The sequence below is a fragment of the Coregonus clupeaformis genome, chromosome 7, assembly GCF_020615455.1.
Source record: "Coregonus clupeaformis isolate EN_2021a chromosome 7, ASM2061545v1, whole genome shotgun sequence".
NCBI lineage: Eukaryota > Metazoa > Chordata > Actinopteri > Salmoniformes > Salmonidae > Coregonus > Coregonus clupeaformis.
Window position 1 is genome coordinate 20,268,292 of NC_059198.1, and position 288,358 is coordinate 20,556,649.

The window sequence follows — 288,358 nt, forward strand, 5'->3', positions numbered from 1 at the left end:
CAATACCCCATAATGACAGAGCAAAAACCGTTTTTTAGAAATTGTTGCAAATTTATTAAAAATAAAAAACGGAAATATCACATTTACATAAGTATTCAGACCCTTTCCTCAGTACTTTGTTGAAGCACCTTTGGCAGCGATTAGAGCTTAGAGTCTTCTTGGGTATGACGCTACAAGCTTGGCACACCTGTATTTGGGGAGTTTCCCCCATTCTTCTCTGCAGATCCTCTCAAGCTCTGTCAGGTTGGATGGGGAGCGTCGCTGCACAGCTGTTTTCAGATCTCTCAGAGAAGTTTGATTGGGTTCAAGTCCGGGGTCTGGCTGGACCACTCAAGGACATTCAGAGACTTGTGCCCAAGCTACTTCTGCGTTGTCTTGGCTTTGTGCTTAGGGTCATTGTCCTGTTGGAAGGTAAACCTTCGCCCCAGTCAGAGGACCTGAGCGCTCTGGAACAGGTTTTCATCAAGGATTTCTCTGTACTTTACTCCGTTCATCTTTCCTTCGATCCTGACTAGTCTCCCAGTCCCTGCCGCTGAAAATAATCCTCATAGCATGACGCTGCCACCACTATGCTTCACTTTAGGGATGGTGCCAGGTTTCCTCCAGACGTGACGTTTGGCATTCAGGCCAAAGAATTTCATCAGACCAGAGAATCTTGTTTCTCATCGTCTGAGAATCCTTTAGGTGCCTTTTGGCAAACTCCAAGCGGGCTGTCATGTGTCTATTACAGTGGCTTTCGTCTGGCCTGATTGCTGGAGTGCAGAGATGGTTGTCCTTCTGGAAGGTTCTCCCATCTCCACAGAGGAACTCTGGAGCTCTGTCAGAGTGACCATCGGGTTCTTGGTCACCTCCCTGACCAAGGCCCTTCTCCCTCGATTACCCAGTTTGGCCGGATGGCCAGCTCTAGGAAGAGTCTTGGTGGTTCCAAACTTCTTCCATTTAAGAATGATGGAGGCCACTGCATTCTTGGGGACATTCAATGCAGCGGACATTTTTTGTTGCCCTTCCCGAGATCTGTGCCTCGACACAATCCTGTCTTGGAGCTCTACGGACAATTCCTTCGACCTCATGGCTTGGTTTTAGCTCTGACATGCTCTGTCAACTGTGGGACCTTATACAGACAGGTTGTGCCTTTCCAAATCATGTCCAATCAATTGAATTTACCACAGGTGGACTCCAATCAAGTTGTAGAAACATCTCAAGGATGATGAATGGAAACAGGATGCACCTGAGCTCAATTTTGAGTCTCATAACAAAGGGTCTGAATACTTATGTAAGTAAGATATTTATGTTTTAAATTTTTTATAAATTTGCAAAACTTTGGGCGGGGGGGTATTCTCAATGTATTGTTTGCTGTCATTATTTGTAATTAATTCATAAATAAATACAAATATATAAAAAAAACAATTGCAAAATGTTCTACAAACCTGTTTTTGCTTTGTCATTATTGGGTACCGTGTGTAGATTGATCGAGGAAAGAAAATAATTTCATTCATTTTAGGATAAGGCAGTAACGTAAAACAAAATGTTGAATAAGTCAAGGGGTCTGAATACTTTCCGAATGCACTGAATAGGGCTTCCGAGTGGCGCATAGGTCTAAGGCACTGCATCTTAGTGCTTTAGGCATGGTTCGATTCCAGGCTGTATCACAACCGGCCGTGATTGGGAGTCTCATAGGGCGGCGCACAATTGGCCAAGCGTCGTCCGGGTTTGGCCGGTGTAGGCCGTCATTGTAAATAAGAATTTGTTATTAACTGACTTGCCTAGTTAAATAAAGGTAAAATAAAATAAAAATAGCTTTCCCCTTCCAAATCCAGACTGCAAGAGAGAATGGCAGATTTGCGCGCAAATTGTTGTGGTTGGCCTAGCACACGAATCTCCAGTGACAAGAACATCAACAGCCGACATAAAACAGTCTTTACAGGTCGCAAATCATTCATATACTCATTGGCTACCTGTTCTACACACTAAAACAAGAAGAAGCTAAGCAACCTTCAAGAGAACTACCTTAATTCATTCTGTTGTTTTTTTTAATCCAGTAAAATATCGAAGAAAGGTTTCCCATAATGATCAGCCTACTGTGTATTTTCTTTGTAGGTCTCTGGCCAGACATTACAGCCTGATCCCACAGATGGGTCTTGACCCTCCACGTCTGCTGCAAAAGGTGTGACAGAATACCCCAGTTTTCACAGATAAGCTTTCCTGGACATGCAGCTGCAGAGAGGGGCTTCGACCATTGGAGAGTCTGGACCCAAGCTTGCAAGGTAGCAATTCTATGAAATTGCATTGATTACCTCCCTCACTCCCACTTTCCCTGCCTCCCTCTCTTCCTCACTCACTCACCTACTCACTTACAGTGCCTTGCAAAATAATTCATCCCACTTGGCGTTTTACAACCTGTAATTTAAATAGATTTTTATTTGGATTTCATGTAATGGACGTACACAAATTAGTCCAAATTGGTGAAGTGAAATGAAAAAAAGAACTTCTTTCAAACTATTCTAAAAAATAAATAACAGAAAAGTGGTGCGTACATATATATTCACCCCCTTTGCTATGAAACCCCTAAATAAGATCTGGTGCAACCAATTACCTTCAGAAGTCACATAATTAGTTAAATAAAGTCCACCTGTGTGCAATCTAAGTGTCACATGATCTCAGTATAAATTACAGACCTCTACATGCTTTGTAAGTAGGAAAACCTGCAAAATCGGCAGTGTATCAAATACTTGTTCTCCCCACTGTATACACCTGTTCTGAAAGGCCCCAGAGTCTGCAACACCACTAAGCAAGGGCCACCACCAAGCAAGCGGCACCATGAAGACCAAGGAGCTCTCCAAACAGGTCAGGGACAAAGTTGTGGAGAAGTACAGATCAGGGTTGGGTTATAAAAAAGTATCCAAAACATTGAAAATCCCACGGAGCACCATTAAATCCATTATTTAAAAAATTGAAAGAATATGGCACCACAACAAACCCGCCAAGAGAGGGCCGCCCACCAAAACTCACGGGCCAGGCTAGGAGGGCATTAATCAGTGAGGCAACAAAGAGACCAAAGGTAACCCTGAAGGAGCTGCAAAGCTCCACAGCGGAGATTGGAGTATCTGTCCATAGGACCACTTTAAGCCATACACTCCACATAGCTGGGCTTTACGGAAGAGTGGCCAGAAAAAAGCCATTGCTTAAAGAAAAAAATAAGCAAACACGTTTGGTGTTCACCAAAAGGCATGTGGGAGACTCCCCAAACATATGGAAGAAGGTACTCTGGTCAGATGAGACTAAAATTGAGCTTTTTGGCCATCAAGGAAAACACTATGTCTGGCGCAAACCCAACACCTTTCATCACCCCGAGAACACTATCCCCACAGTGAAGCATGGTGGTGGCAGCATCATGCTGTGGGGATGTTTTTCATCGGCAAGGACTGGGAAACTGGTCAGAATTGAAGGAACGATGGATGGCGCTAAATACAGGGAAATTCTTGAGGGAAACCTGTTTCAGTCTTCCAGAGATTTGAGACTGGGACGGAGGTTCATCTTCCAGCATGACAATGACCCTAAGCATACTGCTAAAGCAACACTTGAGTGGTTTAAGGGGAAACATTTCAATGTCTTGGAATGGCCTATTCAAAGCCCAGACCTCAATCCAATTGAGAATCTGTGGTATGACTTAAAGATTGCTGTACAACAGCGGAGCCCATCCAACTTGAAGGAGCTGGAGCAGTTTTGCATTGAAGAATGGGCAAAAATCCCAGTGGCTAGATGTGCCAAGCTTATAGAGACATACCCCAAGAGACTTGCAGCTGTAATTGCTGCAAAAGGTGGCTCTACAAAGTATTGACTTTTATGGGGGTGAATAGTTATGAACGCTCAGGTCTTCTATTTTTTTGTCTTATTTCTTAATTGTTTCACAATAAAAAATATTTTGCATCTTCAAAGTGGTAGGCATGTTGTGTAAATCAAATGATACAAAACCCCCCAAAATACATTTTAATTCCAGGTTGTAAGGCAACAAAATAGGAAAAATGCCATGGAGGTTGAATATTTTTGCAAGCCACATTGCTCACCAGTCTTAAACCATAAAAATAGAATCATTTCTAGTGATTCTATTTCTAGGGTTCAAACCTTACACAAACTCTCAAATATTGACAGACAGTCCCACCTATCTCCATAGAAACTGTATGTTATGACAGCATCGTGACATCATTTCCTGTATTAAACCTGATTGAATGGACATGTATCCTATCTTTCCATAAAAGCAAATAAAGCATCTTTATTTTAAATGAGGCAAACTGGTGGATAAAAAGTGGAATAACACCCTAAACAATAGCAAACTGTTTGAGTGAAATGATTAGCCTGGATCACACTTGGTTGGCTAAAGCAGCTTTAAGCAAGGAACATTCACCACCAACAGTGTAATAACATGCTGACTGGAGAGGGGCTTAAACCATGCCAAAACACTGCAACAACCCAAACAATGGTCAAATGTCCTCATTGTTTGTGTGCCTTGGCATGACACCACCAGAGTTGAGTTATATCAGGTTTAGAAATCTATTTAGCATTAGGATGTTGAAATAGTTTACTAGAACATTTCTTTAAAGAATGCAATCTTACATGGTGAACTCAATGTTTAGGTGTCCAGGTTTGCTTAGGTATTTGTAGTACCATAGTGATGGCTGACTATTTCCTAATTGTTTTTTAGGTTGATAATTTACTCCAGGTCAGGTGAGAGCTGATTCAGTAATCAATAACAAAGTGATCAATAACAAGGCCCATTCTCAAACGTCAGGTACATAGTTGGCCCCTCTATGGACATGTAAACAGACATGAGAAAAGACACCTTCAATGAGGACAAAGTTCTTATCAAGTGACACACTGTCATTATTACCCTGGAGAGAACTTTTAGGGAAGTGTGTGTGTGTGTGTGTGTATACGTGTGTGTACGTGTGCGCATGTGGTGTATACGTGTGCACATGCAAGTGTGTGTCCATGTTATTGTACAGCTGAACCTTTTAAGTTTACTCCACACATAAGCCTTTCAAAGGGCAATCTAATATGACCTCCGCCTCGGGTCACCCACTTTTTCCTCATGTTATTTCAGCAACACAGACCGAGCTAAAGCAGTTAGTAACTTCATCTCTGGACATATTCTTTCACAAAGGTGTGTCTGTTTACAAAACTCCGCAAACGCGACACTTACCCAGTCGGCGGGTACAAAGCCCCAGTCGAGTGAGTCGAGTGATCTCGGCACAGGGAGTGAAAGATGAAAGCGAGACTGAGTCTAGAGCTCTGCGCACGTGTCGGGATGATGCTCTCATCGGCCTTCAATTAGACAGGTGGAAGAGTCGGCTGTAGAGGTATGAGAGAGAGACTGGTGTGGGGGTGGGGTGGGGGGGTTGTTAAACCCTGGCCGGTGTTGGTCTAAACCATTTTTGGGGGGTTTGATACCCTTTGATATGTACACTCCACATGAGCAGCCCAGACTGTGAGCGGTGCAGGGCGATGAGCAGGGACTTGTCGGACGCTTTATGGGATGCAGCATTTGTTTATTAATCACTGGGTTGTGTGATGTGTCTCTCATCACTCCAACACGTATAATTAAGCTTTAAAGAGCATGGGAGGCTTGATGTGTCTGAGATTCATTTTGTTTTATCTCCACGTCTCTTTTGAAGTCAGTGGTGCAGCGTGTGTGTGTGTGTGTGTGGGGGGGGTTCAGGACTACTCAGCTGGGGTTGCCATGTTCTTTAAAAAGTCTTGCAGCAACCTGCTTACATGACAGCTTGTTTAGCCTTACATAACATACTTAGCCTAAATTAATTGAATTGAATTAAGATTGACAGTTCAAAAACTGTCAGTTGATGAACTGAATGATGAATAATTGTTCCCATGACATCACTGATATCCATCAGTTAGCTGTGACAGACTGTTTTCCAGTCAAAGCTTCTGACAAACTGAACAGCATCATCAGAACCTGTGCAGCTTGACTGACGTAGCCCTATTGACCTCATCGAAAGGTCAAGTGAATTGGAAGATATATCACAGAAAATGTTTGAATTTCCTGAGTTCCTCGCCACTTCATCTCGTCTAATATTGATTTACGGTGTTGAGTGGGACATCAGAGAAGAATGTAAAGACACTGCATGCCGCGGCCTTGATCTTCCATTTCACCTCTCCAGCTCGAGGACAGGCCCTCTGCCTCATCGTAACGTGAGACCAATCTAGCAGCTAATCACAGCCGCCTGGGATTGAAGTGACATCTCCCTTTTTTTTTATATACAGTACCATTCAAAAGTTTGGACACACCTACTCATTCAAGGGTTTTTCTTAATTTTTACTATTTTCTATATTGTAGAATAATAGTGAAGACATCAAAACTATGAAAGAACACATATGGAATCATGTGGTAACCAAAAAAGAGTTAAACAAATCAAAATATTTTTATATTTGAGATTCTTCAAATAGCCACCCTCTGCCTTTATGACAGCTTTGCACACTCTTGGCATTCTCTCAACCAGCTTCACCTGGAATGCTTTTCCAACAGTCTTGAAGGAGTTCCCACATATGCTGAGCACTTGTTTTATATTTGTTGGCTGCTTTTCCTTCACTCTGCCGTCCGACTTATCCCAAACCATCTCAATTGGGTTTAGGTTGGGGGATTGTGGAGGCCAGGTCATCTGATGCAGCACTCCATCACTCTCCTTCTTGGTAAAATAGCCCTTACACAGCCTGGAGGTGTGTTGGGTGATTGTCCTGTTGAAAAACAAATGATAGTCCCACTAAGCCCAAACCAGATGGGATGGCGTATCGCTGCAGAATGCTGTGGTAGCCATGCTGGTTAAGTGTGCCTTGAATTCTAAATATATCACAGACAGTGTCACCAGCAAAGCACCCCCACACCATAACACCTCCTCCTCCATGATTTACGGTCGGAACCACACATGCAGAGATCATCCGTTCACCCACACCGCGTCTCACAAAGACACGGCGGTTGGAACCAAAGATCTCAAATTTGGACTCCAGACCAAAGGACACATTTCCACTGGTCTAATGTCCATTGCAATTCGACCATGAAGGCCTGATTCACACAGTCCCCTCTGAACAGTTGATGTTGAGATGTGTCTGTGACTTGAACTCCGTGAAGCATTTATTTAGGCTGCAATTTCTGAGGCTGGTAACTCTAATGAACTTATCCTCTGCAGCAGAGGTAACTCTGGGTCTTCCATTCATGTGGTGGTCCTCATGAGAGGCAGTTTCATCATAGCTCTTGATGGGTTTTGCGATGAAGAAACTTTCAGAGTTCTTGAAATTTTCCGTATTGACTGTCTTAAAGTAATGATGGACTGTCGTTTCTCTTTGCTTATTTGAGCTGTTCTTGCCATAATATGGACTTGGTCTTTTACCAAATAGGGCTATCTTCAGTATACCCCCCTACCTTGTCACAACACAACTGATTGGCTCAAACGCATTAAGACGAAAGAAATTCCACAAATTAACTTTTAAGAAGGCACAGCTGTTAATTGAAATGCATTCCAGGTGACTACCTCATGAAGCTGGTTGAGAGAATGCCAAGAGTGTGCATAGCTGTCATCAAGGCAAAGGGTGGCTATTTGAAGAATCTCAAATATAAAATATATTTAGATTTGTTTAACACTTTTTTGGTTACTACATGATTCCATATGTGTTATTTCATAGTTTTGATGTCTTCACTATTATTCTACAATGTGAAAAATAGTAAAAATAAAGAAAAACCCTTGAATGAGTAGGTGTGTCCAAACTTTGGACTGGTAGTGTATATATTGCATTGTAGACAGAGAGCCAGCAGAGAAAGTGAGTGGCGGAATGGGGGATCAAACCGCTGCCTCCAGGGGTATATGGAGTTTGGGAGCAACACCACTACAGCTGGACCAGTTCCCAGCATGATTCTCTTACATTTTTGGGGAATATGCTTCAAACAGAAGTTTTGATCTTTGTCAGGGGACACCTGAAAAATGTTGAATCTGGTGATGTGCTCAAGCTACACATGTAGCCTTGCTAGCTACCGTTTCAGGACGCAGAACCAATGAGAGAACCAAAGGTGTCTAGATACGCAAACTAATGCTAATGCTAAAATGTACTGGGGTACATTGAATAAAATAGGTTATGTTACGTGAATGAATGAATTACATTTTATTTTCGTGTCAAATCGCCATGTGAGATGTGATTTGAAGGAGTCAGGCGCAGGAGGGTAAATCACAGAATACAGAGTTTATTCCGTAGTACAGAGTTACGCTGGATAGAACAAAACAGGCACACAGGGAAAATATACCCCGGCAATACAAAGTACACGTAGCTCAACCGAGCTACTCTCTCCTCACATTAAACAATCTCCCACAAGGACAAGGGGGGGCAGAGGTAACACTTATATATATACTAATGAGGGGATATGAACCAGGTGTGTGTAATAGAAAAGACAAAACAAATGGAATGATGAGATAAGGAGCGGCAGTGGCTAGAAGGCCGGTGACGATGAACACCGAAGCCTGCCCGAACAAGGAGATGAGGCAGCTTCAGAGGATGTCGTGACACGCCAATTGGCAACCCATCCCTTGTGGGATTAATTGACACATAAACAAACATTACAATAATTCACTGTGGTAATTCATTGACAATTATTCTTCCAATGTTCCCTGTAGCTCAGTTGGTAGAGCATGGCACTTGCAACACCAAGGTTGTGGGTTCGTTTCCCACGGGGGGCCAGTATGAAAATTTATGCACTCACTAACTATAAGTCGCTCTGGATAAGAACGTCTCCTAAATTACTAAAATGTAAAATGTAATGTTCTCTACAGTGCGCATCGCATAAAGAGTGAAAAAAATTAAAGATAAAAATCAATACATAATAGTAAATAAGGTTATCCAAACAATAATTATTTCCCTAGATCAGTAAAATTATATACATGCATACATACATACATACATAAATAACATATACAGAAAAATGAAACAGAAGGCATTTGAACTCAGTCTGGCACAAAGAGAAGATTCATGTGGGTGACAAGCCTATACACAATCTATATACTCACGTACCATTTACCACATAGAAGCTAAATATCTTTAGAATTTAATTATAGGTAGCCCTTTTTCTTTTATTCCAGGCTTTATCAAAATATTCCGCAAACGGAAATACACAATGGACAAAAAACCATTTCAGTTTCTCCTCATCGCTCAGCCACATAATGCCAGGGTATATCTGTGTGGAAGCAGGTGAGGAGGCAAACTTTCATTGGTTAAAAAAAAAAAGTATATCGGTTGTGTTCCATGTCCTCGATCAAGCTGTCATAGAGCTGGAGCTGGGGAGGTGTGAAGAGATGGGAAGCTCACCTGTTTACTTTGGCAAGGAAGATAGAGCAGGCAGACAGCCAATGAGCTGTCATCTCTCCAATTTGATCACACAATAATGTCCCTTCACAACCCTTACAGAAAATGCTATCTTACACTGCACATAATAACAATATAGTGGGCATTTATAGTCATAGCCTGAACGTTTCAGGAACAGTAGAGTTCAAGGATGTCAGTGTATTGATGTCAATGAGGTGAAAGGCTAATCAAATGGAACATTCCATAAGCCTGGAATGGACTCCAGCCATGTTCTCAAACATAAATATTTGCTTGATTAATTATTATGACGTTAGTTCGATAGTGGCATATTAGAGTGACATCTTCTCTAATTGCCCAAGGCAGGCAGGGATGTTTTAGAGAGGAAGCTTTGTTGACGCTAGAGGCACATCCTAACACCTGACCAGTAATCAGAATGACATTAAGAAGTCTATTGAGTTTTTATTAATAGTTATTAATACTGTAGCTGGACAGTTACATGGCTACTCACAAAAGTGGAACATAATCACAGATTGAAACAAGTCCTTCAGAGACTGAGTCTGTCCTATTATGGACACCATATAGGTGGAACATATTGCAGTATACATTGTAGCTCAAAGACAGACGTGAACATAATCACATACCAAATGTGCTTCTGATTGGAGATCGAACTCAAATCTTTGATGTGACTAATGATTGTTAGCTTGCTGAGCTAAAGCCTAGGCATTAGCTTAGGGAGCTAGCCCAAGTTCTCAGGTGTCATGCAAAGTTGCTCATCCATGTGACCATAACTGACCAATGAACGTCAACCTCCTTTGACCTCCTAAACACAACACAAATGTGCCCAAAGAGGTTTAAACCAGGTTTGCTAGCACAAATCAAGACTATATAAGCATTCATGTCCTATTCACAAACTGACTCCAAAGTTATACACTACATATTGAGATACGTCCCATGTCTGTATGTGTGTATTACTCATTCAAGCCAAGAGCTTTGTTTCTGCAACGTTAACAGCCTGCAACAGAGCAAATCAAACTATCCTGCCTCCTCCTAATCATCAAGTCGACGTTTCAAAGTCTTCGCCACTGAGCTGGTGAATGCACCATGAGCAATGCAATTATGAGGTGACAATCAAGGTTTCACAACATCAAGCCTTACTAAACCATCCTGCACCACAGAAGAAGCCCTTAACCAGAGAGTTTTGCACTGACCTCATATTCATAGACATCCAGTGCATTTGTTACACATTCACAACATGTCCCAAACCAGAGAAAAATTAATAAACTACTCGGGTATGAAAATAAACCATGACAGGGCTGTGTAGTATGGCCCCAGAGACTGAACTGTTCTTCACAAACTGGTTTCTTTGGTTTCTTCAGTGTTCTATGCAGCCTGGAGGGGTTTATTCCGCTTATACCATGGTTCCTTGCCACAGATAAAACAATAAAATAATTGTCAGTCAGAAAAGGTATCAGCGTTTTGTGTCTCACATTTATATCAGATGTCATGAACTTTGACTTGTGCAATGAGGTGAATTATTTTTTTGATAACATTCTTGATCCCTAGATGAGTCATTATATCTAGACCTCATTTCACCACAAACCGAGGTTGAGGTTCATAGATTAACATTAATCACATGATAGGGGAAAAAGGGTTTGATCAGACAGATAACGGAAACACAAACACAACTCGCTGTACATTTGGTACAATGAAACACAAGTAAATATGTGATGCTACTTTACCTTTCATAGCTGTCTGAAATTACAACAAGAGGCCAAAAGACGGCTCGCATTTGCACAACCTCAACATACTTTGATGTATCAAAGCTGTGGTGAATGACATGTGTCAATTAGACTGTGGGATTTATTTTAGTTTTTATGATGGGCTTGGCTTTTGACAATGAAACCATTTGGGATTTTTGAGTGAAGGAAATGTTTGAGAGAGGTTCATCCTGTGTGCTGTATTGGCACGAAAGCGTAACCAACGCCAAAATATATTGTAATGTATAATGAGAAATGTGGTAGTATTGAGTTCACTTGTGGTGGCACTGGCAACAAAGGTACACCTGCCGCAAAAACACCTTTTAACTTTTAACATTACTTGCATTTTCAAGTAAGCACGGTAACACAGAAGACCAGAAAAGGAATGTGCCGTGATCTGTCAGTCTACTTGGAAATGTACATCTAACCACAAACCTTAAGTACCTTCTTAAAAGTGAACCGTTGTTGTTGTTGTTGTTGTTGTTTTGAGCAGTTCAGAAATCCTGTGTTTTGTTGTCGAACTCTTTGTGACTGGCACAAGAACACCTCGGCCATGTTGCCAGCTCTCATCACCTGAACATGGATTCATACAAGCAGGGGGGAGGAGACAGTGGGGTCCTGTACTGCAGATGCGGAAAGTCCCCAATAATGTGGTAATTCTAGAGAGTGGTTTGTGATATTTATTCTTATTGCCCAAAGAACTTGGAATTGACGAGACTCACCACAAAACACATTCCACCAAGCACAGCAAAGGCAAACTTGAGGCTGCCTCACTCACTCACTCATTAATTAATTCAATCAGATGAAATAGCTACTGATTTATGGTGTATTTCGAAGGAAGTCTCCAGGCTTAGTTTTATAATTCCTCTGCTTTTTTAATGAAATCAGTTAATTACCTTTTCTTTGAGGAGAGGTTGGCAATATTAATGAGTATGCTAATAAATCTAAACTACAACAAACAACCAGCAGTATTTTAACCTCACACCTCCACCCTTCAATATGACCTCTTTAGGTAGGGTGTGAAAACCATAGAATTAAATATAGAATCATAGGATCTCTATGTTGAAAACATTGCTGTAAATGACATGATCTCTCTAAATTGTCATTGACTTTTGCATATGACAATTTTCATCCAATATCTTGATTAGAGAAAGATTCCATGTAGATTCCAATTGTTATTCAGTTTATTCAAAAGTCTCAATGTAATTATGAACAGGGAAAATCCTGTTCACTGTGCTCACAATGTTTTCTAGGCATGGACCCGTGTCCTGAAAAAGTGCTGGAAAAGTATACTTTCCATCATTTCTATGTACCATGTATGTAATCAGCATGCAGTTGAGGATAAGTACCAAACCTCTCTATGGAAGTTTCACTGCCTTTCAGACACAGCGGGGTTGGTCAGATTTCCTCAGATAATTCCTCCCTAAGGCTCAATTTATGACCATTATGTGAGTCTATTTTTAGCCACAGTGATGGATTCTGCTCAATTATTGTCCATTATGGAGAGAGATGGCCTAACATGCGTGACAAGAATTACTGGTTATGGCTGTGACATCCACTGTGAAATCCACTTTGCACATTTAGCTCAGCTCAGCAACAAGTACAGGTATGTATTTCTAATGCACTACTGTGCAATGGCTGGTGGCTGCATTCATGCTTTCTTCCTGCATTCTCATATTAGGTATCTGTAGTTGATCAATTCATTAGTAAATGCTCCACATACTCAACATAATTGTACTGATAATGAATAAGTACCCATCACTTACTATATACAAACTCTCCTAATAGTCCAGGTGATATGTGAAAATATAAAGTTTGAGGCAGTGCCTTCAGAAAGTATTCACACCCTTTGAATTTTCCAAATTTTGTTGTGCTACAAAGTGGGATTAAAATGGAAATATGACCAGTGGTACTCAGTGATGTGTTGTTTTGGATTTGCCCCAAACATAACACTTTGTATTCAGGACATAAAGTTAATTTCTTTGCCAAATGTTGTGCATTTTTACGTTAATGACTTATTGCAATAGGATGCATGTTTTGGAATATTTGTATTCTGTACAGACTTCCTTCTTTTCACTCTGTCATTTAGGTTACTATTGTGGTGTAACTACAATGTTGTTGATCCATCCTCAGTTTTCTCCTATCACAGCCATTAAACTCTGTAACAGTTTTAAAGTCACCATTGGACTCAATGGTGAAATCCCTGAGCGGTTTGCTAATGTAAAAAGGGCTTTATAAATACATTTGATTGATTGATTGATAGTGACTGGGTGTATTGATACACCATACAACGTGTAATTAATAACTTCACCATGCTCAAACGGATATTCAATGTCTGCTTTTTTACCCATCTAACAATAGGTCCCCTTCTTTGCGAGGTAGTCATTCAAAAATCATGTTAAACACTATTACTGCACACAGAGTCCATGCAACTTATTATGTGACTTGTTAAGCAACATTTTACTCCTGAACTTATTTAGGTTTGCCATAATAAAGGAGTTGAATACCTATTGACTCAAGTCATTTCAGCTTTTCATTTTTTATTTATTTAATTTATTTGTAAAACATTCTAAAAACATTAAAAAAACAGGCCAGTGACACAAAATCTTAAGGTAATTAGGAAAAAGTCAAGGGGTGTGAGTACTTTTTGAAGTAACTGTATAATGCTATTTGCATAACCTGCAGTGGTACTTGTATTATCAAGACTAGTAGAACAGAAACAGGCAACAGAGGTTGAGTTAGTTCCTATAACTCTTCTCCTGGTACTAGGGCACTGCAGTGGATGTCCTCTTGCCAGGGTTCAGCCACAGCAGTCAGCACCAACTGAAGCTAATTGAGAAGGAGATGTGGAAGCCAGTCCTATCGGAGGGCCTGAGAACGACTCTGAGAGCCACCAAGGCCCCTGCCAGAGATTAATCAAAATGGTTGATCAATAACTTTTCAAGTGCTAATAAGCGCTGGCACATTTGGTGATATGTAAGCCCGTTCGTTATTTCAACTGTGCAGAGATTTATGGGAAATCGATTGTTAGGTCCAAAGTATGAGGTAATGTAGCACTTAGTAAATGAAGTAAAACCAAAAGCACTCAGTGATTTGTATTTCATTTACAAAGGACACGTCTAATCATTAGGAGTTCCATCTCTTTGAAACTCATAGAAAATGCTGTAATGACGGCCATGTTTTTTATAGCCGACTTGGTCAGCAATGAGCCTATGACGCAGGAGATTACAGCAAATAGTATAACCTTTCTGTCTTCCATCTTTGATTGGTTCTTTCTCAGATAACCAGGGGAGGGAGTCCTATTCACCATAAGGTGATTAAAGTCATATTAAGAAACCGTTATGGGGGAGTCGTAAAATGATTTGATTTCTGTCCTCTCCACTGTCTCCTATCAAAGTGATTGGTCTACTAGGTCATCTGCAGTGGTTGACATAATTGTTAATGAACCATTATGGCTTGCCCTCTCTCCCCCAGAAATGTAATCTCTGGCCAATTATTAATTTGAAAACAATGCCATATATCACGTGTGATGTATGGATTCAGACTATTTTTATTACCACAGACTGACACTGTAGTGGGTGATGTTTGACGGAGTCAGGCGCAGGAGAGAAAATCACGGAATAAATGGTTTATTCAAATAAACAGGGGTAAGCAGCAATGCGTAATATACACCAGTGCGGTAAACGGCGCACTGGGGAAGACAAGGTACACGGGTGAATATCCCGGCAATACACAATACAACTCTAGCTCCACCGAGCTATATATCCTCCACAACGAACAATCACACACAAAGACAAGGGTGCAGAGGGAACACTTATACAGGTACTGATGAGGGGATATGAACCAGGTGTGTGTAATAAACAAGACAAAACAAATGGAATGATGAGATGAGCAGTGGCAGTGGCTAGAAGGCCGGTGACGACGAACGCCGAAGCCTGCCCGAACAAGGAGAACAGGCAGCCTCGGAGGAAGTCGTGACAGACACAGTGGCCTGAAACGGTTATATATTTCAAATACAGTCTAGACATTACGTTACATATTGATTGCAATATGAAAATTCAATCATAATATGACAAAAATTGCAAGTCATTCCCAGTATATAAATAAACAAGTATTTGATGAACAAATATATTTCAGGCATTACATTTTTTATTTCACTGCATATTAAGTAGTTCAGTCCACCCACTTAACAGATATAGTGCTATATCACTGTTCAATGCCTTGTCCATCTAAGTAAACATAAGGCAGTCCCAGTTCATAGAGATAAAAATTGGAAAAAGGCTGTGTGACTATGTGGATACTTAACAGTGATATGGGTCAAGTCCAACCCTTATGGAAAAACCACATGAATTTCACGTGATCAAATGTGAAGTTAATGTGATAACATGTGACAACACATAAAAGCAACATGTGATAACATGAAACGACACATGTGAAATCATTTGTGCACATGTGAAAACATGCTCTCGTGTGAAATAACATGGGGATGCAACATTTCAACATGTGATACTATGAAACTACACGTGACAACATTTTAATGTTTTTCACATGTGAACATGCAATTCCACGTGAGCGTTCGATTTTCACATGTGAATGTTTCTTACATGTGGAACTGCAAATTAGATTTTCACGTGTTTGTTTTTCACATGTGAAAATGCAATTCCAAATGTGAGAGTTAAAATTTGTAATTCAATTTTCACATGTGAAACTGTACATTTCACTTGAATCTGCCATTAGCATGTGAGGTGAAAATATGTTTTTCTCCTCACATGTGAAAATGTGGTGTTAACATGTAAACTATGCATTTAATACATGTGAACATATGGTTTCACATGTGAACAACTGACCTCACCTGTGTGTCTTTTGTTTTCACATGAGAACATTTCAGCTCAACAGTTATTCTGACTATTCTCTCATCATTGATTTAATTTACTTATTTCAGCAATTTAAGGGTTTTCTGTATAGCCTAATGTTGGTGGGGCATATTATTCTGTTTTAATGTTACTCCTGAATCACTATGATAAATATAATAGTTTTCTTGTTTTCTTGTGTAAAGCTGAGATTTACTTTGAAGTCCAAAGTATAGGAATTTAGGTGAAATCAGTTATTGACACAGAAATAGTGGTGTTGTCACAGATTCTGCCGAGGCTGCTCCTCCTCCTTGCTCGAGCAGGCTTCGGCGTTCGTCGTCCCCGGAGTACTAGCTACTGCCGATCGATGTTTCTGTGTTTGTCTTGTTCTGTCTTGAGTGGTTACACCTGTTGTCTATTATGCTTGATTGTAGTCCCTATATTTACCCATGTCTCTCGTTTGGTATTGTGTGTTATTGTTTTGTGTCTAGGCTGTTGCTGGTTTTGTCGTATACGTGTATTTGTTTTCCTCCCTGTTAGGAGGTTTTGTTTTGTATGTTCTTTACTATTAGTAAAGTACGTCTGCTAGCATCTCTGTGTCCTGCGCTTGACTTCACGCACCGCATACACGTCGCCCCTGACAGAATAACACACCATCATGGAGTCAGCAGGATCAGCGGTGCCAACGGGATCACTGGAGGAGCGCGTAATCCACCAAGCAGCCATGATCCAGGACCTGGGCACCGCCATGCAAGGGGTGATGGACACCTTGAGGCGATGGGAGAGAGGAGGTTTGCCCACACCTCCTCCAACGATACCACCACCATCAGCCATACCCATCGTTCCATCTCCGGAGTCCAGTGGGATTCGGCTCTCGCTCCCGAGGGCTTATGATGGCACCGCGGCCGGGTGTCAGTGTTTCCTGCTCCAGGTAGAACTCTACCTGGCAACCATCCACCCGGCGCCCTCGGGATACGAGAGCGTTTCCGCCCTCATCTCCTGTCTGTCCGGCAAGGCACTGGAGTGGGCCAACGCCGAGTGGAGGGGAATAGACGCCGCTACAGTCAGCTATGCGGAGTTCTCCCGCCGCTTCAGGGCGGTTTTCGATCATCCCCCAGAGGGGAAAGCGGCGGGTGAGCGTCTGTTCCACCTCAGACAGGGGAAGAGGAGCGCGCAGGAATTCGCACTGGATCTCCGGACTCTGGCTGCCAATGCGGGATGGAATGAGAGGGCCCTCATCGACCACTACAGGTGCAGCCTAAGAGGGGACGTTCCCGAGGTTTCTCCTCACTCCCAGCATAAGGCGCTAGTCGATTCAGGCGCAGCTGGGAATTTTATCGATCGCTGTTTCTCGTATAAGTTAGGGATTCCCCTTATACCAGTTGATGTGCCCTTCCCCATCCATGCCCTAGACAGCCGCCCTTTGGGGTCGGGATTGATTAGGGAGGTCACAGCGCCACTTAAGATGAAGACGCAGGGGGGTCATGAGGAGATTATACAGTTGTATTTGATTGACTCTCCTGCGTTTCCCGTGGTGTTGGGGCTTCCCTGGTTAATATCTCATGACCCCAACATTTCATGGCAACATAGGGCTCTCAGGGAATGGTCTGATCAGTGTGTCGGGCGGTGTATAGGTGTTTCCGTAGGGGCAACGACGGTGGAAAGTCCGAACCAAATGCCCGCAATGCATATTCCTCCTGAGTATTCAGATTTGGCACTCGTCTTCAGTAAGAAGAGGGCGACTCAATTACCACCTCATAGACAGGGGGATTGTGTGATAGACCTCCAGGCAGGCGCTGCACTTCCTCGTAGTCATGTGTATCCTCTGTCTCAGGAGGAGATGGCAGCTATGGTGACATACGTCACAGAATCTCTGGGACAGGGATACATACGGCCATCCACTTCTCCTGCGTCCTCGAGTTATTTAAGGATGGGGGTTTGCGCCCGTGTATTGATTACCGTGGTCTCAATCAGATTACCATTAAATACAGCTATCCTCTCCCTCTGATTGCGAGTATGACGGAGTCATTACACGGGGCGCGATTCTTCACAAAATTGGATCTCAGGAGCGCTTACAACCTGGTGCGCATTAGGGAGGGAGATGAATGGAAAACAGCATTTAGTACCACATCGGGTCACTATGAGTATCTCGTCATGCCATACGGTTTAATGAATGCTCCTTCAGTCTTCCAATCATTTGTGGACGACATTTTCCGGGATTTGCATGGACAGGGTGTAGTGGTGTATATTGATGACATTCTAATATACTCCGCTACACGAGCCGAGCATGTGTCCCTGGTGCGTCGGGTGTTGGGTAGACTGTTGGAGCATGACTTGTATGTGAAGGCGGAGAAATGCCTGCTTTTCCAGGAGTCCATCTCCTTCCTGGGACATCGTTTGTCCGTGTCAGGGGTGGAGATGGAGATTGACCGCGTTTCAGCCGTGCGTAATTGGCAGACTCCCACCACGGTTAAGGAGGTGCAGCGGTTTTTGGGTTTTGCCAATTACTACCGGAGGTTTATCCGGGGTTTTGGACAGGTAGCAGCTCCCATCACCTCCCTGCTAAAGAGGGGCCCGGTGCGTTTGCAGTGGTCGGCTGAGGCGGACAGGGCGTTTAGACATCTGAAGGACCTGTTCACCTCGGTTCCGGTGCTGGCACATCCGGACCCCTCTTTGGCGTTCCAAGTTGCGGTGGATGCGTCCGAGGCGGGGATTGGGGCTGTACTGTCTCAACGCTCGGGCACGCCTCCAAAACTCCGTCCCAGTGCTTTTTATTCTAAGAAGCTCAGTCCGGCGGAACGCAATTATGACGTGGGGGACAGGGAGCTGCTAGCGGTGGTTCAAGCCCTGAAGGTGTGGAAGCATTGGCTTGAGGGGGCTAAACACCCTTTCCTCATTCTGACTGACCATCGTAACCTGGAGTACATCCGGGCAGCGAGGAGACTGAATCCTCGTCAGGCTAGGTGGGCCATGTTTCTTGCCCGGTTTGTATTTAAGCTCACGTATATACCAGGGTCACAGAACGTGAAGGCAGACGCCCTGTCCCGGCGATATGACACAGAGGAGAGGTCCATTGAGCCCACTCCCATACTTCCGGAGTCTTGTCTAGTGGCACCGGTGGTGTGGGAGGTCGATGCGGAGATCGAGCGGGCATTACGTACAGACCCTACTCCTCCTGAGTGTCCAGAGGGGCGGAAGTACGTGCCGCTCAAGGTCCGTGATCGACTGATATATTGGGCTCACACGTCACCCTCCTCTGGTCATCCGGGTATTGGTCGAACGGTGCACTGCCTTAGCGGGAAGTACTGGTGGCCCACCTTGGCTAAGGACGTGAGGGTTTACGTTTCTTCCTGTTCGGTGTGCGCTCAGTGTAAGGCGCCTAGACACCTGCCCAGAGGGAAGTTACAACCTCTACCCGTTCCACAACGGCCGTGGTCTCACCTATCGGTGGATTTTGTCACGGACCTTCCCCCCTCCCAGGGGAATACCACGATCTTGGTCGTTGTGGATCAGTTTTCTAAGGCCTGCCGTCTCATTCCAATGCCAGGTCTCCCTACAGCCCTACAAACGGCCGACGCCTTGTTTACCCACGTCTTCCGGCACTACGGGGTGCCTGAGGATATAGTGTCTGATCGGGGTCCCCAGTTCACCTCTAGAGTCTGGAGGGCGTTTATGGAACGTTTGGGGGTCTCGATTAGCCTTACCTCGGGTTTTCACCCTGAGAGTAATGGGCAGGTGGAGAGAGTAAACCAGGATGTGGGTAGGTTTCTGAGGTCCTATTGCCAGGACCGGCAGGGAGGAGTGGTCGGGGTATATCCCCTGGGCAGAGATAGCCCAAAACTCACTTCGCCACTCCTCCACTAATCTTACTCCTTTTCAGTGTGTGTTGGGGTATCAGCCGGTCCTGGCACCCTGGCATCAGAGCCAGATCGAGGCTCCTGCGGTGGATGAGTGGTTTCGGCGCTCGGAGGAGACATGGAACGCTGCGCATGTCCATCTGCAGCGGGCTATCAGTAGGCATAAGGCGAGCGCCGATCGCCACCGTAGTGAGGGTCCAGTTTATGCACCTGGAGATCGGGTCTGGCTCTCGACTCGAAACCTGCCCCTTCGCCTGCCCTGCCGGAAGCTGGGTCGGCAGTTTGTGGGGCCATTTAAAGTCCTGAGGAGATTGAACAAGGTATGTTATAGGTTACAACTGCCCATAAATTACCGCATTAACCCCTCGTTCCATGTGTCTCTCCTCAGGTCGGTGGTAGCTGGTCCACTCCAGGAGAATGAGATACGAGAGGCTCCTCCGCCCCCACTAGACATCGAAGGGGCTTCCGTAAGGGAAGATGAAAAAAGGAGAAGACTGTTTTCTTAAGAGAGACAATACAAGGATTGACAAGACTAAAATGAAAAGTTGATTTTAAAATCATAGGTCACCTTACTTTAATCAACAACGATGTGAAAAAATAGTATCAAACTGAATAATTTACAGTGGTATCTGAGAGAATAGCTGTATAAACTGTTTTTTGTCATCTTTCAGTTAATTTTCGTATTTAAAAAATATTTATTCTCATAATCTTACGTCAGTGATTTAATAAACATGTGATATCATATTAACCATTATAACATCATTTTTTTGTGTTCCTGCCATCTGGGCACTAATCACATAACCTACATGTGTTCTACAACATAGAAAAATGGTGGGATTATTTTTCCTTTTCAAGCTGTTGTTCGCTCACAAAGTTTGCAAAGGGGTTCAGCAAATAGTTATCTTTCAAAGCTTTACCACTACAGACCACTTTTTTTTTTCCTTAAGTCATCAGCTCTTTGCACAACAAGGTGAGTTTTATTTTCAAAATACCACAGATCAGGTAAAGAGGTTCGGGGGGAAGAAAGTTAAATAAAAAGCTCTTTAAAATTGTATTTATAAAGAAAAAGACAAACAGTGTCCCTGTTGAAAATAAAAGCATACTGAAATCCATTCTGATGACAGTTGGAAGAATGCATGGCTTTATGAAGGACTTCAGCCCCATTTTTGCCATATCTTTTAAGCATGAGTATTTACTTAAAAAATCAAACGAGGGCCCTAGTCTGGCATTGTGGACGGCAGTCCTTTGATTGGGGCTCTAGGCTTGAATTCTTAACTAATAAATTGTTCCACACCTTTGTCTGAGGCATTAACGGCAGTGGTCTGCGTTTTTCTTTCTCTAATCTCAAGAATGTGCCAGCCTCTTGAGAAGCGCAGGGCTTCCCTCCACTCTGAGAGTGGGCTCCTGGTTTTGTTTTCTTAGAGGGCTCCCCAGATTGACAGGCCTCATCGTTGGGCCCTCTCCTCAGCCATCTGTTTGCACTGATTCTGTCCCAGCACATCAAAGTCAATCAAAGCCGCAAAGCATTTTAAAAGACACACACCAACCACACAGTGTGTGAGAAATAAGGCTAACTTTCATCGACCCCACAGAAAAAGATTGTTAGGAACTCATGTGTGTTTGTGTGTATGGTTTTCTATGTTGGGTGACCTGAGATGGATCCCTTAGCTCATAGCACAGGTATGAGCAGCTTAGCTTTGTTCAGCTCCAGCTCTGACGACAGCTCGTGAGTAATTTCACCCCAACATAGACTGACCTTTTTTGGTCATGTGTTCTAAGCTTTCAGTGATATCTCTTGACAACGAAGGAATCACCTGTAGTGAATACAGAGATCACAGTTCAATAATTATTTGGGGAAGAAAAGCTTATTCTGATTTAGGTCAAAAGGAAAACATCAACATGGCTATATACTGTATAGTGACATGAGAGATGAATCCAAGTTGACCAGTGTGACTGGTTGGGTATTGTGCCACAAGAGTGTATTAGCCCGGTGAGCGAAAGCCTAGGAATTAGCACAGGGAGCTAATACAAGTCTTCGAGTTTCAGACAAGGTTACTCATGCGAGAGTTGTTCACCGAACCACATCTGTTCCAAATGCATCTATAGTTTACAGTATGAACCAGTGTTTTTTACAGTCTCTGGTGTGAACCCATTAAATATCATAACAGAAAGATTAGATGCTGTTGATACAATGCATCAATTAATATTTAATCGTGGAATAACCAGCATTTTAGGATGTGTGAATGTGATGATTGGAAAATAGGTGTGGTAGGCCTGTCTATTCAAGTTCAACCCCTGAAGGTAGCTAGACAGTCAGGGCTCAACAACAATAAAATCCAAACATTATTATAATTATTATTATCATGCTATTACAGCCCTAAATAAAAAAAATATTTAATTAAAGCAGCCCTATAAAAGCAGTCTCTTTTCATTAAACTTTTAGGCAGTAAAATCTGGGTAGGCTGGTTCAAACCAGTGATGTGTATAAATCCTGGATTGCTGATGCTATGCATTGGCCATTGGGAGGCTTTGAAGCCACCGGACTGCCATATTGGCACTCCCCAGTAGGAGCAGTCCTCCACAGGAATGAATGGAATTCTACAATATTTCAATTAAATGTTTCAAGGACGAAAATTACGTGTATTTCAGTATTTTGGGCTGTAGTGGGGACAGTAACGGTACTCTCTTTTTATATTTATATACACTACCATTCAAAAGTTTGGGGTCACTTTTTCCATGAAAACATACATGAAATTAGTTTGAATAGGAAATATAGCAAAATGCATAGGAAATGTAGTAATTTACAATGTTAGAAATAATGATTTTTAATATAAATAATAATTGTGTCCTTCAAACTTTGCTTTCATCAAAGAATCCTCCATTTGCAGCAATTACAGCCTTGCAGACCTTTGGCATTCTAGTTGTCAATTTGTTGAGGTCATCTGAAGAGATTTCACCCCATGCTTCCTGAAGCACCTCCCACAAGTTGGATTGGCTTGATCGGCACTTCTTACGTACCATACAGTCAAGCTGCTCCCGCAACAGCTCAATAGGGTTGAGATCTGGTGACTGTGCTGGCCACTCCATTATAGACAGAATACCAGCTGACTGCTTCTTCCCTAAATAGTTTGGAGCTGTGCTTTGGGTCATTGTCCTGTTGTAGGAGGAAATTGGCTCCAATCAAGCGCCGTCCACAGGGTATGGCATGGCATTGCAAAATGGAGTGATAGCCTTCCTTCTTCAAGATCCCTTTTACCCTGTACAAATCTCCCACTTTACCACCACCAAAGCACCCCCAGACCATCACATTGCCTCCACCATGCTTGACAGATGGCATCAAGCACTCCTCCAGCATCTTTTCATTTGGTCAATGTCTCACAAATGTTCTTCTTCGTGATCCGAACACCTCAAACTTCGATTCGTCTGTCCATAACACTTTTTTCCAATCTTCCTCTGTCCAGTGTCTGTGTTCTTTTGCCCATCTTAATCTTTTATTTTTATTGGCCAGTCTGAGATATGGATTTTTCTTTGCAACACTGCCTAGAAGGTCAGCATCCCGGAGTCACCTTTTCACTGTTGACGTTGAGACTGGTGTTTTGCGGGTACTATTTAATGAAGCTGCCAGTTGAGGACCTGTGAGGCGTCTGTTTCTCAAACTAGACACTCTAATGTATTTGTCATCCTGCTCAGTTGTGCACTGGGGCCTCCCACTTCTGTTTTTATTCTGGTTAGAGCCAGTTTGCGCTGTTCTGTGAAGGGAGTAGTACACAGTGTTGTACGAGCTCTTCAGTTTCTTGGCAATTTTTCGCATGGAATAGCCTTCATTTCTCAGAACAAGAATAGACTGACAAGTTTCAGAAGAAAGTTATTTGTTTCTGGCCATTTTGATTATGTAATCGAACCCACAATTGCTGATGCTCCAGATACTCAACTAGTCTCAAAAAGGCCAGTTTTATTGCTTCTTTAATCAGCACAACAGTTTTCAGCTGTGCTAACATAATTGCAAAAGGGTTTTCTAATGATCAATTAGCCTTTTAAAATGATAAACTTGGATTAGCAAACACAACGTTCCATTGGAACACAGGACTGATGGTTGCTGATACAGTGGCTTGCGAAGTATTCACCCCCCTTGGAATTTTTCCTATTTTGTTGCCTTACAACCTGGAATTAAAATTGATTTTTTGGGGGTTTGTATCATTTGATTTACACAACATGCCTACTACTTTGAAGATGCAAAATATTTTTATTGTGAAACAAACAAGAAATAAGACAAAGAAACGAAAAAAATCAGCGTGCATAACTATTCCCCCCCAAAGTCAATACTTTGTAGAGCCACCTTTTGCAGCAATTGCCCATTCTTCAAGGCAAAACTCCTCCAGCTACTTCAAGATGGATGGGTTCTGCTGGTGTACAGCAATCTTTAAGTCATACCACAGATTCTCACTTGGATTGAGGTCTGGGCTTTGACTAGGTCATTCCAAGACATTTAAATGTTTTCCCTTAAACCACTCAAGTGTTGCTTTAGCAGTATGCATAGGGTCATTGTCCTGCTGGAAGGTGAAACTCCATCCCAGTCTCAAATCTCTGGAAGGTTTCCCTGTATTTAGCCCCATCCATCATTCTTTCAATTTTGACCAGTTTCCCAGTCCCTGCCGATGAAGAACATCCCCACAGCATGATGCTGCCACCACCATGCTTCACTGTGGGGATGGTGTTCTCAGGGTGATGAGAGGTGTTGGGTTTGCGCCAGACATAGCGTTTTCCTTGATGGCCAAAAAGCTCAAATTTAGTCTCATCTGACCAGAGTACCTTCTTCTATATGTTTGGGGAGTCTCCCACATGCGTTTTGGCGAACACCAAACGTGTTTGCATATTTGTTTCTTTAAGCAATGGCTTTTTCTGGCCACTCTTCCGTAAAGTCCAGCTCTGTGGAGTGTACGGCTTAAAGTGGTACTATGGACAGATACTCCAATCTCCGCTGTGGAGCTTTGAAGCTCCTTCAGGGTTATCTTTGGTCTCTTTGTTGCCTCTCTGATTAATGCCCTCCTTGCCTGGTCCATAAGTTTTGGTGGGTGGCCCACTCTAGGCAGGTTTGTTGTGGTGCCATTTTCTTTAAATTTAAAAATGGATTTAATGGTCCTTCGTGGGATGTTCAAAGTTTCGGATATTTTTTTATAACCCAACCCTGATCTGTACTTCTCCACAACTTTGTCCCTGACCTGTTTGGAGAGCTCCTTGGTCTTCATGGTGCCGCTTGCTTGGTGGTGGCCCTTGCTTAGTGGTGTTGCAGATTCTGGGGCCTTTCAGAACAGGTGTATATATACTGAGATCATGTGACAGATCATGTGACACTTAGATTGCACATAGGTGGACTTTATTTAACTAATTGTGTGATTTCTGAAGGTAATTGGTTGCACCAGATCTTATTTAAGGGCTTCATAGCAAAGGGGGTGAATACATTACATTTTTAGTTATTTAAGTTATTTTTTTCATTTCACTTCACCAATTTGGACTATTTTGTGTATGTCCATTACATGAAATCCAAATAAAAATCTATTTAAATTACAGGTTGTAATGCAACAAAGTAGGAAAAACGTTAAGTGGGATGAATACTTTTGCAAGGCACTGTAATGGGCCTCTGTACGCCAATGTAGATGTATGTAATGTATTCCATTAAAGAAATCAGCCGTTTCCAGCTACAATAGCCATTTACAACATTAACAATGTCTACACTGTATTTCTGATCAATTTCATGTTATTTTAATGGATAAAAAAAATGATTTTCTTTCGGAAACAAGGACATTTCTAAGTGGCCCCAAACTTTTGAACGGTAGTGTATATATTTTTTATTTGTATGTTTAGCTAACATAATATAATTTAAAAGAATGCATTAAGGTGTCTGTGATAGAAGACGTGTCAAAAACTAATTAATAGACATTAATAAATGCATTTCTATAGCTTCCTAAATCTTTTCTTACAATGGAGGAGTACCAAGATGGCTGCGCGGTGGCTTCAATACAGCGCAACCGTCTGTCATCTAGGTTATATATAGGCTATATTATTGGTTCAGACACATTTTAAAAAACGAAACATCTATTTGGTTAAAAAAAATCACAATTTAAATCATGTAGCCTATACAGTGCATTCGGAAAGTATTCAGACCCCAGACTTTTTCCACATTTTGCTTTACGTTACAACCTTATTCTAAAATTGATTAAATTGTTTTTTCCCCCTCATCAATCTACACACAATACCCCATAATGATTAAACAAAAACCGGATTTTAGACCCTGCAGGTGCAAAGAAAATCTTGCGGTTTTTAAGCTATTCTCTTGCAATTCTATTCATTTTGCTATGTCTAATGTGTATTCATGTGATATTTGAGTGACAAAAACATTTCTACAATATATATGGGCTAAACCTAAATAAAAAAAAACGTTAGCTGACATGGCTTGTTAATTTTGACATTTCTGACAAGTTACGTATGCAATGACTAACATGACATGAGGAACTGATGATGCACTACCCAATTTCGAAGTTGCACCTTGTGCATTTTACTATTACAACTTTCAAGAGTAAGTTTAAAACCGGACTGAGTTCCTTCGCCCACAGGGTGGTGAAAGTGCACGGTGATCTTGATGCTCCTTTCAAATAAATGTCGAGGGTCTTATTCTGGTAACATGATGACCGAAGTTTGACTGCCGTTTGACAAAAAAAATATTCTCGCTCTTATCCATAATAATAATCTCATCACGTAGACTAGCCTACCAGCACAGTATCCGCGAGCTATTGGCTACAGCGCACGTGCCAAGACCAGAGTAGGCACATTTGCTATTTAAGCAACAGTTTTTGTGACCAAACTATCTGTAGAGTTGGAAACACATTGAATTTAAGATTTCTATTCGGTAGCTACATGAACATTTAAGCGAAAAAGTAGCCTACATTTGGTGTGCACCACGTCATCACGCACTGATTGATTTGTATAAACAAATTCGTTTGGTGAAAAACACCACTGTTGGGAAAATGCGCATATTTTCTTTATGCTGATTCTAGAATATTCGCATGAAAACTTGTCGCTAATTGGATGGAAACCTAGCTACTGATTAACTTGATCAAGGAACTTGTTGGGGGTGGATGGAGAGGAGGAGGTGATGGAGGACTGCCTTCTTGGTTACTAAGTAACCATATAAACACTACCTCCAACAGATCACAATGCGGAAGGTTTGGATTTTACTCTTTGGTCTTTTTTTCGTTCATGTCGCTCATTGAATAGTTTTGCAACAATTGTAGCAAGTGTCCTTTCCCGACAATCTTTCAGACGCATGCATATTTAGCAAGAAGTGTATGTTGATTTGCTTGTAGCAGTTGCTTAGCAATGTAACAATGTAATGTTAGCTAGCTAGCTAGCTTGCTAACTAAGAAGTCTCATAACGTTACTTGGGCATCTTTCAGAGTGAGTGACATTATAGTAACGTTTCAGAAAAGTTGTGCGTTATTCATGTGATCTGAGAATCAATGTTTGAAAATAAGAAAATGCATTTCCCATAAACATAGACAATGCATGAATTTAGATTTAGGGTCCAACCATAAAAATAGATATGGTTATGGGTCTTCGAAGGGGTCACACGTAGCCTATTTGTCTATCATAAAGCAACAGAACAGATGCATGGCCCATTTCGCTAAAACTCTTTTCAACATGTGTGCACATTTCAGATTTACAAAGTCCTTATATATTAATGCAAAAATATTGCTAAATTAGGCTATGTGAATGCAGTCTTTTTTTAAACCTTTGTTTTGTCTTATCTATTTATTGTAAAAATAGATGCAAACTTCACAATCAATACGAAGTTAAACTTTCCTCTCATTTTACAGGGCTTGAACTCAAAAGTAACCAGTGGTAAGTTAGCAATCACCTCAGTTGCTCTTCAAGACCATATCACACGAAACTTACTGCTTCAGAATTTGTCACTGTGTGACCCTGTGAAGACAAGATGGTGCGGAAGAGCTTCCTCTGAAACACACTGCAAAAGAAACCATGGAACTGTGAAACAGAAAGGGCCCCAGCAACACGATGGACGAGAGGAGAAAGAGTATGTGCTTGACCCAGCAGCTCCACCACTGACATTAGGTAGGCTAACAATCAATCAAATGTATTTTATAAAGCCTTGTTACATCAGCAGTTGGGAACAAGTTCAACAACACTTTGGGAACGAGGAGGTCTCATTGTGAGACCTGAGCTATTATGTATGACATTTTTCATTTGTTGTTTGATATTGGGTTGTTGTTTGCCGTTGTCTGCCTCTCCAGCCCAGAAATTGGGTTTGGTGCAGTCCCCGGCCAGGAAACTGACGGTAGATGAATGGAGTCAGGTCAAGTCAAGGTCTATTCATGAGGGGGACTCCAAGCAGCCCTGTGTGATCTGCAGGGAGGAGTTTCGCTTACAGACTCAGGTATTCCTCTGTACACAATACCTGGTGTTTATTCTCAGTCAGTCAGAGGGCCATTTTTTTACGTTTTCAACATTCTTCACCCTTCTAGGGCAGCCCACCTCCCCCCAACTACCCTTCCCAAACACCCTCTCTCCCCCTCCCTTAGGTTCCTGTGTGTTCTAATCTGTGTAGACAACTGTACAAATTTACTCATACTGCCTTGGAACTCAACTGTGACACAATGATGTAGCAATCAGTGTGTTACTGTGAGGGTCGTTCAGTCTTTTACACCTTTCTGATCCCCTTTTAAGATGCCAATCTCCTGAAGAATGCGGGGTAGAATAGACGGCCTCACAAAGCACAGTTTCCATAGATGCACATGTAAATATTAATTTGACTCAAGGGAAAAATGTTAATTAGAGCCTGCTTACAAGGGAAAGGGACAAATGTGAATCTTTGTGGATTTGTTGATCTGTGTTAGACAAAAACATGTTAAATGGCTTTGTTATTAGTGAAACTGCAATTATTTGAAATTGTTTTATTTTCTGTATTTTAAAACGTTTAGCCATTTTTGCAGGCCTAAATCATTTACATTTCCTTCATTCATACAACATCAGTTACTACTGATTATGATTTCAGCTATTTAACACTTTACTAACACCAAACACAGACCATACCATACCATGTAAAAACAGTACCATGTAAAAACATTCAGAAGTGGCTCAAAAACTGTCTCTCGGTTTCCCAGTCCTCCATATTCAGCCTCTCTCGGTGAAGCTTGTAGCCTGTGGGGTAAAGCAGACTTTGCTTGTAAGAGCTAAAATTCACTCCGGCTAATGGCTTGTCGAGCTCCTAGATATAGATTGTGCACTGCAGGGGACCTTTCACTGGTGATGGAGTACGTTGGTTGGGCCAAAAACAATGGGAAATCAATATGGCTCCCCCTGCCCTGCAGAGCTTTGAGTACACTGGTTTGTGTGTGCCAATCCCCATAGCTGGGGCTGCTGTCTCCTCTCTCTCCTTGTGAGAGCAGACGACAAAATAGTCTGTGGGAGGTGGAGCAGAGGAGAGGAGACTGCAGCCCCAGGTCCCAGCCCTCCCAGCATGGGCTCGCTGGCTCCCACTGGCTCCTGAGCAAATAGCACACACACGCGCACATGCGTGTACACACACGTACACACGTTATGTTCTTCTATCCTCATGGGACCTAAACTGTATTTCTATTCAAAATCCTATTTTCCCTAAACCTAACCCTTACCATAACCTTAGCCCTAACTGTAACCCAAACCGTAAACCTAACTCCTAACCACTAACCCCTTACCCTAATACTAAGCCTAATTGTAACCCTAAACTTAACCCCTAAGCTTAAAATAGCCTTTGTCCTCATGGGGACGTCGGAAATTGTGGGGACCTTTTGGGGATTTTAGGTCCCCACAAAGAAAAAAGGAGAACCCACACACACATACCTCTCACAGGACTCACCAAAAACACTTAGAGATGTTGAAAACCAATACATACACACCAGCATCCCCAGGAGGCTCTGCATGCCACAATCATTTCAAAACAAGAAGTCATTCAATCAGTGAAATGCCAAGGGAATCTAATCTAGTAATAAGGCTAAAGCTGATTAATTTAAATATAACTATATTTATATAAATGATTATAATGTATAATATTCAACAATCAACATTAATAATGATATTCATATTGTGTCTAGGTTTTGCTCTCCTGCTCCCACGTGTTTCACAGAGCCTGTCTGCAGGCCTTTGAGAGGTTTTCAGGTAGGAAGTGCTGTCCTATGTGCAGGAAGGAGCAGTATGAGACCAGAGTGATCCACGATGGAGCTCGCCTCTTTAAAGAGAGGTGTGCCATCAGGTAAACATTTCCAGAGATTGGACTGCATGTTTCCTGAAATCAGATTAAACCTAGTCCTGGACTAAATAGCATACTCAATGGAGATTCTCCACTGAGAATGATTTTTAATCCAAGACTAATTTTAGGCCTAATCTGCGTCCACAAAAACCTTATTGATCAAGTTATCATTTTCACCCTGTGTTAGGCCTATATCCTTGCTGTTTTACCTACCTAAATATTTTCATGTCGTCAATGGTAGAATTCAAGCGTGTTGGAGAGCCTATGTTGTTCGGAAGTGGTACAGACATCTGAGGAAAACAGTTCCCCCAAAAGACAAACAGCTACGACAAAGATTCTTTGAGACGAAGGTAATATTAACATCTGTGTCATTTAGGAGCAGGGTTGAGGTCAATTCCTTTTTCGATTCAGTCAATTCAGGAAGTAAACTGAAATTCTCTGAGAGATGCATTGAGATAAAATGTATTTGAAATTTCAGTTTATTTCCTGAATTGAAACGCAAACAATGCCATGCGGGTCAAAACATGTGCTCTTATCTGGTGAGTCGGTCCACTGGTGACCACCAGGTCACATTGCAGAGGCTTTCCCCACTCCTATAAGGATGCGTCCCAAATGGCACCCTTTTCCCTATATAGTGCACTGCTTTTGACCAGAGGTAATAGGGTGCCATTTGGGATGCATCCTAAGTCTCCATTCTTCCTGAAACTCACCTACCAGACATTCCTCTCCTATTTAGCAGTGGTGGACTTTAGGTTGCTGTGATTGACGGACAGACAGCAGATCTGATCCCAGGTCAGAGTGGACGTGGGCATCGGTGGAGATGCAGGGCCCGAGTAGGGGGGAACTCAACGCCTTTGATGCCATGTGAATCATACACTGTTTGTAAACTAATTACGGAGAGTGTGTGTTTTGGTCAAACAGTCTGGACATTCCATGGTCAACACAAAAGCAAGGGCCCACTGTGTGTTTGTCTGTGTGTTTGCCCCCCCGCCCCCCCCCTCGGAAAGGGGGGGTTGAGGGAGGGTGGGGGGTGCATATCGGTGGCAGGTTCCCTGGTTGTCATTTGCATTGGCTTTCTTCACTGTCCCACTTAAGAACGAAAATATTACACAGGATTTGACTTTGATCTGAGGACAGAATACACATTCTAAAGGAGTTAGTCCTTTCAGCTTTGGCTGGCTGTTGGTGGGTTCCAGCAACTGGATGGGGGCCTATTGACACTAAGGCCTCTCTGCCTTGTCTAGTCTGTGGCTCCCTGGAAAAGGGAAGATTGACACCTAGTGAGACTGAAATCTCCCCCTCGATGGTGCTTACTTACCTCTGACTGGAGTGGCGATTTGCAGAGACACGGCTGAATAGTAAACACTGACCTTCTAGCGAAAACTTGAGAAGCACATATACTGATTTTACTGGTATATTTATCGTGTGAGCCTTGGAATGTCTACCAAATGCACCCTATTCCCTATATAGTGCACTGCTTTTGCTTAGGGCTCTGGTCAAAAGTAGTGCACTGTATGGGAATAGGGTACCATTTGGGATGCATACTTGGTTAGGGGTCCATTCCATCACTAGCCTTTCTGATAGCTATTTAAAGAGAGGCCACTCATGTCTCTCTCTAGAGCTCTATGTAATCAATCAGAGTGCTTCAGTGGGTTCAGAGAGACCGATATTAAGAGTGACAACTTGATTACGCCCAACTTGTAATGTGCTCGGAGAGGTCGGAGTGTCCTACCCACAATCCCCTTCTCTCATTCTCCATCATCTATAAACACTGCCTTAGCATGTCACGTAAACACGAGCAGCAATTTTAATGGTCTAATTAACTCTGTTGGAACACATTATCCCTGTCCAGGATCCCATCCTGGTGACAGTGACGGCCACGTCAAGGATGGGGATTGGCAGCTCCTAGAGGATTCTGGGATATAGTAGGACTTCCTCCGATACTCAGAGACAAGCTAAGTCCCAAATGTCACCCTATTCCCTATGTAATGCACTACTTTTGACCAGAGACCTATGGGCCCTGGTCAAAAGTATTGCACTAGTTAGGGAATAGGGTGTAATTTGGGACAGTCAACATGTCTGTCATCCTCATGGTAAAGCTGCAGTTGCCCCAGGCAGCAAAGCCTTTAAGATATTTGACTAGTTTTCACATTCTTATCAGCTGATTACGATGACCAGCTTTCCATTTTTACCTTTTTGAGGTCCGACCCTAAGTCAACACATTAAGGAGGATAACTGCTGACATCAAGATGGATTGCAGTGAGACAACACCACTCCCTTCTCCTTTCCTTTGTTCCCCTTGCTCCGTCCCGTTTCCTGTCCTCTGCAGTGAGACAAGGCAAAGTTCACCAGGGCCCATGTTGTTTGCCTTCACTGTGGAAAAGTCGGCCCATAAAACCTCATCTGAATGGTTAACAGTTGTTTAATTAGTGATAAAAGCCCAGCAATAAAGTACTTGGGATGTCACTGTGACAGGAGCGAGCTCGGTGAGGCAGCCTGAGGGATGGCCTGTGTGTGTGTGTGTGTGTGTGTTTCCCAGCACAAGCTATCTTTTCACTTGTTTCCATAAATGTTCCATGTAAGTCTGAGACCTGTCGGTATCGATCTGGCCTGTTTAACAACTTAACTTTGTCAGCAGGCTTCAAGCATTACAATATAGCAGCAATTCAATCTGATAGAAAAACAGAACTCTATTTGGTGTCCAATTGAACGATGCCCCTTTATGTAACTAAATTGTTTCCAATTAGTTGCAGGAGTTGAATGACAGCTTTGTCCAATACTGCCACACAGACGTGGAGGCTTTCCTGAACGATATCGACCAGTCGATGTCATCGAGCAGAAGAGTGTTCCATCAGTTTGAGAGAGAGCACGTCTCGGAGCCGCAGGAGGACGACTGGCAGAAAATACAGGAAAAGGTTTGGAATAGGGTTGCAAAATTCCTGTAACTTTCCCAACATTCCCAGGTTTTCCGGAAATGTCCAAGCAGGATTTCTGGAAAAACAGAACATTTTGCAAAAGAATTGTGCAACCCTACTGTGGAAAAACTCACCATACAAATACACAGTGCAATATCAAAGAGAATCTCATAAAGTTCTAATCCGGGTCTAATTCTCCCTGTAGCCATGCCATTCATTCAACATGCTAATGCTTGTCCAGGAGAGGCTGTGCTGCAGCTGCTACACAAAGTCAAATCTCCTAGAGATGATCATTCATTTTTCCAAATGAATGATGGAAATAATCCTGTGTTTACAAGAAAACAGAGCCAGTCTAATAATGCACGCCAGGCCTTTCATCGCCCCGTCTGAACCATCTGTACTGTGGTTCAAATTGAAAAGAGATCTAGATTTGCTGTTCCATAGGCTCTGTTGTACAGTATATAGGTATTTTCAATGCCAGCCAATGGAGTTTCCCACAATCCCACAGGAGGTGGAAAAGGGCATGTTTCTTTATCTCGTGTTAAAAGGTTGTGCGCAGGGCAACAGGTGTTGCTCAATGTCGACTCGTACAGAGAGAATCAAACAGTGAACTCACAGCGTGTTTATCGCACACCGTGCACCTTCCTCGTGAAGGTAAACACCATAAATGTCGCAAAGCTCATTATCAAGTGTTTAAGCCTTGAGCGTGTTGACTGTTTCTGAATAAAGGAAGGAAGTTAATTATTGGTGGAGCTGCAGCGGATACCTGCCCTACAACGGTATCTCAGAGACACACGGCCAAACAATCAAGCTTGTGTGACACGTTAAACCAGATAATATCCATTGAACTTAAGATAAAAGGGTGTGTATGGAAGCTATTGTGAGAGAAGATAGCCATTATAAATGTATGGTAGCAGGGTTGGGGTAAATTCCTTTTAAATTCAGTCAATTCAGGAAGTAGACAAATAACTATTCCACATTTTGCTCCTGGAGGCATTGAGGAAAATTGGAATTTCAGTTTCCTTCACGAATTGAAATGGAATTGACCCCAACCCTATGTGGTAGTGTGATAACACGTGCGGTGATATTTTATTGAAGAGTCTTACTTTGGAATACTGGTCCGTCCCTACAGCCCTGTCTGTCTCCACTGTCACAGGTCATCCAGAGAGATACACGGGACTGTCCCATCTGTCTCACCGCTCTGTGCAGCCCCAGACTAGGGACCGAGGCAGGGAGGACACTCACCCAGCACCACAGCAACAGACGCACTGTGCTCCTGTCCTGCTCACACCTCTTCCACCAGTCCTGCCTGGAAGCCTTCGAAGCTTTCTGTGTGGAGGGCCGACCTAAATGTCCTCTATGCAGGTCTCCCTACCACAAAATACTGGTCTGACCTCTGAATTTTATTTCATAATATGAAAGATAGTTGAATGTAACTTCAACATAAACACTCCCCTATGTATTTATTTGGACAGTGAAGAGAAAACGTTTAATTTGGCTCTATACTTCAGCATTTTGGATCAAATGTTTTATTTGAGGGCATTTTCTTACGTTTCACTGTTTAGAAATGAAAGTACTTTGTGTCTAGTGCCCCCATTTGAAGGTGTCATAAGTATTTGGAAAATTCACTTAGTGTATTAAATTGTCAAAAGTTTAGTATTTGGTCCCATATTTCTAGCACGCAATGACTACATCAAGCTTGTGACTACAAACTTGTTTCAGATTATGTTGTGCCCAATAGAAATGAATGGTAAATAATGTAGTGTGTCATTTGTGTCACTTTTATTGTAAATAAGAATATAACGTTTCTGAACACTTCTACATTCATGTGGATGCTACCATGATTACGGATAATTATGAATGAATCGTAAATAATGAGAAAGTTAATGCAGAAATATCATACTCCCTAGAAATGCTAACCTCCCGTTATTGTAATGGAGATGTTAGCATGTTTTGGGGGCATTATCTTTCTGAATCTAACTTTCTCACTCATCATGATTCATGATTCATTCATGATTATCCGTAATCATGGTAGCATCTACAATGTAGAAGTGTTCAGAAACATACTCTATTCTGATTTACAATAAAAGTGACTCCAAAACGTAACTGGAATATGGGACCAAATATGAAACCTTTGACTAAATTTAACACACTAAGTGAATTTGTCCAAATACTTATGACACCTTCAAAATGGAGGGACTAGATACATAGTGCATTAATTTCTAAATGATAAAACAGATATGAAAACACCCTCAAATAAAAGGTGACATTCTGTACTGTAGTATCATATAAAACGTTTGATCTCAGATCCAAAATGCTGGAGTATAGAGCCAAATTAAAAGTTGTAGCTTTACTGTCCAAATAAATACAAAGTACCTCCAGAATCTAAATTAAACATTTTTCAGAGAAATCGTATAATTTGTCAAAATGTTTGGATTGAGCTCTTCCAGCAGATCTTATGTTGTGGTTTGCAGGCTGTAAATGACAAAAGGAAGCAAGGTGCCGTAAAACAGGAAGTTATTCCTGTTGTTTTATGAACAGACTTTAAATGCATTCATCAAAGGATAAATGCACAAAACAATTATCACTTTCAGGCATACCAATAAAGTGCAATTATTACTCAAGTCCCAGTCCTCCAGAATACTGTGTTACCACTGACTTGTCAGGAGTTCATACAGACAAACTTCCATGGTAACAGCAAGATAACTTGTGCCAAGTGTGTCAAAAAGAAGCCTGTGACGTACACCACAAATGCTGTTCAAGTTACAAATGTAACTGTGAAATGAAAAAGCAATGTCAACTTAAACATGATTTTCATTGTTTTATTGGCAAACAAACCAACATATAGCAAAGAACATGGTAAAAAAATACATTCACGTTAATTTGCAGTAGATTACATGCAGACAGCCAAACAAACAGATAAAGACTATAGCTACAGGGCATATAGCATACACCCACAAAATGTGAGGGGGCACAAAGTACGTGAGAATGGCTGGGGGGTGTAAGTTGGAGAATTTAGAATTTTTCAAACCCCTGAAACAGTTTTTTACTGCAATCTAGAGCCATAATCATGCTTAATCCTATATATAAAAAAAAATACTAAATTAGACAAGCTAGCTACTCTAACTTGATTTGATAGCTTTAAAATGGCTTTTTGTTTTGGTGGCTAGTTATGAGATTGGGAACCTATCTGGGCTTTGCCCCCTATGGGCATGACGCTTCTGAGTAGCTACTCCAATACAGGCCACGCTTCAATAGTTCAAACCCTCAGCAAGTGAGGAAAAACTAAGGCAACCAAAACTGTTCCCTTGGGCTGGTACAGGCCCAGACTGTGTCCACCTCAAACTCATTGTAAAAGTATGATTGTAATATATTGTGCTTATGGTGTGCTCCAATAATATATGCAGGGGCAGCATAACAATTCCCCCGTCTGGTTATGTCTGTCCCAAATGGCACTCTATCCCCTACATAGAGCACTACTTTTGGGAATAGGATGCCATTTGGGATCATTTGCTATTGACTATAATAGAACACAGAGCATTCCAATTCACAGGGAATCCCTTTGACAGACAGTCAAGGCAGCACGAAACAGCAGCTTTACTAGCCACAGAATGAATGGGTTTTGGTCAATGATTTTTAATTACTTTTCACAGTATCATCAGCATGGCCAAATTCAACCTTTGAGGAGATGTCAAATTGGATTGATCATAATCTTGCATTGTAATGAGGGGACAGGACACTACAGGGCTTAGCAGTGCGAACTCCAGAATCTAAGGTGAGCCTTTTGACAGACAATAATTACCGCTTTCCTGTCAAATTCCATCCAATAACACAGTGAGTGCATATAAGTTTCCCCTAACTGTAAGTCGCTCTGGATAAGAGCGTCTGCTAAATGACTAAAATGTAAATGTAAAATGACAAACAGCTCTTTTTGTTTTACTAAAATCAAAATCGACATAACAGTCCCTGTGCAAAACAAGAAAAGTCTCAAATGCATATTTAAATACACATTTTTCTCATCATGTCCCCCTGTAATTTGCATCGTCATGACAAATCACAATGAAAGCACATTAATGTCACCATAAAAACAGTCTGACACATTATTGGGGCCATCACCTTCCATTTTCACAACTGCTCAGGTTACCTGGTGATTTGTATTTTTCGAAGCCCACTATAGCCATTTGAGTTGAGTAGATTAGACTATATTCACTGTGAAGGACAATGAATAAATTAAAACTGGTTTGCCATTGAAATCCAGAGACAGGGTGGTGTTCACAGTTAAGGTGGCTAATTTTTTACATGTGCACACACACTAACAGGTGACTCTTATAAAGACTGGTGAATTCCTCCTCCTGCTAAGGCATAAAAGGTGGTTCTAGTGACATCACAGTCCAAGAGCTTCTGTAGACTTATTTACAACCAACACTCAGTGGGGCTTAACGGCAGCCCACTATTTACATCCAAATTATGCAAAAGAGGTATGAAACATACAGTATGTACATTCAACTCTGATTCAGCTTTCAGCTCGACCGCCCCCAGCATCTGGAATGCCCTCCCGGACCACCTGAAGGCACCACAGACTCTGCGTTCCCTTAAAACAGGCCTAAAGACCTTTCTCTTTAGGAAGGCTCTCTGTTGATAGTTGTGCTCCTTGGTGTCCTTGTCCTTTGTAGTGTCAGCTGGGTTGTTTGTCTCAGTTACCCTGTCTAGTTGTGTAAATCTTATGCACTTTGAGATTAATCTGTATAATAAAAAGCGCCTTACAAATGTAATTATTTTACAAGTAAATACAAAATTTACAATAAAAAGAGGTACAACAAAGCTTAACGCCCCGTGAAATAAAACACTTTAAAATAGCATAGTAGTTATTTAGGGAGATCAAGTTTACCAGCGCACAACATTTTCATAACATCCACCACAGGAAGAAACTTTGAAAGCTGCCATCTGTGCTCTTTGGAACCAAAAAATAAGTGTGGATCACTCTAGTTTTCCCATCTCGAGAGTGATCGAAATCAACAGCAACTAAACAACAGTCATTAAATCAAGACAAAATAATGAACTACATCTTCTATTCAATGAAAGCACTGCACAGAGTATGAGTAATGCAAAATAAAAAGAGCACATTGTGACACATTCACAACTGGCCTGAGACGACCAGAAAGATGAAGGATTGGCTAGTCCCTCCTAACTCCTCTACAGTACCTCTCCATTCAGTCTGTGTCAATGGAGGAGACACTGACTGATCTCTGGTGTGGTCACTTAGGTGAACGGGTACTAAATGTACCGGCAAGCTCTGCAAAGAGGGAAGCAGTGGCGATACACACACGCCTGTGAGGACATGCAAAGCAACTGGGTGTGACGTGTAAAACGGCTAAGAGTGATACGTAAAATTACAGAGTAATCAGTATGATTTTTTTTTTTATGAGGGAGAGTTCAACAGCAAGTAAGTCTATCAAAGAATGCCATCATCTTTTCAAATGTGTGGATATTTTAAGCAAATAAAAAATGTCCACTTATCAAACCAGTAGCCATCGATACTTCACCACATACTATACACCAGGACTCTCTAACCCTTTTCATGGAGAGCTACCGTCCTGTAGGTTTGTCTCCAACCCTAATCTATCACACCTGATTCTAATAATTACCTGGTTGATAAGCTGAATCAGGTTAGTTACAACTGGGTTTGGAGCGAAAACCGACAGGAGGGTAGCTCTCCAGGACCAGGGTTGGAGAGCCCAGCTATACATCATGAGATACTGAATAAGATGACTAATTGGAGACCACCAAGTCTTTACATATAATACAGATATTCAATTGTGAATGCCCCATGGCCACTGATACACAACACATTTACTTCCTAATTCTCAAAAAGGAATTCTCTCCTCAGTAAACTTGTGAGACGGTGCCATTTCTTCTCTCTCTCCAAATAACACATTGATGTGCATTTTATAACCAAAATAGATTTAAAAATTGGTGAAACGCACTGTATGGGCTCAGTAACTGTGGTGGAAATAGAAGAGGTTAGAAACAAACAGGCTACTAGTCAGCGAGCATCTCTTCAGCCTCTGCATCGAAAGGTTACATTTCACCTCCAAGACAATAGGGCATAGTGCAATTATGGGATGGGGGGACGGAAGAAGTGATCAGGGAAGCACGGAACACAAGAGGGTAGAATTCGATTGAATGAAAAGATTGAGGGAGGAAATTGGTGCTGAGAGAAAAAGAAAGTCCCCCAGACATCGGCTCAGTGGCCCATGGTCAGAGTCACTGTTGAGGTCAACATCAACTGTTGTGATGATGCCAGTCTATCAGAGGGCTCAAACCTGTCCATGTCCAAGTCCTGCATCCATCCATCCATCCAGGAGGAAGAGGAGGGAATGTCATGAAGCTAAATTACTCTTCCCCTCAGTTCGCAGTGCCCGTCAGACACTGTCGGAGTATACTAAGTCTCTTACACAGACTCATTCCCTTTCACCTCCCCCTGTGAAGTTCAGTACTGTCAAAATCTCCCTTTGGCTGCCATGAGGTGTGTGTGTGTCTGTTGCCTCTTTCACAGAGTCTTCTGATGCCCGTTGGCCGCGAGCTTCCCAGACTCAGGGTCTGTGGGGCTGTTTGACAGTTGTAATTTATCCAGACCTGGTCAGGAAGAGATAAGGGGCAGAAATTTCATTAAAAAACACACAGTTAACCTTAGAGACGAGGAATATATATATATTTTTGAAAACTACTGCCTCTGTCGTCTGACATTTTCTACATCTGACATCCTGGGCCTGTCACAACAATCTTTAGAGACTTTCCCCCTTCGCCTCGTCATCTTCACATCAGTCCAAAGGCACAGTGGATTCTGCCACCATTTCCTCCACTTTGTCATTCAAGGTCTGTGTGTGACAAGAATCAACACTAGGCTATATATCTCTCTGGATGTAGCCACAGTAGGCATATTGCTGCCTAGGTTGCAGAGAATGCAGACTCAGGCAGCCTTGGAACAGGTTATGAGTTATGACAGAAGTCGCCATCTCCCTATGACATATGTCATTTGGATTGATTATTACTGAAATGACGAAAAAACCAAAAGGTTAACTTCTCGTCAGTGCAAAGAACTATGGTAAAAATGAGAGAACATTCAATCATACAGCATTCATTTGGTTCAGATAATCTGAGCATAAAGCGTATAATAATAATACAACTTTATTCATTTGGCACAATTCATACATTTTAGTCATTTAGCAGACGCTCTTATCCAGAGCGACTTACATGAGCTTAAGGGCACAGACAGATTTTTCACCTAGTCGGCTCGGGGATTAGAACCAGCGACCTTTCGGTTACTGGCACAACGCTCTTACCAACTAAGCTATACTGGAACATAGGGGTTTATTATGAAACTTCACACTTATTTGCACACTTATTGGCGACATATTTTCATGTGAAGAGACAGCAACTCAATGTGCTGTACATATAAATAATACAAAACAGAGAAAGAAATATGGCAAACCGGTAAAGCAGCATAGAATGCAAAAAAGAAGGACAAACAGGATAGAATATTAAATAGAATATTAATAAGATATTAAAAGAAGACTAAAGTAAAATACAGATACAACTACAACTACTGAGACGAGACATGACGGTGTTATGTAGCTTTCCAACAAAGTTTGCTTGATCTGAACAGTCTAGTTTCCAAGATTCAACATGTCAAGTCTTAGCAAAGACGTGAGACGACACTTGTCAGTTTAGCCAATCAAAGAACAGTGCGCAGACGTTCTGTGTTTAGCCAAGCAGACAGCTGGCTGGCTATTTTGCTGTAGTTAATAGCTAGCTTAAATTGCTGATATTTTTCTGACAGGTCACAAAGTGTGCACTGTTTCTGGTGCATGTATTGTATGATACTCGTTTGCTGAAACCCTTTGCTACAAACAACCAGTTGCAACTTTGTTTCAAAGCTTTATCACGTCATTGTAAAGAGGCACCTTTACCGTAGAAACAGTCTCAACCGAGTATCTATTATTTTTTTATCTTTAGAAAGCTGTTATACAACACAAAATTCTAAAACTGTCTAGTTTTGTCTCATCTCTCCTTATGACGGCTGTTGTATTCTGTACCAGGCCTTAACCCTCTAGGAGTCTAAGCCCTGTCTAAGCCAGGGGAGGGTTCTAAGATAACATATGGAATTGTTTTAAGATGGTCATACCAAGGATTATTTAGTCCTTTGATTTTGAATTTTAAGACCCTCAAGTTATCAAAAATAAAATAAAATAATTGGATGAAACATTGAATTTGGAATTACTGCTATTATCCAATAGAAACGCACTAAATAACAAAGTCATTACATGGAACAGATAGTCCCAAAAAAATGTCCCCCAAAAGATCTAAAGGAAGTTTGTTCTGAAGTGTATATCCTATATCTGAGAGATATAAGATCTGGACTTTTTTCATTTTTTTTTCATGTATTTATCCCCTTATTTTAGGCATTAAACTATCTCCATATACATTTACATTTTAAACGTCCATATAAACGTCCATCATTTTTTTAAAACTGGTGCCGGGGACCTTCAGGCGAGTCTAGGTCCGGCCGGCCAGCCAGACAGGTCCGGCCGTCCGCAAACGGAGATCACCATCTTTTTCGTGAGATTCCCAGCTTTCCACAGAGGGGTCATATTACTGTGTAGCCCAAACCGTTCGGATGCTACATACAGAAATTGGCAGAAGAGGCTGTACCGACTTCAGACGAGTCTTGTGAAGCTTTTGGCCATCCTAGAGCAAAACGGAGAACACCATCGTGTTCGTGAGAGTCATCTTTCAATAGAGTTTGTAGGCCAAACCGTTCTGACGCTACATACGATTTTGTGAGAAGACCGGTTTTCGGGATGTCTCATGGTCTGACACGCTCTAGCTCTACCACCTTTCACTGCAGATGCAGAAGGGCGATATCGGCGGATGCGGTGGATTGAGACGTGGCCCATGCAAAAAAACATATCTCCAGCTTAAACAGATGGATTTTAATGGTGATTTTTATTATTATGTTAATTCAATTTCATTGGGGCGCAACCATTGTAGGCTAAGGGTTAAGAACGGGACATACCATGAGTCGAGGATGACCCCTAAGTTCCTAACCTCCTTTTTACTAGTGCCAGGTGACCAAGTTCGCTGTCCCCTCTGGACTTTTAAGCCAATCACCAGATCCTCAGTCTTGTCCTCATTCAAATGTATAAAGTTGTTGGACATTCATGTATTAAGGCTCTCAAAAACAACTAACCTATCAGTTGATAGCATTAGGGTCATCTGGTTCTACACATATGTATAGCTGTGTGTCATCTGCATAGATATGAAAACTGACACCATGTTCACAAATTATTTTGCCTAGGGATAGAATAGATCCCACAGGTGATATCTGCCCTCCATAATACATACTTCCCCAGGCTTACAAAGCTGTCTCCCAGGCAGATAGGGGTGAAACCATTTTAGCAGTGTATCAGAAAGACCAACCCATTTCTCCAGACTACTATTTATACCAATATCTTATGGTCAAAGGTATCAAAAATGGCACTCAAATCTAAGACACTGTACAGGCGGAGGATTTAAAATGCTCTTTCATTAATCATGGAAAACTAGCTCATAATGGTGGGAGGCCGAGTTAGGGGAGAATCCGGTTCAATATTGCAAAGAGACTGCACTGCAATGCCATAGCTTATGTTAGCCATTTTTACATGGAAATATAACGCAAACTCCTCACATTTAGACGATGAAGCCTGGTTGAGCCAGTCGGCCGCCGGGGCTGGGTGAAGTAAGCGATTAACAATTGAAAACATTATCCTTCGATTTTTCTTGTTGTCTGTAATAATCTTTGAGAAGTGGGCTTGCCTTTCTTTTTGTACAACTTTATTATAGATAGCAATATGTTCTTAAAGAATATATAAATGAATCTGTAAGCAATCAGTTGTTGAAAACAGTATCCTCGGATTGTTCTCATTGCCTGTAATAATCTTTGACAAGGCTCAAGTATTGTATATAGCAATGCATTCTTTAAGAATGCCGGTAACTCAATAAAACAGTAATAATTTAATTTCTACTTTGTTTGACATGAGTATATGAATATAAAGCTGTTACCTAATGCTTTCAAGAGTTCCTCTCGGACCGCTGAGGTGAACTTCCGGACTAGGCAGAGAGTAGTTACCACGGCAAACAGCAAGTTGTACGATAGGACGATATAGAAGTTTCCCAGCCAATTGAATCTCCCAAAGTCTCCGAGAAGATCAAACCTGGTGATACCTGTGAAGAGTGTTAAGATATTAAATAAAAGACCAGCAGATTCAATATTTAGCCATTTGAGTGGGTGGATTTCATTAACGCAAAACAATCAAATATATCATGATGATTTTGAGATACTGGAACATAGGGGTTTATTATGAAACTTCACACTTATTTGCACACTTATTGGCGACATATTTTCATGTGAATATTCTAAAATCTGCATAAAAACAATATGCACCTTATCCCACCAGAGTTTCCATTAAACTGACTTGTTGTGGATAAAAGGCTGTGCGTGATGACGTAGTGCACGTAAAAATAATTTGTGCGATTAAATTCCAATGTACCGAATAACAAATACAAGTTAAATAGATTTCCATCTAATTTTCATCTCTACCGACGGTTTTGTCACAAAAACTAAATAGCAAACTTGACCAATCTGGTTTTGGCGCATGCTCTCTAGACAAGAGTTCACTGATAAGGTTATATGAGGAGATATGCGTAAGAGAAAACTCATTTTATTGATAATTGTAAGCCAAGCACCGATCGTCATGTCACCAGCATTCAAACAATAGCCTTAGCGCAATATTTAGCCTATTGGAAATGTCCATGATCACTGTGCATTTAACCACCATTTGAAGTTCATCATAACTTATTTAATCTGCCTATGAACTTGTCATGCTTTTCCACATTGTGGTTGTAAGCCTATACGTAACATATCATCACGTGACTCCACATTTACTTCGATATGATGGTTATTATATCAATATTTGCACATAAAAGGTGGTTCCACCGTCATTTCTCGCATAATACATTTTACAGACACAAAAAGATGTCCTGTTTCCACCAGCCTTGGAAACCTGTTTACTGACACCAGCTCTTAACCCTGGTTGAGTTATCTGTCTAAGTAATGTGTAATGTAGGCCGATCAATATTCTAGGATTCCCATTGAGATGTAGTGATGAGCAGCATTACATGATTGAACTTTATTGATGGACTAAAAACCAAGAGCAATCGATACAAACACAGGGCAAAAATGTTTTATACTAAATCTGGAGAGAAAGCGAGAGCTTTATTCTTTCCCAGAGACAGGCGCTAAATATACATGTTCTTTTTCCAAACACCTTTGGCAAGACGAGCATTGTGTTTATAAGCACAACCCCTTCCCTTTCCACAACTGCATGGGGTTTCAGCGAATTAACTATTTAAGAATGTCTGTTCTTTCGACAGTTGAGGCACTTTGAAAAGTGTCTCTCTTCAATAGCCCAACTCTTTCAACAGGCAAGAAAGGCCAAATTGAAAGAAGGGCTTATACCCCAAAACCATTTGATGTACATTGCATACTAAGATACTCAGGCTATGGCAGATCCAGGATAGACAAACCCTTTATGTAACTGATTTAGCAGCCAATGCCACTCTTCCTGTAAAAAAGTAATTTTCATTGTCTGCCAGATTACATATTATTCCTTTCATAGGAAACGGTTTTGTTTGTGAGATCGTATAGACAATTTGTTAGCGTGTAAAAACCGAGTGGAACAAAAAAATAAACTGAAGACACGAGCCACACCCCAGGCAGCATGGTTATCAATGGGACCACAGTCACCTGCACACATACACCTGAGTAAACTGCTCTGAAGTACACATATCTAATTCAAACAGTAAACAAGCAGAATCTTGTAGGTTTCCACTGTAGCCTAGACAGCTTGTGCAACTCATGGCGGGCGGGCCTGACCCCCAGCGAGAGGGAATCCTCCATTCAGGCAACTCAGAGCCATTCACTCCACTACCTGGCCCTATTATCTCAGGGATGAGCATTTTCCCTGACACGTTACTGTGCCAGCAGTAATATCATTGTGAAGTCTGCACAAGTAGTTTTGTGAAGTTCCGATTAAGTTCAGGCATTGTTCTGTTTGTTTATGATTCATACTAAGCATACACTGAGTCAGTGGAGGCTGCTGAGGGGAGGACAGCTCATAATAATGTCTGGAATGGAGTCCATGGTATGGTATCAACCACATGGAAACCACAACTTTGATGTGTTTGATACCATTCCATGGACTCCATTCCAGACATTATTATGAGCCGTCCTCCCCTCAGCAGCCTCCACTGGTCTCAGTGTATGCTTAGTATGAATCATAAACAAACAGAACAATAATTCATATTCATTATATATATAGGCCCGTTTAATTTGTCTGGCTTGCCATTCCAAATAAAATGGAATATTTTTTGCTCATACAATTTAACAAAACAAGTCGTTAGATGTAGGCAGGGCCATAAGCAAATAGGTAAACTGGGATATGACTAAAGAGTTAATCAGGGTGATTTTTCCACAACTAGACAGGTATTTTCCTTTCCAAGGTAGCAAGATCTTATCTATTTTTGCTAACTTTCTATTAAAATGTATTGTAAAGAGATCATTTATTTATTTCGGAATATGAATACCTAATATGTCCACTTCACCGTCAGACCATTTTATTATAATAATATAATATAATATGCCATTTAGCAGACGCTTTTATCCAAAGCGACTTACAGTCATGCGTGCATAAAAAAAAAGTTTGTGTATGGGTGGTCCCGGGGATCGAACCCACTACCCTGGCGTTACAAGCACCGTGCTCTACCAGCTGAGCTACAGAGGACCACTCTTTAGTCATATCCCAGTTTATTGGTAAACTACACGGTAATGTAAAAGTTGTATTTTTTTGTCATCCAATACGTAATATAGTAGTACACTTATCATAATTCGATTGTAATCCAGAGAGGTTAGAAAAATTGTCTAGATCCTCTATGAGGCTGCGGAGGGATCCAAATTGTGGATTTAAAAGAAAACATTCATCAGCGTACAATGACACCTTTGTTTTTAAGCCCTGGATTTCTAGCCCCTTGATACTATTGTTGGAGCTGACTTTTATAGCTAACATTTCGATGGCCATAATAAATAGATATGCCGATAGTGGACAACCTTGTTTTACTTCTCTTGACAGTTTAATACTTTCTGAGAAGTAGCCATTATTTACTATTTTACACCTAGGGTTACTATACATAACTTTAACCCATTGTATAAGAGATTCTCCAAAATGTAAATATTCCAGTAATTTATATATAAATTCCAGTTGTACTTTATCAAAAGCCTTTTCAAAGTCTAGGCCTGGTTTCCCAGATTTTGAATACTAGGCCTGGTTTCCCAGATTTTTCATATAGTGTTCTATTGTTTCCAGTACTTGTCTTATATTATCTCCAATGTATCGTCCATGTAAAAAACGTGTCTGATTAGAATGAATAATATCCGACAACACGTTACGGAGGAGTGTTGCTAATGCCTCGTTTCTCTAGTGGGGCCAGAGCCTTTTAGAGACACACTGGGATTCCGCTAGACATGAGCGGGTTTTCCAATTTCAAACCATCTGTCATGGCAGATCACGCGCTGCCTGCAGAGGCATCAACACCCCATTGTTTTCCTATTTATTTATCCTGGGCTGCTGCTGCTTCTTCTAGAACCTTCCAGAATGTTCCACCAGCCCTGGCCCGGCCAGTACAATAACATCTTCATCCCAAATGGCACCTTTTTCACCTATATGGTGCATAACTTTTGACTAGAGCCCTGTGCGCCCTGGTCAAAAGAAGTGCACTACATAGTTGAATAGGGTGCCATTTGAGTACCAACCTCATCTCAGTAGTAGTGGCAGAAAGTTCCCTTACCGAAAAAACGTATGATTTCACATGAAAAATCACAATTTCACATGTGAAACATGTTTTTGGAACACATAACATGTGACATTTTGCATGTGAAACCATGTTTTTGAAACAATTCACATAAGATTGTTTTCACATGAGATCATGTTGTCACATGTTTAGTTTCATGTTATCACGTTGCTTTACATGTGGTCACATTAACTTCACATAAGATCACAGGATCACCTGATCATTTGTTTTACCAGTCGTCAGGACATAACGTGATGGTCCCAAATGGTCCCAAACCATCATAAGTAAAGTAATGGTGGTTTTAAAGTACGCTGTTCAGCAAAAATATGACCCCACCTGGGATTTGAACTCACAACCTCCAGATTTAAGGTGCGCTGATCTTTCTGCTGTACCACAAAGTCTGTAACATTACCCTACACATTCATTACCTATAATACATCTCTGCACATAGAAAAAGAGTGCCATCTACACTTCTATTTTAGTAATCAGTTAATCTGACAATTCTCTCATCATTGATTGAATTTACTTATTTCAGCAATTTGATGGTTTTCTGTATCATTGTCTAATGTTCGTGAGGCATATTATTCTGTTTTAATGTTACTCCTGAATCACTATGATAAATATAATAGTTTATCTTGAGTGCATTTTTAAAAAAGCTGAGATTTACTTTGAAGTCCAAAGTGTGGGAATACAGGTGAAATCAGTCATTGACACAGACATGGTGGCATAGCAGAAAGATCGTAATGCCGTGAACCAAGTGGTTGTGAGTTCAAATCCCAAGTGAGGACACACTGAATAATAATTACTGTATAAATAAACATATGCAATGTACTCAAATATGTACATTGAAAACATTATGTTAAAAGCACTGTGTATCATAACGACAACATTTTGTTTTCACATGTGAAATGTGGTGTTGCAAAAACAGGTTTTCACATGTGAAACATTACGTGAAATCATGCGATTCTCCACAAGAAGTCATGTGGTTTTTCCGTAAGGGTTTTACTGCTCTCAATAAAAAAAAAGAGAGAAAGTGACACTAACAGGAGGATAATTTACCCTGAGGTGGATTAAAATTCTTCAGTTGTAAATATTCTTCACTCTTATCATTGATTCCTGTGCTTTCCTTCAATGTTCTTAGTGTGAACTAAGTCACAGTGCATGCACCCAAGCTGTGATTGCATTAACACTGTTATTAAAACCCGACAAGCATACCCAATATCAAAACATCAACCAACCATTCGATTCATCACAGTATTGATCAAATGTAGCTATTACCAAACTGTCATAGCTCACTGTGTGAGGTAATATTCTTAGATTTTTTTTATCCGGTAATGCCCGTGAAACCACTGCGCAACAATTAGATTAGGCGATTGCTTGAGTGTCTGTAAAGATGTATTTACAGCCTCTGTAAGCAGTTGGCGAACAGAGGGCCTTTAACCAAATTGCCTGTAAAGAGACGGGAGAGGGTGGAGAGAGACCGCAGTCAATACACCTTGTTTTGATCTCGGTTTGGTATTTGGAGAAAAGCTGATGGGAAGTAAAGGGGTTCTTGGCATTTGGAATGGCACCGTTAGCAGGAGAGGAGACTATGCTTACGTCCCAAATGGCACCCTATTCCCGATATAGTGCACTACTTTTGACCAGGGCCCATAGGGCTATATGGCATGTGTCTAGAGATGATGTAACCCCTCTTAGAAGAACCTGTCTTCTTCTGATCGTTTCACTTCAGCCAGTTTTTATCATCACCATTTGCAGAATGTAGCATTATGTATTACTGTGTGTATGTGGGCCAGAGCATATGAGCGGAGTGGAGCGGTGAGAATCTCAGCTCCTCGCTCACGGAGCTGTTCACCCCTCCGCTCCCCCCGCTCAAAGACACATCAGGCCAGTCCGCTCATTATCGCTCAGCGCTCAACGCAGTTTGCATCGCGCTCCACTCAAATCGCCCCCCGCTCACTCCAAAAAAGGAACAAAATCTGCATGTATTTCACTTTTAGCTTAAAACCACAGCCTTACTTTATCTCCCCGAATTTGTTGCATACAGACTCATCTCGGATTATCCATTCTGTCTTGAAACGGGGATCTAACACTGACGCTAAAATTAGATGTTAATCAGTATAGTATATTCCATAGCGAATTGACACGTTGTTTGCCAATGTTTCTGCAAAAGCAGCGATGCCCATTGGAAGTGCAGCGTGAGTGTAATCGGTGAGCAGGGATTTGATTTCTGTGACAGCAGGGAGGATCATCCCCAGGTTCCCCAGCTCCTTCTGCATTTTGTCTGTGAGGTCTGCTAGTGGTGTCAGCACACTGACAAGGTGCGTCAGCTGCCGTACTTGATTCAGGGTGATGTTAGCAACATTAGACTTGAGTTTGTTTTACCATAACGGGTCTTTTTGGAACAACCGGATGAACGACTGAATCATCCGCAGCTGGCTGCTCCATCGAATGGCGCAGGCATTTGTGGGGCGGACACCTAATTGGTCGGTTTCCTCTGTGCTCTTGCGTACACTTTTCACCAGGTGCCCGACTTTCACTAACAGCCTATTAATGTTGTCGTGCTTGTTAACAGCGTTTTTGATCGCCAGCTGAAGCATGTGAATGGGGCATCTCAGATGTAAATTTGACAAAGTAAAGTACTGATTTATCATAGTTTCTTGGGGGAGTGTAGCCCGGTTGAGCTGCGCTGGCGAAGTGTTGCATCCCTTCGCGTTCTCCTTTACTCAGCGGTTCATAGTCCATGAAAATCATTTCAAAAAATGCTACATCCAGCTCTCTTTTTCTCTCCCTTGTTATGGTTGGGCCTTTGCGTGCAGTGAATAAACTTTTGAATTCCTCAACCCTTTTCTCTTGTTGCTGCTGCTGCTCCTCTCGCTCTATAAAATACAAATTCATGGACGACACAAATTAAATTAAACAGATGGATTCTGGGTCAGGCTTGAGCATGCTTCAGACTCGTGGTGTGAGCGAGCGAAATTGGAGCGGGACATAGGGCGACGCTCCGTCCTTTTAAAAATTCCGCTCTGCGCTCTGTTCAAAATCCGTCCGCTCACGCTCCACGCTCGCTCCCGCTCCACTCCGCTCATATGCTCTGATGTGGGCCAAGTGGAATCCATCTCGTCTCACGATCCATTCCAAGTAAGAAGAAAGCCGTCGTGGTGATTACATTTGCGGATTCATTTTGATAATACATCCACTAAAATCGGTGAGAAAGGTGGCCTACGTATTCAATCGACTTCAGATAAGGAACGATAAATGACGACTATCTAGAATAGCATCTATGTAATAAATTGTAATTTTCTGAGATGGTTGTACTCTGTTTGATAGGGTGCGCCCCAAATGGCACCCTAATCCCTATATAGTGCACTACTTTTGCCCAGCCACGGTGTATTATCCCAGGAACAGCAGCCAGGCTGACAGGAGTGACCAGAGTCTCACTGTGCTTTTGGGGACACTGCAGATAAAAGTTACACAAACATACAGGGAGAGAAAAATTACTTCTCAATGGGGGTGGGGTTTCTAGTGTATGTTTTTGTCCTAAATGGCACCCAATTCCCCATGGTTAAAGTAGTGCACTATGTAGGGAATAATAGGGCTCTACACCCACCTTTTTTCACAAGGAGCACATGTAGAGCACCCAAAGAAATGTACGAGCACAATCAATGAAAAATATTTGAGGTAACAAGACTCGTGTATATGCGAGTAACATGGTCGCACTGTAGAGCCCTGGAATAGCTTGCCATTTAGGCACAGACTATATTCAAACAAACACACTTACATAACTGGTCTCTTTTAGCCGTCCGTTTCCCCCTCTGAAATAAAATGTGTTTATGGGACTTTTACCCTTGTCTGCACCCTGACTAACCCTGGCGTCGCTGCCACGGAGAAACGAGTACTGAGCACTCCCATTTCAGTAGCATTACAGGTCCCATGGCTCTCCTTTAAGAGAAGCTTAAATAAAACATGCCGTCTGTCCAACAGGATTACTGTACGAGCAGCAGTTATCATAGGGCATCAGACCCATTTTCTCCTACATCACCTCAACTCTTAGTGATGTTTGTGTTTATGTCAGACCTGGGTTCAAATACTTGAAAAATCCTTTCAAATACGTTGACATTTTGCTTGAGTCTGCTTGGAGTGCCAGATTGGTGGAGTTTTCTATTGGTTTATTAAAATTTACATTTTAGTCATTTAGCAGACGCTTTTATCCAGAGCGACTTCCAGTTAGTGAGTGCATACATTTTCCATACTGGCCCCCCGTGGGAATCGAACCCACAACCCTGGCGTTGCAAACGCCATGCTCTACCAACTGAGCTACAGGAGGATTTTTCAAGTAGTTGAAACCCAAGTAATCTGACTTATTTTGCTTAATCAATCATGCCCTCTGGTTCTGTACGATGTACTCCTGAGTGGCGCAGTGGTCTAAGGCATCGCAGTGCTAACTGTGCCACTAGAGATCCTGGTTCGAATCCAGGCTCTGTCGCAGCCGGCCGCGACCGGGAGACTCATGGGCGGCGCACAACTGGCCCAGCATCGTCCAGGGTAGGGGAGGGAATGGCCGGCAGGGATGTAGCTCAGTTGATAGAGCATGGCGTTTGCAACGCCAGGGTTGTGGGTTCGATTCCCACAGGGGGCCAGTATAAAAAGAAATATATGTATTCACTAACTGTAAGTCGCTCTGGATAAGAGCGTCTGCTAAATGACTAAAATGTAAAATGTTCTCACACACACACCACTTTGACATGTTAATATCTTCACAAAATGGCAGAACGTTAACACTGAAGAGTTTAGATAACACACATATTCAAACTCCCTCTCCCCCATGTCTTCCTCCAGAGGGCTTTGGATGGGGGTGACCTTTATTCCTTTTTAGCATCACAGAGCAGAACCTGTTGATATTTTGCAAAGCTCCCTATGACTCGCTGTACGCCAACACACACACACAGACACACACAGACACACACACAGACACACACACACAGACACACACAGGCGATTATGCTATTTAAACAGCTGTCTGCTCTCTGCGTGTTTATTAGTACCATTGTGATGGCGCTGCTACCCTGTCATTTTTCCCTCTCTTGCTCCATTCTCTTCTCAAATCGCCATGGTAAACTATGAAGGAATTTAACTTGTTAACCTTAACGGTCTGAGGGGGAGGCTGGGACGGCAGGGGATGGCTGAAGTTCTCTAACCAGCACTCATGGTCATTTATTTAAGACCGGGACTGGGATGGTCACCTCACCTCCCTTCATCCCTGCCCTCCAATTCGTTTGTCATAAAGATTATCCAAAAAAGTGCACTAAAGTCCTCAGTGGAAAATGTACATCTGTGCTCACCTATTGGTTCCATCAACTACGCTTTAGTGCGCTACATAGGGAATAGGGTGCCATTTGGGACACAACAAAATAAAAAAAGGTTGAATAAAAGGCAGGAGAGACTCACCAAGCGTTCTGGACATAACTGGCAGGGCTGAACTCAGCACCAGGATGGACACACAGCAACCAATGATCTACATGAGGGAGACAGACAGGGTTAGAGTCAGCAGGTATAGAATTTTAATTAATGAACTCGATTAACAAATAGATAGACCATGATGAAAACATTTGAGTGTGAGAACTGAGGGCGAGAATACCTTTGCAAGTCAGTGTGTGTACACACACACACACACACACACAGACGCGCACACACCTCTTCAGAGTAAATGGATTCCACATATTGTGCAATTAGTCCCTCTGAAGATGCTCATTACCAGGTTCTGCTCCTTTGTGGCTTTCAAGTCCTTTCACCTGGCTAGTTACAAAGCCTCACCGTTCCCCCTGCTCATTACCAAGTGAATGGCTGCCACCGTGGGCCAAACAGAGTACGTACACACACACACTGTTTTCCCCTGAAAATAAGAGGTCAACTGAACCATTCAGATTGAGGGCTGGTGAGGAAGACGTCAGAGAAGAGGAGTGAGATAGAGAAAGAATGAAAGCAAGAAAGGAAGAGAGAGAGAGGGCTGAAGAGGATGAAACAAAAGGAGGCCTAAATATATCACCTTCTTCGTGTGTGTGTGTGTGTGTGTGTGTGTGTGTGTGTGTGTGTGTGTGTGTGTGTGTGTGTGTGTTTACCGTTGTCATGGTCGTGTCGTCTTTCCTGGGAGTGAGGCCTTCAAACACTCGCAAGCTGTAGAAGCCGACAACTGAGGACACCATCAAGTAGCTGTTGCTGAATCAAGGACAAGAGATCCTTACGCTTGGGGCAAAAAAGCCTTAATATGGACATTTAGTGACATTTAAAGTGGCCAGTTGGCACCTTTTCACCAAGGATAAAGGTGAAAAGAGGTGACGAAACACGACAGAATGTCCCGGAAGGTGTCCCGCTAAGCTATGTCTTAAGTCAACACCACCAGTCCTAGGAATGTCACTCAGATCGCCATGGAGCAGGGGCCATATGTATCAAGTGTCTCAGAGTAGGACTGCTGATCTAGGATCAGTTTTGCCTTTATGATCACAATGAATAAGATTACATGGCCAGAGAGGACCTGATCCTGGATCAGTACTCCTAGTCTGAGACAATTCATACAGATATGGCCCCAGAGCAGAGGGGTCATTAAAAGGATACAACATGAGGATGATCTCGACGACGGCCTGGACGACTCCGAACGTGGACAGTGAGGTGTTCCCAAGTCCCCGATCCTGGAATGACCGACAGAGGGAGAGTGTGTTTTGTTGTTGATGTTTTGTTAAGGACAACTTAGATAGGACAGACGAGGAAAGATGGGATGAGAGAGTGGGCTGAAATAGCAAATGGCCTGGATTCAAACCCATGCTGCAGTGGTAGTGACCAAAAGGCTAGAAAAATCATCAAAATTAGGATTTCTCATTTGTCTTTGTGTAGTCGGAAGAATACTCAAATAATGCATTTATTTTACAGTACAAATAAACCATGAGTAAAATGATTGTACATGACAAAGTTCAAGTGAAGTACTTAGTGAGGTTCTGTAATCTGTGGGCATGTGATTACAGAAGGAAAAGTTCAAACTTGGCACAAATCAAAGTTCTCTCTTCAACCCAGACAGACATAATTAACCGGCTCAGTAATGGATGGAAAGCGATGAAAGAGAGAAAAGACTCCCTTTTTAAATCACTGTTGATCACACAATATGTGAACAGGTGTTCAAACAAGCAAAAAGGCATTGAAGTGCTTACAGTAAAAAGTATTGAACATAGAAAAACAACACAACAAATACTACAGCAAACATATCAAATATTTTCTGCCCGTCTGAAGTTTGTGCGGGAAAAAAGATACATCTATATATACACGCCACTAGCCTCGGCATCTGTGTGATATTTGCTTTTGTCAGACTTGGCACCGTAGCTGTTTACATTAACCACTGTGTCTCTGTGTTGGAGAGACACAGCAGAGGAAGACAATGTTCCTGTCCCAAATGACACCTTATTCCCTTTATAGTGCACTACTTTTCACCAGGGACCAAGGGACTCGTTTCAAAAGTAGTGCACTATATACGGAATAGGGTCCCATTTGGGACTCAACCAATGTCTTTCTCTGCTGTAGTGCACTACTTTGGACCAGGGCCCATGGGGCTCGTCTCAAAAGTAGTGCACTATTTACAGAAAAGGGTGCCATTTGGGACGCAGCTTGTCCGTTGGAGAGATCTATGCTATGGCACAGCAGCACAGGGACACGTTATTGTTCAGAGTGCTGCATTTCTATCAAGTTGAAAACTTCACCGGCGTCAACATCTAGGAGCTAGCTCGGACAGTATTCATACCTACAAAGAAACACTTGTTCATACACTCTGCACAAACTCTCTCGCACACACACACACACACGCACAAACACAAACAAAGAGAGCAAAGAGAGAATAAAAAGGGAAGTCTGACAGGTCGTTTCACGCCTTTTTATGCAAGTAGCATCTAAAGGAGCTTACTGTAGACATGTGCTGAAGAGCCCTCTCAGGGAATTAGCACACAGCATCTGATGTCATGTATTAATAGTGGGAGGGGTTGTGTGAGGGAGAGGGAGTGTGTATGCTTGTGTGTCAATGTTATGGGAAAGGTAAACTCTTCAGGGTTACCGTTCTGCCATTTTGTAAAGATATTAACATGTTAAAGTGGCAGGTGTGTGTGTCTGTGTCTGTGTGTATGTGGCAGCTTTCTCATTCTGCCTCTTTTCAACCTAGTCTCCTTTGCATTCTAATGTTGGGCTGGGGCGGGCTGGGGCAGAGGGTAAGGTAGGTGTTGGTCGCAGCCTGCCGTGGCTGGCTCATTCAGACACACCTTGGTGTGTTTGTTGCTTCTGGGATTAGCGGCGAACAGCACCTGTGTGCAGGTGAGGTCATGAGCCGAGTGCAGAGCGTGTATACACACAGCGGTCGGGGCCAGCTGGGCCCTTCAGGTGTGTCCCGTCCTCCTCCTCCTCCACGCTTTGATGTACTTCACATAGTTTTAATGACGGATAATAACAGAAAGAAAAAATAATCATTGTGGATTAAGATGTTTTTTTGCAAAGCTGCAGACTGACAAGGAACTGAATGTCATCAGTAGGATTACAAAATTCTGGGAACTATCAATAAATTCCCTAATTTTCCCGAAATCCCAGTTGACTGATTCGCGGAATCTGGAGGGAATAAGCAGTAAATTTGGAATCCTCCAACCGGGATTTCTTGAAAACCAGGGAATTTATTGAAAGTTCCTGGAATTTTGCAATGCTAGTCATCAGTCAAAGGTTCAGAGGTCTGCGGTGGTGGGAGGTGGTGGGAGGTGGGGCTCTGGGTGAAGTTTCCCCTAGGTACAGATCTAGGTTCAGCTTCCCCAATTGTAACCTTAAAAAGGGACAGTCCACAGTTGCTACATCCATTTTTGGATTTAGAAATTAATGAAATATACTCAACGACTCGTGAAGAATATAACTTATGAACGCCTCATGAGCTTAGTTCAACTGTCAGACCCCATCAGAACCCAAAATATGAGCCTGTTTAACTCCCACGTTTGTAAACAAAAATATGCTTAAAACAGTCGTTCCATCAATAGCTCTATGAATTTTATTGTAGTTACATTTCTTCAGGCCCATACCTCAGCTTTTTACCAAAACTGAGGCGGGGTACCCACTTCGTTATTGTTTCAACTGCGGATTGCCCCATTAAGAAATATTGGACGGAAATGCAAAACTGACCTAAGATCAGTGTTGAGGGGCAACTTCAACCTACTCCGCAGGGAGGAGGTGGAGGGAAAGATGGTGTTGGGGTTTTGTTATTGCTCCATCTCCACCTGAATGGGTCATTTATGAAATACAGTGTAAAATGCTATGATGGTCCTAATTCCACAAGGGACGAGCTGGCAATAACACTTTTTTATTGGTCCTCGTTACACCCGTTCATCAAGCTGTAAAAAGCCCTGTCCTCTGACTGGAGCGCCTCCTCTCCTCTCCTCCCAGGCTGTCTGAGTCAGAGAGAGGTGGAGGAGGCTGGAGTAGCAGCAGCCCTGTAGTACTCAGTGTGCTGAGTGCCATGCAGTGTTGTGAGGGAGCGGGACTAAGGGATAGACAAACAGCCGCAGTCCCACTCCATTGTGCTGCTGTACTCTACTCCTGGTCCTACAGCTCATTTGACTTTCCCACAGTCTGGAGGCCACGGGCCCTCTCTCTCGCTCTCTTTTTCCCTTCCATCTTCCCTTCTCCCTCTCCTTTCTCCATCTCTTTATCCTACCTGTCCCAGTCCTCCCTCTCTCCCTTTCCCCCTCCTCTTCCTTCTTCCCCTCTCGGCCCTCTCTCGCTCTCTTCTCTCTGAGAGTGTATAGACAGAGTATGAGGGCATTGGGACGTAACCCCCCCCCACCACCACCCCATTACATTTGTTAAATGGATATGTTATCCATACTGATCAACTCTTTGGACACCCGCCCACCCCCCCACAACAATGTCGCTGTAGCGATGTGAGATCAGAGGCGTGGCATCCATCCAGCTCATCAAACGCGTAAACCATTTAGTGGTGCTGTGGCTGTCAGGGGAAGGAGGGAGCCAGGACTCAAGCTGCATGACAAGCGTAATTTGGGGGATTTTCTGCGATGCATCATGCCAAAGAAAATATCTCCTCGATAAAATAATTGGAATGTCGAGGAGGGTGGCCAGTCGCCCGCAAGACGAGCTGAGAAATGAGGCAGAAATAAGATACATTTTGTTGCCTTTGTCAGACGAAAGGAAAACACACACACACACCTCGGTCGTACCAGATGAAACGAGAAAGAGATTAAGAAAGTACATTGCATGCAAGAGGAGATGCAATCTGGAGGGCCATTAAGCACTCCAGTCAGACAGACTCATAACAGGAGTTCACCTGGCCTGCCTGGTCCACACAGTACCACAGAGCTACTGACTGAACAGACACACACACACTAACTGAGGAGACGGTAATGCAGCTTATTTCACCTGCCGTGGACACACACAGATCACACGTTTCATCTGCATGCCGCTGTGAAATGACTTTCAATGAGGAGCAGCTCAACAAAAGGGGACCATAGCTCTGCTATGATAAACATCTGGCCCAGAGCTTTCTTTCCTTTCTTCCCAACATGCACCTGAGCATATCCGGAATTTGATTTATGTCACCGGCGACTGCCGAGCACCTTCGCAACGGTCTAGTTCAGTAGCGGCCTCGCTCCGAGTTTATCTATGTTGTGTGTTTGCGTGTGAAAACGGACTTCGGTGTGCATCTGTTTAAAAGGGGAACAGGAAGTAACTCTCTACCCACTATAGCCAGGCCCTACCGTTGATCCCTTTGGCATGGCCGTCTCATCCACCAGCAGATAGAGGATATTCAGCGCCACCAGCAGGACTGAGATGGTCTACGGAGGAGGAGTAGGAGCCGAGAAACAGAAGGGTTTAGCTAACATGATTAGGTCAAAGACAACACAGAACTAATCATAAGTGATTGTTTGTCTGTACTCTGGAATGCGTGTGTTCTGTAAGCAGTTCCACACTTAAGCTTGAAGAATCTGGGGCATTTGGGCTCAGCAAACGCACCGCTGCTGTACAGCACTGAGCATGCTAAATGAGGCAGATTACTCTATGTGGGGGATTCAATTAAAAGCCCAGCTGTTGCAGCGATGTGACTATTCCTTAAACACGGTCGACAAAAGACAACACACCCAGGGGCTTGATGCGCTGTGCTGCAGACGGGGTCAGGTGGCACCCTATTCCCTATATAGTGCACTATATAGGGAATAGGGTGCCATAGGGTTTTGGTCAAAAGTAGTGAACTATATAGGGAATAGGGTGCCATTTGGGATGCAGACTGAGTTGACCCAGGAAAACTCCCCAGCCGCCACCAAGGCTTTCTATTTTATACGCCATGGGTAAACGGGGGGTGGTGGGTGGGGGGGCTTTAGTGGGGCTGACTGGCTGCAGTAGTATCAATCTGAAGACTCACCGTCCCTGTGAGCAGTATTAACATCACAATGGGGTAGAGCAGGTTCTTCTCCCATGCAGAGGCTTTCTTCCTCCTCCCTAGGGGAGGGAAGAAGGAAAGGTGGGGGGGGAGAGAGAGAGGATGAGGAGGGGGGGCAGTGAGAGAGAGGGCAAAGAGACAGACGGAGGAAGAGACAGACAGAGGAAGAGACAGACGGAGGAAGAGACAGACGGAGGAAGAGACAGAATTTGGAGTCGTACCGTATATGCAAATACGACCAATACCTCAAATCAATCAAAAGCACCCTCAGCTCGGTCGGGTAGAAACCGGAAGCATCTGGTTTTCAGGGGGAAAGCAGAGAAGAGGCGGAGCCAAAAAAACGGATACTTCCGGTTTTTGCCGACCCGCTCAGGCGTTTCTTTTACGCCTGCTACATTAGGTTAAATCAAGAGTAAATCACTTCCGATATTATAAAAGACTCTTTTCCTAAATTGGTTCATTAATATATCAAAGATATTAAAGGTGAGAAGTGACACCTCATGGCCTCAGGGTTTATTTAGAGTTAGTACAACTTGGTTTGGTTAAACATATATCGTGAATGTGTACCAACACCATCTCCTCTCTCATCAGAGCCCAGAGAGGCTGAAGGTAATATGGCTTTCACAACTAACCATAAATCAGTCTTCCTCTTTAATTAGTCAGACAATCTTCGTTCTAGAAACAATAATAGAGTAGAGATCAAACAAAAGCTGAGATTCAAATGAATAACTTGATTTATAAGTCTACCTGTTAAATGATGAGAGGTAGTGCTGCTGCTACTGATATGCCTTCTTGTTCTGACGTAAATAGGTGGTTGCAGAGATTAAATCTCTACTGTTTTAATCGCTCTTCACATTGAGAACCTGCCTGACCATAGTAATATGTCAGCATTGATGGCTTCTGAAGACTGACTGATGGGCCACATCATTGGCCACAGACAGTAAAGGACTTGTGATGTAATGCCCCTTTTGAAATCACTTTATAACACTGTGGTCCTGTGTCCTTCCTACGAGTTTGTCTAACTTGCCCTCCATCCTACTCTCTCTCCCCCCCTCCGTCTCTCTCCCTCCCCTGGTGCCAGCATTGGCAGCCTGTGAAGTTTGCCAAGGTGCATTCTATATGCACCATTCTGCTAAATTAATGACACCACTAAAAGGCTGAGCGCAATATAAAGTTTGCATCTTGTCCAATATCCTAAGTGCCTTTGTGGCCTCCTCTCCCCCTCCCAACCCCCAAAAGCTACGGTGTGCACCCACTGTACCTCATTTATAATATCCTAAAAAGGACGGGAAATAATAATTATTGAGCAGAAATGCTTTGAGACTTGTCCAAATTAAGAAAGGGAGAAGAAAGGGTCACCGGCTCTCAGCAATTTCGAAAAAGCCTACTTCTTTGCATATGTTTCAATGGGAAATTGAATGGGAAGCGCCGAAAGACAGCATCTGTCCATACATATTATAATTCGAGTAGAGCATAATGCAGCACCAGCAACTCACCCAGTTTATTCCTCTGATCTCGGACGATGTCCAATTCTTTGTTGAGTCTATGAGCGCTTCCTTGGGAATGAGAGTGAGATGATGTTGACCCTGCGGACCAGAAAAGAACCACATCAAACAAGAGTCTCAGGGATGTCATTTAATCAAGCTTTTGACTTCATTGTTATCTTTACACTTCACTCACCCAAGCACCACTTAGTCAGTGATTCAACTACCAAATATCTGCCAAATAACTGAAAAGGTTTGTTAATTTTATAAAACAGGGAGGCTAGTTAGACTGTTCGATTAGCTACACATGATCAATGTCCAAGAATTGTGCAGTCATAGCAAGTGGTGTCCCTTTACCAGTTAGATAAATCATTTTCAGTCACTGCTCACGTAAGTACAGTTATTTTTCCAGAAAGGTTGAAGTGAGTGTGCACTAATGCCACAATTAAGAGCATGTCAACTTCACATACGTATTTTCTTACCTCAACCTTTATGGCATTTCACATATTTTATCTGAATGGGTAATCCTGCTTAGTACATAACAATGTGATCTCTCAAACAAGTAAAAAATAACCTCCTGTGTCAGTGCTGTCTAGCGAGCGAACGGGTGCATGCTCCAACTGGTCCCGGGGCTCGGGAGAAGACAGCGAGGGATTCTCCAGGAAAACCACAAGGGCAGCTCATTTAAGGCTAATTGATCTGTTTTACTTCCAGCCTTGACATACAGGTTGGAGCCCTCAAAGCCAAGTGGAAGAGTATCCATTTGCATCCCCTGGGGTAATTGGCAGATCAAGACCAATTAGTTCAGTGTTACACTGTTACTAGCGTGCAATAAAATATTATATTTAATCTTTGTTACAGGGGTGAAGAACCAATCACTTTGATCAAATATTTTTTCCCACCCAACTATTATGACACACCCTGTCTGGATGGGCTTTGGGATCCAAAGAGAAAGAAAGAAATGGAGAGAGTAGATGGAGGACAAAAAAACAGAGTGGATCCTGTCTTTGCCCTGCCTAATACCTGTCCCAGGAATGCAGTTGGGAAACGTTGAACCCTCAAACCAAATGCAGTCACAATGCAACAGGAAATGACACTAGCAGTTCAACAGGACGTGATTTGTGAATTGAGTCGGACACAACATTGAGCCCTGAGGGGCACCGTGACTGTTCAGCCACAACATATTTAATCTAAATCTGTCATCTCTCTGGAGAACGGATCCAAACAAACTCTGCACCCTCACCTTTTCACAGTAATCCTTTTATTACACTGACTCCAAATACATTTCAGGCTCCAACTAGCCGTGACTATTATTAGGAACATCGATTAATCTGAACACCATCCAAGAACAATATCATTACATGATGAAAACTAATGCAGGAAATAAAAGGAAAAGTGCATAATAGCATTTTAAGAGGAGACATTGCTCAAGCAAAAGTAAGCAGAGCAGACAGCGCACCCCTCCAAAAAGAGTTCCAGAGTTTGTGCACGTACGGACGCTGCTATATATTTTTTAAAATAATTGAACTCTCCAACCTTCACTATAGTTTAGCGATTACATCACCTAGCATTATGCTAAGCAGCATGCTGAGGTAACGGACGGAGGTGTTGGCAAGGTCATCGTGCCGCATAGCATCTGGACCAGAGTACACTGCTGCTGCCTCTCAACACACCGCGGGAACCAGAGTGGCTAGCGAGCCTCAGACACATTGTTTACATTGTATTCATTTAGCAGACGCTCTTTTCCAGAGCGACTTACAGGAGCAATTAGGGTTAAGTGCCTTGCTCGAGGGCACAGATCTTTCACCTAGTAGGCTCGGGGATTCGTACCAGCGACCTTTCGGTTACCGGCCCAACGCTCTTAACTGCTAGGCTACCTGCCACCCATTGTTACGTTGCCCTCTCAACTAATTAGCTACTGCGTCTGAAGATGTGGCATGAGGTACAAAATGAAAACCATCCTTGTTACTCTCAATGGAGTGCCGTAAAACTACCTAGGCCTAAGCATTGACACCAAAGTTCGGGAAGAAAGGGGAGAATTTGATATCTTAATCCATTATCAATACATTATTGTGCCATTTTGGACAATATCATATGTAGCCCAACTTGCATAATCAATTTCCTCAAATGACCAACACACTTCATTAATCCCAATGCCCCGAACTACAATAACTTAACGAAGGATGCGTCCAAAAAATATCTCCTTTCTCTTTTAAGTGTACACTCATTCACTACTTCCCACAAATCTAAAATAATAATAAATAATAAATAATATACCATTTAGCAGACGCTTTTATCCAAAGCGACTTACAGTCATGTGTGCATAAATTTTTATGTATGGGTGGTCCCGAGGATCGAACCCACTACCCTGGCGTTACAAGCGCCGTGTTCTACCAATTGAGCTACAGAGGACCACAAAATCATGGGCTAGAGGGAGTTTCCACCATATTTCTTATACTTATTAAAAATCAGTAAAGGGAAGTGAACAAGTGCATACTTTAGGAGGAAGGAGAGATAATTGGGACATAGCTAGACTCTCTCAATAAAATAAGCTATAGCATAGCAAACAGGGACACCTGGTGGAGGGGGCAGTACCAAATCAGATTGCATAATTTTGTCAGGCCAATGTAAATTATGCATACGTAAATGATCCTGACATGAATGACAGGCAGTTAAACTGTGTACATATGCAACACATTTTAAAAGGACAAGCTTGCTTCCCATGACTGGCGAGGTAGCCAGGTAGGTAGATCTGATATTGTAATGAGCGTGCCACTGCGTGTCTACCGGTGGTTCGTACGGTCCTATCAAAGCTCTCGCAGAGTAAACACACACAGCCACTCAGCCGGAATAACCCACCGCTCCTTCCCATCTAGAACAAACAACCAAATCCTAAATGTAATTTGGAATGTAATTGCACAAAGAAGAGATGCAAACTCAAAACACCCGAAGAGTAAATATACATCAATACAATCCATTGATTCCACTCAATAATCCAAAACAGCAAACATAAACAAAGTTTAATGAGAGAGGTCTAATCTACGGGACGTCGGGCGAGGGATGCAGAGCACACAGGCCAAGCGAGGAGAGGACATTGGGCGCTTGTGGAGTGTGTCCCGTGAACTATCCCTGAACCTCCTCCTTCTTCTCCCCTTCTCGGAAAGATCAGAGGGAACCTTAGCCTCCACTCATAGCCTTCGAGTTTCACCCGAGTGTGTGTGTGGCGACCCCCACCCCCCCAGAAAAGAATCCTGGGATTTCCGATAAGGCGACACGGATCTCGCTACTCAACGCCTGAGCGAGAGCTCTTTTCCCATCCTGCTCGACCCGATGATAAGGAACAGATTACACTTATTTTATCAGGTGTTCAAAGCACCAGCGTTTGGCGTAAGCCCTAGGACACCAAGCAGCCAAATAGAAGGCCTATTGAGAAGAGGACCGGCGTAGCGTTTGAAAACAGCGGTATCAGCCCAAGCCATCTCCCGTACCTCCCTGGTTTGTAAAGACACTCATCCTCTTTATTTACTTGCATCTGTACACTTGGTTGCGTGCTTGACTTGATATTAAAGTATGTTTGGCGGCCTCCTCAAATACTTCCTGCTTTGAGGGATTCTTCAACACTAAAGGAAGGAATCTGGGAACAGTGGCGGTAGATAAAAGGCAATGCAGGCAGGTTGACAAATTGTGTATTTTACTCCTGAGCAACTTCCCTAAACCTGAGCCTTTCCAGGGGAACCAGAGTCAACCGTACTTAAACTATAGCCTAGTTAGTAGTAGTCTATCAACATGTTTCACCAACATCTAATACACCACCATCAGAATGAAAGACATTTCTCCATCACAAATGGCACCCTATTTCCTACACAGCGCTGTTTTTGACCAGGGCCCATAGGGCACTAAATAGGGTATAGTGTGCCATTTGAGACTCATCCATTCTCCAGGATGATTTAAATTCCCTCCTAATGAGGGGTCTGTAATTACCAGTCTGGGGCCTGTGATCAAATGAGGAAATCACCTAGCCAGTAGTGACAGTGTGGCGTGTGCTCAGACTTCGTAAATTGACTCCAAAACTCTCCACCAATGCAATTTATGGTCTCCAACCATAGCAGCTGCAGCATGTCCTTCAGCAAAAGTTAAAGAGAGAGAACGAGAGAGATAGAACAAGAGAGAGAGAGAGAGAACGAGAGAGATAGAACAAGAGAGAGAGAGAGAACGAGAGAAAGCGAGGGTGGAGTGGGGAGGCTGATTTGTCAATGCTATTCGATTTCAGTGCGGCAGTGATCCATCACACCCAATGGGGTAGTCATCTCCATGTAATGTGCCAACACATTTCCTGGTCTACGTCCCAAATGGTACTCTACTCCCTATATAGTGCACTACTTTTGACCAGGGCCCATACGGCTCTGGTCAATTTAGTTCACTGTTTAGTTCACTAAATAGGGAATATAGTGTTATTTGGGATGCGGACGTACTGACAACCTACCGTTCAATCTCCTCTGAAGGGCTTCCTCTTGCAAAGTGATGCAGTAAATCTGCTCATCCAGGTCCTCCAGGATCTGAGGGAGAAAATGGCCCAATGTGGGGCCGGGGAGTAACAGATGGGTGGATCAGTTGGTTACATGTCTGTAGTCATCGTGTCCTCAAGTCGAGCGTGTTAATAACAAAAATGACCCATTTCAGAGTCTGACAGAGGAAAGCTAGAAATCCATGATGTCTGTCAAACCTATATAGTCACTAATGTTTTTGTACAGTACACATAAATACATGAAGCAGTGTGTTCCCAAAAATCTGAAGTAGCCAGCGTAATGAAAAAAGTAGCCAGGTAGGGGGGTGCGAGGGCAAAAATGAATCTGCTGCAACCCAATTTGTTAAAGTCAATTAGGTAGCCAGTCATAAGGGTTAGTATGCCAGCTATTTGGCTGGCATCTGGCGCTTATAAAACACACTGATGAAGGCGTTTTTAGAGATAGAGAATGGAATGGAAATTAGTACTCACAGTTGGTTTGACTAGTAACTGGCCCATGACTGTGAACATCCTGGACAGGCCCACAGGAGTACACACTGGGGACGAAGCCAAGTTACAAGTGGTGAGACACAACCAAAACACTTCTAGGACATAAGGGACTTAGGCATTATTACAGAAATGATCTTCTAGTCCAAGCGATATGTGATCCCCCCCAACCAACCACCACATACTTTTTCATAAAAGCATGAAACTTGGTACACTTTGGTGACCTATTAAAAGTGTTACTTGAACTTGCCGCACATCAATCGAGATAATATTCCATTTCATTTACACATTTTCCATTGAATATGCTCTTATGATCCAACACCAATACTCACTCAGGAGGAGCAGTCCCCCCATCAGAGATATACAGGAGTAGAGGTATGGTAAGTAGAACTCCCAGAGATCTGAAGGAGGAAATATTAGTCAGAGCTGAACAAACACATTAAACCACAGCTAGAAAAATAGAGACCGACTGCGTACCCAATGGCACCCTTTTCCCTATATAGTGCACTATTTTTGACCAGGGCCCATAGAGTTCTGGTCCAAGTAGTGCACTATATAGGGAATAGGGTGCCATTTGAGACACAGACAGAATCCCCATAGCCTTACCATAGAGTGACTCCATACTGGCTGCGTCATTGTCGATGAGTGCGGACGCCACCCAGACTATTCCTAGGATGAGCAGTCCGAGGAGGAAGAGCATCACAAAGGTCTCTAGAACTCGTGACTTAATGCCCTGCGAGGAAACACACACAGATGGAGGGGAGAGAAACAAAAAGAGCAATGTCACCGTTTTTATTCATAACAAGCTGGGATTTTGCCCAGTTCTCCTAAGGCCATTCACACTGCAAGGAAGGAACGGCAAAACAAATGGTGCCCTATTCCCTACGTAGTGCACTACTTTTGACCAGAGCCCCTGACCAGAGCCCTATGATAAGTAAGTAGGTAGCCTTGTCCGAGCCAGAACGGCCCATAGGGCAGTATCCCATCTCCTGTTTATGGACAGGACGCTAGTCTATTGCAGGGCTTTACCCTTCTCCTTAATGCTGAGTGCCAAGCAGAGGCATCGGGTCCCATTTTGATAATTTGGTATGACTCGACCAGGGATCAAACCCCCAACATTCCAATCTCAGGGCGGATACTAACCACAAGGCCACTGAGCTGGTCAAAAGAAGTAGGAATAGGATGCCATTTGGGATGCAATCTTGGTTCATAAAGTGAAACCTTGCAGACACTGCAGTCTCCCCACAACCAGTATTGCTGCAGTCTCACCACCATACAGTTCTACAGTATTTTGATTAGATTTATTAGGATCCCCATTAGCCGATGCCAATGGTGACAGCTAGTCTTACTGGGGACCTACACATAACGAAAAGGACATTACAGACAAAAGACTTTACAATTTACATTCATTTAAAAACATTAACATGTAGTGTGTGTGTGTGTGTGTGTGCGCATCTATCAGTTACACATACATGTCAGTACATACACACAACAAGTAGGTCACATGGGGGAGAGGCGTTGTGCCAGGTTTGCCGTTCACCTGTGCTATATAAGATGGAAGCCATGCACTCATGGCTCTGTATAATACTGTACGTTTCCTTGAATTTGTTCTGGACCTGGGGACTGTGAAAGGAACCCTGGTGGCATTAGTGTGTGTGTGTCAGTGCTGTGTGTAAGTTGACTATGTAAACAATTTGGAATTTCCAACACATTAATGTTTCTTATAAAATCAAGAAGTGACGCAGTCAGTCTTTCCTCAACTCTTAGCCAATAGAGACTGGCATGCATAGTATTAATATTAGCCCTCTGATTACAATGAAGAGCAAGACGTGCAGCTCTGTTCTGGGTCAGCTGCAGCTTAACTAGGTCTTTCTTTGTGGCACTTGACCATATGGCTGGACAATAATCAAGATAAGATAAAACTAGAGCCTACAGGACTTTCTTTGTGGAGTGTGGTGTCAAAAAAGAAGAGCATCTCTGTGGTCCTCTGTAGCTCAATTGGTAAAGCATGGCGCTTGTAAAGCCAGGGTAGTGGGTTCGATTCCCGGGACCACCCATACGTAAAAATGTATGCACACATGACTAAGATAAAAGCGTCTGCTAAATGGCATATTATTATTTAGTACGGACAGACCTCTCTCCATCTTTGCAACCATTGAATCTATATGTTTTGACCATGACAGTTTACAATCCAAGTAATTTAGTCTCCTAAAATTGTTCAACAGCCACACCATTTATTACGAGATTCAGCTGAGGTCTAGAACTTAGGGAATGATTTGTACCAAATACAATGCCCTTATAGTTTTAGAGATGTCAGGACCAGTTTATTACTGGCCACCCATTCCGAAACTGACTGCAACTCTTTGTTAAGGGATTCAGTGACTTCATTAGCTGTGGTAGCTGATGCGTATATGGTTGAATCATCAGCATACATGGACACACATGCTTTGTTTAATGCCAGTGGCAGGTCATTGGTAAAAATAGAAAAGAGTAGAGTGCCTAGAGAGCTGCCCTGCGGTACACCACACTTTACATGTTTGACATTAGAGAAGCTTTCATTAAAGAAAACCCTCTGAGTTCTATTAGATAGATAGCTCTGAATCCATGATATGGCAGAAGTTGAAAAGCCATAACACAAACGTTTTCTCAACAGGTTATGGTCAATAATATCAAAGGCTGCACTAAAATCTAACAGTACAGCTCCCACAATCTTCTTATTATCAATTTCTTTCAACCAATCATCAGTCATCTGTGTCAGTGCAGTACATGTTGAGTGCCCTTCTCTATAAGCAAGCTGAAATTCTGTTGTTAATTTGGTTACAGAGAAATAGCATTGTATTTGGTCAAACACCATTTTTTCCAACAGTTTGCTAAGAGCTGGCAGCAAGCTGTAAAGGCCGCTTTACCACTATTTGGTAGCGGAATTACTTTGGCTTCCCTCCAGGCCTGAGGACAAATACTTTCCTTTAGGCTCAGATTAAATATATTACATATAGGAGTGGCTGTAGAGTCAGCTACTATCCTCAGTATCTTTCCATCTAAGTTGTCAATGCCAGGAGGTTTGTCATTATTGATTGATAACAATAATATTTACACCTCTCCCACACTAACTTTACAAAATTCAAATTTACAATGCTTTTCTTTCATTTTTTGTTTTTCTTAAGTCTTGAGTATGATGGCTCACTGTTCATTGTTGGCATATCCTGCCTAAGTTTGCCCACTTTGCCAATGAAGTAATCATAAAAATAATTGGCAACATCAAATGGTTTTGTGATGAATAAGCCATCTGAGTCGATGAAATTCAATTTCACTTTTTTCCATCATTCTTTATATCATTGATCTTGGCTTCATAATACAGTTTCTTCTTCTTTTTGTTAAGTTTAGTCACATAATTTCTAAAAGTTGCATTAAGTCAGCCAGTCAGAAGTGCAGACACTTATTTGCCACTACTTTTGCCCCATATCTTTCAACAATACAGCTTTTCAATTCCTCATCAATCCATGGAGCCTTAACAGTTCTAAAAGTCAGTTTCTTAACAGGTGCTCCTTATTAATCACATCAGACATGTTTTACATCATCAACATAAGTCACAGCAAAATCCTTTGTATGAACACACTATTTTAGGCCCAGTTTGTAGAACTTTGGCTTTCCTGGATATAGCCACTATATTGTGATCACTGCATCCAATGGGTACGGATACAGCTTTAGAATAAAGTTCTACACTATTAGTAAAAAAGTGATTAATACATGTGGATTATCTAGTTCCTGTAGTGTTTGTAAATACCATGGTAGGTTGATTAATAACCTGAACCAGATTACAGGCACTGGTTACAGTGAGAAGCTTCCTCTGGAGCGGATAGCTAGATGAAAACCAGTCAATATTCAGGTCCCCAAGAAAGTAGACCTCTCGGTTTACATCACATACACTATCAAGCATATATACCTTCTCTATAAAATCACCCGCAATTATCCCGCTCTCTCATATTAAAATGTCCATCGTTTTACATTCATGCTACGTCTCAAATAGCACTCTAGTCCCAATTTAGTACACTACTTTTAACCAGGGCTCATAGGGGCCTGATCAAATGTAGTGCACCGTGTAGGGAATAGGGTGCCGTTTGGGACGCATCCTCAGTTCCAGATTGCAGCCCCACGCTTACTTAACTGATTCCAGAGAAGTCCATGTTAAAGCACCTTTTATAACAGTATATTGGGCCTATAAAAGGGTCTAACCAGACTCTGAGCCGGGGCCGGCAGCATAGCAGACCCGCTCAGAGTAGACTGGAGGTTCAATAAAAAAAACTAGTTGAAGTGAAGCCTCGCTACTGTCTGTAGATTAAGCGCAGGCCTCCCATTACATCTGGGGGCGATTAGGGCTGCTCTTAACGCGCCCATGGCCCGGCGGCCCAAAGCAGACAGGAGTTGTGGTAATTTGGGTTTTCCGGGTCACAGACCGCTGAGTGGTTAATAAAGTCCTCTCTACCTGTTCAAACAGAGTCCATTCCCCCCCGTGCCGCCAGTGGAGGTGGACAGGCTCTATCTGTGTTCCAAATGGCACCCTATTGCCTGTATCGTGCACTACTTTTGACCAAGGCCCATATGGCTCTGGTCAAAACTAGTGTACTATAAAGGGGATAGGGTGCCATTTGGGACATACCCTCTGTCTACAACGCTGTAGAGGAGATACTGTCTGGCACTGTAGGAATTAGCTGCAAAGAATGACTTACACATGGCTTGCGGTTAGCCTCAAATTGGGCATCTAATCAATTTGTTACTAGGTAGCTGGTGATATGCTAACTGATGTGTGGCGTATTTATGATCAGGTACTATACATAGTGCAGTGATCGTCTGTTTGAAGGTGTCCTTTCATGTAATGTAACAGTTTCTGATCCCCTCTCTGAACTCTTAGGTTACCTATGATCATCACCACTATTATCACAACTGTTTTGATAATCAATCACGTTTGGCAAACAGTCTCATCCACACAGACAGTGGAGCTGTAAAATCTACGGTTTCGTCCCAAATGGCACCCTATTCCCTATATAGAGCACTACTTTTGAGCCCTGGTCAAATGTAGTGCACCAACTAGGGAATAGGGTGCCATTTGGGACAGACATAGACTGCGCCCTTGCTCTACCTCACAGCATCATGTAGGCTAGATAGAAGGGACCTGTGTAGAATTTTCTAGCACAGCTGTGGGTGTAGAGTCAAGTCTAGAGCGCCCCAGTGTGGCCACGTCTGATACAGCTGCAACTCAGCAGGCCTACTGAGTCTCTAAAGTGAGGCATATACTTCATGCCTTACATTAGTTTTGACTGCATCCCAAATTACACCCTATTCTCCATTAACTCTATGGGCCCTGGTAAAAAGTAGTACACAGTGTACTCCTGAGTGGCGCAGTGGTCTAAGGCACTGCATCGCAGTGCTAACTGTGCCACTAGAGATCCTGGTTCGCAGCCGGCCGCGACCGGGAGACTCATGGGCGGCGCACAATTGGCCCAGCGTCGTCCAGGGTAGGGGAGGGAATGGCCGGCAGGGATGTAGCTCAGTTGATAGAGCATGGTGTTTGCAACGCCAGGGTTGTGGGTTCGATTCCCACGGGGGGCCAGTATAAAAAAAAAATTATTCACTAACTGTAAGTCGCTCTGGATAAGAGCGTCTGCTAAATGACTAAAATGTAAATGAATAGGGTGCCATTTTAGACGCAGACATAATAGCCCCAATAACTCATATCTAGAGAAGCATCTCTTGTTCAAGATATCGAAAGGTCTAAAATTGTATAATGGCCCTTCATCTGACCTGCTTACTGAAACCTCTATCCTCCCATGTGCTCAGTTCTTCCTACTGGGCATAGGCTACATAACTACTGTGTTGCTGCCTGCATTCTAGCAGCTCACATCAGACCTGAACTGGCCAGTGGGGAGATCTCAACACCGGAGAGGAGGAGAGAGCGATGGAGAGAGAGAGAGAGGGGGGAGGGAGAGAGATATATATAGATGGTGGAGGAGGAGAGGAGGAGAGAGCGTCTGCGCGCATCTCGTCCCCAGAGGTGAGAGAGGAATGCTTTCAGAGACTTCTGTCATGTCCCCCACGCGCACGTGTATTTCCTCTAGGCCAGGCCTCTAAATCATTTATAAGATTCAAATCATTACCCATTCAGATCATTTAGGGCAAAGGCATTGCCCGTCACCTCCCTTAACGTTATTCCTGCTTTCAGGCATATTGGAGGGCCAAGTGGAGTGTCAGACAAAGGTTGAGCAAGTGTTGGGAAACAGAGGGTCTGATTTGCAAGCCTTGAATTAATCACGTATCACATTACATATTGCATTACTTATACTCTGCATTGTCCTTGTTTCTCTTTCATAACAAATTAGCATTTATTTTTTCTTAAATATATATTTATTTTTTAATTGCGATTGTAAGCAATGCAGACAGTTGCCACAATCATTGAAATCTGGAAAAAGTAGATAACGCTTGTTTAAAAATAGGCAAATCAAATCCCCATTGATCTCATCGCAGCGACTGTCTCCCGGGTATAAGAAAGGGAGAAACAAGGAAAAGGGTCTGCATCCAGAGCTGAGCGCCATCCAGAGCTGAGCGCCATCCAGAGCTGAGCGCCATCCAGAGCTGAAAGTTTCTATTCTTGCCATTCTAAATGTGTACACCACCTCTATATACAGTGGGGAGAAGAAGTATTTGATACACTGCTGATTTTGCAGGTTTTCCTACTTACAAAGCATGTAGAGGTCTGTAATTTTTTATCATAGGTACACTTCAACTGTGAGAGACAGAATGTAAAACAAAAATCCAGAAAATCACATTGTATGATTTTTAAGTAATTAATTTGCATTTTATTGCATGACATAAGTATTTGATCACCTACCAACCAGTAAGAATTCCGGCTCTCACACACCTGTTAGTTTTTCTTTAAGAAGCCCTCCTGTTCACCACTCATTACCTGTATTAACTGCACATGTTTGAACTCGTTACCTGTATAAAAGACACCTGTCCACACACTCAATCAAACAGACTCCAACCTCTCCACAATGGCCAAGACCAGAGAGCTGTGTAAGGACATCAGGGATAAAATTGTAGACCTGCACAAGGCTGGGATGGGCTACAGGACAATAGGCAAGCAGCTTGGTGAGAAGGCAACAACTGTTGGCGCAATTATTAGAAAATGGAAGAAGTTCAAGATGACGGTCAATCACCCTCGGTCTGGGGCTCCATGCAAGATCTCACCTTGTGGGGCATCAATGATCATGAGGAAGATGAGGGATCAGCCCAGAACTACACGGCAGGACCTGGTCAATGACCTGAAGAGAGCTGGGACCACAGTCTCAAAGAAAACCATTAGTAACACACTACGCCGTCATGGATTAAAATCCTGCAGCGCACGCAAGGTCCCCCTGCTCAAACCAGCGCATGTCCAGGCCCGTCTGAAGTTTGCCAATGACCATCTGGATGATCCAGAGGAGGAATGGGAGAAGGTCATGTGGTCTGATGAGAAAAAAATTGAGCTTTTTGGTCTAAACTCCACTCGCCGTGTTTGGAGGAAGAAGAAGGATAAGTACAACCTCAAGAACACCATCCCAACCGTGAAGCATGGAGGTGGAAACATCATTCTTTGGGGATGCTTTTCTGCAAAGGGGACAGGACGACTGCACCGTATTGAGGGGAGGATGGATGGGGCCATGTATCGCGAGATCTTGGCCAACAACCTCCTTCCCTCAGTAAGAGCATTGAAGATGGGTCGTGGCTGGGTCTTCCAGCATGACAACGACCAGAAACACACAGCCAGGGCAACTAAGGAGTGGCTCCGTAAGAAGCATCTCAAGGTCCTGGAGTGGCCTAGCCAGTCTCCAGACCTGAACCCAATAGAAAATCTTTGGAGGGAGCTGAAAGTCCGTATTGCCCAGCGACAGCCCCGAAACCTGAAGGATCTGGAGAAGGTCTGTATGGAGGAGTGGGCCAAAATTCCTGCTGCAGTGTGTGCAAACCTGGTCAAGACCTACAGGAAATTTATGATCTCTGTAATTGCAAACAAAGGTTTCTGTACCAAATATTAAGTTCTGCTTTTCTGATGTATCAAATACTTATGTCATGCAATAAAATGCAAATGAATTACTTAAAAATCATACAATGTGATTTTCTGGATTTTTGTTTTAGATTCCGTCTCTCACAGTTTAAGTGTACCTATGATAAAAATTACAGACCTCTACATGCTTTGTAAGTAGGAAAACCTGCAAAATCGGCAGTGTATCAAATACTTGTTCTCCCCACTGTATAGCAGCTCTGAAATATTCAGCATCCCCCGATCCTCACACCGCACCGCCGCCGAGCGTGGGGCTAGCTGCCTGCTCTGTCTAGTGCAGCTCCACTGGAATACCAGGGAATCAGAGATTTCGAAGAAATGTGTGTGAGACACTGCACTGTGTGCGTTTGGGGACTTGTGTGTGTGCTCACCCAGACCCATCCACATGAGGTATCCAAAACCACCAGCAACCCAGGGGATACTGAATTAGATGTCTTCATGGGTCCACCCAAACTCAAAAACCTGAGACCCGACCTGAGCTCCGAACAGGTCCGGGTCCAAACGGGGTCTCAGATCTATGCAACTACAGCTGATATACCCGAGTGGGCCGGACCACGGCTCTGCATAAAGCCTATTGCTTTTAGGTTAATACGGGGAAGTTGTTGACTTATATTAGGCCTAGCCTACTATACATTAACCAGAATAACAACTTAGCTGATAATGAATAAATCAATTGTCGGACTGTTATCGGGTCCGTTCGGGTTTATGTAGGAAATCCAGGGGTCCAGTTCTAGTCGGATCCAACTTTTTGGACCCGTGAAGACCGCTACACAGAATCACTGGTTGCCCCAATACCAAAACTGAACATCCTTTTACTCTGTAGGATCAGAAATGACATATCTGGGTACTGCTATGTACAGCACAATGGATATACGCATCCCTGTAACATGTCCTTGGAGAAGCATAGCTAGTCAGTGTATGTGTCCCAGATGGCACCCTATTCCCTATTGAGTGCACTACCTTGGGGGTCAGGTCAAAAGCAATCCACTATATAGGGAATAGGGTGCCATTTGGGACGCACAAACAGTGTTTCATCAAATAGAGAGCCAGTTCTCTGGTAGCTGAATGTCATTGTGCCATGGTGTGCTATTCCCTCCTCTTTCTTGCCTTGGGGAAGTGAGAGAGAGGAGCGAGAGAAGAGAGAGAGGAGAGAGTGAAGGGATAGGAGATGGTACAGAGAGAGGGAGAAAACAGGGAGTGAGGGCAAAAAGCAGGGAGTGAGGGAGAATACAGGGAGTGAGGGAGAAAAACAGGGAGTGAGGGAGAAAAAGGGGAATGAGGGAGAAAAACGGGGCGTGAGGGAGTAAACGGGGAGTGAAACCGGGAGTGAGGGAGTAAATGGGGAGTGCGAGAGAAAATGTGGAGTGAGCAAACGAGTGAGGAGAGAAAGAGGAAAAGTAAGGGCAGGGCCAAGCTGCGGAGAGACAGAGAGACGGAGAGACGGGGAGAGACGGAGAGACGGGGAGAGACGGAGAGAGAGTGAGAGATGGAGAGAGACGGAGAGAGATGGGGAGAGGGAGAGACTGGGCGGGACGGGGAGACGGGGCGAGACGGAGAGAGACGGAGAGAGACAGAGAGAGAGAGACGGAGAGAGGAGAGGAGAATAAGGAAGGAGGAGAGGGACTACAGTAAAGCTCACAAGGATATAATAAAGAAGAGCATGGGATGCATGGGAGAGGTGGAGAGCCACAGAGAGTCAGTGGGAGAGAGAGAGAGACTGAGAAGAGAGAGAGCTTCCTTCCTTCCAGCCCACCCATTAATCTGCAGCAGGTCAGCACACAGTGGCAGAGATCATCCCACTGCCCATCACTCCTCTTCCTGACAGGAAGGTGTGGGATGGAGGGATGGAGGGCGGGAGCAGACACCCCTTCACCACTCCCAGCCAGTCCACTTCTCTACCTCTGCATGCTAAAAGACGTGCCAGATGCCAAGGGCCCTTATTAGTGTACCCTTCAGCCCCGGCCTTCAGCTCTGGCCGTGTCAGAGACAGAAAACAGAGAGGGAGCCACTGGACTGGAGAGCCTCCCCCTGTAAAGCTGCCGCAAACTAAAACTTCTAAAGACTCGCTCCAACGACACGGCAGTAGGTGCATGGGAAACCGTTTGCTTCACGTCGTAGCTCGATCATTCCTTTTCCTCAAGTTTATTCCCCCTACAGTGACTCCATCTTGTTGTCATTACCAAGAGGTGTCAGGCTGATAAGTCTTCAAAGAATAAATGACTGGCACCTGGGTTTTGTCAACACAAGAGGCCGGTTATGCCGACGAGCGCAGAGTGGCTCAATAGAAAGGCCCTGCAAACAAGCAACCTCAATAATAACATGACTTAAAATCATCCTTAAATCGTGAATACAACTTTTTTTTCTTGACAAAACCCGGGATCAAACCAATGAATAAGACTTTCATCTTGTAATCCAAGTAAATAAATAACATTAGACGTGAATTTCAGGCTTGGATGTCAGGCACTAGAATTGTATTTAAAACAGACAGAAATAAGTCTAATACCTCAAAACACTACATCAGCTAGTTATAAAAGAAATTTCATCCAAAAATTCAAACGCAGGCCCTCTCTAGGAGCTGATCGGTTCGTTTGTAAGACAGAGAAGAAAATCCTGAACAGTGCTCTGCTCAAGCTAATATGTTGCCATGGCAACATACATTGTAAAGGAGGGGCTTTTCGCAAGACATTCTGACCTTAAAGGAAGGTACGTAAACATCACTTTATATTCTCCGGCCACCCTTGCCAGAGCGAAGGCCTGGGAAAAATGTCTACATGTGCAGGGAGATTTGAAATAAATATCCAGGCTCCATTGTGGAGCGCCAACAAAGAAGAGTATCTTAGTAACTAACACAAGGCGGTTTGCTCAGCTCAGACGTTTCCCATCCACAATAAACACACACTTTTTTTCATCACGGGCTTTAGCCTAGGCCGTTAGACTGATGAGGAGCTTCTTTAAGCAACAGATGAAAACTGCTGGCCCATAGCTGGGTCAATCTCTGGGTGAGACTAAGTGCCCAAATGGCACTCTATGCCCCATATAGTAGGGCCGGGACGATACCAGTATCGTGATACTTGTTAGTATTGTGGCAAGGAAACAAAACACAAAGCAGATTTAACTTCTTTAGGAAAACAGCCCTAATGTTGGAAACAAACAATTACAGTGAGGGAAAAAAGTATTTGATCCCCTGCTGATTTTGTACGTTTGCCCACTGACAAAGACATGATCAGTCTACAATTGTAATGGTAGGTTTATTTGAACAGTGAGAGACAGAATAACAAACAACAAAATCCAGAAAAACGCATGTCAAAAATGTTATAAATTGATTTGCATTTTAATGAGGGAAATAAGTATTTGACCCCTCTGCAAAACATGACTTCGTACTTGGTGGCAAAACCCTTGTTGGCAATCACAGATGTCAAACGTTTCTTGTAGTTGGCCAACAGGTTTGCACACATCTCAGGAGGGATTTTGTTCCACTCCTCTTTGCAGATCTTCTCCAAGTCATTAAGGTTGAGGCTGACGTTTGGCAACTCGAACCTTCAGCTCCCTCCACAGATTTTCTATGGGATTAAGGTCTGGAGACTGGCTAGGCCACTCCAGGACCTTAATGTGCTTCTTCTTGAGCCACTCCTTTGTTGCCTTGGCCGTGTGTTTTGGGTCATTGTCATGCTGGAATACCCATCCACGACCCATTTTCAATGCCCTGGCTGAGGGAAGGAGGTTCTCACCCAAGATTTGACAGTACATGGCCCCGTCCATTGTCCCTGATGCAGTGAAGTTGTCCTGTCCCCTTAGCAGAAAAACACCCCCAAAGCATAATGTTTCCACCTCCATGTTTGACGGTGGGGATGGTGTTCTTGGGGTCATAGCCAGCATTCCTCCTCCTCCAAACACGTCGAGTTGAGTTGATGCCAAAGAGCTCGATTTTGGTCTCATCTGACCACAACACTTTCACCCAGTTCTCCTCTGAAGCATTCAGATGTTCATTGGCAAACTTCAGACAGCCCTGTATATGTGCTTTCTTGAGCAGGGGGACCTTGCGGGCGCTGCAGGATTTCAGTCCTTCACGGCGTAGTGTGTTACCAATTGTTTTCTTGGTGACTATGGTCCCAGCTGCCTTGAGATCATTGACAAGATCCTCCCGTGTAGTTCTGGGCTGATTCCTCACCGTTCTCATGATCATTGCAACTCCACGAGTTGAGATCTTGCATGGAGCCCCAGGCCGAGGGAGGTTGACAGTTCTTTTGTGTTTCTTCCATTTGCGAATAATCGCACCAACTGTTGTCACCTTCTCACCAAGCTGCTTGGCGATGGTCTTGTAGCCCATTCCAGCCTTGTGTAGGGCTACAATCTTGTCCCTGACATCCTTGGAGAGCTCTTTAGTCTTGGACATGGTGGAGAGTTTGTAATCTGATTGATTGCTTCTGTGGACAGGTGTCTTTTATACAGGTAACAAACTGAGATTAGGAGCACTCCCTTTCAGCTCGTTACCTGTATAAAAGACACCTGGGAGCCAGAAATCTTTCTGATTGAGAGGGGGTTAAATACTTATTTCCCTCATTAAAATGCAAATCCATTTATAAAAAAATTTACATGCGTTTTTCTGGATTTTGTTGTTGTTATTCTGTCTCTCACTGTTCAAATAAACCTACCATTAAAATTATAGACTGATCATTTCTTTGTCAGTGGGCAAACGTACAAAATCAGCAGGGGATCAAATACTTTTTTCCCTCACTGTATGTTGTCTTCAAGTCACATATATTTATTTTCTAAGCTATAGCACAATATTTTACATAAAGCGGGTTTTTAAAGGACCAAATAGTAGTCTGCTTCGTGTTTAAATTTTTGCCATGGAAAAAAATATTGCGATACTGGTATCGTCACAGCCCTCCTATATAGTGCACTACTTTTGAACGTAACCTAAGTCGGAATGGTCCAACATACAAATATTGACCGACCGTCATCATAACAATGCTAGCTACTGGTGGTGCATACCAGGGGTTGTAACCGGTTCAGGGAACAGAACAGAAAACCGGAAAATTATATTTTTAGAGGAACAGAATCAGAACCGGGAACGAAAGTGATCTACAGTTTTCCAGAACAGAACCATTATTTTAAAAGCATGGGAAGCAGTTAATAGTGTTATTTTACATTCCAGGCATTTTTTTCAGTCCCACAAAAAAACGCTACAAGGGCTATGCAAAGTCCTAACTCTGTCACTCAGAAACGTATTCCAGTGTCTGCCTGCCATCTGAAAATCTTTGCCAGTGTGTGTGTGTGCGTAGGCAACCTGCCCCCTCCAAAGCGTAGGCTACTGTAACCGACAAGCGTTATTCAGAAATGTAGGGAGAGATTTTTTAATTAGAGAAGAATTGATTCACTTTTTCAATGCTAGTTACGGATACTATAGTTCTCATGTTTCACATTGGGTTTATTAAGCACAAAAAGGTAAGACGTGTTTTTAATTCTGGTGCCGCTCTGCGCACACACAAGCTTGCTAGCTAGCTAGATCTGGTCCAATGTTAAGCCGACTCGTGGAAGTTCAGACATTCAAAGTTCCTCCATAGAAGCCGGTCATGGCTAAAAGGGTTCCAGCGTTTGTATGAATTTACTTTTTGTAGCAGGTTTGGGAGAACTTAGGCAACAGGTTAGGAGAATTAACTTGGCAGGTTAGGATAATTCGGTTAAGGTTAGGAAAAGGGTTAACAATTTATTTTATTTTTGTATCAACTTGACGTAAATTTGACAAAAGCTGGTTCCCATCTAGACATGACCATAGAAGCCGCTCAAGCCAAGCCTCCTCCTCCACCCTCTGTCCCTTACCCGAACAATTTCAGTCAAATCTCGCACCCTACAATTGTCTGTCCATCGCGCATGTAAACAACTATAGCTTGCCCGCTCCAAAACAAGCTGCTCTATCAGAACTGATTAGCGAAGTAATTTAATATTGAGCTAATGTAAAATAATCTACGATTTCAGAGGTTTAAAAAGGAACGATATAAACCTGTACTTTTTGGGGGTTTGAACCAGTTCAGAACTTTATTTTGCAGGTCGACAGTGGAACGAAACAAATAAATTAATACAAATGGTTCTGTTCAGAACAAAACAATTGGAAAATAATTTTGTGCATACACAAAAGTCGCTTTTCCCTCCACACAAGAGGGATATTTGACTAAAAGATAAATGTTGTTCATATCCCCAAAAAACACATAAAAAAATGTAACATCCCAAAAAACGTAATATCTGAGAAACATAGTCAAAATGTGAAGATAAAAACCCTGTTTGAATTAAAGCCTAAATGATCTGGCCCTAAAAGGTAACCCTTCATCATAAAATAGAGCTGGTCTAATATCTCTTTATAAGTGTGAGGTGATGACTGGCTGGCACACAGGCTGCAGCGTAAATGGGTTTCTGGGGTAAGACCAGGAGCCAAAACACGCACGAAAATGGAATGTAAATGTAAAAACGCTCAACTATAAGGTGACAATTAAAATCTGCTACTTCTCTGCAATGAATTTAAAAGCATTTTGCAACCATTAGTAATGAAAAGTTTCAGCTAAGATTTGAGAAAGTCAGCCAGAGAGAGTAAGAGAGGTATAAGGTTAATGTGGAGTATTTTATGTTGGTGAATAAAGTTAGTTCATACCCACATTTCGACCATAAGTCACTTCGATCCATCCACAATTTAGACAATCTGAAAGACTGTTAATCACCCGGGCAGCAGAACCTCTGAAGAGTGAGCTAATAAAAAAGCATAGAGATTTTGATCTCGATTCAACTCTGAGAACTTTAGTGCCCTCATCAAAACTAAACAAAGCCACATGAAAAGCCTGACTTAAACCGTTACCAGTTAAATTCATCATTCACTTCATTTCCGCAGTCGAAGGGACTTTTCAGTGGAGTAACATTATGGCCACATAAACCCCTGAGATCTAATACTCAGTCTCTAATACTGTTATTGGGAGGGCTAATATCACATTATAAAAACTTAAAATCAGGCTTTCATGTCATCCTGTGGTTGGTCTGTTGAGTGACTCAGCGGGGTGCTTTATTCGGCCAAATGAGAGCAGTCGGGTCCGAACCCTTTCCTCTGTTCTCCACACACACACACACAAATATACCTGGATGTGTAGCCAACATTAAGCAGTGCTTCCTCTCAGAAAATGTATGGACGATCAGTAGCAAGAAACAGTCAAGAAGTTCAAAATGAAGGAGTACAAAAGCATAAAGTGACAGAGGCCGGTGTGTTCCACTTCCTAGCCAACCTGGACTTTATTACAAGAAATCCAACCGAAACAAATTAGCAGCAGGGCCCCAAAAAAACAGGGCTGTAAACTACAGTAAGAGACTAATTTTTATGTAAGTTTGCCAGGAGGAACATAAACCAGAAGGGGTTCAAAATGTGACACAGGATAGAGGTATTAAAAGTAAATCTTCCCCCCTCTTTTTCGGCTCTATTGTGCTGTCATGTTGTTCCGTCTTTATGGACTCGCAGAACACGGGACCCAGACTCTTTTCGGGGTAATTAATTAAACGAGGAAGTTCACTGAGCCTTACAACTCGATTATTAGGCTGTCCTTTTGAAGTTTTATTTTAGGGCAGATGAGGGAGGCCGAATCAGGCCCTAAATCACGGGGGCCGATGCCGTGGTGTTGAACTGTTTGCAGCGTCTGGCTTATTGGAATGGCTTGTCAGGATGTGGCGGCCGCCGAAGACCAGATTGTCGTCGTTTCATGGTTAATGAGGTTTTTGCGGTCGCAGTTACGGTCAACTGATGAGAGTCAGAGAGTAATGACCAGGCACCTGCTGCTGCCACTAGACATCCCCTCAAATCAGACAGACAGAGACAGACAGAATGTAAACAGCAATTGATAGAGATTCTTAAACAATGAAAGACAGGGCAAAGAAAATAGATGGAAACTATCTACTCTGCAACCTGCTCTGCATATGACAGTCGACTCAATAGCCATAATCATTAAGATTAATGAAAATGGTGTAGTTCTTATATGGCACAGTGGACAATTTCAAAACAGTTGTATGACAACACTGGAGAAATCAATCACAAAAGATCAAGAGTTCATCAATACTACAAGAGCACGTTAACACCAAAATACATAGGTTTTAGCGAGGTGTTAGCAACCATGCATTTTGTACCTTTTTTGATCCAGCAAATCCCTCGGACTCCAGAAAGAAATAGGCAAAGGGCATCAGGACGAAGAGGCAGAGATTGGAGAAGAGTGACATCAGATTCCACAGGCCTGTATGGGCAACATTCCAGCTAGTCATTATTAATTTAACAATCAATCTTTCAAGACTGTCACCGAGCAAAATACAACATGACAGAAATCACAACTTACAATAAAACACATCCTCAGACCTCAGCAGTATCCTAAATGCCACCCTATTCTCTACATAGTGCACTAGTTTTGACCAGGGCCCAAAGGGTATGTAGTGCAATATATAGGGAATAGGGTACCATTTGGGACCTATCTCTAGTCATGAGAAAGAGTTGCTTTGGATAGATAGAAAGCACAGTTGTGTCCACTGGCCACAATCTATTCCTGCAGTCATCTGCAAAACCATGGACTCTGATGCCCCCTTGTGGCTGGAAATCAGTATGTTTTTACTACTTTGGTCTTCTAGAGCTATAGGTGTGCAGACCTTTGTTCTAGGAAAGCACTATCACACCTGTTTCAGCTAATGATATGTTGATTACTTGAGTCAGGTGTGCAGAATCAGATGCAGGGCACCCTGTAGGCCACCGGGACTGAGGTTGGTGTCTACTACCGTTGGGGTCATGTTTTAGGCAAACTTTGCAGTCATGCACGAATATAAATTAGGTCTAGACTAATGTAAAGTTCTCTGATAGACCACCAGGTTCTATCCTAAATGGCACCCTATTCCCTTTGAAGTGCACTTCTTTTGACGAGGGCCCATAGGGCTCTGGTCAAAAGTACTGCACTTCACAGGGAATAGGATGTCATTTAGGACGCATCCCACCAGTTTCTGAGGGAAACAGATCTTTGTGACTGGATGTATAAAAGAAGTGATTATGTTATGTTACATGTGGTTAAGTGAACCAAAAGCACTCAAAAACACAAAGGAAGTCAATCCACATTAAATCTGCATCCCAAATGGCAACCTATATTCCCTACACAATGCAATACTTTTGACCAGAACCCTATTGGGCCCTGGTCAAAAGTAGTGTACTATATAGGGAATATAGGGTGGCATTTGGGACGCATCCAAACAAATAGGATGAAATGTGAATGACCATGGATGAGGGAGCCATTGAGCCACTGAATGTAGTAGTTTTGGGGGAAGGAGAGCAGGATCTCATTGCTGATGATTGAGAAAGGCAGGAGGAGGACAGCCCCACCCGACACGGCCAGGGTGAAGGTGCACAGGTACAGTCTGTGGGGAGGAGCGGATATGCACACAAAGAAAAAGAGAGAGAGAGAGCGAGAGAGAGAGAGGGGGGGGGGACTAATACATTAATTATATATATACCCATTGATTCTTGAAGAATATAACTCATCAGTTTAGTACAACTGTCAATATAAGCTTGTTTTACTCCAATGTTTGTAAGCAATGTAAACAAACACTGTATAGACACTTTCTTGCAATTAAGAATTCTAGCTTTTAGGAATTGTTAAGAAATGACACGTATCGTAGTATTTATTCATATAAGAATGCACGCATGACTGTAAGTCGCTTTGGATAAAAGCATCTGCTAAATGGCATATTATTATTATATTATTATAAGAATGTCAGTGTCACAGCTCAACACATCAGCATTCAAATACATACAATGACGACATTCATGCAGCAGGCTAGGAATCATGACAAAATTGTATTACTCAAGTATAACTGTAGGCCAACTGTCATTTAAGGATTAGTGTTAGATTACACGTTGCATTAATAGAGAATCTGCCTATACAGTGCGACAGGGATTAATAATAAGGGAATTAAGTTGTTTAGTGTCACAGGTTGCATCCCAAATGGCACCATATCCCCTATATAGTGGCCTACTTTTGACCAGATCCCTATGGGACCTAGTTAAAAGTAGTACACAGCACTACATAGGGAATAGGTTTGCATTTGGGACGCACCACAGTCGACCACTTAACTTAAATACTAGTGGAGCAGATGGCCACTTCAGTGTCTATGAGCTAAATGTCAATATGACCCTCTCCACCCATACAACATGGCATCCCAGCAGAGCAGGGGCATGGGCTGGAGGTTGCCAGATTCTGCTGCCCAGAGGACTACACCATCTGCTCTGGTCCTCCGTGGGAAGTGGGCAAGGTCACCACTTTGATATATGGCTCGAGAATCTAATTAATTTAAAATGCTACAGCATTTACTTGGCTCAGCCATTTCCCCTCGCAATATCACCGTCAGCTGGACCAAAGAGGACAAATGACAAAGTGGGCCGCAAACATATGGCCACGTAAAGGCCATTGTTATTGCTTTATTACCAGAGTTGTGTTAGGCCCTGTGTGCAGTGGTGCGTGCAATGTGAACAACAAGTCACATCAGCCATTCAAACCAAGACAGGCTACACTATTGTTTCCTAAAACCGGTCTGCGTGACCCTCAGCCATTCCACATATTTGATCTATTCCAACACTAGCACACCTGATTCATCAAATCAGGACTTACTGATTAGTTGGCTAGTTGAATCAGGTGGTACTTGGAATATATCAAATATGTGGAATGGCTGAGGGTCACGCAGATCGGTTCAGGAAACACTGAGATACTAGAAGTAAGGTTATTGCTTAACAGCTTTATTGAAAGTAGTTCCACTCACGATATTCTGTTGACGACAGCATCTTCGTCCTCCTGGTCATCTGAGGGAGAGGAAACCACTTAGTCACAGCACGTACAGCAAGTGAACCCTACAGAGACAACCAAGGGCCTCTTGGGACTACAAACCCCATGTTGCCTTGTTCAAATCCCAGATCGTACTACAATTAATGTATCAATGTACCTTAGGGAGTCCCTTTTTCCTACGGTCCTAGTCTACGGGCCACTACCAAAAGGCTTAATATTCTCTATATAGTGCACTACTTTTGACCAGGGTCCATAGGGCCTATGTAGGGAATAGGGTGCCATTTGGGATACATTTACCCACTGTACTGTGGCCACCTGTGTGCAGAGAAAAGAACAACCTAGATTTTCTGGGCACAACAATCCCCAGAGGATCTTTGAAGTGGTCTACTTTTAAAGGAGCATCGAGAAACCAGGGTGACCTGGACATTCCACATTCGTCCAAGAACAATGTGACACTTTAGTTAATGATGCCTAAATAGAGTAATTCTTATTTGATTCTTCCATATAGTCAGACTTGCAGTTAGGCTAGCTATGGGCCATTTCTATGCATGATTATGGACCATCTGTTTATACTATCAACACATTTCAATGTGGATGTGAGGTCATTATTTTCATTGCATGTAACATTATATGGAAAGCCATATACTTTCATCTTGAGAGAATTATTTCCCTCTGAATGAATATCAAGAGTGATTGCATTTCCAGTAGTGGACAGCAAACGCATCGGAAGTTCGATCAAATGTACATGCATTTTCACCAGGTACGAGTCTCATAGTTTAATATTCTGGGTTGAGGATATGTCATTCTGTCAGTCAGATGCAGGTCAGCTCCTCCTTACTAATTGACCATGAGGTGTGTCTGTAATGTATGCTACATAGTCATATACAGCCCATCTACAGTCTTTACACGTGAGGGTCTATGTGCAAACACACCGTGAACAAAAGACAGAGCTTTGCAATATTTGCTGTGAAAACAATGGGACTATGTGTGCGCATCTCAGGTGTGCAAGTATTACATAGAAACTATTTTTGATAGATGTAAAGTTGGTACCGCAGCATGTTTTGGTATTTCCAGTACAATATTCACCATAAAAACAGAACATGACTACTAACCTGTTTTCCTCTTGTACCTGGTGATGATGCAATACGACACAATGTAGAGTACTGCAAACAGTAGGAAACATATCTGAAAAGACAAACAAAAATTATTGTAGACACTTATAAAACTGCTGCAGTGTATATACATTATCAATGTTAAAATATCTGGCATTATGTTGACGTGAACACATAACACAATTTGATACACTTATTAGCCTCCCCTATAGACAAGGGCAGCATCCAAAATGGCTACCTATTCCCATAGGGCTCTGGTAAAAAGTAGTACATTCCATAGGCAATAGGGTGCCATTTTGGAATCAGATATGGTACTATGACATTTACTCTACTAATATAATAAACATGCGATACATGGTCTATGACAGCAAGTGTGCTAGGATATGCATCATTGCCGTCATGTACTGTATACATGGAGTTATTTCCTTAGGACAGCTATGATTGATGGAAGTTGGGATGGTTGCCTGGATGGATACCAATCATGCATGTAGCCTTGATCAGGTTACAGACAAACCCCCCAAAGGCCTCTCTCAAGTCTAGGTGATTCACTCCTACAGGGAACGAATAGCCTGGGTGGGAGGGTGCCGACGCTGTTGCTACCTATAATTCAACAACACCTCGCCTTGTTTAATGAATACATGCCAAGTCTACATCTCAGAGAAGGAGTGCTGGTGTAGGATCAGGTCCCCCTGTCCATGTGATCTTATTCCATTATGATCGAAAAGTTGAAACTTTTCCTAGGTCAGTACTCCTAGTCTGAGACACTTTATGAATCAGGTTACAGGCTACACCACATCCAAAGCAAATTGTGTAAACAGAATAGTTGCAACTGATGTCGAAAGCAGATCTTACTTCACATATATTGTTCCTGTAAAAAGGCCCTAAGACAGGGCTAAACCATAAGTCATCATAGTTTGACATGAGATAGGCCTACAATTCAAATTTGAACTAAAGCCACAAACTAGGCTACTTCATTAATTAGTCTACATGCAGCCTGATCTGGAATTAGGCGGTCTAACAACGACTGTATTAATTTTTCAGAGTGCCATTCCAAAACCCTGGTCCTCAGAGCCCCAGTATTGACAGAAATATCCCACATTCCCCTTCGGACGGTGGGACAGACAGCAACTAGGCCTAATGTTAGAACCATCCTCTGCAGCAGCAGCACTGTGAGAACCATCTCCAGTCTCTACATTACACAACACATGAGGAAACATGAGTCAGCTAGAGTGCAGGCAGACAAGACACATTCTATCTGGCTAAAGTGTGCATAGACAAAGAATGGCTCTCAAAAATAATAATACACAACATTCTCAACCAGACGACAACAGACCAGAAAAACTGTCAAAAGGAGAGAGCAGCAACACCTCCAAACCACTCTTAAAAAACTTCAGGGCCCGTATCCACAAAGCATCTCAGAGTAGGAATGCTGATATAATCTTCTTAATTATGATCTAAAACAGGGATGGGCAGCTGGTAGTCCGTGGGCCGCCCCCCTTTGGTAAGCCCACAGATCAATTCCTCACCCCCCCCAATTTTTTTTTTCTACAAATACAAAATAAATAGGAACTCAGTTGGGGTCTCAACTTACAGTTGAGAGTTATAATAGTATAATAGACAAGGTGCACTTTCAAAATTTGGTGCATCAGCAGTTTGTCTCTTGTTATCTCAGTCACTGACAGTCATTGACAGCAAATAGTCCAGGTAGCCATTTGATTAGCTGTTCAGGAGTCTTATGGCCTGTTAAGAAGCCTTTTGGACCTAGACTTGCCGCTCCGGTACCACTTGCCGTGCGGTAGCAGAGAGAACAGTCTATGACTAGGGTTACTGGAGTCTTTGACAATTTTTAGGGCCTTCCTCTGACACCGCCTGGTATAGAGGTCCTGGATGGCAGGAAGCTTGGCCCCAGTGATGTACTGGGCCGTACGCACTACCCTATGTAGTGCCTTGCGGTCGGAGGCCGAGCAGTTGCCATACCAGGCAGTGATGCAACCAGTCAGGATGCTCTCGATGGTGCAGCTGTAGAACTTTTTGAGGATCTGAGGACCCATGCCAAATCTTTTCAGTCTCCTGAGGGGGAATAGGCTTTGTCGTGCCCTCTTCACGACTGCCTTGGTGTGTTTGGACCATGATAGTTTGTTGGTGATGTGGACACCAAGGAACTTGAAGCTCTCAACCTGCTCCACTACAGCCCCGTCAATGAGAATGGGGTCGTGCTCGGTTCTCCTTTTCCTGTAGTCTACAATCATCTCCTTTGTCTTGATCACGTTGAGGGAGAGGTTGTTATCCTGGCACCACACGGCCAGGTCTCTGACCTCCTCCCTATAGGCTGTCTCATCGTTGTCGGTGATAAGGCCTGCAACTATTGTGTCATCTGCAAACTTAATGATGGTGTTGGAGTGCGCTTGGCCATGCAGTCATGGGTGAACAGGGAGTACAGGAGGGGACTGAGCACGCACCCCTGAGGGGCCCCCGTGTTGAGGATCAGTGTGGTATATGTGTTGTTACCTACCCTTACCACCTGGGGGCGGCCCGTCAGGAAGTCCAGGATCCAGTTGCAGAGGGGAGGGGTTTAGTCCCAGGGTCCTTAGCTTAGTGATGAGCTTTGAGATGTAGTCAATGATTAGCATTCTCACGTTGGTGTTCCTTTTGTCCAAGTGGTACAGGGCAGTGTGGAGTGCAATAGAGATTGCATCATCTGTGGATCTGTTGGGGCGGTATGCAAATTGGAGTGGGTCTAGGATTTCTGGGATAATGGTGTTGATGTGAGCCATGACCAGCCTTTCAAAGCACTTCATGGCTACAGACGTGAGTGCTACGGGTCGGTAGTCATTTAGGAAGGTTACCTTAGTGTTCCTGGACACACAGACTATGGTGGTCTGCTTGAAACATGTTGGTATTACAGACTCTGTCAGGGACAGGTTGAAAATGTCAGTGAAGACACTTGCCAGTTGGTCAGCACATGCTCGGAGTACACGTCCTGGTAATCTGTCTGGCCCTGCGGTCTTGTGAATGTTGACCTGTTTAAAGGTCTTACTCACATCAGCTACAGAGAGAGTGATCACACGGTTGTCCGGAACAGCTAATGCTCTCACGCATGCTTCAGTGTTGCTTGCCTCGAAGCGAGCATAGAAGTGATTTAGCTCGTCTGATAGGCTCGTGTCACTGGGCAGCTCGCGGCTGTGCTTTCCTTTGTAGTCTGTAATAGTTTGCCAGCCTTGCCACAGCCGATGAGCGTCGGAGCCGGTGTAGTACGATTCAATCTTAGTCCTGTATTGACGCTTTGTCAGTTTGATGGTTCGTCAGAGGGCATAGTGGAATTTCTTATAAGCGTCCGGGTTAGAGTCCCGCTCCATGAAAGCGGCAGCTCTACCCTTTAGCTCAGTGCGGATGTTGCCTGTAATCCATGGCTTCTGGTTGGGGTATGTACGTACGGTCACTGTGGGGACGATGCACTTTTGATGAAGCCAGTGACTGATGTGGTGTACTCCTCAATGCCATTGGAAGAATCCCGGAACATATTCCAGTCTGTGCTAGCAAAACAGTCCTGTAGCTTAGCATCTGCGTCATCTGACCACTGGTACTTCCTGCTTTAGTTTTTGCTTGTAAGCAGGAATCAGGAGGATGGAATTATGGTCAGATTTGCCAAATGGAGGGCGAGGGAGAGCTTTGTACGCAGCTCTGTGTGTGGAGTAAAGGTGGTCTAGAGTTTTCTTCCTCTGGTTGCACATTTAACATGCTGGTAGAAATGAGGTAAAACGGATTTAAGTTTCCCCGGCCACTAGGAGCGCCGCCTCTGGATGAGCATTTTCTTGTTTGCTTATGACCTTATTCAGCTCGTTGAGTGCGGTCTTAGTGCCAACAGCGGCCCCTCATGATGAGTTCTGATTTTGTGTGTCCCCCACCCCCATCAAAGTCACCCATCCATGATCTGACACTTAAAACTGATCCTAGTTTAGCACTACTACTCTGAGAGGCTTTGTGGATACGGCCTGGATAGGAGTTGTGGTGGATGTCTGACTGTGCTCAGGAGTGACAGGACCGAGCAGTGTGTTTATGTCCAGAGAGGGAGAACCTGGAGGTGGTTGATGGTGATAAACTGATAAGTCTGTTTTAGGGGAGATAAGAGCAAAGGCCTATAACAAAGCCTACTTTTATTAGCATCAAATTGCACCACTGTCTATTTAGGCCCCCATCTCAAAATGTTCTTCCTCAGAATACTTAGCTTCTTTTTAACAATAGGCTCACTAGTTTAGTCATATTCTAACCCCACCATCCTAGCCTACATCCTCTCCTGCAGGCTTTCTACAGACATTGGTTCATGACAGGCAGCGCATTGTTGCCCGGCGTCTACCTGGTTGGTGTTTTGCATGATTCATGTATCTACTGCCATTATTTGCATGACTCAGTGGACGTACTGATAAAGCCAAACAGTCATGGCGTTTTGGATACCCATTCTTTTCGGCTTGCGTGTCAATGTAGACTTGTTAAGAGTGCGTGAAGGGCAATAGCTAATCTAGCATTTCACACCTTTATGATACACTACATGACCAAAAGTATGTGGACACCAGTTCGTTGAACATCTCTTCCAAAATCATGGGCATTAATATGGAGTTGGTCCCCCCTTTGATGCTATAACAGCCTCCACTCTTATGGGAAGGCTTTCCACTAGATGTTGTAACATTGCTGCAGGGACTTGCTTCCATTCAGCCACAAGAGCATTAGTGAGGTCGGCCACTGATGTTGGGCGATTAGGCCTGGCTTGCAGTCGACGTTCCAATTAATCCCAAAGGTGTTCAATGGGGTTGAGGTCAGGGCTCTGTGCAGGCCAGTCATGTTCTTCCACACCAATCTCAACAAACCATTTCTGTATGGACCTCGCTTTGTGCACGGGGGCATTGTCATGCTGAAACAGAAAAGGGCCTTCGCCAAACTGTTGCCAAAAAGTTGGAAGCACAGAATCGTCTAGAATGTCATTGTATGCTGCAGCGTTAAGATCTCCCTTCACTGGAACTAAGGGGCCTACTAGGCCAAACCATGAAAAACAGCCCCAGACCATTATTCCTCATCCACAAAACCTAACAGGTGGCAGGTAGCGTTCTCCTGGCATCCGCCAAACCCAGATTCGTCCGTTGGACTGCCAGATGGTGAAGCATGATTCATCACTCCAGAGAACATGTTTCCACTGCTCCAGAGCCCAATGGCGGCGAGCTTTACACCACTCCAGCCGACGCTTGGCATTCCGCATGGTGATCTTAGGCTTGTGTGCGGCTGCTTGGCCATGGAAACCCAGTTCATGAAGCTCCCGACGAACAGTTATTGTGCTGACGTTGCTTCCAGAGGAAGTTTGGAACTCGGTAGTGAGTGATGCAACCGAGGACAGACTATTTGTACGCGCTACGAGCTTCAGCACTCCGCGGTCCCGTTCTGTGAGCTTGTGTGGCCTGCAACTTCAGCTGCCGTTGTTGCTCCTAGACGTTTTTCCACTTCACAATAACAGCACTTACAGGACCGGGGCAGCTCTAGCAGAGCAGAAATTTGACGAACTGACTTGTTGGAAAGGTGGCATCCTATAATGATGCCACGTTGAAAGTCACTGAGCTCTTCAGTAAGGCCATTCTACTGCCAATGTTTGTCTATGGATATTGCATGGCTGTGTGCTCAATTTTATACACCTGTCAGCAACGGGTGTGGCTGAAATAGCCGAATCCAATCATTTGAAGGGGTGTCACATCCAATGTTCCCTCTAAGCTGTAGCCCCGAGACTGCCGCGCAGCTCCCCTGGGACTGCCGCGCAGAAGAAATATCACACGGAGAGAAGAACGAGATTGAACTTCACTCAACGTTCGAGTTTTCCCTGTTAGTTAACGTTTCCCTTTCCTGTGGCAATTGCGAATCAACACAATTTAGCCACTTTGAACGCAACATACCGAAACAAAACGAACTACCCAAGACTTAGAATGCAAAACTATGTAAGAGATTTTGTTATAGGCAGAACGCATCGGAGTAGGATTATAATGCATTGACAAGCACCACTCAGCCCCTACTCTACACAGAACGGTCCGGCATAACCAATCAGAGCTGCAGTAGGCCTATATACAAATAGACCATTGCCATACAGTGCATTGAGAAAGTATTCAGACCCCTTGACTTTTTCCACTTAGTTACGTTACAGCCTTATTCTAAAATGTATTAAATATAATTTTTCTCTTATCAATCTACACACAATACCCAATAATGACAAAGCGAAAACAGGTTTTTAGAAATTCTTGCAAATATATTGAAAATATGAAACAGAAATACCTTATTTACATAAGTACTCCCTTTGCAATGAGACTCGAAATTCAGCTCAGGTGCATCCTGTTTCCATTTATCATCCTTGAGATGTTTCTACAACTTGATTGGAGTCCACCTGTGGTAAATTCAATTGATTGGACATGATTTGGAAAGGCACACACCTGTCTATATAAGGTCCCACAGTTGACAGTGCATGTCAATTAATTTTTTTTCTCCATCAATCTACACACAATACCCAATAATGACAAAGCAAAAAAAGTTTAGATTTTTTGTGTGCAAATTTATAAAGAAAATAAAAATATCACATTTACATAAGTATTCAGACCTTTTACTCAGTACTTTGTTGAAGCACCTTTGGCAGCAATTACAGCCTCGAGTCTTCTTGGGTATGACGCTACAAGCTTGACACACCTGTATTTGGGAATTTGTCCCATTCTTCTCTGCAGATCCTCTCAAGCTGTCAAGTTGGATGGGGAGCATTGCTGCACAGCTATTTTCAGGTTTCTCCAGAGATGTTCAAGTCCGGGATCTGGCTGGACCACTCAAGGACAGAGACTTGTCCCAAAGCCACTCCTGCGTTGTGTTGGCTGTGTGCTTAGGTCGTTGTTCTGTTGGAAGGTGAACCTTCGCCCCCAGTCTGAGGTCCTGAGTACTCTGGAGCAGGTTTTCATCAAGGATCTCTCTGTACTTTGCTCCGTTCATATTTCCCCTCGATCATGACTAGTCTCCCAGTCCCTGCCGCTGAAAAATATCCCCACAGCATGATGCTGCCACCACCATGCTTCACCGTAGGGATGGTGCAGAGGGTTCCTCCAGACATGATGCTTGGCATTCAGGCCATAGAGTTCAATCTTGGTTTCATCAGACCGAGAATCTTGTTTCTCATGGTCTGATAGTCTTTAGGTGCCTTTTGGCAAACTCCAAGCGGGCTGTCATGTGCCTTTTACTGAGGAGTGGCTTCCGTCTGGCCACTACCATAAAGGCCTGATTGGTGGAGTGCTGCAGATATGGTTGTCCTTCTTGAAGTTTCTCCCATCTCCACACAGGAACTCTGAAACCCGAGTGACCATTGGGTTCTTGGTCACCACCTTGACCAAGGCCCTTCTACCCCGATTGCTCAGGTTGGCCGAGCGGCCAGCTCTAGGAAGAGTCTTGGTTGTTCCAAACTTCTTCCATTTATGAATGATGGAGGCCACTGTGTTCGTGGGGACCTTCGATGCTGCAGACATTTTTTGGTACCCTTCCCCAGATCTGTGCCTCGAGACAATCCTGTCTCGGAGCTCTACGGACAATTCCTTCGACCTCATGGCTTGGTTTTTGTTCTGACATGCGCTGTCAACTGTGGGACCTTATATAGACAGGTGTGTGCCTTTCCAAATCATGTCCAATCAATTGCATTTACCACAGGTGGACTCCCAAGTTGTATAAACATCTCAAGGATGATAAATGGAAACAGGATTCACCTGAGCTGAATTTCGAGTCTCATAGCAAAGGGTCTGAATACTTATGTAAATAAGGTATTTCTGTTTCATATTTTCAATAAATTTGCAAAAATTTCTAAAAACCTGTTTTCGCTTTGTCATTTTGGGGTTTTGTGTAGATTTCTGAGAGAAACAAAATATTTAATCCATTTTAGAATAAGGCTATAACGTAACAAAATGTCAGTAAACGTGCGCTGGAAGTTGCACAACATTCAAGTTTGTGCTCAGCATACCTGAAATTTGCTCAGTGCCCAAAATGATTTTTTGGGGATCATTGGTCACATCCCTAATTCTCAGAGGCAACCCGGAAAAATGTTCAGTCTGCGTGATCAAAACAATCTTGAAGCATAGATTCCGATTGGTCAGACCAACGTTGAACAGACCTTACCACAGCAGCTTTCTGTTTAAGTTTCTTCCTATAGGAGGGGAGGAGCAGAACGGAGGCATGATCTGATTTGACGAAGGGAGGGCCTTGTAGCCGTCCCGGAAGGTAGAGTAGCAATGATCTAGGGTCCATGTTGCGCGTGTAGCACAGGAGAGGTGTTGATTGAATTTCAGTAGCGTTTTCCTCAGATTTCCTTTACTAAAGTCCCCAGCTACAATAAATGCGGCCTCGGGATATGCGGTTTCCAGTTTGCACATAGTCCAGTGTAGTGTTGTCACGACACCAGAATTTTGACTTCGATACCAGGTTTAGTATCACGATTCTTGATACCATCACAATACTCAATACCAAAACGATACCACTACAAAAAAAGAAGGCATATTACCAAAGTCAGAGAATGGCACTTGATCCAGACAGATAAACTCACCTACTGCTCTGTTTAATCGTTGAGCATCTTTTGAGTTCAATATCTTTACATTTGACATTTTTTAGCATATCCATGTATGCATTAATGAACCAAATATACAATCAATGTGACTTTGTTTTTACCAATCTAACTACATAACAACATAATGGTCATCATTTATTTGAATGGTACATTTATATTGATAAAGTGGGAAAATCAAGATGTAGCCTAGGCCCATACACAATACAAGTGAATGCATATTCAATAGGAGTGTGTGCATGCATTGAGTTATTGAGCTTGTTTTGGCAGATTTCATGGGGCTATAGATGACAAAAAATCTGTTTCCCTTTCATTTGAGACTTATTTTATTGTACTGATCAACAACATTTGCATAGAAGTTGCTTATTTTATAAAAGTGCACGCCATCTCTTTAACCAGTAATGACGTCATTCACGAGGCAAGAGGACGGCCCGGAGTCAGTTCGCTTAGGCAATAGATAATATTTTGGAGAGATGTGAGAGAGATTGATTAAGTGAATGAATAAAGTTTTGGTGGCAATCAGCTTTGAAATCAGTATATTTTGCATTATGGTATCACAAAGTACAAGGGTAGTGAATTGATGGTAGCTTCAGCTGTAAGCTAGCAAGAAAAGTTAGCCTACAAAGCTGGAAGCTACCAGTACCTTCTTGTATTGTAAAGTGCTCTATCCTGTATGGACATTGTTTTGCGAACAGTAATTAACAGTTTCAACATTTCTACATGCCACGTCGCATTATTGATTGCGTTAACTTCTATGCAGCATGAGTGGGGACCAAACATGATGCAGCCCAGACTCCCAGTGCAGGCTAAGTTGAGCAGGCACGGTGCTTTCGCCCTACAAGGGGGACATCAGCTGCGCTGATAGACGGAGTTGATCCATGAGACACATGACAGAAGTACCGAAAGTAACAAAAATTATAGTACCGAACCATTTTTCATGTTCTAGTATCAAAAAAGTACAGACATTTCGGTATACCATGCAACACTAGTCCAGTGTAGTTCCTTGAGAGCTGTTACGTGTCGGCTTGGGGGGGAATATACACGGCAGTGATGATGACCAAATAAAATTATCTTGAGAGGTAAAGTGGACTGCATTTGATGGTGAGGTATTCCAGATGGGGAGAACAAAAGGACTTGAGTTCCTGTACGTTACCACAATCACACCATGAGTTGTTAATAGCGAAAGAAACCCCTCCGCCTTTCTTTTTCCCAGAGAATTCTTTCTTCCTGTCTGCACAATGGACGGAGAACCCCGCTGGCTGAATGGACCAAATCAAATCAAGCTTTATTTATATAGCACAAGACATGGAATGGAACACAATGTGCTTCACAGGAAAAAAACTAATAAAAAAACAATGAAAATAAAAGCTGAAATATTTACTACACAACAAACATACGATAAAAAACAAAAGACTGACAAAAACCGAATGACTAAAAAGCACCCTAAGAAAAAGCAGAGCTAAAAATATGCATTTTAAGATCCCTTTTAAATATGTCCACAGTTTCAGCACCCCTCAGGTTCTCCGGCAGGCTATTCCAGATGCTGGGGGCATAATAACTAAAGGCTGACTCTCCATGCCTCTTAGTCCTAGGCTTTGGGATAGTTAAAAGGCCAGTGCCAGAGGACCTGAGGGACCTACTGGGTACATAACTTAAAAGCATGTCTGACATGTATTGGGGTGTAAAATCGTGGATTGATTTAAAAACCAATAGAAGAATCTTAAAATGAATTCTAAAACTCACAGGCAGCCAGTGCAGAGACCTTAAAACCGGCATAATGTGTGCTCTCTGTCTGGTCTTGATCAGTACCCGTGCTGCAGCATTCTGTATGTTTTGCAGTTGACCAATGGCTTTCTTGGGTAGACCAGACAGGAGAGCATTACAGTAGTAAAGCCTGCTTGTAATAAAAGCAGGGATGAGTCTCTCTGTATCAGCCTGAGAGAGAAACGGCCGCATCTTGGCAATGTTCCTCAGGTGGAAAAAAACTATTTAGGTCACATTCCTAATGTGTGATTGGAAATTTAGTTCAGAATCTAAAATAACACCTAGGTTTCTTACCTGGTGTTTTATCTTTATTGCCCGTGAATTAAAATGTGCGGCCAGATTCTCACTGTGCTTTGGCTCCAACAATACAGTGAGGGAAAAAAGTATTTGATCCCCTGCTGATTTTGTACGTTTGCCCACTGACAAAGACATGATCAGTCTATAATTTTAATGGTAGGTTTATTTGAACAGTGAGAGACAGAATAACAACAAAAATATCCAGAAAAACGCATGTCAAAAATGTTATAAATTGATTTGCATTTTAATGAGGGAAATAAGTATTTGACCCCTCTGCAAAAAAATGACTTAGTACTTGGTGGCAAAACCCTTGTTGGCAATCACAGAGGTCAAACGTTTCTTGTAGTTGGCCACCAGGTTTGCACACATCTCAGGAGGGATTGTGTTCCACTCCTCTTTGCAGATCTTCTCCAAGTCATTAAGGTTTCGAGGCTGACGTTTGGCAACTCGAACCTTCAGCTCCCTCCACAGATTTTCTATGGGATTAACGTCTGGAGACTGGCTAGGCCACTCCAGGACCTTAATGTGCTTCTTCTTGAGCCACTCTTTTGTTGCCTTGGCCGTGTGTTTTGGGTCATTGTCATGCTGGAATACCCATCCACGACCCATTTTCAATGCCCTGGCTGAGGGAAGGAGGTTCTCATCCAAGATTTGACGGTACATGGCCCCGTCCATTGTCCCTTTGATGCGGTGAAGTTGTCCTGTCCCCTTAGCAGAAAAACACCCCCAAGGCATAATGTTTTCACCTCCATGTTTGACGGTGGGGATGGTGTTCTTGGGGTCATAGGCAGCATTCCTCCTCCTCCAAACACGGCGAGTTGAGTTGATGCCAAAGAGCTCGATTTTGGTCTCATCTGACCACAACACTTTCATCCAGTTCTCCTCTGAATCATTCAGATGTTCATTGGCAAACTTCAGACGGGCATGTATATGTGCTTTCTTGAGCAGGGGGACCTTGCGGGCGCTGCAGGATTTCAGTCCTTCACGGCGTAGTGTGTTACCAATTGTTTTCTTGGTGACTATGGTCCCAACTGCCTTGAGATCATTGACAAGATCCTCCCGTGTAGTTCTGGGCTGATTCCTCACTGTTCTCATGATCATTACAACTCCACGAGGTGAGATCTTGCATGGAGCCCCAGGCCGAGGGAGATTGACAGTTATTTTGTGTTTCTTCCATTTGCGAATAATCGCACCAACTGTTGTCCCCTTCTCACCATGCTGCTTGGCGATGGTCTTGTAGCCCATTCCAGCCTTGTGTAGGGCTACAATCTTGTCCCTGACATCCTTGGAGAGCTGTTTGGTCTTGGCCATGGTGGAGAGTTTGGAATTTGATTGATTGATTGCTTCTGTGGACAGGTGTCTTTTATACAGGTAACAAACTGAGATTATGAGCACTCCCTTTCAGCTCGTTACCTGTATAAAAGACACCTGGGAGCCAGAAATCTTTCTGATTGAGAGGGGGTTAAATACTTATTTCCCTCATTAAAATGCAAATCCATTTATAAAAAAATTTACATGCGTTTTTCTGGATTTTTTTGTTGTTATTCTGTCTCTCACTGTTCAAATAATCCTACCATTAAAATTATAGACTAATCATTTCTTTGTCAGTGGGCAAACGTACAAAATCAGCAGGGGATCAAATACTTTTTTCCCCTCACTGTAAGTACCTTGGTCTTGTCTTGATTTAGCTGGAGGAAGTTGTGAGCCATCAAAGTATTTAAATCACTAATACAGTCTAATCATTTATCCGTGGAGCTAAAATCCTCTGGTGACACAGCAAGGTAAAGTTGTGCATTGTCTGCATAGTAGTGAAAATCAATGCTGTGCTTCCTGATAACGCTACAAAGTGGTAACATACAGTGCATTCGGAAAGTATTCAGACTCCTTGACTTTTTCCACATTTTGTTACATTACAGCCTCATTCTAAAATGGATAAAAAATTAATAATAAATCTCAATCTACACACACAATACCCCATAATGCCAAAGCAAAAACAGGTTTGTAGAATTTTTTGCAAATGTATAAAATAAAATAAACTGAAATATCCCATTTACATAAGTATTCAGACCCTTTACTCAGTACTTTGTTGAAGCATCTTTGGCAGCGATTACAGCCTCGACTCTCCTTGGTTATGACGCTACAAGCTTGGCACACCTGCATTTGGGGAGTTTCTCCCATTCTTCTCTGCAGATCCTCTCAAGCTCTGTCAGGTTGAATGGGGAGCGTCGTTGCACAGCTATTTTCAGGTCTCTCCAGAAATGTTCGATCGGCTTCGAGTCCAGGCTCTGGCTGGGCCACTCAAGGACATTCAGAGACTTGTCCTGAAGCCACTCCTGTGTTGTCTTGGCTGTGTGCTTAGGGTCGTTGTCCTGTTGGAAGGTGAACCTTAACCCCCCCGCTCTGGAGCAGGTTTTCATGAAGGACCATTCATCTTTCCCTCGATCCTGACTAGTCTCCCAGTCCCTGAAAAACATCCCCACAGCATGATGCTGCCACCACCAAGCGTCACCGTAGGGATGGTGCCAGGTTTCCTCCAGACGTGACGTTTGGAATTCAGGCCAACGAGTTCAATCTTGGTTTCATCTGACCAGATAATCTTGTTTCTCATGGTCTGACAGTCCTTTAGGTGCCTTTTAGCAAACTCCAAGCGGGCTGTCATGTGCCTTTAACTGAGGAGTGGCTTCCGTCTCTCTACCATAAAGGCCTGATTGGTGGAGTGCTGCAGAGATGGTTGTCCTTCTTGAAGTTTCTCCCATCTCCACACAGGAACTCTGGAGCTCTCTCAGAGTGACCATCGGGTTCTTGGTCACCTCCCTGACCAAGGCCCTTCTCCCCCGATTGCTCAGTTTGGCCAGGCGGCCAGCTCTATGAAGAGTCTTTGTGGTTCCAAACTTCTTCCATTTAAGAATGATGGGGGCCACTGTGTTCTTGGGGACCTTCAATGCTGCAGAAACGTTTTGGTACCCCTTCCCCAGAACTGTGCTTCAATTGATTGGACATGATTTGGAAAGGCACACACCTGTCTATATAAGGTCCCACAGTTGACAGTGCATGTCAGAGCAAAAACCAAGCCATGAGGTCGTAGGAATTGTCTGTAGAGTTCTGAGACAGGATTGTGCCGAGGCACAGAAAAGAAAATATCTGCAGCATTGAAGCTCCCCAAGAACACCGTGGCCTCCATCATTCTTAAATGGAAATAGTTTGGAACCACCAAGACTCTTCCTAGAGCTGGCCGCCCGGCCAAACTGAGCAATCGGGGGAGAAGGGCCTTGGTCAGGGAGGTGACCAGGAACCCGATGCTCACTCTGACAGAGCTCCAGAGTTCCTCTGTGGAGATGGGAGAACCTTCCAGAAGGACAACCATCTCTGCAGCACTCCACCAATCAGGCCTTTATGGTAGAGTGGCCAGACGGAAGCCACTCCTCAGTAAAATGCACATGACAGCCCACTTGGAGTTTGTCAAAAGGCACCTAAAGGACTCTTAGACCATGAGAAACAAGATTATCTGGTCTGATGAAACCAATATTGAACTCTTTGGCCTTAATGCCAAGCGTCATGTCTGGAGGAAACCAGGCACCGCTCATCACCTGGCCAATACCATCCCTACGGTGAAGCATGGTGGCAGCATCATGCTGTGGGGATGTTTTTCAGTGGCAGGGACTGGGAGACTAGTCAGGATCGAGTGAAAGATGAACGGCGCAAAGTACAGAGATCCTTGATGAAAACCTGCTCCAGATTGCTCAGGACCTCTGACTGAGATGAAGGTTCACCTTCCGACAGGACAACGACCCTAAGCACAAAGCGAAGACAACGCAGGAGTGGCTTCGGGACAAGTCTCTGAATGTCCTTGAGTGGCCCAGCCAGAGCCCGGACTTGAAGCCGATCTAACATCTCTGGAGAGACCTGAAAATAGCTGCAGCAATGCTCCCCATACAACCTGACAGAGCTTGAGAGGATCTGCAGAGAAGAATGGGAGAAACCCCCCCAAATACAGGTGTGCCAAGCTTGTAGCATCATAACCAAGAAGACTCGAGGCTGTACTCGTTGCCAAAGGTGCTTCAACAAAGTACTGAGTAAAAGGTCTGAATACTTATGTAAATGTAATATTTCTGTTTTTTATTTCTAATAAAATGTGCTAAAAAAATAAGAAAACGGCGGCTAACTGATTAACGGTTAACATCCCTAGTCCCTGACAATTCCCAGCCCTATAATTTATAAATAATGCAAGAAACTTCAATGGGTAATTTCTCTGAACAGAGGAGAAAAAAAACATCACCAGATTCACAGCATCACATAGGATGAAGAAGGTATACTCCAAGCCTCAACTCCATAGTTCTTGTCAGACAGAGAATTTACAGTACAGTACACTGGTTGTTGGGGTGGGATTGGCGTGGGGTATATTACATTTACATTTTAGTCATTTAGCAGACACTCTTATCCAGAGCGACTTACAGTTATTATTATTTTTATTTTTTCATACTGCCCCCCCGTGGGAATCGAACCCACAACCCTGGCGTTGCAAACGCCATGCTCTACCAACTGAGCTACATCCCTGCCGGCCATTCCCTCCCCTACCCTGGACGACACTGGGCCAATTGTGCACCGCCCCATGGGTCTCCCGGTCGCGGCCGGCTACGACAGAGCCTGGATTCGAACCAGGATCTCTAGTGGCACAGCTAGCACTGCGATGCAGTGGGTTTATATGAGTTTGGACACATATATGGGTTTGGGTTCCGTGAGTGGCTTTTGGCCATTTTATTGGATTACTCATGTCTTACTCAACAGTAAGAAGAAATCTGGTTCAAATCAGATGTTGGGTACTATAATTTATTGAACATTATGTCAATCCTAAAAATGTAAAGGGCCAATTTGGGTACAATCAATTAGCTTAATTTCTCAGAGATCAAATTAAATTTTAACAAGATAATGTTGCAGGAATGCTAATCTGTTTCTAACTACAGAAACGATTTCAGAACAATCTGAGATGGTGGGTGTCATGGCATGGAATGACTCAGAAGGTAGGGGGGCATTGGAGTGCCATCCTGCAGTTCATATCATTATTACTTCACACATATCAATAACTAGGCCTGGCCTGTCTGGTGCAAGAAACCCTACACATCCTGGTTTAGCTGCAAATACACTTTAAAGTCATATACACTTGAAAGTCAAATGTGATGCCAGTGACAAAAAAAAGGCTAAACAAGTTATAATTAGGACAGCATTTCAGAAACTCGGTCCTGGGGACCCCAAGGGGTTCACGTTTTGGTTTTAGCCCTAACACTACACAGCTGATTCAAATAATCAAAGCTTGATGATCAGTTGATTATTTGAATCAGCAGTGTAGAGCTAGGGAAACAACAACAAAAACGTGCATCTCCTGGGGTACGCAGGACCGAGTTTGGGAAACCGAGTATTAAGACATCCATACAGCTTAGTCAAGCAGTTTCAGGTTTACATAGTTAGAATATGAGAGAGATGAGAGCTTGAGTCGTACAACAACGTTACGCCCAAGAGAGCAACATTTAAGAGGCAGCTCTAGCAGAACCAGTTTAGTGTGTTTAACTGTTACAGCTAGAAAGCTAATAATCCTAATGGATAAAAGGCAAGCAATGTGGAAAGCTAATTGGTTAGCCGCTACAATCATATTGAACAATCAAAGAAGGACAACAATAACTAGTTAACTTATTTGGAGATTTAACGTGGCTAACCCTCGTTGTGGAGCTAAAATAAAAGCGAGCTAACCAGCTAACTAACGTTAGTTAACTATTATTATACATTTTTAACTTAAAGTCAACCGTTTATATTTGTGGGTAACGTTAGACTGTTAGCACTGTTAGCTATGTGCAACTTGCTATCTAACAAGCCAACGTTAGCTTAGCTAGTTTTGACTGATCAGCTGTAAGCAGCATCGCCTCATATCAAACGTTAGCAAGCCAGCGAGACGAACTTACAATATATTCTCGAACTTGGCTGTGGAAATTCTGTTCTCTGATAGTAACATCGTCTTCTTCCATTCTTCATATTGCAGATGCAAGTAAATTGCCCCACTACACACTAGTCGTACAACTGACGTCCATAAAACCTGTCTACGGTCAAAAGAATAACAGCTCAGGTAACAGCCAAAGCTCACTGTTGCCGTTCCAACGAAGTCCGCTTATTTTCCACCGCCCAAAAAACGCCCCAAAATAAATGACATCATCATTCCTCGACAAAAAATGACCCGGAAACTGTGTTTTCCGTGGTACGTGTGTTTCCTGGGTCGTTTGTCAACAACAATGGCTGCCGTCATGAGTATACATGTGTCTATCAATTTACGTTTTAAGACAGTTTTGTTCATCTATTTCATGTGTTCCAAGGTAACAACTGGTAGGGTTTATTTTTTTTAACATTTCCTTTTTGGTACCTTTTTGCTTCATAAACAAGCTTTTCTTGCTTCATAATCATAAACAAGCTTGTTTGCTTCTTGCCACGCTTGAAACTCGTTGAGACACAGAAAGGAATTTAATTATAAAAGTCAGTGTCTTTCGTCAAGTAACAATAAGATCATAGCTAGGTAGTTAACGATAGTTATATCTGTTGCAAAGATGAAAGGCAAGGGGAAAGCAAAGAGGAAAGGAAAGAAAGACACTGGTAAATTGCAAAAGTATATGGTGACAGTTAACGACTTTGTAAAAAGTAAGGTAGGCTGTGATGAAACAGAAGATGGCAGTGGCTTGAGATTTGTTAAGAAGAAAAGTAGGAAAGAAATGCGTAAGGAGAAAAGAAAGATGAAAAAGGCTAAAATTAAGAATCACTATGAAGGCTACAAGGCTCTCAAAGCATCCACTTGTGACAGTGAGGAAGTTGCAACCCCATCTGATAAACAACCAACAAAGAAGGTTAATGGTAAAGTAAAGAAAGACGAGCCAGCATCTCAACAACCCAAGTCAACTCCTGTTGAGACTGCAGCAGGAGAGAAGGCTGAGAAAAAAGGACCTAAGAAACCTTCTAAGAAAGAAAAGAAAAGAAACAAACTTGAGGAATCAAGAAAAAAAGCCCTTTTGGAAGCTAATGTTGCCGAGGACAGAGAAATTAAGAGGTTGGAGCGATCTCTTGGGTATAACAAGAGGAAAAACAAAAAGAAACTTCCGCAGTCATTCGCTGATGATGGACTTGATTACATTTTGGGGGTACTGGATGCTGGATCGGCAGCTTCAAGGATAGTGCATGACAGTGATGATGACATGGACATTGCCAAAGAGAAATTAAGGAAATTGGTAGACAGTGAATCAGAAATGTCCGGCGAAGAGGAGGAAGAACAAGGAGATGACTCTGAAGAGGAGGGCAGTGAACTAGACAGAGATGGAGACCTGGATGCCACCGAGGAAGAAGAAGATGGAATGGATGAGGACGACGAAAATGAGATGGATGAGAGTGGTGGAATAGCTTCGGAAGAAGAAAATGGAAAGGATGAGGGAGTTGAGAGTGGAGACTCAACGCTTGCAGGGCCAAAAGCTGACACTGTAAGTTGCCCAATTAGAATCTAATTTGTGAATTTCAGCTACATTTATATTTTGTATGTCTAAGGACCAATTTCCCAGACATTGATTAAGCCTAGTCCTGGACTAAAAAGCAAGCTCAGTGGAGAATCTCCACTGAAAATACTTTTTAGTCCAGTATTAGGTTTAATCTGTGTCCGGGAAACCGGTCCTAAATGTATAGACTGAGAATTAAACACTATTCTGTATGTATAGGCTGTCCCGTCAGCAGGGAAATACGTGCCCCCTCATCTACGGGACACCGGGGATGATAAGCGCAGAGCTGAGCTGGAGAGACTGAAGAGACAAGTCAAAGGACTTGTGAACAGGTAATGGTTTTGATCTTGACTACTACATGCTCTTTCATCCTAATCAATGTACCTTGGCCCTGTTTTATCTGCCGTCACACTGGATTTGTCACAATTCATATTTCGGTGCTAGGGATGCTCAAGGTCCGTATGTTCAAGTGTCTCAGAGTAGGAGTGCTGATCTAGGATTTGGGCCTATATCCACAATGCATCTCAGAGTAGGAGTGCTTATCTAAGATCAATTTTACCCTTTAGATCATAATGAATACGATTATATGGACAGATCCTAGATCAGCACTCTTACTCTGAGATGCTTTGTGGATACGGGCCCAGGTCCCCCTTGTCCGTGTTATCGTATTAATTGTGACCGAAAAGGCAAAACTCATCCTAAATCAGCACTCCTACTCTGAGATGCCCGTGTGGCTCAGGTGGTAGAGCATGGCGCTTGCAACAGGGTTGTGGGTTTGATTCCCACGGGGGACCAGTACGGAAATACAGTGGGGGAAAAAAGTATTTAGTCAGCCACCAATTGTGCAAGTTCTCCCACTTAATAAGATGAGAGAGGCCTGTAATTTTCATCATAGGTACACGTCAACTATGACAGACAAAATGAGAAAAATAAATCCAGAAAATCACATTGTAGGATTTTTAATGAATTTATTTGCAAATTATGGTGGAAAATAAGTATTTGGTCAATAACAAAAGTTTCTCAATACTTTGTTATATACCCTTTGTTGGCAATGACACAGGTCAAACGTTTTCTGTAAGTCTTCACAAGGTTTTCACACACTGTTGCTGGTATTTTGGCCCATTCCTCCATGCAGATCTCCTCTAGAGCAGTGATGTTTTGGGGCTGTCGCTGGGCAACACAGACTTTCAACTCCCTCCAAAGATTTTCTATGGGGTTGAGATCTGGAGACTGGCTAGGCCACTCCAGGACCTTGAAATGCTTCGTACGAAGCCACTCCTTCGTTGCCCGGGCGGTGTGTTTGGGATCATTGTCATGCTGAAAGACCCAGCCACGTTTCATCTTCAATGCCCTTGCTGATGGAAGGAGGTTTTCACTCAAAATCTCACGATACATGGCCCCATTCATTCTTTCCTTTACACGGATCAGTCGTCCTGGTCCCTTTGCAGAAAAACAGCCCCAAAGCATGATGTTTCCACCCACATGCTTCACAGTAGGTATGGTGTTCTTTGAATGCAACTCAGCATTCTTTGTCCTCCAAACACGACGAGTTGAGTTTTTACCAAAAAGTTCTATTTTGGTTTCATCTGACCATATGACATTCTCCCAATCCTCTTCTGGATCATCCAAATGCACTCTAGCAAACTTCAGACGGGCCTGGACATGTACTGGCTTAAGCAGGGGGACACGTCTGGCACTGCAGAATTTGAGTCCCTGGCGGCGTAGTGTGTTACTGATGGTAGGCTTTGTTACTTTGGTCCCAGCTCTCTGCAGATCATTCACTAGGTCCCCTCGTGTGGTTCTGGGATTTTTGCTCACCGTTCTTGTGATCATTTTGACCCCACAGCGTGAGATCTTGCGTGGAGCCCCAGATCGAGGGAGATTATCAGTGGTCTTGTATGTCTTCCATTTCCTAATAATTGCTCCCACAGTTGATTTCTTCAAACCAAGCTGGTTACCTATTGCAGATTCAGTCTTCCCAGCCTGGTGCAGGTCTACAATTTTGTTTCTGGTGTCCTTTGACAGCTCTTTGGTCTTGGCCATAGTGGAGTTTGGAGTGTGACTGTTTGAGGTTGTGGACAGGTGTCTTTTATACTGATAACAAGTTCAAACAGGTGCCATTAATACAGGTAATGAGTGGAGGACAGAGGAGCCTCTTAAAGAAGAAGTTACAGGTCTGTGAGAGCCAGAAATCTTGCTTGTTTGTAGGTGACCAAATACTTATTTTCCACCATAATTTGCAAATAAATTCATTAAAAATCCTACAATGTGATTTTCTGGAGAAAAAAATTCTCAATTTGTCTGTCATAGTTGACGTGTACCTATGATGAAAATTACAGGCCTCTCTCATCTTTTTAAGTGGGAGAACTTGCACAATTGGTGGCTGACTAAATACTTTTTTCCTCCCACTGTATATGCACTCACTACTGTAAGTCGCTATGAATAAGAGTGTCTGCTAAATGACTCAAATGTCAAATGTAAATATACAGCCCCAAGTCTTGTGTTTTGGTGTCCATCTTGGTTCAAACGATGTTGTCCTGTGCTGCATTCTCCTCCGTAGGCTCAGTGAGGCCAACATGGCGTCCATCAGTGGCCAGCTGGAGGAGCTGTACATGAGCTCGAGCCGGAAGGACATGAACGACACCCTGACAGAGATCCTCCTGGCAGCCTGTGTCACCCCAGCCCTGATGCCTGACAGACTGCTTATGGAACACGTCCTGCTTGTCAGCATCCTACATCACACAGTGGGGCTTGAGGTAGGTTCAAACCGCATCAACACAATTACCTGTCATTCAACACACATAGCTGTGTCCCAAATGGCACCCTATTTCCTATATAGTGCAGGCCTCTGGTCAAAAATAGCACTCTATAGGGAATAGGCTGCTATTTTGGACATAGACATAGTTTATAAGTGAGGGAGCTAGTCACAATTAACTAAGAATGACAGTTTAATCCTAATGGATTTGTAGCTGGTATAAATGTCTAGACCTCTGTTATCTCTTGGTGACCTTTAGTTCACCCCTGTATGCTCTTCTGATAAGAGCACGGAAAGAAGAAAATTGTATTTTGTAACATCAGTCTGTGTGAGAAAAGGAGTAACCATTAACCTGTGAATGATCATTAGCTTGTGGTTTGTTTGATTTACGTGCTCAGTGTGACTTGTCTCCAGTTCCTTTATAACCTAATTCCTCCCCTTTTGATTAATGGAAAGTAGCAATTCACACCTTGGCTTCCTATTAGCATTATCTCTTTCAGTCATGTTTACTCCCCACCCGTCAGTAAATGGCCACACACATACACACACAGACATACACACACACATTCACATGCCCACCAGCATTCTCGGTTCCATTGACTTCTTTGCTCTATTTTCTGGCCTTTGACATGATGTACCATTTTGCAGGTGGGGGCTAATTTCTTGGAGACGGTGGTGCGGCAGTTCAACGAGTTGTACAAGAGCCCCGGTGAAGGCAAGGAGTGTGACAACCTGGTGGCCATGGTGGCACATCTCTACAACTTCCAGGTGGTGCACGCCCTCCTCATCTTTGACATCCTGAAGATGCTGGTGGGGGCCTTTGCCGAGAAGGACATTGAGCTGGTCCTGTTTGTGCTGAAGAATGTAGGCTTCGCCCTGCGGAAGGATGATGCCCTGGCGCTGAAAGAACTCATCTCTGAGGCCCAGAGCAAGGCCAGTGGTGTGGGCACCAAGTTTCAGGATGAAAATAGGGTACGGTTTGTCACAGCTACCTCCAGCAACACCACTCTCAACATCACCTGCTGTCTATACGCACCTTATTGTTGGTAAAATACGTCAAACAGGGTCATTTTACATTTCGATTTTGGTCATTTGACAGAGCCTCCTATCCAGAGCAACTTGCAAGTCAAATGTATTAGCAGTCAAAGTAGAAGTCATTAATGAATAACAAGCCAACTCTCTTCTGGATATCTTCTCTATCTTTAGGTGCGCTTCATGCTGGAGACCATGTTGGCTCTGAAGAACAACGATATGAGGAAGATCCCTGGCTACGACCCAGAGCCTGTTGAGAGACTCCGAAAGCTGCAGAGAACTCTGGTGGGTTACAGATCTGATTACGCCTTTACAGCTGTCTGTCATATCATATCCTCAAAACCATTCTTTGCTCAGCCATGAAATATTCTTCCATTGTTGATGTTTCCACAGGTAGCTTTTAGCTAAAACCACCAGGGGGCACTATAATCTCACTTAGCAGTTTATGTGATAGGTTTGAGCACCCAGATGAGGCGAGCATGAAGAAGTAGGGTGAGGTTGCCACTAGATGCTGATCTTGGGTCAGTTTTGCATTTCCCCCACTAACATTTAAGGTTGGGATTGGGTAAGGAGATGCTGATCCTAGAGCTCTACTTAGGGGAAACTTCACCCCAGAGCATTATGTGAATGAGTTGTAACTGTTGTGTTCAGATCCACCAGAGTTCGGGGGGCAGTGATGTGAAGCTGAGGGTCTCTCTGGAGAACCTCCTGGCTGCAGAGCAGGTGGGCCGCTGGTGGATCGTGGGCTCATCGTGGACCGGAGCCCCCATGATAGGTGGCCAGGGCAACAAGACCTCAAAACAAACTACTGCAGAAGGAAAGGTACTAAAAACCCTAAAAGATCTGGGGCCGTATGCATCAAGTGTCTCAGAGTAGGCTTGCTGGTTTAGGATCAGTTTAGTCTTTTAGATGAAAATGAATACGATTATATCGACAGGGGGACCTGATCCTAGATCAGCACGCCTACTCTGAGATGTTTGATACATATGGCCCCTAGTGCTCCACTAAATAAATAATTACTGCATCTTTTTCATATTAACATTTGAGTGGCAATTCTGAACTGGACAGCATTTTCAAAGTGTTTGACTGATCTTAAGTGCAATTTCCCTTCATCTGTCTCCTCAGTTCAGCTCTAAGGTCTTAGACCTGGCCCGGAAACAGAGAATGAACACAGACATCAGGAGAAATATATTCTGCGTGATCATGACCAGCGAGGATTACCTAGATGCCTTTGAGAAGCTGATACGGTGTGTTTTGTTTCCCTACCCTTTTGTAGCACTAAAATGCTCTCATACCAAGCTAGGCATTGCCACAAGTTTCAGTATGAGGCACTGCATTATTTTCTGTGTGCAGGCTGGGGCTGAAGGACCAGCAGGAGAGGGAGATCGTCCACGTGCTGATGGACTGTTGCCTCCAGGAGAAGAGCTTCAATGCCTTCTATTCTGTACTGGGAGAGAAGTTCTGTGAGCACGACAGGCGGTTCCAGGTAAGAGAACAGGGCCCATAATTATAAAGCCTCTGAGTGCTGATCTAGAATCAGTTTAGCCTTTTTAGATCATAATGAGTAAGATAACATGGACAGTCTCCTCCTCTGAGCTTTATGAATGCCCAGGCATTCTAATGGTTCTTAATAGCTCCATAGCATTGTGATTGGGACATTCCCTCTATAGCCACCCAACTATGACCCTCAGTTCACCTCAACAGTGTGAGAAACAAGGGGAGTGTCGCTACTCTCTCTCTCGCACCTTTCTGATGTTTTGTTTCATGCTGTGAAAGTAGACAATGGCCATAACCCCTCACTTCCCCTTAAGCTTCCCTTTAGGTCACCGCCCCAGCTCTGATGGTGATAACCATTGTCCCATTAAAGAGCTTTCATCTGAACTGGTGCAAATGTTTGGTTTTCACAAGCGGACTAGATCAGGATTATGTGTTTGCTTGCTGTATTGAATGGGTTGGAATCACAGGAGGTTGGTGGCACCTTAATTGGGGAAAACGGGCACGTGGTAATGACTGGAGCAGAATTAGTGGAATGGTATCAAATATATCAAACACATGGTTTCCAGGTGTTTGATGCCATTCCATACACTCTGTTACGGCCATTATTATGACTAGTTCTCCCTTCAGAAACCTCCTGTGGTTGGAATGGGTCATGGATTGTAATACTGGGCCCGTATTCACAAAGCGTCTCAGAGTAGGAATGCTGAACTAGGATCTGTTTTGTCTTTTGCATCATAATGAATATGATTACACATGCACTGGTACTCTGAGACGGCCCCAGGCTTTTGAATTGATTAGAGGAAATAGGATAGACTTCTAGAGTTCTTCCATATCTTGCAATCCCCCAGTAGTCCCACAGATCCTCTGTTGTATGTTTCCCCAGATGACATTTCAGTTCAGTTTGTGGGACAAATTCAAGGACCTGTCCAGCCTATCCACCAGCACCTTCAGCAACCTGGTCCAGCTGGTCACACGCTTCCTCCAGAGAAAGTGCCTCTCCCTCTCCATACTCAAGGTCTGACACACCATGTTATACAGATGAAATCCGGTCATAGTGAAGTGATTTGATGAATGTTAAAGGGGAAGTTCAGTATTTTACAACCTAATGTTAGATATTTGCTTACCCTGAAAGTAGTCTATGGGCCAGGAGAAACTGTAATCCATGGTTCGGTTTTCTTTAAACAGCGACTTCAAACGCCAGCTAGCTAACTTCCCTTCTAATTAACTTTTGGTGCCACTTTCACTCTGTGTCTGTCTCTTTGTAGGTGATAGAGTTTGGTGAGTTGGACAAGCCTAAAGTCAAGTTCCTGCGTCAGGTATTGACTAAGCTGTTAAAAGACACAGAGCCTGAGGATCTTGCAAACATATTTGGAAGGTGAGTGACGTAATGCATCACATTCCAGTCCAAACTGAGTTTAGACTGACTTTCTCAGTTCCGTTAATGACATTTTGCATAAGGGCCAGTGTATATCAATGATAAACACGTGTTTTTATCACGTAGAAATGTTCTGAGTCATTCTATAATTTGTTTAGGGGCCAGATTCTTCTTCTCGCCCAGTCATGAAAACCTCTCCTTCTCGTACTTTGGCTATCCTGTAAAACCGCACCGCTGACATTTGACTATGTGAAAAGTCTGGTATCAATGTCTGTCATTGTGTTCTGTCTCGTCAGGATTTCGGGAATTCCCAAGCTAGGAATGCTGCGGGAGGGCTTGAAGCTGTTCATCAGTCACTTCCTACTGAAGAATGCCCAGTCGCAGGGACCAGCTGAGCAAGCAGGCCTTCTGTCAGAGCGAGCCGAGGTTGCCAACAAGGCCATGGAGGCCAAAGAGACTAAACTCAAACTGTAAAACACACAAACACACACTCTGGGACCCTGGGAGAAAACCAGGAGAACAAAAGAGCCCTGTCGGGGAAACATGCTCGTTTTTTACAAACAACAAACCCATCAATTTATTTCAAGACTGAGGCTAAGCTTTTTTTGTTTTAAAGAGATTTTTATGTCTCTGTGTGCAGAATGAAGGAGGTAATGTGGTATGCTAGCGTACCTGTATACTTCCAGTCATTGTGCTAACGCTAGTTAGCATTGGCTCGCGAAAAATACCTCTAACTTCCTTCATACTGCACACAGAGACATAAAAATGGTAACCACGAGTTCATCTGACTCTGGGTAAGTAGTACCCTCCCTTTAAAGATTTCACCATTTTGTGTTTGTGTGATTTTGAGGATTACCCCAAAGCCCTTCCAAAATGGAAATGACTACACTGGGAGGTCTGTAATTTTAATGATCTCCGTTTTGTAAAATACAGAGATTACTTCTGATGACATTAGAAATATCCAAATGAAGTAGGGGCTTCATCAAGTGGCAATGATAATGAACATGAGAGTGGAAAATATTTCCACAGTGTAGTTACTCTAATGTATTGAAGTCACTGTCACAATGGATATTGCCTTTGCCTGTATATTTAAGAATAAGATCACTTTATTGGTCAATTGCACACAAGGTCCAACCGAAAGTTGACTTCTGCTTTTAACCCAATCCCTACACATACAGAGACAGGTTTTTCTGAAGAGGTGTGGGGGGCTGCCACACTGGGCACCTGGGGAGCTGTTGTTGTGGGGGGTTAAGTGCCTTGCTCAAGGGCACAACGGCAGGCAATGGCATCGAGGAGTTGATACCAGCAACCCTCCGGTTGTGAGCCGTTCCCAACAGATTTTTCCTGTCGGACCCAGGATTCTAACTGGCAACCCAATGGTTGCTGGCTCGCCTCTCTAACTGCTAGGTTACCTGCTGCCCCCTTTGTACAAATTGCATGTTATTCCGTTTTTAAGATACATCAATGGTATGTAGTGTACTAAAATGTATTTTACCGATGAATACAGGATTAACTCAGTAAAATGTTTCCAAACTGTTTATAAACATTTGAAGTCTGTCCATAAGGCAATAATAAACCCTTTTTTTCACCTTGATTAATCTGGTTAACTGGGTATCAATACATTTGTGTTTTTTCATGCCAGTACGTTAATTAACTTTATTTGCATAATGTCAATAGCAGTCAAACTGGGGTCATATTCATTAATGTACAACATAGCAAAACGTAAAATATTTTGCTACAGAAAATGAAAACGAGCATTTCTTATTTGACAACTTCAGGCAGTTCCTCCCAGTTTCGGTGTATATTCTTCAGTTTGGTGTCTAGTGCAGAGATCTCCAACAGGTTGATACCTGCTACCAAGCAATTCTGAAAGTAAATGATTTTTTTTCCATGTGTCCCATGCAAACTTTCATAAACATAAAGTTCCCGGCTACTATCCAATCAAAGCCTGACATTATCACACTCCTAGTTACAAACTATTGGGTTAAAAAGCCCAACATAACACAATATATGCCAATTAATTTCCAGCAATATTGCCCGTCTGTCTGTTCGTTTCAAGCATTTGTCTATTACTCCGTATGTAGCCAGTTAGTGTTGCTAATGATAACCGTCTTGTAGGCAGAAAAGAATAGGTAAACAAAAATGTGCTTTTTGGACTTCATTTAAGGTTAGGCATAAGGTTAGCAGTGTGGTTAGGTTTAAAATCAGATTTTAATAAGAGACATTGTAGAAATAGGGGGGGTTATGACTTTGTGGCTGTAGTAACTAGTGACGACCCAGAAACATCGCTAGACTGACACATTCCTCTCTTCTTAATGCTCAATTAAAGCAGAATTACACCAAAATAATCGAAATTGTTCGTTTTTTTTTTTACCTCAAAATTGGTCGTCTGATGTGATTTCATCATTGACATGGACTCAGAACATACCATTTTATTGTTTCTCGATGAGTAATTGTAATACTGAGAGAAAAAATGAACAGAATTACAGAAAATACAAAATATAACTTTATGGGGCACCTAAGAGTTGTTCATTAACCATTATTTTACCAAGTATATTGACAGAAAACACACCTCTTGTACACCAAAGACACAGGGAAGAGTTGCAGGGTAGAGGATAAGAGAAGAATGATCCTATTTAAAAGCTACTTGAGTAGCTAAATGAGTAGCTCGTGACATGTTTCATTTTTTTGAAGTAGCTCTCATGCTAGAAAAGGTTGGAGACCCCAGGTCTAGTGCATACAATCCAGGAGTCTCTGTTTTGAGCAGACACCATAGTTCTAAGAAATAATCCTCTCGGGGGCAGTGTGAAACAATGTCTGAGCATTCGTATAGAATTTACAGGACCATCATCATCACTACTTGTGTGTATTTCGAGTGGCGCAGTGGTCTAAGGCACTGCATTGCAGTGCTAGCTGTGCCACTAGAGATCCTGGTTCGAATCCAGGCTCTGTCGTAGCCGGCCGTGACCGGGAGACCCATGGGGCGGCGCACAATTGACCCAGCGTCGTTCAGGGTAGGGGAGGGAATGGCCGGCAGGGATGTAGCTCAGTTGGTAGAGCATGGCGTTTGCAATGTCAGGGTTGTGGGTTCAATTCCCACGGGGGGCCAGTATGAAAACAAATAAAAATATAATAATGTATGCACTCACTAACTGTAAGTCGCTCTGGATAAGAGCGTCTGCTAAATGACTAAAATGTAAATGTATTTATAGGTATATTGATATTACATTGTACCAAAGGAGTCTATTGAAGCCTGTTTTAAGTTTGAATCCCTAGTTGATAAATCAGCTTCCTCTCAACAGCAAGGGGTTGTGTACTCTACTCACTATATTCAATTATAAATTGTACACATTTACTTTTCCTTTGTGTACAACCTTAACCATGAATTGCGACTGAGGAGGAGGTGGTTGAGGAGAACATGTATGGCTTTGTGTATGCCATTGGCATCTGCTTGTCCATAGCTAACTTTATAGGTCACTTTCTAATCTGTTGTCAGCGCCATTAGCATTGCTCTGTGAAATTATTGACCTCTTCCCATGCGCAAGCTTCCATGTTTACGACCTTGTATCAGATGTGCCAACTGAATCACTATTCAATCTTTAGATGTTTTTTCCCTTGAATGTATCAACATTTTGTAAAAGAGTATTTGTGATGTCTAATCTCATGTTCATTCATAATCTGTGTAGACTACCCATCAAAATGAAATGACACTGGGTTTTTATTCAGTCTGACAACATTGGCTGCATGCATCGCATAGCAGAGTCATTGCGTTACATTTGATGCCTGCTACTATTAATTAGCTCCATTAACAAGGCTTGCATGAATCTGTGTGTGGGCCTGAGTGGCCAGAGGGTGAGACAAGGCCACAGAGATCACTCAGAGGAAACATCTCTCCCCCAGACCTTACAATGGCTTCTATGGGAGGGTGGCAGTGCCTTCACCCTCAAAGTATTTGTGATGTCTAATATTTATGTATTTTGATTAAGGTGAAAGTGCAAATATAGCCTATGCATGGCTTGGACCGTTACAAAGACTGACTTCCATGATGGCATGTTATATTATATTGGTTATGTCTAATGTTATATAGGCCAATGTACTGTAGTTTGATGAAGATGAAAGTTCAAATGTATGCATTTTCTGAACCATTACATGAAGAGACATCCATGATGGCATGCTGATCTGTGCGAGTCAGTCTCTGTGGTTTACAAAGAGAAAACCAGTGAGTCAACTAGAGGCAGATTGTGACTGCGAGATAAATGGACAAGTCAGTGAAGAGCACACAGGCTACTGTATGCAGGTGGGAGTCATCAGGTTGGTATTGACCCCTGGGTGACCCTGCTGTAATGGGTCTGCTAAAATAGCAAACACAACCAGACAGTTAGGTGTCTGTAATCCCATAATCAGTAGTACGTACTACTTAATCAACACTATACAGTACTAACACAGCCTCACAAGAATAAACAAAATATGGAGAAACTATTATTAGCCTAAGAGCTCAATATCTTTTACAATGCTTACACTGTAATGACTGTAATTGGCTATTTCTGTGTGTTGACCGTGACTATCAATAGTTGACTGTGTGTGTCCCATTCAGACTGACTCTTGTAAATCCCAAATGGCACTTTATTCCCTAGTAGTGCACTACTTTTGACGAGAGCCCTGTGGGCCCTGGTTAAGAGTAGTGCACTTTAAAAGGAATAGGGTGCCATTTGGGACACATACCAACTCTTGTCTACTGTTCAAAGCTATGTTTCCTCAAGCTTTGCTCCCCGTCCTGCCCTCCCAGAGAGTGTTCCCGTCCCATACCTGGCTGGGAGGTGTTGATGAGCTGATAAAGCAGCTTGCGCTCTCTGTATCCTCACAGCTGGGAAAACTCTCTGTTTGCTAAATTACTTCTCAATCAATAACCAATACTAACACAGCTATACAGAAACTCAAAACTTCTGGAACAAATTTTGGAACACTTATTTTCTCAGCAAAAAAAGCAAGTCATGCATTTGGTCGAACGTGAATGAGAAGCAACTGGTAAACATATCACACTTTATAAATGTATAGCTGCAATGCAACACGTCTGTATTTCCTAAACAAAAAGACACTGCATGTGAATGGGCAAACTAACCTGTGGATCTTAGGAGAGCCATTGGATATAGGGAGATATTAGAAAAGGCATTATGGCTAATAGATTTACATTTTAGCAGACGCTGTTATCCAGAGCAACTTACAGTTAGTGAGTGCATACATTTTCATACTGGTGATGCCTTTTGTAATTTTGATGTATAAAAGCATACATAGCTAAGCATGTTGTTGTGTTGCATATAACATAGTCTAATCCAGAAAGACCTGCATTATAAAATGTGGTTCATGTAACCTACACATGTTAGTAGGCTATTATACACTTCGGCCTTTTGAAGATTCTGTCTTCTTTGTTGGTCTGAATGGTCGGGTCATGGGAATCGCAATAGCGCTGTTGGATCTGTGCAAAGGTGCTGGGAGAGCAAACAAGTCCGGAGTCAGACTATGGAAACATTTCACACTAGACCAGCAATAGGATCGTATTAATAAACCTTTGAAACCGCTCGTTAATCAGTGTATGCAGATACACAACACAAGCATTATTTTCAAAGGATTTAACTAATCGGATTGTTAAATATTGAAATGATGTCATGACTTATTTTTTTTAAATTAAAATAACCTGCTAGTTCACACAATGTACGTTATGCACCACAACAATATGCATTTACTCATCAACATTATAGCATCCTGTGCAAAATTACAGACTTCCTGACTATGTGTTCGATCAAAATCAATTGTCTTTATTAATCAAAGATACTGAGACCAGACGGACAATTATATATGTGGCTTATGACCTCTAAACTAAGACCAAATTGGCTTCAAAATTGGACCATAATTGGAAAAGTGTGTTTAATAGATTCACATTCGTCAGCATTGAAAAACACAACGTTTTATAAAACACATTTATTTAATGTCGTCTGTACCATGGGAGACGGTTAACAATAATTTAGCATGCATTGGTTTAGACATTTTATAAATACAGAATACAAAAATAAACGCATAACATTTTTCTGCACGTAAACTGTAGGCCTATATGACGCAATTACATAAGTGTAACACCACACATTTTCAAAAACATTAAACAAAAGAAAATGCAAAATGACTGTGTCATGTCTGAATTTACAATTGGTCGCCATATCAAAATACTATGATAATAACCCCTATAGTGGAGAACCCATACGATTGTAGTGGGTCCTACACCAACTGCGTGAAAACATGACACTGTCACATAAAACCATGCAATGTTACAAATAGCAGAGTGTACCTCAATACTACATTCTAAAACGTAAATCCGACCTTGCTTGCTAGGGCCATTCTGCACACACTGAATCTCAGTCATCCTTTAGTATTTTCCAAATGATTCTCATTAATTTCTGAATTTCCGGGTATGATTGAAGGTTGTTACTACTGTAGGCCTACATGCAGCTGTAGTTTGGTGGAAAATTCCAATCTCATTTAAGGAGTGTATAGCTTTTCAAGAAGACATGTTTCCTTGCCCCTGTCTCAAGGTTGTGGATTTATATCACTGGTGTGGTTTCTCTCGTCGTCTGAAGAGCAATCCGAGGAGTTGTACAAGAAGTTGTCACCTTCATCATCGTCACTGTCCCTGAAGTCTCTTATTCTGTTACTTTTTGCAGAACCAGTCTTTTGATAATCCGTTTGTTCCTGTCTGTCCGATTTCTCCTGGCTGTTTTTGTTGCTTTTCTTATTCTCAGCCTCCTGCGCGGCTTGCTCTTTGGCCTTCTTGCTCCGTTTCCACTTCATCCGCCTGTTCTGGAACCAAATTTTCACCTGAAAATGAAAATAACAAATATTTGTGAGAAAATGTGTTGAAAAAAATCGTTATTACATTAATTGGCCGTTTTTGAATATGCATAAGCGCCTTGCTTAATGGACACCTACAGCACCACCTGACTTGACTATATAACACACAACAAAATAACAGTGTTTTAATGTAAAACTGATTGAATAGCCTAATAGTGGTATGTTTCGCAATGGCTCTCAAACAAACATGTATTTGTTAGAAATGTTGCTCTTATATACCTGCGTTTCTGTCAGCATCAAGGATGTAGCTACCTCAAAGCGCTTTGGTCTTGACAGATACTTATTCAGTTTGAATTGATGCTCCAGCTCCAGCAGCTGCTGACTTGTGAATGCAGTCCTTGGTCTTCTGCACTTTCCAAGCAAGTTTGACTGGGCCTGAGCTGGAAAACAAAATATAAGTCCATTTCTAGTCATGAGGTCAAGAAAAAAGCACGACAACCTGTGTGCATGTTTTTACATTAGGATTATGCACGCATTTGGCTGCATTATTTGATAGGCAGACCTAGGCTATATTAATAATCATGATGAAGGAATAATAGGCATATGGGTCCTAACTGAGCTAGCAATTTCCTTTAGGCCTATGATATAGGCTAGCAAGATGTACTTTTGTAATAAGCAGATTGAAAAAGAAACGGTAATCATTTCAGCTTAAAATTGGGAATTTGTTGCTGAATATTAAATGGCTAAAAGTTTGAACTGAAACTGATTTAAATGGATAGAAATGTGTGCGTTTTTGCACACTGTCTCCTCAAGAAACAGTACGAGTTCCGGTTAAAAATTGCCAAAATATTGTTAGTAGCCAACATCTAACATTGTCATATAATATGTATTCAATGAGAGCTAAGCTATTTGCCACCTCATTTTGAACAAATCTGTTAAAACGAATAGGAACAAAAAGGCAGTATCTGGTGAGCAAACAGTGTGTCGGTTGTGGGTTTCACACTCCTCTGTCACTTTCCAACTGTCCATTATCTGTCCATTTTAGTTCCTCTCTGAAAACCTATCACCCTCTCTCCTCTCACTCAAACATACTTTTTGTCTGGGAACATTTCTTCACCAAGTTATGGGACCATAATGTAAAATGCGTCAATTTACTTGCCACGTGTAAAGCAAAAACAATTATTTATTAGCAGTCCAAAAATAATGTAATATAAGTAAAAGCATAAACGACAAACTATGAAAAATAAAGGCCAGGTATACTCACAATACTCACAGTTAAAATCGGGCATTTTGGGTAGCATCATTCCCGCGGTGGAGACTCGCAGCCAGTGGTCGAGCTGAAACGTCCCCGCAGAGAGTTTGAGGGAGTCGCTGGGATGGTGGTGATGGGACCCATGCGGATATGAGTAGGACAGGGCAGGGTGCTGCCCGAGGGAATAGGTATACATGGGGTGGCCGTAGAGAGCCTGAGGAGGGATCCCTGCGCTACTCTGTGGATGTAATCCAACCATACTGTGGGGACTGTTCAAGAAGCCTGGTTTAGGAATCAAACCACAGGAGGAAATCCTCGGTGGAGACGGAGTCTCAGTCCGTAAAGAGTCGGCATTCAATTCTGAGGCTTGTACACTTCCGGACGATGAAATGGAAGAGGAGGATAAAGAAGTCACAAGCGCAAGCGGAGATGTCTGCACCTTCGGCGGGTCAACAGCGAGAAGCGCATCGATGCGGAAATTTGTAGATTTCTCCATTTGAACCAGTGTCCCCGTCGTTTGCAGACGTTGAACAGTTAGTTGCCTATCAAAACGATGTTGAAGTGTCGTCGTTGTTCCACCTCTCAACGTTTTGATCTCGGTTAAAGTGTGAACAGTGAAACTCTACGTGACACTTTATTCCTATTTGATAGGGGATTGGTTCCACCCGTTTGGCATGTGGTTGTCCCATTGGTCAATTGAAGCCATGTTTACAGTGCGCTTTTTTTTGGCACATTGCATACCTCTCCAATAAATTACTCGTCCCACTTTGGTTGTGTTGTTTTTAAATAAGTTTAAAAAACATTTTCATTCAACAATGAAAATTATAGAAATGTTGCATAAAACGGATAGACTTAACAAACATGCTTGAGAGCTTGTATTGACATTATTTAGAGTTACATTATGTAACTTTAATTTAATTCCGTTGTGAAGACTTCAACCTATAATGCCTCGTGATTGCTACCATGGGTAAACTATTCAAAGGAAAACTATTAAAATCATTTTTGTGTAGGTCATTGTGAAGAGAATCGTTTGCCATTCACCATAGTGACAGGGCTCGTTATTGTAGCCTACAATATATATGTATTTATTTCTGCAATGTAAGACAATCGGTGGGCATCGAGGGGCCAGTGGAAACCTTAACTTCAGATCCGCGTGCGTATCCAATTTTCGACATGGGCGCATATATTTCATTAGGCCTACATTTTGCCCCACAACCATGTAGGCCTATTCAATGTATTGGATTTTCATGACTTATCTAGCCTACGTTTTATACAGTTTAGCAATGACAGACATATTTCCCAAAATATTTTGGATGAGGCCTATACAGTTGCATAATAGGCCTATTCATTTGTTATGCCTGAAAACGTATGCCTTTATCGCACCATGCAAGATATATTCCTCCCCCAAAAATGTTAACGTCACAAATGAACAACTGTGTCTATGCATGACCCGGAGATCTTACGAGCCCAACTGGGAAATGTAGCTAAGAGCCTGCCTTATACCTATACCCAAACCCGAGAGATCGAATAGTCCTACATTTATTGCACTGTCCCAAAATATAAATGTGAAATGTAGGCCTAACTGTCTTGATATAATGGAGTGCATAGCCTCCCGGAACCCTGCAAAAATAAAGGTCTTATATGATGACTTGATGTTTTTTTGTGTGTTTGGGGTGAACTCAATGCAACACATTTACCATATTAGGGGACACTTTTTTTAAGCTCCTTTAATTTATGTTTGACTTTTCAAAGTGTATCAAATTAGAAAATAATTCTAATTAGGGTAAGACCATATCTATTTGAAGATTTTGAACTCACCTAGCTGCCCCCTGGATCTATTCCTTCATGCCTCTGCATGCACCTGCTAAATACACACCTCACCTCAGGCTGTAGACTTCGTTTTCCAAGAAAACATACAAAACCACCACAAATTTGGTCCAACTTTTTTACATTTTAGCCTATAATTTATGGCAATTATGGAAACGCAATTGTGAAAGTGCACTAATTGTCATCATATAAGACAAAAAAGTGCATCCGTAGTATAGCTGAATAAATTGAGCGCGCAAAATATGAAGCATAGAATAGTTCGTTATTAGAGCTATAGGCTTCATGTAGGCCTATAGATAGCTCTGGGGGTGGTTGTCTTTTGGTCTAATAAGCCACTTAAAGTTAATGGAGGAAGAGGTCAAAATGAGAATTATTGACACCCTGTTGCCCTTAACCTGTCTCCCAATAAAGCTGATTAGTTTTTGTCAATTCATCAGCTAACCACTCTCTTGGGACCGGCGCAGACGTTTATTTGCTCTGGGGAAATCAACAAGTCACGGGGTAGTTCCAAGTAAAGGATCACCATTTAATTGGAAACCTTGATAATATCATGACCGATTACGGAATAATAGCTGAGTCTTAGATTGATGTGTGGCATCGTGTAATATGAGTCCACGTATGCACCACAAAATTAGAAAACTTTAACCTAAAAGCTAATCCAATAATGGCATTGGGGTTATCTTGATATGGCTTTTATCTCGCTCAGGCCTCAGATAATTTTCGCCTTTCGACATTTCGAACATGGATTAATTTGTCTTTTTTATGATGAGCTTTGAGATCCGTTAAGAAAACGTTTTGACAGTCCAATTTCGGCAGTTTTAGAATTTATGAACAGCATCTAAGTATTCTGAATCACGAAAACATCTCGCTTTCATTATTTTCTTAATATCTTAACAGTGCCACACCGTTTGATCTGTGCTTTGTCCCCACCACCGTTTTAATTTCATTAAGGGGCCACATGAATATTTCTATTAAAGCACCAGTGAAATATGAAGCCATTTAGTATTGGCCTGCACCAATCACGGAGATTTATTGCCCTTTTTCATCACATCAACAGGAAGGAAAATTAATATGGCACCCTGAGATGGAAGTGGACCCTAAAACCCGTCTTTCCTGAAAGGTGTTAATTTGCGCCGTAATTACTTACACAATTAACTAAAATACAAATCAAAGTGACAAATCGAGATAGTTTATATATTAATTACCCTCGGTAAATGTGTTCATTGTGAAAATGCAATTTAAGGGGACCTGCACTGTCTCTTTTATTGCAATAAATACATTCAATTAAATTGGCACAAATGACCACTGGCTTGAAATGTATAGGACTGTTTTTAAACACATTTGTGGCTCATAATCATTTTATCAATTGAATTTGTTGAGGAAGCAGAGCAGGCCTATTTCTTTCCATATAAGACCTTGGATGATAGACTCCATTACTCGACATCATTAGTGGCAAGATTACATTCTGCAAGACCTATACATATGATTTTTGTAGACTGCTGGAACTGAGTAGAGAACTAATTTCTCTGCAACACACGCAAGATGTCTAAACGTCCTTCTTGAAATTCAATATTGCTGGCTAATTTGTTGGAGACGTGCCATCAATTTTGTTTGGCTGCAGAGAAGTATTGATAATTTATCTCAATGTCCTTCAGCATGGTGACATGAACCACTCAATAGAATGGAACTTGTGCTATAGGCCTATTATAATGCACATCTTTTTTTATTTTGGAGGAAAATAGCAGTCGTTTTTAAGGTTCTCATAAAAAAGTGACCAATTGCAATGGCCTGATAATTTATTTTGAGTAAACATCCAATGAATGAAAATGATTCAAAGCGTTAAAAAGTTTTATTCAAAATTGCTGATAATTTTATTTATTAGATAAATGTCCATTATTGGTAATAATGCAACATTGTTAAAAATGAATTATTATTATTATTATTATTATTATTATCCATATTGGTGTTGTTGTTGTTTAGGCCAATCACATCGTCATAAACAACAAGTAGCCTAGGCCTATCATCAGCACCACCATCCACTGTCATCATCAACCTATAGTCTGCTAGAATTATACCCTTTAAAGGTTATAGGTTTACCTTTCTGTAATTGAACGTGTTGACGGTGAAACAATTTTATTTCATGAACCCAACGAAAATCTTCAATTCCATGGAGTGACGGTCAAATCAGTCTGCTTTCTTGTTGTAAAATTTCTACATTTACATTTTAGCAGACGCTCTTATCCAGAGCGACTTACAGTTAGTGAGTGCATACATTTTCATACTGGCCCCCCTGGCCCCCCGTGGGAAACGAACCCACAACCTTGGCGTTGCAAGCGCCATGCTCTACCAACTGAGCTACACGGGGCCATCTACTTAATGAGATGACACGAGACACAGGGATTGACGATCTGAAATGTTGTCGAGGTAATCTTCTAAAGTCTGTGTTTCCAGTTGACACTGGAATTGATTCATTGTGCACCTGTCAAAGTGTTAAGCAACCATGTTTATTATTTAATACAATTACTTTACAGACCTCCGAAACTGGCTATTTTAAGTTTTTTTTGTTTTGTTTTTCTGAATGAGTGCTTATTTGTTTGTTTGGTTTTGCAGAAGCTGCAGCTGCTCTTCCTGCGTGCTAATAAGAAATATCGCTGTGATATGTTATTTAATATTTTGCATTTACGGATTTTTAAACACAAGCAAAGAAAATCACAACTAATGGATGTGACAAAACAGGGCGCTATTTAAAAAGAATAAAGAATAAAGGGCACCTGTGTTCAGCAAAATGAATGTTTAATGCCTTCTGCACAAAATAAATACATTGATGATGACGCAATTGAGTATGATTAACACTATCACTGTTTAGACTTTTACATCAAGTGTCTTTAAGAGAAAAATATACTAAAATGCACTTCGTGCTAAATTGCACCCCCTAATACATATTTTTATCCATTAGCAAACTGCAATGAATTTCCTTGAGGAGCATCCATCACCCAAAAACCTGTTTCTCCTTATTTTCCGTCAATCCTTTCTACTTCCTATTCGGGGGAGATGTAGTGACGTGACATCCCACAGACAGTAAATTATGATGATTTATTTTCTAAAAATACACTTCAAACCTGTGGGCTTAAATGGATTAGATTAGATGTAGCTACAACACCATGCAGTCCTTCCATTTTTCAACGCTGAATGAATCTTTGACAGGCCAGAGGTTTATGGTATTTTGAAATGTGTACCTATAGTCCCCATCTTGATGTCTTGACTTGGTCCTGAGACAAAAACAAGGAAATATGTATAAACACAAAAGGTGAGGTCATGATGGGTGCCCTTATCCTTTGTCCATTACTGTGGCAACTCTAAACAGCTAGGTTACCACTTGTGATTTGTCCACGTTAAGAAATTGTTCAGCTGTACAGTGTGAATGTGTTGATGAGTTTTCATGGACGTGTTTAAGACAGAAATTATTGTGGGGGTGAGCAGGTAAACTGACAACTTAATGTCTGAAATTTCTGCAACTCACTGTAACAATAAAATAATGAAAATGTCTTGACAATGATATACTGTATGACTTCTAATTGCACATAAGATAGCACAAATGATTGCCCTTCTTTGACCTAATGGAGGGTGGCAAGTGATTTAAGTATCTCAGGAGAATTACTGGATTAGCTCTTTTCAAACAGAAAAAGGATTAAATCAATCAAATCATTCAGAACAGAAATGGGAGATTGAGTGAACAGTAGCAATGGTAATCAAAATTGTTAAAATGATTTAAAAACAATTCAAATAACTGCAACAGTTGGACAATGGGTGAAGATACTCCAAACCTTTTCAATTTTTAAAATCCATCTGATATTGACTGAATTATAGCAGAGACAAATAATGAATGGCATTCAGTGATTCAATTTATTGTCAAATTTCACTTTTTTTCTTAGAATGCACTCATATATACATTTTCTAATGGTATCAGGTTTTATTTTATTTTATATTTAATGTTAAAATAAAGACAATTACATGTGCGATATTTGCATACATGCGATGTGGCTATTTGCATATATGAATAAATTAACATAAACAGGTGGAACAGGACTGTAACCACCAAAAACTTGCTCTATTTAGGCCAATGACTGTATATATGAGGCTAGCCCTTGATCATGACTCTCAGTTCCACACGCAAGAGTCATTGGATGAAGGCCTCTTCTGTATGGGGAAGTTTTGTTAAGAGCCCCAACGCTCAATCTGAACATTAACATGCGTTGCTTGAGGTACGGTTTTGGAAGCATAAGGACCGTAGCTTTCATATCAGCAATAAATAATTGTTTACAGTAAACAGAAGGAAGACAAGAGCTAATTAGCTTTCTAGCATGCTCCAAACACCTGTGGGTCAGCATACCTTGGGAAGTGTATTAGAAGTGTAGTTTAGTTGGATGGAGGCACCCATAGCTGTATGGATCTATGCAAAACTGCTACAGTAAGTTTATCTTTTTTATTGGAAGGATTCTTTCTCGCTGATGAAAGATAAAGGCCATAAGTTTCGAAAGACATATCACACAAGATATGATTATTAACATTTCTAAACTTTAAAAACAGCATTGGGATTGTAGTTCACATGATGGGTAGAAGCTAATGGCTGAAAATGACAGAATTCCACCTATAGTATGAGAGCTAATATGACGCCTACCTACACCTGCGCTGTCTTGACTGCCTCATTAATGTTGTTGTCAAATTCTGTTGCATAATTCAACAAGTGTGTCAATAGCAGGATACCCTCGTATTTAAAATCAACAGGTTTGACTCTAGATTACAACTATCTATACATACTTCACATTGTTTGCGAGATCAGACATAATATCACTATAATCCAGGTGTTAATTTTCGTTAGTTGCTTACATTTCAGTGCATCTAATTTGTAAACATTTCAACTGTATTAAATTATTACTTTTTTCAATTCCACAAAAAATTAACACACATTAAAATAACGTTTTTTCTTTCTTCTCTTTCTTGTGATGTAAGTATCGAGATGATGCGTTAAATCCCAGACGAAGCATTCTTATAGATGCAACGAAAGACAATGTATTCCATTGAGCCCATTTCAGCCTTTACCAGGGTTTTTGGACCGGTCATTAAAACGTTTCCGTGGTCAAAACGTTAACAGAAAAAACGACAGGCACAAGCATGAGGACGAAAGAGTCGCAGGAGTAAAATGAAAGTAATCAATCCAGCGAAATTTAAGTGACAAGTAGATTTTGCACCCCTCAAACACAGGAAATACTATAGATGGCTGAAAAATACAGATCTCAGGTGGGCGGGGCATGCACGTTGCTAGTGAACAGCAGCAGTTTCAAGTCCAGTCCTAAATAAGACAGTCAGGGTCATATGCATAAGTAATTTAGAGAACATTTTTAACAAGATGTTTAAGGTTTGGCCATCTTGACATCTTGTCTTCTTTCAATTCATAAATATACACTATCAATGCATCTAACATTGTATTAATATTGCATATCATAGACCTATTTCTATTTTTCTCTATTCTTTAGAGATAGTTGTGGTTGAACTAGGCCTATTGTATACTCTAATGTCTATTGCAGGATAAATAATATCAGCATAATGTATGTCAGTGGTTCCCAACCTTTTTCGATTACTGTATCACCAACTGAATTTTGCTCTGCTCGGAGTACCCCTGAAGTACCCCTCATGTGCATTTTACCAGTAAGCCTATGGTCTCATGAGTCTTCTCAAGTACTCCCTGTGGATAGGCGAAGTACCCACAGGGGTCCTAGTACCCCTGGTTGGGAACTACTGCTGTATGTTGATTTGAATCCGTAACAAATCCTTTGAAAATCCACTCTGCTTCCTGTTGCTCCCCGGACCAAGGCACCAGCTGAAGAGGATCCAATGAGAGGACCAAGAATGCCAAACCGAGTTTTGTTGACATTGCATTCAGCGAATAGCATTTGAGCATTGAAACGAGCGTCCAATCGGATTTCAGTATTCTGAAGAGGCGGATGTACCCGTTTATGTTGTGTTTCTGGAAAGAAGGGGAGAAGGAGAAAACAATACATTTTTGTTTAATTTAGTATCGCACAAAAGTCTTATGTACTTTTTAATTTATGTTGGTCGTTTCATAAATCAAAGGTAATCAAAATACAGTTCATGTATTTTTTTTTGTCCAAACGATGTATTGTATTTTAACAAAGATGTCAAAAGAGGATAGCCATGATTAGCTAGCTACTAGCTAGAAAGGCGACCTGCCCCCGTAAAGTTAGCTAGCCAGTTAACGTTTGCTAACTGGCTAGCTATAATGTCAAAAGAGTCATGTACGCACGAATAAAGTAACTTGGGGATTGTCTGTACATCTGATGTGATTTAATTTCTGAAGTAGCGGCAGATAGACCACCAACAGCGATGTATACACAAGCTGCTGAGTCATTAGCTAACATGCTAGCCAGTCTTGCGTAGCGTCCAGTGGCAGTGTTGTCTTTGGTGTTGTGCAATTAAAACCACAATAGTGACGTTTGCTAGCTAACAAATATAACCGGAAAACAGTTGACAATGTAGATAGCTAATGCACTAGACAGGCATCTACAAGGCGTCAATGATTTCCCCACAAAAGGCGCTGTAGCTAGCTAGTTAGAAAGTCACTTGTGTCGGTTGGGGAATTGTAACGACAGTAGCTAGCCAGTTACACTTTTCACTAGTTGTGGGTCTTTTTTCATGTCTCTTCCACAAATATTATCGATGTGGGAAGTGTAGCTAACAATTTGACGTGTTGATAATTTAGCTAGCTAGCTATAATAATCTTGATCATTTGTTCTGGATGGTGTCAGACCGCTAGCCAGCAAATTAATTGAATGTTTTACTTTCATTTTCAGATTGCTGTAGCACCCACTTTGTAAAGTCCGGAATTGAATAAAGTCAAGGATCCTTCATTGATGGTTAGAAAAATCTAACCATGAGCTTCAGCTTTGAGGGAGATTTCAAAACAAGACCCAAGGTGTCTCTTGGGGGTGCGAGTAAAAAGGTAAGACCACTATGATATTAACCTTACCTGCTGTATAGAAATGGCTACTGTACTATTTCTATTGCTAGCTAGCTTCTTCACTTCACTTTTCTTCTAGTCGTGTCAAGTACAGGAGGTTGGTGGCACCTTAATTGGGGAGAACGGGCTCGTGGTAATGACTGTAGCAGAATCAGTGGAATGGTATCAAACGCATTGGTTTCCAGGTGTTTGATGCCATGCCATTTACACCATTCCGGCCATTATTAGCAGCCTCCACTGGTGTAAAGCTAACTTTAATATACTTTGACTTTCAGGAGGAAAAAGCATCTCTCCTACACCGGACACAAGAGGAAAGGAGAAAAAGAGAGGTAGTCCTTTGTGTGAAACACTCTTGTGATGTAAAATCGTCCAGCGTTCTATGTGAACTTCAAATACAAAGTTGGATTGTAAACCAAACATTATTTACTTTCTCTGTTTATTTATTTACTTTACTCTGTTTTTCAACTTCAATAAGGATGAAAGACGAAGATTGAAGAACGCAATTATCATTCAGTCCTATATACGAGGATACCATGACCGAAAACAGCAAGTATGTCTACTAACATGAACAAGTTCATTCTTGGGTTTCAATGCCATACCCTTTCACTCTCCCTTATTTTGCCAGCAATCCCTTTTCCACAGCCTTATATTGCTGATGGCAATGTGTATAGATACTTCATTGTGTACACTATCAAGTGATCATCCCTATAACTGTCAATGTGTTTGAACTTTGACCCTGCTTTTTTCCAGTATGCCTACCAGAGGGGCAACTTTGACCGCTGCGTCTGCCAGGCACAGTCAGAAGGTGGACCGCCAATGTCCGACGCTGCCATTCTCAGTCTCCTAACGACACAACTCCTGTTTTTCTACAGACAGAGTGAGGATTCACAGAGATTGGTGAGGACCAATGTTTTTTTTGAGTGTTGTTGAACTAATGAAAAACTTGTGTAAAATGTGATGTCTTGTGAGTGGGAACCTGACACAACATTTCTGTCTGTGTCTCTGTAGATATGGATTTGTCAGAACCTAGTGAAACACAATGGGCAGTTTGTGAAGCTGCTGGCGGGGCCCAAGAGACAGACGTGTGTGTTTCAGATCAAGAGGGTCCTGGGCTTCTGCTGCAGGTAATGGGGCCTACACCTATTCTTCATGAATACGTTCCGGGGTGAAGTTTCCCCTAGGTATAGATCTAGGATCAACTTCCCCTCCTCCAATCCTAACCTTAACTATTAGTGGGAACATTTTAAAACTGATCCAAGAATGGTGTGGCTGTTGAACAAGTTGAGGAGACTAAATTACTTGGTGTTACCTTAGATTGTAAACTGTCATGGTCAAAACATATAGATTCAATGGTTGTAAAGATGGGGAGAGGTCTGTCCGTAATAAAGAGATTATCTGCTTTTTTGACACCACACTCCACAAAGCAAGTCCTGCAGGCTCTAGTTTGATCTTATCTTGATTATTGTCCAGTCATATGGTCAAGTGCTGCAAAGAAAGACCTAGTTAAGCTGCAGCTGGCCCAGAACAGAGCTGCACGTCTTGCTCTTCATTGTAATCAGAGGGCTAATATTAATACTATAAATGCCAGTCTCTTTTGGCTAAGAGTTGAGGAAAGACTGACTGCGTCACTTCTTGTTTTTATAAGAAACATGAATGTGTTGGAAATTCCAAATTGTTTGCATAGTCAACTTACACACAGCACTGACCCACACACTTACCCCACCAGACATGCCACCTGGGGTCTTTTCGAGTCCCCAGGTCCAGAACAAATTAAATGAAATGTACAGTATTATACAGAGCCATGAGTGCATGGAACTCCCTTCCATCTTATATAGCGCAAGGGAACAGAAAACCTAGTTTCAAAAAACAAATAAAGCAACACCTCACGGCACAACGCCTCTCCCCCATGTGACCTACTTGTTGTGTGTATGTACTGACATGTATGTGTAACTGATAGATGCACACACACACTACATGTTATTTTCTTTTTATGTATGCAAATTGTGAAGTCTTCTGTCTGTAATGTCTTTTTCGTTATGTGTCGGACACCAGTAAGGCTAGCTGTCGCTAATGGGGATCCTAATAAATCAAATTAAGATCAGCATCTAGGGGCAACTTCACCCTACAGCCATGAATGCATTGATGAACAAATCAATAAAATATGAGGTTATTACACCCCTATAACAGCGTTTCTCCATCTTTCCTAGACTTCTGCAGACCTGCAAGGATGACAGTTTGAATGTTGCCGTTCCCATGAGGATGCTGGAGATCTTTTCTACAGAGAGAACCTATCTTCCTGTCCTTGAAGACATTAATTGTGTAGCATCGTTAATCGAGCAGATTTTGCACTATATGGTACATAAAGGTAAGTATTGTGATGGTTTCACTGCTGTTACAGTGCAAAATACGTTTTCTTTTGTTAATGCTCATTTTCAAGCCCTATTGAATTTGACCTCTTGCATCTTTCTTTCTCTCTCACTAACTCACTCACACAGGATACTACAGGTCACTTTATATTCTAGTGAATCATAAGCTCCCTTCCAGTCTGGAGTACAGTGATGCTCCCTCTGGAGCACCCGCTATCCCCTTGGCAAGCACACTGCTGGAGCACACGCTGAAGCCCCTGCACTTTACCTACTCCTCCTGCACTACAGGCGCAAGGTAAGTTGAGGTCTCCCCTAGGTACAGATCTAGCATCAGCTTCCCCTCTTCCAATCAATCCTAACCGTAATCATTAAGGGACGGACAGACCAGTAGGATTGTAGAGCGTTTGCCGGCCGAGAGTACTTACCTCTGAACAGAGTGCCGGTCGTATACATTTGCAAACCTATTCTATATGTCGAAATGGGCGAAAATGACGGCTGTCCGTCGTCCACAGGCGGGTGATCCCTATAACACACCGCGCCGACGGCAAGTGAACAAACGGTGAATGAGCGGCCCCTTACTGTACAGACCGACAGTCGGTCTGGTGAGTTTTCTCTTTTAGTGGGAAAAATGCTAAACTGACCCAAGATCAGTGTCTATGAGCAACTTTACCCTATTTCAGGTATAATAGCAGGAGTAGCGTCTAAAACGACAACAGTCACCAGAACAGTCAAACACACACACACAAATGAACTGAAGCTGAAGTTAACTAGAACACACACACAGTGTCCTGAAGTCAGACCCCCTCAAAGTTAAACCTTCAACACATTAAAACCCCCTCACAAACAAAGCATCCTGGCATCAGCGACTGCTGAGCACGTGGGAAAGAGCACAGTGAGGGGCTAGGAGCGGAATGCCTTTGTCTGTGGCGTATGCTGTTAAAATTGTCCAGTAAACCGAAAATGTAAACTTTGGGCATTTGTTTGTCCTTCGAGTCGGCGGGACACCGTAATTGATTCACCAACCTGTTTACAACGAGCAATAAAACTGACCCAGACTCGGAGGACAGAATATCGACTATTTGCTCTCAATTTTCAACATTCTTAATGACAAACGAGGGGGGCGTTCTTTTCTTTTTGAAGAAAAACAGGGGACAGGGTGTGAGAAACTTGGCTACATACATTCACTCCAACGGCTAATTATCTGACCGGGGCCACCAGATGTGTGAGTTACTCAGTCAAAACAGCTCTGTTTGACAAGACAATATTGGGGCACTCACAGAGCTGAAAGGAGACACCTACTCGCTCAGTCAAACTCTATTGTCCCTGTTTGGGTAGCCTAATGAGTTTAAAGGATCACTTTTCTTTAGAAACAGACTTTTGGCTCTGTACTGAAAGTCCTCGATCTTCAAGTTGACTGCTGACATTTTTTGGGATTGTGTAAACAGTGTGAACATTCATTTTTGTTGTAAATACATTTTGATCTTTTGATATCTGACCTAGTACTTGAACACTGCATTGTTGAGGAAGAGCTTGTAGGTAAGCATTTCACTGGACTGTTTTACACCTATTGTATCCTGTACACGGGTCGTTCCACGAAATGAGTCCCTTTTGTGGCCCTTTGATATTTTAAGTAGAAATTGTGCATCGATATTTAATTTTAAAAGTTTGTTATATTAAATGAAGTGTTCTTTAATATTGACCACATGGAAAATTCAATAAAATAATTTTTTTTATGTGAAAAATACTTGCTAAAGTGCCAAAATTCAGCATTTTGACATGTCCCTCTGTGACTTCTAGGAAGATTTTAACCTACTTAACCTGAACATTTCTCCAAGTTTTAACTATCATTGTAAAGCCCTAGTTATGTTGTTGCTTTTACAAAGTCATTTCTGAAGATTATTATTAATTCCATGTGATTAGTGATTCATTTTAAGGTAAAAAAACAACAACAACCTGTACCTCATTTTAAGGTCAACCATGTTACTTAAACTGAACTCAAGTTTTAATATGATGAAACGATAAAAAAATGAATAATAATAATCCAAAGAAAAATTGAACATCTAGTAGTCAAATCATAGTGTAAGCAGGTGAGCTCGTTCTACTATTTCTGGACATTTTCTGATGTTTTGTGGTGGAAAACTGAGCGGGTTGAGCATAACACGTCAACCCTGTTACCCATAGATAGACAGGCTAGAAATGTTTGAACAATTTGCATTCAATTGCCCCTCCCTGTTGCAGACAATAAGCTTCCATTCCCCCCGTCACAAGGGGATTGATGGCTTATTTAAGATAAAATCGTCAACCCTGTTATGGTCAACCCTGTTACTTTATTTGGCACTTAATAGGCACTAACTATAGTACTTTTTTTAGTTTAACCTATTGAGTTGGGGGGAAAAAATGTTATTGCTAATTGTAACGTTCTGTCTTAAAGAGCACATATGCTCTTTAAGACAGAATGTTCCTTGTGCCCTTTATGACAGAATGTTCCATGTGCTTTTTACGACAATGTTCCATGTGCTCTTTACAACAGAATGTTAAAATGAGGAAAAAATAAATAATCTAGACAGTTCATATGTTTATTGGTCGTAGTGTAACATATTTGTAAATATTGATTTGTGATCAATTGGCTTAATCCAATGTAGTGAACAGTGAAAACCAACTTATCCATTCTACAATGTGGGGAATGTACACGGCTCTACTCCAGGCATTTGTGTATTGACAATACATTTCTCTCCCTCTCTCTCTCCGGTTCCACAGGCAGTTTGTGTTTGTGGCCTTCACTGAGGAGTTCATCTCGGCGCCGTTCACGGAGCAGATCTTTCATTTCTTTATTCCGGCGCTGTCCGACCCGCGCCTCCACTTCCCCTTCGAGGCCTTCCTGGGCTCCCTGCAGGCCACCGTAGTCTCCTCCGCAGCGGCGCTGAAACGTGCGCCGTGGCTCTTCTACTTTGTCCTCTCGGCCGGGGAGACCTGCCTGGGTAAGTAGCTGCGTCCAAAATGGTACTATATTCCCATAGGGCTCTGGTGAAACGTAGTGCAATATGTAGATAATAGGGTGCCATTTGGGACACAAGTTTTGTGGACAGTGTGTGGGGAATTTACTCTTGTGTACCAGCAGACACACTGACATGAGGAGTTGGAGGGAATGACCAGAAAAAAATCTATAGTGATAGGGAGAGTGGTTGTAATGTTGTCTGCTTGTGTGCAGGTTCATTATCAGAGGAGGGCCTCCAGCTGTACCTGCGAGCTCTGCAGGCCCTCCTGCCTCTCCTCCCCGTGTCAGAGAGCACCAGCAGGCCGGAGGTCATCAGTGACTCTGAGGACGAGGAGGACACCAACATCCAGGCTCCGTCCACACAGGTAGCTAGCTAACACACACACACCACTAATGTGTCAATACAGGTAACAACCAAATTCAGGAATGGTACACTGCAGGTCACAGGTAATGCATATAGTTCAGAATGCCCTGTTACTTCACAGGCAGCATTTTCTAATGAAAACGGCTTACATCTGACTACAGGTATTGCACACTACTAGCAGACCATAGCCCTATCCACACTGCCTCTAGGCACCTCACGATTAACACCCTGGCCCGTATTCATAAAGCGTCTAAGAGTAGGCGTGCTGATCTGGGATCAGGTCCGCCTCTGGCCATACGATCTTATTCATTATGATTGAAATGCAAAAACTGATCCCAGATCCTACTGACGCTTTATGAAAACAGGCCCTGCTATAGCCTACTTACTGAAACAACTCACCCACCTATTGCGTGTGAACTCGATGGTTGCAGGATGACAGCTATCGGATATCGGTGCAGCTGATCACGGAGGAGTGCATCCACAAGCTGGACACCAAGCAGCAGACGAACGCGCTGCTCAACCTGGTGTGGAGGGACTCGGCCAGCGAGGAGGTCTTCACCATGATGGCCTCCATCTGCCACACACTCATGGTGCAGCACCGCATGATGGTGCCCAAAGTCAGGTCAGTGTTCTACATCGGATCCAGTTACGTTGTTTGCGTCCTAAATGGTACCCTATTCCCTATGTAGTGCACCACTAGTGCACAATAAGTGCACTATAAAGGGAATAGGGTGCCATTTGGGATGCAGACCAAAGGTGTTACATGTCTTTACAGTGCTAGAATATCCGCTTTTGTTTTGTTTGAATCCTCACCTTAAGTTGTTTCGAGAACCTTTCTCTCGCTACGATTGTAATGAATGTTTCCAATATTCTGTATTTTTATATTTTCCCCCTTCTTTTTTTTTTAACATCATCATGAAACTGGGGATAAGAATCAGCATTTATGTGTTGTAAGCAACTAATGTGAATAACGGCGAAGAAGCTCAGCCGTTATTGGTCGTCTTCGCCCGAGTGGCGTTTACAACCGGCTGAGGAAGTACTAGGGATGTCAGGGAAGCTCTGAAGCTGTCACTCCTCGATTAGGGTAATTAGTCCTGGGATGGCTGATTTGGGTTGATTGCATTAGGGCAGGACGTGGATGTGAGAGGGGGAGATGGTCGCTGTCGGGGCTGAACGAGGGAGCACCTTCCTGGGCTTTACGGCACCCTGAGGGTCTCTCAACCCTTCTGGTTAATGGTTAGTAGAGCCAATGGAAGACACTACCTGTCCGTACTGTGTGGGGATGAGAGAGTGAGTGTGTATCCCAGCATGTTGTCTTTACTGAAGCGTTACTTTCACCTTTACAGGGTGGGCAACAGTAAATGAGGCTTTTGTTTAGGGCAGGAGAGTGTTACCTGGGTCGTATTCACTAGAAACCAAACGGAAGCAAACAGGCCAGAACAGGGAGGGACTACCTGAATTTGTCCAGTAAGAAAACTCAAGTTTTCGTTGCAAAACGTTCGTAGGTTCAAAAAGGAATACGACCCTGTCTGATCTCATGCAAAACTTGATTCAGACATCTTTCAAGCTAACCTTTAGAACACAAAATCCCCCCAAAACACTACCAGAGAAGATGCATTGATTTGCTTACCAAATCATTTGGTGAAATAGGCCTAGAATCCTCCTCCCTAAGTATTTTCTATAATTCTTTACAGCTTCCTTTGGTCCAAACGCTTTTACCATAAATCCTGCCTCTCGTCCTCCATCATTATTGGATATCTGTGCAAAATAATTAGCTCACTGAGGAAGATTAATTAGTGGCGAAGTGGACGGGATAGCTTTACAAGAGGCTTAGGGGAGCAAATTGCATCCCGGGCCTGATTTACTGCGTTTAAAAAAGATAGTCTGCCTAGCCGGCCCTCCTGCCTCCCGCCTGACGGCCAGCCCAGCGCAATGCCTCGAATAAATATGTATCTTGTGAAAATTCTTGCTTCCTTCTTTTCATAAGAGCTCGATTCAGGCCCTGTATGTTCTGGAAGATTTGAGATGTAATCTTTAAATTTAAGACTTTTGAATTCAGGCCTGTATGTTCTGTAAGATTTGTATCTTAAGATTGAATACTTCTTTTGTAGAATAGTTTTGGTTGCTATAATCTTTGTCTTTATGGTTGGTTGGCTAAGTGGGTGGAATTTCACTTTAATTGTTTAGTGTTAGGTATTTGGTGTAATTTTACTTTGATTGTTGTTTAGCCTCAGCCTGAGGTGGTACTCTGTCACTAACTGATGGTCACGACAACTGTAAGTGCTAGCAAGCCTCTGTCCTTTATTTGTTTCTGTGCGCTTGCTGTGATTGTGGAGTTTACATGAGATAATGACACTCGGGCAATGAGAACAAACTCTTTCTGCCACTGGCACTGACTCGCAGGCCCTAATGATTTAGGCCTAAGGTAGTTTTACATAAATAAAGCAGAATTTTAAGCAAATTACTATTTGAGCTCGATTCAATCCGTACTATAGCAAGATTTGATTAATTTGCAGCGTATACCATGAATGCATTCTCCGCTATCGTGGAGAAACTGAAAAACTGCTTCTATCTCAAGGCCATCAGACTGTTACAGTGGGGGAAAAAAGTATTTAGTCAGCCACCAATTGTGCAAGTTCTCCCACTTAAAAAGATGAGAGAGGCCTGTAATTTTCATCATAGGTACACGTCAACTATGACAGACAAATTGAGAAAAAATAATCCAGAAAATCACATTGTAGGATTTTTAATGAATTTATTTGCAAATTATGGTGGAAAATAAGTATTTGGTCACCTACAAACAAGCAAGATTTCTGGCTCTCACAGACCTGTAACTTCTTCTTTAAGAGGCTCCTCTGTCCTCCACTCGTTACCTGTATTAATGGCACCTGTTTGAACTTGTTATCAGTATAAAAGACACCTGTCCACAACCTCAAACAGTCACACTCCAAACTCCACTATGGCCAAGACCAAAGAGCTGTCAAAGGACACCAGAAACAAAATTGTAGACCTGCACCAGGCTGGGAAGACTGAATCTGCAATAGGTAAGCAGCTTGGTTTGAAGAAATCAACTGTGGGAGCAATTATTAGGAAATGGAAGACATACAAGACCACTGATAATCTCCCTCGATCTGGGGCTCCACGCAAGATCTCACCCCGTGGGTTCAAAATGATCACAAGAACGGTGAGCAAAAATCCCAGAACCACACGGGGGGACCTAGTGAATGACCTGCAGACAGCTGGGACCAAAGTAACAAAACCTACCATCAGTAACACACTACGCCGCCAGGGACTCAAATCCTGCAGTGCCAGACGTGTCCCCCTGCTTAAGCCAGTACATGTCCAGGCCCGTCTGAAGTTTGCTAGAGTGCATTTGGATGATCCAGAAGAGGATTGGGAGAATGTCATATGGTCAGATGAAACCAAAATATAACTTTTTGGTAAAAACTCAACTCGTCGTGTTTGGAGGACAAAGAATGCTGAGTTGCATCCAAAGAACACCATACCTACTGTGAAGCATGGGGGTGGAAACATCATGCTTTGGGGCTGTTTTTTCTGCAAAGGGACCAGGACGACTGATCCGTGTAAAGGAAAGAATGAATGGGGCCATGTATCGTGAGATTTTGAGTGAAAACCTCCTTCCATCAGCAAGGGCATTGAAGATGAAACGTGGCTGGGTCTTTCAGCATGACAATGATCCCAAACACACCGCCCGGGCAACGAAGGAGTGGCTTCGTAAGAAGCATTTCAAGGTCCTGGAGTGGCCTAGCCAGTCTCCAGATCTCAACCCCATAGAAAATCTTTGGAGGGGAGTTGAAAGTCCGTGTTGCCCAGCGACAGCCCCAAAACATCACTGCTCTAGAGGAGATCTGCATGGAGGAATGGGCCAAAATACCAGCAACAGTGTGTGAAAACCTTGTGAAGACTTACAGAAAACGTTTGACCTGTGTCATTGCCAACAAAGGGTATATAACAAAGTATTGAGAAACTTTTGTTATTGACCAAATACTTATTTTCCACCATAATTTGCAAATAAATTCATTAAAAATCCTACAATGTGATTTTCAGGATTTTTTTTTCTCATTTTGTCTGTCATAGTTGACGTGTACCTATGATGAAAATTACAGGCCTCTCTCATCTTTTTAAGTGGGAGAACTTGCACAATTGGTGGCTGACTAAATACTTTTTTTCCCCACTGTAAATAGTCATCACTAGGCGGCTTCCACCCGGTTACGCAACCCTGCACCTTAGAGGCTGCTGCCCTATATACATAGACTTGGAATCACTGGCCACTTTAATAATGGAACACTAGCCACTTTAATAATGTTTACATATTTTTGCTTTACTCATCTCATATGGTTGCATCACCGCCTGGTATGGCAACTGCTTGGCCTCCGACCGCAAGGCACTACAGAGGGTAGTGCGTACGGCCCAGTACATCACTGGGGCCAAGCTTCCTGCCATCCAGGACCTCTATACCAGGCGGTGTCAGAGGAAGGCCCTCAAAATTGTCAAAGACTCCAGCCACCCTAGTCATAGACTGTTCTCCCTGCTACCGCACGGCAAGCGGTACCGGAGTGCCAAGTCTAGGTCCAAAAGACTTCTCAACAGCTTCTACCCCCAAGCCATAAGACTCCTGAACAGCTAATCATGGCTACCCGGACTATTTGCACTGCCCCCCCACCCCATCCTTTTTACGCTGCTGCTACTCTGTTAATTATTTATGCATAGTCACTTTAACTCTACCCACATGTACATATTACTTCAACTATCTCAACTAGCCGGTGCCCCGCACACTGACTCTGCACCGGTACCCCCCTGTATATATAGCCTCCCTACTGTTACTTTATTTTACTTCTGCTCTTTTTTTCTCAACACTTTTTTTGTTGTTGTTTTATTTTTACTTTTTTTGTTAAAAATAAATGCACTGTTGGTTAAGGGCTGTAAGTAAGCATTTCACTGTAATGTCTGCACCTGTTGTATTCGGCGCATGTGACCAATAAAATTTGATTTGATGTACAGTTGAAGTCAGAAGTTTACATACACCTTAGCCAAATACATTTAAACTCAGTTTTTCACAATTCCTGACATTTAATCCTAGTAAAGATTCCCTGTCTTAGGTCAGTTAGGATCACCACTTTATTTTAAGAATGTGAAATGTCAGAATAATAGTAGAGAGAATGATTTATTTCAGCTTTTATTTCTTTCATCACATTCCCAGTGGGTCAGAAGTTTACATACACTCAATTGGTATTTGGTAGCATTGCCTTTCAATTGTTTAACTTGGGTCAAACGTTTCGGGATGCCTTCAACAAGCTTCCCACAATAAGTTGGGTGAATTTTAGCCCATTCCTCCTGACAGAGCTGGTGTAACTGAGTCAGGTTTGTAGGCCTCCTTGCTCGCACACGCTTTTTCAGTTCTGCCCACACATTTTCTATAGGAATGAGGTCAGGGCTTTGTGATGGCCACTCCAATACCTTGACTTTGTTGTCCTTAAGCCATTTTGCCACAACTTTGGAAGTATGCTTGGGGTCATTGTCCATTTGGAAGGCCTATTTGCGACCAAGCTTTAACTTCCTGACTGATGTCTTGAGATGTTGCTTCAATATATCCACATAATTTTCCTTCCTCATGATGCCATCTATTTTGTGAAGTGCACCATACCCTCCTGCAGCAAATCACCCCCACAGCATGATGTTGCCACCCCCGTGCTTCACGTTTGGGATGGTGTTCTTCGGCTTGCAAGCCACCCCCTTTTTCCTCCAAACATAACGATGGTCATTATGGCCAAACAGTTCTATTTTTGTTTCATCAGACCAGAGGACATTTCTCCCAAAATTACGATCTTTGTCCCCATGTGCAGTTGCAAACCGTAGTCTGGCTTTTTTATGGCGGTTTTGGAGCAGTGGCTTCTTCCTTGCTGAGCGGCCTTTCAGGTTATGTCGATATTGGACTCGTTTTTACTGTGGATATAGATACTTTTGTACCTGTTTCCTCCAGCATCTTCACAAGGTCCTTTGCTGTTGTTCTGGGATTGATTTGCACTTTTTGCACCAAAGTACGTTCATCTCTAGGAGACAGAATGTGTCTCCTTCCTGAGCGGTATGACGGCTATGTGGTCCCATGGTGTTTATACTTGCGTACTATTGTTTGTACAGATGAACGTGGTACCTTCAGGCGTTTGGAAATTGCTCCCAAGGATGAACCAGACTTGTGGAGGTCTACAATGTTTTTTCTGAGGTCTTGGCTGATTTCTTTTGATTTTCCCATGATGTCAAGCAAAGTGGCATTGAGTTTGAAGGGAGGCCTTGAAATACATCCACAGGTACACCTCCAATTGACTCAAATGATGTCAATTAGCCTATCAGAAGCTTCTAAAGCCATCATTTTCTGGAATTTTCCAAGCTGTTTAAAGGCACAGTCAATTTAGTGTATGTAAACTTCTGACCCACTGGAATTGTGATACAGTGAATTATAAGTGAAATAATCTGTCTGTAAACAATTGTTGGAAAAATTACTTGTGTCATGCACAAAGTAGATGTCCTAACCGACTTGCCAAAACTATAGTTTGTTAACAAGACATTTGTGGAGTGGTTGAAAAACGAGTTTAATGACTCCAACCTAAGTGTAAACTTCCGACTTCAACTGTATATGCTGTATTCTATTCTACTGTATTTTAGTCTATGCCACTCCGACATTGCGCGTCCTAATATTTATATATTTCTTAATTCCATTCTTCTACTTTAGATTTGTGTGTATTGTGTGTATTGTTGTGAATTGTTAGATACTACTGCACTGTTGGCGCTAGAAACACAAGCATTTCGCTACACCCACAATAACATCTGCTAAATATGTGTATTTGACCAATAAAATTTGATTTGATTTGACATTGCCTTTAAATGTAAATTGTGCTGTAGCGCAGCTCTTCAGCTCTACAGATTGAATCGAGCCCTTTCTCTTTTCTTCTTCCTAGTTTTCTCTTTTTCTGCGAACATACATACGTAAATCCTTGCATTATATCAAAATAAAATAATCGGTGTTTTGTCCATCAAGGTCATTTTTATGGACACACACACACACACACACACACACACACACACACACACACACACACACACACACGTGACCCCTTTTGATGCCTGTGACTTTGTGTATTAGTGCCTTCATTCCGTGATTGAAATGGAGCTTTGGTTTCTAGCAGGCCATATATCAGGCTGTCAGTCAGCATTTTAGTGCTTTGTTTCCCATTTCAATCAAACACCCGGCCGCGCACTGTAAAGGCCCAGAGCACTATGCTACACCCGGCTCCCCTCCTTTCTTGTACTGACAGATGGGGGGGGCATGGCAGAAACTATTTCTCAAACATATTAAGAGGTGTCACTCGTCCCCCCACTCTGAAGGCTCATTTTCAATTTTCCGCCTTTCAAATAATCTCTGCTGCACAATGGTGACCGAGGTATGTTATGTCCCAAATGCCACCCTATTCCCTATATAGTGCACTACTTTTGACCAGAGCCCATAGGGAATAGGGCACGGTTTGGGACGCACCCTGAGAGATTGGAGGCCGACAACAACGTGTGTTTATGTGAGATTCCATCCACTTCCTGTTCCCTCTCTCTCTGTTCTGTCAAACTTGTACCTCTCATCATGTGAATAGAAGGATATAGCCTGTTAAGGGCAGGCATCCTTATAGGTGACAATACCGTAGCCCTTTAGACAGAGGCCCTATATATGCAAGGGGCATTTATTTAGTTTTAAGCTTAATTACCGCATTAGTGTTACCTGGCATGAACCCTCAGTGTGAAGGAAAAACACAATCTAGCAGGAGCGATATAAAGGAGTGTACACACTTCGAACAAAGAGCAGCTTCACACCTGGGTGCCATAGGCCGTTAGTTAGGCCGGCCGGAGCCTCGGGATGAGGGCTCAGTGGCTGCGTCCCAAATGGTACCCTATTCCCTACATAGTGCACTACTTTTGACCAGGGCCCATAGGGCACTATAAAGGGAATCGGTTGCCATTGGGACGTAGCCAGTGGCTCACTCGTTCCGTCCTTCCCTCTCAGTGTTATCATGTAATTCGGGGAGAGTGTGGAAGCATGCTGGCGTTCCGGGGTCATTGTGAGGGCCATGCCCCCCCCCCCTCTCCTCTATTGTGTGTCCCCGTGGCCATTAAGTTAAATGGGGCTCCTCCAGGAAGCCAGAGGGCCTTTTTATGACCCTGGGCTGATCTCCTCCTCGCCAGCAACTAGTTTACTAATGGAAGGTGCCTCGCCTAAATAAAGCTTAATGGGTCGTTTAATCTTTTTTTGTCACGGAAAAGGGAGAGAGGGTACTGACGAGGGAGAGGAAGGGCCAAGAAAGAAAATTCCTGGGGGATATGCTATGCTGCTGGTCAACAGCTTTTATTTTTTATTTTTCCCTCTTTATGTGCGTCCTCTGGTTGCTTGGGCAATGTTAACGATCTCTGCCTTAGAGGGCATCGAGGCAGAGAGCGATGTATACGTTCACACACAGACGTACAGATTGTGTCAACTCTTTTGTCCTATATCTTTGATATATGTATCTTTATAGATCTTTTTTTATGTTTGTTTACTTAGGTCTTTCTATTTTGTCCCCTCCAGGCTTCTGTACAGTTTAGCGTTTAATGCACGTTTCCTGAGACATCTCTGGCACCTGATACAGTCCATGACCACCAAAATGATCACAGGGTGAGTTGATTGAATGTCAGTCAGAGGCTGTATGTATCAAGCATCTCAGAGTAGGAGTGCTGATCTTGGATCAGGTCTCTTCCCCTTGTCCATGTAATATTATTCATAGTGATCTAAAAGGCCAAACTGATCCTAAATCAGAACTCCTGCTTTGAGACACTTCATATACATACAGTGGGGGAAAAAAGTATTTAGTCAGCCACCAATTGTGCAAGTTCTCCCACTTAAAAAGATGAGAGAGGCCTGTAATTTTCATCATAGGTACACGTCAACTATGACAGACAAATTGAGGAAAAAAAATCCTGAAAATCACATTGTAGGATTTTTAATGAATTTATTTGCAAATTATGGTGGAAAATAAGTATTTGGTCACCTACAAACAAGCAAGATTTCTGGCTCTCACAGACCTGTAACTTCTTCTTTAAGAGGCTCCTGTCCTCCACTCGTTACCTGTATTAATGGCACCTGTTTGAACTTGTTATCAGTATAAAAGACACCTGTCCACAACCTCAAACAGTCACACTCCAAACTCCACTATGGCCAAGACCAAAGAGCTGTCAAAGGACACCAGAAACAAAATTGTAGACCTGCACCAGGCTGGGAAGACTGAATCTGCAATAGGTAAGCAGCTTGGTTTGAAGAAATCAACTGTGGGAGCAATTATTAGGAAATGGAAGACATACAAGACCACTGATAATCTCCCTCGATCTGGGGCTCCACGCAAGATCTCACCCCGTGGGGTCAAAATGATCACAAGAACGGTGAGCAAAAATCCCAGAACCACACGGGGGACCTAGTGAATGACCTGCAGAGAGCTGGGACCAAAGTAACAAAGCCTACCATCAGTAACACACTACGCCACCAGGGACTCAAATTCTGCAGTGCCAGACGTGTCCCCCTGCTTAAGCCAGTACATGTCCAGGCCCGTCTGAAGTTTGCTAGAGTGCATTTGGATGATCCAGAAGAGGATTGGGAGAATGTCATATGGTCAGATGAAACCAAAATATAACTTTTTGGTAAAAACTCAACTCGTCGTGTTTGGAGGACAAATAATGCTGAGTTGCATCCAAAGAACACCATACCTACTGTGAAGCATGGGGGTGGAAACATCATGCTTTGGGGCTGTTTTTTCTGCAAAGGGACCAGGACGACTGATCCGTGTAAAGGAAAGAATGAATGGGGCCATGTATCGTGAGATTTTGAGTGAAAACCTCCTTCCATCAGCAAGGGCATTGAAGATGAAACATGGCTGGGTCTTTCAGCATGACAATGATCCCAAACACACCGCCCGGGCAACGAAGGAGTGGCTTCGTAAGAAGCATTTCAAGGTCCTGGAGTGGCCTAGCCAGTCTCCAGATCTCAACCCCATAGAAAATCTTTGGAGGGAGTTGAAAGTCTGTGTTGCCCAGCGACAGCCCCAAAACATCACTGCTCTAGAGGAGATCTGCATGGAGGAATTGGCCAAAATACCAGCAACAGTGTGTGAAAACCTTGTGAAGACTTACAGAAAACTTTTGACCTGTGTCATTGCCAACAAAGGGTATATAACAAAGTATTGAGAAACTTTTGTTATTGACCAAATACTTATTTTCCACCATAATTTGCAAATAAATTCATTAAAAATCCTACAATGTGATTTTCTGGAAAATGTTTTCTCATTTTGTCTGTCATAGTTTACGTGTACCTATGATGAAAATTACAGGCCTCTCTCATCTTTTTAAGTGGGAGAACTTGCACAATTGGTGGTTGACTAAATACTGTTTTTCCCCACTGTATGTGGCCCTGAACATAGTGATGGTCCTTGATGGGCTCGCGGCGTATGTAAGTCAATTCAATGTGCTTTATTGGCATAAATGAACAGGTAAATATAGCGAGTCTCTCTCTTCTTCTCTCCTCCCAGGTCCATGGTTCCGCTGTTGCAGGTCATCTCGCGGGGGTCTCCCATGTCCCTGGAAGACTCCAATCGCATCATTCCCCTCTTCTATCTCTTCAGTTCCCTCTTCAGTCACTCGCTCATCTCCGTGCACGACAGCGAGTTCTTTGGCTACCCCATGGAAGGCCATGGTAGGCCACTCCCTCAGTGTCTCCCCTAGGATTTTCTTCAGCAGCGGTGGCAAAGTTAGAGTGGATGGGGATGATTGTGTAGCCAACGGCGCCATCTCCGACCAAACATTTTAGAGGCTCTCCTCTTGGCCACAGAGACAAACATGTTCTGTTTTAAAGACAGTTTCCTGCTATTCTACAAATGTAGTCATGGGGCTGAGATAAACAAATTCAGCAATTATACACATTTTGCCATGGCTTATGCCGTGTTCTTATGCTATCTGAGTGACTCAAATATTATAACAAAATCAATGGGGGCCCTATGCTATGAATTATTTAAAATGTATGATTCTCCTGACTGTTTAGTTTTTATTCTGGTGATTGTTAGGCTAGTTCTCAAAGATTATCTTGTTAAAAAATATATAGCTCCATTATCTTTGCTACATACTTTATATATGGTTTTAGTCGTTTAGGGTTTACACTGAAAACGTTTTAAAATCCCCCCAAATTATCATATTTTTGGAAGTGGCGGCAATGATTTACCTGCGGCGGCGCGCCGCTGCTAAATGAATATAGGGGAAACACTGCTTCCTCCAAACTCTAGTCTCCAAGGTGGCATCCCAAATGGCACCATATTCCCTATGCACTACTGGTTTACTCAATAACTCTTCACTAACACTTCATTTGAACAATCCACCATTATGAATGCATACAGTGGTCATGAACACAACTTCGAGCTCTTAACATTACGTGTAATTATAGTTTATAACAACTTTATGACATCTATGGTGGAGATGCATGCAATGTTTTCATGAAATGTACATGGTGTTAAGATGGATACATTATGATCACCTTATTGTCCGTGTACATGGAAATTCATTTTGTGAATTTGCACTACATGTAGGGTGCCATTTAGGACACAACCCTAGTCTCAAAATCACCTGCCTCTTGTTTTGAATCGCTGTGAAGCTGACATTTTGTTTGACTTTGAATTTAAAGGCTTCTACACATCTATATGTATCCAGATGGACAGTCTCACAAATGTTTCCACTACTCCACATTGCTGCTGCACATCATCCTCCCCCTTGCTTGTTATTCAGTGGGTAAGATATGTAGGGTGATATTTTCCCCTCGCAAAGACAGCTGTGCTGTGATTCTGTGAACAGGCAACATTCTAAATAATGGGAGCTCCGATACTGTACCTCATGATTGCATTGCATGTGGTATGTGTATCACGTTGTTGACTAAATCCCTGGTTAAACTAGAGTTCTTCCTCACAGAAATTGTCAAAGAAAAGTTTAAGTCGCGCAGCAAAATTTTATAATTTCACTTACAGTGCATTCGCTTACAGTGCAGGTGTCTTTGCGCTAGGAAAATGTTGCCTATACTGTGTTCAATGGCTGAGTAACAGTGAACAACTGTCCATTCCTTCTGTCCACCCCTTTTCAGGCCACAGCAATACCTCCATGATGCCTTTCACGTTGTCCGAGCTGGTGAACCTGTCTCGGTTGCTGAGGGACGCGTGTCTGGGCATCATCAAGCTGGCCTACCCCGAGACCAAGACCGAGCACCGCGAGGAGTACATGGCCGCTTTCCGCAGCGTGGGGGTCAAGACCAACATAGAGGTGCAGCAGCGCATCCAGGCCGAGCAGAAACGCTGGGTTCAGCTCTTCAAGGTGATTACCCCCCAGCACCTGCGTGATCGGATTCAAAGCAGATAAAAACTGTGAGTGTGGCTGAGTGGGTAACACCGCCACAACTCCGCCAAAGACCCGGAGTTCTGCCTCTCCTCCCTTCTCAGTCTCCCCTTTATATCCAACTGTTTAAATAAATACCAAATAAGGGAAATGGGAATCCATTCTAAGAAAACAACATTTTTTACTTCATCATTTGGATGCTTCCTGAGTCCCAACTGGCTTGTGTCCTCACTCTCAGAGGCACCTGTAGCAGATTTAGAAAATGGTTGCATGCTGTATTCGGTGTCATCTTGAACACCCTCTTTAAAGGGTCTTCTTTGACTTCTGTTGCTCTCATAGCGAACATAATTGTAAATAACAAAAATGTGTTGATCAGCAACAGTTGAAACTCAAATTGTGTTAATTAGGAGAAACAGAGTATGTATGGCAAGACATGGCTGAATGAGGACATTCATTGGCTGTTTACTGAAAGGAAATGAGGCAGATGACAACATTAGGTTAATTATTTCTCTCCCACTCTCGTCCTTACCCCCCTCTATCCTCCTCCTCTCCCACTCGCTTTCTCTTTCCCTGAAACAGTAATTAAGCGACTTTGGCTGCAAGTCTTTGAGAGAGGGACTCGAAAGTGAGCAACGCTTTCTTTCAGCAGAGGTGGTGGCGGTGTACGAATGCGGCAAGAATTTCATAACAGTTCAAGGCGCGCAAACACCTCCTGTCAGCTAAAATGACCCATTAAAGAAGTGGGAGAGCAGTGGAAATGCATTTTCCAAATTGAACGGGGGCTGGATTTACAGTCGCTTTAACGCCGCTGACCCCGTAACACGCTAATGTTTGGTTCGAGTCATCAGCCGTCCCTCGGCCATCTTTTATCACCCCCATTGTCGAGCTATCTATTTAATTGAAAGAAGTTAATTGAATGAAAATGATCAACTAAGCTTATATTAATATTGCTAATGGAACTTCTCTTCTTGGCCATGTTTGGAGAGGGATGTCACTGCAGAGTTTGGGAAAGCCCATTAAGGCGTGCACTTAACCCAATGTACTAATTAAGGAATGCTTATTCATTCCTCCGAGTCGGGGGTTAGTCTCTCTCCGAACCCATCGCAGGTGCCGTGAACAGCGTTTTGCACTCCCCGTTATTACCGAGAATACTCCAGTCGTCGCTGATGACGGCCCGAGATTGATTGCGTCCTGTATGAAAACGATGTGCGTTAAAAATAACATTTCCATTCAAACAATGTTGCCTGGTCATTGTATTGAAAATTGTTTCAGGGTAATTATATGTCTGAATATTCCTAGCTAGTGCTGGTAATGACTGGAGTGAGATTATGGAAATGATCAATATAGATGTGACAAGTTCAGTCACTACACTTGGGTCTTCTAATCAGCTGAAGTTGTGAACTACACAAATATTGCCTATACAGCTGACAGAATTGATGATCAACTTCTATCTAACATTTTTCTCCAAACACTGCACAGATTAAGACATGGGATAGGATGCAAAAATGCATGTTTTTCACTGGACTGGACAGTACATGAAAAAAAGTATTAGGACAGTACAAGACATACATTTTTAGTTATTGACAGGAATAATACTTCATAGTACAGGATTGAATATTCACTCTTGTTTCACCCTCTACTGCACAGTAAGACAATGGATATCACAACAATTCTCACCCTGACCCTATCTCACAGAACAACAGCGTTACACTGGTCATTTCCACAGTTTATCTTTTGCTCTCCGTCCCGTGGCTGATGTCAGCAGACTGGCCTATAATTAACCCTGGTGCTGGATGTGGAGGCACAACTCCAGCCATTTCTCTTTTATACTATCGTTAAATACCACACTAATGGCTCAGCTAGCAAATTGCTTTTTTAAGAGGAAGCATCTTATTGTCGAGCCGCCACGTAAATAGATTTGTTTAGCAAATAAAATGATATATACTTTAAAATGACATGTTTAAAATGACATCCATATATCCCATATCTTTAACTTTTGTACTTTTAAGTCATTTAGCAGACGCTCTTATCCGGAGCGACTTACAGTAATGAGTGCATACATTTTTCGTAATGGTCCACCATGGGAATTGAACCCACAAGCCTGGCGTTGTAAGTACCGTGCTCAAGCCACACAGGACCTGAAAATGACATTTGATGTTTAGTTTCATGTATTTTGTTTAACTTTCACTTATGTATTACAGCCAAGCCCTTTAAGCCATTTTTTATTGGCTTTTATATACTGTAGGGAGACTAAGAAGAGAGAGAGTGGTTTGTTCTCTGAGAGTCCAGTGTGTGACTTTTATTTTGATTGTTTATTGTTCTGTATTTCACAGGTGATCACTAACTTGGTGAAGATGGTGAAGGCTCGTGACATCAGACGTCCCTTCTGTCCGGCAGGTCATTGGCTCTCTGAAGAGGTCAACATCAGAGCAGATAAGGTAACCATGGGTAACCGTGCTCTCGGCCATTAGATCAGACTTGTTTCCCTTAATGAGCTTATCAGGCAAATCATTAATCTGGTTTACTCAATAACTCTTCAATAACACTTCATTTGAACAATCCACCATTATGAATGCATACAGTGGTCATGAACACAACTTCGAGCTCATAACATTACGTGTAATTATAGTTTATAACAACTTTATGACATCTATGGTGGAGATGCATGCAATGTTTTCTTGAAATGTACATGGTGTTAAGATGGATACATTATGATCACCTTATTGTCCGTGTACATGGAAATTCATTTTGTGAGGTCAGCATACAAAATACACTAAAACAATACACTATAATACATGCAATACATAAATACTGGAAAGTGAGCATACATATAGTCCCTGTGGCATATTGTTAGGCCATGTATTGGACCCACGTTATGTCCTATGTAGGATGTTGTTAGTATAGTCATGCTGACTGGAGCCCTGCTCTTCCCTCTCCAGGTGACCCAGCTGTACGTCCCCTCAGCCAGACATGTGTGGAGGACGCGGAGGATGGGACGCATCGGGCCCCTGCAGTCCACACTGGATGGTACGATACAATATAGATCCCACAAAAAGTAGTTCCAGTTAGGTTTGTCACGATACCAGTATCGCGATACCACGACTTTCCATGGCAAAAAAGGAAACAGGAAGCAGACTTAACTCTATGATACTTGGAATTATTGTGACAACCCTAGTTCCTGCTATGCATGAACCAACCACTGATGGTTGTCACAGATTTTAGAAGTGCAATGGAACACCCTAATTGCCGCACCCTAATTGGGGTACAGGGAACACTGTGTCATCTCTGGTAAATTAAGCTCTTAGGTCAGCTCAGCTGTAATCTCAGGTATGTTATTTTCCTTCGAGTCACTCCCGATGCCTTAGCGAAGAGCCAGGGAGGACAACGGGCCGAGAGAGAGACAACCAGGCTCTTATGCCGTTTAATGTAGAGCTGCAACCCGGGCCTCCGGCAGCGGGCAGAGAGAGAGAGAGCAGGTGTGAAAACAAACAGATAACAATGCGTGTATGATCTGCCTAATGCCACTCCAGCCAACCCCGATACAGGATCAATTAAATTAGCCTGAGAGTCCTGATGAGCTCAGCCACATCTGGCTGTATGTTTGTCTGCCCTTTTTTCATTTCCTTAAATGGACAGGTCCTCGGGTGATGAATGGCCAACGTATTGACCACCCCCGGGCCATATTTCACAGATGGAAACCTGATGGCCGAAATGCAGATAGGATTGACTAATTGAGCAGAATAATTGCGCTCAAACGGGGACAATGAAGAGGAAGGGGAGGAGATTTGCGGTTTAACTCTGCTGTTGTGGCAGTTTTGGGTTCTAAACGGTTACCAACGCTGAGTTTAATACAAAACAAACGTCTGCTTAATGGAAACGGCCAGTCAGGTGGACGGGCAGCTCACAGTTGAGTTAATTAAAAGTGTGTGTTAGTGAGGGAGGGTTTGAGGCAGGATTGATCACTCTGTAATGGGCTGCCTGTAAACAGTCAGCTGGGTGGAGAGAGGGCCTAGCGGGTTAGTAGTCAGGGAGGGAGCAAGGTAGCAGGCAGGCAGGATGGGGGGGCTAACTGTGGAGAAATGGGTGCTGGGTGTTATTGGGGTTTAACCCCCTCCATAAAGAAGTGTCTGGGTTTTCTGTTCAGTGTCTGTCATTAGGGAGACTGCAGGGCAGGAGTGTGGGTTTAGGTTCTGGTAAAGGAACCTCTGGGCTCCGTGCAGCCTGGTTGAACATTTACCACACAGTGCTGTCTCAGCATCTATCCACACACTGTGTCATCATGGAAACCCTTCATGGCGCTGCATTGGGCATTTATAAATGGATGGATGGATGGATGAATTAGAGCCGGATGGATAGATGCGTAGATGGAGGATCAGATTGACGAATGGTAGGATAGTGTGGATAGATGGGTTAAATGATGAAGTGAAGATGGAGGGATGGATAGATGAATAGATGAATGGGTAGAAGACAGATAGATTGACTGTTGTAGAGCAGTTTAAGCTAACATTGTTGTTGTACTGTATTTCTGTTGAAGATGTTCCCTCACAGGAAAAAAACATTTTCTATTCTAGTGGGGATGGAGCCTCCACAGCTGTCTGTGTCTGAGGAGAGACACTTGGCCATTCTGACTGAGCTGCCCTTCGTCGTGCCCTTTGAGGAACGAGTCAAGGTACTCTACATCTCATCTCTGCATATTGCTCCATACAGATGCGGTCAAATATATTGGCACCCTTGCATGATTCACACCTTCGTCTAAAATAAGTTGAAATTGAAAAAGCTTTTTGTGTTTGCACATGTATTTGTTTGATTTACAACTGCACAGGACCCCCCAAAAAACAAAAACAAAACTGAAATTGATGTAAAAAATGGCCTGGACTAATTTATTCAAAATTCAAATTAATTTGGTTGGAGGCAAAGATTGTAATTTACTGTGTAATTTCTCAACTGTGGTAAGTTGCAGGTGCCTACAGGGTAAAAATAGCCATTCAACCAGTAAAAATAAATAAAAGGAACATTCTGCTCCATTGCACTCCATTGTAAAGTGCAAGGGTGCCAATATATTTGAACGCATATGTATACTTGTTAGAAAACCAAAACCCTTGGGTAATATGTATGACTGACAATTTATTTTCACCTCAGTTAAATTTGTTTAAAATAATATCGCCTTTATTGACTACATCCATTAGAAATAGTCCATTTAGTCAACAGAGGTCCAATAAAGCTGGGCTGGCTATAGGTAGTCTGTCATTAATACTGCTTGCCATAATATCTCTGTATGTCCCTATGGTGAAGATCTTCCAGAGATTGATCTACGCGGACAAGCGGGACATCCAGGGAGACGGGCCGCTTCTGGATGGGATCATCGTCACCATCAGACGGAACTACATCTACGAGGACGCCTACGACAAGCTCTCCCCAGAAAATGGTACGTGGTTAGGCTGAGGAGGGATATGGCTTGGTGAGGAGGCATATGTCTCGGCCTGCGTCCTAATAATCTCTCCTTTCTCCCAAAGTGTGCACTTGTTCACTTCCCTTCATGTGTTTGGATGGAAATTACTGGTATAATAAATATGGTAGATAGTCCCACTAGCCCATACCTCCACCAATCCAATGCTTTTAGATTAGTGGGAAGGAGTGAACAGGTGCACATTAGAAAGGAGATATTATGTAGACGCAGCCCAAGACTGTATTTGTCTTCTGTTTGTGGTCCATAAAATCCAGATATTCTAGCCGAGGTTACAGATCCCATTAGAAATGAAGGTTAGCTTTCCCATCGGTCTCTGAAGTATTGGATTTCACTAAAGCATAATTGTGATCGTGGTTATTCTAATGGCTCGCATAAAAGCGAGAAATCAATTATTTTAAGTCACCTCTTTTTGTGTTTGAATTTAAAAGAGCACTTTTGTTGGGGCATATGATTAAAAACTGTAGTAGTAGGAGGCCCTGCCTTCGAGGGGCTGAAAACGTGATCTATATCATTTATGTGTCTTTATAAGTTATAGCTGCTCTGATTTATCACTGTACATTAATTATGTAGAAACGTGACCTCTTTTATACGCTTTGATTTGATTATTCCTCAGGTCAGAGAAATCATGCCTCTTGAGATGTGGAAATGGGGAGAAATATAAACATTAAAATAGATACACTCTATATACAAAAGTATGTGGACACCCCTTCAAATTAGTGGATTTGGCTATTTCAGCCACACACGTTGCTGACAGGTGTATAAAATCGAGCACACAGCCATGCAATCTCCATAGACAAACATTGGCAGTAGAATAGTCTTACTGAAGAGCTCATTGACTTTCAACGTGGAATCCTATGCCACTTTTCCAACAAGTAATTTAGTCACATTTCTGCCCTGCTAGAGCTGACCCGGTCTACTGTAAGTGATGTTATTGTGAAGTCGAAATGTCTAGGAGCAACAGTGGCTCAGGCGCGAAGTGGTAGGCCACACAAGCTCACAGAACGGGACTGCCGAGTGCTGAAGCACGTAGCGCGTAAAAATCGTCTGTCCTCGGTTGCAACACTCACTACCGAGTTCCAAACTGCCTCTGGAAGCAACGTCAGCACAAGAACTGTTCGTCGGGAACTTCATGAAATGGGTTTCCATGGCCGAGCAGCCGCTCACAAGCCTAAGATCACCATGTGCAATGCCAAGCATAAGCTTGAGTGGTGTAAAGCTCGCCGCCATTGGACTCTGGAGCAGTGGAAACGCGTTCAAGTGATGAATCACGCTTCAACATCTGGCAGTCCAACGGATGAATCTGGGTTTGGCAGATGCCAGGAGAACGCTACCTACCCGAATGCATAGTGCCAACTGTAAAGTGTGGTGGAGGAGGAATAATGGTCTGGGGCTGTTTTTCATGGTTTGGGCTAGGTTTTTTCGTTTCATTGAAGGGAAGCCTTAACGCTACAGCATGCAATGACATTCTAGACAATTCTGTGCTTCCAACTTTGTGGCAACAGTTTGGGGAAGGCCCTTTCCTGTGTCAGCATGACAATTCCCCCGTGCACAAAGCGAGGTCCATACAGAAATAGTTTGTCGAGATAGGTGTGAAAGAACTTGACTGACTTGCACAGAGCCCTGACCTCAACCCCATCGAACACTTTTGGGATGAATTGGAACGCCGACTATGAGCCAGGCCTAATCGTCCAACGTCAGTGCCCGACCTTACTAAAGCTCTTGTTGCTGAAAAGAAGCAAGTCACTGCAGCAATGTTCCAACATCTAGTGGAAAGCCTTCCCAGAAGAGTGGAGGCTGTTATACCAGCAAAGGAGGGACCAACTCCATGTTAATGCCCATGATTTTGGAATGAGATGTTCGACGAGTGGGTGTCCACATACTTTTGGTTATGTAGTGTATTTCCCCTATCATCCCTACACATACTGTAGATTTTCTTTTGCTTGTAAGTTACATTTTAATAATTACATGCGTGCATGTACACTGAGTGTACAAAACATTAAGAACACCTTCCTAATATTGAGTTGCACCCCTTTTGCCCTCAGACTCTACAAGGTGTCAAGCGTTCCACAGGGATGCTGGTCCATGTTGACTCCAATGCTTCCCACAGTTGTGTCAAGTTGGCTGGATGTCCTTTGGGTTGTGGACCATTCTTGATACACACAGGAAACTGTTGAGCGTGAAAAACCCAGCAGCGTTGCAGTTCTTGACACACTGAAACCGGTGCGGCTGGCACCTACTGCAATACCCCGTTCAAAGACACTTAAATCTTTTGTATTGCCCATTCACCCTATGAATGGAAAACATACATAATCCATTGTCTCAAGGCTTAAAAATCCTTTAAACTGTCTCCTCCCCTTCATCTACACTGAGTGTAGTGGGTTTAATAGGTGACATCAATAAGGGATCATAACTTTCACCTGGATTCACCTGGTCAGTCTATGTCTTGTTTTGTACACTCCATGTATATTTTCTATACTAACTTGATTTCACTTCGTGTCCCATGTATCCAGAGCCGGACCTGAAGAAGCGTGTCCGGGTGCACCTACTCAACGCCCACGGTCTGGACGAGGCGGGCATTGACGGCGGGGGCATCTTCCGCGAGTTCCTCAACGAGCTGCTCAAGTCGGGCTTCAACCCCAACCAGGGTTTCTTCAAGACCACCAACGACGGCCTGCTCTACCCCAGCCCCACCGCCCAGATGCTGGTGGGGGACTCCTTCGCCAGACACTACTACTTCCTGGGACGGATACTGGGGAAGGTAAAGTTATAAATATAAACATTTTATTGTGCATTTTATATAATAGAGGAGAGACAGTGGAAAGATAGATAGATAGTATGTCACAAAGGCAGTGGGCTGGATTCGAACCCACACTGACACAGGAAAACATGTGCTGTAGGCTGCGCCATTGACCACTAGACCACCCAGGCCCACGGGAGAGGTAAAGCTGTCTTAGCTAACAGACAGACCGCTCTGATTCCAGGTCTCCGTAAAAGTCAATAGAAATCAATGTGTGTGATCAGTGTTCTTGTGTAGTCAATACAGCGGAGACATTTACATTTACATTTACATTTTAGTCATTTAGCAGACGCTCTTATCCAGAGTCAAGGCTGTCATCATAGACAATGGAAGAATGGGATGTTATGCTAAAACGCTTGCAAGAGGACCTGACCAATTTAAAGCTGCAATATGTAACTTTTTGGGCGACCTGACCAAATTCACAAAAACATTTGTGTTATAGATCTGTCATTCTCATTGAAAGCAAGTTTAAGAAGCGGTAGATCTGTTCTATGTGCGCTATTTCTAAGCTTCCCGTTAATCAGTTCCGTTTTTTGCATCTTACTTTCGGTTTTGTACACCAGCTTCAAACAGCTAAAAATAAAATATTTTTGGTGATGGAAAAGATATTCCGCAGCTGTTTAGATGGTACAATGATTCTCTACACTACACTTGCTTGTTTTGTCACATAAACTGAAATTAAGTGAACTATTTGAATTTTATCAACAGGAAATGGCGGAGTGATTTCTGCATATTGCACCTTTTTAATAATTAAGGAAGAAGCACCAAAGGGTCAAGTTATTAAGCAATATAAGGTGTTTGTGTGCATATCTGTATGTTAGCTCCAAATGATCACCAGGTGTCTTCAAGCATTAACTGAAACAATAAGCACATCTAATGTGGTAATTAGATGGAAGACCAACCAATGTGTGATGAACGTCTAATCAGTTAATGAGATGTGAAATGTAGTCAGCATCACCGTGCTCTGCTACCTCTGGGAGGGGGTTCTGCCATGCCCCCTGGTGGTCCCTCTGAGGGTCACATTGTGCTCCAGACACCAGCAGGTCATCTGGGATTGATCAGAGGTCACTTCCAGTGAGTCAGCCCAGCCTATGTCATTGAATAATAGAGGTACAGTACAGAGCTAAGGCTGATTTATTATAACATCTAATGGCTGTTAGTGTTTTAACTTGACTGCATATCAAAAAAATTTGTTTGTCGTTGATGTCCAAGAAAGTGACAATTTTGAATGACATAGAACTTGGACCCGATACTTGTACAATGCATAGTTTGGTTCATTAGCCCTATGCGTAATCTGTTGATTGCATTGTTTTCCCTGCCCCCTCCTCCCCCTTTGACCGCACTGTTTATTATAGCCGAATGTTTTTAAATCTTCTTTAATGCATGTGCCGGCAGATTGTTTGTCGATATGCTGTGGGAGTGTGTGTGTCTGGGAAGGGTCATCTCATTCTCAACGGTAGAAGAATGACCTCATGACAACCGGCCGCCTCTCAATTAGGCCTTCCATTAGCCGATGATTCCTGCCTCGTTGTTTGTGTGGCGATTGCATTTGGCCGGGCACTAAATCAGCGCTAGCCCCCGCCGACAGGGACATAAATAAGCAGTCAAAGCATGTGGTAATAGCATTTTGATCTGTTTTACAGTCCGGAGCATCTAAAGTCCTCTCTCTCTCTCTCTCTCTCTCTCTCGCTGTCGCTGTCGCTCTCGCTCTCGCTCTCGCTCTCTCTCTCTCTTTGCAAGATGGTCCAGTCCACTCATCAGAGCACCATAACTCCTCCTGGGCTTTGTCCCAAATGGCACCTTATTCCCTATATAGTGCACTACTTTTGACCAGAGCCCTATACGGGCCCTTGTTAAAAGTAGTACACTACATCGGGAATAGGGTGCCATTCGGGACGTGGCCCTGGTGTCCACATATTCATCCCACTGTGAGAAATGGCTAGTCAGCTGCTAGCACGCGCTCTGCTCCCCTCCCCTATCACTACAGCTAATGGCTTAGGCAATTAAGGCGGGGAAATTTATTTGAATTTGACTTTCAATTAACCCTACCTTAAGTTCCCTCTTTCTCCATAAATACGACGTGTGAGTGCTCGTTTGAGTGGTGTATTGATATTTGTTTAGTGCCGTTATTACCTGCGACCCGAGAGGAAAGAGGGAACCGTTATAGATTAGGATTGCATCACTGCTGCGTGGAGAGATGCGCGGGACACACACTAAGGCCTATGCGACACAGGAGATTAATATAGTTCAATAATGACCTCCCGGCCTGCCATTGTTGTGGAGGTAATGTATTATCATCAGGAGTGGGCCAGTCTGGGGTACTCACTGAAATGGGATTGGACATAACAATATGGGACACCGGTCATCCCTCTTCCTCACTTGTCCTCCCAACTGACACGTATAAGGATTGACGCCACAGACAGAAACCACTTAACAACACGTGTGTATGATTTACAATTTCTACAGACCACATGAGTATACAATTCCACTGAGCATAAAGGCATATTGAATTATCATAGTCTTCAGTATTATTATCTGTGCTCTCTAGCATCTAGAGTCCAAGGTAAGTTTTCTGGTGTCTCTCACCGTTCTTACTAGTTTCAACAAGCCATTGGAAGTGATAGGGGCAGTTCTTGACTTGGGCAGGAGCTCACCGGAGCTGAGTACTGGCACCTCAAATGCTCTACTGCTTGAGCTCCTGTTCCTCTTATAGAATATTAGGATGGATCTCCTGCACCTAAATATAAACAGTACCGGCACCTATTTCAGTCCAAGTCAAGCACTGGATAGGGGCAAATGTGTAATGTAAAAAAAGAAATACAGTCAAAATTACCTCAAGTTAACTTCAAACCAAATAATTGTGTTGATTGATCATGAAAAAAATCAAATAAAAATGCACGGTTGCTAAAGTTAGGCTAGCTGTAGTTTGCAGTGGCTGTTTAAAGAAAACTGAAAGGATTATAGTTTCTCCTGACCCATAGACTACTTTCAGGGCGAGGAACCATCTAACATCAAGTTGTAAAATACAGAACTTCCCCTTTAAGCTGCTGTGCCCGTAGGGTGCTGTTTTCGGCACCTCTCTTCTTCCAGACAGTTTTGTTGCGGTAGTAAAGAGAGAGGTCTCCTGATGCCAGTCTCAATGCCCCACATCACTGTCACCGTCCAGCCAAGATCCAGTAACCTTCAGTAGGACATGTGGAGCAAACCGCCCCCCTCCTCTCTATGCCTCACACCACCCATCCATCTGGGACACCCACTGCCTGCCTCTTCATGATAGTACAAAGCCCGGTATTAGCCCTGACCTAGCCTCCAAACTCTCTCAGGGTGGCTGAAGTTTTGTGTGTTTGTTTGCACCATCCTCCCTCCCTCCTCCCCAGTGCCTTTCCTCATTGATCTCCCCGGTCAGACTAAAAGTTCCCATTTAGAGGTGCGTTGGGTCGCACCCCTGATTGATAGTGATGCGTTTGAAAGGCATAATATTTTTATTGATTCTTAATGTTGTAAATTAAGGAATTTATTTGGCAGCTAACAGAAGGGAACCTGTGATGTTGTTGGGTGTTTATTCTCCCTGATGGCGCCCCGATCTGCTTTAATTGCGTTGCCACTGCACTCACTTATATTAAAAGGGGCCCGGCCATAATTAATCCGTTTTATCCCGAGTCATTTTGGCACAATGTCTGGCAATAAACAACCATAAATAAAGCGGCCGTTGAAAAAAAAGAAGAATATGCCACAGGTTTTTTTCTCTCCCCCCATATACTTAGTACCACCTCTTTCCGGCACTGTGTTATTAATAGGTTTCAAGTGGGTATGCAGCGCATATGGTCGAGGAATTTGGAAAAAGCCACCCCGAGAAAAGCTAAGTGGATTATTTTGTATAAAAAATAGACTGTGTTTGAAGTTACACAATTAACCTGTGTTTAGAAAATAGACTGTGATTTATGCCCGCCTGTGTGTTTAAGATGCATGCATTATGGAAATGGCCTAGATTTATAATCCATTTAGCTGATGTGGTCAGGGTTTTTAGTGCAATCATTTATAAGGACCTGTATATTTTAATGCCTGGAACGGGCTCTTTTTAGGACTATTCCAGTACATTAGCTCCCGGTTTTATGAGTCACCTGCTCGGCAATGTTCTTAATGGCAGCCCAGGTCAAGGTGAGAATTGGCATTTATAAAGTTTGAGGCAGGCGGATTTTAAGGCCTGTGTGTTTTAGACACAGATTGTGTTCTTGTGTTGTGCTCTTGCTCCGATGTGAACTGATTTACTATCTTATCGCTTCTGTATCTGATGTTCCGGTCACTCTTTTAATATCGGGTTAATGCGTTGCGTAACGTTTTTTAATTGCAAAGAGCAAAGATGGCTCTCATCGATATCTATTGTTGTTATTGATTGATTCTACTGTTCACTGTTCTGTTGGGTTTTTTATGCTAGTCTGATTTGTATGACTTTATCATTACCTCATTTTATCATAAAATTTGGAAAGTATTCAGACCCCTTGACTTTTTTCTCATTTTGTTACGTTACAGCCTTATTCTAAAATGGATTAAATTAAACATTTTCCTCAGCAATCTACACACAATACCCCATAATGACAAAGCAAAAAACAGGTTTTTAGAAATGTTTGGAAATGTATTAAAAAAAAAAAACAGATACCTTATTTACATAAGTATTCAGACCCTTTGCTATGAAACTCGAAATTGAGCTCATGTGCATCCTGTTTCCATTGATTATCCTTGATGTTTCTACAACTTGTGGTAAATTCAATTGATTGCACATGATTTGGAAAGGCACACAACTGTCTATATAAGGTCCCACAGTTGACAGTACATGTCCGAACTAAAACCAAGCCATGAGGTTGAAGGAATTGTCCGTAGAGCTCCGAGACAGGATTCTGTTGAGGCACAGATCTGGGGAAGGGTATCAAAAAATGTCTGCAGCATTGAAGATCCCCAAGAACACAGTGGCCTCCATCATTCTTAAATGGAAGAAGTTTGGAACCACCAAGACTCTTCCTAGAGCTGGCCGCCCAGCCCGATGGTCACTCTGACAGAGCTGTAGAGTTCCTCTGTGGAGATGGGAGAACTTTCCAGAAGGACAACAATCTCAGCAGCACTCCACCAATCAGGTCTTTATGGTAGAGTGGCCAGACAGAAGCCACTCCTCAGTAAAAGGCACATGACAAACCGCATGGAGTTTGCCAAAAGGCACATAAAGACTCTCAGACCATGAGAAACAAGATTCTCTGGTCTGATGAAACCAAGATTGAACTCTTTGGCCTGAATGCCAAGCGTCACGTCTGGAGGAACCCTGGCACCATCCCTACGGTGAAGCATGGTGGTGGCATCATCATGCTGTGGTGATGTTTTTCAGCGGCAGGGACTGGAAGACTAGTCCGGTTTTAGGGAAAGATGAACGGAGCAAAGTACAGAGAGATCCTTGATGAAAACCTGCTCCAGAGCGCTCAGGACCTCAGACTGGGGCGAAGGTTCACCTTCCAACAGGACAACGACCCTAAGCACACAGCCAAGACAACGCAGGAGTGGCTTCGGGACAAGTCTCTGAATGCCCTTGAGTGGCCCAGCCAGAGCCCGGACTTGAACCTGATCGAACATCTCTGGAGAGACCTGAAAATAGCTGTGCAGCAACGCTCCCCATCGAACCTGACAGAGCTTGAGAGGATCTGCAGAGAAGAATGGAAGAAACTCCCCAAATACAGGTGTGCCAAGCTTGTTTCGCCATACCCAAGAAGACTTGATGCTGTAATCGCTGCCAAAGGTGCTTCAACAAAGTACTGAGTAAAGGGTCTGAATACTTATGTAAATGTGATATGTTTATTTTTAATAAATTAGCAAACATTCTAAAAACCTGTTTTTGCTTTGTCATTATGGGGTATTGTGTGTAGATTGATGAGGGGAAAAAGCAATTTAATCAATTTTAGAATAAGGCTGTAACGTAACAAAATCTGGAAAAAGTCAAGGGGTCTGAATACTTTCTGAAAAAGTATGTGGATACCTCTTCAAATTAGTGGATTCAGCTATTTCAGCCACACCCGTTGCTGACAGGTGTATAAAATCGAACACACAGCTATGCAATCTCCATAGACCCACATTGGCAGTAGAATGGCCTTACTGATGAGCTCAGTGACTTTCAACGTGGCACCGTCATAGGATGCCACCTTTCCAACAAGTCGGTTTGTACAATTTCTGCCCTGCTAGAGCTGCCCCGGTCAACTGTAAGTGCTGTTATTTTAAAGTGGAAATGTCTAGGAGCAACAATGGCTCAGCCGCTAAGTGGTAGGCCGCACAAGCTCACAGAACGGGACTGCCGAGTGCTGAAGCGCACAGCGCGTAAAAATCGTCTGTCCTCGTTTGCCACACTCACTACTTAGTTCCAAATTGCCTCTGGAAGCAACGTCAGCACAATAACTGTTCGTCGGGAGCTTCATGAAATGGGTTTCCATGGCCGAGCAGCCGCACACAAGCCTAAGATCCCCATGCGCAATGCCAAGCGTCGGCTGGAGTAGTGTAAAGCTTGCCGCCATTGGACTCTGGAGCAGTGGAAACGCGTTCTCTGGACTGATGAATCACACTTCACCATCTGGCAGTCCGACGGACTAATCTGGGTTTGGCGGATGCCAGGAGGACGCTACCTGCCCGAATGCATAGTGCCAACTGTAAAGTTTGGTGGAGGAGGAATAATGGTCTGGGGCTGTTTTTCATGGTTCGGGCTAGGCCCCTTATTTCCAGTGAAGGGAAATCTTAACGCTACAGCATACAATGACATTCTAGACAATTCTGTGCTTTCAACTTTGTGGCAACAGTTTGGGGAAGGCCCTTCCTGTTTCAGCATGACAATGCCTCCGTGCACAAAGCGAGGTCCATACAGAAATGGTTTGTCGAGATCTGTGTGGAAGAACTTGCCTGGCCTGCACAGAGCCCTGACCTCAACCCCATCGTACACCTTTGGGATGAATTGGAACGCCGACTGCGAGCCAGGCCTAATCGTCCAACATCAGTGCCCGACCTCACTAATGCTCGTGGCTGAATGGAAGCAAGTCCCCGCAGCAATGTTCCAGCATCTATTGAAAACCCTCCCAGAAGAGTGGAGGCTGTTATAGCAACAAAGGTGGGACCAACTCCTCCATATTAATGCCCATGATTTTGGAATGAGTTGTTTGATGAACAGGTGTCCACATACTTTTGGTCATGTAGCGTATGTGCCATTTAGCAGAAGCTTTTATCCAAAGCGACTTACAATCATGCTCGCATACATTTTCGTATGTGTGACCCCAGCGGGATTCGAACCCATGATCCCAGCGTTGCAAGCGCCAAGCTCTACCAACTGAGCCACACAAGATCATGTTATCATGACCTTTGACCTGAGTGTATCTATGACCTTGACCTATGACCTTTGTTTCCTGTCTCCCTATAGGCCCTGTATGAGAACATGCTGGTGGAGCTGCCGTTTGCCAGCTTTTTCCTGTCCAAGCTGCTGGGCACCAGTGCTGACGTAGACATCCACCACCTGGCCTCGCTGGACCCCGAGATGTACCGCAACCTGCTCTTCCTCAAGAGCTACGAGGACGACGTGGAGGACCTGGGACTCAACTTCACCATCGTCAATAACGACCTGGGAGAGGCACAGGTGGGCTGTGTGTGTGTGTGTCAGTGGGGGGAGGTAGGAATTACTCACAAATCAAATGTTATTTGTCACGTGCCGAATACAATAGGTGTAGATCTTACAGTAAAATGCTTACTTAAAAGCCCTTATCCAACAATGCAGTTTGAAGAAAAATAAGTGTTAATTAAATAATAGATAAGTACAAACTAAAACTAAAAAATAATTAAAGAGCAGCAGTAAAATAACAGTAGCGAGGCTATATACAGGGGGTACCGGTACAGAGTCAATGTGCGGGGGCACCGGTTAGTCGAGGTAATTTAGGTAATATGTTAATCTAGGTAGAGTTAAAGTGACTATGCATAGATAATAAACAGAGAGTAGCAGCAGCGTAAAAGAGGGGGTGGGTGGGGGGAACAATGCAAATAGTCCGGGTAGCGATTTGATTAGATGATCAGGAATCTTATGGCTTGTGGGGAGAAGCTGTTAAGAAGCCTTTTGGACCTAGACTTGGCGCTCCGGTACCGCTTGCCGTGCGGTAGCAGAGAGAGCAGTCTATGACTAGGGTGGCTGGAGTCTTTGACAATTTTTAGGGCCTTCCTCTGACACCGCCTGGTATAGAGGTCCTGGATGGCAGGACGCTTGGCCCCAGTGATGTACTGGGTTGTACGCACTACCCTCTGTAGTGCCTTGCGGTCGGAGGCCGAGCAGTTGCCATACCAGGCAGTGATGCAACCAGTCAGGATGCTCTCGATGGTGCAGCTGTATAACTTTTTGAGGATCTGAGGACCCATGCCAAATCTTTTCAGTCTCCTGAGGGGGAATAGGCTTTGTCGTGCCCTCTTCATGACTGTCTTGGTGTGTTTGGACCATGATAGTTTGTTGGTGATGTGGACACCAAGGAAGTTGAAGCTCTCAACCTGCTCCACTACAGCCCCGTCGATGAGAATGGGGGCGAGCTCGGTCCTCTTCTTTTTCCTGTAGTCAACAATCATCTCCTTTGTCTTGATCACGTTGAGGGAGAGGTTGTTATCCTGGCACCACACGGCCAGGTCTCTGACCTCCTCCCTATAGGCTGTCTCATCGTTGTCGGTGATCAGGCCTACCACTGTTGTGTCGTCGGCAAACGTAATGATGGTGTTGGAGTCGTGCCTGGCCATGCAGTCATGGGTGAACAGGGAGTAAAGGAGGGGACTGAGCACGCACCCCTGAGGGGCCCCCGTGTTGAGGATCAGCGTGGCAGATGTTGTTACCTACTCTTACCACCTGGGGGCGGCCCGTCAGGAAGTCCAGGATCCAGGTGCAGAGGGAGGTGTTTAGTCCCAGGGTCCTTAGCTTAGTGATGAGCTTTGAGGGCCCTATGGTGTTGAACGCTGAGCTGTAGTTAATGAATAGCATTCTCACTTAGGTGTTCCTTTTGTCCAGGTGGGAAAGGGCAGTGTGGAGTGCAATAGAGATTGCATCATATGTGGATTTGTTGGGGTGGTATGCAAATTGGAGTGGGTCTAGGGTTTCTGGGATAATGGTGTTGATGTGAGCCATGACCAGCCTTTCAAAGCACTTCATGGGTACAGACGTGAGTGCTACAGGTTTGTAGTCTTTTAGGCAGTTTACCTTAGTCCCTGTGCCCAAGAACACAATGGTGGTCTGCTTGAAACATGTTGGTATTACAGATTCAGTCAAGGACAGGTTGAAAATGTTAGTGAAGACACTTGCCAGTTGGTCAGCGCATGCTCGGCGTACACGTCCTGGTAATCTGTCTGGCCCTGCGGCCTTGTGAATGTTGACCTTTTTAAAGGTGTTACTCACATCGGCTACGGAGAGCGTGATCACACAGTCATCCGGAACAGCTGATGCTCTCATGCATGCTTCAGTGTTGCTTGCTTCGAAGCGAGCATAGAAGTAATTTAGCTCGTCTGGTAGGCTCGTGTCACTGGGCAGCTCGCGGCTGTTCTTCCCTTTGTAGTCTGTAATAGTTTGCAAGCCCTGCCACATCCGACGAGCCGGTGTAGTACGATTCAATCTTAGTCCTGTATTGACGCTTTGCCTGTTTGATGGTTCGTCGGAGGGCATAGCGGGATTTCTTATAAGCGTCCGGGTTAGAGTCCCGCTCCTTGAAAGCGGCAGCTCTACCCTTTAGCTCAGTGTGGATGTTGCCTGTAATCCATGGCTTCTGGTTGGGGTACGTACGGTCACTGTGGGGACGACGTCATCGATGCACTTATTGATAAAGCCAGTGACTGATGTGGTGTACTCCTCAATGCCATCGGAAGAATCCCAGAACATATTCCAGTCTGTGCTAGTAAAACAGTCCTGTAGCTTAGCATCTGTGTCATCTGACCACTGGTGCTTCCTGCTTTAGTTTTTGCTTGTAAGCAGGAATCAGGAGGATGGAATTATGGTCAGATTTGCCAAATGGAGGGCGAGGGAGAGCTTTGTACGCAGCTCTGTGTGTGGAGTAAAGGTGGTCTAGAGTTTTTCTTCCTCTGGTTGCACATTTACCATGCTGGTAGAAATTAGGTCAAACGGAATTAAGTTTCCCTGCATTAAAGTCCCCGGCCACTAGGAGCGCCGCCTCTGGATGAGCGTTTTCCTGTTTGCTTATGGCCTTATACACAGCATCTCTCTCTTTCCTGCCTGTGTCTCTGGCCTTGTCATTCTGTCCCTCTCGCCATTCCCTCCTCCCTCCCTGCGGTGTTAATAATTCACTTTCCTCACGTTGTCTGTATTCAGCGCTGAGAGAGATAAAGCACGTCGTCCGCTCTCACCCTGAGTGGTGCCGTGGGGAATAGAAGGGTCTTTGTTGAACATTCTACCGAGCCGGTCATCAAGCAATTTTCTCAGAACACGCCTGAGAGGCGCGACTTTCACTTCTTTGGCACGTCCACCACGTCTGAGCCTGGCTGTTTAGACACAGAGGGGGCCTATTCACCGCCCTTTAGTCACCCTCACCAGTCTCCCCGGGCTGGGCTAAGCACTCTACCTGCTCCCCCTGTTTGCTCAGGGCCTTAACTTCTCTTATTAGCTCCTCTTTAAACAGGCTTGAACAGTGGCACTACAATGTAGCCCGCGGTCGCAAATAGGGCATCCCAAATACGATAGGGAAAACAATTTGCGGGAGATAAGGCACACACTCGGAGGCAGACTGGCCTGTAAATGCCCTAGGGAGATAGCCAAAGCAAGCAAGATAAAGACAATCATTCTCGGACATTAGCACATAATCAGAAACACAAAATGACACTCAGATAGTGGGCCTGCTGGCTACTAACCCTTATATGGTTGGCTACTTAATTCACTTTTTAATCGATTTTGTAGGGCAACCCAAAAAAATCAGGGGGGGCCATGCCCCCACACCCCCCTGACTAGCTGCTTTTTTTCATTAAGGTGGCTACTTCAGATTTTCGGGAACACATTGATCTTAGAGTATCATAAAAGCTCCTTAGTGATCCGGATTATTTTACTGTGATTATTTGGTATGTGTCCTTAGTCCTCCAAGACCATTCAACCAACATACAAACCCCTCCAGGAAGGAGATAGATCAGGTTTTGTGACCCAAAGCTCAACAATATAGCTGATCATAGAAAATTACTCAAGTAAAAGTCACCCAGTAAAATACTACTTGAGTAAAATTCTAAAAGTATTTGGTTTGAAATATACTTAAGCATCAAAAGTAAATCTAATTACTAAAATATACCTAAGTATCAAAAGTAAAAGTATAAATCATTTCAAATTCCTTATATTAAGCGAACCAGACGACACCATTTAATTTTTTACGGATAGCCAGGGACACACTCCAACACTCAAACATCATTTACAAACCAAGCATGTGTGTTTAGTGAGTCCGCCAGATAGGCAGTAGGAATGACCAGGGATGTTCTCTTGAAGTGCGTGAATTTGACCATTTTCCTGTCCTGCTAAGCATTCAAAATGTAACGAGTACTCTTGGGTGTCAGGGAAAATGTATGGAGTAAAAAGTACATTATTATTTTAAGGAATGTAGTGAAGTAAAAGTTGTTAAAAAATATAAATAGTAAAGATATCCCCCAAAAACTAAGTAAGTAGTACTTTAACGTATTTTTACTTAAGTATTTTACACCACTGCCCCTGAGTCCCTTGATCAGTGACTTTTCCCCTTGCTCCACTGGTACCTTCAATCATGCTCTCTGGGCCTACACACTCTAAAGAGCTTATATTGTGTACAGCAGTGTTGAAAGATATGCATCCAATGATGCAATAATATTACATGCTCCACTATAAAATGCATATTTTGTATGGAGTGAAACTCTTTCAGGTGAACACATTTCTTGACTCTCTTATGTTTTGAGCATTGAGAAAGTAATACCCTAAGTAAAGTGTGAGGGTGACATATGGTGGCTTTCGCCTGGTTGCCCTCTACGTGGATATGAGATAAATGCCTGTATGTCTGATGGGCCTTTCTTCCAGGTGGTTGAGCTGAAGCCGGAAGGGAAGGACATCCCCGTGTCCACGGCCAACAGGATAGCGTACATCCATTTAGTGGCAGATTACCGACTCAACAAACAGATCAGGCCCCACTGCCTGGCCTTCAGACAGGGCCTGGCCAACGTGGTCAACCTGGAGTGGCTGCGCATGTTTGACCAGCAGGAGATCCAGGTAACGTCATGGATATTCACTAGGTTTGTAAAATTCGGGTAACTTTAGCAAAATCCTGAGGATTTCTGGAAAACTTCTAATTTTGGGAAAGTTACCAGAAGTTTGCAAGTCTATTCACATTACTTTTACAAAAATGTACACTTAAAGATACATGTAAACATTTTCATCATCGATCATTGCTTTCCCACTACAGGTGTTGATATCTGGAGCTCATGTACCCATTTGTCTTGACGACCTGAAGACATTTACAAACTACTCAGGTATGATCGCATTATGGATCGTTTGTAAAAGTTTATTTTAAGTAACAAAAGTATTTAGGCTCTGCCTTAATGGTGAAAATTATATTGAGGTGATACTCAGTGATAGTCAGTTTCTAGTAGTAGTGACTACTTTTTCCATGTGCTGCACAGTCAGGAAGATTTCCACAGAGCTAACTGTCAAGCTCTCCTGCCAACTTCATGGGACAGGTAGCCTAGTCACGGCATACGGTTGCGCTCTAAAGAATAATTTGTTGTTGAATGGCATGGGTGGTGGTCGAGATGGTATGGCTGCATCATGAGTCTTAAACAGCGCAAACAATGTCTGTCCTACACTGGATTCACACGGTTTACAGGTGGTTTTTTGAAGACTAAAACCCAGGTGTGTCAGATTATCATTTCCCTCTCTCTTCCCCAGGTGGTTACACTGCCACTCACCCTGTCATTACCATCTTCTGGGAGGTGGTGGAAAGCTTCACCGATGAAGAGAAACGCAAGCTGCTCAAGTTTGTCACCAGTTGCTCGCGGCCTCCCCTCCTGGGCTTCAAGGTGAGGGTTGACCGAAAGTTCACTACGTCTGTGTTTTTCCTGTCCCTCTTTTCTATCCTCTGTCTGGTATTATAGACTGTTGATTGTAGCCGGCGCCATCAGGAGTTCAACCAAAGACTGTGAGAGTCCAAATTACACCCTATATTTTTGACTAAAAGTAGTGCACTATATAGGGAACAGGGTGCCATTTAGGACGCAACCTAAGACAAAGGCCAGTACTAGGGAGTGTTCACTGTTATAATGGGCATGTAATGAAAATGCCTGGCCTGATAACTCCCTCCGATGATCATTTTCAAATTAGGCTCGGTGATAAGACTCATAATGCTGCCTCGCTCATGCTTATCTCCTTCTACACCTGCTCACTGCGGTTCACAACCCTCCTCTGGATTATAAGTCGATTTAAGACCTTTGCCTGACTGTTTGGGCGTGGGCTTGGTTGGCAGGCATCACCCGCCGGACAAATATTGACGTTGGTGTCAGACTAAGCCGGCGGCACGGTGAACTTTTGCACTGTTGGCTCCTGTTTGACCTCGATGAGTAGTAGGGACGTTAGTTTCACACAAGAAATAAAGGCATATATTGTAGGTTGTTATATGTCTTTAGTTGGGCAAAGGGTATAACCCCAGAATAATATATTTGTTTTGAATCCCTGCCCCCAAAAACTAGCACCAAAACATTGCTGCAACATCATCGAAAGCTGTTTGTTTCCAAAATGACTTCAGCCAAGAGCTGAAATTTGTGCTGAAATGGTGGAATGCGTTTATCGGAATTACCTTTACTGTGTCATCAGCTGATGATTCCTCCAATCGAGAGCCGTTTTACTTTCCTAATGACTTGATTTAGAGACACTAAAATGGTTGGAAATAGAAAGGAGAAGAGCGCTGCTGAAATCCATTAGGACTTTTATACGCCTTACTTAGGAATACCAGAAGCTGTAATTGTCATATGATTGGTTTTACTACTGTTTATTGCCGTCGTTAGTTAAGAATACTTAAGTGCTCCCACAGCAGGGAGAGAGAGGAGGGTACAGATGGGAACGCTCCTAAAAATCTCCCTCGGTGGCTCAGGCAGGAGGGCTGGAGAGTTCCCCCCCAGTTTAATGAATTTGACTTTGGGGAGTGTGTGTATGTGGCGTTCCTGCCCCTCCTGGTCTCCTCCCCCCCTCCCTGTCTCCTCCCCAGGCCGGAGAGGGGGGGATCATGGTGATTGGTGGGGCGGGAAGGGGTGGGGAACGGCCCCTGACCCTAACCCTGGGCCCGTGCTCGCCCAGCCTTAATTAGCTGCCGTAAATGTCCAAGGATTCATTAGCGGAGAAATAGCTCTGTCAGGAGAAGCCATTTAAAAAAGATGATGGAGAGCCTTTTTTCCAGAATGATCTCTCCCGTAATGACACTTTCTCAATAAGCAACGATAGTTTAATACGGTAATTGTCCGAAAAATGGGGTCGTTACCGCAGAGCCCCCCAGAACCATTTAACCAGGCTGGTACGGGCACTGAACCCTACGCGCCACACTCCTAATCTTTAAATAGCAGGATTAATTCATTGCTGTAGAGCGGCGGGACGTTAGAAACAGAGAGGATGTTTCCTGTGGATTCTGATGGAAACCGTCAGTGGTTACGCTCCAAATGGCACCCTATTCTCTATATAGTGCACTACTTTTGACCAGGGACCATAGGGAAACCCATAGGGCTCTGTTCAAAAGTAGTGCACTATATAGGGAATAGGGTGCATTTTGGGACGCAGGCAGTGTCTTGGCCTTGATGATGTGAGTGGAGATGAGGTGGCCTGGCCTCATCACCAGAAAGCATCATTTGAAAAGTGCCAGATAGACAACATGAAATGACCATTCGCTGCTCTTGCTCAGCTCCCAATCCCAAAGGTCACTAGTGGGGAAGTGTCACACTCGGTCTCCTTCAAACATCGCAGCCTATTTTTAATTTATATCCACACTGAATTAGCTAAACACTTAATGTCACGTCCTATCACATTTATTCCCCGATGTCGCTCGACATTTATGGCTTAATTAGAATTGCCCGGGATATGATGATTATCGGTGACATCAGATGATCCATGTCTTTCTGTCTGTTAGGGCCGGGACGATACCAGTATCGCCATACTCGTTAGTATCGTGGCAAGGAAACGAAACACAAAGCGGATTTGACTTCTTTAGGTAAACAAACCTGCTGGAATCAAACATCATTATGTTGTCATCTAGTCACATTTATTTATTTTCCAAGCTAAAGCATACAATATTTTACATACAGCAGGTTTTTAGAGGACCGAAGAGTTAGGTCTGCTTTGTGGTTTCATTTTTGCCATGGACAAAATATCACACAAAAAATATCTGTCTGTCTTCAATTATCCTTATGTAACTCTCTGTAACTCTGTTCAGCTTGTTGTATTTCAGTCTGTCTTTCTGTATCTGAATGATACTGTCGTCTTTTTGGCCATACACACTCAGGTTGTACAACTGATGTACAACGCATTTAAAACAATGGTTGTAATACAACAGATATTTTTGATAACAGCAAGTCTGTCGGCATAAAAGTGTCCACAACTCTTGTGTAATTATTTTTGTCCGGAAAAATGATGTTATAAACTCAACAAAAAAAGAAACATCCCTTTTTCAGGACCCTGACTTTCAAAGATAATTTGTAAAAATCCAAATAACTTCACAGATCTTCATTGTAAAGGGTTTAAACACTGTTTCCCATGCTTGTTCAATGAACCATAAACAATTAATGAACATGCACCTGTGGAACGGTCGTTAAGACACTAACAACTTACAGACGGTAGGCAATTAAGGTCACAGTTATGAAAATGTAGGACACTAAAGAGGCCTTTCTACTGACTCTGAAAAACACGTTCATCTACTTGAACGTGCCTTAGGCATACTACAAGGAGGCATGAGGACTGCAGATGTGGCCAGGGCAATAAATTGCAATGTCCGTACTGTGAGACGCCTAAGACAGCGCTACAGGGAGACAGGACGGACAGCTGATCGTCCTCGCAGTGGCAGACCACGTGTAACAACACCTGCACAGGATCTGTACATCCGAACATCACACCTGCAGGACAGGTACATGATGGCAACAACAACTGCCCGAGTTTAACCAGAAATGCACAATCCCTCCATCAGTGCTCAGACTGTCCGCAATAGGCTGAGAGAGGCTGGACTGAGGGCTTGTAGGCCTGTTGTAAGGCAGGTCCTCACCAGACATCACCGGCAACAACGTCGCCTATGGGCACAAACCCACCGTCGCTGGACCAGACAGGACTGGCAAAAAGTGCTCTTCACTGACGAGTCGCGGTTTTGTCTCACCAGGGGTGATGGTTGGATTCGTGTTTATCGTCGAAGGAATGAGCGTTACACCGAGGCCTGTACTCTGGAGCGGGATCGATTTGGAGGTGGAGGGTTCGTCATGGTCTGGGGCGGTGTGTCACAGCATCATCGGACTTAGCTTGTTGTCGTTACAGGAAATCTCAATGCTGTGCGTTACAAGGAAGACATCCTCCTCCCTCATGTGGTACCCTTCCTGCAGGCTCATCCTGACATGACCCTCCAGCATGACAATGCCACCAGCCATACTGCTCGTTCTGTGTGCGTGATTTCCTGCAAGACAGAAATGTCAGTGTTCTGCCATGGCCAGAGAAGAGCCCGGATCTCAATCCCATTGAGCACGTCTGGGACCTGTTGGATCGGAGGGTGAGGGCTAGGGCCATTCCCCCCAGAAATGTCCGGGAACTTGCAGGTGCCTTGATGGAAGAGTGGGATATCATCTCACAGTAAGAACTGGCAAATCTGGTGCAGTCCATGAGGAGGAGATGCACTGCAGTACTTAATGCAGCTAGTGGCCACACCAGATACTGACTGTTACTTTTGATTTTGACCCCCCCTTTGTTCATGGACACATTATTCAATTTCTGTTAGTCACATGTCTGTGGAACCTGTTTAGTTTGTCTCAGTTGTTGAATCTTGTTATGTTCATACAAATATTTACACATGTTAAGTTTGCTGAAAATAAACGCAGTTGACAGTGAGAGGACATTTATTTTTTGCTGAGTTTATAACAAGTATTGTGCCAAATGTGTTATACAAATTGAATGTATAGAGGGCCTCCGTGGCACAGATAGACCGATGTTTCACCGGATGTATAAATCCGAAGCATCTGGTTGGCATTTCCACTCGCCACCAAATATGGTGATGAGAGGAAGCCCAGTGGCCGGCAGTGGGAGAAGGTGGAGCGAGATGGATTTTGGCCGACATTCTACTAATTTTGTAATCGATGAATGATGAAACATTCGATCTCAATATAGTTTTCTGTTCCCAAAACTAGAACCGGTTATGAACAGAGTGGACTAAGTTTTGTAGACTTTACCCTATGCCAAAGTTTCTAAAATGTGCATTGTGTAGAAGGAGTACAAGGGCGAATTGAGTTATTGCACACGCGCACTTCAAAGAGAGACCGGGTCAGTCAATTACTAATATACTAATACTCTTAGTAAAAGTATTTATCTTCAACTCGCAATCTGTGGATTCGATTAGATAGATTGAAATTGTATGTTAAACATAATTGAAAGATATATGGTGCGCAGAAATCCGAAGAGGGTGGCCAGCAGAGATAGGTGGGATGGGCTGAGGGAAGCTGAGGGTTGGGATGAGGAACTGGAGACAAGTGGGAGTGGAGTTGCTGGGTGGGGGATAGAATGACGGTCAAAGATAAAAGTAAAACAAATAAAGTCAAAATAAAACATAACAAAAAGTAAGTTTGAATGACACTGAGGGGCAGTGTTGTTACAGCTAATGCCTGTTTGCCTGAGGCTGATGCCGTGCAGGTGTTTGTACACATGCATATACACACTCTCATTCAAATGCACACATGTGCACATACACGGACACACACACATGTAAATAGTGCCATACATGCACTCAAACATATTCAGTTGGCCTTACTGTCTTTAGTTTTTTGCATTGTTGTTTTCCTTTGTCTTTCTCTTGGTTGTTGGGGCATTGGGGACGGGGGCTTGGGGAGGTTAAGGGGCAGCTCTTGGGGAACTGTGGAGGGGATCTTGGAGGGCTGGTGGCCTGGCGGTTGGGAGCTTGGGCCGGTGGCTGATGGATTGCTGGTTCGGGTCCCTGTTTTTGACCTTGTGGGAGATCTGTTGACGTGCCCTTGAGCAGGGCGTTGACCCTGGTTGCTTCTGTGTGTCGCTCTGGATGGGAGTCTGTTAGTTGACTAATGTGATGTAGTTGTTGAGCGGCTTCACTGCAAGTCTATTGTATGTTTGAAATATTCAAGAAAAATAAAGAAAAAAAATAAAGAGTAGGCGTTCCCTAACGGAAATATGCAAATACATGCTAGAACACGCTAATTGGATCTCGCTAGCTCGTGCTTGACTCTGCTCAACTCCTTGCTTGTTCTGCCCTCTATGATTTTCTCCTATTGGAAACGATAGGCTGTGGTCTATGTTTGTCCATGACCCTCTGAATCTCTTGTTTGACAAGGTTCTCCCCCCCCTACCCCCACCTCTGTGTTTCCAGGAGCTGTACCCAGCCTTCTGCATCCATAACGGGGGGAACGACCTGGAGCGCCTGCCCACAGCCTCTACCTGCATGAACCTGCTCAAGCTGCCCGAGTTCTGCGACCAGCATCTGATGAGGAACAAGTTGCTGTACGCCATAGAGTCCTCCGCAGGCTTCGAGCTCAGCTGAGGGGGGACGTCTGTCTCTGACTCCCTGAAACCACTGACTCAATGGACATGGACGGGCCAAAGAAGACTGTCTGTTGAGAGAGAGCTTAAGAAAGACTGAGGGGAAAAGATGCACTGAATTCTCTCTGACTGGGTGGAAGACAAACAGGGGTGAAAGGATTGTCACCCAAGACGGATGAGGAAGAGGGGGATGAGGAAAGAATGGAGGGGAAGGGAAAAGCGCGTAGTAATTTTTTTTGTTTTAAAATAACTTGTATATTAAAAATCTACAAAACGCATAAAAGAGCAGCAACAATAGAATCTCGAGGATGTTTTTTTTTTAAAGACTTTGTGCAAAATAAAACGAACAGACGAGATCTACTGTGAGTGTGTCCATGGCGATACAGTTGACCCTTCAGCAGAGCGCGTTGTGAAAAAACAACAGAAATAAACATCAACAACAATGGAGTGTTCACCAAAGATTGAGCCGTGCTGTGCAGTTGGAAGATGGGTTGAAGAGAGGCACAGGAAATAAGAGGACAGAGGTGGGAGATGGGGTGACATACAGGACTGCAGCACTCCTAACACCCCTGTGTCAAGGGTTTTAAGAGGGTCTGATAGGCCTGTCCCAAATGGCACCCTATTCCCTATATCGTACACTACTTTTGAGCTGAGCCCTATGGGCCTTGGTCAAAAGTACTACACTATAAATAGAATAGGGTGCCATTAGGGACATTTTCAACTAGAGGTCAATAAAAAATTCTGTTTTGTGACTACTGTAATGATTATTATTATTAATAGTAATAATAAGTCTTGTTTTCAGAACATAAAAATGCTAATGCTTTGGGCAGGCTACTGTGTGGGTTTTTCAAGGCAAAGATGAGTATTGTTGATAAGAGATTGGACTATACTTTTGATTATGATGATCATGGAATATTTGTTAATATGTATATGTGTTTACACCACTCTTGTATGATTCCTTTACTCAGTATTTGTACAGGTAGCTTTCCTCTGTTTCTTCTTCCTCTTGTGTTTCGAATGAAGGCCTAGTGTTCTCACACACAGATTAAAGTGAACAATCTATTCTACAGTACGTGCCCTGACTGCAGTGAGTATCCACCAGAGCATGTGAGCAGAGTTGAGTGGAAATCCCGCTCACCGCTCCAGCACTCTATGTCCTTTCCTACCGCTCCGCTAAAAACCGCTCCACGCTCACAGAAAAAAAACTGCCAATCCAAATTCGCTCCATTCATTAAAATCACAATTTAACCAACACCCTTCTATTTTTGTTACTACCTGGACCTACCAATTGTTTTTTAATTATTGAAACCAAGGCATATGGATTTGAATGAAAAGTATTTGAAGGAACATGAAAAGGTGAATGTAAGAAGGGAACATAATTTCAAAAAGACTACATGTCATATTAAACAGCATATAAACACTCTAAATAAGTCAGGAGACCGACAGGTAGCCTAAGAAGGAACGATAATGAATTATTTAGGCTGTATTTAAATTATTTCAAGGCTATAGCCTACAAATAAATACATTGTGAAACTTTTGGGAGTGAAACACAATAGGCTGGTAGGGACATAAAGAGCTCAGTATTTAAACAACATATCGTTGTTTTGAATAATTATAGTCTATAAATTGAACATATATGCTGTTTAATTACAAATTAAATGAAAAATGACTTATTAGTGCCTTTGAATACCTTTTTAGAATTCATTTTTAGAAACACGAGTTTGGCCAGTCTGGCATCGCGATGGTGCCTGGAGAGCCGGCCAGCAGCGGTATATATCCTCTCCACACTTGTAGAGCCACTGGGGATGCTAAACAGCCTTTTGCCCACTCTTGCCAGGCTGGGCAGAGATGCAGAGTTGTTTTTTTATTTTTCTATAGGTAGGCCTAAAGGTTTTAAGGCAAAATAACCCAATCAAAACAAAGCTCCTTGAACGTGGGAATATGCCAGGCCTGTTGGGCCAAAATCAATTATGGCCTATTGTATAGATAATAGAACAAAAATGAACAAATCGTTTAAGAGATCTAAATTTTTGTTTATAAATACTTTGCTACAATGACACACTTAGTTATCTACCCACCTATTTCCTTTCTTTTAGCATGTGCACGTAGTAAAGTACACCATCATGCTTTTAGGATACGTGTCTTTTCAGATTCCACAATAATTATTTAGTTGTGGACACTACATCACCGCACTCCCTCTCTTGCTCTTGGTCCTCATCTTTGTAAGTCACCTTGATTTAGCACCTGTGTGTTTTATCAGTTTCTTTATGAAAATATTTAGCGAACTCCATGACAGTAGCTAAAGCAACGGGCTATAGCAGCACACAAGTACACTACAAATGCATGCTGGGTCGGGCATGCCCTGAGCTCGTGAAGTGAGCGCTACTGGAGCGAAATTGTAGCGTGTGAGGAGCCCTACGCTCCAGCCTTTGGGATCTCACTCCACGCTCCAGTCAAATTGGGTACGCTTCGCTCCTCGCTCCGCTCACATACTCTGGTATCCACCTATGGAGCAACAACTGTGGTTACGTCCGAAATGGTCCTGGTCAAAAAGTTGTGCTCTACCTAGGGAATAGGGTGCCATTTGGGATTGACACAGTCAAAAGTTGTGCTCTACCTAGGGAATAGGGTGCCATTTGGGATTGACACTGTCAACTTGATAAGGCTAGTGAAACCTGACTATCCGTGTATCAACAGAGTGGAGAACAGTGTCTGAATATGATTAAATACGTTTTCTATTTTTATTGAAGTGTATTTTTTGTTGCCGGGTAATTTAGAGTAAAGGACCTGGACATAAAACAAGGTGCTTTGTGCGATATCTCCTCTGGAGTTTTATTGCCCTCTGACATATAATGAAAGAAACATCCAGTTAAGAAACACTGAGCAGAAACTATTCTGGCCTTGAGATGCATTATCGTCCCGGGCACAAATTAAGATTGTGGGCGTTTGTCATAAATCTACCCGAGCCCTGATGCAGTTGGGCTGAGGGGATTTTTTTATTTCCTCTTTGGACCGTTTCCATCCATCCCTCCTCTCCTGGGTGTGCATCCCAAATGGCACCCTATTCCCTATATAGTGCTCTACTTTTGACCCATAGAGTGTGCATCCCAAATGGCTCCCTATATAGTGCTCTACTTTTGACCCATAGAGCTCTGATAGTAGTGCCATTTGTGACGTAGTCATAGAATAGCCAAACAGTCTCCCCCTCCTCCCAAACTGAAATTCCATGCATCCTACAGGCCAGGGGGAACTCAAAGCGGTAATTGGGTCTTAAAAAGCTGACTTGCCAAGCTGAAATGAGGGATTCATCTCAATTACGTAGAGATTTATTTAGGCCTATTACCTTGTGATGGATTATAACTGACAAACGTAATGCTAGTGGCCATGAATCATTTCTCATTTCATATTGCAAGATATACTTAAGATTACTCAAACCCCTTTAAAAGGGTAATTTAAGTTTTTTAAGTAGTTCATTTTATGCCAAAATTTAGCCTTAATTTAGCCAAATGGCTGAACAGGATTGTTGGGTTACAGGTTGAAGGTCACGAAATTAAAAATAACAACATAATATGTATCTCTATGATCAGGTTACTCCATACTTGAAATATATACATTTACATTTTAGTCATTTAGCAGACGCTCTTACAGTTAGTGAATACATATTTTTTTATACTGGCCCCCCATGGGAATCGAACCCACAACCCTGGCGTTGCAAACGCCATGCTCTATCAACTGAGCTACATCCCTGCCGGCCATTCCCTCCCCTACCCTGGACGACTTGTGCGCCGCCCATGAGTCTCCCAGTCGCGGCCGGCTGCGACAGAGCCTGGATTCGAACCAGGATCTCTAGTGGCACAGTTAGCACTGCGATGCAGTGCCTTAGACCACTGCGCCACTCAGGAGTGAACATATACTGAACAAAAATATAAATGCAACAATTTAAAAGATTTTACTGAGTTACAGTTCATATAAGGAAATCAGTTAATTGAAATAATATATTGATTTCACATGACTGGGAATACATATATGCATCTGTTGGTCACATACCTTTATTTAAAAAAAGGTAGGGGCGTGGATTAGAAAACCAGTCAGTATCTGGTGTAACCACCATTTGCCTCATGCAGTGTGACACATCTCCTTTGCAGAGTTGATCGGGCTGTTGATTGTGGCCTGTGGAATGTTGTCCCACTCCTCTTCAATGGCTGTGCAAAGTTGCTGGATATTGGCAGGAACTGGAACACGCTGTTGTACACGTTGATCCAGAGCATCCCAAACATGCTCAATGGCTGACATGTCTGGTGAGTATGCAGGCCATGGAAGAACTGGGACATTTTCAGCTTCCAGGAATTGTGTACAGATCCTTGCGTCATGGGGCCGTGCATTATCATGCTGAAACATGAGGTGATGGCGGCGGATGTATGGCACGACAATGGGCCTCAGGATCTCGTCATGGTATCTCTGTGCATTCAAATTGCCATCAATAAAATGCAATTGTGTTCATTGTCCGTAGCTTATGCCTGCCCAAAACAACCTCACCACCACCATGGGGCACTATGTCAACAACGTTGACATCAGCAAACCGCTCGCCCACACAACGCCATACACGTGGTCTGCGGATGTGAGGCCGGTTGGACATACTGCCTAATTCTCTAAAACGATATTAGAGGGGGCTCGTGGTAGAGAAATGAACATTACATTCTCTGGCAACAGCTCTGGTGGACATTTCTGCAGTCAGCATGCCAATGGCACGCTCCCTCAAAACTTGAGACATCTGTGGCATTGTGTTGTGTGACAAAACTGCACATTTGTTGTCCCCAGCACAAGGTGCACCTGTATAATGATCATGCTGTTTAATCATCTACTTGATATGCCACACCTGTCAGGTGGATGGATTATCTTGGCAAAGCTGAAATTCTCACTAACAGGGATGTAAAGAATTTGTGCAACAAAAATGTAGAGAAATAAATGTATGAAAAATGTATATATTTTATTTCAGCTCATGAAACATGGGACCAACAATTTACATGTTGCATTTATATTTATGTTCAGTGTAATATGGAATACTTGAAGTACTGACATTTCATTGCTTCATGGATCTTATTTTTTGCTCATTGATAGCCAGTGGTGTAAAGTACTTAAGTAAAAATACTTTAAAGTACTACTTAAGTAGTTTTTGGGGGTATCTGTACTTTACTACTTATATTTGTGACTACTTTTACTTTTACTTCACTACATTCCATACTTTTTACTCCTTACATTTTGAATGCTTAGCAGGACAGGAAAATTGTCATATTCACGCACTTATCAACAGAACATCCCTGGTCATCCCTACTGCCTATGATCTGGCGGACTCACTAAACACACGTGCTTTGTTTGTAAATTATGTCTGAATGTTGGAGTATGCCTCTGGTATCCGTAAATTTAAAAAACAAGAAAATGTTGCTGTCTGGTTTGCTTAATATAAGGAATTTGAAATGATTTATACTTTTACTTTTACTTTTGATACTTAAGTATATTTTAGTAATTACATTTACTTTTGACACTTAAGTATATTTTAAAACAAATACTTTTAGACTTTTACTTAAGTATAATTTTACTGGGGGACTTACTTTTACTTGAGTCATTTTCTTTTAAGGTATCTTTACTTTTACTCATGACAATTGGGTACTTTTTCCACCACTGTTGATAGCTGATTTAAAGTAGTCTAATGTCAAGATTAAATCACATCCAACAACACTGGCTGTGTTGATCCAGCTATATGCCTCCACCCCAAATTAATGGAAAAGATAAGCACCAAATAAAACCAGGAGATTAGATGGTACTTATCTTTTCAATTTATTTGGGATGGAAGCATATTGCTGGATCTACACAACCACGACAAGTGGGACCTGGTTTCATTTTGACATTATACTACTTTTGAGGTCTGAAAACATCGGACAAACTTTCATTTATGAGTGAAATGTCCCTTTGAGCTCAGATCTCTCTCAGCCCCATATCTGACCTCAGCAAAAATTCACATAAAAAAACGCCTCTGGAGGCTTTCTGGTTTATTGAACACGAGCGCCATCGTGTGGTCAATTGATGCACCTGAAGGAAAAGAGATGAGCACACTGATTGATAGGTAGGCCTAGTTTACACTGGTTGACGCTGAAAAGAAAAATGCTTAAAAGTAACTGCAATACAATTCACTATTTCCTTCTATTTATAAATAAATAGTGATGTTTGATCAAATTAAAAGAACAATATCCTATCAATGACAGAGTCACCATATTTGCATAAAACTCCACCATAATGCTCTGTTTATGATGTGATGTTGCGTCATGGTTAAACTAGCCCAGGCACGACGGCGGGAGTGTCTCGCATTCCTCGGCTTTGATTTGTGTACATTTCCATTTAACCCACACAAGTTTTTGAGCCACTTCCACGTTTTTACTGTCAGTGGTTTTAAGCAGTTATGATTATTAGGCCTATATGGTTATTCATTTGTTTAGGCAAATTGTTCCAGGTTTTGATGCTCAATTCTCTATTTAAGCAATAAGGCCTGAGGGGGTGTGGTATATGGCCAATGTACAACGGCTAAGGGCTGTTCTTATGCACGAAGCAAAGCGGAGTGCCTGGATACAACCCTTAGCCTTGGCATATACCACAAACTCCCGAAGTGCCTTATTGCTATTATAAACTGATTACCAACGTAATAACAACAGTAAAAATAAATGTTTTGTCATACGGTCTGGCTGTCAGCCAATCAGCATTCAGGGCTCGAACCACCCAGTTTATAATATGAAGAATAACATTGTTAGACATAATAGGGCTGTTTTCCCGGACACAGATGCATTTTAGGCCTAATTAAAACCATTTAATGAATTCACTGGAAAAAAATAAGACTAAGCATGACCTTTAGATCTATCCAAATAGCCAGGCCAAGTTCATATGGAATTTTTCAGTTCTTAGAAGTTTAGAAAACCATTACTTATTCTATGCCATTGAATGAGATTATAATAACACAATTTGTGTACTACATCAGGCTACGTTTGCTCAGCAGATGGCGTGAACTTGCATGATAGAATTGACTATAACCTTTCCAATACTTTCGCATTCCTTCATACACTTCTGGCATTGAAACGCCAAACGGTGTTGAGTAATGTCAATGACCCTTCGTGCAAATTGGCAATTTCCATAACATTAACAAATTCACAACTGTTTCCAACCCTTCTTTCTCTAATGCAGGAAGTGACAGTGGTTCACACGTGCTCCGAGCGCCTCCATTGAACAGCTCCTACAGGCATACGGGTGTTTTACAGTCAGAGTTCACAAGACTATCCATGTGTGTATGACATCTGAGAAAGCGCTGCTCAGTTCAAACACTGACGAGGTAGCCTAAGCACGAGCTGAATTTCCGAAGACGCACAGTTTCCAACCATAGACGGATCTGTAAAAACAAAGCCCAGTGGATTGGAATTCACATAGGTCAGTAAACGAAGGCACGGGGACATTTCTTCAGCTGGGGTGGAAGGTGAGCGCATTTTCTCTCTTTTCTTTCTCTACTTTTTGGATGCTAATATTATCGCTGGTGATGGTTAATTTGGGTTCTCGGTGAACAAAACGAGGTCAACTCATGACGTCAGTGATCTTCAGGTCGGGAAAGTCGGAGCTCTAGAAAGATACCCGAGATCGGAGTTTGAATTCCGAGTTGGATGACCATTCAAACGTTTTTTCTAGGTCGGAGCTCGTTTTAAGTCCGAGTTTCCAGTTGTCGTGAACGCAGCAATTGTGTCAGGGTTCAAATCCGCGGTGGAATCTCGCTCCTGTCAGCGTCGCGAGCCCACGTAGACAGGTGTTTCCAATTCCGGTCCTCGAATATCCCGAACAGCACACATTTTTGTTGTAGTCCCAGACAAAAACACCTAATTCAACCAGTCAAGGGCTTGATGATTAGTTGACAAGTACAATCAGGTGTCCTTGTCCGGGGCCACAACAAAAATATGTACTTGGGGTACTCGAGGACCGGAGTTGGGAAACACTGACCTAAGTGTTTCAATGTCGCAACCTTGCGTTGGAGAGCCTCTGTCACTTGACTGTATTCTGTTGCAGCTGCATTTTTGAAGCCCTTCATTCAGCTCAAATGAACATCAGAGGTATATAATATTGTTTCAGTGGGTGTCATATTAGTTATTGCTTTTACATTTACATTTACATTTTAGTCATTTAGCAGACGCTCTTATCCAGAGCCACTTACAGTTAGTGAGTGCATACATTTTGATCTATGTATAGGTACCTAGCCCTTGATCATGAATCTGTTCCATTAAATTACACATAAGAGTCATTGGAGGAAGGCTTCTTCTGTAAGGGGGAGCTTTGTTAAGAGCCCTGATAACAGCATCACTTGCCATATGGGTTGGAAGCATGAAGACCTTATCTTTCATATCAGTGAGAAATAATAATAATAATAATAATAATAATAATAATAATAATAATAATAATAATAATAGTAAAAAAACAAAAGGTTAAGTTGATACACACCTTTTTAGGGTTAGGGTTAGTGTTCCCACATGGCCATATCTCCATGTTACAGCATGTGTTTAGCAAAACAGATGAATGACAGAGGGACTACCAGTGCTAATTAGTTATCTAGCATGGTCCAAAAACCTGTTTGTAACAGAAGGCTGCCAGAATCCTGTTGTCACTGAAAAATACTGTCAGCAAAATAAAACAATATATACAGTGTTTACTAACAATGGTGTAAAATACATTTATATTTTGCATTCTGGTGGGATAAAACAGTTGAACTAAGCTCATAAGGCATTTATAAGTTCTTCAAGAATCAATGGCTAAATCAAAAAATGGATGTACCAATCCCATATTGCCCCTTTTTAAAAGTGAACCAGTGACAAGGGGCCACCTCTGTCCAGCAGAGGACAGGAGTCCAATAGGATGCCTGAATTCCAGTGGGCTCACAATTACTTTACAGCATGGTGCCACTAATCTGGGGATTGAATGCACACTGTGTTGTTCCCTATGTCACAGAAACCACATTCTCACTAGATGCCAGTTATGAAAACAAGTTATCTTACATGTAGCCTACATACTGAAGTTATGCATGAATTAACTTGAATGTCTGATACTGTATGTAGTTATATGCATCCCCCAAACTACTACACCCGATTCTTACCATCACAGACAAATCTAAAACAAGTTCGCTAGCCTTTTCCCCATGCATTTTACACAAAGGTAGGCAAAGAGTTTTTAGGAAGAGCTAATGATAGTACTCCTCCCTAATTCTAGTGGCTGGCTCACTTCACCCTTATCCCTGGCTCTAACTTTGTTTTCACTAGTTGGCAAAGAAGTGAGTCATCATATTTTAGAACCTGCCCGGGCGATAGGAACCTCTGTTAGAGTAGGCTACTTCTACTGACTCTGCCTTTCCTTTATAAAGGCATTACTGATGAGGTCTGACTTCTTCATACTGGCCCGTACTCACTCGGGTTGTACAACACATTTGACACAATGGTTATGATACAACTGAAAATCTTGTGATGCAACAGAGTTTGTATGCACAAAAATGTTGTCTCCACAACAGCTGTGTATAACATTTTTGTGCAGACAAATGCTCAGTTCTATCACAACTGTTTTGTCAAATGCGTTCTATGTCAGTTTTATAAACTGAGTGTGTATGGGGCCATCAATACTATGGACTCTAGATAGTAGTCTGTAGTGTATCCAGTCAAATAGATTTTATGAGCGCACAATAGTTATAAACTGTCTGGAAAAGTTGTGTGGACGCACGCCATCGTTTGACGTGAGATATTATGCTGGCCCCATGGGTATATGTCCAAACTTGAACTATTTGTTCTCATTTTACCAGAGTTGAATTTGGCAATTGAATCAAACCGTCTGGGAAGATTTAACATCCTTGCACCCTTGTGTGCTCACTTGTTTTTCTAGTTTTCATGAATCCCCATGAAAGATATTTTAGTTGCTTTCATCAAATATTGTATTCAAATACAGTACAATGCCTAACAAATGGAAAATGTTTGTTTTAGTCTCGGTAACCCAGAATTGAATCTCGCAAGAGTGCTCGATTAAGTTCTGGGGTAGCGCCTCCCCCCTGCAAGTCTATGGGCCAAATACCCCCGGTAGAATTGTTTCTCATAATCCCTATCCCACAGCCTGCCGACAGATGTAACCTAACATTTTAATGTTTTGTCTTTCATGAGAGACTAATGCCTAACAAACTGAACATGTTTGTTTGAACTCAGTCTGCTCGGCTTGCTTACACACTGAGAGCAAACACCTTCAGTATGTGTCTTCTCCACTTCTAACAGGGTAGGCTCTGAGGCTAGGTACCTTGTCTGCGTCTGTTCACACTAATAACCCCCCTCAACCTAACCTCTGCACCTCAGCTGTCACTCACACAACCCAGTTACAGTAGTTACCCTGGCAACCAGCTGGAATGAGAATGCAATGGTACCTTTCCTGCACCATTTGAATGCACCTTTAAAGGGGAACTTAGAGCGTTTTAGCAACATGAAGTCTTATTAAAATCTGTTCATATACACCCATTTTTTTATATTTTCTGACAAGCGACTACTTAGATATGGTCATTTACACGTTTTCATACATTCATAGAATGTTTGGGTATGATGCAGAGTAAAGCGTTTGTGAAAAGTGGGAAAGCGGCCATGCGTTTGGCAATTAATAGACATACACTGCAGTAAATAAAACCTAATAAAAACATCTGTTTTGTCCAGGACTTGAGTCTACAAAGACCGGTGCTCCATAGCCAATCAAAGCTACAGTAGGCCTATATTCAAATAAGCCATTTGCCACACGGCAGTGTTGCCAACCATATTTAGTGAGTTTTCAGACCCCTCCAGCGACTTTTATTGGTAAAAGATTCTAGCAACAAATTCAGCTACCTACACGGGCCTGCAATCATTCACTTTGAACTGGACTGTGTGTTTACAGGTGGTAGCAACAGCGCGTGACTGACCAATACCTCACAAGGTTTCTTCTCTTCAAATCTGGGACCTTGAAACTGAGATACCTTTCGATTCTCAAAACAATGTTCTGGGCGTACTGCCAAATTGCTTATACTGATAGTGAGGATTCCTTCCAAGCACGTTCAATCAGTCACTTGCATGAACACAGAAATAGGTTATTAAAAAAGCAAAAAAAAAATTCCATCACATTCCCTCCTCTTATCACTCACTCTGTGATAATTATCATTACATTTTATTCATTTGGTTATTACTTAAACTACCAAAGTAGTAAGTAAATAAAACCACAGACACTTTCAAACCCTTGTGACCCCTAACCTTTGAACAGTAGTGTGTGTGTATGTGTGTGTATGTGTGTGTGTATATATATATATATATATATATATATATATATACAGTGAGCTCCATAATTCATTGGACAGTGACCATTTTTTTGTTATTTTGGTTCTGTACTCTAGCACTTTGAGTTTGAAAGGATACAATGACAATGAGGGTGAAGTGCAGACTGTCAGCTTTAATTTGAGGGTATTTTCGTACATATCGGATGAACCGTTTACGAATTATAGAAGCTTTTGTACATGGTCCCCCCCATTTTCGGGCATCAAAAATCATTGGACAGTTTAACATAATGTAGAATAAAGTAATCATTGTTAATATTTGTCGCATATCCTTTGCATGCAATGACTGCTTGAAGTCTGCGATGCATCGCCATCACCAGACGCTGGGTATCTTCCCTGGTGATGCTCTGCCAGGCCTGTACTGCAGCCATCTTCAGTTCCTGCTTGTTTCGGGGACTTATTGCCTTAAGTCTCCTCTTCAGCATGTAAAATGCATGTTCAATTGGATTCAGATCTGGTGATTGACTCGGCCAGTCAAGGTTTTTCCACTTTTGGCCATCAAAAACCCCTTTGTTGCTCTAGCAGTATGTTTAGGGTCATTGTCTTGTTGCGTGATTAAGTGCCGTCCAATGAGTTTGGAGGCATTTGGTTTTATCTGAGCAGATAAAATATTTCTATAGACTTCAGAATTCATTGTTCTACTTCTGTCTGCAGTCACATCATCGATGAAGACAAGTGAGCCTGTTCCACTGGCAGCCATACAGGCCCAAGCCATAACACCCCTCCACCATGTTTCATGGATGAGGTGGTATGCTTTGGATCATGGGCATTTCTTTTTTTCTCCACACTTTTGTCTTTCCATCACTCTGGTACATGTTAATCTTTGTCTCATCTGTCCACAATATTTTTTTCCAGAACTCTTGGGGTTCTTTTTAGGTGCTTTTTAGCAAACTGTAATCTTGCCTTTCTGTTCTTCAGGCTTATCAGTGGTTTGCATCTTGTAGTGTACCCTCTGTAGTCCTGCTGGTGTAGTCTTCTGCGTATGGTAGACTTTGACACATCTACACCTGCATCCAGGAGAGTGTTTTTTGATCTGTTGGGCTGTTATCAGGGGTTTTTTCTTCACCATAGAGAGTATTCTCCGGTCATCCACTACAGTGGTCTTCCTCTGTCTACCGGGTCTTTTGACATAATTGAGTTCACCGGTTGTTTTTTTCTTGTTAATGATGAACAAAACTGTTGACTTGGGCATGGCCAGGGTTTTTGCAATGTTCCTGAATGATTGATTTTCATTTCTGAGCCTTTTGACGGCCAACTTCATTTGCATCGACACTGCTGTCTTCCTCATGTTGTCACACCCCAATAACAACCTCCAAAGGCAATAGCAACGTCTAGAATCATTACTATTCATCAACAGCTCTCCTGCATTCACTAACGACACAAATGAATACACCTGCCTAACGACACACATCTGTGAAGCCAATTTAACAAATACTTGTAGTACCTTAAAATGGGGGGACCATGTACAAAAGGTGCTGTCATTTCTAAACGGTTCATCCGATATGTATGAAAATACCCTCAAATTAAAGCTGACAGTCTGCACTTCACGCTCATTGTCATTGTATCCTTTCAAACTCAAAGTGCTAGAGTACAGAACCAAAATAACAAAACAATGGTCACTGTCCAATGAATTATGGAGCTCACTGTATATATACACACACACACACAGTGGAGAGAACAAGTATTTGATACACTGCCGATTTTGCAGGTTTTCCTACTTACAAAATATGTAGAGGTCTGTAAAATGCAATAAAATGCAAATTAATTACTTAAAAATCATACAATGTGATTTTCTGGATTTTTGTTTTAGATTCCGCCTCTCATAGTTGAAGTGTACCTATGATAAAAATTACAGACCTCTACATGCTTTGTAAGTAGGAAAACCTGCAAAATCGGCAGTGTATCACCCGAGTGGCGCAGTGGTCTAAGGCACTGCATCGCAGTGCTAGCTGTGCCACTAGAGATCCTGGTTCGAATCCAGGCTCTGTCGTAGCCGGCCGCAACCGGGAGACCAATTTGGCCCAGCGTCGTCCAGGGTAGGGGAGGGAATGGCCGGCAGGGAGGTAGCTCAGTTGGTAGAGCATGGTGTTTGCAATGCCAGGGTTGTGGGTTCGATTCCCACGGGGGGCCAGTATGAAAAAATTAAATAATGTATGCACTAACTGTAAGTCGCTCTGGATAAGAGCGTCTGCTAAATGACGTAAATGTAAATGTATCAAATACTTGTTCTCCCCACTGTGTGTGTAAGTATGTGGACACCCCTTCAAATTAGTGGATTCGGCTATTTCAGCCACACCCGTTGCTGACAGGTGTATAAAATCGAGCACACAGCCATGCAATCTCCATAGACAAACATTGGCAGTAGAATGAAGAGCTCAGTGACTTACAACGTGGCACCGTCATAGGATGCCACCTTTCCAACAAGTCAGTTTGTCACATTTCTGCCATGCTAGAGCTGCCCTGGTCAACTGTAAGTGCTGTTATTGTGAAGTGGAAATGTCTAGGAGCAACAACGGCTCAGCCACGAAGTGGTAGGCCACAGAACTCGACCGCCGAGTGCTGAAGCGTGTAGCGCGTAAAAATCGCTTGTCCTCGGTTGCAACACTCACTACCGAGTTCCAAACTGCCTCTGGAAGCAACGTCAACACGAGCTGTTCGTCGGGAGCTTCATGAAATAGGTTTCCATGGCCGAGCAGCCACACACAAGCCTAAAATCACCATGCGCAATGCCAAGCATCGGCTGGAGTGGTGTTAATCTCGCCACCATTGGACTCTGGCGCAACGGAAACGTGTTCTCTGGAGTGATGAATCACGCTTCACAATCTGGCAGTCCAACGGACGAATCTGCGTTTGGCGGACGCCAGGAGAACACTACCTGCCCGAATGTATAGTGTCAACTGTAAAGTTTGGTGGAGGAGGAACAATGGTCTGGGGCTGTTTTTCATGGTTCGGTCTAGGCCCCTTAGTTCCAGTGAAGGGAAATCTTAACGCTACAGCATACAATAACATTCTAGACGATTCTGTGCTTGCAACAGTTTGGGGAAGGCCCTTTCCTGTATCAGCATGACAATGCCCCCGGGCACAAAGCGAGGTCCATACAGAAATGGTTTGTCGAGATCGGTGTGGAAGAACTTGACAGAGCCCTGACCTCGACCCCATCAAACAACTCAATTTTTGGGATTTTGTATGTATTTATTTATATCTATATATATCTAATTGATTCTTGAAGAATGTCATTTATAAATGCCTCATGAGCTTTTTTCAACTGTCCTACCCCAACAGAACCCAAAATATAAGCTTTCTTTACCCCCATTGTTTGTAAACGATGTAATTATAAACAAATACTGTATAGCCTCAACACTACTCTGCATAGATGGATAATAGAGATTGTAAATAGATGGTACAGACTGATGCATTGGACCTAAACTCGGCAACCAAGAACCACTCGGACATCATCTCATGCGCGATATAAGAGCACAATATGTACGGCCTTTTTTTTTTTTTTACCATGCTGCGTGACGATCCTCAGCTCAGCAACAAAAACAATAGCAACGGTGGTGGGGCGGCCAGTGGCGCCGTTTCCTCCTACTGCTGATTACGTCTTTAATGTAGGATTGTTACATTTGACTAAAAAGGTCATAAAGTGATGACCTAGACATTATTATAACTCAACTGTTTGGCCATTCATCTAATAACATGGCATGTTTGTTTTGCCCTCTCTCTAACAATGCCAAACCGTAATTGGTCGTGATGACCTGAATTTCCTGTCCATTAGCCAGCAGTCTAGCTCTATGCCTGGCCACTGTAACTATTCAGTACTGTAGTGTATAACGGGACAGACCTAGAATAAATGGCATCGATCATTGCATTGAGTAGGGATTTGATGCACTGAGGCATTGTGGGATTGATTGACCCACATTCAGTGCTCGGACGCGCGTGCACACACTCACAGGGCCACAGGTAGCTGTCAAACACAGACAGTAGTCTAATCATGAGGGATGAGGGAGATTTACAGTACGTGTGCCTTGAGTCAAGACATTGAGATTGTTGAGAAAAAGAAAGAGTCAAAGAGTCATGAGATGGGTCAGTGGCCAGGACCCGTATTTATGAAGCGTATCAGAGTAGGAGTGCTGATCTTGGATCAGTTTCCCCCCTGTCCATGCTATCTTATTCACCATGATCTAAAAGCCAAGACTGATCCTAGATCAGCAGTCCCATTCTGAGACATTTTATTAACATGGGTCCTGCTCTCATCTGTATGTGTCTCTTGAGCATGACACTTATTCATAATCTAGTTCTATTGGAAGGGTGCGAGAGAGGAGGAAGGAAGGAAAAACAAGAGGGAAAGGACAGAGCAAGTGAAGGAAAATGATAAAGGAGAGAGAAAGTGATGGATGAAGAGAAGAGTGTGTCCCCTGCTCTGGGACAGCAACACTGACCAGGCCTGCCAGAGGTTTACCATCACCGTGCCAACCAGGAAGGGCATGAGGCATCATCTGTCCGTTCCCAACCCCCCCAAAAAAAAACACACACTCCCAGCTCACACACACTAACAGAGCAGAAAAGGGCACAGAGGTTATTAATAGCAAACAAACAGGATACAACAGGACTCCCAGTGTAACTGGTAACTGATTGCTCTACAAAGTTGATTTGTTTACCAGTTTGTTTGTGGTTAAAAATATATTACTTGACTAATATCATTCATGTATCAGTTTGTTTTAAATCTGGGCTGGGGCTCGAATGTTTATGATGTTTTTCTATCTTTGGTAAGTATGTTTGATATAGTTGACATGGCTATTATCTTTGAACATGTCTAGGACTTTCGTTGGTCATATTTTCTCCGTCTGTCTTTGGAGAACTTGGGGTGCCCAACGGTTTCCGGTTTAGTTGAGGACAAGGCTGATTTGACCCATAATTAGTGTGGTGTGGAGTAATGGTGTTTGTAGTCTGTTTACCTGGTTTGTGTATCTACTGTAAGCTATGTCAGGTAGTGTAAGACAAGTCAAGTTTGTGTTTTAAGGCATTTGTAGGCCATCGTAAACAGCAGAGAGATTCTCCCACTGTAGATTAATCTGTAAACAGATCTGTCTCTCTGGCTGCGTTTACACAGGCAGCCCAATTCTGATATTTTTTCCACTAATTGGTCTTTTGTCAAGTCGCATCAGATCCTTTCACATCAGATCTTTTTCAGAGCTGATCTGATTGGTCAAAAGACCAATTAGTGAAAAAAATACAATAATTGGCCTGCCTGTGTAAATGCAGTCTGTCTCTCTCTTTCTCTCCTCTCTCTCTCTCTTTCAGCCAGGATTTAACACTTGGCAGGTTCATAGCTTTTGGAATAACAACATTTTATGATTGAGTATCGATCGTATGACAGCGACTATTAGTTAATTATTTTTCATACACTACCAGTCGAAAGTTTGGACACACCTACTCATTCAAGGGTTTTTCTTTATTTTTACTATTTTTTACATTGTAGAATAATAGTGAAGACATCAAAACTATGAATTAACACATATGGAATCATGTAGTAACCAAAAAAGTGTTAAACAAATCAAAATATATTTTATATTTGAGATTCTTCAAATAGCCACCATTTGGCTTGATGACAGCTTTGCACACTCTTGGCATTCTCTCAACCAGCTTCATGAGGTAGTCACCTGGAATGCATTTCAATTAACAGGTGTGCCTTCTAAAGTTAATTTGTGGAATTTATTTCCTTCTTAATGCGTTTGAGCCAGTCAGTTGTGTTGTGACAAGATCGGGGGGGTATACAGAAGATAGCCCTATTTGGTAAAAGACCAAGTCCATATTATGGCAAGAACAGCTCAAATAAGCAAATAGAAATGACAGTCCATCATTACTGAAAGACATGAACGTCAGTCAATACGGAAAACCTCAAGGACTTTGAAAGTTTCTTCAAGTGCAGTCGCAATAACCATCAAGCGCTATGATGAAACTGGATCTCATGAGGACCACCACAGGAATGGAAGACCCAGAGTTACCTCTGCTGCAGAGGATAAGTTCATTAGAGTTACCAGCCTCAGAAATTGCAGCCCAAATAAATGCTCCACAGAGTTCAAGTCACAGACACATCTCAACATCAACTGTTCAGAGGGGACCGTGTGAATCAGGCCTTCATGGTCGAATTGCTGCAAAGAAACCACTACTAAAGGACACTAATTATAAGAAGAGACCTGCTTGGGCCAAGAAACACGAGCAATGGACATTAGACCGGTTGAAATGTGTCCTTTTGTCTGGAGTCCAAATTGGAGATTTTTGGTTCCAACCGCAGTGTCTTTGTGAGACGCGGTGTGGGTGAACGGATGATCTCCGCAAGTGTAGTTCCCATCGTAAAGCATGGAGGAGGAGATGTTATGGTGTGGGGGTGGTTTGCTGGTGACACTGTCTATTATTTATTTAGAATTCAAGGTACACTTAACCAGCATGGCTACCACAGCATTCTGCAGCGATACGCCATCCCATCTGGTTTGGGCTTAGTGGGACTATCATTTTTTTTTCAACAGGACAATGACCCAACACACCTCCAGGCTGTGTAAGGGCTATTTTACAAGAAGGAGAGTGATGGAGTGCTGCATCAGATGACCTGGCCTCCACAATCCCCTGACCTCAACCCAATTGAGATAGTTTGGGATGAGTCGGACGGCAGAGTGAAGGAAAAGCAGCCAACAACTGCTCAGCATATGTGGGAACTCCTTCAAGACCGTTGGAAAAGCATTCCAGGTGAAGCTAGTTGAGAGAACGCCAAGAGTGTGCAAAGCTGTCATCAAGGCAAAGGGTGGCTATTTGAAGAATCTCAAATATAAAATATATTTGTATGTGTTTAACACGTTTTTGGTTACTACATGATTCCATATGTGTTATTTCATAGTTTTGATGTCTTCACTATTATTCTACAATGTAGAAAATAGTAAAAATAAAGAAAAACCCTTGAATGAGTAGGTGTGTCCATACTTTTGACTGGTACTGTATGTGACACAGACTAACTGCTACAGTAAGGTACTCAAGGCTCAGTCCTAAATGGCATCCTATTCCCTATATAGTGCACTACTTTTGACCAGAGCCCATGGTTAAAAGTAGTGCACTATAGTGAATAGGGTGTCATTTAGGACTTTAACTCGAGAGCATAGCGCTGTACCTCAGGTCTGCCCTCACTGCTCTGTGTCCGTCTACCATTGAGATCTGCTGTCTAAGGGACTTCCATTGGGCTACATAGAAACCCTAACAAAAGACTCACCATTGAAAAGATGGCTCTCTCAGTTAGTACATTGTATCTGCTGAACAGCCACATGGCTATCGGTAGGTATTCACCTTGAGCTATTGACTTTTTACCTGGTAATCTTGCTCAATAGGGCGTGTCCTGTTTTGATGACTGGGGTATTGGATCTCTCTCTCTTGCTCGCTCGCTCGCTCTCTTTCTCTCAACTTTTTGGTTTCACAATGCTCCATTTGTACTCTTTCAAACATCTGATGTGATTTCCAAATAAACCGGGAATACCAGACCTTAGGCAGAGACCTAGTCACGTTATGACTGCTACTTAGTCATGGATGTTTCATTAAGTGTTGACCAATGTGAGGCCACAGTAATGAAATCAGGCAGATTTCACCCTGGGTTGTGTGAAGGATCTCCTGTTTGATCAGGGGCCGTATGTATCATACATTTCAGAGTAGGAGTGCTGATCTAGCATCAGGTCCCCCCTGTGTATGTCATCTTATTCATTGTGATCTAAAGACAACTCTGAGACACTTGATAAACACAGCTCTTGCTCTATATGTTCCCCTACCTATACCCCCTGTAGCGCCCACTATATGCCCACTAGGGGCCCTATAAACGCCCACTAGGTGCCCTATATACGCCCACTAGGTATACGTTGTATGCTCTATACATTCTATGAGATATCTCATCTATGCTGCTACACTGAAAAGAAAATCTAAACGTAACATGTAAAGTGTCGGTCTCATGTTTCATGAGCTTAAATAAAATATCCCAGAAATGTTCCATTCGCACAAAAAGCTTATTTCTCTCAAATTTTGTGCACAAATTTGTTTACATCCCTGTTAGTGAGCATTTCTCCAATGCCATGATAATCCATCCACCTGACAGGTGTGGCATATCAAGAAGCTGATTAAACAGCATGATCATTACACAGGTGTACCTTGTGCTGGGGACAACAAAACGCCACTCTAAAGTGTGCAGTTTTGTCACACAACACAATGCCACAGATGTAATTTTTTTTGAGGTAGCATGCAATTGGCATGCTGACTGCAGGAATGTCCACCAGAGCTGTTGCCAGAGAATGCAATGTTCATTTCTCTACCATAAGCTGCCTCCAACGTTGTTTTAGAGAATTTGGCAGTACGTACAACTGGCCTCACAACCGCAGACAACGTGTAACCATGCCAGCCCAGGACCTCCACATCCGGCTTCTTCACCTTAATCAGAAACCATCTCAGGGAAGCTCATCTGTGTGCTCGTCGTCCTCACCAGGGTCATGACCTGATTGCAGTTCGGCGTCGTAACCGACTTCAGTGGGCAAATGCTCACCTTCGATGGCCACTGGCATGCTGGAGAAGTGTGCTCTTCATGGATGAATCCCGGTTTCAACTGTACCGCCTGATCAACTCTATGCGAAGAAGATGTTGCCATGCATGAGGCAAATTGTGGTCACACCAGATATTGATTGGTTTTCTGATCCACGCCCCTACTTAAAAAAAGATATCTGTGACCAACAGATGCATATCTGTATTCCCAGTCATGTGAAATCCATAGATTAGGGCCTAATGCATTTATTTCAATTGACTGATTTCCTTATATGAACTGTAACTCAGTAAAAACATTGAAATTGTTACATGTTCCATTTATATTTTTGTTCAGTATACATGTTAAAAGTTAATTTATAAATATGTAGGCTATATTGAAGCGTTAGGTTTTAGGCGTGCGAGAAATAGCCACTCGAATTGGAGAGGAGGCAGAGCCCGTGTTAAGCTTTCCTGAATAACTGGGCCTGCCGGGAGCATATGTAGCTACATTATTATAGGACGACTTCTGAGAATGATGATCTGCAACAGACAGCTCATCTCTGTATCAGAAGTAAAAATACAGCCAGACTGGCCTGCTACGGTGTCTTTCTAGACTTTTATAAACTGTCGAGTAAACCGACAACTGATCCAAATCAAATGAAACATTAAAATCACAGGACTTTTGCGCTATTATTGAAAATGACATTTTCACTGCAGCCTAGAGTAGAATTTTGTACTCACTTGAAAACAATAATGCAATTATTCATTGCATTGTGGTGTTGTAGGCTAGTCTAGGTAAGATCATTGTATTGTCCCTAAACAAAATCAATAGGGGATATTTTTGTCTCATGTCTTCACTATTCTTTCATGCGCAATGATGCACCTGGCCTCTCTGCTGCCTATCAGCTATTCCTATTTATTGTTGTGGATTCATATTGAAAATTGATGCAGCTTTGAATGCTTTTATGTGTGGTATGATGCTAGTTAGCTTATTGCCGATCTGGACAAACGATCCACCTACCACTATTGTCACTATGAATGGTGGATAGAGGGCTGGATATACTGTTACACTGGTATATTATACTGATCTGTGGTATAGTACACAGAAAAGCATAGTGCATAAGGGAAGTACCAAAACACCTTGATATAGGGGAGGTACATGCAAGCAGTGTTGCCAACTAATTTTGGGGAAGTTGCTAGAGGCAGGTCGATTTGTTGCTAAATTACGTTGTGATGTCATTGCGTGATGACGTCATTCCGTAATAACGTAAAACTGCGTCATTACGTAGAATACACAATAACGTTACTCAAATTGACTGGCCATCTCGGCGACAAATATGATTTGACATTTGTTAGTTTAGATTTGTTTGTTTATTATCACATTTGTATTTGTAAAAATAATATAAACACAACACATTTTATATGATCAGATATAATTAAAAAAAACACAACACATTGAATTAATGAACAATTACACATGACACATTACTGAACAATTACATTTGATTTATTTTCTTATTAACTAGTAAACCTACACATTCTGAACAATTATAGTTTTAAGCAGTGTATTGTTAGTTAGTTAACATGCTACCTAACTGATCAACAAGTGTAAGTACAAGCTAATAACAAGGTATATATGCCATCTTATTGAACAAGCAACTTAACTCAAATAATGATGTGTGCGCTAGGCATCTCTCTCCAGCTCTCTCCAGGTTATTGTGCTGCTTGGCTGGCCTGTGCACGAGCTGAGCGCCTGCTGCTGACGTCACTCACAATGCACTTTTGCAGCCAGGCACGTGTGTTGTGACTGAGTGTGTGACTGAGAAAATCGTTTTGGTGTCATTTAGAGGGGAAATGCGTGCATTTTAGCATTTGAGTCACTTTTCAAAAGTTGCTAAAAGTTCCAAATCAATTTTTAAAAGTAGCTAAATTTGTTGCTTGGTGCTGTTTGAAAAAAATGTTGCCAGGGTAGTCTGAAACGTTGCTAAATCTAGCAACAAAATTGCTAAATTGGCATCACTGCATGCAAGCGCACAAGGAAATTTGGCTAGGGTGGAAGAAATTATATAGTAAAACCTACAAAAGAGCAAATGTAAACCAGGGGAAAAAATGCACTACCCTCCTCTGTGCCCAATAAAATAACCACACAACCCTCCCCAAAGCAAAAAAAATAAGTTTGACAACCTTCCACTATTTTGGACCACCCCCCCAGTAAATTTCGATCTCTCCCTAATGCTATAATTGCTCATGCTTGGAAAGTGGTCAGACACACACACTGTTTTTGTATGGAATCAACCTGTTTTAAGGAGGATTTTATTAATTTTGATGTAATAGATACAGTGGGGAGAACAAGTATTTGATACACTGCCGATTTTGCAGGTTTTCCTACTTACAAAGCATGTAGAGGTCTGTAATTTTTATCATAGGTACAGTTCAACTGTGAGAGACGGAATCTAAAACAAAAATCCAGAAAATCACATTGTATGATTTTTAAGTAATTAATTTGCATTTTATTGCATGACATAAGTATTTGATACATCAGAAAAGCAGAACTTAATATTTGGTACAGAAACCTTTGTTTGCAATTACAGAGATCATACGTTTCCTGTAGGTCTTGACCAGGTTTGCACACACATGCAGCAGGGATTTTGGCCCACTCCTCCATACAGACCTTCTCCAGATCCTTCAGGTTTCGGGGCTGTCGCTGGGCAATACGGACTTTCAGCTCCCTCCAAAGATTTTCTATTGGGTTCAGGTCTGGAGACTGGCTAGGCCACTCCAGGACCTTGAGATGCTTCTGACGGAGCCACTCCTTAGTTGCCCTGGCTGTGTGTTTCGGGTCATTGTCATGCTGGAAGACCCTGCCACGACCCATCTTCAATGCTCTTACTGAGGGAAGGAGGTTGTTGGCCAAGATCTCACGATACATGGCCCCATCCATCCTCCCCTCAATACGGTACAGTCATCCTGTCCCCTTTGCAGAAAAGCATCCCCAAAGAATGATGTTTCCACCTCCATGCTTCACGGTTGGGATGGTGTTCTTGGGGTTTTACTCATCCTTCTTCTTCCTCCAAACACGGCGAGTGGAGTTTAGACCAAAAAGCTCTATTTTTGTCTCATCAGACCACATGACCTTCTCCCATTCCTCCTCTGGATCATCCAGATGGTCATTGGCAAACTTCAGACGGGCCTGGCTTGAGCAGGGGGACCTTGCGTGCGCTGCAGGATTTTAATCCATGACGGCGTAGTGTGTTACTAATTGTTTTCTTTGAGACTGTGGTCCCAGCTCTCTTCAGGTCATTGACCAGGTCCTGCCGTGTAGTTCTGGGCTGATCCCTCACCTTCCTCATGATCATTGATGCCCCACGAGGTGAGATCTTGCATGGAGCCCCAGACCGAGGGTGATTGACCGTCATCTTGAACTTCTTCCATTTTCTAATAATTGCGCCAACAGTTGTTGCCTTCTCACCAAGCTGCTTGCCTATTGTCCTGTAGCCCATCCCAGCCTTGTGCAGGTCTACAATTTTATCCCTGATGTCCTTACACAGCTCTCTGGTCTTGGCCATTGTGGAGAGGTTGGAGTCTGTTTGATTGAGTGTGTGGACAGGTGTCTTTTATACAGGTAACGAGTTCAAACAGGTGCAGTTAATACAGGTAATGAGTGGAGAACAGGAGGGCTTCTTAAAGAAAAACTAACAGGTGTGTGAGAGCAGGAATTCTTACTGGTTGGTAGGTGATCAAATACTTATGTCATGCAATAAAATGCAAATTAATTACTTAAAAATCATACAATGTGATTTTCTGGATTTTTGTTTTAGATTCCGTCTCTCACAGCTGAAGTGTACCTATGATAAAAATGTCAGACCTCTACATACTTTGTAAGTAGGAAAACCTGCAAAATCGGCAGTGTATCAAATACTTGTTCTCCCCACTGTATATACTGTAATTGTTAATTGAGTGCTAATTGGACCGTTAATATGTAAAGTTAATAAAGAGTGCACAGTGTGACTGGGGTGTCAGTGGGGGTTTAAGGTGCGGTAGTGGAGTGATGTTAACACTGTCTGGTGGATCATGCAGATGACTACTGGGGCTGCAAATTGACAGGGGAAGACGACGTCCCATAGAGATCAACTTATTCTAGAGTTTATTCTCTTTTCAAAGCTGCCTCCCACTGGCCACATTAAGCAGAGATGAAATGGAAGACTTGTATCGGATGGAAGTACTGTATATGTTTTGCCTGGTGCTCCAGGCCGCCTTTGATATAAGTAAAGACATGCTTATGAAAAGGGGGTCACTTGGGCGTTATGGCTGTTCTTCATTGGTCCTTCCCTAAGTAATCGTAAATCACACTTTCACTCTTACTTATAGCGGCAGGCCAGGGTATCCACTCTACCCCATCATTATGTAATATTAGAGCTAATGTTAGCTTAAGTCTTGTCCCCGGCTTCCCTCCCTCTCGCTCGCTCCCCTCTCTCTCTCTTTCTCGCTCACTCCCCCTTTGCTCTCTCGCTCAAGAGGGCTCTATTTTAAGGGCAGTTGATTACATTGTTTAGCTGTGCCACCCTGTGAAATACCCTGTTCCATCCCCTCCCCCCTCTTCTATCCTCACCCCGCTGGGCCTCGAGGGACGGGAGATTTCTTAGCTGTCACACATGGCTGCCTCTGTCACGGCCCCACTTTGTTGTGCTTTTCTCCTCCTTGAGTTCCTCCACATTGTGTGTTTTTAAACGGTGCTTTGCTCCCTCTGCAGAGCGACGGCTGAAGACGGTTGGCTAGAAGAAGGAGCCACAAAGAAAAACAGCCATGACAGAATACTACCAGATCTTAGGGGTCCAGAGAAACGCTTCGGCGGAGGACATTAAAAAAGCGTGAGTAACCTTGTCCGGCATGGCCTCTATTTTTACACGCGTGTCGACTTTAGTAATGTTGGACACTCTGAAGGATGTAGTAGACTAATTATAGAAACTGAGTAGAAACGGATAGAGTGCTAACCGCAATGCTTTAGAAGGTTTCCACTCTTATCACTCCTCTTCCTGTAACCTTGCTGAGTACCGCTGTCACAAACCTTCCTGTACACTCACACACCCGCACACACCCGCACACACACAGACACACTGAACAGCCCCGCTCACGTCCTGTGACCAATGTTTCCTATTGTCATTTGAAGACTGTCATTCGTATTGTTTTGCCAGTAATATGTTGTGAATAACAGACACACCTACTCCTCTTTTAAAACATCAGTATGACTGTGAGATTATGATATTCCCTTTTGTGCTGCTAGGCTTGGGAATCTAAGGTATGCTCGTTTTTTAGGGTTTGGCTGAAGTTAACACCAACTTCACTGTGAAGGGAGCGTTTTTCCTCTCTAGTTCTGTTTTTCAGTTTAAGTGTTGATTACAATGTAAACACAACTGTCTAAGTCACTAAAGGGACTGAGTAGTGGTAATTTAAACACAAGCAGTAGTCATATTAACTCTGTTTTTAATGCTGACTATCCTGCATTTGACCTTTTTAACTAGATAGATAGCACCCTAGACAAAGGTCAAAAGGTTAGGTAAATTGTGTAACCCCATCTCTCTGATACAATTGATACTCTTACCACTGGGCCACTTCTAACCGTGCCAATTTGAACTGCTTTACCTCAATCTTGGCGCCTCTTCACACTTAATACACTTTTCATAAAGATACCGTCTGTTACACATATTACTTAAATGTAAACTTGTGTACTTGCTACGTTTCGACATCTACCTCCAGAGGTAGTTCACGACACTCGCCAGACAGTTGCTCCCCTTGAAGCAGGGCAGTGTAAACAGAATTGTCTCGTTAAGCCAACACACCTACAATATAAATGTTAATAGCAGAGCAATGTTTTTGAAACAGCTGAAATGTAAAGACATTTTCCTAATATTTGAGACTTGTTTTATTGAGTTTTTATTTGAAGTTGCAGTAACAGCCTGCTACATTCTGAAATTGACTCAGTAGCTGCCGGCTGCACTGAGCCACGTAAAGCTATGGAAGCCCATCCCCATTCCTGATTTTTTTTACATTTACATTTTAGTCATTTAGCAGACGCTTTTATCCAGAGCGACTTACAGTTAGTGAGTGCATACATATATATATATATTTTTTTTTCATACTGGAATCGAAACCCACAACCCTGGCGTTGCAAATGCCATGCTCTACCAACTGAGCTACATCCCTGCCGGCCATTCCCTACCCTGGACGACGCTGGGCCAATTGTGCGCCGCCCCATGGGTCTCCCGGTCGGCTACGACAGAGCCTGGATTCGAACCAGGATCTCTAGTGGCACAGTGGCCTTAGACCACTGCACCACTCGGGAGACATGATCTGGTAGTAGGCTAACCTAACCAACTCCAGACCCTAGTTGTAGCGTATGACATAGTAAATCACCAGCTGTAAAACATTGTTTTATATTGGCTAGGATGGGACCAGATTATTTTTCTAATCAGGTCATATGGTTTAAAAATAAATACCCTGGAAAACTCCTGGCCCAGGGAGGATGAAAACATGAAAACCCTTTACACAGACAAAGAAACAACTGCGGTTGGACAAAAACTAACAGGGCTGAGCTAGCTGTATGCAGGTTTGCATCATGTAGGCCTTTGCATCTGTAATAAAAAATATACTCATACAGTATGTCATCACTATTGTGTTGATTGAGTAACCCCAGTCAATCATTTTGGATTAAAAAGGCCTAGGTAGCCGAGCCACCCGAAGTGTGAATATCAACTAAATTTGATCACATTCACATTTTCTCAGAACACAAAAATGTTTGCCTATTTTAGGCTATAAAAACATGGCGTTATGTTTCCCCAGGCCCCGATGTGATCAGAGCACATGGGCTTCTCTAGGCTACCTGCAGCTGTGGTTGTTATCAGTAGGCTACAGTTGATCAGACTGAAGTATTTATTGTGCACGTTGACAAATCATGAGGCATTTTATGAAAAGATGTTGGTGGCGGTTATGGGCTTCCATATAAAACAGCTTGTCGTGGTGAATTCACCTATATCCACATTTTCAGTCACAATTTGCTTTTACCACATGTAATGATTTGCATGATATTGATAAAAATGAAGGCTGGTTGGTTGTTATATTGTAAGGTAGGTCTACTGTACTTTTATATTCGTATGAGAGGGTTAATCGTTCATTTTTGATAAGCTAATGTTATTTGATGAAGACATGCTGTAGCAATTGTCTGCACATGCATGCTTCTGAATTGTTGCATTATTCAAGAGTTTAATATGGTTTGGTTGCATTATTCAATAATTTAATATGTTTTAGAAGAAAAGTTTCAGTCATTGTTGAATAGTTTGTGTTTACTGGATAGTGATTACTATGATATTTACGGTCAATTTGAGCTGCAGACCAAGAATGTCGCGTTGGCAGCCACAACGCTAGGTAAGGTAAAGCAAGGATGTACTGTGAATTGAAAAGTATAATTCTCTTTCGTCAAACCGCTCCTCAGACTCTCCTTCATATCTCGTAGTGAGAATCTTGTTTCTCATGGTCTGAGAGTCCTTTATGTGCCTTTAGCAAATTCCAAGCGGGCTGTCATGTGCCTTTTACTCAGGAGTGGCTTCCGTGTGGCCACTCTACCATAAAGGCCTGATTGGTGGAGTGCTGCAGAGATGATTGTCCTTCTGGAAGGTTCTCCCATCTCCACAGTGGAGCTCTGTCAGAGTGAGCATCGGGTTCTTGGTCACGCCACCCCACCAAGGCCCTTCTCCCCCGATTGCTCAGTCTGGCCGGGCACCCAGCTCTAGGAAGAGTCTTGGTGGTTCCAAACTTCTCCCATTTAAGGATGATGGAGGCTACAGTGTTCTTGGGGACCTTCAATGCTGCAGAAATGTTTTGGTACCCTTCCCCAGATCTGTGCCTCGACACAATCCTGTCTCGGAGTTCTACGGACAATTCCTTCGACCTCGGCTTGGTTTTTGCTCTGACATGCACTGTCAACTGTGCGACCTTTTATAGATAGTCATGTGCCTTTCCAAATCATGTCCAATCAATTGAATTTACCACAGGTGAGATTATGAGTTGTAGAAACAAGTTGTAGAAACATCTCAAGGATGATCAATGTAAACAGGATGCACCTGAGCTCAGTTTCGAGTCTCATGGCAAAGTGTCTGAATACTTATATAAATAAGGTGTTTCTGTTGAAAAAAATGTAAACCTGTTTTCGCTTTGTCATTATTGGGTATTGTGTGTAGATTGATGAGGATTTGTATTTATTTAATCAATCTTAGAATAAGGCTGTAACGTAACAAAATGTGGAAAAAGGGAAGGGGTCTGAATACTTTCCGAATGCACTGTATTCTCTCAGGCAGGCCCGGTCCTGGCCGTTCTGCCACCCTAGGCGGATTTTATACTGAACAAAATGTAAAGTGCTGATCCCATGTTTCATGAGCTGAAATAAAAGATCCCAGAAATTTTCCATACGCACAAAAAGCTTATTTCTCTCAAATGTTGTGCACAAATTTGTTTACATCCCTGTTAGTGAGCATTTTATCCTTTGTCAAGATAATCCATCCAACTGACAGGTGTGGCATATAAAGAAGCTGATTAAAGAATATGATCATTACACAGGTGCACCTTGTGCTGGGGATATGCCGTTTTGTCACACAACACAATGGCTGTCTCAAGTCTTGAGGGAGCGTGCAATTGGCATGCTGCCTGCAGGAATGTCCACCAGAGCTGTTGCCAGAGAATTTAATGTAATTTTCTCCACCATAAGCCACCTCCAACGTCATTTTAGAGAATTTGGTAGTACGTCTAACCAGCCTCACAACCGCAGACCACGTGTAACCACGCCACCCAGGACCTCCACATCCGGCTTCTTCAATGTGGGATCGTCAGAGGGGGAGGGGTGCTCAGGAGTATTTCTGTCTGTAATAGAGCTCTTTTGTAGGGAAAAACTCATTCTGATTGGCTGGGCCTGGCTCCCCAGTGGTTCGGCCTGGCTCCCAAGTGGGTGGGCCTATGCCCTCCCAGGCCCATGGCTGCGCACCTGCCTAGTCATGAAATCCATAGATTAGGGCCTAATGAATTTATTTCAATTGACTGATTTCCTTATATGAACTGTAACTGAGCATGTTGCGTTTAGATTTTTGTTCAGTATAGAATAGTGTAGCCTACAGTGTCAGCCCGCAATGGAATTTTATGGATGCCCATCTATGTGGTAGCCTACCGTTTTGTAAAACAGGCAGTTGCATTGGCTTTATTAGTCCTGATTCCTGTGACTAATCGTTTTGGCTATTTAAGCTCTGAATATCAGCTACCTAACTTTATCAGGAATTATCCTGAGCCTATTTGCAATGAGAATCCATGTGTTTACACAGCGGGAAATTCAGAACTCTTTTTATTTTTCACTATGATTAACTAATACAAACTTAAAATCACTGATTATCATGCCAATTTAGCCCACGGTCGAAACAAATTATGTACACTATATATACAAAAGTATGTGGACACCCCTTCAAATGAGTGGATTCTGCTATTTCAGCCACACCCGTTGCTGACAGGTGTATACAATTGAGCACACAGCCATGCAATTTCCATAGACAAACATTGTTAGTAGAATGGCCTTACTGAAGTGATCAGTGACAAATTTCAGTTTGTCAGTTTGTCAAATTTCTGCCCTGCTAGAGCTGCCCCGGTCAACTGTAAGTGCTGTTATTGTGAAGTGGAAACATCTAGGAGCAACAACGTCTCAGTCGCGAAGTGATACAAACTCACAGAACGGGACCGCCGAGTGCTGAAGCCTGTTGCGCGTAAAAATCGTCTGTCCTCGGTTGCAACACTCACTACCGAGTTCCAAATTGCCTCTGGAAGCAACGTTTGCAGAAGAACTGTTCGTCGGGAGCTTCATGAAATGGGTTTCCATGGCCGAGCAGCCGCACACAAGCCTAAGGGCACCATGCACAATGCCAAGCGTCGGCTGGAGTGGTGTAAAGCTTGCCGCCATTGGACTCTGGAGCAGTTGAAACGCGTTCTCTGGCGTGATGAATCACGCTTCACCATCTGACAGTCTGACAGATGAATCTGGGTTTGGAAGATGCCAGGAGAATGCTACCTGCCCAAATGCATAGTGCCAACTGTAAAGTTTGGTGGAGGAGGAATAATGGTCTGGGGCTGTTTTTCATGGTTCGGGCTAGGCCCCTTAGTTCCATTGAAGGGAAATCTTAACGCTACAGCATACAATGACATTCTAGACGATTCTGTGCTTCCAACTTTGTGGCAACAGTGTGGGGAAGGCCCTTTCCTGTTTCAGCATGACAATGCCCCTCTGCACAAAGCGAGGTCCATACAGAAATGGTTTGTCGAGATTGGTGTGAAAGAACTTGCCTGACCTGCAAAGAGCCCTGACCTCAAACCCATCGAATAACTTTGGGGATGAATTGGCACGCCGACAGCGAGTTTGTCCTAATCACCCAACATCAACGCCCGACCTCACTAATGCTCTTGTGGCTGAATGGAAGCAAGTCCCCGCAGCATTGTTCCAACATCTAGTGGAAAGCCTTCCCAGAAGAGTGGAGGCTGTTATAGCAGCAAAGGGGGGACCAACTCCATATTAATACCCATGATTTTGGAATGAGATGTGTCCACATACTTTTGGTCATGTAGTGAATATAAACCCCTGCATGACTGATTTTAAACCACCGCACAGCCATCTTGGTACTCCTCCATTGTAAAAAAAAAAAGAAAAAGATTTTGGAAGCTATAGAAATGCATTTATTAATGTCTACATTCGTTTTTGACACATTTATTCTATTACAGACATCTTTAATGCATAGGGCAAACTTTTAAATTCTATTATGTTAGCTAAACATACCCCCCCAAAAAAATAAATTATATATATATATATATAACATTTTTCTTGAAGTATTTTTTTTTTTAGATTACTAGTGTTACTGTCCCTACTACAACAACAAAAATACTTAAATACATGTAATTTTGTCTTTGAAACATTTAATTGAAATACTGTAGCATTTCATTCATTCCGATACCACTGCTCCAACTGGGGAGTGCCAATATGGCTGACCGGTAGCTACAAAGACTCTCAATGGCCAATAGATAGCATCAGCAATCCAGGGTTTATATACATAATTGGTTGAAACTCCTGGACAGCAGTTGTGAGTACCCTGATTTTCTATTCCAGATATTGTCCATTTTACTTTGACCTGTCCTGTTTGTTAACATGTCATATTCACATCGAAGCAAATTTTGTATTTGATTGGGCGCCATTTAGGCTAGGCTATTTGATCGGAGAAACGTGCATGATGTAAAAAGTATCTGTCTCATGACATTGTCATAAATTTGATCTCCAGCCTGTAGGATACAGAAAATGCAACTTTTTCTACTGTAGGCTATAGTCTACATAATTTATGTAAAAAAAGAAATGGAACATTTGTGGTGAGCCGCAGCGGTGCGTCTCTCCAACAACACCGTGGGGAGGCACCCTGGGCATGGATAATAAGTTGCGCCCCTGCCTTTGACAAAGTGGGTAGGCCAACTGCTTTTCACGGGGCGGCATCAGCGTTCACCTAAATAACCCATATGCCACTGGGTGAGAGAAATTTACATATTTGGCTGGCTGGCCCTGCGTTCAGGTGAGCGTGATGCTTTACGACCAAGATGTGGTTTACCTCAGGCCAGAAGCACCCTTCCAGTGCTGTTGTTTTTGTTTTTACCTGTAGGTAAGTTTTAACAGGGGCCATATGCATCAAGCATCTCAGAGTAGAAGTGCTGATCTAAAATCAGTTTAGCCTTTTAGATCATAATGAATAAGATTACATGGACAGGGAAGACCTCATCCTAGATCAGCACTCCTCCTCAGAGAAGCTTGACACCTATGGCCCCAAGTTTGCGTGGAGACCTAGGTCTTAATGTGCTCATTCACAGCAGAATATATTGTCATAAAAGACTAAATCCCTACTCTGTGGTCTCTATACAGCCCTATGGATGACCTCTGAGTCCGGGCATTCCTCCATAGTGCCTGTGGCTGCATCACAAATGTCACCCTATTTTCTATTGAGTGTGGGTCAAAAGTAGTGCACTATATAGGGAATAGGGTGCCATTTGGGATGCAGCCACTGGCTGCTACAGGCAGGCCTTAGTCAGGGAGAACTGCTGAATCAGCACAAACCGCTGTCCTGGACTGCAGAGCCATGAAGTTTACTCTGCCTCCCCTTTTTTTATACCCCTGCTGTGGAGGGGTGAGAATTGGGCTGACAGCCTTAAAAACGCCCTGCTGCTCTGCCTGCACTTTTGTCTTCTTGATTAATTAGGATATCTTCCTCATTCAGGGTTAATCATTAACATACAGCCTGAAAAGTGGACAATTCTTTCCAATTAAGTGTCACGAGAGGGGGTTGTGTCATTTTAATGGTGAAATCGGATTACTGAGTCTTTTTGAAATCCTCTGTTAATTGCTCAAACTGTTTGCTGAATTGCAAACGATCTGTTAAGAATTGATACTTGCACTCTCCTGGTCAGCCCTCAGTCATCAACCTACAATTTTATCAGCGAATGATAAAATAATACCTCTCAATCTAATTACTACTCATGGAAAACTATTGTATATTGATGGTTATACATAGTTCGTATTTGTTGTGTCATTATTAATGAATGGTGAGATTACCCATCTCCTTAGATGACAAATGACGGTGGTATCTTTTGGCTGTACATGTCTGTGCATGTGAGTCTATTTCTATGTGTAGAAAAATATATAATCTGCCATACTGTAGGTACAGAAAGCTAGCACTCAAGTGGCATCCAGACAAGAACCCGGACAACAAGGAGGACGCAGAGAGGAAGTTCAAAGAGCTTTCAGAAGCCTACGAGGTCCTGTCAGATGGTAAGACTCCCCCCACCTAAGACTCCTCACTATGGACAGTTTGAAATGCTAACACAAACGCTAATGCACATGTCAGGAATGCCCTCGGAACTGCCTCAATTCGTCAGGGCGTGGACTCTACAAGGTGTCGAAAGCGTTCCACAGGAATGTTGACTTCAATGCTTCCCACAGTTGTCAAGTTGGCTGGATGTCCTTTGGGTGGTGGACAATTCTTGATACACACGGGAAACTGTTGAGCATGAAAAACCCATATGTGGTTGTCCCACCTAACTATCTTAAGATTAATGCACTAACTGTAAATCGCGTCTGCTAAATGACTAAAATGTAAAAATTTACTCATACTGGTGCGCCTGGCACCTACTACCATACCCTGTTCAAAGGTACTTGCATCTTTTGTCTAGCACATTCACCCTCTGAATAGCACACATAAACAATCCATGTCTCAATTGTCTCAAGTCTTAAAAATCCTTCATTAACCTGTCTCCTCCCCTTCATCTACACTGATTTTTAAGTGGATTTAACAAGTGACATCAATAAGGGATCATAGCTTTCACCTAGATTCACCTGGTCAGTCTATGTCATGGAAAGAGCAGGTGTCCTTAATGTTTTGTACACTGTGTCCATTTTCGAAACGTTACAAGAACCCTTTTACACTAAAATGAGTAACATATTACGCGACTGCAACCTGTAAAATGTTATGATGTGGTGGACAGAAACCTATGCTAGCTAGCTACATAGCATGCACACATGAGGTCTAGGCCTACTTGATTAGTGATATCTCTCTGCTATACAGATTGTATGACTGATACAAATTATTTTAACAGGCCCTGGTCAAAAGTAGTGCACTACATAGGGAATAGGGTGCCATTTGGGAATCAGTTATAGGCCTGAGAGCACAACAGAGAACTGTAATGTCTTGATTTATTTGTCCCTGTTATGTACTGCTCTCCCAGCAACAGCAGCTAACAACAGGCCAGTAATTGTTTCCCTTCAAAGCGCACAATGTCAGGACCGTTTGTGCTGTGGAGTTACATACTTGAACATCGACTTTACTCTTTTGGTTCTCATACAAGCCTTTAAGTAGTCACTCTTGTTGTCGTTTGGCTTGTTCCACCTATCAAGTTCTGAAAATTTGAACCTGTTGGTGAAAGAAGAGCACAGGTGGAAGATTATCAGAGGTCTTAGAGGAAGGATCTTAAGACGGTTGAAAATAAGTGATTTCAACCAGTTTTGCAGTTGAAATGACATCTTTTCAATACGTTTTTCTCACTGGGTAGAAGAAAGGATCTTAAGACTGCGATCGAGAAACATTCAGTGAGTGTAGTTTGCGAACAAGCATCAAATCAATAGATTTCTGTATACATTATAACTCAGCTGGCAGTAATATGGAACCACTAAGACCATTTCACATGAACCTCGTGTATCAAATAATGAGAATGAGGCAGGATCTGTTTCATATCCAGGTAGCTATTATTATCCAAAGGTCGCAGCGAGCTTTACTTTAGATGGAGAACAGAAATTACACTTTGTCAAGTTCAAAGTGTCCCAAATGGCACCCTATTCCATAGTGTACTACTTTTGACCAAGGTCAGACCAGGGCCCATGGGGCTCTGGTCAAAAGTAGTGTACTGCATAGGGAATAGGTTGCCATTTGGGACACGTCCACAGTGACTATTGCCTGACCGCTTCAGATCTCTTAATCCCTCCTTTTCTTCTTATCCCTAGCAAACAAGAAGACCCAGTATGATCGATATGGTAAAGAAGGCTTAGCTGGAAACGGAGGCGGAGGGGGAGGAAGAGGTATACATTACTCTTCATGTTTTGATATGTAGCCTCTCTAAGAAATATGGAGGTTAAACATGTATATTAAATGATACAGTAATATATGATGTTATGACACAATGTCTGAAATACCACATAAAGCTAGCTAGCATGCCAAGGAGAAGTGTTTTGCTTCTACCAATGTACAGCCCAATGGGGTCAACTTCAGTGTGTTACCATAAATCTGACAGGGCAATACCAACCTTGCTCTTTTTTCTGAGGACTCAAAACCATTAGCTATCAACTAAACCTCGTAGTGCCATGCTACCCTCATCGTGCCCTTGAATAATTGAACTATGTTTAGATCACCATGTGTACTACATGACCAGGAATATTTTGCTCTGCTATCACTCAATAACTCTCATTGTATGTTCTTAGTTGATGATTCTCTGTTTCTTCCAGGAGGGCGTTATCACAACGGTGATCACTTCAGTGGTGGGTTCACATTCCGTAATCCAGAAGATGTCTTCAGGGAATTCTTCGGGGGTCGAGATCCATTTGCAGATTTCTTCGGTAAGTCTTTTCCCCCCACTGAGGCCAGAGAATGCCTAGAGCGAGCCTAGCTCCCAGAGAAGCCAATGGAATTGCCCTTATCCTATAGAGTGGAAAGAGAGTGACTGAGGAGAGAGAGAAAGAGGGAGAGAGAGGAGGATGGAGCCATACTTTGGTACACTTTGACTACTTTATTATTTACAATTCATCCAAGTTTGCTGTATATCGGATGTGAGGTTGTTAAAAGTAAAACCTCAAAACACTCAAGTCTTATCCCTATGTAGATAATAGTAAATATCTAGAGGAATCTATCACTTTAGCGTTGACAAAACAGATATGGCTTTGATAAACAAAACTGAAGCAGGCATTGAGATGAAGTTGATCTACGCTGCCTCGAGCGAGGTCTGTGCTTTTTAATTCCTGGAACACTCCTGACCTTTTCACTAATTCCGTTCTAAACCCCTGTGGACATGCAACTAATTGTGTGCCAATCTGGGTCAGCCTTGCTGGCTGGATAAGAGAGACTAGGCTGTTTGCTGCCCTGCCTGACTATAGTGTTATATAGCAGTTACAGAGAGTTGTACAGAGAACTGGCTACACTGCAGACTGATCAGGGGTAACTGAGGTAGCCAGGATGGGGAAATTAACACCATCCACCAGCGAAATGCTGGTAGATTTTGGCATTAGCTGGTATGTCTATTCTTACCAGCCACATTGGCGGGTGGTCACACAGAGCGTTTTGGAGCATTTTTTATTTATTTTTATCCAAAGCCCACGATTTGAGTGTGTGTGTGTCAGCTCTGGAAGAGAGAATCTCAATGCTACAGTGGTGAAAGTGGGGTGGGGTTCAATATTTGGTTCAAACAATAGAGAGAAAGATGGAGACCTTGCCGGCTGGAACAGGTATAAAACATGCTCTGATATCCACGTCTGTCTCTGTGTGTGTGTTCTTTGAAATCACTTTCAATCAATTTCAAAACCATTCAATACATGTTGTTTTAACAGTACAAAGCACGTGCATGCATCTTCTGTGATTTATCTTTATTATTTCTTTTTTGGGGGGAAAATAAATGTGGCTTGTAAACAAATTGAGTTGTCTGGTAGAATTTGGGCAGCCACTGCGGCTAGTGGACCAAAAAGTTAATTTCCAACCCTGGAGGTGTAGCCTCCATAAACACATACCCATACACTCTAGCCTGACACCCAGGACTGTCTAGCCTGACCGTGGGGTAGCCTGACACCCAGGACTGTGCTCAGAGTGCCATCTAGTCTAACAGTGTAGTAGCCTGGGTGTGACTCAGGACTTCAGCAGTCAGTTGACCCGTCCTGTGTTTTATTAGTCTTAGCAGGACCCCAGGCTGCTGCTGTGTCTAGTGACTGACAGACTGACTGACAGACCCCCAGCACCAGATGGCATAATGACAGCCAGCCATACAATCACCATGCCTCTGGCTAGAGGGGCTATAGGGTAGGTACTGTATAGCCATAGGACTGGCTTTCGAGAGAAAACAACAACAGCCATTGCATCCTTTAGTCTCTTCCAACCACAGACTGGATAGCCAGGATGGTCTGGGTTCAAATTCAAGTTTACGAGCAAACAGGGACACCTATTAAGCCAGGACCAAAGTATGGTTCTCCATGCCATCAGCCTAGCAGGTACTATCCTCTTACCGACAGCATTGAGGACATGCTGTCTGATGCTGCTGCTGGACACTGCCAACATGGGAGTAAACAGCAACAGCTGTCCTCTGCACTCTGTGGATGCGTCCCAACTGGCACCTTATTCCCTATATAGTGCACTACTTTTGCCCAGAGCTCAATGGACCCTGGTCAAAAGTAGTGCGCTTTATAGGGTGTAGGCATGGTTGGGGAGTAACTGATTACAAAAAAACTGTAGTCAGTTACTTTACCAGCAAGAATATTGTAATCAGATTACAGATACTTTTGAAAAATGAGGTGATTACTTTTAAATTCAGAAAGGATGTTTGCGAAAAAAGACATTGACACCTTTCTGTTTTCTCAATGACATTCAATCCAGCATTGAAAATAGGGGCAAGTTTAAGTTTGTTAACCTGAGCGTGTATGACCACAAGTCAGAGACTACTATGATGACATACCAAATGTGTTTGATGGATCCTTTTTATCTTTTTATAATGCCTCTTAAGGGTAAAGTAGCCCAAAAGTAACTGAAGGTAATCAGATGACGTCTGTGTTTTAAAGATGCCCTGGGCATTTATACAGAGCGAAGTCATACTGCATAGTTTACACACAGAAACAACAAAGCAGTATCAACCTCGGAGCTTCCTGTGTACTCCTACACAACACACATTCATCAAGTATTATTTTAACCCCTCCCCTGTTTCACATGTGTTTCCACACACACAGACACATGCGTCTGATGCTATTACAACTGGTCTTATTTTAATACAGAAGCTATTTTTGAAAGCATTCCAGCTGAATGATGTAGGCTCTCATATCCGTCCGCTGTCTGAGGCTCGCCTCCATATTTAGAGCTCTGTGGGTGAACCGTGGATGCCTCGCTGTCATTCGCTGAGCAGATACAGGCTTTTACACCACTGGCTGAGCCAATAGGCTCCCTACTACGACACGTCTCCCATTGGTCAAAACAACACCTTCCTTAACCCCAAGTCACCTAACATTAGCTGAGTTTAGCAATAGCTTTCAAAGGCCATTTTCAAGTCAGTATATTGTAAATAGCCCTGCTACATTAAATCCTTTCCTAACGAAATAAGTCACATCAAGGAACACCGAGATAAAGAAGAAGACGGTCCGGAGGTTCAAGGGTTTTAATCCTAGATCATAAATTATATTGTGGTCAACCTCGTTAGAAACATCTTCCATGCTCAGCTGCATCCCATATGGCACCCTATTCCTTACGTAGTGCACTACTTTTGACCAGGGCCCATAGTCATAAGCTCTGGTGAAAAGTAGTGCACTATATACAGTTGAAGTCGGAAGTTTACATACACCTTAGCCAAATACATTTAAACTCAGTTTTCCACAATTCCTGACATTTAATCCTAGTAAAAATTCCCTGTCTTACGTCAGTTAGGATCACCACTTTATTTTAAGAATGTGAAATGTCAGAATAATAGTAGAGTGATTTATTTCAGCTTTTATTTCTTTCAAAACATTCCCAGTGGGTCAGAAGTTTACATACACTCAATTAGTATTTGGTAGCATTCCCTTTTTAAATTGTTTAACTTGGGTCAAACGTTTCGGGTAGCCTTCCACAAGCGTCCCACAATAAGTTGGGTGAATTTTGGCCCATTTCTCCTGACAGAGCTGGTGTAACTGAGTCAGGTTTGTAGGCATCCTTGCTTGCACACTCTTTTTCAGTTCTGCCAACACATTTTCTATAGGATTGAGGTCAGGGCTTTGTGATGGCCACTCCAATACCTTGACTTTGTTGTCCTTAAGCCATTTTGCCACAACTTTGGAAGTATGCTTGGGGTCATTGTCCATTTGGAAGACCCATTTGCGACCAAGCTTTAACTTCCTGACTGATGTCTTGAGATGTTGCTTCAATATATCCACATAATTTTCCTTCCTCATAATGCCATCTATTTTGTGAAGTGCACCAGGCCCTCCTGCAGCAAAGCACCCCCACAGCATGATGCTGCCACCCCCGTGCTTCACGGTTGGGATAGTGTTCTTCGGCTTGCAAGCCGCCCCATTTTTCCTCCAAACATAACGATGGTCATAATGGCCAAACAGTTCTATTTTTGTTTCATCAGACTAGAGGATATTTCTCCAAAAATTACGATCTTTGTCCCCATGTGCAGTTGCAAACCGTAGTCTGGCTTTTTTATGGCGGTTTTGGAGCAGTGGCTTCTTCCTTGCTGAGCGGCCTTTCAGGTTATGTCGATATAGGACTCGTTTTACTATGGATATAGATACTTTTGTACCTGTTTCCTCCAGCATCTTCACAAGGTCCTTTGCTGATGTTCTGGGATTGATTTGCACTTTTCGCACCAAAGTACATTAATCTCTAGGAGACAGAACCTTCCTGAGCGGTATGACGGCTGCGTGGTCCCATGGTGTTTATACTTGCATACTATTGTTTGTACAGATGAACGTGGTACCTTCAGGCGTTTGGAAATTGCTCCCAAGGATGAACCAGACTTGTGGAGGTCTACAATGTTTTTTCTGAGGTCTTGGCTGATTTCTTTTGATTTTCCCATGATGTCAAGCAAAGTGGCATTGAGTTTGAAGGGAGGCCTTGAAATACATCCACAGGTACACCTCCAATTGACTCAAATTATGTCAATTAGCCTATCAGAAGCTTCTAAAGCCATGACGTCATTTTCTGGAATTTTCCAAGCTGTTTAAAGGCACAGTCAACTTAGTGTATGTAAACTTCTGACCCACTGGAATTGTGATGCAGTGAATTATAAGTGAAATAATCTGTCTGTAAACAATTGTTGGAAAAATTACTTGTGTCACGCACAAAGTAGATGTCCTAACCGACTTTCCAAAACTATAGTTTGTTAACAAGAAATTTGTGGAGTGGTTGAAAAACGAGTTTTAATGACTCCAACCTAAGTGTATGTAAACTTCTGACTTCAACTGTAGGGAATAGGGTGCCAGTTAGGACGCACCCCCAGTTCCATTACAGTGGAGACCTCCTGCCGTGCTGGGGGTGTCACTACAGTGGAGACCTCCTGCCGTGCTGGGGGTGTCACTACATTGTGGTGGGGGTCAGTCCATTTGAGATGCACAATTCAATAAAGGGAGGCCTTATGGAGAGCTTGCTGCTGGGTTTATTACGGACCTCTCTAAGGGGAGAGGGAGTGTGACTGAGTCCTCAGGGTCCTCATGCATAAACAGTCCAATTAATACATGAATTATGAAATTACATTTTGTGGTGGATTGGAGAGCGGAAGCAGCAGGGGATTATTCTTTCTAACGGGAATGGCAGGTATTTTTCTCTGCACTCTCACGTCTGTCCCTATGGGAGGGAGGGTCTCCCATGTGACTACTGAAGCCATTTCTGGTTAAGACTAACACAAACCGCTAAATGATGTGTGAATTATATGATGTGAGTTATATGATGTGCTAAATGATTGAACTCTTATTTTAAAAAATTATAATTATATAGTCGGTTGAAAATGAAACCAAAACCCCTCAAATATTATTTGTGATATATCATCAGACATTTCCTTTCAAAATGTCTGTAGGTTAATGCACTTAGTGAATAATCTAGCTCAATTTATAAATATGTATTTATACTGAACAAAAATATAAATGCAACATGTAAGGTCTTGGTCCCATGTTTTGTGAACTGAAATAAAAGATCCCAGAAATGTCCGTAAAGTACAAAAGTGTATTTCTCTCAAATGTTGTGCACAGATTTGTTTACATCCCTGTTAGTGATCATTTCTCCTTTGTCGATAATCCATCCACCTGACAGGTGTGGCATATCAAGAAGCTGATTTAAACAGCATGATCATTACACAGTTGCAGTTTGTGCTGGGGACAATAAAAGGCCACTCTAAACTGTGCAGTTTTGTCAAACAACGCAATGCCACAGATGTCTCAAGTTTTGAGGGAGCATGCAATTGGCATGCTGACTGCAGGAATGTCCACCAGAGCTGTTGCCAGATAATTTAATGTTAATTTCTCTACCATAAGCCGCCTCAACGTCGTTTTAGAGAATTTGGCAGTACGTCCAGTCGGCCTTACAACCACAGTCCATGTGTAACCATGCCAGCCCAGGACCTCCACATCTGGCTTCTTCACCTGCGGGATTGTCTGAGACCATCCACCCGGACAGCTGATGAAACTTTGGGTTTGCACAACCAAAGAATTTCTGCACAAATTGTCAGAAACCGTCTAAGGGAAGCTCATCTGCGTGCTCGTCGTCCTCACCAGGGTCTTGACCTGACTGCAGTTTGGTGTCGTAACAGCTATGTGGGTGAAAGTAAACTTGAACTTGACTAATGTGTTGTCATTGTCTCTCCCCTCTCCCCAGCGGACGATGACTTCTTCGGTGGGGGACACAGGCAGCGGGGGGGGAACCTGAGCAGGACCGGAGGACCCTTCTTCCACGGGTTCGGGGGCTTCCCCCCCTTCGGGTCGGGCTTCACAGGGTTTGATTCAGGTGCACTTCCCCTGCAGCACGGTAATACTTAAAATATGTGTGTACTAAAACTCTGGTTAAACTTAACCTTCTCCTCACAGAAGTTGTTACAACATAAATCATGTTATAATTCACTCATCCCCATCTATTTGAAATGTTACTACGCCTTTCTTTCACGGGTGTGTTTGTAAGACAAATGTCACCCAGAGAGCTGAAACATTTAATTTATGTTACTTTCCCTTTATTGAGAACTCTCTTGATGTTATCACAAAGTTCTTAGCTACAGACTCAGTTGAGATCAAAATGTCAAAAGGAGAAATGGTGGGATATTGGTGTTTACATGGGTGGGATTTGGAGTGTGTATATGAGAGAGTGACCAGTAAAATGAAATGCTCTGTGTGTGTGTCCCTCCTAGGTTTCACCTCCCTGGGACATATGGGTGGAGGAGGCTTCGCCGCGTTTTCCTCTTCATCTTTCGGGGGTGGAGGTGGAGGAGGAATGTGCTCCCGCTCGGTGTCTACCTCCACCAAGTTCATTAACGGCAGACAAATCACCACGAAACGGTACAGCACCACACTGCACAGCACAGCTCAGCACAGCACAGCTAGTCAGTCAATGAAATCAATGCTTCACTGACTTGTCCTCACCCTGTGTTAAAGGGTTTCCTCAAAATAAAAACAAACAGGATTTTCCTAGGATGTTGTCCTTTTAACATTGGCTGTAGTCGATTCATCAACACAGTTTTGAATAGTGAAAAACAGTAACACTTAACAATAAGGTTATGATTTAAAATAACTCTGTTGTCTTTAGTTCTAAGTCTGTTTTATCTCCTGCAGTATTGTGGAGAATGGCCAGGAGAGGGTGGAGGTGGAGGAGGACGGTCAGCTAAAGTCTCTATCCGTCAACGGTAAGGAGCAGCTCCTAAGACTGGATAACAAGTGATAACCTCTGCACAACGTTTGAAATACTCACACCTGACCTGGAAACAAACTAAACTAACTCAGCGTGACAGTGCTGCTCAGGGTCGCGACCTTACGGCGGTTGGTTTCTCTCCTCTCTCTCTCCCCTGTTGACATTCGTAGTTAACATGTCTCATGGCGAGGAAATGTGTTCTCAACTGAGTTTAGCCGCAGGAGCGAGGGACGTTCAAATACGGTTGTATTTATTCCCGTTTTACCTTTTGTTTTGGGACCATTCTCTTACTAGGACCACTGTTTATTACTGATTTGTACTATTCATTTATTTTGCTGTATTGCAGTTTTTCTATGGGTGGACTTCTTGGCCTTTTAGTTCTAGAAGCCAAGGGCACAAGCTGTACATTTGATCAAAGCATTTGACTGCTTTGCTTTTGTTCATTTGAACTATTTTATTAACTGTCGAATTATCTCAGCCTTAACCCTTTGCCTATTTTTTTCAACTCAAACCACGCCTCTCTAACCTGTACACCATTTTCATATTCATATGTTTCAGATGAACACTTTTAGATGATTAATACATTGATATAGTATTCATATGCATTTGTTTTTGCTTTCTGTTTGTTTGTTTTGGAATAGGAGTGTTTCTTTCATCTCTGCATGATTGCCAATGACAAGGCTGTTCATGTTCTGACTAACTCTTTCATCAATTCATCATAAACAAAAAACAGAGACTATATACAGTACCAGTTAAAAGTTTGGACACACCTACTCATTCAAGGGTTTTCTTTATGTTGACTATTTTTTACATTGTAGAATAATAGTGAAGACATCAAAACTATGAAATAACACATATGGAATCATGTAGTAACCAAAAAAGTGTTAAACAAATCAAAATATATTTTATATTTGAGATTCTTCAAATAGCCACTGTTTGCCTTGATGACAGCTTTGCACACGCTTTGCATTCTCTCAACCAGTTTCACCTGGAATGCTTTTCCAACAATCTTGAAGAAGTTCCCACATATGCTGAGCACTTGTTGGCTGCTTTTCCTTCACTCTGCAGTCCGACTCATCCCAAGCCATCTCAATTGGGTTGAGGTTGGGGGATTGTGGAGGCCAGGTCATCTGATGCAGCACCATCACTCTCCTTCTTGGTAAAATAGCCCTTACACAGCCTGGAGGTGTGTTGGGTCATTGTCCTGTTGAAAAACAAATGATAGTCCCACTAAGCACAACCCAGATGGGATGGCGTATCGCTGCAGAATGCTGTGGTTGCTATGCTGGTTAAGTGTGCCCTGAATTCTAAATAAATCACAGACAGTGTCACCAGCAAAGCACTCCCACACCATCACACCTCCTCCTCCATGCTTCACGGTGGGAACCACACATGCGGAGATCATCCATTCACCTACTCTGCGTCTCACAAAGACACGGCGGTTGGAACCAAAAATCTCAAACTTGGACTCATCAGACCAATGGACAGATTTCCACCGATCTAATGTCCATTGCTCGTGTTTCTTGGCCCAAGCAAGTCTCTTCTTGTTATTGGTGTCCTTTAGTAGTGTTTTATTTTGCAGCGATTCGACCATGAAGTCCTGATTCACGCAGTCTCCTCTGAACAGTTGATGTTGAGATGTGTCTGTTACTTGAACTCTGTGGAGCATTTATTTGGGCTGCAATATCTGAGGCTGCTAACTCTAATTAACTTATCCTCTGCAGCAGAGGTAACTCTGGGTCTTCCTTTCCTGTGGCGGTCCTCATGAAAGCCAGTTTTATCATAGTGCTTGATGTTTTTTGCGACTGCACTTGAAGAAATGTTCAAATTCTTGACATTTTCCTTATTGACTGACCTTCATGTCTTAAAGTAATGTTGGACTGTCGTTTCTCTTTGCTTATTTGAGCTGTTCTTGACAAAATATGGACTTGGTCTTTTACCAAATAGGGCTATCTTCTGTATACCCCCCTACCTTGTCACAAAGCAAATGCATTAAGAAGGAAATAAATTCCACAAATTAACTTTTAAGAAGGCACACCTGTTAATTGAAATGCATTCCAGGTGACTACCTCATGAAGCTGGTTGAGAGAATGCCAAGAGTGTGCAAAGCTGTCATCAAGGCAAAGGGTGGCTATTTGAAGAATCTCAAATATAAAATATATTTAGATGTGTTTAACACTTTTTTTGGTTACTACATGATTCCATATGTGTTAATTCATAGTTTTGATGTCTTCACTATTATTCTACAATGTAGAAAATAGTAAAAATAAAGAAAAACCCTTGAATGAGTAGGTGTGTCCAAACTTTTGACTGGTACTGTATATACAGTGGGGAAAAAAAGTATTTAGTCAGCCACCAATTGTGCAAGTTCTCCCACTTAAAAAGATGAGAGAGGCCTGTAATTTTCATCATAGGTACACATCAACTATGACAGACAAAATGAGATAAGAAAATCCAGAAAATCACATTGTAGGATTTTTAATGAATTTATTTGCAAATTATGGTGGAAAATAAGTATTTGGTCACCTACAAACAAGCAAGATTTCTGGCTCTCACAGACCTGTAACTTCTTCTTTAAGAGGCTCCTCTGTCCTCCCTCGTTACCTGTATTAATGGCACCTGTTTGAACTTGTTATCAGTATAAAATACACCTGTCCACAACCTCAAACAGTCACACTCCAAACTCCACTATGGCCAAGACCAAAGAGCTGTCAAAGGACACCAGAAACAAAATTGTAGACCTGCACCAGGCTGGGAAGACTGAATCTGCAATAGGTAAGCAGCTTGGTTTGAAGAAATCAACTGTGGGAGCAATTATTAGGAAATGGAAGACATACAAGACCACTGATAATCTCCCTCGATCTGGGGCTCCACGCAAGATCTCACCCCGTGGGGTCAAAATGATCACAAGAACGGTGAGCAAAAATCCCAGAACCACACGGGGGGACCTAGTGAATGACCTGCAGAGAGCTGGGACCAAAGTAACAAAGCCTACCATCAGTAACACACTACGCCGCCAGGGACTCAAATCCTGCTGTGTCCCCCCTGCTTAAGCCAGTACATGTCCAGGCCCGTCTGAAGTTTGCTAGAGTGCATTTGGATGATCCAGAAGAGGATTGGGAGAATGTCATATGGTCAGATGAAACCAAAATAGAACTTTTTGGTAAAAACTCAACTCGTCGTGTTTGGAGTACAACGAATGCTGAGTTGCATCCAAAGAACACCATACCTACTGTGAAGCATGGGTGTGGAAACATCATGCTTTGGGGCTGTTTTTCTGCAAAGGGACCAGGACGACTGATCCGTGTAAAGGAAAGAATGAATGGGGCCATGTATCGTGAGATTTTGAGTGAAAACCTCCTTCCATCAGCAAGGGCATTGAAGATGAAACGTGGCTGGGTCTTTCAGCATGACAATGATCCCAAACACACCGCCCGGGCAACGAAGGAGTGGCTTCGTAAGAAGCATTTCAAGGTCCTGGAGTGGCCTAGCCAGTCTCCAGATCTCAACCCCATAGAAAATCTTTGGAGGGAGTTGAAAATCCGTGTTGCCCAGCGACAGCCCCAAAACATCACTGCTCTAGAGGAGATCTGCATGGAGGAATGGGCCAAAATACCAGCAACAGTGTGTGAAAACCTTGTGAAGACTTACAGAAAACGTTTGACCTGTGTCATTGCCAACAAAGGGTATATAACAAAGTATTGAGCAACTTTTGTTATTGACCAAATACTTATTTTCCACCATAATTTGCAAATAAATTCATAAAAAATCCTACAATGTGATTTTCTGGAATTTCTTTTCTCATTTTGTCTGTCATAGTTGACGTGTACCTATGATGAAAATTACAGGCCTCTCTCATCTTTTTAAGTGGGAGAACTTGCACAATTGGTGGCTGACTAAATACTTTTTTTCCCCACTGTATATATATATCTATATTGTATATACAGGGGATTGTGTGTACTTTGTAAAGAAAAAAACAATGATAAATGTTTCAGAATTGGTCAATAAATCTCAGCATGACCCCTTTATAAGGGCTGTTGCATTCACAATTAATGTGTGTGTGATGATTCTGTTTGGCTTGAGTGACACCTTCACGACCCCCACCCCACTCCCTCAATGTGTGTGTGCTTACTTGATGACCCCTGCTTAACACAAACACACAGAGAAAAGGAAACCACCCTCACTGTTTTAAAAAAAAAATCACTCATCACGTCACACTCACGTGTTCATTTTAACCTACTTATAAAATAGTTTTACTGCTAAGCTAATCGATTACACCTGCATTTTTGTAGTGGTTCATCATATCAAATTCATTCAGTGATAGCTGTCTCTTCATGGACTATCAATATAGAATAATTAGCTAGCATCAACGAAAGAGACACTATGGCAGTATTAGTTGCCTTTGGTCAAGAATGTTCATCTCAACAAAAGGTACGTATTCCTACACACACACTCTCACCCCTCTTGAATCCATTAAGCTGTGTCCCATGTCCTCCCTTGCCCTCCTAGTTGCAGTAAATGTGTTGATGTGTTTGTTTAGAGAATGGGTGTCATACACATCCTCACCTCAGCGTTTCACTGGCCTTCGCAGCATTGTGGCTGCGTCCCAATTGGCACCCTATTCCCTATATAGTGCACTAAATAGGGAAAAGGGTGCCATTTGGGACGCAGACGGTGTCTGTTTTGTCCTTCATCTAGCAACATGTAATCTGTTTATCAGATGTGATTACCAGTGTGTTGTCTATAAACCATAGGTTTAAAACAAATCAGCACTGCTTCAATGTTCAATGCAATGTGTTATTATGGAGACTGGGCTGCTTTTTCAAATGGTACCCTGTTACCTACATAGTGCACTACTTTTGACCAGAGCCCTATGGTCCCTGGTCAAAAGTAGTGCACTATATAAGGAATAGGGTGCCATTTGGTATATAAGGAATAGGGTGCCATTTGGGACGCAACCCGGGTTTGCTGCTAAATGACGTAAATGTAAATGTAATGTAATGTATTGTCCCTTAGCACTGGGCAGTTGTGTTCAGATGCTGTGCAGCCGTGCCACTGTTTGATACTGGCAGTGGGTATAGATGGTGGCAGACTGGCAGCAGTTGCCACAAGGGTTTACAGCTGTTTATTATGCCCTGCAGCAGAAGGGAAGTGTGTGTTTTGAGGGTGTGTATTTGGGTGTGTGCGTGTAAAACACAGGTCAGTCGTGCACAGCAGTTCTGAGGAATGTGCTAAAAGGGGGTCAGTTTATTTACACAAGCTTCAGTGCATTTTTGTGAGAGGCGTTACATTACGGGATAAAGCTGTCACTGTGGAGCAACGAAAGCAGAGAGAACAGGTCTGTCGACCCAGTTTACTGTCCCATTTATGTTTTGTGTAAGAACTACCATCCTCTCATAGGAAACTGTTCTAAACTAAAGAAGCAATACATATAGGCACATGGTAATACACCCTTATCTGACCTTTCTTGGGTTGTATTCATTAATGCACACTGTCGCAAAACATTTTGCAACGGAAAACGATAACAAGCGTTTCTTATTGGACAAGCTCAGGTAGTCCCTCCTTGTTTCAATCTGTTTTCTTCCATTTGGTGCCTAGTCAATACGATCCTGTATTTCACAATTTTGGCTTACAGCGCTATTTGTCCTTCAAATTCCTTCTCAGCTGTGGTAGCCATTTCTCCCTCACTCTGCTGCTCTGTTGATGGTTTTAATTCTCACCTGAAGGTTGATTGAAGTGGTGGCTGCGTTGCTAGGTGACACTGTGGCCTTGTCCTTGTGGCTGCCTGGCTCAGTTTACCTCTGTTGAGTGTCTGTGTGTGCGTGTGAATGTGAGGAGATGTGCTGATGAGTGGAGGAGATTATCGAACCCTCCACTGTGGTAGAGCTGACAGGGTAAAGAGAGTAAGGCCCCTGGCTAAATACCGGGACTATCACTGCTGTTAAAAATGTTTACAATTCCTGTTAAGGCCTTGCATTCAATTGAATTAGAACACACCTTGCCCTCGTGGGAGATTTGTTTTTATATTTTAAGGTAAAAAAAAGCATCATGAATTAGTCTTCCCATTTGCTTTTTAATAACTGTTTGAGCCAGTAATTATGAAAACATAAAATGTATGTAGGGCTTGAATATATTGATTTCCTCCAGTGTAATGAAATTACGGTAGGAAGTATTTTTCCACGGTGCAATAGCTCCTCCTGCTGACTGAAAACTGCCATTGCATTTATTTGTTAAAACACAATAGTACACAACGGTATTTTCTTATGATTAAATAATTGAATCTGCATTTATTACAAACTAATGATATGTTATACACAACAAATGTTGAAATGTAGGCCTGAAGACAATCCGGAAGATAATTAAGGTAATTAAGCAATTAACATCCTTTCATGCTTAGGGTCATGTATAAAAATGCTGGGCAGGCCATACTTTTGGATACCATGGTTATGCCCCCATAGGATGACAATGCCCCAATCCACAGGGCATGAGTGGTCACTGAATGGTTTGATAAGCATGAAAACGATGTAAACCATATGCCATGGCCGTCTCTGTCACCAGATCTTAACCCGATTGAACACTTATGGGAGATTCTGGTGCTGTGCCTGAGACAGCATTTTCCATCAACAACACCAAATGTATGGTATTTCTTGTGGAAGAATGGTGTCGCCTCCCACCAACAGCGTTCCAGACACTTGTAGAATCTATGCCAAGGTGCATTGAAGCTGTTCTGGCTCGTGGTAGCCCAACGCCATATTAAGATGCTTTATGTTGGTGTTTCCTTTATTTTGGCAGTTACCTGTAGCTCTACCTACAGTATGAGGTCAGATTAAGAGATTTTGACATAAATATTATACTGTACCAAAACATAACTCTAAGATTCACAAGTGAATCATCATTCTCAGGTAGAAATGTTTTGTGTTCTAAAAAAAGTTCCAAATGTTTTGCAGTAAACAGCTTGTATTTGGTTATTGTAATGTAAAATGTCTTCCAGCTTCGTAAAAGATATTTGAGTTTTTTGTTTTTGATATCTTGGACCAAAGTCATTCACGCTGATTTTCTGCATATACTGCAAAACAAAAAACATTCTGATGATCCACCTGTAACCTAAATGTCTGACATTGCAAATGTATATATTATTTCCTCATCGTTTGTATTATTAATGTGGCTAGCACAGTGGAAGGTAGGTTCTAGTGTTCCTGCCAAATGACACCCTATATAGTGTGCTACTTTTGACCAGGCTCCATAGGGCTCTGGCCAAAAGTACTGGACTATGTAGGGAATAGGGTGGGTACCATTTGGGACATAAACAGAGTTGAGCTGTCTTCCCCTGTCTGTAGTTGTCAGCCACACAATGTAATTAAGCTGTAGTTAATCTTATTGTACTGTATGTCTGTTGCTGCTTCTATAGTTCACTTTCTTCAGTGGCTGAACCAATGGGCTGTCTGTCAGCCTGTCAATCTCTTTACATTAGTCTAGCTTTGTTGTGACTAGCCCTACTAGTTTAGCTACCATAACAAGGTGGAATGAGCAATGACATGATACTACTATCCATGTCTCAAACCACAAGCCACTTTATGGTCAAGTTGCCAGCACCTCCGTGAGCACAGGATGATGCCATTGGTCTTGCAGTTGCTCATGCAGTTGCTAGAGGCAAAAATATGAAAAATGAACACCAGTAAGCTTTTATGATTGAAAACTGAAAGGCTGGATCTCATGCTCATCCATTACTAATGACAGATCTTGTTTTGATTTCCTGTCCCGGGGCCACAAAATGGCTTCCTGGTCGCAGCAGGCAGCATCCTGTTTGAATTGCATTCCACGCAACTGTCATCGCCTGGAGCAGCAGGCCCATATCTGTCCACCATCAACGCCTGGGTTGTCGGCTGCTTTATGAAAGATTGAGGAGATAGAGGCTAACACCGGGACAAACCCAGCTATTGCCTGACCGTGTTTGAACAACGGCACAAAAAGACATCCTTTTCTCTATTATAGTGCACTACTTTTGACCAGGGACCATAGGGCTCTGGTCAAAAGCAGTGCACTATATAGGGGATAGGGTACCATTTGCAACGTAGTCATTATCAGTGTGCTCAGTAGTGGTGTCACCTCAGCAGACTACTGCTGCTGCTGGCCGCCTGCCCGGGATGTATATTAAAACATGGGGGAGGGAGAGACTATTGGGAAGATTAGCAGACTTTTGCATCGATAAGTTGATTATGTTGATAGGGGTTGGACGTTGAACCCCAAACAACAGTGTGTAGCCTTCTTCAGAGCAGTCAAATCCAGTAGGCCTACATAAGGTTTGTCCAAAACATGATTAAGGTATGTAAGTGTGTTTCTCTCTGAGAAGAGCTATGTGTGTGTGTGTGTGTGTGTAGTGTGTGCGTCAGGATGTAGACTCGTACACCCTGGACTGAAACAAAACAAATGATAGACACCCTTCAGACAATAGATCTAAATGTATGCATGGAGAAGCGGGAACGTCTGTTCTGTAGTCAAATTAAGTCTTTGATCCAGAAAATAAAAGGCTGCATTTATGACTATTAAAATATCTCATTATTATCATTGCTGTTTGATATTGTTTTGTTTAACTCAATTAAATGATAATGGTTGCACGGCTCTGTGGGGCGGGGAGTCTTATCGCCCAGGTAACAACCTCATAATACAAACAAATATTGATCCGCAGAGCAGGGACATGTTGACAATACGCCTCACAGCCCTGGATTCTCACACGGTAAAATGCAATTACTCTCCATTTCTCCAATGCAAAACTGATTAGATATTCAGGCAGTCTGCAGAAGGGAATACGCACTTGGATTAATTGTCTTTCAGAGCTAGAAGGAGACCGAAGCCAGGGGAATACCTGAGCCGTAAACCACCAATTGTGTATGTTATTCCACCGAGGGGATTATCACTACGTGGTGTCAATCCTCCATTTGGGATGTGGACTTTAGAAACTGATTTGTTTGGCAGCCTTTAAAAGACTATTGCGCCCGCTTGCCTCTCGCAACTTAGACTGCAAATTTGCCAGGGTCGCGATTGCTGACCTCATGGTAATAAGATGTCTGTTCATCAAGTGAGTTGAAAATTGCGTCGCAAATGGTAACCTAAGCCCTATGTAGTGCACTACCCTTGACCAGGGCCCATAGGGCTATATAGGAAATAGGGTGCCATTTGGGACATAGACAAAGTCTCACTGTGCTGCTTCCTTTGTCTCAGACAAGGCTTATTACAGCCTGAATGAGGACCGGCTTATCCGATTGTTCGCTACCTTCCAGCATCCTTCCCACCGGTTTTTACTTTCTCTGCCATGTCTGCAGAATGGACAAGTGATATGATTTGGAGCTTGATAACTATGGAAATTGAGCTTCAACAACTACGTAGATGAAATAATTAGTGGCTGATAAATAGGGTCACATATCCAGAAAATAGAGAAAGAGAGAGAGACACGTTTGTTACCTTAGTGCTTACTGCCAGTCAGGACAAAATGGCACAAGACACACACACACAGGACCTAAACTGATGAGAGAGAGAAAATACTGTAAGAGACTTGAGGGGTACAATGCTTTACTTTTAAGTAGTTATTAGATCTAGTCCGACTCAGAAAATGTGCAAAATACCAAATATAATTGTATGTTACAAAAGGTAATCCTTGTGTATACATTGTAAAGCCCAGAATATAACGCAATGTCCTCCAAGGCAATTTTTTCAATGCAGTCCATATGCAGTGCAGCACTTAGGCCTAATCTTATTCCAAGCAGATTGGCCAGTGTGTCCCTAAGCACATCCACTGGTTTGATATGTCACTCTAATGGCATGGGATTTGTTAAAGGCTTGACTGTTGGATATGATGGAAGGATGATGGAGGGGGTTTGAAAGCTAGTGCAGACCTCTCTCTAAATGAAAACAGGTTTGGCACCAGAGAGCATCTGGCTCCTTTCTTGTCCTCTTAATTACAAAACACAATGGCGGTGAAATCTGCCCATGTAATCTCAGAGCATAATAAGTCACCCCTGTCTCCCCCTATACACTGCCACTAATTCAATATAAATGTAAATTACCGAGAGAAAATAACGAAATCTCATTTTATTTACATGTCTAATCACAATAAAGCGCGGCCACGTGAAATATGAATGAACTCTATGGTTGCAATATGAAAGCAAGGGATTGCTGCAGCCAGAGGGGATGTTTGAAAGTCTTTGCGTTCCATCCTCTTGGTTTTTTGGGTACGGCTACACGGGTTTGAATCACACTTGTGTTCTCTATAGGCAACATATAATAAGAGAAGCTTCTCATTCTCACTTTGATTGTGTTCCTCGTGTCAAGGATGTCACATTGTACTAAAACATCTATATTCTGAACAGTCCCTATTCAACGAGCACAACAGCTGATGCCTATAATTGTGTGATAATGATCACCTTATTAATACGTGGCCAACACAGATTAACACTCAGGCTTCATATTGCAACATAAAGGAGACTCTCCCTCCCCACAAGTCATGATTCAAAGCCTTGTATAAAAGTGGTTTTGACAGCTCAGATTCATCCACTTCACCATGGGTGGCCAGGCCCAGGGTACCCCTTATCAACTTTTATGTGGGTCTTTGTGGCACTGCCTTTGACCATGCAGGAGTTGGTTAATAAAGGTAGATTTACATCTATCAGATGCGGGACGAGTAAGTCTGACCTTGCCTCGATGCCTTTTTATCAGATTCTCCCGGAGAATCATGTCGCTCTTCATGCTATCACTTTACATTTGCATGCGCCGCCGGTGACCATAAATTGCACCGGTATAAACTGTGTACAAACTCTGAGGTGTTGGAGCAAAGTAAATCTAGCTTTAGGTTTACAGATGTGTGTTCTGCTCGCAGGTCCCTGCTAACTACTCTGACCACCCATACAGGTCTGGAAGATGACGACCGGCGACAGAACACCCTCCTCGGTCTCCCCTCCCACCAACGCTTCCTGAGGAATAGCCCACAGAACCCCCCAGAGGAAGATGAAGAGCGTGGCCAACAGAGCCTGGGACTCACCAGAGGTGTGTCCCCCAACTTAGTGTTCTCTCCTGAGGAGAAAAGTTATAAGGTGTGGAGGCTGTACAGAGAGGCCCAGGAACAGGCCTGCTGTGTCAACAAGATCTAATTTCCCTTCGAAATTCAATGTGTTATGGATTAACCTCTATTTTTGACGCATTAATTCCATGTGGTTACAGGGTTAATTCTGCGTGGTTAAGGGTTAAAACAGAAACAACTCAAAGGTTAACAGTTTAGGCATTAATTCTGAGTGGTTAAGGTTAGGGCTATGGTTTGGGGAAAGCTTAAAACAATATCATTAAAAACAATGCGCTGTTTCCATCAACTATCATCAAGTATTCTCACGGCTTGCTAGAGTATTGTGAACAGTGGTGGCACAGTGGTCTAAGCAGCACGCTCTAACTCCAAGCATTATGATTTGCGCCCAGTGCTGCGCAATCGTTTTTTGTTTTTCTAACTGACTGGGGACATTTTTAAACATCCGAAATCTAAGTGATCAGGCTGGTTCTAGAGTAGACTGTAAAGCACTTTGTGACAACTGCTGATGTAAAAGGGGCTTAAAAAATACATTCGAAATTTGAATTAGACATGTTCTAAACAGGAGGTTGTAATGACTTCTGTCGAGACTGAAAGGGACACATATTTCCATCTAATTCAAATTCAATTTGTTGTGTTCCTAAACGTTGTTAATGAAGTTGTTGATTGTAGAACACACTTAATGTGGTGTTTGTTTTTTGGATGGATTAATCATTGGCCTCCAGGCTAAGCTTTGTTTGAAGACAAGAACACCTTAATAATGACAGCCAATTGGTTGTTGTTGTAACGGGTGGCTAAACAAAGTGACAATGACAAAGGTAGCGATGCTTGACTGGTTGAGGTCAACATTGAGGGGAATGAAAGGACTGACTAGTTCATTAGAGGGCTCTGTTGTTCTGCAGTGTAATGACTCGGGGTCAAAGGTAATCCGCTGTTTTCCTCCAGGGGTCACAGGGTCAAACACAAAAGCCCTGCAATTATCTTATACACACTCAAAGATAGTTCACTCAGGCCGTTTACCATTGAAAAAAATTGTCAGTTCGATGAGGGGTGTTGTCGTCAACGTCTGAATTCTATGACGAAGGTATTTCAAATTCATTGACCTCATGAATATGCATAGACTGTCTTGGATTTAAACAGGGACAACTCCGATATAATGTTTTTTTTTCTCAAAGTTGCCGGGATGTCACATGCATCACACTTATATCAGAAACAACTCCTCACTTGCTTAATAATCAATTATCTGCTTAAGGTGTACAGATTTTTGGTGAAGAAAACCCTCTCGCTTCACCTCTTCCTCTCTGATTTAGTTCATTGACTTTCTTTGAACAAGAAAAAAACAGCGACCGGAGTGTCTCTGACACATTGAGTACGGTTACATGCCCACAATAATGTGAATATTGTGGATAGTCAGATTAATATAATAGTTCGACTAAAATGTTTACATACTTTGCAAGAAGAACGAGTTCCCTAATAATCCTGTTTACATGGACACATCTGAAATCAGGCTACCTGATGGCACTGACCATGTTATTTTTAGGAAGCATATTTGATTCTAAATTGGGAGATATATAGTTTATGTGAAAACTATTTCTAAGATGCATACATTCAGTTGTTCCGAACTCACGCTAAAAAGGGAGGCACGCTCGGCTGCTGCTAGCACATGCGCAGATTAAATACACAGCTGGAACGCCGATTAAGGTGTTTCCATGTCCTAATAATTCAAAGAATTGCTCAGAAAACCTGGTGTTTTATTTAGCGTGTGCTTACTTCAATTTTGACCTTTTAAGATAAAGATTAAGATAAACAGAATAAGGTGTTTATATGCATATTGCATAATCTGTCTACTGCCATAATTATTAGTGTGCATGTAAACGTACTCGCTGAAACACAGGGGTCATCTGGTTATAATGAGACCTCAATTATGTTGGGGATGGACTGGTGGTAGATTTGAGCAATTTCATGTTTTTTAAGATAAGCAAAGGAATTTACACTTTTACCAGGACATTGTGTAAGCTTATGCCTGATTTAAGTTATAATGTCAATAATTAAGTATTGAGGAAAAAATATAGAAGTGTAGAAATGTAGATCTGGTACACATTCTACCGAGGTAAGTAGCATGTAATTTTCTGTTTGATGGCCATTTCTCCATAGGACACATGGACACCAAGAGGAAGAAATATCCTTGGAGGCAGGAGGCGGAGCTTAAAAAGAAGAGAACACCTCGATTGGCTCCTCGAATCGGTGCCTGGTTCTAAAGCACCACCATGGCTCCGCCCTTCCCTGTACGTGTCATCCGGAGGGGAAGAGCATCCGTAGATGTGGCATTAACACAACTCAGCCCTAGAGTTCCCAAATTCAGGTTACTCTTCCAAAACTCCCAGGTTTTGCAGAATTCCTGGTTGGACGATTCTCGGAATCGTGGGAATAAGCAGGAAATCCAGATCCTCCAACCACAGGTTTTCTGGAAAACCTGGGAATTTGGGGAAAGTTACTGGAATTTTGCAAACCTACTTAGCCGTCTAGTTTGATCATGCCAGCCCACCACCACAAACACTATATAGCCTCAAAACATGGTTAAAACTAATGTTGATATCAAGGCTGGTCAGTCCTTGCATTCATAGCTCTGTCTATGAATTTGAGAGTGGTTACATTTCTCCAGCCCCATCCATCAGCTTTTTACCAAAACAGGTGCAGGGAGTCGCTTTGTTATTGTTGCTACTGCTAATTGCCGCTTTAAAGAGATGTGAAGAAGCAGAGTAAGTGTAATGGGTCTGAATGGTCTGGAAGAGCCTGTAACAGGAATGTAAGTGATGATGCCAGAGACCCTGAAGGTAATTAAGGTATATGTGGGTCTTTAAACCTTACAGGGATAGTTCATCCAAATGATTTAGGTGAATTTGGGTGAACTATCCCTTTAAAGACCAATATGAGGTTAGAGAGAAAACTGTCCAGAGAGACCAGAAAACTTGACTTATCTAAAAGGAAAAAGAGCACAAAATAAAGAAGAAATGCTGATTAAAAAACACACTTATATAAAAAAGGGCTTTATAAAATACATTTGATTGATTGATTGATTGATGTAGAAATCATACAAGAATATACTATATATTTTGTCTGCACTGAGTGAAATATTGTCACTGTCTGCACCAAAGAGAACAGTAATACCAAAGTAGCCATCTCACTTTCTCCACTCTCAAAAAGACTAGTCGCTTCACTGCTTCGGTTGGGATGGAAGTTCCAGTGTTGAACATGTAACTCTTTCATAACTGTTTTATTTGATATTCTTTTGATTGGTTTAGTTTATTGTCAATTTGCTTTTATTCATGCCCAATGCCAGGGGAGATGGAATGAATGTGAGTTTCATTTTCTATAAACGTCCACCAATAAAGCTTAATGTCAACCAGATATGTGATGGTTATGTATTCACGTTGTTATGTGGTTGCTGAGGTATATATAACACATTATCCTTCAATAAAGATAGAACGCATTAGTTTCCCAATGTAGTGAAATAATGGATATCTATTGAATTCTTTCACTCTCATTGTGATAATTTTGATGGCATCTGAAATGTTGCTTTCAATATGATGCATGGCCTTCTATTCATTGTGACACATATATACTGTAGCTGTATAATTATGAATTGTATGCATTATTTAGTGACACGGTCCAAGTGAAAAACATTTCAAGTGTCACTTGCTTTTCCTGAACATTGCAATTTAAACGTACCGAATGCATTTTTTTCCCAGTCCTTGGTCGAAAAAAGCATTCAATGTCAATTCTATGTTGCTTGGAAAAGAAAATGGCTTCAGCAACCTTCAGAACTCAGTGAACGTTGACCTCTGGACTTCAATATTACTTATTTTTTGTTGAAACCTTATTCTTCCAGGTTTCTTCAAAGTCTGTATTCTAGGTTGCTTGAAAAAAAGTATCTAAATTGGGAAGCATAAACAGAGCAGAATAGCCTAGTGTCCCAAATGGCACCCTATTACCTATATTGTGCACGTCTTTTGACTAGGGCTGTATGGGGAATATGGTGTAGGGGATAGGGTGCCGTTTGGGATGCTATTCTCCTCTTTTAAAACTGCACTCCTTCCTTAATTGAAAAGACATCTTCAGAACAGCCCAGGATTAGGCTGTCATTGGCAGGGCTGTGAAGGCAGCGACATTCTCTGTGTGAATGTCGACAGTGTGTTGTATTATTCATGGGCTAAAAAACATGCACATGACCTACAGAATAATTTGGCCCTTGTTCCTAGGAACCAGGCTCCAGTCTCTAAAGGTTTAATTAAAGTCTGTAGAGGCAGTGGCCCATCGTCCTCCATTGCCTTTCATTTAAACACTCCATGCATCCCAAATTGCACCCTATTCCCTATACAGTGCACTACTTTTGACGAGCTCTGGTCAAAAGTAGTGCACTACCCTTTCATTTAAACACAGCCTTCATCCCTGAGTTATTATGTGTGTCTGTCCTGCTGACTAGGAAGACAGTGAGAAGTGTAGTGCCCATTCAAAAAAGACAAACATTATTATTTTTCAATAACAGAACAATTAACATTGCTCTGAATTTGGAAGTCAACAATGGGTACTGTAAATGTATGGTGATATTTTTTTTCTATTTTCATGCAAAAACCAAACGTTTGTTATTGTTTAGACATAAATTCTGTGTTGTTCTAATTACCAGAAGTGTTTCAGGCATTATTAGGTCGCGGCCAAAACAAAAGTACAGGGTTGTTAGAATGAATATTGTAATTGGATTTTTAATTGCCTTGGATTGGATTAATTAAAAAAGAACAAGAATGGGAAATATTGCACAGCTGAAAGAGCTGTCTTTTTCCTTTAGTGCTTAATTGAGTTGATGAATAAAATACACTTTATTCCCTCTTGTATGCATCAAATACACTTTATATCAATTAATGACTGGAGAACAAAATGTATCAAGAATATGGCGTCCATATTAGGACAGCCTCCGAAGCTGGTCACATCAGCCAGTCACGACGTTGTCGATTCGGGTTTGTAGAACGAGTTAATGGCTATGATGATAATCATAAACTCCTGAATCAAACTTCCATGTTGTGCTGCTGTGGTGTTTGTTTCAAAAAGTTCCAATAAAACCCCCCTCCCCCCTCACACACACACACACACACACGCACACACACACACACACACACGCACACACACACAGCTTAGTTTGTTGTATAATACCTTTGGTGTTATAAAGGTGACTCAGCAGCACACTGCTCTGTGGCTCAATAGCAGCTGGAGACATGATTTATGAAAGGATTTAATGGAGCAATTAGGCCATACAAGTCTCCAATGGGAAGACATCCACTAATGAGTCAACCTAATGAGGGAATGAACAGCTACCTGCCTCTGCACACTTTTAAAAGGGCAATCTGGGATTCAAACAACCACAAAGCCGTCTCCCTGACACTTTATTGTGGAAGGTTGGGGTTGGGGCTGGAGAAATGCAGCCACTCAAATTCAAAGGATGGAACTACGGAGGCAAGGAATGACACTCCATAATTAAGACCGTTGAACTAAACTCATGAGGCATTTATAAGTTATATTCTTCAATAATCAATATACAGTACCAGTCAAAAGTTTGGACACACCTACTCATTCAAGGGTTTTTCTTTATTTTTACTATTTTCTACATTGTCAAATAAAACTATGAAATAACACACATGGAATCATGTAGTAACCAAAAAAGTGTTAAACAAATCAAAATATATGTTATATTTGAGATTCTTCAAATAGCCGCCCTTTGCCTTGATGACAGCTTTGCACACTCTTGGCATTCTCTCAACCAGCTTCACCGGGAATGCTTTTCCAACAGTCTTGAAGGAGTTCCCACATATGCTGAGCACTTGTTGGCGGCTTTTCCTTCACTCTGCGGTCCGACACATCCCAAACCTTCTCAATTTGGTTGAGGTCGGGGGATTGTGGAGGCCAGGTCATCTGATGCAGCACTCCATCACTCTCATTCTTTGTCAAATAGCCCTTACACAGCCAGGAGGTGTGTTTTGGGTCATTGTCTTGTTGAAAAACAAATGATAATCCCACTAAGCCCAAACCAGATGGGATGGCGTATCGCTGCAGAATGCTGTGGTAGCCATGCTGGTTAAGTGTGCCTTGAATTCTAAATAAATCACTGACAGTGTCACCAGCAAAGCACCCCCACACCATCACACCTCCTCCTACATGCTTCACGGTGGGAACCACACATGCAGAGATCATCTGTTCACCTACTCTGCGTCTCACAAAGACACGGCGGTTGGAACCAAAAATCTCAAATTTGGACTCATCAGACGAAGATAGATAATAATAAACAGAGAGTAGCAGCAGCGTAAAATGATGGGGGGGGGCAATGCAAATAGTCAGAGTAGCCATTTGATTAGCTGTTCAGGAGTTTTATGGCTTGGGGGTAGAAGCTGTTAAGAAGCCTTTTGGTCCTAGACTTGGCAATCCGGTACAGCTTGCCCGGCGGTAGCAGAGAGAACAGTCCATGACTAGGGTGGCTGGAGTCTTTGGCAATTTTAGGGCCTTCCTCTGACACCGCCTGGTATAGAGGTCCTAGATGGCAGGAAGCTTGGCCCCAGTGATGTACTGGGCCGTACGCACTACCCTCTGTAGTGCCTTGCGGTCAGAGGCCGAGCAGTTACCATACCAGGCGGTGATGCAACCAGTTAGGATGCTCTGAGGGCACTATGGTGTTGAACACTGAGCTGTAGTCTATGAATAGCATTCTCACATAGGTGTTCCTTTTTTCCAGGTGGGAAAGGGCAGTGTGGAGTGCAATAGAGATTGCATAATCAATGGATCTGTTGGGGCGGTATGCAAATTGGAGTGGGTCTAGGGTTTCTGGGATAATGGTGTTGATGTGAGCCATGACCAGCCTTTGGGCTGCAATCTGAGGCTGGTAGTTCTAATGAACTTATCCTCTGCAGCAGAGGGAACTCTGGGTCTTCCTTTCCTGTGGCGGTCCTCATGAGAGCCAGTTTCATCATAGCAGTTGATGGTTTTTGCGACTGCACTTGAAGAAAATGTCAAAGTTCTTGACATTTTCCGGATTGACTGACTTTCATGTCTTAAAGTAATGATGGACTGTCGTTTCTCTTTGCTTATTTGAGCTGTTCTTGCCATAATATGGACTTGGTCTTTTACCAAATAGGACTACCTTCTGTATACCCCCCCTACCTTGTCACAACACAACTGATTGGCTCAAACGCATTAAGAAAGAAAGAAATTCCACAAATTAACTTTTAACAAGGCACACCTGTTAATTGAAACACATTCCAGGTGACTACCTCATGAAGCTGGTTGAGAGAATGCCAAGAGTGTGCAAAGCTGTCATCAGGGCAAAGGGTGGCTACTTCTCAAACATAAAATATATTTTGATTTGTTTAACACTTTTTTGGTTACTACATGATTCCATATGTGTTATTTCATAGTTTTGATGCATCACGATTTTTGTACAATGTAAAAAATAGTAAAAATAAAGAAAAACCCTGGAATGAGTAGGTTCGTCCAAACTTTTGACTAGTACTGTATATAATCAATTTTAAAGTCCACAAATTGATGTACCGATCCCAGATTGCACCTTTAATGGCTGTTGATAGCTTGGTTGCGTGGGGAGTGGGGGTATATAGTTGGTTTGGAGACTGGACTCAGCAGATTCCTCAGGAACAGTCATCTTGGGACCTGGCTTTATTTGTTATCTCATAGAAAAACTGGGGAGAACATGGCAGGGGCCTTATTTATAAAAGGCTGTTTGTTTTTATTCTACAATAATTTCTTAAATAGGAGAACATTTGGCTATTTAATATCTACATGTTAGTCACAAATAGCCATATTTCGTTTATAAATCACAAAATGTCATGCCAAATCTATACACATTGCATATTTTCATGTCAAATTTAAGATTTGTAAATCTGTGGTTGTGGATTTCGTTGTATGCACAAATCTGTGCAACACAATCTCACACTCAATTCGTGCAAATATGTACAAAAATTATTTGTGTGTTTTTGTGTGGCTTATTCATGTTAAAAGACACATTTATGTGCGACTTCATTCTTTTTTTGTGTCCCACATTTATTTATATTTTTAAAAAGAACGTGTTAACAACCCAATATTTTTTTATCAACAGGTTGTCACCGAAGTAATTATAAAATAATAGTAGCCTTATGTTTTTTATTTTATTTTATTAATACCAATACTGTTTTCTATGCTTGTTTTTGCTCATTACTTTGGGATACGGGTGCACTTCTAGTCAGAAAGGCCCTTTTTCGTATAAGCAACAGTAGGCCTACACGATTTTCTTCATAACGCATTTCATATTTCGTGGAGCCTACATTACACAATTTCTTTCAAAATGCATTTTATATAAGGCTATGTCGAATTTTATGAGAGTTGCCAGATTGGAGAGAAAAAGACAGATTATTTTTTTCCCACAAATTCAGACAGCTGATGTTCTGAAAGAGCTGCAAAATCTGGACCCCTGCAAATCATCTGGGCTAGACAATCTGGACCCTTTCTTTCTAAAATTAGCCGTCGAAATTGTCGCAAACCCTATTACTAGCCTGTTCAACCTCTCTTTCGTAATGTTTGAGATCCCCAGAGATTGGAAAGATGCCGCTGTCATCCCCCTCTTCAAAGGGGGTGACACTCTAGATCCAAACTGTTACAGACCTATATCCATCCTGCCCTGACTTTCAAAAGTTTTTGAAAGCCAAGTTAACAAACAGATCACCGACCATTTCGAATCCCACCGTACCTTCACCGCTATGCAATCCGGTTTCCAAGCTGGTCATGGGTGCACCTCAGCCACGCTCAAGGTTCTAAACGATATTATAACCGCAATCGATTATAGACAGTACTGTGCAGCCGTCTTCATCGACCTGGCAAAGGCTTTCGACTGTCAACCATCGCATTCTTATTGGCAGACTAAATAGCCTTGGTTTCTCAAATGACTGCCTCGCCTGGTTTACCAACTACTTCTCAGATAGAGTTCAATGTGTCAAATCGGAGGGCCTGTTGTCTGGACCTATGGCAGTCTCTATGGGGGTGCCACAGGGTTCAATTCTTGGGCCTACTCTTTTCTCTGTGTATATCAATGATGTCGCTCTTGCTGCTGGTGACTCTCAGATCCACCTCCACGCAGACGACACCATTTTGTATACATCTGGCCCTTCATTGGACACTGTGTTAACAAACCTCCAAACGAGCTTCAATGCCATACAACACTCCTTCAGTAGCCTCCAACTGCTCTTAAACACTAGTAAAACTAAAAGCATGCTCTTCAATCGAATGCTGCTGGCACCCGCCCACCCGACTAGAATCACTACTCTCGACGGGTCTGACCTAGAGTATGTGGACAACTACAAATACCTAGGAGTCTGGTTAGACTGTAAACTCTCCTTCCAGACTCACATTAAGCATCTCCAATCCAAAGTTGAATCTAGAATCGGCTTCCTATTTCGCAACAAAGCCTCCTTCACTCATGCTGCCAAACATGCCCTCGTAAAACTGACTATCCTACCGATCCTTGACTTCGGCGATGTCATTTACAAAATAGCCTCCAACACTCTTCTCAGCAAATTGGATGTAGTCTATCACAGTGCCATCCGTTTTGTCACCAAAGCCCCATATACTACCCACCACTGTGACCTGTACGCTCTTGTTGGCTGGTCCTCACTACATATTTGTCGCCAAACCCACCCATCTATAAATCACTGCTAGGCAAATCCCTGCCTTATCTTAGCTCATTGATCACCATAGCAACACTCATCCGTAGTATGCGCTCTCACTGGTCATCCCCAAAGCCAACACCTCCTTTGGCCGCCATTCCTTCCAGTTCTCTGCTGCCAATGACTGGAACGAACTGCAAAAATCTCTGAAACTGGAGACTCTTATCTCCCTCACTAACTTTAAGCATCAGTTGTCAGAGCACCTTACCGATCACTGCACCTGTACACAGCCCATCTGAAATTAGCCCACCCAACTACCTCATCCACATATTGTTATTTATTTTGCTCATTTGTACCCCAGTATCTCTATTTGCACATCATCTCTTGCACATCTATCATTCCAGTGTTAATACTAATTGTAATTATTTTGCACTATGGCCTATTTATTGCCTTACCTCCATAACCTGCTACATTTGCACACACTGTATATATATTTTCTGTTGTATTTTTGACTTTATGTTTTGTTTTACCCCATATGTAACTCTGTGTTGTTGTTTTTATCGCACTGCTTTGCTTTATCTTGGCCAGGTCGCAGTTGTAAATGAGAACTTGTTCTCAACTGGCTTACCTGGTTAAATAAAGGTGAAAAAAATAAAATAAAAAAAGACACCAAAGATAACCCTGAAGGAGATTGGAGTATCTGTCCATATGACCACTTTAAGCCGTACAATCCACAGAGCTGGGCTTTACGGAAGAGTCGCCAGAAAAAAGCCATTGCTTAAAGAAAAAAATAATGTTCGCCAAAAGGCATGTGGGAGACTCCCCAAACATATAGAAGAAGGTACTCTGGTCAGATGAGACTAAAATTGAACTTTTTGGCCATCAATGAAAACGTTATGTCTGGCGCAAACTCAACATCTCTCATCACCCCGAGATCACCATCCCCACAGTGAATTATGGTGGTGGCAGCATCATGCTGTGGGGATGTTTTTCATCGGAAGGGACTGGGAAACTGGTCAGAATTGAAGGAATGATGGATGGCGCTAAATACAGGGATATTCTTGAGGGAAACCTGTTTCAGTCTTCCAGAGATTTGAGACTGGGACGGAGGTTCACCTTCCAGCAGGACAATGACCCTAAGCATACTGCTAAAGCAACACTCGAGTGGTTTAAAGGGAAACATTTAAATGTCTTGGAATGGCCTAGTCAAAGCCCAGACCTCAATCCAATTGAGAATCTGTGGTATGACTTAAAGATTGCTGTACACCAGTGGAACCCATCCAACTTGAAGGAGCTGGAGCAGTTTTGCTTTGGAGAATTGGCAAAAATCCCAGTGGCTAGATGTGCCAAGCTTATAGAGACATACCCCAAGAGACTTGCAGCTGTAATTGCTGCAAAAGGTGGCTCTACAAAGTATTGACTTTGGGGTATAGTTATGCATGCTCAGGTTTTCATTTTTTTGGTCTTATTTGTTGTTTGTTTCACCCCCAAAAATATTTTGCATCTTCAAAGTGGTAGGCATGTTGTGTAAATCAAATGATACAACCCCCCCCAAAATACATTTTAATTCCAGGTTGAAAGGCAATAAAATAGGAAAAATGCCAAGGGGGGTGAATACTTTCGCAAGCCACTTCACCAATGAGAACCAAGAGTGGCCTAACTTCGTCCTTCATGACTAGGAAAGGTCTCGATTCTAGGCCGTAGAAAATCCTACATGCATGTCATTAGATCAGAACAGGACGAATGAACAGTGATTCATATTACTGGTTTGCATCCTAAAAAATTGATGGTTGTGTTTTGCTGCATAACACGCTTACAATATTTGTCTACACATATGATGTGGATCATTGTCAGGTTATTTGATATATAAGCTTCAGTAACAAAATAACACCATGGTTGTAATAACACTGTAAACAGGTAGTTTGTAAATGTGTAGAATGTGTTTGTTTTGGGTCCACACTGGTAAGTTTACAGTAATTATGTAAATTAAACAGTCACAGAGGATTTTCTTCTGAATAACTGGTCAGGGCATAGCACTTTCCATTCAGCTTCAGGCAACTTTGATGTAAGGCTTGATCACACCGGTAGTGACTACTTCTATCTGTCATGCCCATTGTTGCTTATCCATTGTTCACTAGAAATATCAATGTAATTACACCCAACACAATGTTGAAAAACAGAATGCTTCCCACCACTAGATCACGTAACTACACGTGAGCTGGACGGGATCCCAATGCTGCCACCAGTGTAGCGGAAGACATTGAAAGCTGCACCAGGGCTCATACGTGGCAAAATTAGCTCTAACGGCCATTGCCATGAAAGCCTAGTAGGCCTCTGGACAGAGGCAGTAGGCCTACAATGCTGGCATATGCCTTGTTACAATAGCCTAAGTATATAACATTATTGACACTACCGTAATAATCATAATGAAATGGCCTTGGAAGTGTAAGCCAAGGTAATTCATTATTTTACATTAAACTGTTTAACTGCATTGATATGGCTTAATTGATTATAGTCCAGACTCGTTATAGTTGCAAATATCATGCTGTCGCATCAGGGACATTTACAGTGGTGTGAAAAAGTGTTTGCACCCTTCCTGATTTCTTATTTGTTTGCATGTTTGTCACACTTAAATGTTTCAGATCATCAAACAAATTTAAATATTAGTCAAAGATAACACAAGTAAACACAAAATGCAGTTTTGAAATGAAGGTTGTTATTATTAAGGTAAAACAAAATCCAAACCTACATGGCCCTGTGTGAAAAAGTGATTGCCCCCTACAACCTAATAACTGGTTGGGCCACCCTTAGCAGCAACAACTGCAATCAAGCGTTTGCGATAACTTGCAATGCGTCTTTTACAGTGCTGTGGAGGAATTTTGGCCCACTCATCTTTGCAGAATTGTTGTAATTCAGCCACATTGGAGGGTTTCGAGCATGAACTGCCTTTTTAAGGTCATGCCACAGCATCTCAATAGGATTCAGGTCTCCAGCCACCCTAGTCATAGACTGTTCTCTCTGCTACCGCACGGCAAGCGGTACCGGAGTGCCAAGTCTAGATCCAAAAGACTTCTCAACAGCTTATACCCCCAAGCCATAAGACTCTTGAACAGCTAATCATGGCTACCCGGACTATTTGCACTGCCACCTCATCTTTTTACGTTGCTGCTACTCTGTTAATTATTTATGCATAGTCACTTTAACTCTACCCACATGTACATATTACTTCAACTACCTCAACTAGCCGGTGCCCCCCACATTGACTCTGCAACGGTACCCCCCTGTATATATAGCCTCCCTACTGTTATTTTATTTTACTTCTGCTCTTTTTTTCTCAACACTTTTTTGTTGTTGTTTTATTTTACTTTTTTATAAAAAATAAATGCACTGTTGGTTAAGGGCTGTAAGTAAGCATTTCACTGTAATATCTGCACCTGTTGTATTCGGTGCATGTGGCCAATATAATTTGATTTGATTTGATTTGAGACTTACCTTATGCAGGTGCGTAACGGGCTTTGCAGGCATTGTTCCCTTGCGTGCGATGAATACATTTAATTCAACCGCTGAAAACCCTCACGCATGCTGGCCAACAGATTTCCTCATGGAGTTTTCATTCAATAGGGTTTTCAGTACATTTATCTTAAGCTATCCCTTTAAATACGATGTACCTTTAATTGGAATTTTGCAACAAACAAAAAAATTATGCATAGAGAGAACGGGTTCGGAATATAGGGATCAATGAAAGAAAGCCATCTAATTATATGCATATTCGTCTCCGTTTCATCACCAACTGATAGATTTAAAATACTTTTTGGGTTAGGAAAGTATGTATGAATCATAAAAAAACAGGTTTGGAGAGCCTTTACGCACAAAATATATTGATTAAGAAAAAATACAGTGGTTTGATTAATCCTGAAAGTTGTCATATTCAAGTTCAATCCATAAAATATTGGAAGGTGGAAAATAGTGTACAATAAGGGTTGAACAATAGTGCGAAAAATCGACATACCCTATTCCTAATCATGGAACATTTACATCATTTACGTCATTTAGCAGACGCTCTTATTCAGAGCGACTTACAAATTGGTGCATTCACCTTATAGCCAGTGGGATAACCACTTTACAATATGTTTATTTTTATTTTTTTGGGGGGTGGGGTAAGGGGGGGTAGAAGGATTACATTATCCTATCCCAGGTATTCCTTAAAGAGGTGGGGTTTCAAGTGTCTCCGGAAGGTGGTGAGTGACTCCGCTGTCCCGGCGTCGTGAGGGAGCTTGTTCCACCATTGGGGTGCCAGAGCAGCGAAAAGTTTTGACTGGGCTGAGCGGGAACTGTGCTTCCGCAGAGGTAGGGGGGCCAGCAGGCCAGAGGTGGATGAACGCAATGCCCTCGTTTGGGTGTAGGGACTGATGAGAGCCTGAAGGGACGGAGGTGCCGTTCCCCTCACAGCTCCGTAGGCAAGCACCATGGTCTTGTAGCAGATGTGAGCTTCAACTGGAAGCCAGTGGAGTGTGCGGAGGAGCGGGGTGACGTGAGAGAACTTGGGAAGGTTGAACACCAGACGGGCTGCGGCATTCTGGATGAGTTGTAGGGGTTTAATGGCACAGGCAGGGAGCCCAGCCAACAGCGAGTTGCAGTAATCCAGACGGGAGATGACAAGTGCCTGGAGTAGGACCTGTGCCGCTTCCTGTGTAAGGCAGGGTCGTACTTTCCGAATGTTGTAGAGCATGAACCTACAGGATCGGGTCACCGCCTTGATGTTAGCGGAGAACAACAGGGTGTTGTCCAGGGTCACACCAAGGCTCTTTGCACTCTGGGAGGAGGACACAACGGAGTTGTCAACCGTGATGGCGAGATCATGGAACGGGCAGTCCTTCCCCGGGAGGAAGAGCAGCTCCGTCTTGCCGAGGTTCAGCTTGAGGTGGTGATCTGTCATCCACACTGATATGTCTGCCAGACATGCAGAGATGCGATTCGCCACCTGGTTATCAGAAGTGGGAAAGGAGAAGATTAGTTGTGTGTCGTCTGCGTAGCAATGATAGGAGAGGCCATGTGAGGATATGACAGAGCCAAGTGACTTGGTGTATAGCGAGAATAGGAGAGGGCCTAGAACTGAGCCCTGGGGGACACCAGTGGTGAGAGCACGTGGTGCGGAGACAGATTCTCGCCACGCCACTTGGTAGGAGCGACCGGTCAGGTAGGACGCAATCCAAGAGTGAGCCGCGCCGGAGATGCCCAACTCGGAGAGGGTGGAGAGGAGGATCTGATGGTTCACAGTGTCAAAGGCAGCAGACAGGTCTAGAAGGACAAGAGCAGAGGAGAGAGAGTTATCTTTAGCAGTGCGGAGAGCCTCCGTGACACAGAGAAGAGCAGTCTCAGTTGAATGACCAGTCTTGAAACCTGACTGGTTTGGATCAAGAAGGTCATTCTGAGAGAGATCGCAAGAGAGTTGGCTAAAGACGGCACGCTCAAGAGTTTTGGAGAGAAAAGAAAGAAGGGATACTGGTCTGTAGTTGTTGACATCTGAGGGATCGAGTGTAGGTTTTTTGAGAAGGGGTGCAACTCTCGCTCTTGCATCTCTGGAACTATATGACAACTGTCCAGTCATCGTGAACCAGGACCAGAATCCAGGTTTAACCTGCTACTTGTGGTCTGATTTCCATAATGATTCAAATCGGCTAAATGTCCGGAATTATTGCACAACTCTAGCCTATGATCCACTAATGCTAGCGACCCTCAGGAACAACTTCACAGACGTGACAGAGGAAAGAAAGGTAAACGGAATGGAATGATGCGAAACGTAAGCTACAAATTGAAGAAAACGAACACTAAAGTAACAGTTATGAATGTATGTGGGTATTACTGACGGTGTCTCCCGATACTGGCTAATATTTAACATGATACAAATATTAAAAGAAAATGGAGAAAAGCACAGGTATATAATTAAAACATTCTAAAGCGCATACATCAACTCGGCAGGTTCAGCCCTACAGAAACCTATACCTTGGATCTCCAAATTTCCCCCACACAAATTTGGAGGGCACACAATTAAAATTCAGAATAAAGGCACAACTGTTTATAGCCTACTTCACTGGAAGACTAGTCAGGATCGAGGGAAAGATGAACGGAGCTCCAGAGCGCTCAGGACCTCAGACTGGGGTGAAGGTTCACAGATGATTGTGGACTACAGGAAAAAAAAGAGGACTGAGCACGCCCCCATTCTCATTGACGGGGCTGTAGTGGAACAGGTTGAGAGCTTCAAGTTCCTTGGTGTCCACATCACCAACAAACTATCGTGGTCCAAACACACCGAGACAGTCGTGAAGAGGGAACGACAAAGCCTATTTCCCCTCAGGAGACTGAAAAGATTTGGCATGGGTCCTCAGATCCTCAAAACATTCTACAGCTGCACCATCGAGAGCATCCTGACTGGTTGCATCACCGCCTGGTATGGCAACTGCTCGGCCTCCGACCGCAAGGCACTACAGAGGGTAGTGCGTACGGCCCAGTACATCACTGGGGCCAAGCTTCCTGCCATCCAGGACCTCTATACCAGGCAGTGTCAGAGGAAGGCCCTCAAAATTGTCAAAGACTCCAGCCACCCTAGTCATAGACTGTTCTCTCTGCTACCGCACGGCAAGCGGTACCGGAGTGCCAAGTCTAGGTCCAAAAGACTTCTCAACAGCTTCTAACCCCAAGCCATAAGACTCCTGAACAGCTAATCATGGCTACCCGGACTATTTGCACTGCCCCACCACCCCCACCCCCACCCCCACCCCCACCCCATCTTTTTACGCTGCTGCTACTCTGTTAATTATTTATGCATAGTCACTTTAACTCTACCCACATGTACATATTACTTCAACTACCTCAACTAGCCGGTGCCCCCGCACATTGACTCTGCACCGGTACCCCCCTGTATATATAGCCTCCCTACTGTTATTTTATTTTACTTCTGCTCTTTTTTTCTCAACACTTTTTTGTTGTTGTTTTATTTTACTTTTTTATTAAAAATAAATGCACTGTTGGTTAAGGGCTGTAAGTAAGCATTTCACTGTAATATCTGCACCTGTTGTATTCGGTGCATGTGGCCAATAAAATTTGATTTGATTTGATTTGAGACTTACCTTATGCAGGTGCGTAACGGGCTTTGCAGGCATTGTTCCCTTGCGTGCGATGAATACATTTAATTCAACCGCTGAAAACCCTCACGCATGCTGGCCAACAGATTTCCTCATGGAGTTTTCATTCAATAGGGTTTTCAGTACATTTATCTTAAGCTATCCCTTTAAATACGATGTACCTTTAATTGGAATTTTGCAACAACAAAAAAAATTATGCATAGAGAGAACGGGTTCGGAATATAGGGATCAATGAAAGAAAGCCATCTAAATATATGCATATTCGTCTCCGTTTCAGCACCAACTGATAGATTTAAAATACTTTTTGGGTTAGGAAAGTATGTATGAATCATAAAAAAACAGGTTTGGAGAGCCTTTACGCACAAAATATATTGATTAAGAAAAAATACAGTGGTTTGATTAATCCTGAAAGTTGTCATATTCAAGTTCAAGCCATAAAATATTGGAAGGTGGAAAATAGTGTACAATAAGGGTTGAACAATAGTGCGAAAAATCGACATACCCTATTCCTAATCATGGAACATTTACATCATTTACGTCATTTAGCAGACGCTCTTATTCAGAGCGACTTACAAATTGGTGCATTCACCTTATAGCCAGTGGGATAACCACTTTACAATATGTTTATTTTTATTTTTTTGGGGGGGTGGGGTAAGGGGGGGTAGAAGGATTACATTATCCTATCCCAGGTATTCCTTAAAGAGGTGGGGTTTCAAGTGTCTCCGGAAGGTGATGAGTGACTCCGCTGTCCCGGCGTTGTGAGGGAGCTTGTTCCACCATTGGGGTGCCAGAGCAGCGAAAAGTTTTGACTGGGCTGAGCGGGAACTGTGCTTCCGCAGAGGTAGGGGGGCCAGCAGGCCAGAGGTGGATGAACGCAATGCCCTCGTTTGGGTGTAGGGACTGATGAGAGCCTGAAGGGACGGAGGTGCCGTTCCCCTCACAGCTCCGTAGGCAAGCACCATGGTCTTGTAGCAGATGTGAGCTTCAACTGGAAGCCAGTGGAGTGTGCGGAGGAGCGGGGTGACGTGAGAGAACTTGGGAAGGTTGAACACCAGACGGGCTGCGGCATTCTGGATGAGTTGTAGGGGTTTAATGGCACAGGCAGGGAGCCCAGCCAACAGCGAGTTGCAGTAATCCAGACGGGAGATGACAAGTGCCTGGAGTAGGACCTGTGCCGCTTCCTGTGTAAGGCTGTTATTTTATTTTACTTCTGCTCTTTTTTCCTCAACACTTTTTTGTTGTTGTTTTATTTTACTTTTTTCTTAAAAAATAAATGCATTGTTGGTTAAGGGCTGTAAGTAAGCATTTCACTGTAATGTCTACACCTGTTGTATTCGGCGCATGTGGCCAATAACATTTGATTTGATTTGAAACAGTTCAACGACCCTAAGCACACAGCCAAGACAATGCAGGAGTGGCTTTTGGGACAAGTCTCTGAATGTCCTTGAGTGGCCCAGCCAGGGCCCGGACTTGAACCCGATCGAACATCTCTGGAGAGACCTGAAAATTGCTGTGCAGCATCCCAATCCAACCATCAGAGCTTGAGAGGATCTGCAGAGAAAAATGGGAGAAACTCCACAAATACACGTGTGCCAAGCTTGCAGAGTCATACCCAAGAAGACTCGAGGCTGTAATCACTGCCAAAGGTGCTTCAACAAAGTACTGAGTACAGGGTCTGAAAAACGTATGTAAATGTGATATTTCTGTTTTCTTTATTTGTTATACATTTGCACAAATTTCTAAAAACCTGCTTTTGCTTTGTCATTATGTGGTATTGTGTGTAGATTGATGAGAACCCCCCCGAATTTAATCCATTTTAGAATGCACTGTATGGCATCATTGACTTGAATAGGGACAACCATTCTACTAATTCTATTTCTGTGGTCCCAGTCTATGGCCGTCTGGCCAGCTGTTAGAGGAAACTCATCATCTTTTCCCTCTGTCCCCCCTCTACCCATTGGCTCAATTTTGATCAGCCATCAAAGATCCTGATAGGCTGCAGCGGAGAGTCGTTCCTGTTGCTAGGATTCTGTTGCTAGGATCGTTGCCATCTCGGGCGGCTCAGCAGGAAACATGTAATGAATCATGGATGGTTGATTTCTCTCTGAGCAGCCTAATATGTAATGCAGATTAGCCCAAAGCCTCCCCCCCCCCCCAAGTGTGAGGGTTCATTTAAAAAATCCAAGTTGAAATCAGGAGGCTGGCATTTAGCAAAGTCTGTGGTTGCCACAGCTGTGACCGGCGGAATACTAATGTCAATTGTCATGCAAAAGGGAAGGTCAAAGTTCATGATCGGTTATTTGTTCAGGAAAGGTGACCCCGAATGACCTCTGTGATTATTCCTGGTTAAGTGACATGCACAGCAGATAAGCCAGAGATACAGCCACACCTCCTAGAAGGATAGAAAGGGATCTAGGCCTAGATTCAATCAGATCGAGCTTTAACCGGCGATAGCCGAAACCCGCATAGCTGATGTTTTGGCAGTGTCGGAGATGGAATTGCGTTAGAGCTGTCAAATCAGTGAGCAGCTGCGCTTGTAATCATTGTCACGAAGCCACACCCTTCCCACTCGTGTTAGAAGTTCAGAATGAGAAAGTGTAGGCTATATAAAAATAATGACGCTCAAATTGAAAATCATTAAATGAAATAATGAGGATTTCTATCATCCTAATCAAATAATTAGGATTTCTATCAGCCTAATCGAGGTGTAGATTACATTTCACATTCCAGTGTTCGAACTTGTAAACAAGACCACTCCTCCGGCCGGCCCTGGCAATAGGACCTCAGAAACCTACCCACATCCTGGTTGACTCGTTCAACCTGCCCATTGCTCTCTGGGTGGTACCCCGAGGTAAGGCTCACCGAGACCCCCAAGCGTTCCATAAACGCCCCCGACTCTGGAGGTGAACTGGGGACACAATATCCTCGGGGACCCCATAGTGCCGGAACACGTGGGTAAATAGGGCCTCAGCGGTCTGTAGGGCAGTAGGGAGACCCGGCATTGGGAGGAGACGACAGGCCTTGGAAAACCGATCCACAACGACCAAAATGGTGGTATTCCCCTGGGAGGGGGGAAGGTCGGTCACAAAATCCACCGAGAGGTGGGACCATGGTCATTGTGGAACGGGCAGGGGATGTAACTTTCCCCTGGGCAAATGTCTAGGCGCCTTACACTGGGCGCACACCGAGCAGGAGGAGACATAAACCCTCACATCCTTAGCTAACGTTGGCCACCAGTATTTCACGCTAAGGCAGTGCACTGTCCGGCCAATACCTGGATGTCCAGAGGAGGGTGATGTATGAGCCCAATAAATAAGGCGGTCACAAACCTCGAGCGGAACGTACGTCCGCCCCACCGGACACTCTGGGGGAGTAGGGTCGGTACGCAGTGCCCGCTCGATCTCCGCATCGACCTCCCACACCACCGGAGCCACCAGACAAGACTCCGGCAGTATGGGAGTAGGCTCAATGGACCTCTCCTCTGTGTCATACCGCCGGGACAGGGCGTTTGCCTTACCGTTCTGGGACCCTGGGATGTATGTGATCTTAAAAACAAACCGGGTCAGGAACATGTTCCACCTAGCCTGACGAGGGTTCAATCTCCTAGCTGCCCGGATGTACTCCAGGTTACGGTGGTCAGTCAGAATGAGGAAAGGGTGTTGAGCCCCCTCAAGCCAATGCCTCCACACCTTTAGGGCCTGGACTACAGCTAACAGCTCCCTGTCCCCTACGTCATAATTACGCTCCGCCGAGCTGAGCTTCTTAGAATAGAACGCCCAATACCGGCCTCGGACGCGTCTACCTCTACTTGGAATGGTAAAGAGGGATCCGGATGCGCCAGCACCGGAGCCGAGGTGAACAGGTTCTTCAGTTTGACAAATGCCCTGTCCGCCTCAGCTGACCACTGCAAACGAACCGGACCCCCCTTTAGCAGGGACGTAATGGGAGCTGTAACCTGTCCAAAGCCCCGGATAAACCTCCGGTAGTAATTAGCAAAACCCCAAAACTGCTGCACCTCTTTTACAGTGGTTGGAGTTTGCCAATTACGCACGGCCGACACACGGTCAACCTCTATCTTCACACCAGACGCGGACAACCGATAACCCAAAAAGGAGACGGACTCCTGGAAGAACAAGCATTTCTCTGCCTTGACATACAAGTTATGCTCCAACAGTCTCCTCAACACTCGGTGCACCAGGGCTACATGCTCGGCTCGTGTAGAAGAGTACACTAGGATGTCGTCGATGTATACTACCACACCCTGCCCATGCATGTCCCGGAAAATCTTGTCAACAAAGGATTGGAAGACTGAAGGAGCATTCATTAACCCGTATGGCATGACGAGATACTCATAATGACCCGAGGTGGTGCTAAATGCTGTTTTCCATTCATCCCCCTCCCTAATGCGCACCAGATTGTACGCGCTCCTGAGATCCAACTTTGTGAAGAACCGCGCTCCGCGTAATGACTCTGTCATAGTCGCAATCAGTGGAAGAGGGTAACTGTACTTAACCGTGATCTGATTGAGACTACGGTAATCTATACACGGGCGCAAACCCCCGTCCTTCTTCTTCACAAAGAAGAAACTCGAGGAAACCGGGGAAGTGGAGGACCGTATGTATCCCTGTGCCAAGGACTCGGCTATGTAAGTCTCCATAGCCGCTGTCTCCTCTTGAGACAGGGGATACACACGGCTCCGCGGAAGTGCCGCTCCTGTTTGGAGATCGATCGCACAATCCCCATGTCTATGAGGTGGTAGCCGTGTTGCCCTCGTTTTGCTGAACACAAGTGCTAAATCCTCATATTCAGGGGGAATGCGCATTGCGGGCACTTGGTTCGGACTCTCTACCGAGGTCGCCCCTAAGGAAACACCTAGACATCTCCCTACACACTGGGCAGACCACTCCATAAGAGCCCTCTGTTGCCACGCAATGGTAGGATCATGGGCGCTTAACCAGGGAAGCCCCAGCACCACGGGATACGCAGGAGAGTCGATCAGATAAAAACGGAATGATCTCCTCATGACCCCCTGCGTCGTCATCTTAAGTGGTGCTGTGACTTCTCTGATCAACCCCGACCCCAACGGCCGGCTGTCTAGGGCATTAACAGGAAAGGGGGCTTCTACCGGCCGAAGGGGAATTCCTAACCTATAACAAAATTCACTATCAACAAAATTCCCAGCTGCGCCTGAATCTACTAGCGCCTTATGCTGGGAATGAGGTGCCACCTGTGGAAATCTCACAGGTATACACATGTGACCAACAGAGAGCTCTGGGTAAGTGGGGCGCCTACTCACCTGAAATGACTCCCCAGTGCGTGACCTGTTGTCCCCTCTCCCAGGAGACCCTCCCCAGCACCTGACCGCAGGCAGTGTGTCCTCCACGGCCACAGTTGGTGCAGGGGATGGCCCCCCTCGGGTTCTCTCTCCTCCTCTCTCTAGCGCCAGCACCTCCGAGCTCCATGGGAATCGGCTCGGAGGTGCTGGAGGGTGGAATGGACGACCCCCACTCGGGACGTCCGCGGGTAGCCAGCAGGGTGTCGAGACGGATGGAGATGTCCACCAACTGGTCGAAGGATAGGTTGGTGTCCCTGCAGGCCAGCTCACGACGAACGTCCTCTCGTAGGCTACACCGGTAATGGTCGATGAGGGCCCTCTCATTCCACCCCGCATCCGCCGCTAGAGTCCGGAACTCCAGGGCGAACTCCTGTGCGCTCCTCTTCCCCTGTCGGAGGTGGAACAGACGCTCCCCGCCGCCTTCCCTCAGGTGGATGATCGAACACAGCCCTGAAGCGGCGGGAGAACTCCGCGTAGGTGATGGTAGCGGCGTCTATTCCCCTCCATTCGGCGTTGGCCCACTCCAACGCCTTGCCGGATAGACAGGAGATGAGGGCGGAGACGCTCTCGTATCCCGAGGGCGCCGGGTGTATGGTGGCCAGGTAGAGTTCCACCTGCAGGAGGAACCCCTGACTCCCGGCTGCAGAACCATCATATGCCCTCGGGAGCGAGAGCCGAATGCCACTGGGTTCCGGTGCTGGGAAAGGAGGACTGGCCGTTGGTGATGGTAAGGTGTGAGAAGGCGTGGGCACCTCTCCCGTAACCAACCGGGGCAGAGTGTTGGACACCTCGTTCATGGCGGCCCCAAGTTGCCGGATCATGGTGTCTTGGTCGCTGATACGATCCTCCAGTGACTTGGGTGCCGCCGCTGCTCCTGCTGACTCCATACTGGTGTGTTGTTCTGTCAAGGCTGAGGTGAATGTGGTGTGGGAGTCAGGCGCAGGACACCGAAGCTTAGTCCAACAAAGTTTACTTGTGAGAACACAAGGCAAAGATACAAAGAACGGCCTCAACAAAAACAGAGGCGAGCAATTACGCAAACTGTGCGTAAACAATAAAACAATAAACAGAGCAAACACGCAGCACTACGGACAGGCGAAAAACAACACACAACCTAACCAATACAAAACAGGCAACTTATAGAACACGTAATCAGACACAAACGGACACAGGTGTAATAGACAGACAAAAGCAATCAAACATAGAAACATTCAACGGTGGCAGCTAGTACTCCGGGGACGACGAACGCCGAAGCCTGCCCGAACAAGGAGGAGGAGCAGCCTCGGCAGAATCCGTGACAATATAGGGAATAGGGTGCCATTTGGGATACAAACTTTGTATGCACTGCCTCTGTTTCACTGAGGAAAGGTGCCTGAGCTTCAGACTCAGGCCTGGCTTGATGCAGAACCTTCATCCTGACATATTGTAACACATTCTACTGGTGTTCTGTAGTTCTCCAAGTTTCACACTGCACACCAGTCTTTGCTTTGCTCTCCCAGAGTACATTTTGGTACTCATTATTCATACGGTTTACTTCCCAATGTAGAAAATTCAATATTAATAGTATAGCCAATACTGTCAAAGTCAAAGCAATTGCACAGACTGTGGTAGGTTGATATTCTGATCTGATGTATTGGTGATGAACATTGAGATTGAGCGCCAATACGAAATACTGTATGTGATATGATTTTACTCTTTTAGCATCATGAAAAACATGTGGGTGCTGTCTGACAGCAAAAATATCTAACCCCAGTTATTGTTCCTTATGATACTGTATTGTTACTGTTTTGTGTAGAAAACTAATGAAACTGCCTCATTAAAATGCACCAAAGGTTGTCCGTCTTGGTGAAAACGTGCGCTGTGTGACTTAACAATCACTGTGGGCATTTTCTATATAATTTTATTGTATTGTGCACAGTAAATACAGGTCTGTATTAGGCAGGGAGGAACACATGGTTTATGTCCCAAATGGTACCCTATTCCCTTTATAGTGCACTACTTTACATCTAAAGCACTACACATCTATATTATATCCTCACAATGAATCACGTCCCAGTTGAATAATCTTTTAGCCCTATGAAAAGTCGGCAGCTGTTCCCTATAGAAAGGTAAATAGTTAAACTGTTCATATGGAACAGTTCTCTCATAAACAGTGGAGATTAGCCGCAGTGGGTGAGAAGCTGTAAAAGTGTTAATTAACGTAAACAGATGACAGGCATGGGCCTTCTACTATAATGTCACATGCAACAGATGAGCCTGAAGAGCCCCAGATCCCACAGCACGTCCCCAAACAAGATGAGCAGTAGAGAGGTGAGGAAGAGGAGGACAAGGGAGCAGAGAGCTGTGAAGATGAGAAACAACACGAAGCTGGGAGCAACAGCTAGTCCTACAGCGAGTCTTGCAGTCAGTCTGACAGCACACCAGAGAGCAAGAGTGACGAGGAGAACGATGACAGTTTCGAGTCCGCCAGTGAAGAGCCATCCCAAGACTCTCCCCTCCCTGATGACACAGGTCCTGCAGCAGAATGGTTCACTCAAATAGTGGCTAATGATGACGACCCACCAAACCTTGCCAGTACTCCGGCTGCCTCCCACCTCCATGGTGGCTACCCTCCTCTGCCCCCAGACACCACCAGCTCCATCTTTTTTGTCAAAAAGTGGTAAGAAATGTCCTGGTCCTTCCCCTCTGGAAGAGGGGAACACAAAAACGACAAATAATAAAAATAAAAAAAATCCCTAAATGAGTATCATGAATCCCCAAGTTGACTAGGTGAAAAATCTGTCGATGTGCCCTTGAGCAAGGCACTTAACCCTAATTGCTACTGTAAGTCGCTCTGGATAATAGCTCCTGCTAAATACCCCTCCCCCCCAAAAAAATAGTAAATTACAGGACTTTTTTATTATCAGTATTGGTCTGCCATCTAATATTCTAAATGTATGAAATGTACAAGTGATTATCTCCAAAGAGCAACAAATGTAAGTATTTTTTAAATGTGTGCCTTCTATTATGCAATGTGTATTTAGAAATATTGTCAATTCATGAATTGTATTATTGATTGAAAATAGTATACACAGTACACAAAATGAATAAAGATTATATTAAAACTAAAACAAACAACAAAAAACAATAAGATATGATGCAAACGAACTTGTCTGTATATAAACAAAGTATGTTTCCCCTCTACTCTCTACATATACTGAATCTGATCCTTTACAGTTCTGTGTACTGTATATCTTTCTATCCCTCCCTATCTATAACATATGTATCAACCATAAAGCTGTGCTTGTATTACCTATTCTCTATGCTCATACTGTATATCTTGTAGCGTTTAGCCCTTTTACTTTCCAGCCAATGCCTCTCTAAATGTATTCTTTAAAATCTTGTTGAATATCTAACGCTAATATGTTATGACACATTTGTTAGCGGTGTCCTTATCATTAATAATTATGCAAAGGAGGTGGCAATCTTAGTATGCAAATGGTTAAGGTCCCCCCGGAGTGTGTGTTGATAAACTCACTTATGATGAGTGACAGTGAGCAATATTGGGGTCGCGCTGGTCAGTCCCGCTGCCACTGATGATGAAAAGACATGGAAGCAAAATGCCAGGAGTGTCCCTCATGCATGATGGGACAGGGATGAAACACTGTAAAATGTGGGTGTTGCGCTTTTTTGCCAGTTAATAACCGGGGAGGCGGGAAGGGGTGTGTGTGTGTGTGTATGTGTGTGTGTGTGTGTGTGTGTGTGTGTGTGTGTGTGTGTGTGTGTGTGTGTGTGTGTGTGTGTGTGTGTGTGTGTGTGTGTGTGTGTGTGTGTGTGTGTGTGTGTGTGTGTGTGTGTGTGTGTGTGTGTGTGTGTGTGTGTGTGTGTGTGTGTGTGTGTGTGTGTGTGTGTGTGTGTGTGTGTGTGTGTGTGTGTGTGTGTGTGTGTGTGTGTGTGTGTGTGTGTGTGTGTGTGTGTGTGTGTGTAATGAGCGGAGATATCCACCATGATTGAAGGCTTGGCTTTTTATCCCACCAGATGTTGTGCTGCTTAAAAACTCATCACACTCTTTTTCCCTAACTTTCAAAAGTCTAATAATTGTTCCCCAAAAACCTCTTAAACTCTCATTTTACAGCTGTGTACCAGCTCAGGTGTTATATTCCAAGGGGCAAATGCACATCTGACCTTACATTGACTGGTTAAAACCTGAGACTGAGCTCTGTGTTAGACTTGACTCAAAATATAGTCCAAATGTAAATCAAATGCAAGTCTCAGTCTCACACCAACCAAAGCAAAGGATTCAATACGTGAAATGTTAAGGTAATTTACGATTCAGCCGACATATGCAGAGTTTACCGTGAATGCAGTCACAGCAACATTGCCTTTAAATGTATATCGGGCTACAACGCAGAACTTCAGCGCTATGGATTGAATCCAGCCCTAAAATGCAAACGGCTCTGTCCCCATTGAGCCCTTGGTGACAGTTGCTGCGTTTAGACAGGCAGCCCAATTCCGATATTTTCTTCCCTAATTGGTATTTTTAATCAGATCAGGTCTGAAAAAGCTCTGATGTGAAAAGATCTAATGTGATTGGTCAAAAGATAAATTAGTTAAAAAATATCTGAATTGGGCTGCCTGTGTAAACGCAGCCAGTGACACTCCTGTGTGCACAGAGCGAGTACATATAGGCTACATCTCCATTTCCTGTTGCTGACGTGTCCCTCCCCTGACAGCTCTAATAGCTGGGGCTGAGACCAGGCTTACTGCTGCTATTCGCCATGTCTAAGACCTCAGCATTAGAGATGTGCAGATGAGCTGCCACGGCCAGCACCAGCAAACCCCACTCATTCATAACACTATGAATATTCCTCAAGTACAGGATGTAAAGTACACAGAACTAATCAGCTTAGAAATGACTGTATGGAAACCATAATTACGCATGTTTAATTGCTTATAATCTAAAGGATACAAGTTTATTAGAAAATGTATTTATTGTAATTGCTTCCTCCTGCTGTCTACTACCTAGTCCTACAAGACAGTTCGGTTGAGGGACGAGCATTGTGTAGGAGTGATGCCATCTGACGTGAGACATTGGTCTTCTGTGTATATCCAAGCCCTGCTATCACTCTTGACTTCATTACTAGGTTGGAGTTAGGGTTCGGCAGTTCGGTGAGTGTTTTCGAATTAGTGGGAAATTACATTAATCTTTTTTGTTGGGAGAAACATGGGTGAAATGCCCCCTCCACATATTATCAAGAAGTCTGCAATTTTTATTTTATTTTATATAATAAACTAAGTCTGGTTGAATTACAAGGTGGAACATTGAATTCCCAAAAGCTCCTCCATAGAAGCCGCTCCTCCGTAGGTATAACTCTGTGGGCCTAATTCAGATAATGCATGTCATCACAAGATGCCCGGCGCGTCAAGCCAAGCCACCACCTCCATCCTCTCTCGCTCTCTCCCCACCCGCAAAATTTCAGTTGGTCTCGTGCCCGACACTTGTCTTTCCATCACGCATGTAAACAACTCACTGAGCTATATCTTGCCCGCTCCATAGCAAGCTGCTCTATCCACAGTGCATGATTGGTGAAGTAATTTAATGTTGACTAAATGTAAAAAAATATATATGATTTCAGAGGTTTCAAAAGGAACAGAAAGGAACTATATAAACCAGTACTTTTTTGGGATTCGAACCGGTTCAGAACTTTATTTAGCTGGTCGGAACAGTGGAACAGAATGAAAAAATTATGGTTCTGTTCAGAACGAAAAGATTGTAAAATAATTTATTTTCTAACCCCTGGTAGTTAGTATAGGGTTTGATCTGTCAAAATGTTTTAATGCTAATGAGGGGGGTGTGGTGGGATGATAAAATGTAATAACCATGTGGTTTTACCTACAGTGGTACACTACTACCTGCTCCTGTAAATATCAACCCCCCTGGTCTGTTCAGAAACCCTAAAACTTTTAAAGTTTCAATTATGTTTTATTAATAGTCAGAGATGTGAATTTAAAATGATGCCAATCATGATTATTTAATTTATAACCAGAGAATTGGGATGATTACAGACCAAACATGCTTATATTTTAAGTGAGTCCATGTCAAGAAATGTTGTGTGAGTGTGGGAGTGGCCAGTCAGGTGTGGGTGTGATTCCTTTACCACTGTCCAAATTTCCTAGCCTGTAAGATTACATGAAGTTGTGAGGGGCATTTCAAAAATGTGTAATGTGGGTGTGTCAAAGGCCAAATTAGGTATAAATAAAGCCCAGTGAACACCACAAACTATACTTATAGCATCTGGCTAGTGGATTTAATCTTGGAGTGGGTTCATTCTTGTTTTTTCACAAGAGGAAAAATAAAACAAAGACAAGTATGGACAGCCATAAGTACATTTCTACTCTCTGTATTTTTTAAGATACTTGTAAGACTTATTTTAAGATACAACAATTGGCTACATTTTTCATCATCCAACATTTTTCAGCTCCTGTTGTGAGATCTGGTTGAAAAGTGATTATCTTGGGGAGAGGTAACCACGAATGTATTATTTTCCTTTTCAGTTTTTTTTTTTTTTAATCTATTTTTTTCTAAACCATCTTTCTCAATGTATGTGTGTGTGTTTCTGTCTGTCTGTGTGTGATTTAAAATGGATGTGTTTTAATTTAAATGGATATTTAATTGTGATTTAAAACCAGATTTTTTTTTCTTCACTTTTAGAAGTTCTGGGGTAAATGTCATTTGATCTTTTCATTTATTATTTTGTATAATAATTTTTTTTCTACATTTTTTTCTACATTTTCCCCCACTCCAGATACAAACGTATACATACGAACAACAACTTACAGACGCACACAAACAATGACTACATCTCATCTGCCCAGACCCGCATGCTCACAGTGCCTGCATTATTTTGCCACTTGGCCTTAAATTGCACCAATTTGTTTTTCTCGGTCACCCATGCTATTTCTTATATATATTTTATTTTTATATATATATAAAAAGAAAAAAACGTTTTTGTGATATCCAATTGGTAATTACAGTCTTGTCCCATCGCTGCAACTCCCGTACGGACTCTGAAACACGACCCTGCCAAGCCGCAGTACTTTATTACACTGCTCGCTTAACCCGGAAGCCAGCCGCACCAATGTGCTGGAGGAAACACCGTACAGCTGGCGGCCGAAGTGAGTGTGCATGCACCTGGCCCGCCACCAGGAGTCGCTAGAGCATAATGGGACAGGGACATCCCGGCCAGCCAAACCCTCACGACGCTGGGCCAATTGTACACCGCCTCATTGATCTCCCGGTCACAGCCAGCTGCAACACAGCCCAGGATCAAACCCGGGTCTGTAGTGACACCTCAAGCACTGCGATGCAGTGCCTTAGACAGCTGTACCTTAGACCGCTGCGCCACTCGGGAGGCCCACCCATGCTATTTAAATATTTAAATAATAAATCATTAGATTTTTCCATTATGTTAATGATGGCAGACTGGTTGATTTTTTGTATACGTTTTTTCAAGATGAGTGATAAGAAGTGAATTGTCCATCCCATTGGGTAGCTCACTACACCTCCATATGCCATTTTCTTGAAATATGCAGACAGATGGATTAAAAGTAAGTTTACATTGTAATGCTTCTAGCACCACCCATAACATTTGGACTTTATAGCATTCCCAGAAAGCATTGATTATTCAGTCATTATTAGTTTTACACTTATGACATGACTCTGCCGTTGTGCTGTAGAATTTGTGAATTTTGTCTCTTCTATAATAAATTCTATACATTCGTTTATACTGGATGAATTGTACATTTTTGTTAAATGTAAGTCATTTGATCTTTTCAATGCAGCACCAGGAGAGTTTACAGAAATCTGTAAGTACAGCCACCTTCTGAAATTGATTCACTAGTTCATCAAGGGCTAGTTTCTATGTTTTGAACTTGATCTTATTGTCTTTATAGACCTGTTATCCACAGCTGAGAACCAGGGGCCTTCATAGCATGGGCCAAGTTCAGCTAGCACGCCCAGTGTAGTGTTGTTACGTTACAGCCTTATTCAAAAATTGATTGGATTTTTTTCCCCCTCATCAATCTACACACATTACCCCATAATGACAAAGCAAAAACAGGTTTTTAGAAAGGTTTGCATATTTATAAAAAAATTAAAACTGAAATATCACATTCACATAAGTATTCAGACCTTTTACTCAGAACTTTGTTGAAGCACCTTTGGCAGCAATTACAGCCTCGAGTCTTCCTGGGTATAACGCTACAAGCTTGGCACACCTGTATTTGGGGAGTTTCTCCCATTCTTCTCTGCAGATCCTCTCAAGCTCTGTCAGGTTGGATGGGGAGCGTTGCTGCACAGCTATTTTCAGGTCTCTCCAGAGATGTTCAATTGGGTTCAAGTCCGGGCTCTGGCTGGACCACTCAAGGACAATCAGAGACTTGTCCCGAAGCCACTCCTGCGTTGTCTTGGCAGTGTGCTTAGGGTCGTTGTCCTGTTGGAAGGTGAAACTTCGCCCCAGTCTGAGGTCCTGAGCGCTCTGGAGCAGGTTTTCATCAAGGATCACTCTGTACTTTGCTCCGTTCATCTTTCCCTCGATCTTGACTAGTCTCCCAGTCCCTGCCGCTGAAAAACATCCCCACAGCATGATGCTGCCACCACCATGCTTCACCGTAGGGATGGTGCCAGGTTTCCTCCAGACGTGACACTTGGCATTCAGGCCAAAGAGTTCAATCTTGGTTTCATCAGACCAGAGAATCTTGTTTCTCATGGTCTGAGAGCCTTTAGGTGCCTTTTGGCAAACTCCAAGCGGGCTGTCATGTGCCTTTTACTGAGGAGTGGCTTCTGTCTGGCCATTCTACCATAAAGGCCTGATTGGTGGAGTGCTGCAGAGATGGTTGTCCTTCTGGAAGGTTCTCCCATCTCCACAGAGGAACTCTGGATCTCTGTCAGAGTGACCATAGGGTTCTTGGTCACCTCCCTGACTAAGGTCCTTCTCCCGATTGCTCAGTTTGGCTGGGCGGCCAACTCTTGGAAGAGTCTTGGTGGTTCCAAACTACTTCCATTTAAGAATGATGGAGGCCACTGTGTTATTGGGGACCTTCAATGCTGCAGACAATTTTTGGTACCCTTCCCCAGATCTGTGCCTCGACACAATCCGGACAATTCCTTCGACCTTATGGCTTGGTTTTTGCTCTGACATGCACTGTCAACTGTGGGACCTTATATAGACAGGTGTGTTCCTTTCCAAATCATGTCCAATCAATTGAATTTACCACAGGTGGACTCCAATCAAGTTGTAGAAACATCTCAAGGATGATCAATGGAAACAGGATGCACCTGAGCTAAATTTCGAGTCTCATAGCAAAGGGTCTGAATACTTAAGTAAATGTGATATTTCTGTTTTTATTTTTAGTACATTTTTACACATTTCTAAAAACCTGTTTTCGCTTTGTCATCATGGGAAGCCATATTTTATTTAACTGTACATCAAATACCATAGGTATACCTTTGAATGTTTTCTAAAGAGCTAGTGGAAAAAATGACAAACAAATCTCTGGTCAACCGTTCTATGGTTTATTATCAATCTGATATCATTTTTATTTCCACACAAAATATATGGTTTTCATTGAAGAGTTCAGTAAACATTTTAATAGCACTACAGGGATCCAATCATTTATATTCTATACATCAGGGGTGTCATTTTTACCTGGGGGCTGCATTCGGTCTTCAACGAGGTCCAGAGGGCCACACTGAAAATTGGTTATATTTCCTTGCTGTCATTTTTTTAAAACTAGTCCTCTATCCATTGTTTTGGAATTTTCTATGCTTCCTGACTGTCTAATTTTCATTTCGGTGATTATTAGCGAGCTGGACACAGTCAAGAAACTGTATGAATGTAGATCCATTATCATTTCTACACAGTTTCGATTTGGTTTTAGTAATTTTAAAGTAAACAAATATTTCCACCCCCCCCCAAACCACCCGCGGGCCAGATTGGAGCCCCTCGCTGTATATTTGACACCCCTGCTATGGACTTCACCTGTACACATGTCACAATATTCTGTCAATTAAAAGGACAAAACAAATATACGAACAATGTCAATATAATTCAGCTTAATCATATCATATGGTTAATAGCTACATTTCTCACTCTATTTGTAATCACTACATTTTGGTGATGCTTAAATATTCCCGGTATTACATTCATATACATAACAATGTCAAACAAACTAATGCAGTCTGCTGCAACAAACCCTGCACAAGAGAACAACTAAACCTCACATACTGGCCCTGTTCAAATACTTCAGAAATGTATCCTTCCTTCCAACATTCAGTAAAATAATCACATATATGAATTGGTTGGATTGGTGAAAGTAATAGGACGGTAACCTTACTTACACCTATCCAATCACTTACAGAGCTGTTACCTCAAGGAAGGAAGGATGCATTTAGAAAGTATTTGAACAGGGCCATAGTATATGATTCAGAACTTAAATAGTAAAGATCGCTTTGACATCATTCAACTGAAGCATCTTCTCTATATACAGGACACAGATTTTTGGGCCTTGAATACAATATCATATTCATTACATCAATAACCAAGTATCTGATGCTAAGTTTAATACATTATTCAGATCACAAAGAGAGAGAGCGAACACACGTTATCTTGTCTAGCTATCTGTTAGTGGCACTAGAACATATGTTCGATAACAACTGCAAACAGAATACATCACAGTTAAGAAGACCAGGTCGGTCAAGTATCTGGCACAACATTCATAAGTATACGAATAGAGAGAGATGAGAGAGAATCAGAGGAGAGAGAAAGCAGGAGAAGAGAGGTATGTGTCCCAAATGGCACCCTATTATAGGCCCTGGTAAAAAGTAGTCCGCTACGTAGGGAATAGGTTTCCATTTGGGACATTGACGAGATGTCAGTCTTGAGTGGGCAAAGGAACATGTGTTTAGACAGCGAGACATGGCACGGTGCGGTGTCGAGTTTCACTGTGGAAGTGCTTTCAGGATGGCATTCACCTCCTCCGCCACGGCTGTCAGCGCAAACTCAAACTGCTCCTGTGGAGAGAGAGAGCGAGAGAGCGAGAGAGAGAGAGAAAGAGTGAAAGAGAGAGTTGTTCAGTGGCTGGTTTATAACTACCTCTTGTCCGGTGTGTGTGACAGGACAGGACAGCGGTGAGTGTAAAGGTATAGGACTGTCAATGAGTCATATCTGAGTGACACTTTTTATAATAATAATATAATAATATGCCATTTAGCAGACGCTTTTATCCAAAGCGACTTACAGTCATGTGCGCATACATTTTTAAGTATGGGTGGTCCCGGGGATCGAACCCACTACCCTGGCGTTACAAGCGCCATGCTCTACCAATTGAGCTCCACCATTGTTGAAAAAATATATACACAACAATTTGCCAAATCAAAATTTTTATATTTTCTATACTCATGTTGATAGTTTTCAATATTCATACTAAAGAAATTACTAAAATACTCCTCTAATACTACTCAAAAACTATTACAGAGCAAGTGGTAAAGCTTCATATGACACCAACATTTGCAGATAAAACATTATGGAGTCTTAAAGGAGGCCTGGGTAAGGCCAAAATGTCACAAATATTCCAACTTCAATTAATTATTTCTTAATTGTGCTTCAATATACAAATGTCAAATATATGTCAACAATCCTTCCTCCAAAGGACCCTTTTATGGATAAAATCCACAAAATCATGGTCTCGTTTTGTTCTAGTTTCGTGAGGAATCCCCATATAGCCTACACTTTCTCATTCTGAACCTGTAATGTGGGTGGAACGGGTGTGGCTTCGTGACAATGACCACAAGAGAAGCCACTCACCGATTTGACAGCTTCAATGCAGTTACACATCCGACACCTCCAAAACACCAGCTATGCGGTTGTCGGCTAGCACGGGTTAACGCTTGATCTGATTGAATCTAGGCCTAAGTCAACTCTTCTCTCAAGTGTGTGTGTGTATGTGTGTGACTCACTGTGCTCCCTCAGGAGCACAACAGGATCGATCGATTTTCACCCTGAAGACCCACTGTTTCACATTCCACTCTTCAACTCTCACTCAGGCTTCAGGCGCTAAAATAAACTCACTGAAGAGAGGTAGGCGTTTGCAAGAATCAGACTTCAGATGTGTCAACAGAAAACCTGCCACATTTTCGCCCGGAGTAAAATAAAATCTATACTGAGGAGTTCTTTACAACAAGTAATGTCAATACTTTTTTGCTTAGGTTGTTCTTATTTGTATAGGTCTTCATAAAATACCTTTAGTAGCTATAGTTAATTGTTTTTCTGTGTTTTTTTTAAATTCCACAAATCTTTAAGCCTTGGAACATATTGATAAAGCTGCCTAGGTAGGCATTATGGTGGTCTAGGAAGAGGGTTTCATATTTCCACCACTGGAGGGAGTCAAACCTCTGTCTTTCCCACAAAGTTACAGGAGACTTGCTCTTGAGCATAGTCAGTATAGTGTCTATTGGTTTGAAAAAAGTGTGCAAACTATTTGTGTTCTTTCAACACTGTAAAATCTAACACATATATCTACATGTAAGACCAGAATAGCTAATGTTGCATATATTTTACAGCTAAAAGCTGTCCTCAAAAAATGTAAATCAATTTATGCTCTTGATGAACCTGCGAGGCACCATAGTAGCATCAATAATATTGCTAGTTCTCTGCTGTAATTTAATTTGCCCTTAGATGTTTTAGTGAAAGGCTTTTAACATTTACGTTTGCCAAAATGAAACCTTCCCTAAAAAGCTCCAATCAGACACCTGAGTATCTGGTAAATGGGATTCAGTGAAAGCTGTATTAAATCAATTTAATTTACATAAATAAAAACTTCAGAAAGTCTCCAGTAAACAACTTTGATAAACGTGATACAGCCTAATTTTGCCATGAGTTTGCCTTAATTGATATTTCCGGAGCTAAATGCGGCCGTCTTAAACAACACAAAAAGCTTTCGCTGCCCATCATAATTCAGTATTCATAGATGAGCGAGCATGGTCTGTTTAAATAAAAACATTCTCCAGGGAACATACCTGCTTGTAATGAGATGTTTCAAACCTCCCTCCCTCCCAGGTAAATGAGTTAGACTATTTTAGTTAAAGGATGAGTAACGTTAAGTTATTGCAGAAGCTAGCAGATTCATTACTTACCCACAACAGCTGCAAATCCCAATAAAACTACATCACGATTTGAAGTTCCATTTCGGTACTTTGTCTAACAACACTATCATTAATCTAGCAAATACGTTTTGTGGGTCAGAGTGCAGTATTTAGTTTCATCACACACACGCTTTCTAGCAAGTTTCTCACACTGGCTTTAGCTGGGGCCTGCTTGGTCAAGTCCAGGGGGGTTGCCTAGCAACATCTGCCTCAGAGCGGAGGCAATGTTTGCATAGCGTGACAAATTCCCATTATTTGTGAATCTGTTCGGATCGAACAGCTAGCGTAACAGCTAAAATGGCTTTGAAAAAATATGATTTCAGCTAATAGGGAGAAGTATAAAAAAACAAAAACATTATGGCATTTACTAATCATAAACTATTTACATATAATATAAATGTTGGTACATTTGTGGACAAAATTCTAACTTACTCAACCTTTAAGAAAAGAGGAATGAGAGTTAGGAGGCTACTCTAAATTCAAGAGGCAAACAAGAATTACATGTATTTATTTATTTAACCTTTATTCTAACAGGGAGTCCTATTGAGACCAAGGTCTCTTTCACAAGGGAACCCTGCATACACATAATTTACAAAATACAATATAATACAAATATATAAAAAATTACAATAGGGGAGACCGGGGTTAGTTGCCTCACGGGTTGGTTGTCACAGTGCTTATTACTCCCAATATGGAGGATGCTGTGTAATAACTTTCAGATCAAAATGTGTGAATTCTTTGAAAGAACTCATCCACCTGGTCACTATCAACTCCATTATAACCATATTATTCGGGGACATTGCCACTATATAATACATCCCAAGCTCTTTTGTGCTGTTGCTATAAAGACCTCCCTTTCCAGTAAACACAAATATATTTTTGACCAACATATCAAAATGTGTTGGGAAAATGTAGTGTGGAGAGCATTACAAAATGTGACAATTATTTTTCATGCCACGAGAGGTACCGGATCCAGCCAAATACTGTAGGTTCCGTAACGGAACAGTCCAAAACTGAGAGGTGCCAGATCCTGTTCCGGCAGGATCCGGCTCAAATTAAGCACTGCTTCTAAGGATAAAAAGGCTCCCTATTTCAACCCAAGACCTTAGTCTTTCTATTAATGTTGAGAAATACACATGAGAGTAAAAAGTGTGAACCCCGGTCTCCTCTACATTCAAGAAAAACAATCACATTCATCAGCAAAGAGGTCCCTAATCAACATTTTGAACTGCCCGAGAGGCACCAACACATCCAGTTGTAGGGAACTCTGTAGATTGTTCCATTCATGGGATGCAAAGAAACTAAAAGCAGATTTACCTAACTCTGAGGAGACCGAAGAGATTTCCAGAGTTAGCCATCCCTGAGACCGGGTATGGTAACTCGTTCATCTATAGGTTATTAATTAATAAAGTAAGGTATGGCGGGAGTTTTTGTAGGAGAACATGGGTTTTGGAAGTTGCAAAAGATGGCCAAATGCTTAGCTTACTTCCTCTTGGAGATCTTAAACTCTGAGGGCTGGTTTCCCAGACAGAGATGAACCCTAGTCTGCACTAAAAAGCTCTTTCAAAGGAGGTTCTCCATTGAGCATGCTTTTAAGTTCAGAACAAGGCTTAATATGTGTTTGGGAAACCAGCCCTCAGTGTCTGTAGACATAAACCTCCTCATTTGTGATTTTGAATATGAACTGACTGAGAATCTTTAAAAAAGCTCCTCCAATAAATAAATGGTCTTGATAATTTCAAGCAACCAATCATGTCATTGTGCGCTTACCCGTGAACTAGATGCACCTTTGTGTGAATGACATGAATCCCCCCACCTCTCCCCCCTCCCTCCCTCCCCCTCCCCCCTCCCTCCCTCAGAGCGAGGGACCTTACCTTTGTCTGGACCATGCCGGGTCTTTGGTCTCTCAAGTGCTCCAGGGTAGCAGCAATATCAATCTCTTTAGCACCTGCAACAGACCGCACACTGGACTGAGTTCAAAGCAGCAGAGTAATCCAGCTCACATCTGTCAATCTCCTTTCTACCGGCTCCCTTTGGATAGGCATGGTGATTGAAAATTATTACATTCATCCCTCGAAAGACTTGGCAAGGGGCCACTGACTGTTTTCACTAGAATAATATATGCATGGGGATATTTCTGGGTCAGGGAATATTGTACAATCAATGATGCAATCAAAAAAACTGTGCCCCGCTTGAATAAGAACCATGCATTGCAGTAGCAGGCATAACATTGCACTATGCCCAACTGATTCAGAAGCTTACATTCTGATGTCTGAGATAATCGGAAATGAATGGAATGTATGGGAAATCAAGCCAATTTGCTATACTTCGTATGATGTGGAAAAAACTAATATGAGAGATGTGCTGGATGTGATATAGTTCACCTTCACCGTACAATAAATGTTGTTGTGTCATTTAAAAATTCAGCAAGTTATGTGAGCTACAATGTGATATGCCTGAGTAGTTGTAACAGACTGAATAATGGCAACTAGCAATGAACTCTGATTTGAAATTTCCTTTCACCTTTAGCTTGAATAACTTCAACAACCAGACTTTTGTGGGAGTCTCTAATAAATGGCGAGTTGGAGGGGACCATGAGGGCTCATTTGAGATTCACTCCCAAAAAAAGAAATAGAGAGAGGGAGAGAAAGCCCAGAGCCCTTAAAGATGTTTTGAAAGGGAGAGAGAGGGAAAGGAGAGAAGGGACCGGTTAATGCAGCTGGACTCCCAGCTCAAAGTGATCCAATACAACTTTCATGTTTTAGAAGTGTTGGATTCTCAAGTTTAAGAGGGGAGAAAATTCTCCAGCAATAAAAAGCTTCGGAGTGAAATTATTCTTGTGTACAATTCACTCTGGAGGAGAGAAGAAGATGAAGAAGAGGAGGAAGAGGAAGAAGAAGGAGGAGAAAGAGGGATTTTATGTCTGGGCCCCTGGGCTTTTCATTCTGTTTGGGAACACAAGGCCTCACACTTCTCAAGACCAGATGAGCTCATGGTCTGGGTTGCTCATTGCTCAACATAACAAAGACTGGTGGGTCTGGTCCCAGCCCCAGTCCCAATCACAATAATGAGCTACAGCCACAGCCCAAGCCCAAGCCCAAACCCCTAGCCCCAGTCCAAACCCCTAGCCTCAGTCCAAACCCCTAGCCTCAGCCCCAGCCCAAACCTAAGCTCTAGCCTCAACCTAAACCCCAGCCCCAACCCCTCGCCCCTGCCCCTTCGCAAACCTCTAGCCCGAGCCCCAGACCAAGGATGTGTGTGATGGCCTGAGAAAGACCTCCATCCAGCAGGACCATGCTACCCAGACTCTGCCCTTTGAACCCCATTAAGACCAAACCTATGGAGCAGGGGCCAAAATAAACAGAGAAGGGGGAGGGGAAGGCCAGGGTCAGATGTACGGATGACCTGCTCTGATAGGGGTGGGAGGCCAGGGGGCATGGGGCAGGGGACATCTATTGTATCCACTCCTGGAGTTATTTCTCATTATGCAATATAGAGCCTGGTGTTGTATACTAAATCAAATCAAATCAAATGTTATTTGTCACATGTGCCAAATACAACGGGTGTAGACTTTACCGTGAAATGCTTGCTTATGAGCCCTTCCCAACGATTCAGAGTAAAAAAATAATTATATATATATATATATATATATACTACCAGTCAAAGGTTTGGACACACCTACTCATTCAAGGGTTATTTTAACTATTTTTTACATTTTAGAATAATAGTGAAGACATCAAAGCTATGAAATAACACATATGTAGTAACCAAAAAAGTGTTAAACAAAATATATTTTATATTTGAGGTTCTTCAAATAGCCGCCCTTTGCCTTGATGACATGCTTCATGAGGTAGTCACTTGGAATGGATTTCAATTAACATGTGTGCCTTCTTAAAAGTTAATTTGTGGAATTTCTTTCCTTCTTAATGCGTTTTTTGAAAATCAGTTGTGTTGTGACAAGGTGGGGGGGATTTGTATACAGAAGATAGCCCTATTTGGTGAAAGACCAAGTCCATATTATGGCAAGAACAGCTCAAATAAGCAAAGAGAAACGACAGTCCATCATTACTTTAAGACATGAAGATAAGTCAATATGGAACATTTCAAGAACTTTGAATGTTTCTTCAAGTGCAGTCACAAAAACCATCAAGCACTATGATGAAACTGGCTCTCATGAGGACCGCCACAGGAATGGAAGACCCATAGTTACCTCTGCTTCAGAGGATAAGGTCATTAGAGTTACCAGCCTCAGAATTTGCAGCCCAAATAAATGCTTCACAGAGTTCAAGTCACAGACACATCTCAACATCAACTGTTCAGAGGGGACTGTGTGAATCAGGCCTTCATGGTCAAATTGCTGCAAAGAAACCACTACTAAAGGACACCAATGAGAAGAAGAGACTTGCTTGGGCCAAGAAACGCGAGCAATGGACATTAGACCGGTGGAAATGTGTCCTTTGGTCTGGAGTCCAAATTTGTGAGACGGATGATCTCCGCATGTGTAGTTCTCACCGTAAAGCATGGAGGAGGAGGTGTTATGGTGTGGGGGTGCTTTGCTGGTGACACTGTCTGTGATTTATTTAGAATTCAAGGCACACAGCATTCTGCAGCGATATGCCATCCCATCTGGTTTGGGCTTAGTGGGACTATCATTTGTTTTTCAAAAGGACAATGACCCAACAGACCTCCAGGCTGTGTAAGCGCTATTTTACCAAGAAGGAGAGTGATGGAGTGCTGCATCAGATGACCTGACCTACACAATCCCCTGACCTCAACCCAACTGAGAAGGTTTGGGATGAGTCGGACTGCAGAGTGAAGGAAAAGCAGCCAACAAGTGCTCAGCATACTTATGGCGCCGGAGAACATGGCTGCCGTTTTACAGCCCTCTGACCAATTATACTATTATGTGTGTTTTTTCGCGTTATTTGTAATTTATTCTGTACATAATGTTTCTGCCACCGTCTCTTATGACCAAAAACAGCTTATGGATATCAGGACAGCGATTACTCACATCGTACTGGACGAAGATTTTTTCTTCAACGAGTCGGACGCGAAGGATATCCTACAGACATCCGACAAGGCCCAAATCCCCGTCAATCGCATGAGAAAGAGACAGAGATATCGTGGACGTAGGTCGGGGTGCCTTGTAAGGATCAGACGGCGAGAGAGTAAACTGCCTCTTCCATCAATCCTATTAGCCAATGTTCAGTCATTTGAAAACAAATTGGACGACCTAAGATTAAGGTTATCCTACCAACGGGACATTAAAAACTGTAATATCTTATGTTTCACCGGGTCGTGGCTGAACGACGACATAAATAACATACAGCTGGTGGAATATACGCTACATCAGCAGGATAGAACGGCTGACTCCGGTAAGACAAGGGGTGTCGGTCTGTGTATATTTGTAAACAACAGCTGGTGCATAAAATCTAACAATAAGGAAGTCTCAAGATTTTGCTCGCCGGAGGTAGAGTATCTCATGATAAGCTGTAGACCACACTATTTACCACCACAAACCGATGCTGCCACTAAGATTGCACTCAATGAGCTGTATAAGGCCATAATTAAACAGGAAAATGCTCATCCAGAGGCAGCGGTCCTAGTGGCCGGGGACTTTAATGCAGGGAAACTTAAATCCGTTCTACCTCATTTCTACCAGCATGTTAAATGTGCAACCAGAGGAAAAAAAACAATAGACCACCTTTACTCCACACACAGAGACGCGTACAAAGCTCTCCCTCGACCCTCCATTTGGCAAATCTGATATTAACTCTATCCTTCTGATTCCTGCTTATAAGCAAAAACTAAAGCAGGAAGCACCAGTGACTCGGTTAATAAAAAAGTGGTCAGATGACGCAGATGCTAAGCTACAGGACTGTTTTGCTAGCACAGACTGGAATATGTTCCGGGATTCTTCCAATAGCATTGAGGGGTACACCACATCAGTCACTGGCTTTATCAATAAGTGCATCGATGACGTCGTCCCCACAGTGACCGTACGTACATATCCCAACCAGAAGCTGTGGATTACAGGCAACATCCGCACTGAGCTAAAGGGTAGAGCTGTCGCTTTCAAGGAGCGGGACTCTAACCCGGACGCTTATAAGAAATCCCGCTATGCCCTCCGACGAACCATCAAACAGGCAAAGAGTCAATACAGGACTAAGATTGAATCGTACTACACCGGCTCTGACGCTCGTCGGATGTGGCAGGGCTTGAAAACTATTACAGATTACAAAAGGGAATCACAGCCGCGAGCTGCCCAGTGACACAAGCCTACCAGATGAGCTAAATCACTTCTATGCTCGCTTCGAGGCAAGCAACACTGAAGCATGCATGAGAGCACCAGCTGTTCCGGATGACTATGTGATCACGCTCTCCGTAGCCGATGTGAGTAAGACTTTTAAGCAGGTCAACATTCACAAGGCCGCAGGGCCAGACGGATTACCAGGACGTGTACTCCGAGTATGCGCTGACCAACTGGCAAGTGTCTTCACTGAGATTTTCAACATGTCCCTGACTGAGTCTGTAATACCAACATGTTTCAAGCAGACCACCATAGTCCCTGTGCCCAAGGACACTAAGATAACCTGCCTAAATGACTACCGACCTGTACCACTCACGTCTGCAGCCATGAAGTGCTTTGAAAGGCTGGTCATGGCTCACATCAACACCATTATCCCAGAAACCCTAGACCCACTCCAATTTGCATACCGCCCCAATAGATCCACAGATGATGCAATCTCTATTGCACGCCACACTGCCCTTTCCCACCTGGACAAGAGGAACACCTACGTGAGAATTGACTACAGCTCAGCGTTCAACACCATAGTGCCCTCAAAGCTCATCACTAAGCTAAGGACCCTGGGACTAAACACCTCCCTCTGCAACTGGATCCTGAACTTCCTGATGGGCCGCCCCCAGGTGGTAAGGGTAGGTAACAACACATCTGCCACGCTGATCCTCAACACGGGGCCCATCAGGGGTGCGTGCTCAGTCCCCTCCTGTACTCCCTGTTCACCCATGACTGCATGGCCAGGCACGACTCCAACACCATCATTAAGTTTGCTGATGACACGACAGTGGTAGGCCTGATCACCGACAATGATGAGACAGCCTATAGGGAGGAGGTCAGAGACCTGGCCGTGTGGTGCCAGGATAACAACCTCTCCCTCAACGTGATCAAGACAAAGGAGATGATTGTGGACTACAGGAAAATAAAGAGGACTGAGCACGCCCCCATTCTCATCGACGAGGCTGTAGTGGAACAGGTTGAGAGCTTCAAGTTCCTTGGTGTCCACATCACCAACAAACTATCGTGGTCCAAACACACCAAGACAGTCGTGAAGAGGGCACGACAAAGCCTATTCCCCCTCAGGAGACTGAAAAGATTTGGCATGGGTCCTCAGATCCTCAGAAAGTTCTACAGCTGCACCATCGAAGCATCCTGACTGGTTGCATCACCGCCTGGTATGGCAACTGCTCAGCTTCCGACCGCAAGGCACTACAGAGGGTAGTGTGTACGGCCCAGTACATCACTGGGGCCAAGCTTCCTGTCATCCAGGACCTCTACACCAGGCGGTGTCAGAGGAAGGCCCTAGAAATTGTCAAAGACTCCAGCCACCTAAGTTATAGACTGTTCTCTCTGCTACCGCACGGCAAGCGGTACCAGAGCGCCAAGTCTAGGTCCAAAAGGCTTCTTAACAGCTTCTACCCCCAAGCCATAAGACTCCTGAACAGCTAATCATGGCTACCCAGACTATTTGCACTGCCCCCCCACCCCACCTCATCCCCCTCTTTTACGCTGCTGCTACTCTGTTTATTATTTATGCATAGACACTTTACTCTACCCACATGTACATATTACCTCGACTAGCCGGTGCCCCCGCACATTGACTCTGTACCGGTACCCCCCTGTATATAGCCTCCCTACTGTTATTTTATTTTACTGCCACTCTTTAGTTATTTGCTTTAATTTTTCACTTATCTATTTTTTACTTAACACTTTTTAAATTTAATTTTAAATTTAAAAAACGGCATTGTTGGTTAAGGGAATGGAAGTAAGCGTTTCACTGTAATGTCTACACCTGTTGTATTCGGCGCATGTGGCAAATTTGATTTGATTTGATTTGTCGGAACTCAAGACTGTTGGAAAAGCATTCCAGGTGAAGCTGGTTGAGAGAATGCCAAGAATGTGCAAAGCTGTCATCAAGGCAAAGAGTGGCTATTTGAAGAATCTCAAATATAAAATATATTTTGATTTGTTTAACAGTTTTTTGGTTTCTATATGATTCCATATGTGTTATTCATAGTTTTGATGTCTTCACTATTATTCTACAATGTAGAAAATAGTAAAAATAAAGAAAAAACCTTGAACGAGTAGGTGTGTCCAAACTTTTGACTGGTACTGTACATGCTAACAAAAGAGGAATAAAATACACAAGAATGGAGCTTTATACAGGGAGTACCAGTACCAGATCAATGTGCAGGGGTACGAGGTATTTGAGGTAGATATTTACATGAAGGCAGGGTAGTGACTAGTCATCAGGATAGATAATAATACAAGTAAAATAGAGAACAGAGTAGCAGCAGCGTATGATGTGCAAAAGTGTGTGTATCTGTGTGTGTGTGTAATGTGTGTGTGTGTGTGTGTAGTGTTTGTGAATATGTGTGGGTTTTGTATGAGAGTGTCAGTGTAGTGTGTGTAAGTGAGTGTGTGTGTATATATAGTCTTGTGAGTGTGCATAGAGTCAGTGCAAGATTGGGTCAGTGCAGATAGTCAGGGTAACCATTTAATTAAATATTTAGCAGTCTTATGGCTATTTAGCAATCTTATGGCTTGGGGGTCAAACCGGTCTCGGAGCCTGATGGTCCGAGAGCCGATGCTTCGGTACCGTTTGCTGGACGGTAGCATACGTGAGCAGTCTATGGCTAGGGTGGCTGGAGACTTGGGAAATTTTTCGGGGTCTTTCCCTGATATAGAGGTAGGGAGCTCGGCCCCAGTGATGTACTGGGCTATTCGCACCACCCTCTGTAGCACTTTGCAGTCGAGGGCGGTGCATTTGCCATACCAAGTGGTGATGCAGCCAGTCAAGATGCTCTCGATGGTGCAGCTGTATAACTTTTTGAGGATCCGAGGGCCCATGCCAAATCTTTTCAGCCTTCTGAGGGGGAAGAGGCGCTGTCGTGCCCTCTTCACGACTGTGTGGGTGTGTGTGGACCATGTTAAGTCTTTAGTGATGTGGACGCCAAGGAACTTGAAGCTCTCGACCCTCTCCACTACAGCCTTGTCGATGTGGATGGGGGCGTGCTCTCCCCTCTTTCTCCTGTAGTCCACTATCAGCTCCTTGGTCTTACTGATGTTAAGGGAGAGGTTGTTGTCCTGACACCACACCACAAGTCTCTGACCTCCTCCTGTAGGCTGTCTCATCGCCGTCGGTGACCAGGCCTACCACCATCGTGTGGTCAGCAAACTTGATGTTGGTGTTGGAGTCGTGCGTGGCCATGCAGTCGTGGGTGAACAGGGAGTAGCCTACAGGAGGGGACTAAGCACACACCCCTGAGGGCCCCCCATGTTGAGGGTCAGCGTGGAGGAGGTGTTGTTGCCTACTCTCACCACCTGGGGCTGGCCGGTCAGGAAGTCCAGGATCCAGTTGCAGAGGGAGATGTTCGGTCTCAGGGTCCCCAGCTTGGTGATTTGCTTGGGACTATGGTGTTGAACGCTCATCTATGAAGAGCATTCTCACATAGTTATTTCCCCTCTTGTCCAGGTGGGAGAGGGCAGTGTGAAGTGCAATTGAGATTGCGTCATCTGTGGATCTGTTAGGGCGGTGTGCGAATTGTGGGTCCAGGGTGTCTGGGATGATGGTGTTGATGTGTGTCATGACCAGCCCTTCAAAGCAGTTCATAATTACAGATGTGAGTGCTACAGGGCGATAGTCATTAGGTAGGTTACCTTGAAGTTCTTGGAAACAGGGATAATGGTGGTCAACTTGAAACATGTTGGGATTAAAGACTGGGACAAGGAGAAATTGAAAATGTCCGTGAAGACACTTGCCAGCTGGTCTGCGCATGGTTTGAGAACACGCCCTGGTATTCCATCTGGCCCAGCGGCCTTGCGAGTGTTAACCTGTTTAAAACGTTTACTCACATCGGCCATGGAGAGCGAGATCACACAGTCATCCGGAACAACAGGAGCTTGCAAGACTCAAGTGTTGTATTCCTTGAAGCGAGCATAAAAGGCATTTAGCTCGTTTGGGAGTTCCGCATCCCACGGCTTGGTTTCCCATCCCACGGCTTGGTTTCCCTTTGTAATCCGTTATCGTCTACAAGCCCTGCCACATATGACGAGCTTCAGAGCTGGTGTAATAGGATTCCACCTTCCTCCCATATTGTCCTTTTGCATGTTTGATGTCTCATCGGATGTCGTAGTGGTCGTACTACAGTGGGGGAAAAAAGTATTTAGTCAGCCACCAATTGTGCAAGTTCTCCCACTTAAAAAGATGAGAGAGGCCTGTAATTTTCATCATAGGTACATGTCAACTATGACAGACAAATTGAGGAAAAAAATCCAGAAAATCACATTGTAGGATTTTTAATGAATTTATTTGCAAATTATGGTGGAAAATAAGTATTTGGTCACCTACAAACAAGCAAGATTTCTGGCTCTCACAGACCTGTAACTTCTTCTTTAAGAGGCTCCTCTGTCCTCCACTCGTTACCTGTATTAATGGCACCTGTTTGAACTTGTTATCAGTATAAAAGACACCTGTCCACAACCTCAAACAGTCACACTCCAAACTCCACTATGGCCAAGACCAAAGAGCTGTCAAAGGACACCAGAAACAAAATTGTAGACCTGCACCAGGCTGGGAAGACTGAATCTGCAATAGGTAAGCAGCTTGGTTTGAAGAAATCAACTGTGGGAGCAATTATTAGGAAATGGAAGACATACAAGACCACTGATAATCTCCCTCGATCTGGGGTTCCACGCAAGATCTCACCCCGTGGGGTCAAAATGATCACAAGAACGGTGAGCAAAAATCCCAGAACCACACGGGGGGACCTAGTGAATGACCTGCAGACAGCTGGGACCAAAGTAACAAAGCCTACCATCAGTAACACACTACGCCGCCAGGGACTCAAATCCTGCAGTGCCAGACGTGTCCCCCTGCTTAAGCCAGTACATGTCCAGGCCCGTCTGAAGTTTGCTAGAGTGCATTTGGATGATCCAGAAAAGGATTGGGAGAATGTCATATGGTCAGATGAAACCAAAATATAACTTTTTGGTAAAAACTCAACTCATCGTGTTTGGAGGACAAAGAATGCTGAGTTGCATCCAAAGAACACCATACCTACTGTGAAGCATGGGGGTGGAAACATCATGCTTTGGGGCTGTTTTTCTGCAAAGGGACCAGGACGACTGATCCGTGTAAAGGAAAGAATGAATGGGGCCATGTATCATGAGATTTTCCATCAGCAAGGGCATTGAAGATGAAACGTGGCTGGGTCTTTCAGCATGACAATGATCCCAAACACACCGCCCGGGCAACAAAGGAGTGGCTTTGTAAGAAGTATTTCAAGGTCCTGGAGTGGCCTAGCCAGTCTCCAGATCTCAACCCCATAGAAAATCTTTGGAGGGAGTTGAAAGTCCGTGTTGCCCAGCGACAGCCCCAAAACATCACTGCTCTAGAGGAGATCTGCATGGAGGAATGGGCCAAAATACCAGCAACAGTGTGTGAAAACCTTGTGAAGACTTACAGAAAACGATTGACCTGTGTCATTGCCAACAAAGGGTATATAACAAATTATTGAGAAACTTTTGTTATTGACCAAATACTTATTTTCCACCATAATTTGCAAATAAATTCATTAAAAATCCTACAATGTGATTTTCTGGATTTTTTTCCCTCATTTTGTCTGTCATAGTTGACGTGTACCTATGATGAAAATTACAGGCCTCTCTCATCTTTTTAAGTGGGAGAACTTGCACAATTGGTGGCTGACTAAATATTTTTTCCCCCACTGTATATGCGCATAATATTCTGAAAACAAACTCAAAGGTGGTTGTGTGATATGCATGTCGATTAGTATATCAATATTTGCATCTTGTGAGAAACCAAATTAAGATGGAATATATACAGTATAATCATGTTAAATTAACTTGCCCTTTACAGGGGAATGAATTTGACATTGACGATGGTTAAAAACAAACAGTTGTAAAATGTGCCTTTTAAAACGAAATTTCAAAGAAACAAATATGTACAAAAACACAATCATGGTCTTAAGGCCACAGTGTTGATTTGATGTGAATGTTTATGATGTTTGCTTTATCTTGGCCAGGTCGCAGTTGTAAATGAGAACTTGTTCTCAACTGGCTTACCTGGTTAAATAAAGGTGAAAAAAATAAAATAATAATAATAATAATTAATTTCAGTTATGAGTAGCCATGCTATTTCTCTCTCTCTCTCTCTCTCTCTCTCTCTCTCTCTCTCTCTCTCTCTCTCTCTCTCTCTCTCTCTCTCTCTCTCTCTCTCTCTCTCTCTCTCTCTCTCTCTCTCTCTCTCTCTCGCTCCCTCTTATCTCTGTCTTTCTCTCTCCCTCACCCTCTCTCTCTCTCCCTCTCTCCTCCTTTCTGGAGATCCCTCCCAGAGTTTTCAGCAGAGGCCTCACTCAGTCACCCTCTAATGCGTCCCAAGACCTGCGGCTGAAAATTGAGGCTTTTCACTGTTGCCATGGCGACGTCTCCACACAAGCAGAAAGAGTGCGAGACGGAGAGGCCCATTGACTCCTACCTTTAGCCATCCTATTGAGGACCATGTCAATCAGAATGTATGTTCCGCTTCTGCCAGCCCCGTCACTGCAAAGCAACCAGAGAGACGAAGACGCTCATTAGTGAGGCAGAAAAAGGACACAGAGCGGATCCCTCAATACAACAGTTAGTGTTTGCCTCTTACATTAAATTAAATAGCTCATTTAGAATGTCTTGTATTATTGCTGTAAAGTCTGTGAGGAAATACAAATGATGACGAGTGTTTAAAAAGTCAAATATATTACATAGTTTACTGTACAGTATAAATACACGCGGGTACAAATGGGTAATGTATGGTAAATTGCAGTTCTTTCAAATATATTAAATTGAAGATCATAAGATATTAATAAAAGCTATAATAACCATTGCGTAAAAAGTTGTCATCATCATAAAAATATATACATATTTTTCTGCAGTGTTTAGATTTTTAAGAACAAATTATACAAAACATATACGTGTGTGTGTGTGTGTGTGTGTGGGCGTGTGCAAGCATGTGTGTCTGTGTGTGTGTGTACACATGCATGTGTGTGTGGTCCAAATACTTCTATAGAGAGGACTGGTTTGGAACTGGCATTATGAGGGACAAAAGCTTTCAAAAGCAGCAGCAGCGTGAGCGTGCAGCAGACAGACACCTCAGAAGCAGAGGAAGGCGGCGAGGCCAGAGGCCATTAGCAGAGCGGCTTTGGGGAGCCTGCTTTGCTATTCCACCAGAGATAGGCGCATAAAAAGCCTCTCTTTGTGCCTGCCGGGCATTCAATCTGTCTGCATGTTAATTGCAAACAAGGCGTGCACTATCTCTCTAATAAAGGCAAAGCCAATAAAACAGGAGAGACAGAGAGAGCGGCGTGAGGCGAGGAGTGCCACTGTTTATTTAATCCACTGCTTCTCATTTAGAGACCAGGCAGAGACCTCTATGGCCAGACAGACGGACGGACAGACGGAAAGACAGACAGACAGAAACTCTCAGTGCATGACTGAACACTATTAAAGAGATGGAGGCAGATACCTGCCATAAGAAATAACGAGTGAAGCTTCACTAACTAAACAAAACCAAAAATATATTTGTGCAATATGGTTTCCAAAAGTACACATTTGTATGGTCAGTGAATATGATCCAAAAAATAGAAATATCAATATTTTAGGTAACTGTGTGTCTAACTGTGTCTTCCTATGCTCTCTTCTGTATTTATTTGGACAGTGAAGCTAAAACGTTTAATTTGTCTTTATACTTTATATTTGAGATCAAATGTTTCATATGAGGCGACAGTACAGAATGTTACCTTTTATATGAGGGTATTTTCGTGCATATCTGTTTTACAGTTTAGAAATGAGAGACCTTTATTTATCTAGTCCCCCCATTTGAAGGGCAGGTTGACGGTTATTGGGATTAATCTTGTCCTGGAGGCAGAGTAATTTCCGCTAGATGGGCCAGCTGCAAAGTTAAAATTGCCTATATATCATAACAATTCATGAAAACAAAAAAAATACTTTTTGTTCTTAAATTAAGGTTAGGGTTAGGCATAAGGTTAGCAGTGTCGTTAAGGTTAGGGTTAAGGTCAGGGTTAGGATTTTGTGACCGTGCCAACTACTGACTACCCTGCAGAGCTGCCTCCAGTACATGAGTCATCCCAATTAATGCCAACATGCATTTGAAGGTGTCATAAGTATACTTTTACTGTATGTGTAATAAAATAGTCAAAAGTTCAGTATTTGGTCCCATATTCCTAGCATGCAATGACTACATCAAGCTTGTGATTCTACAAATGTCATTATGAATGAATTGTGAATAATTATGAGTGAGAACGTTACAGAGGCACAAAGATCATACCCCCAAGACATGCTAACCTCTCACCATTACCAATAACGGTGGAGGTTACCATTTTCTTTGGGAGGGAGGGGGGGGGTATGATATCTATGCCTCTGTAACTTTCTCACTCATCATTATTCACAATACATTAATGAATATCCATAATCATGGTAGCATCCACATCAATGTAGAGGTGTTCAAAAACACATTCAATTCTTATTTACAATAAAAGTGACAAAAAAATGACACAATACATTATTTACCATTAATGTCTATTGGGCACAACATAATCTGAAGCACAACCAAAACAAACTGCAATCGCACCCAACAAGTTTGAAGAGTCACAATCTTGATGTAGTCATTGCCTGCTAGGAATATGGAACCAAATACAAAAAAATGGCACTACTTTAATACACATATAGGTTAATTAAATACTTATGACACCTTCAAATGGGGTGACTAGATACATAAAGTGCTTTCATTTCTAAATGGTAAAACTGATATGTATGAAAATACCCTCAAATAAAAGGTGACATTCTGTACTGTTGCCTCATATGAAACATTTGATCTCAAATCCAAAATGCTGAAATATAGAGTCAAATGATACGTTTTAACTTCACTGTCCAAATAAATACGTAGTGGAGTGTATATACTCAGTCTGTCATGCAATGCAATTAACACCCATTCAGCCAGTGCATCGTTACAAGGTTATAATTATTGTAGTATACTTGCCTGCAGTGGACAATTATTGGACAAGACCGACCCCGGTAGCACTTGTTAACCTTTCTGTAATGAAACAGAAGAGAGTCTGCTATTAATGTCACACTTCAAAACAATATAGGAGCACATCTGCTAAATTCTGCTAGATAAAAGACATATAGTATATTGTACATCACCAAATCAAATATGTAGATGACTCACAAAAAAAGGTCACATGCTGCTTACTGTATTTCATTGATGAGGAAAAATTCAGTTTATACTTTTAGAGGCAATAAAAAAGGATGAAACAAAAATTCTGTAATTCAGTAATGTTTGAACCTTACCCTTGCCAATCAAAATAATGTGAGGACAAAAGTATTCCATGTTGAACAATGAGAATGAATGAAGGGTAATTTAAAACACCATATTGTGACATGTATTTACTGCTGTGATGGATGCGGTGGTGAGATGTCGTGATCCGCGACGCATTAACCTTGCACAATTATGAATGTTACACACCACAGACACACAGTGGGAGCCAACTAGCCGTCTATTGCCATGGAAACTACTGGCTACATCGGTTCTGTTTTTTTCTAACTTCAATTAAATTTAAAAAGAAAAAAAATGTCTAACCCTACACAGGAATATTATCATTTGGGCTCCCGAGTGGCGCAGCGGTCTAAGGCACTGCATCTCAGTGCTTGAGGCGTCACTACAGACCCCCTGGTTCAATTCCAGGCTGTATCACAACAGGCCGTGATTGGGAGTACCATAGGGCGGCGCACAATTGGCCCAGGTTTGGCTGGTGTAGGCCGTCATTGTAAATAAGAATTTGTTCTTAATTGACTTGCCTAGTAAAATAAATATATACAGTAATTTATGAAATACTAGCATTGTATGTGATATACAGTAGCATATAATCGTTGTGACCTAGTATACATTTAAAACGAACCATACTCCATTCATTACATATTTTTAAATGAACATTTCAATTAATAAGACCTAAACACTTTTTGAATAATAAGAAGGAACATTTGTTTGTGAAAGAAAAACATAAACAAAGTAGGATGAAAATAAAATGCATTTTACAGGTAATTCATCAAACAAACCAGACATTTTGAGTAGTTTGAGAGTGAACAGAGTAGGTGGGAGTTATTATGCAAACCAAAGGGGTGGAAAAGTGAAAGTGAGAGGAGCGGAGAGAGAGAAAGTGTGTGCACAGGCCTGGCTGAAGAGACACGGTTTCCAATGATCACTTTTGTGACTATGCAACTGGGCTCATATTACTAGCTGCAACATCACAAAAATGACACTGGCAACCGCTAATTTCTTAGTTGGCCAAAACCGCTACATGAGTGGTGCATTGTGGTTATGAGGGTCACGGGTGGGATCTGAACCCCGATCTCCTGCTCTGGAAACCAACGTCTTAATCATTAGACCAAGAGGACATTTCCTCATGGGCTGAGGGTGACACTGATTTTGAAGTCGCAGGTAAGGCTACCTTATCATGAGAGCGCGAATCCTACTCACCTCCTCTACATGAGGCCCCTACCGTAGTGAGAGAGCTGGATACCAAATGACCTCTAGTGTGATAGCAATTACCCTTTTAGCATGGTGAGCTCTCTCTAACCTGCATAGCTTCTCCAATTAGATGGACATCCAACATACCAACCAATGAGCAAGCCCTGCCACAGCTGAGTTCTGTATTTGTTATAAAACATGAAGCAAACTCAGTATTTTGACTCAGCCAGTTGGGTTGCTTGAATAACCCAACAAGTTGGGTTGTTGGGATTACCCCAAACATGGGTTAATTTAACCATCAGTTGGGTATTTCTTACTCTCATGCTGGGTTGACCTAGCAGCTGGGTATTTTTTAAAGTAATCCTTAGGTTATTTTGAGGAGGCATGGCGTATTAGGGTGTGGCTTTCAGCTAGATCTTATTGGCCACCCGTGAGAGTAAATGTCATTCTGTTCATTATGTTAAGTTCACATAATACAAATTCAAATGTTCCCATTCGTGGGTTGTGGGTTCGTTTCCTACGGGGGGCCAGTATGAAAATGTATGCACTCACTAACTGTAAGTCGCTCTGGATAAGAGTGTCTGCTAAATGACTAAAATGTCAAATTAACAGGAATAACATTTACTCTCATGGGTGGATAAAAATAACTAGCTGAAAGCCTCGCCCCTACTAAACTACGCCTCCAGTCTTCAGATCTGACCCGCTGGGGCATATCTCAATAACCCAGCACACAGCATCAATAACCCAGTAGTTATTAAAGAAAACAACCCAACTAAGTGACCCAATGCCTGCAACACAGCAGTTGGGTCAACCAAACAACCCAGCATGTTTTAGAGTGTAGGTACGAGCTTTCAGCACCAGTAGAGGTCAGAGAGGTTTCAGATGATAGGATAAAGAATTAGTGCCTTTCTTGGACATCATTATTTTGCACTTCAGTCTGAAATACAGCACAAATAGGAGAAGAAAAAAATCACAGAAGAACAAAGCAATTCTTAACTTAATTTTTTCTGGTCTAAATTGTGAAGAAGGAGGTTAGAATTCCATCCATCCACACATCTGAAGGCACATATTCTCATTTGGAGTGGGATTTCCAATTCCTTTCAGGGTGTTTCCCTGGGGGCCTATTGCGGCTCCTCTGCCAGCATACATCAGATGAAGAACATGGAGGAGAGATTAGACAGTCATTGGCTTTCCCTTCCATTCACCTAGGTTTTTCAGCTTGACGTTTACCATTTAATTGGCTGTTTGAATTAAGATTTTTCAAGCCATGCCATGAGGACGGTTAATTTGCTGCCTTGCATGAGCAGAGGAGAGAAAATAGCCCTACGATCAAAGAAGTAGTGCAGAAACATAAGTCTTACAGGAACAACCATATAAAGCCATTCTCTACAGGAGTTAAAGGGAAAAGATCAGCGGAGAGAACAGGTAGACAAGTGGAAGCAGGGCAGCAACAAAAGGAGCGTTATCATATCACAAGCTAACCCCTAAGGTTGCAAAATTCTGGTAACTTTGCAAAAATCCCCCAAAATCCTGGTTGGAAGATTCCCAGAATCAGGAGGGAATAAGCAAGAAATCTGGAAACCTCCACGTGGGATTTCTGGAAAACCTGGGAATTTTGGGAAAGTTACAAGAGACAAAAGGAGCAGCCGTTGGTCAGACGGGGACAGGTGGCCTACCTGCGGAAGTCCAGCATGATCCTGGCTGAGTCAGGGATGCTGCGGTCCACCCAGGAAAGGAAGTGGAACTGCGTGACGGTGCGCGTCTCGTTGGTCTGCAGGTTCTTCAGGTAGAAACTCCTGACCAGGAAGTCCTCACACCAGATGTGTTCTGATACCAGGTTCACCTGCATAGACAAGGGATGGGAGTGAGACAATAGAAATAGAATCAACCAAACGTTCTTAAAACCTCTGGCCATGGCAATTTGACAAGTAAACTCATGGGTACACCCATTATGGCATTATTGACTTGAATAGAGATGTCCCTTCTAGTGATTCTATTTCTGTGGTGAGAACTACAGTATTACCAGGCACAGGTAACTGCCAAAATAAAGGAAACACCAACATAAAGTGTCTTAATAGGGCATTGGGCTACCACGAGCCAGAACAGCTTCAATGCACCTTGGCAAAGATTCTACAAGTGTCTGGAACTCTATTGGAAGGATGCAATGCCATTCTTCCATCATTTGATTGTGGTGGAAAACGCTGTCTCAGGCGCCGCTCCAGAACGTCCCATAAGTGTTCAATTGGGTTGAGATCTGGTGACTGAGACGGCCATGGCATATGGTTTACATAGTTTTCATGCTCATCAAACCGTTCAGTGACCATTCATGCCCTGTGGATGGGGGCATTGTCATCCTATGGGGGCATAGCCATGGTAGCCAAAATAATGGCCTGCCCAGCATTTTTATACATGACCATAACATGCTGACTACACCGGTTACGCGTGTGCGTCCGCGTGCACCATCATGTGCATGTTGATTTTGTCTATACCCACCAGACACGATCACGACACCAACTATATTAATTTGGGGACAGGTTGAAACACACATGAAACATTCATGGACATTAAGCTAGATAGCTGTTGCTAGTAGTTTGTCATGGGAGATGAACATTGAGTTGTTATTTAACCTGATCATGGTCCCCTTTTTAGCTGGTTCTTTGTAGAATTTTGACCTGGATCATACAACAATCATGTGTTTCTCTATTCTGACGATAAATCCACAGATAAAAAGGGAAACCTAGTTAGTTTTTAGTTAGTTATCTTTGATTAATATCTCCTCGTTCGTTTTCAAGCAACCATGTGGGATTTTTCTTTTTCTTTTTTCTTTTTTTCACCTTTATTTAACCAGGTAAGCCAGTTGAGAACAAGTTCTCATTTACAACTGCGACCTGGCCAAGATAAAGCAAAGCAGTACGATAAAAACAACAACACAGAGTTACATATGGGGTAAAAAAAACATAAAGTCAAAAAATACAACAGAAAATATATATACAGTGTGTGCAAATGTAGCAAGTTATGGAGGTAAGGCAATAAATAGGCTATAGTGCAAAATAATTACAATTAGTATTAACACTGGAATGCTAGATGTGCAAGAGATTATGTGCAAATAGAGATACTGGGGTGCAAAAGAGCAAAATAAATAACAATATAGGGATGAGGTAGTTGGGTGGGCTAATTTCAGATGGGCTGTGTACAGGTGCAGTGATCAGTAAGGTGCTCTGACAACTGATGCTTAAAGTTAGTGAGGGAGATAAGAGTCTCCAGCTTCAGAGATTTTTGCAATTCGTTCCAGTCATTGGCAGCAGAGAACTGGAAGGAATGGCGGCCAAAGGAGGTGTTGGCTCTGGGAATGACCAGTGAGATATACCTGCTGGAGCGCAGACTACGGGTGGGTGCTGCTATGGTGACCAATGAGCTAAGATAAGGCGGGGATTTGCCTAGCAGTGATTTATAGATGGCCTGGAGCCAGTGGGTTTGACGACGAACATGTAGTGAGGACCAGCCAACAAGAGCGTACAGGTCACAGTGGTGGGTAGTGTATGGGGCTTTGGAGACAAAACGGATGGCACTGTGATAGACTACATCCAATTTGCTGAGTAGAGTGTTGGAGGCTATTTTGTAAATGACATCGCCGAAGTCAAGGATCGGTAGGATAGTCCGTTTACGAGGGCATGTTTGGCAGCATGAGTGAAGGAGGCTTTGTTGCGAAATAGGAAGCCGATTCTAGATTTAACTTTGGATTGGAGATTCTTAATGTGAGTCTGGAAGGAGAGTTTACAGTCTAACCAGACACCTAGGTATTTGTAGTTGTCCACATACTCTAGGTCAGACCCGTCGAGAGTGGTGATTCTAGTCGGGTGGGCGGGTGTATCCAATAAGGAGGGGACTTGCAGCTCGTGGCGTGTCTCAAATAGAACCAAGTTCTATTTTAACGCTTGGCTATGCAGATGCTCGTTCACGCGTGCGAACGGTGTGGGGGGAAATGATTAAGTAACATATGTGTACATTTATTTTGCACGCTCAGTGCACGCAACTTGGCCAATAAGGTTTGCATGTAAGCATGATGGGATGTTAATTGCTTAATAACTCAGGAACCACACCTGTGTGGAAGCACCTGCTTTCAATATACTTTGTATCCCTCATTTACTCAAGTGTTTCCATTATTTTGGCAGTTACCTGCATATCAATTACTGTAGACTAACTCTCTCTGAGTGATACCCCTGGACCAAATCAACTACAAACAGATATGTGGAAGGACACCATTTCATAAAAATTCAGATGAATAATATCTTAAACAAATAAATAACATCCTAAACAAGGACAATTGTTTTACCTCATATACATGGTAGACATTGAAGCCCTCGTCCGGCCAGTACTGTTGACACTGTTTGACTCCATTTTCAGACAGGGGCGTTAGCATGACGATGACCACACATCCACTCTCCCACACCATCTGAAGACACAAGGGAACATAGGAGGGCTCAAATCTAGTCATATTAACAAAGACAGGGCACTCATACAATATGAGTCAATACAGTAGGAGTTAATACAGTAGGAGTCAATACAGTAGGCGCTAATACAGTAGGAGTTAATACAGTAGGAGTCAATACAGTATGAGTCAATACAGTAGGAGTTAATACACTATGAGTCAATATGCTATGAGTAAATACAGTAGGTGTTAATACAGTAGCAGTTAATACAGTAGGAGTTAATACACTGTGAGTCAATACAGTATGAGTTAATATAGTATGAGTCAATACACTATGAGTCAATACAGTAGTAGTTAATACAGAAAGGTCCCACAGAACATTGACAGCACAAGAAGAACTGTATAATGACGCATTGAGATTGATTGATGTTATGCTATTGAAATTAAATCAATGTTAGTCATTCAGCAGGATAGATAAGTTATTATACGATGTACAGGATTGTGTGAGTGAACGTTATTGGTCTGCACCACCACTGACGTGTGATCAGTTGAGCTGTACTACTGTACTGTAGTTCAGAGGAAGTCACACAGCGCCTCCGTGTGCCCCTCACTCTCCCTGCCAACTGAGCTAGCTCAACTGATTCACTCCATTTCATCTTATCACAATCTAATATCTCCTTGGAAGGTAGAAAGGCCCAGTACAGCCATTAGGAAAATGAGGAAGAAACACTGGTTTTATGAGAACAATGAAAATACAATGGTCCTGCCTGTAAACAATAACAAAATAAGGTGCTATCTAGAACGTAAAAGGTTTCTTCGACTGTCCCCATAGGAGAACCCTTTGAAGAACCCTTTTGGTTCAAGATAGAACCCTTTTGGGTTCAATGTAGAACCCTTTCTACAGAGGGTTCTACATGGAACCAAAAAGGGTTCTACTTGGAACCAAAAAGGGTCCTCCTATGGGGAAAGCCGAAGAACCCTTTTGGAACCCTTTTTTCTGAGAGTGTACCTCTGTGATTCAGCCCAGCAGTGTCATTACAAGCCAACTGTGCCCACGTCTAGGCACGTTGGTAGAAGTACCAAAGAAGAGGCATCAAATTAAATAATCAGTTTTATTTGTCTCATTTGTTTTACTAATTTGCAAATACTGACAGATACACTCTAAGAAAAGAAGGTGCTATTTAAAACCTAAAATGGTTCTTAAGCTGTCCCCATAGGGGAACACTTTGAAGAACCCTTTTGGATCCAGGTAGAACCCTTTTCGTTTCCATGAAGAACCCTTTCCACAGAGGGTTCTACATGGAACCCAAAAGGGTTCTACCTGAAACCAAAAAGGGTTCTCCTATGGGGACAGCCGAAAAATCCTTTTAGAACCCTTTTTTCCCGAAGAGTGTAGAATAAACAAATGAATTCAATATATACTTTTTATTTAATTAACTTCTAAAGTAATTTAGTGACTAGACATCCCTCTCCATTATTGAGCACACAAGCAGAGAATAAAAAGAGAACCAAGTCAAGATCCCTGTTTAGCTCTTTGAACCCTCACGGTGACTGGTTTATTCCCTGAACTCTAAGGAGTGAGCAGAGGGGGAGAGAGAGAGTACAGGGGGAGAGAGAGCAGAGGGGGAGGGAGAGACAAGAGGGAGGATAAGAGAGGGAGAAAGAGAGAGAGAGAGAGTAGCAGAGGGAGAGAGAGAGAGCAGAGCGGGTGAGGCCATGGTTGAGCAGAGGTAATGGCTGGGGACAGAGGAAAGGAGGGAAGGTGGAGGGCTGGGGGTACGAGGGTACGTAGCGAGGGAAAGGAGGGAGGGAGAACGGGAGGGGAGGATTAGAGAGAGCCTTTCAGAGTGCTGCAGGAGCCCAATGCGGATTAGACAGACCAAAGCTAAAGACTCCTCGTCTCCTGCACCTCGCCTCTTATTTACATGTTTTTCTGTTAGTTTATTTGGAAAGAGTTTTTAAGTACATTCAAGGCCAATGTAACTATATTGAAAGTTGAAAGACTCATTACTTATTGCAATCTTTTCAAGTCCATCACTCTGGGTATACTGTAGTTTTGATTTTCAATTATTTGCAAGTTGCGATAAGCTAGTTTTAGTGTAATCTAAGCCAAATATTCAGCTGTAAATGGTTTGAATTACATTTTGATAATGGATATGTTATTTATTCACAGTGTGAAATGAAAAACAAACAAACAAGCAAACAATAAGCAACTTTTTCATGAGGTGCTTAAAAATGTTCCATTAAAGAGTAAGGACAGCACATTAACAAAAGCCATTTCAAAATGGTGTATTCAATCAAGGTGCACTTTAAACAAAGGGAAAGCATAATGGCTTGATAAAAGCATAATTGCTGTGTTACAAACCAACCATCTAACATGACACCACTCACACACACACACAGACGCACACAAATGCACGCATATACACACACACACACACACACACACACACAATTTGCGTCAGAAAGACACCATTAACAAGCATCTCTTTTAAAATGACATCTGCTTTCTCAATAATGAAAACCTTTCCTTCTGTGTGGCATTACAGGAGTACAGACTCCATAATGACATGTATGGACCTACTGTTAGTATACCTCCAGCTCAACAGGGGGAGTAAAGGGGCCAGCTGGTCTATGGCTGTGTATCCAATGACACCCTATTACCTATATAGTGCACTACTTTTGACCAGTGCACTATAAAGGGAATAGGGTGCCATTTGGGACGAAGGCTGTGCGTGTCTCTGGTCCATGCTTTCATATTACAGACACAACAGTACCACAGCTGATGCATTAATTCGACTCTATGGGAGCAATGGCCCTCCTAATGACTGGGGTGCTTTCACATTAATGCATAATAGCACCATTTGGTAACCCGGCATAAATCTGAGGCAGCAAAGCATTGCCGGGTTCCCAGAATAGCTGAAGGTAACTTCAGGTCTAAATGGCAAGCTGGCAAATCTCCCTTGTATTCATATTCACAGAGGTGTAGGCTACTGTCATTTCTTTTGATGTATCATAATGCAACAAACCTTGTTACATGAGGACAATCGTAATAATTAACTGAAAAAGAAAACAATCCTGTAGTCAACCTATGTACATTTCATAGTTTCATTAACCTCTGTAAGTCTAAGCACTTATATTGCAATATCTACTAAGCTAACATATGGAATTGTTTTAAGATGGTAATAAAATGTATAATTCAGCCATTTGATTTAGAATTTTAGGACCCCTGTTGGTATAAAAAATATATACAGTACCAGTCAAAAGTTTGGACACACCTACTCATTCAAGGGTTTTTCTTTATTTTTACTATTTCTACATTGTAGAATAATACTGAAGACATCAAAACTATGAAATAACACTTATGGAATCATGTAGTAAACAAAAAAGTGTTAAACAAATCAAAATATATTTTATATTTGAGATTCTTCAAATAGCCACCATTTGCCTTGATGACAGCTTTGCACACTCTTGGCATTCTCTCAACCAGCTTCACCTGGAATGCTTTTCCAACAGTCTTGAAGGAGTTCCCACATATGCTGAGCACTTGTTGGCTGCTTTTCCTTCACTCTGCCGTCCGACTCATCCCAAACCATCTCAATTGGGTTGAGGTCAGGGGATTGTGTAGGCCAGGTCATCTGATGCAGCACTCCATCACTCTCCTTCTTGGTAAAATAGCCCTTACACAGCCTGGAGGTCTGTTGGGTCATTGTCCTGTTGAAAAACAAATGATAGTCCCACTAAGCCCAAACCAGATGTGATGGCGTATCGCTATAGAAGGCTGTGGTAGCCATGCTGGTTAAGTGTGTCTTGAATTCTAAATAAATCACAGACAGTGTCACCAGCAAAGCACCCCCACACCATAACACCTCCTCCTCCAAGCTTTACAGTGGGAAATACAAATCGGTGTGGGAAATCATCCGTTCACCCACACCACGTCTCACAAAGACACGGCGGTTGGAACCAAAAATCTCCAATTTGGACTCCAGACCAAAGGACAGATTTCCACTGTCTAATGTCCATTGCTCGTGTTTCTTGGTCCAAGCAGGTCTCTTCTTATTATTGGTGTCCTTTAGTAGTGGTTTCTTTGCAGCAATTCGACCATGAAGGCCTGATTCACACAGTCCCCTCTGAACAGTTGATGTTGAGATGTGTCTGTTACTTGAACTCTGTGAAGCATTTATTTGGGCTGCAAGTTCTGAGGCTGGTAACTCTAATGAACGTATCCTCTGCAGCAGAGGTAACTCTGGGTCTTCCTTTCCTGTGGTGGTCCTCATGAGAGCCAGTTTCATCATTGCGCTTGATGGTTTTTGTGACTGCACTTGAAGAAACTTTAAAAGTTATTGAAATGTTCCGTATTGACTATCCTTCATGTCTTAAAGTAATGATGGACTGTCATTTCTCTTTGCTTATTTGAGCTGTTCTTGCCATAATATGGACTTGGTCTTTTACCAAATAGGGCTATCTTCTGTATACCCCCCCTACCTTGTCACAACACAACTGATTGGCTCAAACGCATTAAGTAGGAAATCAATTCCACAAATTAACTTTTAAGAAGGCACACCTGTTAATTAAAATGCATTCCAGGTGACTACCTCATGAAGTTAGTTGAGAGAATGCCAAGAGACATTAGAAAACTCAACAAAATAAATAAGCGCCTGGTACTGGGTTACCTTCAGACGACTCCCCTGAAGCTTGTGTGCATGGTAGAGCAGAACAACCAACACCTTCGTGTTCGTGTAGAAAAAAGCCACTTTCACAAGCCCCATGTTATGCAATAGGCGCAAACTTCATATCACTACAAGAAACAGCAAGTCTCTAGCATAAACACATAGGGAGCTATTCAGTATTCAAAATGACGTCACCGATCATTTTATGGTTTACCTGCCAGAAGTCAGCCACGGTGGAGGGTAGAGGGCCTTGTGAAGAGATGTACATGGGGTTCCTCGGGTCATGGTCCATCTGGCAAAAGACGGGAAGAAGAACAAGAGTTGTGTGTGAAGACTGGGTGAACTGCCTGTGTACATACTGCCTGTGTACCAAATGGCACCCTATTCCCTATATACAGTAGTGCACTATTTAGGGAATAGGGTGCCATTTGGGACGCAAGCCCTGTCTCTACAGTTAGAGCTAGCTTATCAAGACAGTGTAACAGCAGTCCATGCATTCTCTCTGATAATCTAAGGGTTGTGCTCCCGCCTTTTCTCTTCTATGGCCGTCCGGGTCTCCATTTCTGTTTTCACATTTACTTCTTCACTCCATCCACTTCTCTCTCTCGCCTCCCTCTGTTACCTTTCCCCCCTCTCTATCCTCCAGGCATGGCTATTCTTTAATGCTTCTGATTAGAGGAAGACCATGTTTAAAGGAAATTACATCGTCTCTCCAACATATTATTGATGCTAGTCAGAGAATGTCACAGGGGCCTATAGAAGAGGCGATCGGGGTGTCTCTCTCTCTCTGTGTGTGTGTGTGTGTGTGTGTGTGTGTGTGTGTGTGTGTGTGTGTGTGTGTGTGTGTGTGTGTGTGTGTGTGTGTGTGTGTGTGTGTGTGTGTGTGTGTGTGTGTGTGTGTGTGTGTGTGTGTGGAGTGTTGGCATGCAGAACCCAGAGATACAGAGGGCAGAGGAAAGGATAGAAGGAGTTCTGCAATTGCCCCTGAAGTTCTGTTTTATATTAAAGATTCAACATAATGGGCTTGATACCAGCTCTACATCCAGCTCCACAGAACAAGACCCTGGCCTTTACTGTCTGTCTATTCATATTAGTCTGAGAAAGCCAATGAACAAAAGGGAACAAATAGCGTTTACAAAAGATTAGATATTTCAAGCCAAATTGCACATGAGCATTAGTCATGGCTATTGTTAAAAGGAGAAGTAGAATAGAGAAGACATGAGTAAACCCTTTGGAATTTCAGCCATTTTGTAACACACAGACAAAGCCATTGTTTCATTACAGAAGATAGGTTTTTTATATTTCGGCTGATTAGAGGCTAGTTATTTCGGCGAGATCATCAGTCAAACACACTTCAAGCAACATGAATGTGTAATGAAGGGGTGCAACAGAATTTGTATTCCCCAAATAAACACTTTGGTTCCCATTTAACGTGGGCAGCCTGTGCTAACCAGAGCTAACCAGCCGAATCAGTGCACTTCAATTCATTGGGCATTTGTACTTTCAGGGCTCCATTTTGCAATGTGCAAAAAAAAAATGGTTGTTCTGTATTTTTGAGGGTAAACATGATATTACGGTATATTTTTGCACAGTCGAGTTCTGTTTTGTATGAAATGAATCATAGCCCTTTTATGTTCCCGTGCTTTCATACTGCAAAGGTTCATACAATACAACAGTTTCATACAATAGTCTTGCATTGAGATAAGTATATCTCTTAATATAGAGAAGAAGACAGTGATAAACCTTTGTGTTGCACGGAAATCAGTCCTGAATATCCACTGGATGACACTCCAATGACTGACATCCACACCCATTACTATGGAAATGGGTGCAATTGTGCAGCACTTACAGGGAGCCATTTAGGGCTGGAGCAATAACAGAGTGGAGAC

General features: G+C 42.8%; 7 protein-coding genes across 15 annotated transcripts in view; 4 read left to right on the forward strand and 3 right to left on the reverse strand.

The window, feature by feature from the left end:
- The first annotated feature begins 26,789 nt into the window (after positions 1–26,789).
- rnf32 (ring finger protein 32) lies at positions 26,790–34,745 on the forward strand. Of its 2 annotated transcripts, XM_041881089.2 has the most exons (7): positions 26,794–27,038; positions 27,690–27,945; positions 28,125–28,267; positions 29,964–30,121; positions 30,360–30,468; positions 32,866–33,033; positions 34,190–34,745. In XM_041881089.2, the coding sequence occupies exons 1-7, from the start codon at positions 27,030–27,032 to the stop codon at positions 34,424–34,426; spliced, it is 1,080 nt and encodes a 359-aa protein (XP_041737023.1). In that variant the 5' UTR covers positions 26,794–27,029; the 3' UTR covers positions 34,427–34,745. The 2 variants fall into 2 exon arrangements, with proteins under 2 accessions (XP_041737024.1, XP_041737023.1); XM_041881090.2 differs by lacking the exon at positions 34,190–34,745 and having other exon boundaries at positions 26,790–27,038; positions 32,909–33,010.
- A 4,418-nt stretch (positions 34,746–39,163) lies between these two features.
- lmbr1 (limb development membrane protein 1) lies at positions 39,164–101,794 on the reverse strand. Of its 2 annotated transcripts, XM_041881086.2 has the most exons (17): positions 101,590–101,794; positions 84,970–85,042; positions 83,835–83,874; positions 82,297–82,436; positions 81,177–81,280; positions 65,534–65,660; positions 65,260–65,328; positions 64,913–64,977; positions 64,400–64,472; positions 59,929–60,018; positions 58,415–58,491; positions 57,753–57,830; positions 53,590–53,663; positions 53,097–53,187; positions 52,426–52,492; positions 43,135–43,296; positions 39,164–39,669 (listed from the first exon to the last, which is right to left on the reverse strand). In XM_041881086.2, the coding sequence occupies exons 1-17, from the start codon at positions 101,650–101,652 to the stop codon at positions 39,584–39,586; spliced, it is 1,479 nt and encodes a 492-aa protein (XP_041737020.1). In that variant the 5' UTR covers positions 101,653–101,794; the 3' UTR covers positions 39,164–39,583. The 2 variants fall into 2 exon arrangements, with proteins under 2 accessions (XP_041737020.1, XP_041737021.1); XM_041881087.2 differs by lacking the exon at positions 57,753–57,830.
- A 96-nt stretch (positions 101,795–101,890) lies between these two features.
- nom1 (nucleolar protein with MIF4G domain 1) lies at positions 101,891–111,052 on the forward strand. Its single transcript, XM_041881085.2, has 11 exons — positions 101,891–103,140; positions 103,372–103,484; positions 105,713–105,908; positions 106,556–106,879; positions 107,114–107,224; positions 107,591–107,761; positions 108,065–108,186; positions 108,293–108,425; positions 109,320–109,451; positions 109,702–109,811; positions 110,108–111,052. The coding sequence occupies exons 1-11, from the start codon at positions 102,223–102,225 to the stop codon at positions 110,283–110,285; spliced, it is 2,508 nt and encodes an 835-aa protein (XP_041737019.2). The 5' UTR covers positions 101,891–102,222; the 3' UTR covers positions 110,286–111,052.
- Positions 111,053–115,657: 4,605 nt separating this feature from the next.
- mnx1 (motor neuron and pancreas homeobox 1) lies at positions 115,658–118,500 on the reverse strand. Of its 3 annotated transcripts, none has more exons than XM_041882079.2 (3): positions 117,922–118,500; positions 116,928–117,088; positions 115,658–116,675 (listed from the first exon to the last, which is right to left on the reverse strand). In XM_041882079.2, exons 1-3 carry the CDS (start codon positions 118,394–118,396, stop codon positions 116,388–116,390), a joined length of 924 nt encoding a protein of 307 aa, XP_041738013.1. In that variant the 5' UTR covers positions 118,397–118,500; the 3' UTR covers positions 115,658–116,387. The 3 variants fall into 3 exon arrangements, with proteins under 3 accessions (XP_041738013.1, XP_041738015.1, XP_041738012.1); XM_041882081.2 differs by having other exon boundaries at positions 116,961–117,088; positions 117,913–118,500; XM_041882078.2 differs by having other exon boundaries at positions 117,913–118,500.
- A 7,206-nt stretch (positions 118,501–125,706) lies between these two features.
- Positions 125,707–173,043, forward strand: LOC121569847 (ubiquitin-protein ligase E3C). The gene is made up of 24 exons (XM_041881084.2): positions 125,707–125,859; positions 126,597–126,745; positions 127,039–127,092; positions 127,239–127,313; positions 127,514–127,660; positions 127,772–127,887; positions 128,971–129,128; positions 129,259–129,424; positions 131,887–132,107; positions 132,338–132,489; positions 132,920–133,110; positions 141,112–141,198; positions 143,099–143,262; positions 144,691–144,917; positions 147,272–147,376; positions 147,878–147,965; positions 149,510–149,607; positions 150,231–150,363; positions 152,916–153,163; positions 160,638–160,850; positions 165,267–165,455; positions 165,649–165,715; positions 166,131–166,261; positions 171,805–173,043. Exons 2-24 carry the CDS (start codon positions 126,677–126,679, stop codon positions 171,973–171,975), a joined length of 3,270 nt encoding a protein of 1,089 aa, XP_041737018.1. The 5' UTR covers positions 125,707–125,859; positions 126,597–126,676; the 3' UTR covers positions 171,976–173,043.
- A 6,203-nt stretch (positions 173,044–179,246) lies between these two features.
- Positions 179,247–228,591, forward strand: LOC121569846 (dnaJ homolog subfamily B member 6). 5 transcript variants are annotated; one of them, XM_045221200.1, is made up of 10 exons: positions 179,249–179,487; positions 196,661–196,778; positions 204,678–204,787; positions 206,513–206,587; positions 207,011–207,121; positions 213,096–213,224; positions 213,619–213,766; positions 214,040–214,110; positions 225,018–225,152; positions 227,338–228,591. In XM_045221200.1, the coding sequence occupies exons 2-10, from the start codon at positions 196,714–196,716 to the stop codon at positions 227,439–227,441; spliced, it is 948 nt and encodes a 315-aa protein (XP_045077135.1). In that variant the 5' UTR covers positions 179,249–179,487; positions 196,661–196,713; the 3' UTR covers positions 227,442–228,591. The 5 variants fall into 5 exon arrangements, with proteins under 5 accessions (XP_041737017.1, XP_045077135.1, XP_045077136.1 ...); XM_045221198.1 differs by having other exon boundaries at positions 179,251–179,487; positions 213,096–213,245; XM_045221199.1 differs by lacking the exon at positions 179,249–179,487 and adding an exon at positions 187,948–187,993 and having other exon boundaries at positions 213,096–213,245.
- Positions 228,592–256,886: 28,295 nt separating this feature from the next.
- Positions 256,887–288,358, reverse strand: part of LOC121569845 (receptor-type tyrosine-protein phosphatase N2) — a 320,798-nt gene continuing 289,326 nt past the window's right edge. Inside the window, exons 16-22 of the mRNA XM_041881082.2 lie at positions 286,684–286,761; positions 281,704–281,823; positions 279,047–279,213; positions 275,883–275,936; positions 273,327–273,391; positions 262,404–262,477; positions 256,887–258,399 (exon numbers count right to left, since the gene is read on the reverse strand). Of these exons, the coding sequence (XP_041737016.1) occupies positions 258,328–258,399; positions 262,404–262,477; positions 273,327–273,391; positions 275,883–275,936; positions 279,047–279,213; positions 281,704–281,823; positions 286,684–286,761 (630 nt within the window). The 3' untranslated portion in view covers positions 256,887–258,327. The remainder of the gene's footprint in view (positions 258,400–262,403; positions 262,478–273,326; positions 273,392–275,882; positions 275,937–279,046; positions 279,214–281,703; positions 281,824–286,683; positions 286,762–288,358) is intronic.

What these genes read in the sequence shown, in the direction of transcription:
- LOC121569847 (XM_041881084.2), top strand. Translation starts at nt 126,677, where the DNA reads ATGAGCTTCAGCTTTGAGGGAGATTTCAAAACAAGACCCAAGGTGTCT. An exon ending in AGGAAAGGAGAAAAAGAGAG is followed by an intron (nt 127,093 to 127,238) that starts GTAGTCCTTTGT and finishes AACTTCAATAAG; the next exon opens with GATGAAAGACGAAGATTGAA. An exon ending in CAAGCTCTCCCCAGAAAATG is followed by an intron (nt 150,364 to 152,915) that starts GTACGTGGTTAG and finishes CCATGTATCCAG; the next exon opens with AGCCGGACCTGAAGAAGCGT.
- rnf32 (XM_041881089.2), top strand. An exon ending in AAAGAGAGGTGTGCCATCAG is followed by an intron (nt 30,122 to 30,359) that starts GTAAACATTTCC and finishes CGTCAATGGTAG; the next exon opens with AATTCAAGCGTGTTGGAGAG. An exon ending in GGCAGAAAATACAGGAAAAG is followed by an intron (nt 33,034 to 34,189) that starts GTTTGGAATAGG and finishes CCACTGTCACAG; the next exon opens with GTCATCCAGAGAGATACACG.
- mnx1 (XM_041882078.2), bottom strand. Translation starts at nt 118,396, where the DNA reads ATGGAGAAATCTACAAATTTCCGCATCGATGCGCTTCTCGCTGTTGAC. An exon ending in CGATTTTAACTGTGAGTATT is followed by an intron (nt 117,089 to 117,912) that starts GTGAGTATACCT and finishes TTTGTTTTCCAG; the next exon opens with CTCAGGCCCAGTCAAACTTG. An exon ending in TGATGCTGACAGAAACGCAG is followed by an intron (nt 116,676 to 116,927) that starts GTATATAAGAGC and finishes TTTCATTTTCAG; the next exon opens with GTGAAAATTTGGTTCCAGAA.
- lmbr1 (XM_041881086.2), bottom strand. Translation starts at nt 101,652, where the DNA reads ATGGAAGAAGACGATGTTACTATCAGAGAACAGAATTTCCACAGCCAA. An exon ending in CAGGTACAAGAGGAAAACAG is followed by an intron (nt 83,875 to 84,969) that starts GTTAGTAGTCAT and finishes CCTCTCCCTCAG; the next exon opens with ATGACCAGGAGGACGAAGAT. An exon ending in AGTTACTAGTCAAACCAACT is followed by an intron (nt 64,473 to 64,912) that starts GTGAGTACTAAT and finishes TTTCTCCCTCAG; the next exon opens with ATCCTGGAGGACCTGGATGA.
- nom1 (XM_041881085.2), top strand. Translation starts at nt 102,223, where the DNA reads ATGAAAGGCAAGGGGAAAGCAAAGAGGAAAGGAAAGAAAGACACTGGT. An exon ending in GTCAAAGGACTTGTGAACAG is followed by an intron (nt 103,485 to 105,712) that starts GTAATGGTTTTG and finishes TCTCCTCCGTAG; the next exon opens with GCTCAGTGAGGCCAACATGG. An exon ending in CTTGCAAACATATTTGGAAG is followed by an intron (nt 109,812 to 110,107) that starts GTGAGTGACGTA and finishes CTGTCTCGTCAG; the next exon opens with GATTTCGGGAATTCCCAAGC.
- LOC121569846 (XM_045221198.1), top strand. Translation starts at nt 196,714, where the DNA reads ATGACAGAATACTACCAGATCTTAGGGGTCCAGAGAAACGCTTCGGCG. An exon ending in AGACAAATCACCACGAAACG is followed by an intron (nt 213,767 to 214,039) that starts GTACAGCACCAC and finishes TATCTCCTGCAG; the next exon opens with TATTGTGGAGAATGGCCAGG. An exon ending in AAAGTCTCTATCCGTCAACG is followed by an intron (nt 214,111 to 225,017) that starts GTAAGGAGCAGC and finishes CCACCCATACAG; the next exon opens with GTCTGGAAGATGACGACCGG.